A 288,358-nucleotide genomic window follows, 5' to 3' on the forward strand; every position below is an offset into this window, starting at 1 on the left:
TTTTTCCTAGTATTTAGGACTTCATTGTGTGTCTTGGGGGGGGGGGGGGGGGAGAGTGGAGAGGAGGTGGTGGTTGGAGGGGCAGTTGGGTGGTTTTTGTTAGTGTTTACCTTTTGTGCAAGTATTTGTCTTACCAGTAGCTCAAATGCCTTGAAGACTATGAGTAGGATTCTTTACCATGTGAGCTGCTGCAGGGTTGACATGGTCCTGGAGTTCAGATGGCTCCATGCACAAGACTGGACACTTTAACGGATGTGATGATCCCTCTCCCCAGGTTTGCAAACCTTTTCTCCATTTCAGTGATACAAGTATAGCTCTTCACTGTGTTTTAAATTGTTCATCCTTGTGCCCTGTGTATATTTTATGTCTGAGATACCCCAAATTACTTCAGGCCTATTGACAGTACTTCCTGCTGAGAGAATTACTTGGGGTTTTTGTTTGCCTTGGAGCCTTATTTTATCTGATTCAGTTTCTGAGTTCCCTTCAAAGGGTTTTGTGTAGGACAATCTCCCCATCCTCCTGATTACTACAAGAGAAATGCCTGCTGGCAGCTCTCAGTCACTGCCATATCAGTTTTCCTTGCAGCTTTACCTGCTTGCCCAGCTTGTCAGTCTGCCTGGGATAACAGGTATTCTTGCAGAGGTAGGTTTATTATTCATGCACATGTGAGGATGACAAAGTAAAGAGCCACTAAGGACTTGTTGTATGAAGATGGTTCTGAAAGAAGCAATTAATGGTTATACCAGTAAGGTTCTTGAACTAGCTGTAGAAAGTACATTGGAAAATTATATTTTTGTCTATGAAAAATCTTGTCTTTTGGCTTGGATACGTGCAGCACTGAAAGGACAGAAAAAAAGATCCCAGGAGCTGTTTGTTTTTGCAGTTGTTAAAACCGATGAGCTCAGTGTTTGGAAATGCTGCAAAAAGGGAAGGGAAGACCTGGAGCCAAGCAAGGGGAATTCATGTGCAGGGTGGAGAGAGGAATGTCAGATAGCTGGTGCCACCTAGTGGGAGATGTCCAAAGGTTGAGTGCAACCAGGTGATGCTTCTACACCCTGATGGAATTTCAGAGGTCAGGCAGTGAAATAGACATCATTGATGAGGGTATTGGTGCTCAGCAGCATCAGTAAGCAAGGCAGGGAGTGTGTGAGATGAAGGCAACTGATGGTGGATCATGTTTGGATGAAAAAAGAAATAAAAAATAGAAAGTTAATCACATCTCTGATACAGCTTCAGGGGGACTTGTGTCTTTTAGAGTTAGCTAACAAAAAAGAACTCCAGCCCTTCTCAATGAGCATAGAGGAACTCTTTGGCTGTGATGTGATGCAAACTGACTGAAGTATTGCCGTGAAAGGTTAGGGAGAGACATGAGACAGCGTACACATGCATGATTTATTAATCATACCTGAATTGTAAGTGCTTTGAGGCAATGGCCCTCATAAAGTTTTATAAGCATTTACACAGCACATTTACACTGTGAATAAAGAAGTGCTATGGCTGCTATTAAAACCCTTTGTATGGAATTATTGCATAATAATGATCCTTGAGAGTAAAAACTACTAATCTGAGTTATCAGAGACTCTGTGTTCTGGCCACAGTGATAAAAAGATTCTGAGAGGCATGGAGTCCAGCACAGAGCATCACTTTTTGTTTGCTTTTGAGTTTTTTTTTAAATTATTTTAACTATTTAACTAGTTTCCTTAGAAAATGATGCTGCAATCAGCCAAGTGTGTTGTGTTTGTGCATTGTTCTCTTTAAAACCTTATAATTCCTTGTCTGATTCAAGCAGACTTATCAGAGGGCAGATATCTCAGATATTACATTCCTGAAAGTTTCATGCAAATAGGTGGCTGGGTAGAGGAGAGTGAGTCAACAGGAAAGGCTGAAATGTGGCATCAACTAGCATCTAATAACATGGAAAAATACTTTATAAATACTGGAAGTACAGGAAAGCTACCATTACTTTTCAAAGTAAACTATAAACCACAAGATTTTCAAAGGTAAGCTTCTGTTGGAACTGTTTGTTTAGGCAAAAGTAACAAAACTGGTAGCAAAACAGGAATGTGAACAGGATTAGGGCATTAAACAGCATCAGTGGTTTTGCTCCTGATTACGTTCTGAAGTGGAATCACATTGCTAGAACACAGTCATCATCGTACTCCAGCATGCTGCCTAGTACCATGGCACCATTTAATGATACAAAAGTTCTTAGCTAGAATACATTTATATCAGGAACCCAAAGGCAGCATTTGTCTTCACTAGATTTCTCTTGATGCTTCATAGGGTATCTTAGGATACAATGAACATATTCTTGCTATTTTCCACTCGTTCTATTTTAAATGTAAAATAACCTTGTCCCTAGGTGGGAGTTCAGAACTACAGTATGTCACTACCAGCAGACTGATGGTCCTTCATGAATTTGGGAGACCTGTGATTTGAAAGAAGGTGATAATTCACACAGTCCTAGAAAGAACAAATAGGAATGCACTGAACTTTCTATGCTGCCTCGGGGACTCCTTTGCCTCTCATCTCCAGGCTCAGAGATATAAGTCAGGCAAATCCTTAAGAGAGGGGGAGAGAGATGTCAGCAACCCAGTGGCCAAGATCATTGGTGATAGTCCATGTGTTTTGGTAAATATCCCAAGTCCCCACAGCATCATGTACACTTGTGAATTCTGAACAGACCTGATTCTCTGTTGTTTCTCTTTGGATGTTTTGCAGGGTGGTTTTTGAATTTTATTTATGCTGGCCTGCTAGAGGGCTGGGGCATGAGATTTTGTAAGACTGGTTGTACATGCGTGTTATTTCTAGCATGTTGTTCATTATCTACTTTTCAAAAGGAATCTCCTTTTCAAACAGCCCCACAGAAGATCCTGTATTTAAAAATAGGATCCATAAAGAGTTTTCATTATCCTTTTGGCTTTTCTTCTTACATATTGCATGATTCAAGAAAAAGCCTGAACATATAAGGAGGAAGTGACACAGAGATACTGCTCATGATACGAACACTAAGCAAATGGGAAACAGAAAACAGAAATTTGGCAGAAGCAGTGAGGAAGATTAAGTACATCTGGCGTAGAGTGGTGTTATTCCAAGGGGATAAATAACCAAAACAACTGGAAATCAAAATACACTATTGGATATTTAAGCATTCAAATACTAGCAATGAGGACAGTGAATTTGCCAAATTCTGGTAAAATAACATTTTATTATGATGAGCTTTCTACAGTGACTCTGGAAAACTTCCTGGTTGCTTAAAATTGACTTGTTTTATCTGTAAAGTGCCTTAAAGAATGGCAATGGCTGCTACAACAAATCAACATGGCTTTTGAGTTCATATAGTGCATGCAGAATAAACATGATACTAAGAAAGCCGATGTTTTCCTCCAGTTTCAGATAGCAGAAATGTCCAAGCCTGAAGGTTACAGTTAGGTAAAGTAATTCATGAACTACTATCCTTAAGAATGGTTGATTAATAAGAATGCAATTCCTAATCAAATCAAGTGTGTGTATATATTTATCTAAAGTCTTCACCGCTCAGAAGAGGAGCATATGATGTAATGCATGTTATGTATATAAAACAAAGACTTGAATTCCTGCAGTTTTCTGGGTGACATACTGGTTTTATTAAAGTCGCCATCAGATTACTGAATATAGTATACTCAAGATTTCACTTTTGATTTTTTTTTTTGCTTCAAAATTTAATATGTGATTACTTTGTTTGGACTTGACTTATAACCTAATGCATGATTAATGCTGATATGCAGTGATAAAACTTCCTCTTAGAGTAAATCCCAAGAAACTCTAGCAATTATTGACTCATACCAATGTTACAGTGGAGAATTTTTTCATTTTTATTTCCACAGTAAAAGTAAGAGGCCCCATCTGAAATATGACAGCCAGACTGCACGTTGGAACACTTTAGGTCCAGAGCCAGCCCTGTACCCTGCAGTCTGAATCTTTTTCTAATTAAAATGCACTTGATCTACTGTTACAGTGTTGAAGAGCTTTTGAAGTCATACTCTTGCTTTTTCAATTTTTCAGTGTATTCTGAGGAAAGAGGGTTGTCTCTGTTTTGGGACACATAAATGAAGTTTGGTTAATAGATTATAGTAACCACAGACTAGATCACATTCTAAGTTTCACACTCCACTTTGATTTGTTTGTCCTAAAACCTTGGCTGTTTTTTGGTTTTTTTTTTTACTTTTCCTGCTTTATCACAGTGATGTTTGGAGGCATATTAGGTTTCAAAGTCAGCTTACTAAACTTTCTGAATCTGTCTTTTTTTTTCCCTCAGGTCACCATACGATGTCTTTTCAGGATCTGTTCATGTGTTTCAGTGCAAATTTTGAAACTAGTTCAAGAAGTAGGTTTTATGTGATTTTTGAAGACATAAAGCCTCAGGATCAGTCAGGTTTACCCATCCTCTTTGAGCACATCACTTAATCCAAATATGCCAGTATTTCTCTATAAATATCAAAGGCACATGGCCTGTTCTGAAACAAAGTAAATTTTTGAAAATGTAAAATAAATTTACTTTTTTTGAGTAGGAATTATGATAGCTACGATATTTTGCTTCAAAACAGGTTTCTTTCCTTATTTGAAGGGAAAAGCTAAAACCCTGACTTTCCAGGTTCACACTGTTAGCAATGTACTTTTTACAGCTTACTTCAAAACCCATGTTAGCTAATTTGTGTGTGACAGAACCCAGAATGGAAAATTTCAAGGTTCTCAGAGGCTGGACAACACTTCATAATGTCACTTTTGGGGAAAGCAGTTGTTCCAGAAGAGCAGGGTTTGGTTTAAACTTGCTGTTTGGCATAATAGATTTAGAGTAGATATTAGGAAGAAGTACTTCACTGTGAGAGCGATGAGTCACTGGCACAGGTTGCCCAGAGGAGCTATGGCTGCCCCATCCCTGGCAGTGTTCAAGGCCAGGTTGGATGGGGCTTTTTGAGTACCCTGGTCTAGTGGAAGGTGTCCCTGCCTGTGGCAGGGGGTAGATGATCTTTAAGGTCCCTTCCAACCCAAGCCGTTCTGTGATTCTGTGAAAATTCCTGCCTGGCAAATATTGATCTGTAATCTTCATGGGATAGTAGAGTGCTCTGGGTGACCTGCATTTGCATGTATGGAAGCTATGGCATCCACCAGGTTGTTCTGCTGGGTGCTGTTGGGGAGCCAAAGTGCAACTGGGCATACAGACACCTTGTTGCTGAAGGAGAGTGGTCTGCTCTCAACGCCCCTCCATCTCTGGCTCCTCAATCCTCAGAGAAAACCTAATAGTTGTTTCAAGAGCTAACTTGTAACATTAAAATTTCCTGGTTCTAATAGACAAGTTGCTTTTATGGCTATTACAGTTTTTCTCACTTTGCACCTTACTGTCCCGAAGGTATCTGTCCTTCTCCTGCTGCCACAGGGTCAAAGCAGTTTGTCTCTTCCATTGTGTTAGCCTAGCCCTAATATCCCTTCTTTTCACAAAGTTCCAGCACCTTCTTTCTCACTGTAGTCAAGTAAAGCAACTTGGTAAACTTCTTCCTTTGCATACACATCTTAAAGGTTGGTGCTTCTGGCTCAGCATGTGAACAATATGGAAGATGTATAAGAAATGGAAGTCAGCTAAATGAGAAGCAGTAAAGAAGCAAACATGAGATATCATTTGCCTTCTAAAAGGCACGTATAGAGTATCCTCTGATGGTAAACCTGTAAGTGGCATATGCCCAATATTTTTAGTTAGTTCAGGATTTTTTTCTGGCAATAATAAACACTATTGAGGGTGCCAAAACTGTTACAACTAGTCACAACTTCTCTATGCGATCATGTGAAAAATTGCAGAGTGTGTTCCAGCTGAGCAGTGCTTATCCAGGTATTATGAAAGACTGCAAAGCCACAGACTAATGATAGTATTTGTGGGGGTTTTCTTCACTTACAAAGGCAATTGTGCAATTAAGCATATGTATAGCAGTCTTGTATAATAGGAAAATTCACCCACGAGATCTGGCCTGAAGTCTTGAAATCACTGGGAATCTTTTCAGTACGGCATGGGCCCCAAACCTTCTATTCATAAAATTGACCCAGAACATGCATCCAAGCTTTCTGTGCTGTTTCTGTGCCATAGTGCTTTGTTGGGACACAGTTTAAATTCCTCTGAACTCAAATTCTCCTTGACTACAAGAAACATTGTCTGGGATCCTGCCTTTAAAAACAGCAAAGTAAACAAGCCTCTATGCTCAATCACAAATTTTGTCTTTGTTATCTGAGCTCTGTTATCTGAGCTGCTTTTAACATGAAGATTGGTATGCAAAAAAAAACAGAAAAGGAACACACTATTTGTCAAAGCTCTGTTTCTGAGATGGAGGGATAAGTCTTGTCAGAGTCCACAGCAAGGCAGCTTAAAGATAAAACTTACCTGAGAGATTGCAGATGGAGGTTACAGTTGTCTCTGAATCAGGGAAAGGAAGAATTCAACCATGGCTTCTGCACACTATGTTAATACCATAACTGCTGGTCTTTGACTGTTTTGGATACCATGTTGAAAAGTCTTGATATCATAGAAAGCCAGATGGTGACTGTACTGTAAATCTCCAGCTTTTGTAGGCTGGGCGAGAGTTTCTTACTTCAAATAATGAGCTGCTTTTACTGAAAAAAAACAATTAGGAATGTCCTCCTGCCAACTTAAGTTATTTTTCTTTGTGCCTAAAGATTGAGCCTGGTTTTTGATGTTGTAATTTGTTATACTTCTTCTCTGTCCAGTATCTTATAAACAATTTCTGCCTTGAAGTTTATACAGACTTTGAGGCCATATTGACTCCTGAGATCAGGACCCTGTTCCTCAACCAAATTTGGAAAAGGGATTACAAAATATAGGGTATGAGCAGTTCATTTGGGATGTGATTAATGTGTGGTAAAGAGCTTTTAACTAGCATATGTCCATCACTAGAACCCATTCAGTAATGGCCAATAATGCTGATACAACTGAAGAGTATAATGGAGAGAACAAAAAGAAAAGGCAAACAAACAGGTTGATTGATGATACCCAGCTCATTAGTAAGCTTTTTAAAAGGAGAAAAACACACTAAAAGAATCCCTACTCCAACTTTCCTGTGTGTCTTATTTTCTATGTTCCTTCTAGAATGCAGCTGCCTTCTGGACAAAGACCACCTATGTTATCCATATTCAGCTATGTTATCCATATTCGATGATCCCAGAGAGGGACTCCTCATCAGGGACTGAAGCAATAGGACAAGGGGTAATGGGTTAAAACTTAAACAGGGGAAGTTCAGGTTAGATATAAGGAAGAAGTTCTTTACTGTGCGGGTGGTGAAGCACTGGAATGGGTTGCCCAAGGAAGTGGTAAATGCTCCATCCCTTGCAGTGTTCAAGGCCAGGTTGGATAGAGCTTTGGGTGACATGGTTTAGTGTGAGGTGTCCCTGCCCATGGCAGGGGGGTTGGAACTAGTTGATCTTAAGGTCCTTTCCAACCCTAACTATTCTATGATTCTATATGTTTCTGATGCATATTCATCAGCAAAGAGGCTTATCCAAGCTTTTTTAGGAATCTCCATTTGGATTGAGAGGTGTATGACCTGTAATTTCATCTTTTCGTGATAGTAACTGCCACAAAAGTATATTACTGAAGTATATTTGTGGCAATATTTGCAGAAACAAATCCTTCTGGGGTTCTTAGTAGGCACTGAAATGCTGAATAATAACTCCTTTGAAGTAAGTATATAATTTTTTTGGGGGGGTTTCAATGAAATATGACTTCATGTTTCCAGATGTGGCAGTGATATGGAAGCCTCTGCATGCAAATCAACTGCAGCAATTATTTTATGCCAATGAAAAATTGTTTTTAATGAGAAAAGAAACTGTGACTAAAGTACAGTAATGTTATACATTAAAAAGGAGCAGTATATTTGTTAGCCGATTTTAGGAACTTGCAATCAGAATATATAGTGACAGAAATAGTTCTTACAGTTACAACCCGGTGGTAAAATGCTGAGATGTTCTGGCTCCCAATTAACACAGTACAATTCTACTTTATATAGGTATGTGTGCTGTCATGATGGATTGGTTGCTCTTGAAACTGTCCAGGCATGGTTCCAGTGTTCATTTTTACATTGTGTTTATCCATTACGGTATATGGATGGCACTGATGTGTGAACTTCTCAGCAAAAGCAGAGCATCCTTGATCACCAGAGAATAAACTGCTCCAGTCCATTTGGCACTTCTCTGGGACATAAGGCTTCTCCCAGTGATTCTGTTTGCTGCCATGCAGGCATCCAAGCTGGGAGCAAGTTTGAGATTTACTCTTCCTCTTCTTTTTCTCTCCCTGTTCCATGATCTTAACTACAACTTCTTTAAATTTCCATTCTGTTTACCTTCTATGATTCCTCAACAGCAACAGCATGTGTTCTGCTTTAGATTACTGCTACATGGAATATAATCTGAAGGATTAAGCACGCGTAATTCTGAAAACACTGTTTTATGTGGCTGTTCAGTTATGATATTTCGGAGCTTCTCACAGGCCCAGGGACCTTGTATATTGTTCCTGCAGACTACAGAAGGCACAGGAGTGTGTTACTCCTTATGGATGTTACATCCTTACAGATGTTCTTCTGTCACAAAATCCGAGAGAGAAACTGGAGGGCTTGGACTGGATGATCTTTTGAAGCCTCTGGCTCTGGGCTGTCCTGTGGCTATGGTGCTATGCAGGTGCTGCAGGTGGCTTCCAGCTGCTCTCTGCCCAGTGGAACCAAGTCCTTGGTGCTATGATGCTGCACCCAAATAGTAAAAATTCCTGGTTACAGAGTTCCATAAGGCAGCATATATCTTTCAGGGAGATACATGAAAGTGCTGGAGAAGTCTCCTGATCTGAATGATCGTTGTGAGAGGATCTTTCAACCCATCTACCTTTCTGTTCCAGGACACCTTTGTGGAAAGCTGTTGGCTCTCATGAGCACATGTTTGGCTTCCTTCTCTTGTGCCACAGGTTTCCTGCACATCTGTAGCTGAATGTATTCTGCCCACTAGGTGGATTCTTCCCTGTAGGACAGCTACTGTTGTTCTCTGTTCCTCTCTCCGCACATCTGCAGTTTTATTTCAGAGCCAAAATAGCGAATAGGAAATAGAAAAAAACCCAAACCTTCCCCAGGCGGTGGAGGTTTCATCATAAAGTTCAAAGATGTTCACTGTGTCACTGAACAAGAAACTGTAACTGCATGTAATGTCTGTGTAAACTTCCCATCAGCTGATGCACTTTCATGTGTAAATTATATGCCCTTTACTATCTTAAAAAAAAAAAAAAAGAAGAAAGAACAAAAGAACATTCTATTGTACTAATACTTGTGGCTTGGGCACTGGCATGGGCCTCAAGATAACTGCTCTGAGCATCCCATCTCTGCTTCTGCTTGACTTTGGATGTGTTACATATTGCCTTTTTATTCCATGTGAATTAGGAATGGTCATTTGCTTTTTCCCATGTGTTGTTTATTTATTCTATAAAAATTGAATCTCTCACTGTATGTTTTTTCACAACTGATTTTGTCTCAGTGGGTATCCCTAGATGTTACTGTAATAGAAAAAAGTATTTGACCGCTATGAGTTTTTACGGGTGGGGTGGGGGGGGGGGGGGGGTGTTTGGGTGTTTGTTTCTTTGTTTTCTTTCTGTCTATAAACTGCTGATAACATTCAGGAAAATTTTTCCAGAACTTTAAGGCAGCTTTTGATAGAGGTTTGTAAAGTGTTTTGAGATCGACAGGATGAACATGCTAAAGAAGTTCCAAGTGAGATAGTAATAGAATATGTTAATTTGCTTGATACAATCCATAGAGTTTCAGTGGAAAGAAGTCATAAAGTGCTTATACCTAACTGATAGAAGCTGGGGTCTTACAAAACTTTCTAATTTCCTTCTTCTCCCCACCCTGGCTCTTTGTCCTGTTTTTCACTGACCTGCTGTTCTCACTGTGCTGGTGAGTTGCATGTTTTCAGTACAGACTTGATTCACACAGCCCAAAGCCTGCATTGTAAGTAAAGTACTTTGTTTTATGTTGCCTCATTATTTTTCTTCACAGTACACCATGACACAAGGGTGTTTTTCTGAAGATTAATTGAAACCAACAGGTAACTGTCTGACCTGCGCTAGTTAGAAATGACCTACTAGGTATCAATTTAGTATACTTCAACTGCTTTTTTGGCTTGTGCACAAGTTTTTTTGGCAAGTTGATTTAAAATGTGTTGCATTAGGGTTGCTGTAGCACTGTAGGATTATTTATGTCTCAGAGTTGCACTCCTTACAATCTAGGTTTTATTTCACAAATGAAAATGCATCTGTTCAGTTCTGCTAAATGGACATTTTACTACTGTGCAGTCCCACATTTGCTGGGAGCTGCTCAAACTGGAGTTTTTTTCATGGTGCTAAAAGTGGTAATCTGTGTACATGGAGACTCACCAAGGCAGCTCCAAATGGGGCTTTTGGTCACTCACTTTTCTCAGGAACAGCTTCTACAGGAAATGTTTGTGGAAAAAAAATCCTAGGAATTGTAAAGCATCAGAAACACATTTTATTTTCAATTAACATCTTTGTGCAAAAGAGAAAATATGGCTTAGAAAATAATGATGAGTCTATAGCTCCATGTTATTTTCATTGTTCATATATACCCAGAACAAACTGTATTTGTCAAAAGTTTTTCAAAGTATCAAGTGTTGATGTAAGTACAATGTGTTGAAGTGTGCTTGTAGAAATCACATAATAATTCATAGGAATATAAGCAAAACCTAGAGCATCCACAACAGTCTTGAGTTCACAGTGCTAGAAGGGAGCTCTTAATTCTTAGAAAAATTATTAATGATTCTGGAAGCAACTTCTGCAACTTTCATTTGTCATCTCTAAACTCACTGACTGTGCTTTATTGGCAGCTACAAGCAAGTCAGTTATGGCATGAGAATGTGCTGAACAAGGTTAAGAACATTTTAAGGCAGCAGTTTCTTTCCTTGGTAACATAAGGCATAGATGTTTCAGCAGCTCTGTAAAGGTGATTCAGGGTCAGCCTTAAAAGTGCTGCCTTAAAAGAGTCATAAACACACAATGGCCCACAATTTTCAACTCTACAACTGTTTTTACAGCATGAGCATAGTCAGTAATCATAGAAAGTCCTGTTTGGTTTACACCTACAGGGAGAAGAACATAGTAAAGGTTTTTTGGAATACCCATATTTTGGTATGTCATAAACATGCTTGAAAAGCTCTTTGCAGTATGAAAATTTCTTGTGAAATTAAGAGTTAAAAATTGGCTAGACTAGGTAGTGACAGGCATTCTTACAGCTTCAGCAGAAGTTGGTCATAGTCCCTTTTTCTGGGAGATAAAATTGTAGGCATTTTTTTTGCTAGAAGAAGAAATCTCTTTGTGAGAGAACAATTTACATTTCCTAAGTATGCCACATTTTTTTGTTTTAGTATGCCTTTTCTACAATCAAAATGTAGCTGTGTCCTGTCCACCATCTGTCCTAGAAAAGGGAAAATAAGCGGTGCTTCACTTTGCCAGGTCAGATTTATAAATCTCTGGATTCTGGAACCCGAACTAAATATTAGTGAGATAGCATTTGCTCCATATAACCACCCACTAGAACTGGAGTTTGCTCAGCAAAATTGTCATCTCCCACCTCCAAAGATCAGATAACGTTCTTAACATCCTGATCTGTCTAAGATTTAATAGTAATAAATTTGTTTTGCATCTCTTAAGGCTAATAAGATCATTGCAGTAGGGAACAGGTGGAAACATTCATGTCCTCTGAAGTTTAGACTTGTGTATCACAACAGTGATTTCTAGAGACAGATAGTTTATTATTAGTTTATTTCTCATAATTAGTCTGTCTGTGTGCTTGCATGGACTTCATGAACCACATCTTAGCTCATTATCTTTGGAAACAGACCTATTATTTTTGAAAGCCATCCAGTCAGTAAATAAGCTTGGAAGAAATGATAGTCCAAAACGCCTTTTCAATAGTTTACTGTCATGCTTGGTTCCTATCAAAGAGAAGCCTGAATTTTTTGTCGTGACATATGGATTAACTAAGCCTTCCCTGCTGTGGGAAAACAAAAGACAATTGGTGATGCCTGGAACAAACTGATCTTAAAACAGACATCAACAAAGAAACATGACAGCATGAAAAGACAGAGTACAGTCTGCTGTCCACATTTACAAAGTCATTCTGTCTGTAACTCCAACATACATCTATTGTCTATTTTTTTCTCAAAGTAACGCTGTTCCTTAACTACAGCATCTCAAAACCCCTGCACCTCAAACAGAAGTAGGGGTGCGTTAGCCAGTTTCTTTTGGTCTCTATCATTATTTTGTGCTTGCCATTGAGCCACAATAAACTGACAGTGTCACTACAAAATAATTCTCCAAGCACAGTTCCTTTCTTTGCTCTGCCTTTATTTGCTCTTCCACACTGCTGAGACCATACAGAAATTTCAGTGTGATAAAATCGAAAAAGCTGATTGTCATATTTTTCCCTCATTATTTATGCATGAACATGCCTTTTACCTGATTTTTTTGTTGTACGTGCTTATAATGTATTTAAATAGCTCACTATATACCACGTAATGTGACTTTGTAATTGCCAATTACAGTTTTATGATGCATCCAGATATATTAGGGCACTGTAACACAGCTGGTTCTCATCTGGTGTAAGACAGTGCTTCTGTGCTGGCTCGGCTCATGTCTTTCACCAGATCCTGAGGCTCAGAGGCTTGACAGACTGTGAATGAGGAAAAGTCCTTGTTTGACAGTAGAAGTGACACAGCCATGGGCACTTCCTTCTAGGAGCACAACTTGAAATTTGAACCTCCTGATAAAACTGAAAAAATTTTCATTCAGTTGAATTTTGGTTATTATCTAATATTCTTGTTCAGGTGGACTGAATTTGTATGATGTTTTTTATCCCTGAAGAAACTGAGCATATTTCAGTGTCTTCAGTAATAATGCTTAGTATTTTCTTGATTTTTAGAGAAATGAATATTAATTTCCTAACTCTTTAAAAGTATCCCTTTTCTCTGAAATTTGGGATATTTTTGTGAAAAAGTATTTGTACATTGTTCAGTTGCTGTCATACTGACTGTTGCTTATAACTGTGATTGATTCTTGAAGAACAGCTAATAGAGCTCTTTGCCCACTCTCCTCTTGTCATTGCTGTAGACAGAATGAAATCTTTCAGCAAAAGAAACTATTGATTTTATTGCATCTTGTAAGATTGTCATCAGAATGAGAGAGCTTGAGCCTTCCCTTACTAATCCCTATTTTACATTGGTAATTCCTCTAGTTTCTTTCTATGAGAAATAGGTGAGAGAAGCTCACATAGCTTCTGTAGATGGGAGGACTGGAACCATCATCCCTTAAAACATTGCCCCTTAAAATTATTCACAAGAAAAGTGTATGGACAGTGTGACTAGCACAGAAACTCTGAGAAGCTAGAAGAAGAAAATGGTCACATCTTACTTTACCCATAAGACTTTAATTATTGGTGAGATCTATCTGCTTACATAATTCCCATAATGTAAATAAAGTTGCATATCACATGCATTAATGGATTTGTCCTTAGGCCACCTTGGCAAGGCTGGAAGAATCTAAAGGGAAATTTGAAATTAAAGCACAACCCCCCCAGTGCCTTAGGAGACTGAGGTGAAATACAGGTACTTAAATCCTGGCAGTACAGGGAGAATTGCAAGCCTAAAGCTCATAATGGTTGTGGTTTTGCTAGTGATGTTTCCCTAGTGTTTAACATTCTGTTTCAGCTGTGTCCAAAACTGTCTCTGCCTTAGCAGGGCTAATCAGCGTTGTCTGTACCATGCTGACATCCCTCTGTGCAAATTGCTACCTGAGATAACCTCTACAGAAGGCATGAAGCCAGTATCTATCTTCACTAGAAATTATGCTGGAGTATACAGGTCTCTATTCTTGCCCAATGGTTCAAAAGAAGAGCCCTTTCCTCAGTGTTTCCTGTACATTTGCCAGCCTTTCTTTACGGAAGCACCTGACAAAGGAGAAATAAAGATGAGAAATTGAGAATTTCTGGCAAAATGCTGGGAGAAAGAGGAAGCCAAAGCAGGACCGTAGATGGATGAAGCTGTTTTGAACAGACTCTGGCTCCTCAGTGTGGTGCAGGAGCAGATGGAGGCAGTAAGATGAAAAAGAGATTGCTTGGTCTTGTTCACTCTTCTAAAGCTTGCCAATTTATCCAGTGATCACTTGATGTAAAGATCAGGATGATCCCAGGCTGAAATTCCAAGCAGGCATAATCATTTTTTCATAGGGCAGTACTTAAGGCTTGAGAAAGGGGAGATTCAGGACACCTTTGTCTTTTGTATTTTTCTATAGGACAATTTATATAGTTTCCTTCTTGGTGATGCTGAGAATCCATTTCTTCTCTGCTGCAAGATTAGCTGTTGCAAACTCTGCTTCAGGAGCTAAGCAGGCTGAGGTTAATTTGTTTAGAACTTTACAACTCTTAGAATCATAGAATAGTTAGGGTTGGAAAGGACCTTAAGATCATCTAGTTCCAGCCCCTCTGCCATGGGCAGGGACACCTCACCCTTGACCATGTCACCCAAGGCTCTGTCCAACCTGGCCTTGAACACTGCCAGGGAGGGAGCATTTACCACTTCTTTAGCCAACCTGTTCCAGTGCCTCAGCACCCTTACAGTAAAGAACTTCTTCCTTTTATCTAACCTGAACTTTCCCTGTTTAAGTTTTAACCCATTATGCCTTGTCCTGTTGCTACAGTTCCTGATGAAGAGCCCCTCTCCAGCATCTCATTACTTCTTTCAGGTCACCTACAAATTTGGTGTGAGAAAATAAACCAAATTTTCCATATAATTTTAATGCCTAAGCTATTAAATTCTGGTTCCTGTACTGTATTTACTGACTTTCAAGTGAAAACAAATCCTTAAGATGGACAAAATAGTTTAAGAGTTAATAATGTATATCCAAATATCACTGCTATGCTCAACACTTACAGAAAGGAAACATAAAAACCACAATGAATTTGAAGTTTCAAGTTCAGTAATGCTGCAGTAGCCAAAATATATTCCATCAGTTTAGGATACAAACTCCATTTTCACTGAGAGTTATTAAAAAAATGTATACAAAGAGAAACTGCTTTTCAAACTAAACTTTAGCTCATTGATGTAATTTGTAATAACAGGAGCAGATGCCTTGGGGGGTTACTACATGCTTCAACACACACACAGTTAAGTGACAGGGGAGGAGCGACACAGCTGCAGAGGCATCCCCCTTTATCTGTATCATGTTCAGACCAAGCTCTGAATGTCAATTGCATATTGCCCTGGTCCAAATTATCAGCTATAGTACAAGCTAATTGATGTTAAGCGAATGTTATCTGCCATATCAGTTTAATGAAATTCAATGTTTCTGTCAAATTTTCCTACCATGAATTTAGTACAGAAGTGGGAAAATTGCTGCTACAAGGAATGGCATAGTAGGAGTGAGATTTTCTTCTGCAGTTGTTTAGATCTGCAAAATCAACTTTGCAATTGCTGATCAATCACCAGTCTATTTCCTGCATGCATCATTGCTAGAGATAAAGGTCTTGTAAAGAAAATTTAGGAGGCAACTTGCTGATGGTGTACAAAGATACAGTAGAAGCTCTCTTGTTTTTCTGTTATCCCTGCAGTGCTAACCTCAGTAGATCTGGCTCATCAGTAACTATATGGTAGCAAAAGAAGCTGCTGCTATACTGAAAAGAAAGTTGGCAGATATTATTTTTCTATTTCTAATTAAAATATAAAAACTGATCATTCCCCATGACCAGTAACATAGCAAATAAACTCAGCCATCAGGTTTAGACTGTCTTGACACCACGGCTGTAATTGCCCATGCTATCACAATAGATGGGTGCATGCTAATTTGCGTTTTTAAAATGTAGCTGGTTTATGTTTTTATTCAGTCTCTAGATGTTCTTCTGTGATCTAAAAGACAAATATATTCCTCTCTTAAGAGAAAGCATCATAGCATGCTATAATGTCAGGGTTAGTCTGCCAGTTTTTTTTTATGTTATTATTTGTATTAGTATAAGGCTAAAGTTCCCGAAGCAAGGTTCAGGATTCTATTGCATCCTAAAAACAAACCACAAAGATTATTCCCACTTCAGGGAGCAAAAGGGTTGGTTACTCGAACTCACTGAAAGTTCGTTAAATTGGCAACCTCCAATACTATTTCATGTAGTTACTTGAGGTAGAACCTCTTTCTCTAGTAACTTAATTCAGGAGTTACTAGTGAAAAACCAGTGTGTTATTCTTGTACGCAAGTCTGCAACACACTATGGTTATAGTGATAGGATCCATAATTAAAGGATGAAAACCAGCAAGGAACATAGGATTGAAAGGCACTGCCTGGTGACCAAAACCAGTTCCCTATTATAAAAATGTATTTTAGAATTCTTTTAATGAACGTACAAATTTCCATCATTTAGCTAGTTTTTTAATTTGTTCCTATTGCTTGTTTTAGGAGGATATTACAGACACTTACTATTTGAACATATGTGTATGGCTAGTTTGGAGTGGCTTGTTCTTAAGCCAGCATTGTTTTCTAGCTTTGCCAACATTCTTGTGTGCCCCTGCTATTTATCCTGTCCCACCCTGCTTTTCAAAGTGTGTTTTAAAAGAGCAGGCACATAACCATCTTTCTCTCTGACCTAGCTTTCATTCTACTCATTTAAAGAAGCCTCATTTTTGCTCATCTAAACAGATCAAATTCTCTCTATTTTCCTGGCTTCCTATTCTCCTCTTCATCCTAATAGGTGCATGAGTGACTCCATTTCTTCTCTTTGTGTGTCATGGCAAAACTAGCAAAGATTGTTGTAATTATTAGTCCCCAAGTGTATAATCTAGCTTCTTGTGGTTTTAAATTTCATCCTTGTCTTACTTCAGCCTCAAAGTCATCTTGTGTTTCCAACATATTTTCATTCTCTTCAACTCTTCTTACGCTTTCCTCAGCAAACTCCATGAGGTTATGCCTATCATTTGTGCCATGTGCAGAGATTGTACTACTTTTTTCCCCAAGTCTCATCCTTCAGAGATTCATTAGTGAGCTTCCCATAACTAAACAATTCCCTTTTGAACACTACTCCCTATTACACTCTCCTTAGCTTTTCTTGTACAGAAAGCTGTTTAATGTTAAACTAGTAATTTTCCACATGTACTAAACATGCCACTAAAGTCTGCATAGGTTAGAGCTGGCATCTAAAAAGGCACTAATAAAAAAAGAATGTTGAGTTCATTTGGCATGATTTAGCTTCATAAACTTTTTAGAATTTTATACCGTTTGCATTTACCTTTAATTATAGTAACCTTCAGAAATATTTTTGATTTTTAGACAAATTTTGAGGTCGGTCTAAAAAGCTTGTGACTGCTCACAGTGCCTTTTTTCCTCCATATATCTAGGTTCTTAATTTCTTATTGTCTTGATACTTAAATTACTAAAACATGCTTGATTTGCAGTACTTAGTTCAATCAATGCTGATTTTGTTGGAGCGAAGACTGCTTTTTTGACTGTTCAATATTCTCCTCAGATACTTTCCATGTAAGTCTTTGTAGCAATGTAGGTTTCTCCACCAGTTAATAATAAGCACAGAATTATTAGTTGGGGATTCCATTCCAACACCATTTTGTTGTTCTTGGACATGATCATAGTACAGCCCTTTAAGCTGTAGATAAACAGACATGCAGGCATGTGTGAAATATTTAATTGCTACTTTCTTGGTGCAGTTCTCTGCTTGTTGTTTCATGAAGCATGGTCAGCGCAATTCCCATACTCAGAATGATTTTATTTGCATTTAGCAACAAATACTGCTGATGCTAATATCTGTCTCCCTTAAGAATTTGAAAAGAAAGCTTATTAAACTATTTTCAGTTCATCAGCTCCCAGCAGACAAGAGTTTAAATCCTGCCTTGAAATATGTAAATACCTATATATATTTGCATGGCCGTATGAGGTTAACTCTCATGTATTAAGAGAGCTGTTGCAGAACACATGTCCTTGAGAATAAAAGAAATTAAATACCTTTTCATGTATCACAGTTATTACAAAGACAAGAATCCCCTTTGCTTCTCAAATATCCATGAGTAGGAAAACAGAATCTATCTTCTGCTAACTTTCATAACTGCTCATTTATTCTTTTAAGAGATCTTTGTTACTAACCTTTGATAAAGTAATATGAGGGAAAGCCTGCAAACACCCTCAACTGCATCATCTCCTAGAGTTGACATTTGAAAAGAAAGCCTGCTAAAAGTTTAGGAGTTAGGGAAGGATCTGGAGCAAAGGGCTTCAGCAGAATAAGGGAAAAGTATGCCTATGTGATTTTTTGGTTTTTAAATCATGGACCCTGATGATTACTTTGGAATACACATTTTAGCATGAGGCATTCCCTTTCCTCATGTACTTGGTCTGAGACTAAACTACCTGTGGCATTTAAACAGTATGTTTGTGCACCTGAGTTGGACCCGTTTTAGTTAGAAACAAATCCAGATAAATATGTTTGTTTGTAGATGATGTGAATCATTCTTGTCTACGGGGAGAGAGCCCAGAAGGAAGGGAAGAGGGATAAAACCTTCTTTTTTTATCAAAATATGACAAAGTTATCTGGATTTTAAAACATCTATTTTAGTTCTAAAATTATCTGAAAATATAGGTCAGATCTTGTAATTTCTACTCATTCAAAATACATGCTACAGTTTGTAAGTGGTTATAGGGGAAAAATAAATACAAAACCTTATATTGTTTTTGCTTAGATTTTGGTTTCATCATTCCCATGAAATTCTCCTGCTTTCTTTTAATAGTTGGTAAATAGATTTATGGTAGGTGATCTGTCTCTCAGAAGACAAAAGCACAGACAAATGCTCCTTTATGCTATGGATAAAGCACCTTTCAAAGGCAATAAAGACATGAAGAAAAAGGAAAAAACTCTCTTCTTTCATTTCAGCCTTCCCTCCCTCTTTCCCTCCAAGCACTACATTAATTGACTCAGTCAAGGACTTAAAAGATCAATGGTGACAGTAGCCAGGTGGGTAATTTAGAGGAAAAGCCAGCAAAGTAATGTTCTAATGTCTTTCTGAGAATGAAGTGTGGTCTAGTTGTGTCAGCAGAACAGACAGAGGGGAAAGTTATACAGAGAAACACACTATTGAGTTTCACTTCTTTTGTGACAAATTACCTGAAAGTGTGTTCCTGGGATTTCATTAGGTCCTAATTGGAAGCAAACAAACAAAGCATTTATTCCTGTGAATTTTAGTATTTTAAGTACCAGTGATGTACTTAGCTCTTTATTAGACAAAGGAATAAATACAGGCTTTCCAAGCAGCTCACATCTGAAATACATGAGCAATTCCAAAGGGACGGGGAAGCCCTGAGGAGAATTCTACTTCTGAGCATTTTCTTGATGTATTTTGCAACTGCATTTTCAGTGATGTAAATGAGAGTTACTAGTTTTAATATCTAAAAACCAAATTTTGAGGGGGCTGCCTACCCCAGAGGATAAATTAGAATGCTTGAAGTATTAGCACCAGTTAAGACTAGTTTTACATGCAGCACTTGCTGGAGTGTTGTTATTGCCTGTTTTGTGTGATTGAGTTCATCCCTTTAGTATAGCCCTGACACTCACTGAACTATGCTGTGGACTAACTGAAAAAATCATTAGGTGGAATAGATCTCTTTTATCACAATTTTTTTTTTTTTTTGCCTATTTGTTTAAGTTTTCTTGGAGAATAGCTTTTTGAAATTTTCTACCCTCTGAGTAGATCAAGAGTATTTGAAAATCAGATCGTGTTGTCTACCTGTGGTTGGCTGGCTAAGTCTCAAAGGGCTCTCTGTATTTCCTGACTTGGTGAGCCGTTAAACAACCCGAGCATGAATACCCCAAATTTGATTTCTCTGAACACATAAGCATGCAGGCACTCTGCTGAATTTCTGAATGAGTTGATTGTTCAGCTGTTTGCAGATTGTTCAGGTGGGTAGCAGCATGACCAAAAGAAGATCACTGAGATAAGAACTGTTCAAAAATAAAAAGGTACTACCTCATAGAAAACATTCTATAATAATTGCACTGGTCTGCAAAATAGTGGATTGCTCTGAAGTTTCCAACCCCTGATTCTTTTCTTTGTATTGAGATGAGGCTGGAATAGCTCCATTAAGTTTATTTATGTGTGGCTCTCACCTGCGTAGGTCAGAGAAGATGCGAGTGTCCCCCCAGATGTTTTAATTTGAATGTATACAAGGACACTTGTATACATTGTATACTTGTATAGATGAGCCACTCATTGGAGTGTCATTACCCCAAATCCAGAAATAGATACAAGTATTCCCAGTTGTTATGGCCTGCCAACATAAAACTTACTTTAGGATTATATTGTCATTAGCATGTTCTTGCTAGGGTTTTGGTTAACTAATGCTAAAGAGAAAAGCTAAGAAATGACATCAGCAATCTTTATATAAGTAATTGTCAATGTGGGTAATATTTTATTTTCTCAATCAGACGTAATAGCTCCATACAGAAATATACTCCTGACTGGAATATCAATGGTTTCTGTCAAAAAGTAATACTGTATTTGAAAGTTTTCTCTTTTAGAGAGACTGCTATGGCTTCAGATTGTTCAGGCCCCCTTTATTTTCCCTCCCTTCTAAACCCTACTGGCCTCTCCTCCGGATGATCCTCAGACATCAGTGCTTCTATCAGGCAAATGGGAGAGCATGGTTGGTGACTGTTGGATGGGTAGGGTGGAAATGACTGGGGAATGAGTAGGTTGTTGGCAATAAATTCCCTTACAAAGCAAATGCACTGAACTATGCACGCCCTGCCTCTCATCATTGCTTGCGCTACTAACACTTGTAAAGCAGTGCCTGCTGCAGGCAGGACTCCTGCCAGGTTCCTGGTTCCCATTCCCAGCCAGGTTTGCTCAAACACATAGCAAGTTTGTCATTACTCTTAGTGCGGGGCTTTGGCTCTTTGTGGCAGTTAATGTTTGTGGATGGTTGTGTTGCTACCAAATAATGAAAGAGGGGGTCAGAGGGCAGAAATGCTCAGAAAGATAGAAATGAAGAAGGAATTTCAATTCAGAGCTAATGGATAGAGTTTGGAGGCTTCTATTAGCAGAAATTATCACTGTATTAATGCATTTCAGGCAGTGTTTTTCACAGTTGAATATGGTGTTATTTTCCTCGTGATCCATTCCCTGACAAGTGGTTATAATCAAAGCTGTCTGTGAGCACTGTTAACAGAAACTTACTATTATATGCTGTAGGAAAAAAATATCGGAGAATGATGCAGTGCCAGAAATCTATGATATGTTTTAAAGATCTAGTGCAACACTAAGTATTTATTTATGTACTACTTTTACCTCCTGTGGAAGAAAATAATTTGAACTTAATTTTCTTGTCTTACTCAACTGCTTGAGAAAATATACCTCCCAAAGTAAGTCCATAATTATGATTAACAACACTGGCTAGATCCTCAGTTACTGTAAATTAGCATTCCCCTATTCACTGCAATGAAACAATGCCAATTCATTACAACAGAGAATGCTTCCAGTGGCCTTGGGATGCTGTTTTACATCTTTAAGGGTATTATCAAACCTTCTTTAACTCAGTATTGTACAGAGTTTGCTCTGGCCAGAACAAACTTTAAAAAGGGAAAAATCTAGCATAGTGGTGCTAAAAGTCTTACCAATTATCTTTTAGCAAAATTAATCCTTCAATATATTCTGTTAATTAATTGAATCAGCAAAACTGCTATTGCTTTGTCATCTGGTCTGGCTTTGTAGAACAACTTTATTTTCTCCTTAAATTTCAGGTTAGCCATATACTTAAAAATATTACAGTAATTCTGGTGAAGCTCTTACTTTCCTTGTGAAGGAAGGAACTCCAGTGAGACATCATTGAAAGAAAGTAATTACTTAGAAATGTTTATATCTATACAGTTGACTATGAAACATGAATTAAAAAAAAAATCATAAACCATAGGGATTTTGAGGTTAAGTTTATGAGTTGGCATAATAAATTCTGCACTTTTCAGTTAATAAATCCGCAAGAATGCTAAAGATTAATCAGATTAATTTGAGCAACAGGTAATCAATACATCTTTGAAAACATTCTCTGTTTCAGGCTGGTCTGCCATGCTCTCCATCCAGTTGGTGCTGATGAAAACGATGATCCAAGACTAAGACAAGTAAAGAAAAATTCAGAATTCCTGAGGACATGCTGATAGGCAGTTCACATCTGAAAACAGGTACTATCCTTGCAACTTTCCAAATTTCCCTTTCTCAGCATCCCCTCTTTTTTATCTTACACCTGGGAATTGAAAACACAAAATTCAAATAGGTTTTTGGAACAACCCTAAATCGGGGATACTCTGAAGACAAATGGTAAATGTCTGTTATCCCAGCGGCTAAGTTAATTATTGTAATGGAAACATCTTGAGAGAAGCATTGCATATGGTTATTAGCAATTAACCCACCACTCCAAAAATCACAATTCCTGCTAATAACAGACCACAGCACAGCCTTCCTAATTACAATCTCTGCACAATTTTTTTTTTCTGTCAGAAAGGAATGTTAAATCCTGTAACTAGCTATGACTGAAAAAGACTGAGAATGGAGACTTTGAGTATTAGACAGAAAAATGAAAATAGAAAAGGGTGGTGTGTTACTGACTTAAAGTTGGGGACACATTCATTCATGCTTGAGGATACACACCAACTGTCACAACATCTTTGTAGGAAGACAAAATCATAAATCAAAATTAAAATGTTAATGAGGAGGGAAATATGCTTTAAAATGGAGATGATAGGCTGAATCTCCATGAGAGGTACTAACTTTTCTGCAGAATTCATGATCTGGACAGTGTTGTAAACAATGTGCTGAAGTTGGATTGCACTGGAATCTCTCAGAAAAAAATTCTGGTCAATGAGAGAGGATAATAATAAAAACTATACATTTTCCATCCCATATAAAGTCATTCAGTGCTACATGGAAGACAAAAGCTGTTTTTTTCTAACTGTTTGTATTCTATGCAATTGAGTTAGATTATGTCTCACCTGCACCAACAGGAATCAGCACTTTAGCTGCTGAGTTCAAAAGTTGCTTTAGCATAGCAAGATTCAATTTAATTTACTCATTTCACCATTCCGGAAGGGAACTCTTTTGTTAACATGTTCAGCAACTGGTTTGGTGGTGGCCACTATGTGGTTTGTAGTTATCAATATCAAAGATGCACAGTTGCATAGCAAATAAGATTCAGGACAGTAGATATGTGTGTAGTTGATCAAGGCAGGGATGTGGAATATAAAGAAGTCACTGATGCTGTATCCACTACCCTTTTTTTTTTTTCTGACCTAGCCCACTGTTGCCACTGTAAGAATCAGAATAAATTAGTTTGCTTTTATCTCTGTATTATCCATATCAGGTCTGAAGAGTTAACTGACTTAGGCACAGTCAGATCAATTATCCCAGCAGGCTTTTGAAACTGCTTCACCAACGCTGTAACTCCTACTCATGTGAACTGTCCCATTTGAGTCAACAGCTTTTCAGGATATTCTCAGTTAAAATACAGCTGAGGATAAAACATTAGATAGTATTTGTAAGAAGGGCACATTGCCCTGGGTTTACATTTCAGTTCAGGCGAATGTCAGTGTCACAGTTGCTGAAGTGGGGCCTGCAAAGCTTTCTGCACAGATTGCAGGGAAATTGTACACTGCTCTGTCCTCAGAATTCAGCTGCAGCTGTATTTTGCTGTGTGGCCCTTAGGCAAAGGTTTCATCTATTAAGTGGCCTTCACCGACTAAGATACTCTGCACTTTGGTACCTTCCAGTTTGCATGTTGCTATTCCGTTATTCAATAAATGGATGTAATAAATGTTGTGTATAATTTGAATGATCACATGCAGGTTTGAAAAGTAATGTTGAACAGTTGATTTTTGAGCTCCTTAAGGTGGAAAAAAATTAGAATATTTTGTAAAGACTGATTTACTTCCCCTAGAAGAAACCAGCCAAGCAATAAGATCCTTTACTATTTTGCTATGATGTGATCCTGAAAATAATCCAAGTTGGACATCACAGGACATAATGAACACTCTGTCTTGACATAATGAAGGTCTATTACTTTACAAAAAAAGATTTTCTGGGGTTGAAGAAATGAAATGATTAGAAAACTATGTGCTCTGTGGGAGGTAATGAGATTAGCTCAACACAAGGTCCTGCAGAGTTAGAACTTCTCCAGACACAAGAATGGCTTAGCCATTCAATGGAAATTTCAGGGTACTATTAATCTGCTCTGAGGTCAGATGAAGGCTATATGTTTTCTTCACCATGAAAAAGAAATCAGTCAATAAAATCTCAAGGGCTCATGCCAATGCAAGCTTCAAAGCAATGAACAATATAAAACAAGCTTTCTTGTTATGATTGGTAAATGTTCACCCAATTTAGCAAAGGCCTTAGAAAATAAAAACCATACAGGAAACTGTGCTTGTGAAGCACGTGTAAAGAAGAAGCCAGTGTATCTTATTACAGGACTGAAAGGAAGACAAATTAATGCACTGTAAAACTGAGGCTGACTCCTAACCCAGGAGGGTGTCAGTGTACCCAACAGTTCTCTCCGTCACAGATTTGTACAGGAGCTAATTTGCAGCAACTCAAGACCATGCCCATTCCACTGGAGTAGAAGGAAATCGCAGTTGTCTTTAGCACCGGTTGGCTCAGGACCCATCTGCTTGGTCACAGCCCAACAGCTGGCTTGTCATGGCTCTCTAGAGAGAGGAGAATTGTGGTGTAATGGACCCTGAGTTCTACATTAGACCATAAAATGCTTAAGGTGTGTTTTTCTCATTTTTTATTTGCTACTATGCACAGTTTTCTTTCCAGGTCAGTTGGTCTTCCTTCTCTTGCCAGAAAAGGGAAAAGACTCACTGTTTGACAGCAGTAAAGGTCTAGAGAGATCATAAAGATGACAAGATGGATAGTTTAGAGGATAGCACGCAAGGCAGGGATTTAAGGAACTACTCCTTGGTTCCCAGCTTTACATCCTTGCTGTCACTAACTCTCAGCAGTGGTGGTGTGAGCCTTCCCTCATGACGTTAAATGCATTTATTTCATGGTGACCTCTTTGAAGTGCTCAGATGTGATTGCAATGGATGTCACACACAGAACAAAGAAGGACCAGAGAAAAAAAGAGAAGCTAAGGTGTGTCTCACAGTGAAGCAGAAATGGCTTGGCATCCTTGTACAGAGGGAGAGAGTGCAGGGGCTGGTCAGCTCTTCTGAGAGCTGGTAACCAGCATGAACATGAGGTTGCACACAACTTCGTCTGCTACTGAATGAAACCAAATTCCTCCTTATCTCCACCTGTCCATGCTGTACCCAACAGGAATTTGGACCAGGAGGAAAGTCCCTTTCAAACGGGAACTAAAAAGACATTGCAGAGAAGGAGAGGTGAGGCTGGAAGGACACGGACAGAGCTGGGCAGGAGAAGACCCAGTGGCAACCATGAATAAAGAAAAAGGAAGGAGGAGAGATTTAGATTAGATAGTAGGAAAAAGTTCTTTACTATGAGGGTGGTGAGGCATTGACACAGGTTGCCCAGAGAAGCTGTGGCTGCTCCATCCCTGGCGGTGTTCAAGACCAGGCTGGATGGGACTTTGAGCAACCTGGTGTAGTGGTAGGTGCCCCTGCCCATGGCAGGCGGGTTGGAACTGCATGATCTTTAAGGTCCCTTCCGACCCGAACCATTCTAAAATTCCATAATCCTATGACTCGCCCTGGGCGGGTCCCGCAGGAGACGGAAATAGGCGGCAGAGGAGGAGACGGAGGAAGAGGTCTCGCTGAAGGAGGGGGAGGGCATCAGGGTCCCCCCGCCCCGGGGAGCGGCCGGGGCGGTCCGGTACCGCCCCGCCAGTGGCGCGCCTCACCGCCGCTTTAAATGATTTGGAGCACCGACGGGTGTTGGGTTGCTGCTGCGGCGGCGGTGGGAGGCATTTCAGGTGCTGCTGCCGCTGGGCCGCGGCCACCCTCGTCTCCCCTGCTTTGGCGGCGCGATGGGAGTGGGGCCGGCGGGCCTGTACCTTGGCCTGTGCTGGGCGCTGGCTGCCCGGGCGAGCGGCGCGACGGAGCCGCGGCTGCAGCGGGGCATGTGAGTGCGGCGCGGCGGGACCGGGGCTTTGTCTGTGGCCGGGTGGGGATCTGTCCCCCTCCGGCCTCCCGCGGGGCTGCCCCGCGGAACGCACCTCCGCGGTCATCCACACAGAAAGTTTAGCCGGGTGCGCCTTTAACTTGCCCAAAGCGCCCTCAGCATCGCAGGTTTGTGATCCGCGGGGTTGTCTTTGAGTGGGTACTGATGAGACCCGCAGCCCCCGGGGGAAGGCGGAGGGGCTGGCTCGAGTTTGATTCGAGATCTGAAGTGAGCTTCAGGGAGCGCGTCGGCATCACCGAGTCAGTTTCGTCTCGCTTAAAAAGCGAACGAGTGGCGGAGCTGAGGCTTGTACGGCTGCACAGGTTCGTGCTTCCTGAAGGGTTACGTTGAGCTTGACCTGAATAGCAATAGGAAAATCAGTGTAGTAAAACCTAGATGTAGTCAGGAGGAGCACTAGACCACGAGGAGATAGAGATGGGAGCGGTGGAAAGCACCCACCAGGGGATGTGAGCACGGCTCGTTTGCAGACACAAAGGAGTTGGGACCACGTATACGTGTGGAAGTTTCTATGAGGTATATTGCATGGCATGAGCAACAAATGTGGATGCAGTATAACCTTTTTGACAACGGGTAGTATTCTGGGCAAACCTAAAGCAGAATAGGTGGTAGCATGCTCAAAGTCAAACAGTTGAAGTTTTTGCTCACTAAAATAGAAAATAGAGTTGCTGGAGACTGTGCCCTGCTTTGTGTTGAGCATCTTGTCCTCTGCAAAACTCCTCTTGTATTTTTAAGGAAGGTCATGTCCCCAAAACTGCAGCAGCCTGACAACAGCCTGTTCAGATGTCAGTGCATACCCTAATTTCTAACCTCTTTTCCTATTTGACTTGATCAACTTCTACCCTTTTATAATTAATTTTTCTTTTGTTTGGTTTGATTCTACTTGTTTCTTCTGTTACAAAACTAAAAATTTCTAAGCCTATTTCTCATTGGTTTTCTATGCATTATCATGTAAATATGTATTTACCAGAAGTGCTTTTAAGGTGGTTTATGTTACCCCATTTTGCTAGAGCACTAAGTGTGTATCACAGTGTTTCGAGAAGTCAAGTTGATTTTCTGGTAAAGCATTTTTCTATTAAAAGTGCTCTGTGTTTCTTTCAGGCATGCTTCTTGCTCTCTTTGTAAGCAATTACTCTGCTGTGAGGAAGAATACTGTTGGCATACATTAATCTGTTTGCATTAGACATTGGTAATGACTAGGTTTCTGCACTTTTGAAGCTGAGGGTGATGTTAACAGCAAATTGCCTCCAAACAATTTGTGTTTGCTTTTACCTTTTTAAATACAGTGTCACTGAAAGAATACATTAAATATTTCCTTCCGGAAATGACACCGTATAAGGATATTGCTGTTGGGCTCAAGTAATTAGGAGCAGCAGTGCAGTGTTATCCAACAGCAACATAAAAGCCCACCAAACCCCATCCATACCGGTGGCAGAGCCTTGAGTGCTTTTCCCAAGCAGCATATTCTTGCAATTACTGTAATTCTTATTACTTTTCCTGAGCTAGGGCAAGTATATGTATTACTCCAAACTTGCTTTACACTACTTACCTTTGATGTAAACAAATGCAAGACATGATAACCCCTTAGGAGTGAGCCTGTCAGCTTTCACCAATAAACAGTGAAATGCTCAAAAGGTTACTTAATGAATCACTTTTTTCTAATAATTCTGTTTTGGTTTTTTTTTGATGGTGGTCATCTGCAGTCCATGGGATAAGAACAACAAATGTACTCCTTGGAACGTACTATGTTGAGTGCTTTCTTTAGAATTTGCTGTTGTTTCGATTTGAGATCTTTTGTGGCTGAGGATATACAGGATATTCTTCATAATTGTTTTTGTTCCGCTGCTAGCTCGAGTATTTGCTCCCAGCTAAAAATGAAAGGGATCTGCGTGGATGTTGGTATTCTTCTTCCAAGCCCCCTGAGGAGATTTAATGTAGAACAGATTATATAGGATGACTAGCTATTTCCATCAACTACATTTCCAGACAATTAGCCCTTGATGATCTTCTAATAGAAGTTTAGAGAACACTGGAACAACCAGAGAACAAATACACAGTTTTCATCAAAAAGCATGCTATTTAGGCCTTGAAACAAGGATTTAACCATCTCTCATCATAAAAAGCACATTTTAAGCAGCTCACTTGGCAGTGAGCTTTGTAGTTTAAAATTCCAGTACGTAGTGATGTTATAAGTATGATGTGTGGTTATCTAGTGTTGAGTTTGCTTTCAGGATTGTGCATCCCAGAAGGGTAGATAGTTGTGGGGCAGTGCAGAAATCAGAGCTAATTGAAGAGGGCTTGAACTGCTGTCAGAAGTGGTAAATCCTCTCCTAGAGAAATACTCCACTGCAAGTTTTAGAAGTGCAGATGCTGGCTCACAGTTGCAATACAGGACAGAGCAAAAGTCAGGAATGGTTATGAGGTATGTGCTGGGAACCCCCTTTGTGCGATAAATATTACCTTTCATAGTTAAGACTTGGACGTGGCTCAAGAATGGATTTTTCTGTTCCCAAGTGGTATGAATGAGAACTTCTTTGAGAAAGTCATGAGAGAAACTTCATCCCTGTCTACAGGGTTTTGCAGGTCCAGGATGACAGTTAAAATGTGTGATTTGGTTTTGAAGGATCCAGTAGAAATCTGGGAATAAACAAATTTTGCTTAGGTTTCTTTGACTGCTCAAGTGTTGCAGCTGCATATTTTCACTCTATCCATAAGCAAGTAAATTTGGTCACATTCCAAGGAACACCTGGATTTAGAGCTGGATTCCTGCCTGAGTAACTGTTTTCCACCTTCTTCAGTCCTGCGGGGCACTGCAGGCTTGTTTGTGCTCCTCCAGATAAATCCTACTCCCGAAAGGGCAATGCAGGGATGGTGTCTACATTTGCAACACTCAAACTTGGTCTTTTAATTGTACCAGTTATTGGTCTACAAAGATACAGGACTATTTTAGCACCATGTCTCACTGCAAACAGATGTGGCTGTGGACACTATTTCAGTGTATTTCAAAATAAACTATTGTACAAAGCATGTTCATAGAAAGAGGTGCTTCTTAATTTTGATTGCTATAGTGGAACAAATTGCGTGTGACTTTGAGTATGCTGGAATGCAGTGCAAAAAGCAACACAAAAATTGCTTCTATATAGTATTTGGCTATAAGCTAAAGCTGTATCACCTGGAGTTTTGTCATAATGCTGTCCAAATGATGTGAAAAGCTGGTTGTGTAATAATAATTTCTCGGTGAGAAATTGTGTTAGTATATCGGCTGTTTAGCCAATACACTGTGTTTTCCTCTCCAGTGATACCAATTTGCAGGTGTGAGGAAAGATTGTATTCCTAGGTGGTAAATGAGGGCTCAAAGCATGTTTGGTTCTTGGAGCTGAGTAACGTAGTAGAATTTCCTTCAATTTCATTGAATAAGATATCCTGTGTTCAGAGACTTGATAGTTAAAAGAAGACTGCAGGTTTTCTGGTGAAGAGAAGGACCTGGCTTTCCACTAATGTATATAAATTTTTCTACTTTTTTTTTTTTAACATTGGTTGAAGTGGTGCTGGCAATCCAGAGTTGCTGCCAAATTCTGATTTAGACTACTGAATTTTGCCTAACAGGTGTTTTTTCAGCTGAAACCTGAAATACTACTTCTCGGTCCTGTCTGCCTAGAATCTGTAAGGTTGCAGTAAATCCTCAGTACTTTTGGATAGTAGCTACCTCCAGCCTTTGAGGTTTGGATAATGTGGTTCTAGGATTCTAGTAATCATGGCATAAATGCTTTGACATAAAAGATATGACAGTCCCATCTCCTCTACCATTCCTTCCCCTCCTCCCCCGCCCCCCGTTCTCCTGCTAATCTTTTAATATTCAGTAGTTCTTTCTAGGAAAGAAAAATAAATGTTGAAGACTGAGATGCTTCTCCCTGAACGTGAATATCATGATGAATGTCTTTCTAGCCTCTGCACTACAGTATCTGACCACCAGATAGAGCTCGTGCTGGTCAGCATTAAAACACAGAATCACGTTTTTCCAGAGTTTGGACTTAAAGCCTCTGTTTCAGAGTTTCTAAAGGAAAACTAATTGTTTATTTAGCCTTTTAACAGATGGAAAAGGGCTATATATAGTTCTTTTCCTGATTTCTGACATTTTTCTCCTGCTTTTGGGGGGAAAAATGAGATCAAGACTTCCCCCTAAACTCTGAAATAGCTGTAAGACTGAAAATACACAATAATAAAGTGTGACAGCCTGAAGTAGCTGTATTTATCAAAGATGAGCTTGATCTCGTGATGAACTGTAAAATACCAGTTTTATAAATGTCTATATAAAATATTTATAAATGATTTTCATATTGGGTATCACATAATGTCCCTACAAGAAGTGTAGACATTTGCTGCCCATAATCACAATAGCTTATATATACTGTATGATTCTTAAATCTGCAAGTTTAAGGTAGGTAAGCCCCAGTTCTCATTCACTTTTAATGGGATTTGACTTCCTAAGGTACTCCTCAAAATGCACCCTAAGAGGGGAGAACTTGTCAGTGTTTCTTTAGGTTTAATTGTGCTGCTTTATGAAATACTGATATAGTTTGGTTATTTATGCATGCATTTATTATGTGCATTTAGTGCGTGTTTGCAGTATTTCTGATTACTAGGAAAATTGCCTGCTTCTCGTTTTCAGCTTTTTTCTTCATTGTTCATATCCTGTGCTGCTTACTTATCATAGTTCTAGCTATGCCATGATCTAGATATGGCAGAGAACATGGAATATTTTTAGTAAATTTAAAGAAAACTGGTTGAGAAGGGGTAAGATTATTTGGTAATGTAAATCCCAGTCTTTGGATGACTTGTCAGCAGCACCTTCTTTGATGGAAGCAATGCTTTGGCTCTCAGAGTTAACAGACCATATTGCAGACTTGTGTTGTTCACCAATTAAATACCTTCTCTCTTTGAACACAGTTAATAGATTTCCTCTTTCTGAAATTCAAGCCTGTTATTGCTTGCGTCTTCTCTAAAATCTATGACTTTTATTTCTGAGCAGAAAGAAATTTCCTTTCATTATTGCTAAATCAAAGCATTTTAAAATTGCATACTGAACATATGTAGTCTTGGGTTTATACTTTGGATTCCATGCTGCTCTTGGTTTAAAACTAGTCATTAATTGTTCTGGAGGTAAACTTGAGTTTTCTGCCTTTGGCATAAGAAGTTGTGTGCTTCTGGATATAATGTGGGCTGAGCTTTTTTAAGCTGAGCAGTGTGCTGTATTTTTCTCAGTGCCTTTGACCTATGGGTGAATACTTGCCTTTATATGTGTGAAAAAGGGAATGTTATTTAGTGGGAGTTCTGACTTCTTTTTTGCATTCTGTAGTAGAAACACCATACTTCTTTCCCTTTGTAAGTCAGAGCAGAACTTGGTTCAAATTGTTGCTTGGTAGGGAACACTATGCCCAGACTGTGTTTCTGTGTACACAGATTAATTCATTATTAAAAATATACTATCTCAGGCTATGCTGGAGAAGGAGGCTTTGTAAGGTGCTTTGTATTGCTTTATAACTCACAGAATATCAAATGATGAAACACTTGTGTATTTTGGGCCTAGTCTTTTCAGGTGAGGATATTGCTGTACAGGAAATGAATTTACATACACCTCAACCCATATAATACTCTTTGGGGGTTATCCTTCTGTTTGGTTTTGCTAGCACTCTCCCTGCCTGACAGATGCATCATCAAAGGTGAAAAACAGTTGCATGAACTGATCACTTATAATTGTATTCTTCATGAGGCAAGGCCTGTCCATCCTTTTTCTGTTAGTAAAGTAACACGAGGAACTTGTGGGATATTTAGAGCTTCAGTATTGGTTTCTAATATTTTGGATACATGTTTGATGTTTTTTTCCTTGTTTACCACTATTGAAAATGTTTAGCTCTACCAAAATTGATTAATGTTTTTAAAATAATCAAATGGGCATTTGCTTAAGTGGTACCAGTAAAAGCCTTGGAATATTTAAAACTTAAAACCTTTGTATGTAGGGACTTTTCTTGCATATATTGCATGCTACCTCATAAGTAAGCTTTCAAGAAAAGAGATTTTGGCTCTAAACTGTTAAAATCTGACACACATCAGAAAGGCAGTGAACAATTCCTAAACACTGGTTGCCAAACTGAAACTGAGGATTTTGCTGCCTTCTAACTAGTTTCACTCTCAAACAATGTGACACTTGCTGAAAACCAAAATGAGCTTTTTCTCCTTATGACACAAATGGTATAACATTTTTTGGTGATTTGTATTTTAATATTTTAGCATCAGGCCCTCTGGTGCCTTCTTGCCAAAAGAAGCTGGGGGTGTGTGTATGTGGCAGATTTACAGGGGTGACTTTTGTTACTTACTTTTTTGCAATGGAGTAGTAATTGAGATGGGTGTAGTTGATGTGAAATGTCATCCAGAGATGATTGATGCTGTATGATTGCTTTCCTCTTATAATTTCACATTTTTTAATGCTTGGTATCGTCTGAATTCTAGACAACTTGCCTTTTCTTTTTTTAACAATGAGTAGGTGCAAACTATTTCTTAGCTTCTTTGTGTGTGACCTCCAATATGGTTTTCACACTACATTAGTGTTGGATCCTTGGGACAAAGGTTCTTAAATTGTCTGTAAGGCAGTGTGTGTGCTGGAAGGATTTGTCAGTGCTGTGTGAGGCTTGCTAGGCCTCACCACATGCAGTGATGCTGACAAGCTTCTGGATGCTGTTCTTTAAGTCATGGGCTTAGAAACGTACCAATAAAGAGTATAATGGTTGTAAGAAGATGGTAATACCAGGTAGACTCTGAAATTATTGTACCATTGTTTTGGTAGTGAATTTTCTTTGTTTACAATAAAACTCATGCCAAAGCAGCCATATTCTGGGATAATCAACTGTATTGGGTACAGTAGATACAAGTAACATGCATACTTCTCTGAGCATGAACGGGGATGGGTATTTGGAGGTTACTGGCGGTGTGTGCTAAAGTGGCGATAATACATTTGCTGTCTTGTGGTTGTGTTCTTTGATGCCTACGTCTCCTGATCTTGCAGATGCCACTTAGTGCCTGGAGAGGTCAACCAGTAGAAGAAACTATAAAACTGAATGTTCCTGGGGGCTGAGGCTATGTGACACTTTAAAATAAATAAATAATTGTCTCCATTTAAAATGCAAAACAAAAGGTGACCTGGCAAACCATAGTTAAATAGTCTGGATGTGCATGTTTATTTTCTGCTTCTCTTGCTAAGCAAAACAGATTATTCTGTCTTGGGGGAGGGAGGAGGATAGTTAAATAGAAGCTAAATGACAGCTGCTGCACTTTGATAGCAGTCGGAACTAAAAATCTTATTGTTGTTATAATAGCTGAGTGTGTAATTAATCATCTCGTATTGATTTGCTCTTAATCTAGATGCAGTTCACAAAGGTTGGAAGAACCCTCATGTTATTTAGCTGCACCATGTAATCGGAGAGAGGATGTGAATAAGACACAGCAGTGCATTAGTAACCTGTGGGCTTAGGAGAGTCTTCTGTGGTGGACCTTTGTCCACAGATCCAGAGAATACTAGTGATAATGAGATCTAATCTAAATGAGCTTGGTGCTTACAAGCTGTATCCCAGAGGGCATATAAACATCACAAATATTGATACAGGATCAGTAGAGAGCAGGGATTGGTTAGTGGTCAAGGGAGCAGGATGTCCTAATTGTCTCTGGTAGGGCTGATTAATTTTATCAGGGAAATGTAGGGAAATATGCCTTAAAATAGATTAAGGGTAGAAGGGCGGTGTGGCATTTTTAAAAAGGAAGAAAAGCCTTTTCTGTCATTTCAGCCTTTGTGAATTATTGTTGCTATTGAGCAATATATATAGAGAGAGACAAATTTTATCTTTGCTTATACGTATATATGTGTGTATATATATATATAGGTAACTTGTCCTTTGGATCTTTTGTTTCTGTGACCTAATTCCTAATTTGACTTTTTTTGTGTTCAGATAAAACTTGCTTTTCTTTCCTTTCCACTTGAGAAGTTATTTATACCAAACTAATGAATATGTTGTTTGCATACAGCATCGTGTTGCTAACCGGTTCTCCCCTACAGTGTAGCATGTTTGTGCATGGTGCCAACCTGCCTTTCTAGAAGTCTCTTTTATAAGAAGCTGGGGATGTTCTGCTTGGGTAGTTGGAGGTATGAGGAGATTCAGACAATTTTTATACCCTGAGACAGTTCTAGCCCAAGCCATTGTAAAAATGTACAACTGTGTTCTGATCAACATTAGTGTATCTCTGGAGCAAAACCATTGTCATCACAGGAGTAGATAATTTAGCCCTGACAGTAATCTTGGTTTCCTTAAGGAAAGTTCTTATTTGATGAGCTGCCAGCCTCATGAAGTTTAACCATGCCAAGTGCAAGGTCCTACACCTGGGTTGGAGCAATCCCAGGCACAGCTACAGGTTGGGCAGAGAAGAGATTCAGAGCAGCCCTGTGGAGAAGGATCTGGAAGTGTTGGTTGATGAGAAAATAAACATGGGCAGGCAGTGTGCGCTTGCAGCCCAGAAAGCCAACCATATCCTGGGCTGCATCAAAAGGAGCGTGACCAGCAGGTTGAAGGAGGTGATCCTGCCCCTCTGCTCTGCTCTCATGAGACCTCACCTGGAGTATTGTGTGCACTTCTGGTGTCCTCAACATAAAAAGGACATGGAACTGTTGGAACAAGTCCAGAGGAGGGCCATGAGGATGGTCAGGGGACTGGAGCACCTCCTGTATGAAGATAGGCTGAGGAAGTTGGGGCTGTTCAGCCTGTTTCTAGTCTCTATGTTTCTAGTCTCTATGTTTCTAGTCTCTATGTTTCTAGTCTCTATGTTTCTAGTCTCTATGTTTCTAGTCTCTATGTTTCTAGTCTCTATGTTTCTAGTCTCTATGTTTCTAGTCTCTATGTTTCTAGTCTGTATGTTTCTAGTCTGTATGTTTCTAGTCTGTATGTTTCTAGTCTGTATGTTTCTAGTCTGTATGTTTCTAGTCTGTATGTTTCTAGTCTGTATGTTTCTAGTCTGTATGTTTCTAGTCTGTATGTTTCTAGTCTCTATGTTTCTAGTCTCATGTTTTTTTTTCAAACTGAAGCTGGGAAAGCATGTAGACTGTGCTTTTCTAAGCTTTTGGTAACAGCATAAAGGAAAGGAGCACCGACCAATTAGTGTTTTGAAAATACGGAATTCTGGCAAGTCACTTATGACAGATTTCATCTATTGACTGTTTCATGGGAAGATCGACAGTGTTCATGTGCAGATTCTTCAGCTGAGTCAGTGCAGGCTACAACATATCATTTTTAGGAAGATGTTAACAGCCTTCTGGCTTAGCTTACAAAGTGGTGTCATTCACTTAGTCTCTGTGGAAAGACCTAAAATCAGACAGCCAAATCACGCTTTCCTGCTTATACATTAATGTTTTGATTTAAAGTTTTCACTGTTGAAATAAACCTTTGGGGATATCTTAATATGTGTTTGCTCTCTCTCTTTGTCTCCCATTAAATCTACCTACCTTTAGCCTCTTGATTTGAGCTGGAAGAAGGTGGATTCAATGAGAGACTTATTTCGTCAGTGAGAGAGGTGTTAGGCCCATGCTAAACAGAATAACAAAATACCCCTGTCACAGGGATATGATGGGCCTCTTGAAATAGTGAACTGTTCCCTGTCTACCTCTTGTGTTTTCAATTATCTTCCCATCTCCTCACCTCTGTTTGCCCCTTTTGGACCATATGTGCCAGGCTTGTGTGCAGAAAGCTGCCTCTCTGCTCCAGATGGCCTAGACCTGTAACTGTCTTTTCCTTTGTTACACAAAAACCATGTGCACTTCTTTATGAGAGGTCATCTATTGCTATATAAAATCATTTATGCTCTGGCGAGTGTGTGTAAAAGACCTAGCTACACTGATGTCTTTCTCAGACTTACGGAATCATGGAAAAGGAAAAAACTGTGAACAACCTCACTTGGGACATTGTAGACAGGCTGTTTGTGTTGTGGTTTTTTTCTTGCCATGAGTAGTAGGAAGGCTACAGTCACTTCTTGGGGTAGCTCAGTTGAGGTGATACTGGTGGTGACAGCTTGAGGTAGAAGGTGTAGGATTGCAGGTCAGGATAAATGGCTACAATTGGCAGTGATTTGGAGGACTTCAAGGATGCTCTCTGTATGTCCAGATGCTGGGTGGTTGAGATTCAAGTCCATTCAGCTTGTGGGATGCTTACTGGAGTCGGCAGCAAATGGCTGGTGAGGAGAGCAAGCCAAGGGGTGGGCATGTGGCAAGTCTGCCTGAATAATTGCCTCAGCCTCACAACTTGAGGTTCATAGACTTCCTGAGCCAGGTTTGCCATCTTTGTGTTTAATAAAGTTCTGTGGGTGCTATTTTGACTATTTTTGTGTGTGTGAAGATGCAAACTCCTTTTAAAATCCTAAACACAGGAATGAATTATATCCTGCCTGGAAATATTTTTAATTTTCTCTGAACTTTTCCTCTTGTGCAGGGGTTCACAGGGATCACAGCCATATGATTAGCCAAGGCTGTTCCTGCTTCATGTTGGTCTAATTATCTGCTCATTAGAATCTTGAGTCTTGAGCTGGGGTTGTGTAGGGTGTCTTTGTTTAAAGTGCAGTCTCCTAATGCAAATATTAAGAGAGCTTTCTGGCTTGCCTGAGTCAGACTGACAAGCTAATAATAGCCTTCATGTTAGTCTTGGCTAACAGAGAGCATCAGTATAAAAAGGTTTTACTGGGCTGGTATATCAATCAAATCATGGAACATAATATGCATTTGTGTATTTTGCTTGTTTTAACACTTAAGCTTCCATTAAGAAATATTAATGCAAAGGGCATGGGAGTAAAAATTTCTTCCTCTAAATATACCATTACATCCACTTGAGATTTCAAATCAATCTTAGATGGCCTCCAATTAATAGAATGCCATAATACAAACCTGTTTTCAATAGCTGTAGCCTTGTTCAAGAAACTATTCTTAAGTTTATAGGTAATGTGTCAGAGCAATGAGTCAGATGGCTTAAAAACTGGTGTATTGAATGTGTGTGGGAGTTGTGAGGATGGCTAATTGTTGGAGAGGGCATGTTTTATTTCCCAGCTTTGCCAGCAGAGGATTACATGTTATGCAATTGCTGCAATTTAATTGCAGAGGTTTTGATATCTGCCTTTAAATTATCCCAAGGGCATCTAGGAGGAATGGCTTACTTTGAATAAATCTTAATAAATGTATGACTTTATGCTGCTGGCTTGTTTTGTTCTGAGTGTCATTTGTTCCTGTTAACTATATCATAGAAGTCAATACAGCTATTCCTGGAAACATGGCAATATCACATGAGTAAGTATTTGTAGGATGGGCTCGGTATTGTCCTTGTAACAATTGTCAGCTTCTCTCTTTTATTTGTGGAAGAGCGATGCATATGAATGTACCTTTATCTGGAAAGTTCTAGGCAATTCTAATAAAAGGAGATATGCATGAATTATCAGTACATGATGTTCTATTCACTAGAGGGAGAGTCATTTTAAAAAGCCTGTTAAGTGAGGCATGGTTGCTAAGTAAGGCAGGGGTTTTATTAGACCAACTGACGTAATGGAAAAAAGCAGGCAAGATCTTGAGAGTACAAAGATCTCTTTTGGATGTGAAACAAATGGCAGGCTGCACTAAGAATGGTTTTGGAACAATGGCTCTGAACTTAAGCTAAATATGTTAAATGGTGATGAAATATGAGAGGAAGGGGTAGCTGAGACGTGGGAAGAATTGTTAGGTAATGGAGGTGACATGGGAACATGGAGCAAGTGTGGTTTCTGGAGGAATTTAAGGATATTTGGAACTACAGTGCTACTGCCTTCTGTCTTCATGGTGTTGGCAACTGCAGTTAGGACAAACTCAAGGAATGGCAAATACTGAGCAGGGCAAACTCAAGGAATGGCAAATAAGGAATAGTATAAAAATGGACTGAGTGGAGGAGGCAGAATATGAAGCAATGTGGGAGGGATGTCCACTGAAAGTGTTCTTTAGAATGATAGAGATGAATACTTCCTCTGAAGCCTGGGAGAAATAGGTGTTCAAGTTCAGGAAACAAGAATGCTGGTAGGGGGCTTTTTACAAAGTAATGTAGGGATAGGGTAAGGGGGAATGCCTTTAAGCTGAAAGATGATAGATTTAATTTAGGTATTGGGAAGAAGTTCTTCGCTGTGAGAGCAGTGAGGCACTGGAACAAGTTGCTCAGAGAAGCTGTGTTTGCCCCATCCCTGGCAGTGTTTAAGGCCAGGTTGGATGGGGCTTGAAGCAACCTGATCTAGTGGAAGGTGTCCCCACCCATGGCAGGGAATTGGAACTGTATGAGCTTTAAGGTCCCTTCCAACCCAAACCATTCCATGATTCTAAGAAATTAACTTTTGTCGGGATGTTTTCTAGTACCAATTTTTTGGTACTAGATGTTTTCTAGTTTTTGTGCTGGTGAGATAAGACAACCAGAGCATATAGTTGTGAGCCTTTTTTTTTAGAACTTATTTTAAGTAGGCTACCTGGAATTCCTTGTGGGGTGGTTGATTTTTTTTTTTTTTTTTTTTTAAATCTCTCCTTTTTTTTTTTTTTTCCTCTACTTAAGTGTCCTGCATAAGTGTCCTTGTTGGGTGAAGGTCCTTGTTATGTTGAGGTGGGTATCTTGGGTATTACCTTTAGCTGGGGAGAGCTGTACTACGTTTGGAGACCTGGCTGGGTTTCTCATTCTGTGTGTGTTTTGCATGACTGGCATCTGCAAGTACTGAGTGTCTTCTGCACAGTTCCGGGAATATCGCAGAGTGGACTTGATGTAGACAGGCAGGGTTTCCTTTGAGTAGCTCAGCAGTAAAAATGACCACGCTTGCCATATTTTCCTGTGCTGCACAGGCTTAATTTAAACTACCTGAAGACCTGCAGATGACTTACTTTTTTATTAGAAAGGCTAACTTGCATGGTGTTCAGGCATAATAAGGAGGTATAAAGTACTTTGGGCCTCTGAGATAAAAAAACACCATAAAGCTTGAAAGAGCTATTAAGAATATCCAGTGTAACTAATGGTAACCTTAACTGGCGGTTAGGTGTTGGGCCATAACTGTTCTTTCTTATTAATGCAAAAAAACCTCTCCTGTCTTCCAGCACAGGCTCACATTCATACCTCTGATGACTGACAGAGGAAACAAGTGTGTTACTCTTTGTTACTTTCTGGCCTGAAGAGGGGTCTCAAATGTAAAATTGAGGAAAGACTTGTCTGCTGGCCACTGTGGCACAACTATTCAATGTTGTTTACCATTTACCAGAGGGGGTATGCAAGGACCCTGGTTTTAGCCCCCCTGTGCTTAAATTTGCAAAGCCTTACCAACTAGAACAGGCTGTCTTGGGGAATTCATGATTTAATTATGTTAACAATCTGTAGGCTACAAAAAAAATCACTGACTTTCATTTCTGTTACAGAAGGCTCCTGCCTTAAAAGATAACAACAAACTGCACCATGTTCGGTAGCTTTAGGTAGACCTTGCAAGTTTTATGCAGTTATTATCTGGCATACTGCATTTCCTAAATTACAGCAAAGAAATTGTAATAATGCTGACAGAATTTTTGTAAAACCATCAACATGTAATTTTTTTATTTATTTTTTTTTTATTTTTCCCTCCATGCCTCCTGAAATCCTATGATTTTTCTAGCTAGGGCTAGGTAGCAGGATGAAGATTACATGCCATCCTACAAAGCAATACATTTATTTTGGTCTTCTTATTTTAGGAATAATCAGCAGAGAACAACACACTTCCTGTTACAAATTGCATATGCTTCCCTGAGGGGGCTGTTAGCACAGAGGGGCTCTTACAGAATATGAATTTGCTGTAACAAATAGTTTAGATTAGATAAATCTCATCTGCCCTTGAATCCAGTGTAAATCTTCCATTGACTTGTATGGAGCCTGAGTTTCATTGTATGTTTGAGTACTGTTTATAAGGCAGGCACTGCATTTTCATTGTGTATGTATGTTAGCTATTCGGTAGCTTTGGGCTGTGGAGGTCAATGCCTATAGCTGTCAAGTCTTTCATTCCCGCCCTCGCACGTCAACTGAAATAGAGGCTCGTGCATGTACGAGACAGTGGTGGGACTTGCAGTGATCTTAGTGTAGGAAGATCCTCTCAAGCTCCCTAGCCTCAGTCATCTGCTCCTCAGCTTGTGAGGCACCATCCTTTGTCAGGCAGTACCTCATCTGAAAGAGTTGCTGTAGATCAGTATTTTTGAGGGACAGCAAAGAGCATCTGCTGGGTTGTCAGTCAAATCGTGCTTCAACACTTGGGCTCATTTTCTGGGAAGAGCATACAGTTATGTTTTGCTAGCTGGGGCATTCATGTAAAAATTGCCAGCAGGATGTGTTTGTGCTCATGACTTGTAATGAAACCTTGGCTCCATTAAGACCTGTGGACCATTTGCCATTCTGAAGTCATTGGATCATGATTTGTCAGTTTTTTTGTTGATACTGGATTTTTAGCAAGGTGGCTGTTTGATCAGGTCAAGGTGAAAAAATTCATAGAACTAGTTTTTTTTTAAATAGCAATTTAAAAACCTGTTTCAAATTTTATGAAATTTAAGACACAACATGGTTTTATGTATTTCTCTAGACTTCTAAGTTTTGTGCTAGAAATAATGGAGTATCTTTCTTTCCCTCAAGGCCAAATGTCTGTCCAGCGTTTGAGTTGGCGTTGGTAGGACACTCACAGCCATGTGTCCAAGCCTTTAGTCGAATGGTGAAGATGTGGAAACAAGGTTGCGCAAGGAGAAGGTGGTGTACTGGCTATGAGAGAAGGTAGTCCATTATCTATAATTATAAATTGATTGTTACTGAGCTTAATGCAAATTCTTTATAACTTTTTTTGTGAGGGAAGTTTGTAAAATACATCATCAGAGATGTGTGATGTAGTTATGAATATAATTGGTGTCCTGCTGAGGTTTTACTTTGTTTGTTATTACTGAGTAGAAAATGCAGCTTTTTTTTGTTTGGTTTTGGGTGCGTCATGAGCTTCTTGGCTAGCTTTGGATCACAATTATATATCACTGGAAAATGTTCTGTCTTTTTCAGGTCAAGTCTAGTGGTCAAGTTATCTACTTTGAAAAAATGAACTTCTTTCTATTTCTGTCATGCTTAGAACTGATGCTAGATCTGACTCCCCCAACGACTAAACCCCAAATTGATTATAAACCAAAATTACTTACCTTTGATTAGCCTGAATAAAATTAATCAGAAAATATGTGGACGTGACATAATAGAGCATTGGATGTTATCAGGATGCGTTTTGCTCTTTGTTTCATTTTTAACAACTACTGTTAGGGGCTGAAAAAAGGTATAGTAAATATTACATGAGTACATTTTATTCCTGACGAGATGTAAATAACTGGAATAGAAGTTGAGTGTTCTCTCAAACTTACTCTCTTTAAAGGTCTGGGTACTACACAATTTACAAGCAGGTGTACAGATTGGAGCGTCAAACTGTCTATAAGTGCTGCCCTGGATGGGTCCAACATGAGAGTGAACCTGGCTGTTTGCACTGTAAGTTGATGGCAAAACCCTGACAAATCAAGAGAGGTGGCATGCTTAGGTCTTGCTTTCCTATGCTTAATTCTAGAAAGATGGGGTTTGTTTCTTGCTGTTTGTAACTGGGATTTCCAGTTAAAAGGAGGCAATCTATTGATGGGTAGGTAAGAACTTCATTTTAAAATACAGAAGCTGTCATAGGCAGAAGTACCAGGTATCTCTAAACAGTGGAAACTGAATTTTTTATTATATTTGTTGCAGCATTTTTGTGCCAGCCTGACTTTCACAGGCCAACCAAATTTATTGCTGTTACCCAAATTATGCAAAGAAATCTGCTGTAAGGCATTTGTTTCTTGGATGTAGCACTCACTGCAGAGTCTAACTGGTTTTGGCTTTTTCACTGCTGCTGTTGCCATTGAAGCAATTATGTTTCTACACTAGGGTCCTCCATCTGAGAACCTGTTCCTATCAGTAATTTTTAATCATGACTGGATGTTTTTCTGAAAGATGGAATTTAATTTAAATGATAAGGATGCAATTTAGCCACTGTTAACAATGAGTAGAAGATAGCAATCTACTTGGTGTTTAGTTTTGTTTCTGTTTTGTCAGTAATTGTATTTTCTGTTTGAAAGTTAACATCTGTTCCTCTGTCTTTTAATCTTCATACCAGCTCAAGGGATACACTCAGAAAGCTTGCTTTTATGTTTGTCTCTTTGTTTTTAAAAAAAGTCTAAGAGGTATTCCTGTTAGTTTCAGACTGAATCTACATATTTAGTGTGCACCTGTTTAGTTGTAAGAAGTCTGTAAGAGATGTTTACAATCTCTATTTTAATCTCTGGTGTAAAGGAGTTTTAAGTATTTGAACACCAATAGCAATATAAAATCCTTTTCTTCCTGAAAGAGCGGTGCAGGCTTGCTTTGAATTCTTTAAAGGCACAAAAGAGGTTGAATTAGTCTTTTATGTGTGATACTCTGCAAGTTTGGTCAAGTATGTTGAATTTAATTTATAGTAAATGAATAATATTCGGTGTTGGAGGAAAGTAAATATTTTCATTCCCTTGGATATATATAACATCTTTTAGTACACCAGTGTTTCTTAACCATTGCTGCATTACTCTCTGGCAGTTCATGTCTTCTTTAATACTAGATTCAGACATTGCTTTGAGTCCTAAGAAACTGCCTTTGGCCTCTGAAGCATACTCAGGTTAAACTGCATTATCTTGGTCTTATTTCTCACTTAAATTTTTTCATATCAATGTGGTAGCTCCAACCATGATGATAATTTCTACTGCAGCCTAACCTCTCCACTTAAATAAAAAGCTAGGTTTCTTCTTATTTGGAAGTTCCTGTTACAGGAGGACTATGACAGGAAGAGGGAATTCTGGAAGACCCTTGTCACAAAAAACAATAACACACCCATCCTCATTTCATTCTATTTGTGTGTCCTAGTGCTGTGCACTGTTGGCACTTGTTTCAATGGAGGGAAGTGTTTGGAAGCAGGATCCCAGGTTTGCCAGTGCCCTGCAGGATTTCAGGGTCCTCGCTGCCAGTATGGTGAGTCAAACTAAATGTCTCAAATGCATCTGGTGCTTGGGTAAAAAGCATGCTTAACGATATTTGTTACAGCATGAACATTTTATTAATGTAGACTTAAAGTTGCCTTTGCACTCTGACTTGTTATTTGGTCATTCTCTTATTTTCCAGAATTTGCCTTGTTTGGTATTGAATTTTAACAAAGCAAGAAGAAAATTTAACATGGTTGATATCAGATGAGTTTCTGTAGTGGATAATACCATTGAATATCAGCAGTGGTATCCAGTGGAATATCTTTCTATTGCTTCTGAACTTGGATGTTCTTGTGATGCTCTTGTTAAGTTTCTCTGCATTGCTTTTTACCTTTGTGAGAATAAATTCTGAGACAAAACAGCTTGGACAGCAGGTAAAAAAAATGCAGCAAATACACTGAATGTATTTTTTTTCATGGATTTTTTGGTGCATCTGTAAGTAAGAAGCCTGATTTTTGCAGATCACTAGCATATATTTCCTAGTATTCTTGAAATAACTCATGCACCCATCTTTCATTTCAGTAACTGTGTTCTAGCTTATTATAGACTAAATTCTATGAACTTATACTATCACCCACTCTTAGTGGGAATTTTTCTCTCATACGCTGGTTCATAATCTAATAAACCCACAATGGGTTGTCTTGTAATTTATGTGGAATAAGATGATCACATATTGTGTAAAACTCTCTAAAATTACAGAACTGCATCCATCTGGCTTCTTATGGGAGGAGGAAAAAGTCATTCCTTCAGAGTAGGCTGTGACTGGGACAAAGGACTTCTTTTGTATTAGGAAAATGATAATTTCCTCTTCAACTGAATCACATTGTGTTTCTTTCAAAGAAAGGTGGATTTTTGAATATTTAAGTCTTTCACTTTTAAATTCCCATATGTTCACATCTTCACCTGCCTCATCTGTCATGAAGTATAAGTTGGAAGGAATGTAACTGTTTACAATGATCCCTTTAAGAGCTAAAAAGCTAAGCTCTGTACTTGATATGTGGCTTCTATCATGCTTGTTTCATAACCTTTGTCATATTCTGATCTCTGGGCTCCACCAAGTCTTACATGATAATGTGGGCTCCCTGCACCAAAGCAGCTGCATCTGTATAGGTAGCAGCCTCCCTCAGTAAAGGTATAAAGCAGCTGGAGTTGCAGCAGGCATGGGAAGTGGGAAATGTAAAAAGTAAACAAATGTTGCAACAATTCTGTGGTTTATTTATTTATTCATGCCTGGTCATAGATGATATCTTTCACTATAAGGAAGCATTTAAATAAAATGCAGAGCTCTTTACAAGGAAACGTCTACTCACATCAGACCACAGTGTGCCAGTATCTCCTTTCAGACATGAGTTCAGTTAAGCACATTCTAAGGGAGATGATGTAATTGTGTTTTTCTTTACTGCCCATAGAAATAAGCTTACGTATGCCACTTGATATGAACCAGAGTGACACCAATGCAGGTTACTTTGTTATTGAATTACAGTAAAGTTGCTGGTTCAAGGTAAGTAGGATCAGGATCTCTAAGGAGCCCATATAATAAGCTTTTGCCAAATACAATGTAAGTCTCAGCAAATTCTAAACAGTCTTTGCTAGTTTGAGTCTCCTGTTTCTTGCTAATACCTACAGCACTAAGGCATTTCTAAGAGGCAGGTTATGTGGGTGTGACATGTGGATAACACAGGTCAGATTTTCAAACTGAAATGAGATTGTGTGGTGTCTATGTCACAGGTTGGTGACTGCAGATACTAAAACCAGGGTGAGGTATCCTGAAATTCTTGCTTTTTGCAGTTGGGTGAATTTTTATTTTCATGGTTTGTCTGCTTTCTATTGATTCCTGAGGTTTGAATGGAATTTTAGTAGTCATAATTTTTAGGTTTATACAGTTGCTGCTATTGCAGTCTGGTAGGGATGAATTTATAAATTAAATTCTGAAGGGAAAAACTTACTTTCATGAACAATTCACTTGCTTAACAAAAACAAGGTAACTTTAGAGTGTAAGGCCTCTTTAACTGTTGCAGGCATCTCCAGTTAGATGTTGGTGAGGTTTGTATTGTATTTGTTCTAAGCAGAACTAAAGGAAATGTACTGAGGAATCAGAAGCTATAGACTCTGTTTTTCTGTCTGATGTTGGAATATTGCTCTTGTAAATTGGCTTGAATTTAATGTGACTGCATTACTTAGCAGTAATATCTTGAGCTTATAGACAGTTTAGTCTGTTCCTTCCTCCCCACTTCTCTGTGCATCTTGACTGTAAATAAACTGTTTTCCTTCCAATACTTAACCCAAAGGAAAAGGAATCTTTCCTACCAGCATCTTTTGCTTTGAGGAACAGGTGGTGCTAGGAAAACCATGGTTTATAATCTTGGAACATGTGCTATAAAATATTAGTGGAAAAGATTATACTATAATGTATGAAGCTGTCAGAGGATGCTGTGGTACACACTTCTACCTCTCAGCTGCGTTCCTCAATGGAGTCTTTGGTAGGAGTGTTCAGGTAGTCCTTTTGGGGGCTTTACAGGGAAAGGGAGGCTCTAACTGGATATGGGACCACAGATGTCTAGCCGAAAGCTGCCCATCAGGCATTTCTTGGTTGTAATCTCGGTTTCCATCAATCTTGGTGTTGCAGCCTCCTGTTAGCCTCTTGGCAGAGGAGGAACCATGAGCATTTCCTAACTATACATACATTCATTTGAGCAAAATTGTTCTATCTATTCCATTTTATAGCTCCCCTCTCAAACTTCTTTGCTCATCTTCATTCTGTTTCTGTCATTCAGTAGTGACAGCTAATTCTGAAGCTTCACTTGTGAAGTGGCTCTCATTATCTCCCTGCTGGGCACTAGGATTCACAGACAATAGACAAGAAACTGTTATAAAAATATTATTAAAGTCAGTTATTCTAAAAGCTAAATGAGAGCATACGTTCCTAATCTATTTTTTTTTTTCCTCTTTGTCACCTTTATATTTGCCATAAAGTTAGTAGGTAGGCCAGCCTCCTGCAAATCAAGTTGCTACATGCTTTGTCCTGGTCTGTCCTGCAGAAAGTTTGATATGGATCATTGAGCATGACTTATAACAGCCCAGTGCATCATAGCAGTCTGCATCTGAGGTAATTATTCACAATTGGCATGATTGCATCTAACAACTTTATCATGTCGTGCTTTAGCAGCCTGCAGCACAATGTTATGAGTCCTGTAATGAACTTTAGGTAATTGTAACTAGAAATGTATTGCTGCATTGCTTCAACACTGTACTCCATAGTTTTATTATTTTACCCTCACAAGTAACAATAAAAACTTAGAAGAAAGATTTATGGATGAAATGGTTGAGCTCTTCATATAGCCATTACAAGGATCCAGTAACAGATTGAGCTGTCTCTTACATTGTCTGCTGCAATTTGTCTTGTGATAATAGACTTACATCAATTACAGTGTAAACTTGCAAGCTGTATTTCCTTCTGTTTCTTTACTTGCTTGAGAGTTGAGATTCCCATTTCTCTTGAGCCCATTGAAGGGGAGGAAATACATGTAACAGAGAAGAGAAATGGTAAAACCCACTGCCAAGAATCAAATCTGCTGCAATGCTGGTTGCATTGTTATTCATTAGTTGTGCTGGTAATCTTGTTCAAGGCCTGCTAGCCAGCTGAGCTGGACATCAAAGTGAATTAACTTCATTCAGCTTGTTTAATTTGGCCCTGAGACTTGTACTTGGATATTCAGCTAGTGAAAGCATGCCATGTTCTACAAACAAGAGTAGCTTTATTTACTCCTTGTATACATAAAGTTGTTCAATTTAAAATGAAGAGCTAGTTTTGATTCTTAAAATCAAGCCTCAAGTTATTACAGGTTTTACCAAGTGCCTCCTGCTGGTTTTAATAATTCGAGTAAAACCAAGAATGAGAACTGAAGAGGCTTTAGTATTTCATGTCTGAAACAAAATACCAGTGTTACAAAGGTTTCGTAAGAGGCTACTGTAATTAGGAAAGAGTAACTGCAGCTGAGCATCTCTGAGATGATGACTGTTATCAGAAGACAGATAAAAGTAGGTAAGGAATGACCAAGGCAGACTTGTCAGGGAAGTTATCTTACAATGACAGGATGTTTGTTATCTGAGTTTAATTATTTGAAGAAATCTGAACACATCATTCCAGTGTTTAAGAGATTATTAAGTGTCAGTATATTTCAGTTTTACAATGTGGTGTTGGCTGTAATGCTGTTGGAATTTTAAATTAATTCTCTTACAATGCCTGACTAATCTTAGATGACTAAAGATTGTGTGCTTGGGAAACTACATCCTGAGAGGCAGTGTAGTCTGCGGAATACAGTGCTCGCCCCATGTTTGAGATAAGGGCTTTGCTTTTGCTTGCCACTGACCTTGGGTATTAGTTCAGTAACTTTTAACACGTTATACTGCTATGCCTCTATTTTTTTGTATATGGAATGTTGATAATGATGGCTCATTCCTTTGTAAAGTGCTTTGAGACCTAAGTAATTAAACATAAGGTAATAGCATTAGAATGTGTATATAGAGGCAAAATGCACAGTGAATGGGTAGCTAAAATGAAATGCTTAAGAGATATTAATCAGCTCATTGACTGTCAATCTCTTCCTTACCTCTGGTCACATGCTATTAAGGTGTTGAGCTATATAAATAAAAACATCAGCACCTCCTAATCCAAGTAGATCAGAGTTTAAATGACAGAACTACCGAAAGGTTTGGTTGTATTTTGTTGTTTTTGTTTGTGGTTATTTTGGTTTTTTGATTTTTTTTTTTTTTTTTAACCACTGAGTCAAATGGCAGGCATTCGGCTGGATCTTCTCGCAACTCAAAATACTCATTCACTCTGAAAGAGTTTTCTTCAATTTTCCTCTAGGAAATATTTTTCCTGCAAAGTCATTTGATAGAACTTCTGATTATTGTTCTGACTGCCATTTTGATCTCGTCTAGAGATGCATATTTTCTTCTTTGAGATGGAGGCCTAGGTAAGTCTTACAGGGCAGTATATATCCATGAAACAGTACTACAAGTTTTCATTATTTGTAGGTTCCTTAAAATGTCAAGCTTAAAACTCCCATGGGTCTGTTACCCATAGAGGTGTCTTTAGTTGGCATGGATCTTAGTTTCCCAGTGGAACTATCTAATGTTTGAGTATTTGTGAGGGTAGGTCAGTTGTTAAGTACTTAAGCAGTGTTGCTGATAGAAAGGCTTTTGCTATTGCCAGTGGTTCTGTCATTTTGTTTTCATATTTTGGCTATAAAATTTTGTATTCATATTTTGGCCATGCAGTTTTATCAAAGACAAAATTTTTAACATGAACATTATCATTAGCCCATAGGAGGGTGGAAGAAGATCACACAAAGATAATTTATTCAGATTACTCTAGAGTAGTGCATGTAATCTCTTTAAAATTATCAGGATTTTTTTCTGTTTTAGTACAGTCATTCTGCTCCAAATGACTTAGTCTCACTAGTGAAGAGCTAGCAAGCCAGTCATTGCAAGGGAAGGAGAGATGACTGATTAGACTGCTGAGGATAGGCAGGTACCTGTTCTCTGGTAGAAAGAAATCTTGTGATTATCCTCTACTCCTAGTGGGCCCTTCTGTTCTCTCTCTGCTCCTTTTCAGCTCCCAGAAAAAATGACCCATCAGCCCTGTAACTTTTTCTTTTTGCTACCATACTTTTCTGGTTTTGAGATTAAGAAACACTGGCTCACAGAAAATATGAAGGTGTAGATGCTTCTGGTCCTTCGTGTTGCAGGAAAGAAGCACTAGTGTCATGTGAGCTTCTGACAGCTTGAGAGTATCCTGTTGGTTTGGTATGTGCTCTTGAAATTTGTATAACTGCTTGTGCCTGCATTAGGGGCTGTGGTAATGAGTGTCATTTTCAGCACTTGTCAAAGTAATAAGTGTTGTTGTACTAGAGTATCCAAAACCCTTCCAAGTAGTGAAATTTGAAAATGTGAATGTGTTTTAAACAACAAGCACAGCTAACAAGGTATGTTGACATGTTTCATCTTTATCAGAAGTGTAGAGTAGACCATGATGCTTCCTTTCTGTTTGTCATGTGTGAACCGCACAGGAGAAATGAGCAGCATGAGACAGTTCTGTGTGATGGTGCTTTACTGTCTTCTTATGTGGCAGGCTGATTGTACCCAGCAACCAGTGCTTGATGTTAAGGAAGTAGACAGTGCAGACATCTCAGCCAGATATAAAGCAAATTGCTTTAGTTCAATGAAATAGCAGGCAGTCTAGACTTCAAACAACCTTAATATAAATAGGGCATATTACAAATGTGAAGCCCTTGATCTAGATGAAGTGACCTGAGAATCTAGTATTTGTCTTTTCTGTATGTCATTCCAACAGGGAAGGTTTTACAGTTCCTTTAAAACTGTTTCAAAGCCTGTTTCAGGTGATTTTTTATTTAGTGCTAAGTGTGCTGTACTGCTTAAGATGCATTTGAAAAATCCCCATTGTTTAACTTGTTTTTTGATTTAAAGTCCTACTTCAGTTGTCTAGTCAACTTTGCGCTTGCTAAAACTGCTAGATGCATATTTGTATGGCATGGCAAGTTGTATGTTTTACTCATGTAGAGTGGTCCTGTAGGCAAGAAAGCTAACCCAAAAGGAGATCTAGAAATCTGCTCAGTCTAAAATCAGGATGACATTTTCAAATTTCCCCTCATTAACTAAAAATCAGTGTCTTATTTCATGTGAAGATACCTCTGTTACTAGGGTGTTAGTCCTCTTAGTATGCATTTTTTCACTTCGCTTGATATTGTCTGTAGCATACTGGCATCAGGTGAGTTTGTACCAAATTCAGCCTTTGTATTTCTCGGTGTAATCCTGTATATCATCAGCCCCTGTCAGCTTAGAGTTGTCAGGGTTAATTTGGTGTTATGCTGTCTGCTGCATTCATTCCTGTGCTGCTTGTGTGATCTGCTTTTTGGTGACCTTGGAAGCTGCTGTCAGCACTGCCTGTTTCTGCCTCAGATTGGGGCTGCAAAGCCTCACAAAATCTACAAATCTGGTTTTGGCCCTTGCAGAAGCAAGAGGAAAGAGACAAATGCTGGTGTCTTGTTCATTCAGTCCATAATTGGTGTATCAACTTTAATGAAATTTTAGCCATGGTAAAGTCTTCCCATGTAACCTTTTAGCAGGTTCTGATCTCACTGGGTAGTTGGAGACCTTCACACTTCAGGGGTCTGATTGCCTTGAAAACCTGAGAAACAAATATACAGTGGTTAATTCTTCCCCCACACATCCTCCAAGCCTTTAATGTAGCATATAAATTTCACATTAGATTCTTAAATATTTTAAAAGAAAAAGCAAGCAAGCAAACAAAAAACCCCAACCCAACAAAGTATTGTAAGTATTAAAACAAGCAAACAGAAAGCCCCAACAACCCAACCAAATAAATAAACAAAAAAAAAAGGCAAAATGTAAATCTGTTTCTATGAAAATGATAACCTCTACATGTAGGTCTATCAAAACAGTCCTCTGCTGTCATTGAATAATGCCTTCTGGGTTTGGTCTTATGATAATACACCTTTCTCTAATCTGTCTCCTGTATTCTGCACTTTGATGGCAACTGATAGGTATCCTGACACTTAAAAGAGATTGTAATTTATTATTCAAATCACAGACATATATAGTCACAAATTAATACAAATCAAATGTTGGTCCTAAATATAAAATGTCACAGAGCTGGAGCTGATTAGAAACTCCTGGGAAATATGAGTTGAATGTTCTTCTATGCAGTTCTTCTATGTAGAGACTTGCAAAAGACAAACATAGTGCACAAAACACTGCAAAAGGTCCAAGCTATGTAAAATCTCAAGAAAAAAGATTAATGGCATTATCTGTTCTAATGATCGATAGCAGTTGATTCAGAGATTATTTACAGTTTTTATTTCAGCAAGCAAGGTCCTATGAAGGATTCAAAAAAAAAACAACCCAAAATCATAGCTTCCTTCAGCCTTTCCGTTCTTTCTTCTTTAGCCATTCCCCTGTGTTCAATTTCCTCTTGACACACAGTTTTTGCCAGCATCGTCTATAGTAACACCTTTTAGCATTGGTGAGATATGAACCTCTACAGATCAAAAAGCTCTTTTAAGTAGCCACTGAAAGGCTAGGAGGAATAAAAGCTTTTTCACTTTAATATGGGAATGGTAAAACACTGATTTAAAAATCAAGCCTGGCTCTCGCCTAGGTATGACAGGATATAATAATCAGCCCATCTTGCTGAAATGCTTTTGAGTGCCTGGGCTTCACAGCCATTAGTGCAAAGCGACAGGTAGACAGATGACAGGAGTGAAACAGCAAACAAATATGTCAAAAGTAAATGAACCTAAGAATAACCGCTTGAGAGCATATTCATTCTTACTGTGTTTGATACAAAAGGATCTTTACTTTTTCCTTGCTAGAAAAAGTAATGGAAGAAAACTTGCTTTCTAGCTACTAGCATTTATTTGATGGTTCAGGAAATGTGATAGTAAACCAGAGAAAAGATGAACATAGCCCAGAGATGCTTGCAGGTGCATTTTATTTTCCTCCCTTCCTATCAAAAGGAGGTGAGCAGACCTTGAGTCTCTAGAAACATCTGGATTCTATTTCATGACTCCTGCAGGTCTCTGTGACCGTGAGTGAATTTATTTGGGTATTTAGCCTGTCTGCTTCAGTGCAGTGCAGAGGTATCTGAGCTAGATCACAGTCAATTAGGTCAAGTAATACAGGTGAGTTTAAATAGCCCGTGGTACTGTGGCTAGACTTTTCCCAGCACTCAACGCAGTTTTAATGTAGATCTGTAGGTAACCCCTATATTGAAATTGTCTAGGTAACCTAGGGTTTTAACTGATTTGGCAGAATATCCAGCAGAGATTGTTGCTATGCATCTCATTCTTATCTCAACAGATAGATCTCACCTTTCTTTAACCTTCTTGTGCTTGGAGTCAGAGGTCAGGCACTTCTGTCTTCAGTTGTGTTATCTTACCCATCATTGGAAGTGATTGCACTGTCATGTGTTTCCAAAGAGGTACAAAAAATGAGAACTCTTCACAAAACAAGTTTGATTGGCTATCGCTTTCTACTTCAGCAGCATTACTCTAGCATGTTGTTGCTGATTGCTTTTACTCCCATGGAATGTGCTTGAGGCACTGTCATTGCAACGTTTCTTACAGAAGTGAGAAAGTGGAGGCTTCTTGAGCAGCACTTCAGGGGTTATGACTGAGAGTCAAATTTAGGTTGCTTATTATTTTAGCTGGCCTAAACACTTTAACATGTGGATATGAACAGTTTTTGACTGCAGAAGGAAAAAGCTATACTTCCAGAAGTTTGCATATGCAGCTACCCAGTCAGGCTGTATCCCTAAGTCTGATTTAAGACACAATGGCTTTCAAGAAATGATCTTACTGTTAAAGGAAGGCCTTTTGTTCCCTTTCTGGTTCCTTTCCAGCCCTTGCCTGAAATTCTTTCAAGTTGGATATTGATGTTTGCTTTATTTTAGAGTTTGTGTTTTAAAGTTGGCAAATAGATCTGTTAATGTGTATCTTGTTATACCTCCTTTCTGCACAGGATCATAGAATCATAGAATAGTTAGGGTTGGAAAGGACCTCAAGATCATCTAGTTCCAACCCCCGTGCCATGGGCAGGGACACCTTACGCTAAATCATATTACCCAAGGCCTCGTCCAACCTGGTCTTGAAACACTGCAAGGGATGGAACATTCACAACCTCCCTGGGCCACCTATTCCAGTGCCTCACCACCCTAACAGGAAAGAATTTCCTCCTTATATCCAATCTAAACATCCCCTGTTTAAGTTTGAACCCATTACTCCTTGTCCTATCACTACCAGTCTCTAACGAAGACTCACTCTCCAGCATCCCTATAGGCCCCCTTCAGATACTGAAAGGCTGCTATGAGATCTCCACGCAGCCTTCTCTTCTCCAGGCTGAACAGCCCCAACTTTCTCAGCCTGTCTTCATAGGGGAGGTGCTCCAGTCCCCTGATCATCCTCGTGGCCCTCCTCTGGACTTGTTCCAACTGTTCCATGTCCTTTTTATGTTGAGGACACCAGAACTGCACACAATACTCCAGGTGAGGTCTCATGAGAGCAGAGCAGAGGGGCAGGATCACCTCCTTCGACCTGCTGGTCACGCTGCTTTTGATGCAGCCCAGGATACGGTTGGCTTTCTGGGCTGCAAGTGCGCACTGCCTGCTCATGTTCATTTTCTCATCAATCAACACCCCCAAGTCCTTCTCCCTTCTTCCTTCCCCCCTGTGCCTTATGTCTCCTTGGGTCTCCTCTCAGTGCTTTCAAGGAGACAGCTATTTGTTTTTAGCCATCATCCACCTAGGAATTTGTTTTCTCAGGTGTGATGACTGCTACGGACTTCAATATAAATATTACTTTACAGTCATTTAACAGTGTCCTTCAATGCTGATTTTTATTTAATCTAAAAGGGGCAAAAGAGTTAATTACATTGTCTAGAAATTGAGACAGAATCTTGCCACAACCACAAGCCATTACCGTTCACTTTGATATAACTGAACTCACAGTAGTGGCAGCTGGATTTAATTATAAGTTTGCAACCCTGTGGTTTTGGCAGCAGCTGCTGAAGAATGGATAATGCAAGTAGCCTTCAAAGCCATTCACATTAGAGATAAAACCTTGTCATTCATGGAGACAGCTGACTGAACAAGTATTGAAATGAACAAAGATTTCCCCAGGGTGTTGTGGTATGAGGTTTTTTTTTTTGTCTATCTGGCTTTTGCTCGGACATGCCAGGCATGCAACATTTTATTCTGTGTTTCCACCCAAAAATGAGACTAATCACAAATGTCATAGAACAGAATCATAGAATGGTTATGGTTGGGAAGGACCTTAAGATCATCTAGTTCCAACCCGCCTGCCATTGCTAGGGATGCCTTGCACTAGACCATGTTGCCCAAGTCTCTGTCCAACCTGGCCTTGAACACTGCGAGGGAGGGAGCATTACTACTTCCTTGGGCAACCTGTTCCAGTGCCTTACCATCCTCATAGTAAAGAGCTTCTTCCTCATATCTAACCTGAACTTCCCTTCTTTTCGTTTGAATCTATTACCCGTTGTTCTGTTGCTACAGTCCTTAATGAAGAGTCCCTCCCCAGAATCCTTGTAGGCTCCTTTCAAATACGGTAATGCTGCTGTGAGGTATCCACACAGCCTTCTCTTCTCCAGGCTGAACAGCCTCAACTTGCTCAGCCTGTCTTTGTATGCCCTTAAAATACCTAATATTCTGAGGTGTTGAACCTGCTGAATAGCAGTGTGTGTGCATGTGTTTTGTATTATGAGTGACTTCTCTAATCCTGAGCAGTCTAAGCTAAGCATCAGTTGTGTGATCAACATGTAGCTAAACAAGTTTGAAAGGAAATAATACTTTTATTAGATTTTTGCTGTATTTTTGTAGTAGTCTTATGAAGTAAGCATTATCCTTGCTTGAAACATGAGGGAGAGGGATGGGAGAAGGCCAAACATGTGCAAAAGGCGCTATAAATTTTGACTTTATTTGTTACTTTATTCAATGATATATTGGTAGTAGACTACTGTGATTGACATACTATAGAAAAACATGTAGCTATTGAAATTGAATGTCAGGTTTTTTTTGGTTGATGTTTTCCAGTTTTTATAAAATGGAAATTTTCAAATTTTAAAGTGAACCTGAGTCCTGAAAACATGAAAACTAGAAGCTACAACCTCCACAGACAGCTTCAAATATTTTTCCAAGTAGGATTTGAACAAGAGCTGGGTCTAAATGATGTGAAAAATCTAAGTTTGATACACATTATATGCCTGGTTTCAATCTTGGCTGTATTGGTGCCATTCAGTACAACATGCTGTTTACCCCAGAAAACTGTTGGCTGCTATCTGTGTAACTAGACACATTGCCTCTTCTGTGTAACTAGGCACATTGTCAGGGTCCGAATGGGGAAAAAAAAACAACAAAACAAAACAGTGTTGGAAATATTTCATTTGTGATCCCAGGGTGGAATTAAGACACAAATGAGGTCAAGTACAGCAATCAGTTAGTTTGTTTAATTATAAAAAGACAATTATAAAAAATAAAATTATTAAAAAAATAGGACAGATTAGAAAAAAAGAAATTAAGTGATCATTCAGAGTGCAGACAGATAGTTGTCTCAAGGGTCTGTAGTCATCATCTTTGGAAGGTGCCACCCAGGATCTGTAGTCATCAGTGGTGGATGTTGTTCATCATGGTGATTACCTTTTTCCCCTTTTATTATGTGCTGGGGAGAGTACCTCTGTTCTTAATGTCAGGTACTGCACATTCCTTGTGGATCATGTGCATCCATTTTTGTTGGTCTAGGAGCCAGCTCTTCAACTGCACATGTCTGTCAGCAGTCCTTGAGATAATGGACAGCAATTCCTCACAGCAGCCCTTGAGATAATGGATGGAGGAGTCTTGGCTCCTCCCACCCATCTCTCAGACAGTGGATGGTGGAGTCCCATCTCAGCTTCTTATACCAATCTTTTAAGACAATGGACAGTGGATTTTGATTTCAGTTCAGTCTCTCACACACGTGCACACCGGTGTGTTTTCAGGAGAAGACATTAAGCAAAACTGCAGCATTTTATATATGTTGCAGACCCTGTGGTGTCACTTTTGCCCTCAGCTGTGGCTGTCCCATCCCTGGAAATGTTCAAGGCCAGGTTAGACACGGCTTTGAGCAACCTGCTCTAGTGGAAGGTGTCCCTGCATGTAGCAAGGGATTGTCTGAGATTTCATTTCTCATGTTGTTATATCACTGCTCAGTTGTTATCTTACTCCCAGCAATTTTGGTAGTTTTTCAATGGTAATATGGGCATATGACCCATAATGTTTTTAATTAATCTCTGGAAGCTGTGGTATGAGCTTAATGTTAGTATTGCTTGTAGGCAGTGATCAGTTTAAAGGTTAATTCTAGAAGAAAAATGGTCAGGACTTTATACAAATTAGATTTCTGTACACATTAATTAGGTGAAACAAGTTTAACTACTCTTGCTTAATTTTGTCCTGCTCAGAAAGGCTTTCAGGCCTGCACTGTGGTTACTCAGTTCAGACATTCTCTGCTGTCATTTTCTAACACCATTGGTCACAGCTGCATTCTAAAGTAACTTTCTGTGCTCTCTTAAATTTTGAGGTGAGGAATGCTTTGGAATATCTGAAATCATTTTCTGTTTTCTCTGTTAGAAGACTTCCTGTTCTCTGAAAATAGGCCCCAGTTAAGGTAGGTTTTGTTGAGCACATGAAGATGGATGAATATTTGTCAAATTCCAGACATGACTCTTTCAAAGCTCAGCCTTGCACAGTACTTCTTAGGCCAGTTCTTAGGTGCCACCTTTTTTTTCCCCAGTAATAATGAAACATTGAATTGCACTGCTTAAAGCACAGTTTGTATCTGCCTTGGTAGAAATCTGTCACTTTTGCTTTGTCACCTCTCCTGTGAAGGACAAGGCAGCTACAGAAGACATGGTCTCTGGAGGTACTAGCCCTGTGATTCTTCAAAATGTTTTCATTCCTATTGAATGTCTTGATCATTCCTCCTTCTCTTCCTTCTCTTTATCATATTTTTGTTTTTTTTTTTTTTGTTCCCTGTCCTTGCTACTTTCCAAGCCTGAAGTTCTGACTTAAACTTCAGATCCAGTTATTTCAAAACTGTTTTCTGCTTCTTCAGGTACTTCCTAATAACCTCTTTTTAAGTACAACCAAAGCTGAAAAGGCCAAATTTATTTTGTGGCCATCTGTAACAAAAATGGCTACTCTTATTTTTAAGACGCTTGGAAGATTCTGGTAGTGTGCATTGCTTGTACGGTACTGAAGTGTCTTTGATATCCTTCTAAAGAAAACTTATTTCTAACGGTTTCCTTTTTTGTAAAATCTGATTGCTTTTGGTTCAGTGAGTATTCATGGGCAATTGCTTTTCTCACAATTACCTACACTGCAAGTACAGCTTTTGTTATCAGGGCTGCTGACCTGAATTTGTTTTCTCTCTCCATAAGCTTGTACTGTTTTGGAGTTCAGAAAAGCTGACGGGAGCTAGGGGAAGCAGTATTGATCCATTAGGGGGTAGATGTCTTTCCTAGTTTACTTCACATATGAATGCTAGAAATCCTGTTACTATATAACAAAAAGCTAACAGGGATGGGGGGAATAGCTCATTCCAGTGGAGATTTTTTGGGCTGTTCTTGTCCATCCATCTCTTCTTCCTGCACCTCTGCCTCAACCTGAAATGTCCAATGTACACTTGCATGTGCAAGTGTGACTTTACTTTTCTTTTATTTTCTTTCTCCACCCCACCCTGCAACTCTTTCTATGGTTTCTACATCCCAGTGCTGCATTTATGCTGTAAATAATGTAGAAACTGTAAATGTAACTCATTTGGGACAGGGTGTGGGGGGGAAGCCACATTCAATATGATGTTTAGAATTCTGAATATATTTCTCATTTTGGATCTTTGTACCCTATGGAACATAATCTTGAAGGTGTGTATAATGCTTGCTTAATTCAATAGCTTTGTCTGCTTATTGTGGTACTGCTATAAATAAAGAGAGTTTATATAAGTGGTGTTTTCCAAACTGCAGTCTGCAGCATATTTCTTCTGGGTCTTTGCACAGTCAAAGAGGTTGAGAGTTCAATTAAATCCTCTCTTTCCCTGATTTCTCTGCTTTGTGGTTAAAATCCGTTTTCATTGACTTGGAAGTGGTACTATAGGAATGTATTTTGGAACTGAATTTGGAGTTCTTTTTAACCTTTGCACAGTAAAGCAACAATCTCCACTTGTAGTAATCTTCCTTTTATTTATATATAGTGTGGGAAGCAACAGAAAGGAGAATGTGCTAACAGAGTAGATAACAGATATATGCTGATCAGAGGGCAAATTGAATAACTGTGAAATAAGTGAATATATTAACAGTGCTTGCTAAACTTTTCGCTCCCAGGGCAAATTCATCTGTGACATGACTGTACAATCATACATTGATTGCAGTGGAATTTACTTCACATCTCTAGAGAATTTAGCCACAATTTGTTTCATGTTCCACCTCTGTTCCAGCCAAGCAAATTTGAGACAGAAGAAAATTGCACAACACATGGGGAAAAAATGGAAAAAGAAACTGTAGGTGTAGCTTTAAGTGTTGCTCTTGTAGTCATCTTTGAATTTCAGATAGCTTTGTGTGACAATTCATTTATCATGGCAGTTGTTCGTTATCCCGCCAGCCACTTGGCATTATCATTTATTCTGACAAGCACATAATAAAGCCAAGAGTTTTAGAGCTGATGAACCACTGTATATGTGAATAAATTCTTTAGAATTTTTGTGTTGAGCAGCTAATTTAGTTTCATTGAAAACATTTTCTTTTGGTTTCATCTAATTCTGTAAGAAAATGGGATGGCAAATCAAACAATTCACCAACAACTGCAATGTTATCAATCCTATCATAGAATATGGACAGCTTTTTGGAGGTGAAGGATAAAGCTAACCAGCAATTTTAAAATGTATGAATCACTAAAACTGATGAGAATTTTATTTGTCCCAGAACAGTTCAAACTGAGGTTTGCCCAGTACCTGATGACTTCTTTCATTTTCTCAGAATTCCTGTGTGTACTTAAATAAGCTTTTGTAATGTCAGTATGCTGTCTTCATTTAAAATGAAATAAAAAACTAATAAAGAAGAATTGTATGACTTGCAGTATGCTACATGCATGCTTTACTAGAAGTCTAGCTGGGCAGTTAGTGAACTCTAGCACTTTGCAGAGTTCCGTTACTGCATCCCAGTAATGATTCATTCTGCATGCTGTAGTCGTAAGGAAGGCTGTCTAAAGGAAAAAGCTTGAACAACCCCAGAATGCGCAGTCCCTGTACTTAGTGAATGTATCTGAACATTTAAAAAGGAGAGATGCACAAGTTGTAGTGGGGGAAAACTTGTGGGAGAGGAACTGTGTGAGGTTAAACATGCTCTGACATGGCCTCTGTTAACCATAAGTTCTTGAAGTGGAGCTACTCTGTCACTGCAAGTTTTCCTTATTAATTGATGTATTGCTCTTATGCCCTCTTTATGAATGCTCATTTACATAAGCTTTCAAAAATGCAAATTCGGTGGCAGTATCTTTTTCTTTTACTGGCAAGTGTGTATAGGAACAGCACATTCAGATTTGTAACCAGATGAAAATATGTTATCAGGGCAACATTGTGCTCTGGAGTTCAGAAGTTGAATATGCTTGAAGTACGGTTCCTTGTAGTGGAGGTTATAGGCCAGTTACCTTGCACAAACACTTCTGGCTGACCTGCAATGCATTTCGGTCTGTCTGTACAGTTCATGGGAGACAATGCCTTGGGCCTTTTTTCCCCTTTATCCTGATATAGATACTCAGTAACTATCATCTGATTTATTGGCTTGTTCCCTTCCAATATCAAATTTCCTGACTGTAGTTTTAACCAGATTCATCCCCGTCCCCTCCTTCTTTTTTTCCCGTTGTTGGGATACTCATATTTCTGTCACCATTTTCACCATTTCAGAGGCTATCTCTGTGGTCAGTATTAACCTTATTCATTGCTAAGAGGAAACCTGGTTAGATTTTTCAACTAGTAATGGTGAAGAACCCTTGCCTACATACCATACTATTTGACAAATATGCTGGTCTCTCCCTAATGGCAGTCTAATGTGTATAGGCTAAATTAGTTGATGACTTGCACTAAGGCACAACAGCACTGGAACAACATCTATTCACTCTGCTCTCATACAATGAAGCTATTCATTTTCCTTTTCCCAGGTAAGTGGCTTTATTTGCTGGTCCCTAGGACATAGGCCAGAGCATATTGCAATCTCCTGTGGAACATGTCTTCTGCATTGCATTTTATTGCGCTAGACTATCATCAAAGTTGGTACAGAAATTCTGGAAAGCATGTATGAAGCTCTTGTCCCTTCTGGCTTTGGAAGGAGATTGTGTTGCTGCAACTCAAATTTGCAAAGGCAGATGCTTAATGGCATGATGTCCTCTGTCCTGTCCAAGTCTTTCCTTCCACTATAAAAGGTTGTTCTTGTATTTCTGTCACTCAGCTTTCTGGGATTAATGCATAAGTGCTTCCTCAGAGCAGTTGAGAACTATATAGGCCTTCCTGTAGTTCTCCAGACCTTAAAGAATCGTCAGCCTGTGTTAGTGGAACAGTGGTTTTGAGTGTACCCACCAACAGAACTGTGGAAGTGTAATTGTTTTTTTTTTTTCTCTTGATGAGCACTTGCCCCACCTCTGTTTTTGCACAGCCTAGCAGAAGCCATTTGCATTGCACTTGATCTCTCATACCCTCTGTTTAAAGGTTTTGTGTAGCAGGTATTTCACCATGTTTAAACTCCTAAATCTGGTTTATTTCTTTTTTTCTAAAGAATATAGGCACTTAACATTTCAACAAATTATGTATAAGAAAATTAGATCAAACCCAGTATGTTTTTCTTATTGTTGCAGTCTGCAGCCAGATTTTATATTGCAAAAATAGGTCTTGGTGCTCAAAAGTACCATATGCACATACTGACATGAAGGGAAGGCTGACTCAGTTGCACATCAGGCCTATGTCAAATGGAAGCAGTGAAGACATGGTCCAAACGCAGTGTGGGAAGGATAAGTTGACAGCATTTTCCTGCGAGGGAACACGTTATTCTGAGAATCTACTGGTAAAGGGTAGGGAGTATTTTTGTTTTAGCTCCTGTGTTTTCTACAGGATGTGAATGGATCATCTTAATAGTATCGTGGTCCATTCTTCTAGCCCCTCTGAAAATTAAGACACTTGGGTGAAAGATATTTATCTAGAGACCCTGCAAGTAATTTATGGTAAGTTAATGTCCATAGGGAAAAAGGCGTCTTCATATGTCTGGATAGATGCAGAGCCAGTAGTGCCTAAGAGAACAGGAAGATCTTTTCCTGAAAAGCTACTACTTCCTCTCATTTCTCCTACCTTTGCACGCATAGGTCGTTATATAAAGGCTCATGGTTGCCCGTAAGTAACTTGAACTGGTAACAGACAGTCTCTCTTGGAATAGATAATAGGGGTGAGTCTGAGAAGCTTCTGCAAGTTTAAAGGCTTTTTACTAATTTTTTTTTTTCCTGGATCAGTTTCTGATTTAAAGCTTTTAATGGCTGGGACTAGTATGTGGTGCTTCCATTCCTTCATTAGGAGTAATCCTAACTGTTTTCTTTTTTTTTTTTCTTTTTTGGTGTGTGTAGTGCTTGGTTTTTGGTGTTTGTTTTTTTTTTTTCCTTTTTAAAAAAGCAGACTTAAAACTAGTGATGAACACCAAACATCTCCCACAACAAACCCTCTGAATATCAATCAAAAACATTCTGAACCCATAAATGTGGAGAAGGTAAATTAGTATTTATTCCTTTTCTTGTCTCATTACTGTCTCTTGTTCCTAGATGAGAACAAGAAACCATTTTTTTAGTTCTAATCATGCATATTTTTCTTCTTCTCCCCCCCCCCCCCCACTATCCTGAATCAGACTAATCTACTCTTCTTCACTTCTTGTAATACTGCTTTTAAATGTCAAAATATTAAACTGGCCTTCCTCAAAGTTTCTTTTAACCTTTTCTGCTGAGCAGTCTAATCTTGTTTTGGATAAATATGAAGGTTTTGATATGCAAAGCATGCCATATTTTTTCTTGTTACTTTTCTCAAATGACACAGTTGTACATCTGACCACCTCCTGGGGATGACCAGCAGATACTACACTGAGTGGCTTGGAATGTGTCCTATGTCTTACCACTGCTAGAATAGCAGCAACTAAAATTCATATTCCTTTTACAAGTATGGAGTAATAGAATTTTTCTTGGAGGCTGGAAAGGAACAGAGTGAACAGCTGCGTAGAGCTCCAACTGAGCTTTCCAAAAAACTGAGGATAATGGCTGTTCTAGCCAGAGACTCTCAACTGTCCTATGCCTTTCAGCATCCTATTCATTCCAGTTGTCCTCCTTGACTCGCTGTTGAAGGTGGTGTTAGCTATTCTGTAGGACTCCTGCAACATTATTGAGACAAGGGGTAATGGCTTTGAACTGAAAAAGGGTAGATTTAGGCTAGATATTAGGAAGAAATTCTTCATTATGAGGGTGGTGTGACACTGGCACAGGTTTCCCAGAGAACCTGTGGCTGCCCCACCCCAGCAGTGTTCAAGGCCAGGTTGAACGGGGCTTTGAGCAACCTGGTCTAGTGGAAGGTGTCCCTGCCCATGGCAGGAGGATGAAACTAGATGATCTAACCCAAACCATGTTATGATTCTCTCATTTCGTTAAGATGTACCATAAATTTCCCTGTATCTGGACTTACAAGTAGGAATAAATATCACCAAAAAATAGATGACTGAGGCTACAAACTGTATTTCTGAGCACAGAAAGGATGAAATGATGCTGTAAAACTTCTGAGTTTTTATCATGGCCTGTGTTATGTCTGGGAGCAAGCAGCCTCACCTTATTCGTTTATGAGCTACATGTTATGAATGTGTGCGGTTTTTTTTTTTTCCTAATAGTTGCAAAGCCTTTCCAAATCTTAGATATTTTTTCTTATAAACAATTTTATCTGTATGGTGAAACACTCATGAAAAGCCTGTTGTGTTCACAGTGAAGAAAGATTCTGTGGTTTAAAAACCACTCCTTTCAAAATTTTCATTAAAGTATTGCAACAAGTGTGTTAAAACTGAGGTGGTCTATTGATTTATTACATACAACAGTATGGTGTTGTGCTATGTTAGATTTCTCTTTTAGTAGAAATGTATTATTGTTTTCATTTTGACCAGATGGCAATGACTAGCAAAGTAAGTCTGCACAATTTGCCAATATTGGAAAATATTTGAAAACTTTGCCATCTTGTTTGACTGTGGTGTACTTGTCAGGATACCATTCATTCTCATACTTAAGTAAAAAATTGTTTCACTTTATTGAGAATAGATTTTAAGCTTAAAATGCAACTTTATATAAATGTCAGTACTCTGTAACTTCCTGTTACATTTCTTAGGAAAAAAAATGAACGTTGGAAATAATTGGAGAAACTTTGACTGAAATTGCCTTGTCTTACACTCTTTTCAGTCTTGCTGGCTTTGAGGGAGGGATATGAGGCAAAAGGGGACTTGATGCACAGTTAGCCTCGATAAAATAGAGGAACTTCTTGATTCTTAGACACTTGCAGCTCCTATTGAAATTGCTGGGAAGTCTTAGTGAGTAACAGTGTATCTTTGGGTTTAGATGAATGGGCCTGAAACAAATTGTCCCAGCAGAATCTGGGAGAGCAGTAACAAAGTGGTAAAATACCATGTTGCATATGATGGATCTGTCTAGCAGGGTCCTTGCTAACTGCATGCACCCTAAACGTGATTTGAAGCTTCAGAATAATTTTGCAAGTGATGTGCTGTCACCATGGAGTAAATGAGAAATTATCACCTTCTAGCAGAGGTTATGCTGAACTTCATAGGCAGAAGATATGATTGAACCTTTCTGCCCAGTGACTTTAAACTGGTGGCCAGTCAGCATGACAAGAAAGTACATCCTAGTTCAGGCGGAGAGGGTAAAAAGATCAGATAGAAGGGAAAAAAGGAGTTTTGACTCAAGTGGATGGCAGTGTTATGTGATGTGGAATGAGTTCTGCAATTATGTTGTTTTGGGACTATGGAGGCAGAGGGAATAGTCCTGAAGCCAGAGAAGAAAACGTAGGAATAGGAGGCAGTATTGTGGATGATTATTTCCTTTAAGTTACATTAATTTTTATAGGTTTTATTTTTTCCTGGTTGAAGCCAGAAAGTTGGTGGTTTCTGATGCAAACTAGTGTTCTGGTCTTGGCAATGAAATGCAGCTATAGTCATCTATTTAGGATTTTGGCTGCATGGCTTGCTTAACTCTACCCATCTGTCATCAGCATCCTTTATTCTGTGGCAGAAAGAAACTGGGAGTTTGACTTCAGAGATGCTTGTTATGCCTGGCATGTCACTGTGCATGACAGATCTGATGTACTCATATAGCAATTAATGGTGGTGCAGACTTTCTTTTGGCACCATTGTGTTTCATGAGTTTCATCATCTCATACTTAGTTTGAAGTGAACAAAATACTGACTGTGAGGGCTGAGGTGCCTTTGCAAATAGCAGGAGAGAAAATATGCCATAGTATAAGGCTATCCAGGCAACAGTAGTATTTCTGTTCTGTGATTGTTTTCAAGACCAGAGAGCTGTTTTGTTTTGATCTTGCTCTAATTCAGAACAGAGCACCACAATTCAAGTGTTTCTGGACCTTAAGATCTTCATTATTCTGCTTTGGTAGAGTATATGTGTTACTTGAAGACAGTTTGGGCAGGTATTGAAAAACGTGAGGTAATCTTTGCAGTTTCCATTATGCTCATTAATATAATGAAGAGCTGTTCAGTGGCACAGTATGACATGTCCCTGGCTCTGCATAAGCCTTGCAGCTTGGCTGTTTTGGGACCCTGGCCAGCATGGCTTCTAGATGTAGGGGATGTATCCCTAGAATGTCTCAGTTCTGTGACTGAAGGAAAATCCTATGGTTTCAAGGTCCATAACCCCTCCAGATGGGCTGTTATGGGTTATTGCAGACCAGGGATCTCTAGCAGTCATCTGAATGAGCTGCTGAGCATCTATGCTCTGCACTAGCATATGCCTCCTCCATGTTTCATCAGAATTTGATTTCAACTCATGTGTTTTCTGTAAGATGCTTATTTCAGTAAATGATCTAAAACTGAATAAGCTTGTTTTTCTTGGAAAGTTCTCAGTAGCCTTTATTGTATATTAAATTCTGCTCATGTTTCTGGCAGAAATTTTAGCCTAAATACACATACTCAATTTTCTTCTGAGACAAAGTGGTTTATTTCGTGTTTTATTTTACGAGTTTGACATTTAAAAAGTAGTTTCAGCAGAAGATATTTTAGGCTAAAATATAAAATGTTTTTAAGCAAGATGCTTAAGCAAAATTCAGCATCTATTTGCATAAAAGGAGGTAGTAAAACAAAGATAACATCTTCACCAAATAAATCCACAATGCTCATGTCACTTAAGCCTATATAAATAATTACTCTGAATTAATTTTAGGTTTCTGTTTATTCTGCAATGTGATTGTCAGACAACTATTTAAATGCAATTGTAGCTTTATAGCTTAATTTTGGTGCTGTTGATGTGAATGTCAAACTTAGCCTCCTTCATAGAATCATAGAATAGAATCATAGAATAGTTAGGGTTGGAAAGGACCTTAAGATCATCAAGTTCCAACCCGCCTGCCATTGGTAGGGACGCCTTGCACTAAACCATGTCACCCAAAGTTCTGTCCAACCTGGCCTTGAACACTGCCAGCGATGGAGCATTTACCACTTCCTTGGGCAACCTCTTCCAGTGCCTCACCACCCTAACAGGAAAGAATTTCCTCCTTATATCCGATCTAAACTTCCCCTGTTTAAGTTTGAACCCATTACCCCTTGTCCTATCACTACAGTCTCTAATGAAGAGTCCCTCCCCAGCATCCCTATAGGCCCCCTTCAGATACTGGAAGGCTGCTATGAGGTCTCCATGCAGCCTTCTCTTCTCCAGGCTGAACAGCCCCAGCTTTCTCAACCTATCTTCATAGGGGAGGTGCTCCAGTCCCCTGATCATCCTTGTGGCCCTCCTCTGGACTTGTTCCAACTGCTCCATGTCCTTTTTATGTTGAGGGCACCAGAACTGCACACAATACTCCAGGTGAGGTCTCATGAGAGCAGAGTAGAGGGGCAGGATCACCTCCTTCGACCTGCTGGTCACGCTCCTTTTGATGCAGCCCAGGATACGGTTGGCTTTCTGGGCTGCAAGTGCGCACTGCCTGCTCATGCTCATTTTTTCATCGACCAACACTCCCAAGTCTTTCTCTGCAGGGCTGCTTTGAATCTCTTCTCTGCCCAACCTGTAGCTGTGCCTGGGATTGCTCTGACCCAGGTGTAGGACCTTACACTTGGCTTGGTTAAACTTCATGAGGTTGGCATCAGCCCACCTCACGAGTGTGTCGAGGTCCCTCTGGATGGCATTCCTTCCTTCCAGCATATCAACCGAACCACACAGCTTGGTGTCATTGGCAAACTTGCTGAGGGCGCACTCAATCCCACTGTCCATGTCACCTTTAAAGATGTTGAACAAGACCGGTCCCAACACCGATCCCTGAGGGACACCACTCATTACTGGTCTCCAGCCGGACATGGAGCCATTGACGACAACTCTTTGTGTGTGGCCATCCAGCCAGTTCTTTATCCACCGAGTGGTCTATCCATCAAATTGATGTTGCTCCAATTTAGAGACAAGGATGTCATGTGGGACAGTGTCAAACGCTTTGCACAAGTCCAGGTAGATGGCATCAACTGTTCTACCCCTGTCCATCAGTTCTGTAGCCCCATCATAGAAGGCCACCAAATTGGTCAGGCAGGATTTCCCCTTAGTGAAGCCATGCTGGCTGTCACCAAGCACCTTGTTATTTTTCATGTGCCTTAGCATGCCTTCCAGGAGAATCTGCTCCAAGATTTTGCCAGGCACAGAGGTGAGACTGCCTGGTCTGGAATGAGTGGAAGGAGAATTGGACCCTGAGCTTAATGTTAAGAGTGAGAATACACACCCAAGTTTTTACTTTTTAAGAATAAATTATAGAAATCTTTCATGTCTAGGTTTTCTGTGAGTAGGATGTGTTTTCCATATTCAAACTGTAAAGATTAAGAAGTTGAAACTTACATTACCTTTTCTGGTTTTGCTGAGTATTACAGCATATTTCCAAACTGTTTTATAGGCATAATATTTCCTGATTTTGCTTATTGTAGTCTTTAAACTAAAAAATGGTCTTCTAGAGTTGAGCTGTCCCAAGTCCAGTTTGGCAGCTGTACCACCTTAGGCTTGTATGCTTCTCATTTGAAATCTTGTTGATTGAGTTATTCCATATCGCATTACAGATTTCTTACATAAATAAAGTTAATTCTCAAAGGGACTGAAACTGCAGTTGTGGCAGCTGATTCTGGACTGTGCCTTTTCTCATTTTTTTTATGCCTTTGCTGGTAGCGAATGTGTGTATTGGTCCTGACTCAGCTACTGTGCTCTTTTGTCTGCATTTTTATTTTTGTTTGTCTTTTCCATTATTAACAATATCAGAAGATCATTTAATCACCTCAGCTTAGGTCTGAATAACCTATATGCTGGTCACTTTTGGCCTTTCACCCTAGAAGGCCTGGATCGTCTAGGCTTTAGAAAAGACTTAAAGTAGATCTTTAATATAGGAAAAAAAATCCTTGAAGCTCAGACTTCCTTATTTCTTTTGCCAGTGTTGTGTGACAACTGAAATCCACAATAATAATAGTTTCAAATTATCATTGTTTAGTTAGTTTTCCCCAAACACTACGTAATTCTTTCTGTGTCCTGGCTAGTGATAGGATGGAAAGGACAGGTATTAGATATGATCAGCTCATTTTGCCATTTGCATAATAACCAGAAGCATTTAGTGAAAAAATCACTTTTTGCTGTGCAGTAATTTAATATGCAGAAATGAGCAAATATCTTTAAAATGTTTCTATCTTTTAATTAGCAAAGCTATGTGCCAATATTCTTTCAGTGAGCATCCTCTGTGGAAGAAATTTTTTATGCCTCCTTTTCAGGTGTGGGGGAGTGGATCTCAAGATACACTTTAGCAAAAACCTTTTCTGGGATTGTACATATATATCTGCAGAAAGGTGCTGATGCATGTCATTGAACTGAGTGATTGATTGCTGGTTATATGGCTCAAAGTATGTTAGAAAATATTCTGTTTTTTAAGTAAGTCTTTCTGGTTTCCGTAAAGGTGGGGGGTGAATGGTGTTTCTCTGCTTTTCTTAGGGAGTTTTGTTTACATACATATACAAGCATACTCTGGTAAAACCAAGTCCAAGCTCACTATTACTAAATAGTCCCTGTGCTTCCTGTGGTACATACAAGGACATTCTTTAAAGCTTGCCTCTTCCCAGCTAACTTTCTGACAAATGCCTACAAAAAGAGAACCACCTTTCTAGACAATCATTTCTTCAGAGGATCTGTTTCTCAGCTGAGTGTCCTTTAGGACTAATGCTTTAGCCCTATCCTAGATGCTGAAATCTTTGCACCATTAGCTAGAGTGTCCCAATTACTTTAATTGACACAGACATATCTGAGGAGAGGCTGTTTCCAAGGTTACCAGGATTTGAATTACAGCATCATTTTTTTAAAAAGAAGTGGGGAAAAAAAGGCAAAAGAAAAAAAAAAAGGCATCACCCTTCCCATGAAATTCCAGTCCTACTAGAAGTCAAAGAAATTGTAGTAAAAGTGGAGTAGGCTGTTCCCAGCACTAGCAAATATGGTCCTGAGCAAAATTATCCAATGTCTTATCTAATGCTGCGGCTGTTTCATTTGCTTTTGGTTTATTTGCAAAGTACCATTGTTATGACTAAATATTCTTAAAGGTCTGGTTGCTGGATCATGCCTGCAGCCACTGGGGAGCATTGTGAAACGCTTTCTTCAGTGTCAGATCCATGTGTGTGCCTGGCATTGAGAAAAAACACATCTTCCCTTTTCACCCATTTTCTGGAGAAATGTGTGTTACAGTCAATAGAAATGAGAGTTGAGTCTTCATCTTCTAATAAGTTGGCATAATTCTAGAAATACTGTCTTCCAAGCACTTTCTAATAATTCTTAAAAATAATTTCTGTGCCGTGATGCAACTCTTGGTTCCCTTGCTGCATTCCAACATCTGTTTCGCTTTAGTGGGAATTTCAAATGCTTATCCTCAATGTGGACTGTAAAGTTTTTAGCGTATAGTTTTACCTATTTTTCCAGGAATGACTACTACTGGAAATGCCAGCAGAGCATGTGTAGGTTTTGAGATTGTCCTGGATTACAGGAGGAGATACAAGAAAGGTTAATGTTTAAGCATGATCTGTCTCAGTTGTCCTTTTGCCCCACTGCTGTCAACTTCACTATGTATCCTGGACTGTAACACTCAACGGGAGTTTGTGGTGACAACTGGAACTCCTGTCTGTCAGATTGGTGGCTTACTTTCCTCCATAATGTAGTTACATATTTGAGTTATCCACCTCTTTGTCCCACAGGTCCTCTTCTTTTTAGGCTCGCTAGAAGTCATGGAAACCTTAAGGACCTGGCAATGATGGCTGCAAAGGAAGAGAAAATGTTGGAAGCATGGAGGGGAAAATGCAGCAGTGGCAGGGGATCAACTATAAAATACACATTAATCTCTGTCCTCTGGCAGTCAGTTTAGGGATGGTCACTGTGGGAATTGACTTGGTCAGTGTTGGAGGTGAACAGTTACTGTTGTATCTCCTTCTGTTGTCTTGTAGACTCAGTTGTGCTCAGAGGTTCAGAAGATCATTTGGTCTTAATTCTGTATTTTCTGTAACAGCCTAATGGAGAAAAACTCTCTCTCTGTAAGTTCAGCCAGTTAACTTTCTGTAAACTATCTTGCTAAATTTTCCTCTCTTTCCATCATATTTAAGTCAGGAGCAGCTTTACTGGCCTCAGTCTGAAACCACCTTATGTTACTGAAACTGGAGAGTTTGAAAACCAGTCTGCAAAAGGTTTTGTGGTAGAAACTAAGAAGGAGCTTTTTCTCCTGTTGTGGAGATGCTGTATTGAGCATCTAGTCCTTATGTTGTGGAATGAAGAAAGGTATCCAGTTAATTTATACCTTAGTATCTCCTGTAGATGTGGTACCTTCCGCAAATTCAGTTTGCTGGTTGAACAGGTCCAGTACCATTTTGCCTAGTCCTCTGGCAGACCTGTGTTCCCAAAGTCCCTGATTGTCTGGAGCATAAACCGGCAAAAGACAGTGAAAGCCTCGTTACTGGGTCAATGTAAGCGGCGAGGAGAAGCAGACAGGCCAACCCAATATGGGTGATAAGCAACTTCTGATTTATTTGTGACGCAGTTCACACATATATAGGAGTGGTATTCAGCCACTCCTTCTTGGCATAAAATTGGTTAGAGAATTCTCCTCCCATCTCTGTCCACCTGTGAGGGCCACCCCCTGCCTTGCTTGCACAGTCCTCCAGAACTCTATGGTTCTGCTCTTAAAGTCATTCTGCAACAGGTCAAACCTATTGATAAGTGTCTGGAATTAAAATGAGAGAAATTCTGTAAGTAAAATGAGAGAAATTCTATGAGATCTCTAGAGCACTTACATAGCTTCTATGAGTTTAAATAAAGTTCAGTAGGACACACTGGACTTAAACCCTTTTGTGATAATCAGTCATCTGTGTGGATGACAGTGCAGTTGTTATGGGCTGTCAAACCTCTAAGACTCTAGTGAGGAGTAGTTTGCAAGACAGGATCATCATAAATTTTGTCATGGAAGTGAAACCAATTTTCTTCTTATTGGACAAAACTGAAATGTACATGGATCTTATCCAGTGGATATCTCTTTTTACAGCCTTTCTGGATTATATCTCCTTTATTGAACTGTAACCATTAAATAACATGCTGTTCTTGAAGTCTGAGATCTTTTCATTAGAGAATTGGAGAATATTACAATAGGTGGGAAGAGCTTGTGATAAATTTCCTTTCTAGTCCATGGTTCAGGTGTTTACAGGAAATTATTTATGAGATTAATCTAGAGTTTGGACTGTGTTTGGCAAGGAAAAGGGACAAGAATACAGTCTGAATAGCATAATAAAACTAAGGCATTTAATTTTTTAATATCTTCAGTAAGTGAAGCCTGCCAGTTCTAGACATGTGCCATCATTGATTTAATCATATAAAGGTCCACCTACAGAAATGATACACAAATCATGTATTTGGAATTATTGAGAGTTCTTTATACCACTTCTGTGAAGAAAAAAAAAAAAACCTTTTGAAATAATTGTTAGAGGTCTGATTAGAGGATTGCATTCCTTAGTGTTGAACAGGAGAGTTTAGACACTCTAACATGAATCAGAAGCTTGTGTTAAGAACTGGAAAAACAGTAAGCGAAAAGATATATTCTCCATATAGAGAAGGCTTACAAAGAGGAAAAAAAACTTCTTTATGAAACTAAATATACAAAGGCCATCTTCTTCTGAGCATATTTGTTTCTTCATTTTAAAATTCACTCACCTTTTTCTTCCCATGCTGAATTGAAGATTTAGGATTAATAAATTGTAAATAAGATCAATTCCTTTAATTGCACTGGTGCACGGTCTTCTTCCAGTACTTTTATACGGGGACCAGTACTGCTGAATTTATATTTGGTTGGGACTCAGTGCAAGCTATGCCAGCAAGGAATTGTTTCTGAATGTGTTTGAAAGGGTGTTGTATGCAAAATGACTATGGCAGCAGAGCCCTACTGTCCATATTCATTTTGTATAAAAGCCAAGAAGGTGCAGAAATGCTTTGAGGGTTCTAGTTAAAGGCTGGCAAAAATCCCCTCTATGAGACTATTGCAAGAGTAACGCATATAATCATAACTTAAATTGTTGAATCGGAGAACGGTTTGGGTTGTAAGGGACCATATAGGCCATCTATATCCTGCCATGGGCAGGGACACCTTCCACTAGACCAGGTTGCTCCAAGCCCTGTCCAACCTGGCCTTGAACACTGCCAGGGATGGGGCAGCCACAGCTTCTCTGGGCAACCTATGCCAGGGCATCAGCGCTCTCAGGCCCCCTTAGGTACTGGAAGGCTACTGTAAGGTCTCCCTGGAGCCTTTTCTTCTCGAGGCTGAACACACCCAACTCTCAACCCTTTGTGTTGGGTGCCCCAGAGCTGCATGCAGTACTCCAGGTGGGGTCACATTAGGATAGAATAGAGGGGGAGAATCCCATCCCTTGAGCTGCTGGTCACGCTCCTTTTGATGCAGGCCAGGATAAACAGTTGGCCAGGAGGCCAAAGTGGAAAAAAAAAGAGAGGCAAAATACCAGTCCAGAAGGTGCCCTACAAACAAACAAAAGAACCCAAACAAACACAAAACCCCATACAGTGGCAGCTATTCCCCCCCCCCCCCCCCAAGAATGGTAGTAGAGACCTTCTTGCAAAAGAATTGCAAAATTTACTGAAGTGCTTTTTGTTTTGACACTGTTTAACTAAGTACTGTCCTCCTGTAGTAAATGTGGTTGTGCATAACATCACAGACTTACTGTAGGAGTTGCTTATCAAATACATTGAGACTGTTCAGTCATCCAGTGAGACACCTACCCATACCAAACCATGATTTTCTAGTCCCAGTTTCACAAAAACTATGTTGGGCATGTGGAGTGAGATTACAAACTTTGGTTTTATTCCAACCTATTGAAAAATTAACATACTTTTCATCATTTATCACATATCTCATTCATAGTCAACTGCTGTTCTGGGATTTGCCAGATTCTAAGGTTTCTCATTTTATCATGCTTCTGCTTGTTTTTTTTAAGTAGCTCCTTGCACTTCATAACTGTCTAGGGGTGAAGTCATGGCTTCCTTGAAATTTATGGTAAAACTCCCATTGACTGTAGTGAAACTGAGTTTTCCTTCTAAAATCTGTTTTTAATCATGAAAACAAACCTTACCCTTTCATTTCCTTTGCCTTCTCTCTTCTTGCTTGACTCTTCAGCCCTGCTAACTTGCCTTATGTTCAAATGCTCTTACTTGTATGTTGTAGCAACAACAAGAACCTTTATTTCTTTTGGATGATCAGTTTTTCTCACTAATTTTTGTGCCTTTTGAAGAGAAGAAATAGACCAATAATTTTTGACACTGACAGCAAGTAGAACATGCTAGATAAGTCTAAAAAAGTATACTTAGGTTCCTCTCTGGGGATGTTACTGAAAGCCCAAGGGAGCTATATTCCTGAGGAAAGGTATTAGAGTGTAAATAAGTCTGTGAGATCTTACTGTTATGTTATTCCTAACCCTGTGGCACCAGGCAGGGACACAACATACCCTGAACAAGACTAAAGCATATCCCATCTTCAGAAAATACCTCCATCAAGTTACTTTGTCTTGTTGAGAACTCAATTGCCCTACTGAAGTAAAAACTGAATTTAGCATTGCTATAAGTTCTTAAGCAGTTGGTAGAGTGGAAGCCTATTTTATAACTACAGTGTTTTGCTTCCCCAGTTATAGCTATTTTATGTTGTCTTTGAAGATTCTACCTAAAATAGCTGACAGGTATTTGAAGAAAACAGATAGCTATGTTCTCTAAATGCATATATGGTAAATAAAGCACAGTAGTTGCTGTAGTGAGCATTGTTCTGTTGCAAGCCCTGGTTTTGTGATGCCTTTGTAAAAGAGGGAATTGGATGTACAACTTACTCCATTGTTATGTAACCTCAGCAACCAGTTCCTATGAAAGTGAACATGAAAGAGGCTCATGTCTCTAGATGTTGCCTTCCTGCAATTGTGTTTCTATAACAACTTGAGGAATCATTAATAAATTTGAAACATAGGTTTGCCCCCTTGCAGGAGAATGGAGGTTCGTACTGGATTTCAAAGAGAGAATAGTGTTTGCAATTTATTTCAGGAGTAAAATAAACTACTCTTTCAAGCAGAATTCAGCTTATATATCTTATTAAAGACCCCACTGATAGCTCTAGAAGTTGTCCGGGGGTAGCTTATTTTAAAGTAAATGTTTTTAACAATCTTTAACTCCTTCAAAACGTGAAAACATCTGTCTGTTGGACTGTTCTTGTAATGTTTTTTTCCTCCTCTGTTATTTTCCTCTTATGTATCTGGAGATTTGAAAATAGCTGAAGATATATCAGGTTTTATGCCTTGTATATATTACTCACCTCTTAGAACAGTTTCAAAGGTTGCTTCTGATTAAGTTCTTCAATGATGCTTTTTTGAGAAACGTATTTTATGGGATTATAATAAGCAGCTTCTGATCTCATTTCTTACTACCAGTTTGTTCTTAGGGTTGTCAGTTAATCTGTGTTCCTCAGTTTCTGAAATAAAACTGAATTTATCTTGTAGTGTGATGTTTGATAACTTTTAAATAGCTAACCAGGATGAGAGAGGCTGCTCATGGAAAGGTTTTTAGAAATTCTAGTAACATTGTGCTTAATGTGCTCATGTTCTTATGGCTCTTCAAATGGTGTACCTTTGTGGCTGCTATCCTTTAAAGAAAGCAAGAAATTAAATCTAGAAAACAGTTTTCTGCATGTTAGCATTTGGTATATTGGTAAGTTCCCCAGAATATTGGTAAGTTCCCCAGAATTTTGGGAAAAATAATTATTATTAAGCTAAATAATCTATGAATTTAGGCATATTGCAGCATCTTCCTGTTTGTGCTTTTACTTGATAATGCTACATCTGTTCACTGGCTATCATTTACAAAAGACTATGATTTAGAACTGTAATAAATATTAGCCAGTACTCATACTAATCTGACCTTCAGTTGGAATTATTCTTCCAATTTAATCTTTAGAGAGAGCAGATTTCATTGCAGATACATTGTCTTCCCCAATACTGGCAACATTTCCTTGGTGAAAATGAAATGTTCTGAAGGATTTGTAGTTATGACAGGTTTGATCAATATGTACTTCCTCAGAGATTTACTATAGCTTTCTTGTTAGGAAGCTAGAGGAATGATTTACCTTCTCTAGGACTGCTGTGTTGAAATGCACCAAGCGCAGCATCACAAAAACAGGAAGACGGTTAATCTAAAAGTCCATTGTAAAATAACAAATGTTATTATGGCTTATGTAGAATGGTCCAGTGTATTCTTAGAGAGCAGCTTAGAGGATTCACATAGTCCTGATTTCCATTACTGCTGTCTGTGATGAGTAACAGTGTGCTGTCCAGAACACAGGATTTCTACAACTTCTCTTTGTAAAAATCTGTTGCTCTGCACCAGCTATATCTGTTGTTATTTAAATGTCTCAAATATATGCTTTCAGAGGACAAAAATATACAGGTGTTGCTGAGTAAAGTTGAGAGAAACTCTGGTAGTTCTTCTCTTTCTTAGATTCACTCAGGCTCGTTACTGAAATCTTTGGTTGCAGGACCCAAGTCAATCCACTTAGATCTCTGCTGCTGTTGCATATAAAATGCCAACTCAGAGCTGTCTCGTGTTTGCCATGTAATTTTTAACCATTCAGTGTTCTGTGATGCCCTCAAGAGGTTATTAAGAAAGTAAATCGTTATGGAAATCCAAAGTATAGTGCTAATATTTTTCTATAAGCTGCATAATGGAAGAATTTTATAGATTGTTAAAGCTCATTTTAACATTCCTTACTTCATTTTCTGCTTTGGATTAATGCAAAGACCATTGCAGACAAAGGATGGATGTTTGCTGCTGGATTCATGAACTTTGGATCAGGGTGCATAGGAGTCAATGAATAGAAGCAGATGGTTCCTATTGGGCAAACAGGTTCTGGGAAATCAAGTGTGTGTGTGTTTTTACTTGTATTTTTTGCCAGTAGCAAGAGCACCAGTCATGATTTCAAGGCCCCTGGCGTGTTTTTACCAGATGCTTCCAATGAGAAATTCTCTACTTTTTCTGGCAGTAAAATTAATGCACACTACCTGCCCAGCATATATATATTCCATAGTTAGTAATGTTAGAGGACTAGAAAATATTGATAGGTGTAATAAAACCACATTAGGGTAAGCAAGTACACAGTTGCTCTGAGCATGATACTGGAGATGGTTGAGGTGGTTCACTGGAAAATACAATACTTAATATATCAACATACAGTAGTGCCAAAATAGAAACTTTGGGTGGAGGCCGGAGGAGGAGGAGCATATTCCTGGTGATTTGGGGAAAAAGAGACAAAAATACAGGGGACATCTACCTATACTGAACTTACAGATGCAACACAGTAGATTCTTTTCCTGTGTAACTTGTACAGATAAGAAATATTTCACTTTTTTGACAGGATTTCATGTTAACATTATCCCTGTGGCCTTTAGTTGTGAATGAGGTCCTTAAAGTGGTGAAAATACAAAGGATTTTTGCTTATCCCTGCCTGGTTGCGTCTTAAATGTAAAAGGCAATAGACACTAACAGACAGGGAGATAGAAATTTCTTGGTTTAGATTGTGGTTTAATTTTTGAGCTGCTTCTTCTTCTAAGTTGGTAGAGGTTTTTTTTTTAAGGTGGGATATGATTTAGTTTTGTTTAGGGAAAGTTGTGTCCCTGCCTGGTCCTGCAAGGTGAGGAATGACATAAGATCCTGTGTAAGGAGAGATGTTTCTTTTATTTTTATCATATGGGTAATGAAGTCTGACGTCTTGATTGATAAGACAGAGCTATCGGGGACCTTGAAGTATGGTAAGGCAAGAAAATATATTCTGGATGTTGCAGAGAAAAATGGAACCAGTTGAAGAAACAGCACTGAGATATGGCTGCAAACAGCACTGAGTTTGGCTGCACTTATCTGGACCGGTGTTTTCAGAAGTGCATATGGATATCCGCAAGGGAAATAGTAACACAGGGTGGAGGGGGGGGGGAAGGGGGAATAAAATCCTTTTTACAGTAGTCAACATGTAAAAATGGGCATCTCAAAAATCATTTAAGCTTTCCAGATGAATATTCTGTTATTGATGATGGTAGGCAACCAGGTCTGGCAGCTGCGATCAGCAGACAGACCCAGATGATGTGCAGATTAGCAGGTTGCCTGACAGGATGATTTAGTACCCGATAGATGAGAGAAGATGTAGCAGTAACTTTTTTTTTACCCAGACAGAAAACATGTCTAGAGCTGGAGACCTCATTAAAACATCAAAACAATTTGTTAATTAGTTTGCCCATTCAAAAGTATGTACCTGGGAGTCCAATGAAATAAATGGAGTAGCTGTCATTTCTGTGGGAAAGTAGGCTTAGAATTTTAAATCTAAATTAAAGTCAGCAGTAAACTAGCTCCTGTTTTGAGCAAAACAGTTTGAAAATTAGAAAAGAGATGAAACTACTGATAAACCAAATATCAAGCAATTCGTTTAACAGAAAAAGCTACCCCAGGGATTTGGATGGGTCTCAAGAGGTTATTCACTTTCATTACCTGCAACATGGCCTGTCTTTGCATTTTATTTCTCCTCTTTATATTTTATTTTGTAATTGCTAGCCATTTTCTTGACCTTCATTTTCCTCACCTTGTCAGTTTGAGAAAAGTAATCAAATGCCTGACAGTGATCAGAACAATTAATCTCTTGTGCTTCATCTTTTTCTTTTTTGCATTTTCTTTTTCTAAAGCTAAACCGTCTTTAGCTTCAGACCTGTGTAGTGACGTTACCCCTCCATAAGGCTTCTCTATTTTAGAAATCCCCTGAGACTTTCAAATAAATTGAATTGACCTGTGCAGCTCACTGCCTGTTTGTCTCTTTCCTGGCCCTCCTCTCATACAGCAAGCATACAGATCTGAATGAGTATAATTATATAGGAAAGCAAATTCTCTGTTTATAGTTGTATTTAATTGCTATTGCTTGGCACTGGAAAGTGTCAATACTGGTTTTATCAGAAATGTGTTTTTTACAGGAACTTTTGTTTGAAACAATGATCATCTCAGTTGTTTAGTCCAATCACTATGCCATGGCTAGTTACACTGTAATTGGTAGCTAATGGTAAGCTTTGGTTGTGTGTGTGACGCTTTGTTTATTCAGAAGCAAATGTACTTTTCTTCAGGTAAGTATGATTCTGGCTTGGGTGAAATTAGTAGCTCAGTGTGCTGTTTATTCTTTCCTGTGATCATTACCCCTGCAAATGCAGCTTTCCCTTTTGTGTGATATCTGTAGAAAATCTGTCAGCAGTATTCTCTTCTTTTGCATGCCCAAGGATGTCTCTGTTTCATCAGGTGTCCACAGTTATTTTGTGTTATGTGGAAAGTCTCAGAAGAGGAATTTGTCCAATCATTTGAGTTGGGGATCTCCTCCCTGTGTAGTATTTTCAATCCAGCTATTGCAATATTATGCAAACACTTGTAAACTGAAAGGTGTAACATGCTGTAAACAAAGGGGATGTTTGTTAATGTACTATTGCCTGTGCAATCAATGAGCAATAATAATGATGCAGTATCTGAGCCAGTAAACTGTGGGGTTTTCTTGTTGGTTATTTTTTGTTTTTTTTTTTAATAGAAATATCATCTAGATGACATCTCACTAAAAAAGCAAGTGGTTTCATTTTAAAATTTATGTATGTCCTACTTTCCAGTGATTTGATTCACTAGTTAAATGCCTATAACTTTTTTTTCCCCTCTATCACTCCTGATAGTGGTACTTTCAGGGCAATTTTTGTATAAAATAACTGCTTAAGTTTTATAATGAAAATTTAATGTTTTTTTCTGCATAGACAACACTGAATTATTATCCCTTTTAAGCAGCCTACTATGAAGTAAAAGAACATGTTAAGCTCTTCAGATAGCTAGAGCAAAGCTGAAGGTTGAATAGAAATCTCTGTCTTGCCACTGCTGCTAGTACTGACCGTGATTCTCCTATTTTTGTGGCAATTTGTTTACCAAGTGGAAATATTTCATTCACTGCTATGTTTTTTCTTAGTTTTCTTTTTTTTTTTTTCACAAAGAGAATTGGACTACGTCTCTTAATCGTGGTTAAGTAGACCTAATACAAAGACACTAAATAGTGGTGCCGAGAGGGCTGGCAAATTTAGCACTCATATTTTTAAAAGAAAAATGTACTTGCCTATGTGAAAATGAAACTTTCTTCTCACCTTATCTTCATGTTTAATCATAGACCTTGCTGCTGCCGTTCTGCCTGTCTGGTGCTTACAATTTTGATATGCTAACTCATACCATTTTCCAAACTTGAAAACTCAAGGGAATGCCTGTAAGCACATATTAACGATACAGGTTTTCTGGATTAAATTCACTATATCATTCCTAAAAGAGGAGATAAGTTTGAATTGGGAAATCTGCCCAGTTTCTCTGTAATGCAGTGTCTTCTTTATGCCTCAGATAAAGGGAAAGTGGGACACATGGCTTTATTTAAAATGAGATTAATATTTAGGAAATAGAGATGCAATAGTTTTCCAGTGTCTTCTAGGAGAGGAGCATACTATTTTACTGAAATGACTGTTAAAAGGTTTGAAGACTTATCTAGTCTGAACTGAATGTGCAGTGTTAATTTTGGCTATGTTTTTCTTCTGTTAGCCTGAGAATTTAAGCATTTGAGCCTGGAAAGTGCATACAGGGATCTTACTACCATCTTTTAAGTGAATCCTTCTGATTACTTCATCCAATCCACACTTTATATTCCTCATGATTTGTGTGAAAAGAAAATTAAATCGTGTGAAACATCAGTTCTGGATCCTTCCATTTGTCCCAGAACAGGAGTAGGGAAGCTGCCTTTCAAGTTACTGGATAACAAATGTGCCTCAATCATGCTGTCTCTGGTGGAAACCCTTCCAAGGAGGGAGTTGTCTTTGTTCCCACTTCAGGCTTCCTGTACAGTGATTTGTGTAAACTGATGTTTTCAGTGTTAGTGAGCTATTAGATATAAAATGGGTTAAAGCCATTTATGTTTGGCACTAGTATTGGGAGTATAGTCCTTACTTGGCTAGGAGCTGTATTTATTTTCAGGGTGTGTAGGATAAAGTAAACATAAGAAATGCTGATTATCTTTATTCCTTGGTGCTTACAAACAGTGATGCTCTCAGCGCTATACTTACTTGAAAGCTCAAAGGCTGTTTCACATTAGACAGCTTTATTCTCTGGAAGTGTATTCTCGCACCAAAAGAATTATGGAAGTCTCAGACCTCCCTGCTTGGTCGTAAGTCCTCTAAGCTTCCATCACCCTTTGTGACTATGCTTTTAATGAGACTGCAGTTCACATCTGGCTTTTACTACTGTGAATGTGTGACAGAAAACAAAGAGTTCATTATTTAAAAATGAAGACCTAAGGCTTGTAAGAAAGCACTAGGAGTTGAAAGTGACTCTAAACAAAATCCATTTTATATGAATTCAAGTCTTCACGAGTATTTCTTGTATATCAAAGGCCTTAATTTCTTATTTGTGATAGGCAGAAACTGTATAGGCCATTGCTTGGTATTGTTTTGTCCTTACCTTGCTATATTTGATGCTGGGTTACTTTAGGGTAGCATCAATGTTCAGTAAATCTATTTATCTTTCTTATCCGTAAAGAGCCAGTGAGTCTACATTCTCTGTTAGGGAAAGTTATCGTTATCTTTATGGTTACACACAACCAAATATTGTTAGCCTTGGTGACAAGTAATGAATAATATTTGCAATGGAAAGAGTATAGCTTTCTGTTTTAGGGGCACATTCTGCAGAGGAGGGCTATATCCACTGGAAATTTCCCACGCACTTTGCATAAAGAGGCAGAGAGGGGCAGGTCTAGTGGGGGTTGACTGGCTGATGGATCCAAGCAGTTGCAAGAGGGATTGCTAATCCTGCAAGGTAAAACCTCTTGTCCTTTTGGAAAGGGAAAGAGAGTGGGCATTTTAGAAGGCACTTTTCTGTATGAAAGCAACATCTGTGACATGACTTTAATAGTAATCTGTAGCTGTGAAGAATGTTATGATTTTTTTTTTTTGCTGTCCCACAGAAGATACTTGCACAAAGCCCCTCTTGCAAAGTGCAGAAATATGTTAACTTCAAGAATCAGAATTTTTATAATTCATTAGTACTCTCTCAGAATTTCACCATGTGTTATGGGAGTGATATATTGGGCAAGCAAAGGGAGTCAGGAAACCTGGCTCTGTGTTGGCGTTGCTGTAGGGTTGTTTTATGTACTCTGTGTTGGTGTGTTCTGGTGGGTTCTTTTTGCTTTGCTATACTGTTGCTTTCCTTCTCCTACCATTTTGTTCTGGTTCATTTGAACTAATTCAGAATGGGAACAGTTTCACCCTGCTATGTGCTCTCAGCTGTGTTAGCTTGGGTTTTTTCCCCAGGCTACCTCCAAGAGATTCAGTGATGGTGGAGGAAGGGAAGCTCTTGGGTTATATACAAGCACTAATTTTATTTAAGGTAATTTTGAAGTTGGAAACTAAAAAACAGTGGAGGGGGGAAATATTATGTTTATATCTTCATAGATGGTTTTACTTGAAAGGTAACCTACAGAGCCTTTCTATCACTGCTAGGGGTTGCTAGGAATCCTGGCTCAATTTCAGCTCATTCTGTTTAGCTTTGATGTATGGGGTTGGTAAGTTCCGTGGTTACTGTTGGCATTCAGAAAATCATCTGTGAGGGAGATGATGGGATTTAGGGGGCATGTAAGGTGCACCAAGGCTGTAGAGTCTTTAGAAATTAATCTTAAGCATGCTACTGTAGCCTTTGATTCAATGAAGAGTGAAAACGATTTGTAGACAGACTTGAATAAAATATGAAGAGGTTAACTTCATTGCAAATTTTCAGCAATTTAGTTTTTCATCTGCAAACAATTGATGGGGCACAATTTGTAGGTCAGAATGTGAGTTTTGTTTGGCAGCTTGTTCATGGTACACTTGGCTGGACTGTAGTACCCATCATAGGGACTGCTGCCAGCTTGACGTTGTGGGGGTTGGCAATCTCCAAGTCAGTCCCATCTGTGAGATTAAAGGTTTGTGTGTCTCTGCTCATGGATACTTGGGCTTTTCATCTTCTCTTGTCTGAGATGTGACAGATGAAGTCCTGCAAATTTGTTTTCTTGGAAATAACATTGTATCTCCTTTTTCTCATATAGAGAGTGATTTCCTTTCAGTAATTCTTGACAGAAAAGGGAAATTTAGAAGCCTTGGTTCTCTAAAGTGAAAGCAACTCCTGTGGTTTGGCATCTGAATCTATTCCAAAGCAAGAAAGATTTAGCCTCCCCTTTGGATTTGCTTGGCATATTACAAGAGCTTTCAATCCAGGCTGGGAGAAATATTTTAAGAATAGTCAAAATGAACAGATTTGTACAAATGTAGTTTGACCTATTGTTGTGATGCAGGTGTGTATTCTTAGTTAAATTTCCTTAGGTAATAAATGGCAGAGACTTAGTCTGTAGCAATAAAATTTTGTATTGCATTGGTCCATTTATCAGCTGGCATGAAGTGGCGAGAAAACCTTTTGGTCATTTGTGATATCTATACTCCTGTTGCACCATACTCTGTAGCATTGGTGCTCTTGGGGACAATGGTGCATACACTTGATATAAAATACTGTTCACTGTGAGTGAGGTTACTGTAATCTGTCCTTAAAATTCAAGATAAGGAATTTCAGCACTGCCAAGTCCTGAATAGCTGCTTTTGTTATAGAGACGAGAAATTGAATGCAGGAAAGATCACCAAGCTCTAAGGGAAACAAATAGAAAAGAAAGTACTATGCTGAACAAGCAGAAGCCTTCACATTGAACAGGCAGCAGAAACTTTATCTTCTGGGAGCAAATTGTGTTATCTCTGACTGTTTTCTGCTTTTAGAGCAGATAACTGCTTTGCCCAGGAAGGTTTCTTTCTCCTTCATAGTCTCTCATAATGTGGCCTGATTTTTGCCTGTTAACCTTTCATGCTTACACAAGGTTAGAGCTTTGAGGATGTTTTGCTTTCCCCACTAAAAGTTTCAATATGAGGAAAGAACAGAATGTAGCTTCATCTGTTGCAGCCCCTCAGCTAATACAAACCACCACAGAGCTGCTGAAATTGCAGGGCTGACTGCCAAAATGTTTTTGTCTACCTCCTCTTTTTCAGGGGCGAGTTGTAGGCATCAATACACTAATGTTAGGTGTTTGTTTTTTTTTTTTTTTTTAAACATCATCCCCTTATCACATTATCTCTTTTATTCTATAAACTTTGTGATAAATGGGAGAAATTGAGGCACATTGTTGATCAGTTTGTGGATGTACAATGACTTAGTGAAACTGGCAATAATTAAGCTAAATTTCCTTAAGCTATTTTTGTAACTCCTGGGTGCTAGTTCATTCAGAGTTTAAACCTTGCTGTCAAAGGGTATCTATTCTGATGGTAATCTGCTCATCTTCCTGAAGAAGAGGGTAGCTACTGTAGCTTTTTTCAGAAATGCCAGTTACCTAATTAATTTGGGAAGTCATTTGGGGTATGTGAGCTTGACAACTGTGAAAATAAAGACTTCTGGGTTGTAGAGTGATGCCCACAGTCTTCTGAAGTGGTCATTTCCAGAAGGAGAGGGTTTTTTTTTTCTTTGACTAAACTCTTGAACATTTACCACTGCCATAGCACTAGTAAAAGTTCTTTGGATTGAGTAAAATGCAGTGTAACGTAAATGAGATCTTGAAGACCATACTTGTCTGAAGCTAATATGCAGTTACTCCCGCCTCAGCCCTACCCTGCCAGATTAATGACACCATAAACTGAAACAAATCTGAAATAGGTATCTGGGTCAGGCCTTCTCTACTCCTCCTGTCTTCAGCTTGATCCAAATGCTCTTTAAGTCTTTCTTTCCACTGTCAACTTTGGGAATAGACCAGGCTCTAATTGTACCTTTAGTGAGAAAGGTGATCTCTTGACTAATGATTTTTCTTTTACTGAATTAATTTCTTTGTGTTTGAAAAGAGACTGTTTGCCACTGAATATACGAAGGGAACTGAGATTTAATAATGGTAATGCTTCTCTTGTACTTCTTTTTAATGTTTCTTATAGGAATGTTCTGGTACAATCGTAAGTGGAAGTCACTAGAGTCTTCCCATTAACCTAACCAAGATCATATAAAAAATAAACAGTATTTTTCCTGAAGCTTGAGCTATATCTTCAAATACTTTTCTTTAATCTGGTCTATAACAGATTGATAAAGGAATTGGCTATAAAGAGACTAAAATATTTGTCTATTACAGCCAACTTTTTTCAAAACTGAAGCATCATAGGTTTTTCTCGTTGAAGCTTGACAATATGAAAGGTCTTGGAAAACTTATGTGTGTTAATGAATGTATGGATTTTATAAACTACTAAAGTAGTTATAAATTAGCATTAGAAAAACATTATTAAGAAAAAATGCTTTATGAATAACGCACCTCAATTGTGACTTTGTGACATTTCCATACTTTAGGTAATACTAAAGTAATCTAGTAATACTAAATTCTAAGAAATTGCAACCTTAAATTTTCTGAATTTTGAGGGTCAAAAGGGATGTAGAGGTCACCCACTTCCTTGAATGAATGTCTTCTTTTTTTTCTAAATCACAAGCGGTGTTCTTTTAAAAGAGCAAGAACAGTAATGAGATGCCACCTTCTTCGCCAAGAAATTTGGAGCTAGGAAAGAAACTCTGTGGGAAAACTAAATATAACTATCTAATATTTTATGAAGAATGATTGCTCCTCCAGGGTAACTATTTCACATTTTTATTCTAATAAATTTTGTTAAATAATGAGGCAGGTAACTCAGTCCTTACTTTTAATGACTGGTTTCAAAAAGTGCTGCTGTTCATCAAGTTAAGTGCTTAATTATCATTCCCTAGGCTGTTTACGAATATGCCCTGAAACAGTCTATCAGTGTCAAGATTAATTGAAGTAATTACATTGTCTTGCGAAAATTTGAAATAGTTTTGTTGTCTAGAGAGAATTTCAGAAACTTTTCTTGATGTTCCCTGGTTTTAAGAGTAGACTTGCAGGTAAGGTGTGGGCTTGTGTTGGGGTTATCCTATATGACAACTTAGACAGTAAAAGCTGTCACCATTTCTTAAAACTACACACCTTTGGTCAGGAGCTGATCCAAGCACATATCTCAAACTTTCAGTCAACCCATGGCTTGTGTATTGTCTTCCTGCAGGACTCAGAGGACCAAAAGAGCATCTACTGGAGTGATCAACAGGGTATAATAAGAAGAGAGAATGAAGAGACAGTGATTTTTTTTTTCTTTTAACAGCTAGCAAAAATTGCTTCATTAAACCAACATCAGTACAAAAAATGTCTGTTCAAATAGACAGTGCCTACCTGTTAAGAGGTTGGCATCCTGAATTACTTTTTATATTTGATGTATATTCTGCTTTTCATCAGTGCCTGTGGGCTTTATGAAGTGTTTACGAGCTTCCTTCTTTCTCTTACGAAAATGCATTAACCTCTAGGCTGGAGCTCCCCAGTCACATCGTGTGCCAGTAGCAATAGACAAAAGTGGGAGAGAGCTTTAACAATTTTATTCCCTTCTTTTAGTAGGGTATAAAGGTCCTGGTCATGCTTGGGCCCCTGCTTTGCTGAGCAATGTACAGCTATATAACAGGAAGATAGTTTCTTTCCCAGGTATTGTAATAAGATATGAACTTAATAACAGGTGGAGGCAACAGATTGAGAGAGCACAAGTTAATGATGATATTGCTATAATTAATGTATTAGCAGTGATTATTTTACAGCAGCTGCTTAGTTGTCTAAAACAACCTATTCAGCTAAAGTAACAATGACATAGGTGAGAACGTACCTTATAATAATAAAAAAAGCAAACTCAGAATGGCATTAGTTACCATCCTGTCATTAATGCAAACTCATTTCCTTGCAGTCATTAGTGATTTTGAATAATTTCTACACCTCTTCAAGATCTGATCCAGAAGATGGTTCTTGTGATGATCTCGGAGTGTCTGATGTTCTAGTGACATATGGGTTTTCTTCTCACACATGTTACTTTTGACATGTATTTTTCTTAATTCCTATTAATATCTGTGCTTTTGGGGGAGATTTTTTTTTTAAAGCCTAAATAATGAATTTTTAAAGAATTGTTTGTTCTTGGTCACACTCTTGGAGTCTATAAAAGTTGATAGAGAGACAAAGGGAGCTCACATCTCTGTGAAACCATGCTGAGTGAAACCCCTGCATAAAGAAGTGTAAGGTAAGGTGGAAAGACATCCATTTCATTTTTTGAAAAGCTTGGAGATACGGTGCTTGATAGCTTGAAAACCAAATCAAATAATACAGTGACATATGTCCCTTTAACTATATGCAAGTGTCTCAGATTTGTCCATACTTCTTTACATGTTACTTAGAAGGGGTAGTTTTACACTGAAATAGTATCAGCCGGAGAAAGTTAGGGTTGCTGTGGCCATAAAACTGGGAGCAGTATCAAGGGAAGTACCCCCTTTGAAAGAGATTGGCATTCACTAGGTTTTCTTTCTGACCATACAAAAGCCGCAGGTTAACATTGTAATAGTCAAGTGTAGGCAACTTAGACTGAGGAGCCCATGGACTAAGGTAGGCAATGTCCATTGTGCTCATTCGTTGCTGTCATTCTTTCTTCAGAAGTGTGGCAGAAAGTTATGACACACAAATGTTTCTTACTTTAGTCATTGACCTCACCAATATACCTGTGAAGCTAATGTCTTGCCATTAAGAAGATAAGGAATATCTCTCTGTGAGATGTGTGAAAAGTCCAGAATGTAATAAAGTCTGGGAGTTTGTTCCCACCTGGTTGTAATTGCTTTAGTTCTCAACCCAGCTAATTTGCAGATAATAAATGATTGGAACAAACATATTAGTAAATTAAATACTTACTGCAGCTCTTCCTAAAGTAGTGACAACTCCTGGAACAGATTAGGGGAGTTAGAGTTGTAATGTACATACTCCTTAGTTTTCCCTTTGCTTCAATAAAGTGCTGCCATACATGTTCACTGCCGGTGAGCTGGTGAAGCTCTTGGCATCGGTCTGTACCAGGAGAGTCAGCAAGTGTCCCTAAATCATGGTGGCCTGTTCAGTCCTTGCAACAAATAAAGAAGTAGCTGTTCACTGAGAACGATTTCCTGGGAAAAGAAATATCTTAAGTTTTGATTTTTATTTTTTTTTATGTCCAGAAAAAGTAGAAAAATACCATATTAACGTAAATGATTTATTAGGGAAAAAGTTCTTGTAAAGGCAGTCTGCTTGGTTTTAAGTGATGTAGGTAGCTTTGCAACATAGTATTTGGCAATTTAAGCTTGCAAGACCTAGAGTATGTTATCTTTGCTCAGCACATCACACGTATTAATAATTAAAGTCTGATTTCAAGGGACAACTGGGCTTTGATACACAACTTTTCTGCCTCCTCACTTTTTTGTTCATTAGGGACCTTTGGAGCAAGAGAGGTAAAAGAAAGATATTTTCATTGAACTTACGCTTTGCAAAGTGAAAGGGCAGGTTTTGAACTGCATTTACGAAATTATTTTTTCATTGGACTTGCTGATTGGATTAGCAATACTCTGACTTTATTACCCCTGATTAAAGTCAGGGCACTGGGGATCTGACAAATGAATTCTGTCTGTAGTTCACCCAACACACAGTTTAATCCTGTTGATTGCAAGGCTTACCAAAATTCTTAAGTCACAAAGCTAGTTCTGTAAGTCAGCAAGGAGAATAAAGGTAAATAAAGGATGACTTGGGAAGAAAAGAGCTTGCAAATTATGCATACCCATACAGCCTCTACTGAAAGTCTAGGAAATCAGTGTTAAAAGAGCTCTGGATGACTGTTCAGTCATCTGGTCTGTCCCTGTACTATTGCAAGATTATTTCTTATGGTATACATTTTCTGAAGTACTTGAAGGAATGAGTTTGAGTACTCTGCCCATAAAAATGTACTTGATGGCAAGGCAGAAAGAAACAAAATATGTATGTCATTGTTACTGTCTTCTGTGTTCCTTGAAACTCCAATTTCCTAAATGTGGAGGAATGATTAAGTTAGTTTGCTCCCATTAAAGGTTTTAGATTTTTTTTCCTCCATAAAACTGAACAGTAATGGTTCTTCATTAAGCATATTAGTCGCAGACAAATTAATAAGCAACTATTTTCAGTTATAATTACTTTGTGGTTTGGGGTTGTCGTTGTTCTCCAAATGCCTTAAGTCTGCAGTCCTCAGTTTCTGCCGTGTTTTTAGAATGGCAGCCCTGCTTGTCTCCCACCATGTGCTGTGAAGTAATTAGGCAGACTGAAGCCAGATTTAGTAGTGATCCTTCTATTTTGCCAAGATTTTTGCACTGCACTCTTCAATCTGGTCTGCTAGCCACTGCCCCTGGCTTCTCCCACATTTTTGCTGAGAGAACAACTGGTTTGGTGTTTTTCAGAGTTCTGGTTTGCCAGCCCTTGGGAGCCATAAGAATGCATGATGGGCCCTAGTGGGGACAGAAGACTAAAGCCTGCACTGAGTAGTTGCTGAGAGTTCAAGTTAAATAGCAGAGATGATGTATTTCATGACTTCTTCAGAAAAAGGCTAGTCTTAAAATATGTTGCTAAAGACTAAAAGGACATGCTGAGGTTTACCTGAAAAGATCAACATCTGGAGCCCCCATCATTCTGCAGGTGAACATGACTCGATTGCTCCTGCATGGGATCGTGCTCCTGAATTGAAAATGGTGAGGTGCAAGTTAGCATTCAGACTCTTGTTTGTTGTGCCCTGCTCAAAAACGCTGCTGTGGGAGCTGAGAGTTGATCCTGACTTTTCAGTATTATTGCTTAATTCAGTACAGTATCATTGGAAATCTGCTAGAAAGCCCTGAATTAGCTTTCGACTGTGGAAGGATGTTATATAAATGAGACGTGATAAATCAAAGCTTTTTTTAAGGGTGTAATTTGTACTGAATACTCTTGGAAAGAGTTTTGTGGATTTGGAGGCTGAATATTACAATTTCAGTGTGGCAGAAATATGTTTTGGTGAGAAATAATTCCTGAGTAACAGAATTATGCTTAATGTCTACTCAGCTTCTATTCTGTCCAGGGCAGCATCTGACTTATCCTCCTTCCCAATTTTACATTTGGATAAAGTCTGAGTAAGAAAACTTAGTTGTACTGCAGTTCACCAAGTAACTTGGGGATACAGTCCTGCTTTTAGGTCCTTTTCTAGCTCTCAGCTTGTTGCTGTAATGGGTTGTGGAAAGCCTCTGTCTACCCAAATAGAGGGCTTATGTTTTTGTCTCCCATTTTCTGACTTCCTGTGAGAATTCACTGCATAGCTTGACGAGATTTGCAGATGACAGGCCCAGTCTAAATGAAAGATCAGGGAGAACTTTTACTGTAGCAGCTTCTCATACTTGGATGTTTGTTGTGCTGTGGGGAATGGACTCTTCTGCCTCTTGCTGTTGCCTATCAGATGAGAGTTACAGGAAAGCTGGTAGGAATGAGCCGCCTTGGATTCCCTTTGCGCCTCTTTTGTCAGCAGCTGTTGCATGTTTAATAATCCTGCAATAATGAAGCAGGAGAGCTGGAAGCATGTCTATTCCTGTTAAGACGGGGAGTGATATTGGCCCAGCAAGGCTGTTCTCACCTCTGCTCTTTGTTTAAATGCCTTTTCCATTGCTTCTTGTCATGTCTGGGGGAGCGGTTTCTATATTTTTGCAAATAAACTGAAAATACACAGTAGTACTCAAATCTTCTTAAATGATGTTTGGGTTGCCTTGTAAAATAGGATAATTGTGCAATCACAGAATAGTTTAAACATCTGATTTGGATTTGAAACAAAAATGCTGTATAATTGCTCTCTAAAACTTGTAACTCACACACAAAATGGATGTTATCAGGCAGATGCTCTTTTATTCACCAGCACACTTAGTATTTCTGGCTCTTAAGTATCGGGATAAGTGAAACATGCTCAGTTAGCTTAATTGTCTGTGGCTAACCGTTATGCTCAGTTTCTGGTTTCTAGGTACAACAATGCGATAACTCCTGACAGTTCTCATGCACTTGATCGTGTTATACCAGTCAACTGAGCCAGTGCTGAAGGACATCATAAAAGATGTGGGAACACCGGCACTTAACTACAATTGAGGATTTTCTGTTAAATAGACTTAACATTGCGTTAATATGTAAAACAATTTGCACCTTGCTACAGGGTTATTTAGACGGAAACCTTTTCTCTCATCAAGACAGAAAGGATTTTAAAATCTTAATTATTTCAGGAGTAAAACTTTAAAACCTACCTTAATTTTTTGCTGACCCAAAAATGAATGCTATCACTTTTGTATGCGCTTTCTCCTTGGTTTCCTACCCATTCACATTTTCTGAAGTAATTTCATTAACTATCATTAATATTTCCTGGGGGAGGGACAACTCCCAGGCAAATGCCACTTCTTCCACCAATCTGTGAGCAAATTCCAAAGAAGACATAGAGTCTTTAAGTAGTGTGGGAGAGGGCTGTTGACAGTTCTGAAAGTATTATCCTGATAAAGTACAATTCCAGTTGTCCTTTTAAAATTTCTCTTCTGAGGGACTCTAAGCACTTAGAAGTTCTCAGAACTGTGGAGTAGGTAGTTAAAAGATGACTGGAAAATAATTCCTGCTACCCAGAATTTCTTTTGGTATTTCTAGTGCATGTTAGTGGGTTTCCCCTGGTCTTGTTCAGTGATTGTTACCAGGTCTTCCTGCACATTATTTCACTATCAGATTTTCTTTCATTTGCTGAAATCCATTGCTCTGTCACCAGATTTGCAGCACATGAATCTCTAGTCAAGCACACACTTGCCCTGACTTTAGCAGTTCCTTGCCTGTGAGCTGCAGCTTCTTGTTATTTTTTCCACTGGCTGCTGTACTCTGAGATATGTCCATCATCCTGTTAACTGCATTTGAAAGGCACAGATTCTCTGGTATTCTCCTAATGGGAAAAATAGTAATAAATCTCTTCTAGCCAAAGAAATGCACAATAAGTAACTGGATTTTTTTCTTCCTTTTGTCCTACAGTTTATATTTTTTCTAAAACTTACCATGTTACAAAACACTCCAAGACTAGTAAAATTAAGCAAAACAAAAGGAATTTTACCATCTAAGGTTCTAAGTTTGGAAGAGTTGGTGCAGACAAATAACCCAACAGTAGCTTTAGTTCTTAAAGCTTAATTATGTCAGATTTTGCTAGCAGTTAGATGAGCAAGCACAGGATGAGGCAGAAATTGCTTTTAAAGGTAGTGTGGTGAGCAGAGATTGTATCTGGTTCTCTGTTGAACAAAAGCCTGATCTCAGAAGTAAAAGCACAGGAGAGTAGTAGGTCTTGGGCTTTAGGAACCTTGAAACCCAAAACTTTATTCTTGTTGCCCTTTTATGCTGTGTTAACCAGCTGAAATCTAAATTGGGAATGTTTAATTTGTCTGGCTAAATTTCCCTTGAGGATTCAAAAGAGACTGCCCCCAGCTCTCTGCTGCTCATCACTAATAGATTTTTTTTTTCTATCCGTTTGTCACAAATGTAAGAAGAAATTACTATCCTCAAACATAAACTCTTATGGCATGGATGGGGTCATAGTTCAAGTTCATTTTCTTTGTTGTACATCAGCTTCCAAAGGCATCATACATGATTCTAAAAATTAGAAGGGCGGATATGGTGACTAAGGTCCGCGTTACTCATGGCTCTAAATAAACCACGTTCCTGAGCTGTAGATAAGAGTAGCTGTGGATGCAGTGAAGCAGCAGAAAGTGTGCACATAGGCATCTCTGCTCTCTGCAGGACAAGAGCTATCAGGAATCCTTCTTCCTCCAGGATAACTATGAAATCCTGTTGCTGAATGAATTAATTACTAGGAGAGGGAAGTTTAGGTCTTAAAACTGAAAATAATAACCACTGTGAAAGAAAGCACCTTCTGTTAACAGAAATACTGATCACACTTGGAAGTGGTTTTTTATAGGAAAATTTTTCAAGTAAAATTAGGACAAACAAAAAAAAAAAGTTCAAGCAAGGCATCCAAACTAATTTTAGGAGACTAAAACAATGAGGAGATCCCAAGGTGCCATATAAGACTACAAAGGGAATTTAACTTGTGTAGTTGACAGTCTGAGAATCCATGTGCAGTCATCCTGGAATATTGTTAAATTAACATAACTTTAACTCGTTATCAAAATTGCTGTTTTTTTTCTCCTTAGTAAACTTTTGTACTTTTTTGCTTCAAGAGAAAGAAAACCAACATCATATATTGCATTTAAAGTATGCCTCGGCACCTTAAAATCTAGCTTGTGGGTTAAATAGAATGAGGGATAAACACAGATTTATTTCTGATCAAAACAGAATTACTAGCTGAAATTTCTGTGGGTTTTTTTGTTTTTCTGGGGGCCTGCTCATGCTGTGAAGGGCAAGTCTGCTAAAGAAAGCTGTGGCTGTGTTATGCAGGAATGTCAGATTCATCGTTTTTATTAACCTGTGAGGGATCTCTGACAATGGGCAGTAACAACATCATGGAAACACAGTACTTCCTTGCAGGACTTTTTTTTTTTTGTGTGTGTATGTGTGCATTTGTACATTTGTACTAATCTAAGTGGTCAATTTAACCTTTCTAGCTAATTCATATCTACCCAGCAGTGAAAATGGGCCAGCTCTTAAAATCCTCTATCGCTTTATGCACTCTCATAATAAAAGCATTGCTCTGGGGGAGCTGAAGGTGAATGCTGCAGGGGAGGCCTGTCCTGTGGGTCTGCCATAGGCTGCGCTTGGCTGCAAGGAGTGGCAGCTGGTTTGCTTTAACATTCCTTAGTGACAGAAGATGAATTTCTCTGATTTGAAGTTCACTGCTTGAATAAGGCTGCAAAACAGGAAGGCAGTTATGAATCCTTAGCAGCTGGAGGACTAGATAATTTTGCAGCTAATCTTTCTGCTGTTTTTAATGCCTGATTGATTACCTTATAAAGGGATTAGAATTAAAGTTTCATTTAAGCCACTGTGCTGCTTCCTTTAATAAGATTGTCTTCCTTTGGGGTGGGACGTAAGCAAGTGACTTTATGCACAGAACTTGCTATACATAAGTTCATGTAGGTTGGCCTGGGCTCTGGGGACTTGCAGAGCACTCAGGATTTGAGCTTTGTGCTTGGAAATTGGATACCTGCCACACTTAGCATTATTCTTATTCCATTTATTAGTATCCCTATGAGGGTACCTTTGGAGAAGGCAAGGAGATGAGAACAGAGAGAAATCTGAGAGAGAACAGTAGCATTGGAACAACATGAAATGAAAATCAAACCGCTTCAGTATGTTGACATTTAGTATTTTAAGATGAAGGATACCATTTAATAATGCTGTGGTACATCCTTAACCCAGCTGGTAGTGCTTGTGTCTTTATATTGCAAGTGATCAAGACTTTTCTGTAGGTTAACCCAAGTTCAGTTACTAATCTAAAAACGTGACCTCTTTTTGAAAGCTGGGTATTTCAAGGTAGTTCTTCCTGTTTTTCTTTTATGTTTGTCTGTTTTTTTTGGCAATTCCTGCTTGTTGATTGGCAGCACACACCAGAAACAGAGCAGCCAGCTCTTTACAGACTTAAAAACAGTTTATGCCATGTATTTTGTATACATTTCTGTTCTTGGGTGCATAAGGAAAGAATTTAATTCAGCAAAACTAAACTGTACATAGCAGTATTTAAACCCTTCCATCCAGAAGCTTCTGCTGGCTTGTTAACAAGATTATGGAAGATTCAGGAAATTCTTTTGATAGTTATATTGTGTGCTATGATGAGAGAATTCACTAATGAGGGCTGATTGAGATTCACTGATCTTTGAAAAGGTAGGAGAATAGTTAATTTATTTCAGAGAAGACTAAACCACATGGGGGAAAAATGGGTGATGGGATGAGTTTTTGGTTTTTATGGGATCACGTTGTTACTGAGGAACACAGCATCTCTCTGAGGTTGGAAGGGGGTTGAAAATGTGCTCAATCAGGGAAGGGGAAAAACAAGCGGCTGGTATTTGCTAAAGCAAATAGTCATAGAAATGAGGTTGTAAGGTCTGGGAGAACTTGAAAGCACAAATGTTACTAGACTTTCTAACACTTAAGATGACAATGGAGAACTCTGAATGCATGCGGTATGCAGATGTCTAGCAGCAGCCAGTGGAATTTGAGACTTCACTGTAGGTAAAAGAATAGAAGTGTTTCAACAAGGAAACATTCACCAGTATGTGAAAGATTGAAATGAGGCTGTGTGAGATCTCGGCATGGTGTGTGTACTTACTGAGGCAGCAGCTCTCTCCTTTGTAAGCCCAGACAGGGCCCTCAGTCTCTCCCTTGGTAAAATGGAAAGATCTCACAAGAGAATGATGATGGCAATATTAGAGACTAAGAGATTCCCATAAAATAGTATAGACCTGGGACTGGAAGAAAGCTCCTGGGCCACTGGTAGGATTTCCAGCTAGCATAAGCAGATGTGTTTTATTAATCCCTATATAAAGTTGTTGAGTGATTGCTTTAAAAGCCTTATGTTCTAGTATTTGTATCTTTGTTTCAGATTTTATGATCATTAAATTTTTATTTTTTTTTTTTTCCAGTTCTGTTGCTGTTAATCCATCTGGCAGTGGACACAGTTTTATCAGGGTTTTCCTCTTTTCCTGTTGGATTTTGGTTTCCTGGTTTAGTACCAGACATAAATCCAAAGAAATTAAAAACTGAGGGGCTAAACCACTATTTATGATCTTATTTTATGACCTACATGGAGGCAGCTCTTGCTGAAAACATAGACTGAACCTTAACTTGCTTTTTTCATTGTGTTTAGTTAAACATTTCAGAGCACAAAATTTTATGGATCTTGGCTTTCTTGTATAAAGTCTGGTTTGGTTTTTTTCTTGGGGGGGATGTGTGTGTGTGTCTTTTTTCAGGAAGTTATAGAAAATACGAAAGGAAAGAGGGGAGGAAATCCTATTCCTTTACCTGCCCAGTTTGTCTACCTTCATGCCAGTAAGAGCATTGCTGTCTGTGTAGAAGTGGCTGTGAAGGAAAGTGTTCTCAGAAAGAGAGTAAGGCAGCCCTGTTGTGCAACTGCTGTTTCTTGTAGAACAGGACAAAAAGATGAGTGTCTCTTAAACACACCACACTCCACAAATTTTGTGTCTCTGTTTCAATTAAAAATTTTAAGTGAAACTTCATGCTAATGCAAGCCGTGGCAGAACATCTGTGGGTGACTGATCAGCTTGTGTGTTGCAATAGCTAACTGGGGAATAAAGATGTGGCTAATCTGGGAAGGGGAGCAATGGGAGAAGGGCATCCTGTGCATTATTTTAGAACAAATGCAGATATTCATTAACAGGAATATCAAAGGTAAGCATTATAACATTAAACAGAAGAGAAGAAAAAGGGATAGATGAAACACATAAAATTATGTTTGGTATTTTTAGTTTAAAAATTTTAGATGTGTTGCTATAGATTAAGTGCAAAATACAAAAAAAAATGGTTGGTTTGTACAACGTGCTTGGGCACAAGTTACAACTTTTCATGTTGTGTTTTGCTATTTTGCTCTCTTTTTGCATTTAACTAAACCCCAGTACATTATTTCTAATTTTCAGAAGGATTTGTGGCATTAATTAAACACTTCTTGGTACTTTATCAAATGGGCAGTGGCCAAAATGCAGGACAGACTTCTTTGTTGTTGTACGTTAAAGCCAATTGTATTCACCCAGGGAAAGATTAGCTACAGTAAAAGATGTTAGCTAATGTTTTTCTTCACCCCATTCAGGGTTGAGTGCAGTTCTTTCTTCTTCTTCTTACTCTCTAGTTCAAGAGGAAGCAAAAGTGGTCTCTTCCCATTTCTCACCTCATCTTTTGATTATTTTATTTAGATTCACTTTTACTTGGGTTAGTGAAGGTCACACACTGATGTAGTTAGCTGTGTGACACTTTTAAAGCCTTCATTTCTGTAACAGATCTTAGAAATGTCAACTTGAACATGGGATAAAGTCCTTTGTTGTCCTTTCATATTTGCATGTTGGTATTTTGTGGACTGAAATTACACTCTCTATTTTCTTTACTCACACGGTCAGCATATGACCCCTCTCTTCACCTTGTCATCCTAGCTTGTATTGCAGCTCCAGCAGTTAATGCTGACATTAGATATATCTGCTTCCCCTCAAACAACTGTAAGAATAGAAAAGTCAGCTGAGCAGTAATATCAGGTTCTGTTGATGCCACTCTTGCTTCAGGCAAGTTTGAATAAACTAGAAAAACATTTCCGACCCGAGAATTTGTACGTGTTTTCTATTGGCATATCAAATTTTTACTTATATTTGTATTCTCTTGTGAAGTATAAATTTGAGGCAAAATTGGCTCTACGTAAAACTCCATAAAAACTCCATTTTTGCGCTCAAGGCTGCATCAGTTTGTTATCCATCCTGTCTACCAGTCTGATTTTTGGATTCTCTTCTAACAAGTAACCCACAGACTGGCATCAGACTTCCAAGAAGGTCTTGGAATGAGCCACACAGCCTCCACCCTGGAGCTGTGATGTGTGCAGCTGCACTGATCCTCGTTATTTAGCAAAATGATCAATGTGGAAGAAGAGACATCCCTGTGGCAGCTGCTGCTGTTCTGGGTTTTTGGCCAGGATGACAGCAGAAGTGCACATCAGCATCCTTGATGCCATACGGCTTGAGACTGTTGTCGCACAGCATGCAGAACATGAGAGAGAATAATTTCAGCTGAGTATTTAGGGAAGGCTGCTAGGTATTTTAGGTGCCTCTGTTTCGTCATATTGACCCTTTCTCTACAGTGTATCTGCTTAGTTAATTCTTGTCAGCATGAGGGTATGTGACACATACATTTCCTTATGTTGAATAAATTAGTCTTGTGAGAATGTCACTCCAATAATAAATTTTACCCCATGTCTCCCTCACCTTATCTCTCCTTCTTATTGTGACTAGACTTTACATCCTGACGTCCCCTTTAAATGTCTTTACAAACAACTGAATTAAACTTTCTTTTGTGACTCTTATCCTGCATGTTAGATGAGACTGGCATTGTTGGTGGAACTGCCTTCTAGCTAAATGACTTGTATTTAATATCAGATGCCTTATTTTAAATGCAAACAAAACATACCCTGCCAAAATGAAAAAAAAAGCATGTTAAGCAAAGACCAGGCACACAGGGCTTGATTGATGTTCAGAAGTTTTTTTTTTTCCTCTGTGAACTCTTGTCAAAGTCTAGAATTCATGAAAGCAAAAAAAGAGTCTTGATTCACATTGTGTGCCCTGGGAGAATATATATATGGCAAAAAGATTTAAAATTCTGATGCAGCAGCTTCAGAAACATGGCATCTGAAATAAATTATTTTCAGTACATAGCAGCAAGTGAACTTTTACATCAGAGTTATTCCTTTTGAACTTCTGTGCACAACACAACTGTACCAAGCCATGCAGCACGAAGCAAACACTGTCTTTCAGTGCTGTAGCCTGTCTGGCTCAGATTTGTACCAACAGCTGCTAGACTGCTGTCTCCTTTTTTGTATTGATCATTTGACTGGAAAATTAGAAGATAATTAACAGTCTGATATTTAAGAGGGCATTTTTTTAAAAGGAAAGCAAAACCTAGATGGGATTCCTGTTGGAAATCACCTGGAGATCGTATATTTCACTTAACTGCAGATTTGCCTCATAAATCTTAATGGTTCTGTTCCATATTAAATGAACTTAGTGTCAGCAAATTTTTAAAACTGTGTCTAAAGTGTCTAATGAGTTTATAAGCCACTAGAGAAGATAGGATGCTTTGCTTGCAGTGTGGAGCTTAATTTGATATTCAAGGTCAGCACATCAGACTTCTTAATCAAGACCATAATGAGGAAAACATTTCTACTCAAGCAAAAGAGCAAAAAATAGGAATAGCGCAAGAAGGAGCATTTATGCAGCTGATTAACATGTTCTTGTTTTAGTTTCCTGTCAAAATTGAACCGACGCTATCGTATGTTCTATTAAACTTGTGCATTTAAAATGCAAAGAAATAAAACAAACAAAAAAACCCAACCAAAAAAAAACAAACAACAAAAAAATCCCCTTAGTTTCCAAGGGATTGGTACATGAATGTGAAACCACACCATTCCATTTTATTAGCAGAGTGACAATGTTCTAGTGCCCTACATTTCAAATGAAAACGCTGAAGCTTTCAAGATTTAATGCATTAAACGTTCTCTTAAATTGTGCCACTGTGTAGAAGCAGAGCACGGGAAAAGAGCTTCAGGAACACTCTGTAAAGGAGCTGGGAGCTGCTTTGGGGAATTAGTGAAGGTGTTCTGTTTATATTAGCAAATAAAGATAAGAACTCTTCAGTTCTTCAGCAGCAGAGTTAAAATCTCAGTCCTTAGGGCAGTGGTTTTGATGGAAAAACAGTCTAAAGGTTTAGTAATTTTATTTGTACAGTTGATAACAAGAATTGCTTCTGTCTTCACTAACTGATGACCAAGGGTTGAGGCAATAGGGGTGTAGTGTATCTGCTTTTTTGAGTGCTTTAGGCATTTGACCTTCACTTTGCCCTTCAACTGTGTGTTTTTGGCTCTGTATCCACAGACTGCATAGGCAGTGTGTCCAAAATTACTTCATTTTGAGATACTGTCAATATGTCATCAACTACAGCCCTACTGGGGGAGTTTTAAAATTCTTTCCAGCACATAATAGATAGATCTGTTTAAGCAGTTCTTAAAATTCTGAGGAGATAGACAAATCTGGCAGAAAATCAATAGCATGTTGCTAGTGGTTCTATTATTTATTAATTTCAACACAACCCAGTGTACTGTTAGGTGAATATCAAAGGCCAGGTTGTTTTTTTTTTCAGTATATTATAAAGGTAATATCTTAAGGGGGAGGGGGCTGATTTGTCAGATAAATATCTCCAGAAGGTCTGTCAAATAGACTGTGTTCCTTTTGAAGTCTGACCTACATCTGTGCAATTCAGAGCCAAACATGGGCATGTAAACTGATATTTGCATGGATTTCTGTAGAGATCCCTCTCCTTAGTGTTTTATTTACTCTGAAATTATTTAGACTATGTAGCCTTTAGTGTGATCCTTGCATCAATGATGTTCTGTAATCTTTCTAGGAAGTGAAGTGAGAAGCCTGATGCATATTTTCTTTCATTTATTGGGTTACTTGACGGGTCTCATAAATAAAGATTTAAGAAAAGCTGCAAGTATATTGCTATGGAGGATCAATCTATTTTATTACAGTACAAGCAATTATTACTCAGCATGGGTGTCTGCTAGAAAATGGCAATGGATTGGGGTACCTTTCAAATGCTAAATTGTGATTATGAAGATTTTAAAGCCTGGCATTACGCTGAAAATAAGCATGTACCGATCACACCTTCTTACCTGTGGATGTACTTTCTGCATGTATTTACAGTCCAACCTTCTAATGGAAGAAACTATAATAGATTGTTTGCTTGTAGGAAAGGCTTGATAGCAGGACCTTCATGGACAGTAAAAATCTAAAGATCTCCTGGGAGTGAGACAGTCTCCTGGGAATCTCCTAGAGCACTCTATTTAAGAAAAAACAGCATTCAAGTACTCAGAATTACTGGGAAGTATATTTCTTTGTAGCAGAAATTGCTAATTGTAGGGATTTTTTTTTTTGTGTAGTTTTTTTTTCCCAAATGTAAAATGCAAATCTGATTGCACGATGCTAGGAAGGAAAATTAAGCCTCAGAATGAAAAACTGGTTCTTGTGCTGTATTCCCAGAACTGTGCAAGTGTGCTGGGGTAGGACAGAATGGGACCTTTTGGGGATATAATGCCTGTTTTATGGAAATTTAGGATAGCTGGATCAGCCTGGGTAATGAGGTCCAGTTTTCTGCTGCCATAGGCCAGTCACATCATGTAAGTCCTTTAAAGTTTTTGTCTTTAGACTACCTTTGTATTTTCAATTTCCTTCTCTTCCCTGTTTTCTAAATGAATGACCAGAGATACAGGACACACTTTCAGTACTTTTGCTGGGCCACCAAACTGTGCAGTTCTCTTCTCTAATCTCAGGAGCTTAGTGAGAAGCCTTCCAAGAGTACTTCTTATTTCCAGTACAACTGATGGAAGCAGGCAGATGAAGCAATGCAAAACTTCCATCTCCCTGTTTAAATTAATAAAATAATGTAGCCTAGGTCTGAAATCAGCTCCAGGTGCATGGACATCACTCGTGGCTCTTGTTCACCTCCTGAGCAGCGTACTTCCCTTGCCCTCTGGTTTGTATTTTTTCTCAGTTGCTGGTTAAGTGCCAGCTGGTTTTCATAAACTGGTGATCAGGTATTTACACTAAATTTTTTAAATGTTTCTTTGTGATTCTCCAAGAACTTTGCAGAGAGAGGTGGGTAAAGTACCAGCTCTCACAGCAAGTGTCATAGAATCATAGAATAGTTAGGGTTGGAAAGGACCTTAAGATCATCTAGTTCCAACCCACCTGCCATGGGCAGGGACACCTCACACTAAACCATGTCACCCAAGGCTTTGTCCAACCTAGCCTTGAGCACCACCAGGGATGGAGCATTCACAACCTCCCTGGGCAACCCATTTCAGTGCCTCACTACCCTAACAGTAAAGGATTTCTTGCTTATATCCAATCTAAATTTCCCCTGTTTAAGTTTTAACCCGTTACCCCTTGTCCTGTCACTACAGTCCCTCATGAAGAGCCCCTCCCCAGCATCCCTATAGGCCCCCTTCAGATACTGGAAGGCTGCTATGAGGTCTCCACGCAGCCTTCTCTTCTCCAGGCTGAACAGCCCCAACTTTCTCAGCCCCGCACTCTCACATCCATGCACTGGTTGAGATTCAAGCATTATGACTCATTCTCACCTTATTTTAGGGACACTACTTGTCACAGGTACAGAACTGGTAACTTGCTCTTTAGCACTAATAAGATTTCAAATTTGCTGGTTTTAAGGCAATTAAATACTGGAATTATCCTTCTGTAGCCATTTTATAACCTTTGTCTTACACCATTATCTTCCTTCTCTATACTGAAAGTAAAAACAGATTTTTAGAAAGCTTTTCTGTCAATATAATAAACTGAAGCTTTTTATACTAAAACCATAGCAAAAGTTAATACTGTAATTTATAAGAAGTTGTCCATGAGGTTTTTGTATTATATTATTTCAGTATTATTTATTTCCTGTTGTTGGGAAAGGGTGTTCTCATTTTGGCTTCCATGCTTATGTGATATGTACGTAATGTAGATATAAATTCTATTTGGACATTGTAGGTACTTCAATTTAAGATACGGAAGTAGTCAAAACTATCGAAAATTAGTCTGATTCTAAGCTATCTAGTCACAGTCAACTATCAGTACAGTGAAAATGGATTTATTGTCATTTGAAATAAAACATAAAACCCACACATGACAGTAGCTTGTAGGACCACCTTTGGAGTTTGATTCTCAGGACTTGTTTTGGGGCATAATGAATCTAAGTACTGTAGTTTCATGATCTAATTCATGTGTTTGTATGAATAAAATAGTCTTAAAATTATGTATTGAACTAAAATTGGTCAGGGAAGAGTCTTGGCAAAATGCAGTAAAGCAGGAAGCCACACATGAAAATAAGCTTTAATTCACTTAGTAACTTCTTTGTATAAAAGCTGTGTCCATTCTATGAACTGAGTGATAGGGTGGGAAAATTATTTCGCATAATTTTCCTATGGAAAAATTATGAGTGGATATTTGAGAGAAGGTATGTGCTACAGAGGCAGGAAACCTCATTGTAGTATTTCTTCTTGCTATTTCACAATAATATGCATATTTTGTTTATTTTAATAAAATCTTTAGGTGGATTTTCTTTGCCGACTGGACTGTGTAGCTGTGTAAGTTTGTAGCGTAGTTTATTATTGGGATTTCAATTTACAATAGCAAGTTAGAGGAAGGATTTGAATTAGCATCTTTTTCTGATATATATTTGAGCATGCAAATATTATATTCTAGTTTATGGTGTCAGAATACTTGTTAAATACACTTTTATCTTCCCTTTCGCTAAACAGCCATTGTTATTTGAAATATACTGCTTCTTTTACTGAAGACAGACTCTTATTTAAGACCTTTTTTCTTTTTTCAGTAGTTCATTACATATAAATCTTGGCTTATAACTTCATGAAGTCTTCAGGCTGGAGGCATTGCTAAAAAAAAGAGTTAAAGAAGGCAGTCATTTTTACTATGCTCCTAATAAATGGAACTAGGCCAGGTAAGGGTATAAAAAACTCAATACATAATGTGTAAAGAATTGAAACCAGTGGATTGCAATTGTGTTCTAATGTGAATAAAAACCAGTGCACATGTAATTGAGAGATCAAGAAAGGTTTGCCTTATTGGCTATCTGGGTACACAATAAATTCAGTGAAAGGAAAATTGTCGTCCTGGGGGTGTTTGTACTTCTTTCTTCTAGGTAGCCCAAGTGTGTGTGTCAAGTGTTTACACTACAGTGCAGTTGGTTATCTTAGATTTCACACATATCAATACTTCGTTGATCTAAGTTTGCAGAAAATTCAGCATGCAGTTGAATTGTAGATGTAATTTTCCCTGGATACGCTTGAAATTACATTGAATGTATGAAGCTGTTTTTCCTTGTACAGATCAGTACATGGTGGTGCGCAGGGATAGTTTTCATGTTCAGTCTTGTGTCTGGCCCTGTGATGCCAGTTCCAGGGTTTACCATTCAAGCCTGAAGAGTTGCTGGTGAGTAGCAGGTGACAAAGAGTTGATCGAAAGAAGAGTAGGTTAAGAGCAGGCATGATTATGGAGCTGTGGGGCTCTAAAATATAAGGACATTGAATCAGATTATACATGGAAAAACACACAGAGAACAATAAAAACTTCCCCTTCCACCTGATGCCACCACCCTTGAGTTGCTCCCCCTGAAGCGTGGCCATCTTCCTGGCTGCTTCACCCACCACTTTATAATCCTAAAGAAGTTATCGATCATGCGCTCTGATATCAGCTTGGTAGTCTAAGAGAAGCAATTAAGAGAGAGACTTTAGTGCTTGTGTAGCTGTGTCACATGTAGAAGTAGAGTCATAAGGAGCAGATAGATTCACTTGAACTGGTGCTGGTGTAAATGTCTTGTGGGAGAGGTGAAGCCAGCACCATGATCTTGCTTGTCACATTACTGCATAAGATGGGGAAGATACTCAGTTCCTATAAATCATTCTGGCTGCATTTGTTGAGGTTCACTTATTGTTTACACCACTTGCAGATGTGCCCCTGTTGTACCCACAGCTGACAGTGTGTTGATGCAACTGTCCCATCCATGTATTGTGTGGTTTAGTGGCACCTTCTGCCCAGCAACTGGCATGACAACAGAAATCTGGCTTAGTTCTCAGTTGGAATGAATGGAGTTGGAAGATCCACAATTCTCAGAATTCTTGATAGTGGGAATGATGTTTTTCAGGGTACTACGTATCCCATATGTTTGTGTATGTATATGCAAAAGCAAGAACACGAGGGACAGCCTCAGCACAAATACAGTTAGTAGCTGTGGCTCATGATGTGCAGGTATGGAAACAGCACAGAAAATATGAAAATAAACTTTGAGTTCTTTTGTCTTGCAAAGTAGTAGCGGGGAGATGGGGATTGAACCCTAGTTATACCAAGTTTAATAACTGCAAGTTGTCATTTCTTTGACCTTCGCCAGTGTCAGACTGGAAGTGATGTCAGGATGCCTCACCCGTCTGTGTCTCCCCAAGCCAGGGCTTTGCTGTTAGGAGGTACGCTCAGCCCAAGACTCTACCTGAACAGAAAGATTAATGTGTCAGTACTAGCTTAAATTGTTAACCAGGTAATATTTCTTTTGTATAAAAATGTAATTACTAGAGAAGTAAAGGATGAGTTTAGCCATCCAGAGGTTTAAAATGTCATGAAGAATTTGATGCTACTATTATAAGAAGCAATTTACCCCAGTGGATCCAGAAGGCTGGTGCAATGAAAATATTTCTGGTTACTGTTACTGCTTACCATGCATAAAATCCCTGAAAGAAATATCCTCCCAGGAAATGAAGAAACGAGCCCTCCTCCCAAAGAGTACTGGGAAGAAACCCAGTATGTGCCGTTCTTGTGGTTTGTATATTTTGTTGCATTCTTGTCCTTTGGTGTTTTTTTTTTGTTTTGTTTTGTTTTTTCCAGCTTGAAAATTCCAGTAAACTACAAAAGATATTTACTGCTGGAACCAAAACAAACAACCTCCCCACTCCAAGAAAACCCAAAAACCAAACTAGACAATCACCCCCCCAAAAAAAATCAAACAAAAAATAAACCCCAAAAACGCAACCAACCGACCAGAAAAAAAAAAAACAAGAAAACCCAGCCCCACTTCTATTCAGTTGTTAGAACTACAGACCTGTAGTTGAAGTGAATACAAGGTTATTTGGCTGATTACCAATTCTCACAATGGTAGGTTTCCTTGTTGTGTGAGAAAACTAAATGATAATGTTTAAGTCACGACTGCACCTTGGCAGCCTTTGAATTTGGATGAACAGAGCTTTTCTTAAGGTAATATCAGAGCCTCATAGCATAAAGCAGTAATTGATGTGACTGATCCACAAGTGAACTCTGCAATGTGTAAGGTGAATAGCAATGAAATTGCAAAAGCTACAGTAATGAGGAAGGCTGTATTTTATTCTGTTTTGCACTATATGTATGAAGCTGCAGCTTACACTGACTTGCACTATGCTACATTGTAAAGAGCGTCGTAATGTAAACTCAGAATTTTAGTTTTCATTAATTTCAAACAGACCTCCGAATTGTTCAGTGTTTTGGGACAGATTTTGTTGGAAGTAAAAATTCTCTTGTACATACATTGTGCTTAAAAGGCATTTTGTCCTTTTTTTTTTTTCTTTTCATAAATCTTCTATCTAAGCAGAAATGTTACTGTATTTTGAACATTGCTTTTGTGTTATTTCTTACCAAGCTGCAGGATGGTTACTTGTACATAAAAAAAACCCCAGGCTTCTTAGTCAAGTTTTTTTAAAAAAGAACACAAATTCCTTCTGTGAACTGGTCCTCAAACTAATAAAGGTAAAATCTGTTAATGTTATTTTTAGTAATAATATGCTCATTTCTGAATTTGGCCATGTTTCCTTTACTGAAAGAAATCTCTGCAAAATCGCTTGCTTTAAACAAGTGCGGTAAGACATCAGACTTGGAGTTTCACATTGAATTATTCTATTCCCTAACCAATCTATTTCATATTTGAAGTTACAGTTTTCTTGATATTAAACACTTCAGTAGAAAAGTTGGTGGCAACTGCTGAAATGCTTCCTGGGTCCCTTATGTTACAGGAGGTGCCTTCCAGCTGGTTTCATATTGGAAGTGCTGGCATTTAGCAGATCAGATAGCTGATTGTTTCTGTCTGGTAATTTGTTGCACTATGATGGAATATTTGCAAAACCCACCAAGTTGGATAGACCATGTCCAGCAGGACTTTCTCTTCTGGCTTTATTAATTCTTATTAGTGAAATTGCACATAAAACTATGACATGAAAGTGGAAAATTGAGGATTAACAAAAGTGGTAGCAGTTAAACTGGCTGGACAAGCCCACCACTATACATATGCTGTGTGTCACACAGATGATGGTTTGGGCGGAGTTTTGGCAATATAAGCAAAGAGGGTATTTAAGCCTTAATTTCCTTTGTTTCTCCATGTCCTCTGCTTGCAGCTTAAGCCCTGGATGCACCACTGATTTTGAATTCCTTGTTTGTAAAAATTAAGGCAAGGGGAAGGAGAGTTTCTGTTGCTGGAGATCAGTGACAGCATGCTCATTGACTTCTGTGGGGGTGAGAAAAGAGTGCAGCAATCATGGAGGGGAGAAGGAGTAATGGGCTATTATGGTTTGTATCTGAGGGGGGGTAGGAGTTAAAAGGGTCATGAAGTTTATCCATTATTGACAGAATACCCATAATGACTCCTTAGGAGCTATTACACAGTGATATGTGAAGGTCTTAGTTGGGGATGATTTAATTTATGAATCATTTCTGTGTTGGATTGCCTGCTATGTCAGACTGGATGCTGTAGTGACTTGGTGTTCTTAATTCATTATGAAAGATTTTATGCAAAGTAATTGCTGTACAACAGCCACTCTTCAGAATGAAATAATGTGGATGCTTTCTCCCCCTCACCCTCCTACAAGTGAAAGCTTTTGTTCATGTTATCAGCAATGTTCAATTTGTGAGGTATCATCTGGAAAAGCTTTGCTAGGAAGTAGCACTGCTAAAGAACAGTTTCTGAAATGGCAAATGTTTTTGCAGTTTGTGGTCTAATCTTTCAAGTTTCAGGTTTACTTCTGTCAGATGAAGGCTCATGTTAATTCAGGCATAGGAAACGTATTGAATTTCTTCATTCACAAATCCTCCAGAGGAATTCAGAAATTGGTTCTAAGATATCAGAGGTGAAATTTAAAAAGGTCTTTTTATTATTTGGTGGTTTTCCTGTACAGTCTTGAGTGAGGCTCATAATCTTTCTCTGTCCGTCTCTCCTTACTGCAAAACAAAGCTTCCTTTTTAGAGACAGTGAAAAATTTACTTTTCCAAGCAATGCAAAATGAGGAACTTAGTTTTACAGTAGGTGGAGTATGTAAAATATAATTCAGAAAGACTAGATAAACTCTGTGCTCATCAGCAACGGTTGTACCCTGTGGCCCAGATGCAATTTTTGTCTCAGGAAATCTCAACAGAGTATGAAGAAAGAACGTCCTTTCCCTTGTGATATACTGATTTGTCAGCCTTCAGCCAGCCAGGTGGCTGAACTGGGTCAGACACTGATCATCAGGGATGTTCTGGGTGCCCTCTTTCCTCATTTTGTTTCAATTGTAGGGTCTTCCCAACAAAGACTGCCTTCCTTGGAGAGCATGCTGGCAGTGTGCAGTTAGAGCACTGTTCTTCAAGGCATCAAGTTAATCTTCTCCGTGCAGTGAAGGGGCATGCAGGAATATTGAATAAGAAGCTGTGTTAGTGTGGTACATGTTTAATTTATTCTGCTCCTCTGGGGGTGAGTTGCTAGTCATTTTTGAGAGAGCATAAACACAGAAACACGGTTTTGATAGCTATTTTAAATAATCTTAATTCCTTCATTCTGCTTTCTTAATTAAAAGCAGGGATGAAATTGTAATATATTCTTCTGGGAAACACAAAAATGGATTCCTCTGGGTTAAAAACCTGAAGTGTGAGTTTAAAAATAACTCAAGTGGTCCTTTTTCTTTCCATTAGTATGTCCTATTTTTGAAGTCTAGAAATGAAATCTTTAAGATTTTTATTTCATATTAATGGGTGAGTAACTTGAAAGTGCAATCCCAGAAATACAGTAGGAAGATACAAGCTCCTCTGCCTTGGACAAGATTGATGAGGTTAGCCTGACTGGCAAGCATGCAGTTTACATGCTAATAGCAAGTAGGCTGTCTTGCAGGGAGAAAATACATTGCAGAATAAGTGTGGAATGTTTATTAGTCTCCTAGTAAAGTGCAGCAGAGACGGTACAAATGATGTAAGGGGAATGTTGTGCAGGAAATATAAGTCATTAGATCAGGCATATGGGTTTCTTGGCCAAAACCCATTTGGTTTATAATCAATCCATAAGGGCTTGATGCAGACAGATGTCACGCTCATCATCTTTGCCTCATGCTGGGTTCCACAGAGATGCAGCCACTCACCCAAAGCTGCCCCCATGGCTCCAGAAATCAAGGGTGGGTAAGACCTCGTAAGCAAACTTTAAGGCGACCCATACTTGGTTTCAGGGGCTGTGTGGCTATCATCACTGCGGGCTATTGATGTACACGCATGTGTGCGTGTATGTGCTTTGTTTTCTTAGCAAAACACTATGCATGGCAAGTAGAGAACAATTTTGCTTTTCCCCTGCTTGCAATGAAGCTAATGACAATGAACAGTTGAATGAATCGTAGTAAGATACCTTTTGCATTAGCAAATATCAAGCTTACTGTTTGTTGAAGAGGGAAGGCAGGGAGGCTTTAAACTCTTAACCTTCCTATTTATTATCCTAGTCATAAATCTGAGGGAGACTTTCAAGGCACATTGATTAGAAACAAAATGAAATTTATCCCTATTGCATCATAGATATATTTTTGTAGAAAGCACCTTGGCTTCATTGAATGTAGCTTTTTTGTAAAATAAGGAAAACAGCATTTCCTTTGCAATTTACATAGCCTACAACTTATAAACTCATCATCTTTTGATTTTATTATTACTGTCATTTTAGAAGGTGGAAAGGAGTCACATTTTTTATTCTGTACCTACTTTTCCCTTAGTTACCCTCTTGAAAAGTAGAAAACTCAGTTTTCCTTTTGAGAATGCTGGGATTATACAAGAAGTCCATCTGAAAATGTCTCATAATACCTTTTCATCTTTCAGTACCAAAACTTCATTGTTAGGTTTGCTGGACAGGTAGTACCAGTTTTCCTCCAATGCAGCTAGAGACTTACTCAAATTCCCATTTACCAAATTGGAATGAAAATTCCCGACAAAATCGTAGTGGCTCAACTGTGAATAAACCAAAGGTAAAACTGGCTGGAAGCAATATAAATCAGTCATACCCATCCAATGTTACTGAAAAGGGGTTTTTTTTTGCCAGTGAATGTGATTTTTCCATTTCCTGTGAAATACAGTAAATCCATGTTACCATTTCTCCTGGTTATGAATCTGATCATATTTGCTCTATGAATTAAATACTCCAATGCACCTTGAATGTGGTGCCCCTTGAAGCAGCTGGCAAATGTGGTGGACCAAGAAATCAACACTTTGCTACAGAAAGTCTGCTCCTTGTCTTTGGGATATTGAATTGCCTCTTGGTACAGACAGAGAAACATATGAATAAAGTATGGACAAATGTAAGCATCTGTTATATGCTCAATTATTAACAATAATCTTAAACAAAACAAGCCGCCTGTTCTGAGTATGCTCCAAAATTCATGTCCAGTGACTTTCTAAACTCAAATGCTTAGGAAATAAAGACAGAAATAAGAAAAATCCCAAGATATTACTTTATAATACAAACAGAAATCTCACTGGAAGGCTCTGGCAAGAGTTAAAAAAAAAACAACAAAAAACCCCCCGAAATGTAAACCACCACAACAACAAAAAACAGCCCAGAAAACAAAACAAAAAAACAACCACCAACCAACCAAACAACTAAAACCCACATCACTGCATGCCATTTATCTATGTTATCCTTTATTTGCATTCTGGCAATCAAAATAACCTACTCCCTATTCTTTGAATAGGTTTTTCAGGCTATTTTTGTTTGCTTGTTTTTAATTGCTCTATTCCCCTCTGGCATATAGATGGGGTCTTTATTTTTTTCTTCATATCTGGTGTAATAATTTTCAGATACATGTCTTTTCTGGGGATATAAAATTTTAGGTAGTATATTTTTAAAGCTGATTTACTGTTTCTTTTATTAGCTTAAGGGTTAGAAGCTTTGGGCAGATTTTAAGCTCTGATCTTTTTTTTCTTTTTCCTATGAAGACGACAGTTCATAGCAATCAGTAAGCTTTATCTCTCTGGGTTTTCTGCAAAATAAGTATCTCTCTGTAAAAATAAATCTTTACATTTTAAACAGGGGCCATTTCAGAAAAGGACATACTTCTTAAATTTTTAAAACAATGATATTTAATGCTTAAAAACCCAAGCGTAGATAATCTAGACTTCATCCTCTCCATTTTCTCAGTGCAGGTTTTGAAATTAACAAGGAAGAAGCCAACATAATATCTGAGATTTGTAAATCCAAATCTGAGGGCAGGCACACTCAGAAGGTAATATGGATGCCAGTCATGAAGCATAGCCCTGCCCTGGGTCTGATCAAATGCTCACGTTTAGTCCAAGAACCTGTAATACAGGGGGTTGTTCTTTTCTTTCTAATTGGTTCCATAATATTTTTATTTACAGAGAGAATACTGATCCTAGGCAGCCTTCATTCTTCTTTCCTTTGTTGACATCCCTTTCATCTTCTGTTTAGAGAATATCTCCTGTACAGTTTCTATAGGTTATAGCCCTTCGTGTTGGATGTGCAGTAATGTCATGCTCTGGGTACAACTCTGACTTCAGAGCTGTGCCTGCTCCTGACACTGCCCCATAAAATCAAAAGGACAGGAGCTAAGGGTGGAGGCTTGGACAGTCCCAAGCAGAACATCTGGAAGTGCACGGCTTTAATATTCTGCAAGAATAAAAAATTCTTATTTAAAAATTAACATTTTTCCTGTTCCCTGCTTTCCTTCAGTACTCTGTCTGCCAAGCCATTATCTAATGCTACTTGCCCCTAGACTGTGTTCTCTTGGTCTTGATGTCTCATGCTGTAGCTGGTATATAGCTTGGTATGTAAGCTGCTGCTTGTACACTAAGCCCCTTTTCTGCCCTCTTTTACACTTCTTTAGAGAAGCATCCTTTTTTTCCCCCGTATGATCCGTCTTCCATTAATGTGTATTGTTCCTGTTATCCATTACTCAGGATAGAATACCATGGTAGTTGCTAATTATAACAGAGAACACATCCAGGGCAACACAGCACATCTTTTGGGTACAGCTAAATTACATTACAACAGTAGCTATTGATATCTATGAAACTTAAAGGACGTGGTTAAACTGCCGCGCATCTGAAAGTGCTGGAGGTATTACTTTGTTTTAAAAGATTCTGATTTTCGTGAAGAATTATGTGTAAGTGTTAATCCCATTCTCTTTTCCAGTGAAAAGGGAGAATCTCTGTCTTGCGTCCGTGTAAAGCATTTGACCATCCAATTAGCAAGTTCATCTGAAAGCACGTGAGGAAAGATGTAAGAATCCTCCTGGGCATGCTATGCGAATACCAATGTATTAACTAAAATATATCTAAACATGTCAGTATTCTGCAGATAGGGCCATATCTGAGATATCAAGGGGCCATCTTTTTTTCATCAAGTTACAGCGTATATATACAGCATTAGATATTTATCTTTAAAAAACCTCTACTCTTTCTGGGATACATAAAAGCCTGGAAGGCTCCTGGGTTTATACAAATGTCTTGTAACTGCAAAGAACCATATTGTGGTTACCATAGGGAGATCTGTTGAGATGATGCCTGTACATTGGGCCTTGTAAAAACAAGCTCTGTTTGGGTTTGTCCCTCTGGTCTCCTTTCTTTCTTTACACTATGAAACGCTCAATGTAAACACACAGCATAAATAGCCAGTCCCAAATGTAATCTATGAACTTTGTTTCTTTGGGCTTAGGTTTTTTAAATGCTCTGAAGTGCAAGTTCCCAGGCTCCTTGGACTTTGTGCTGAATCAGCATGTGTACCCCTTTCATCTCACTACAATGATCTGTTCCACCAGGCTCAAAACTTCTTGTCATCTTATCTGCTTTCTGTCCAGTTTTTCTCTTACTTTCTTCTGTTCTCTTCGATTCTTTCCTCTTTTCTCCAGTAATTCCTACCCATCTTCTCAAAATTGCTATTCTGGACCCCTAAGCCATGTGAACTTACAGCAAGGATAGGTGCTAGGTGTCCTGGAGTGCATACTGTTACAAAAAGGACTAGAAACCAGGCTTCAGCTGTTGGATAGTAGCATGAATCAAAGACATTTTTTGGGGGGGAAAATCAGCAGCAATTGCAAGGCTTGTGCTAAACCTCAGCAGTGAGAGACCTGACATCATACTCTCAGTTGTGGCCTACTGCAAGTAGGAGGGTGTCATTCAGGGTGAAATCAGGTTCATATGTGCTGGATTCATTTGCTATCAATATGTACTGAAGGTATTTTAAAGACGTTGCTTAGGAACATGGTTTAGTGGTAGACTTGACAGTGTTAAAGTTAATGGTTGGACTCATTGATCTTAAAGGTCTTTTCCAACCGAAATGATTCTATGAAAATCCAGGCAGGATTGACAGTGCCCCTGTGAAAGCCGCAGGACAGTGGGAGCCTAACAGGACTTGGCTGCACTTGCAGTGGGAGGCACCTTCACCCAGTGGTACCTGCCACCAGTGCTGTGTCCCTTTGCTGGACCCCTTTGCTGGGCTTAGCTGTGTGCCTGTAACTGAGATGGAGAAGGGGCACAGATACAGCTGTTCCCTTGCTGAGGGACTGTACTTGTCTTGGCAGTGTCCTTTTAAACAAGCCTTTTTTGTCTCCTATTTTGCTTTAAAATGTTAATAAAGTTTCCCCATTTGGTTTGCTCTTGCTAGGTGCTGGGTGGAGATTTTTTTCATTTTGGGTTTTAATTTTTTTTTTCTTTTTCATTGTGGTTGTTATGAAGAAGCCTTTAGCAGGCTAAGAATATTTTATAAGGTTAGAAAATGGTGTTAAATGTTAATTAGCAGTTGCATAATCCCAGGTGGCATCCTCTCACATGCATTCGTCAATTTTTAATGAGTGTCACTTGTGCACATCAAACTCAAAATTAGCTTTCTTTCCCAAGTACTCTGTTTGATTTTCACACTCGCTTTCCCTCCCCTTCTCCTTTGATGTTACTGACACAATATATCATGCTGCCATTTGCTTTGGTTTCATCTCCAATACATAGTGTCATGTAGCTAGTTAGTTATCTGCAACATGTACCACATACTCGTATCAGTAGAAGTACAGCTTCACAGAATGAATCTTGACTTTTTTTTTTCCCTTCTTCTTAGTCGTAGCCTCTAGTAACTTGAATAGGAAAAACTTGATGCAAAGGTGTTTTGGGTTTCGGTCTGAGATTTCAGAATATTGGATTTGCTTTCTGAGTTTAGCTGGAGGTGACCCTCACTGAACTGCATTGCATCTGTTGGAGCCCTGGCATAGTTCCTCCAAATTTCAATTTGGAGCAAAAATCTCTATCTTCACAAAACTTATCAGCAGTTAAAAAACAAACAAGCAGTGTTGTACGTACACGTGTCTGCTAACTGGTAGGATACTTCACTTTGTTACCTGTGCATTTGTACTTGTGCAAAAGCATGAGTAGAGATACATGGGAAGGATATTTGCATCCATAGAAGCATGCTTGGGCCTGTATGGGAATGCCCTCTATGGGCTGCTTTTGTTTTTGAAAGGTGTCGTAAATGGAAGTCGCTGAGCCTCATGATGTTTTGCAGATCTGTATGTGCAGGTGAAGTAACCTGATGATTGCAGCCCTTGCGTCAACTCTTTAGCTGCTCTCAGATGAGCTTGCTTCAATAGTGTTACCAAGCCAGCTGGTATCGAAGAAAGTGCACACATAAAATGAATGCAAATAAAGGGGCAGTCAGGCTGAGTAACATCATCTTAACTCCTACAGAGTCTTTCTCTTGACTTTCTCAGTTTGAGCAGAGCTGTTGACTAAAATCTGTTAAACAACTTCTTAGCAAATCACAGAATAGCTGAACAGAAGCTGAGATAACTGAATTTTCACTGTTGATCATTTCCATTAGTCTTTTTACTTGATAAAAGCAAAACTCTCCCCCCTACTCTTCCCTCAACATGCACAGTTTGGTCTTTAGCTTCTGTTTTGATCATGGAAGTAATTTTACTTGCTCTGCATTTTGCTTAGATTTTTATTTGTTAAGGAAAGAGTTCTAAGCATCAGGATGGTTTTGTTTTGTTAAATGGAGTTGTTAGCTCACTTGGCAGAAGACTCTGTACAGACTTTGCTTTGATTTCCCCTAAGAATACCATGTGTGCCAATGACCTCTCTTTCCAATAGAACAAACTCAGCTTTAAATTATTTTTATTAATCAAGATTTTGTCTCTTACCAGAGACTGGCAGTTTTCTAAAATCTTTTTGACAGCTACTGTTACATGAGAGAGGTGAACCAGAATTAACGATCAAGGGTTACAGGCCTGATTCCTGCTGTTACTTACTAAAATGTAAATGGAGGGGGAAGCTCACTGATCCTCCTGCAATTACACCCGCACAAATGAGATTAGAATCCAGTTGTGTATCCAGGAAAATGAAAATGTTATGGCAATGACTTGTATCCAACTTCTGAAATAAACAGGAGTAATCAAGCAGGGGTAATTACATTTCTTTCACCCTCTTTGCACACACTTTTCACTATCTTTTGATGATCTGTATGGAAAATATATACAATAATAAATAACTTCACACCCATTGCTAGGTTGCAAGAGTAATGTAGCCACGGAAGCAAGTAGCAAGATGATACACAAGGTGTTGAAATGCCGAAAGGCCAGTGTGTTTTCTGAAAGCTTTCTACTTAAAATGTGTTGGTTTGTTCGGTGTTTGTTTTTTTTTTTGGTTGTTTGTTTTTTTTTAATGTACAGTGAGAAAGGTGGGGAGGAGAAATATGCTGGTTTTCTCTTCCTATCCCAGCAGTACATAGAAGCCCTGATCATGGACAGACACCACTGCAGGCACTGCCCAAGGAAGCAGTGGGAATAAAAATCAAATAGTGCCACCCTGCCAACTCCCACTCCATTGTTGTGCAGTGCAAGCAAAGATACAACATACTCAGATATGCTAATTGAAGCATATTGTGCTTTCATTTCAAAGTTCATACTGCATGGGAGAACTTAAAAGATGGTTCTAACATTAATTAACCTGATTCTGATCCTTTGTAAGAAAAAGCAAGATGTTTTAATAGGAATCCAGACCTTGCTGCTCCTGAACTTGCAACTGCTCTAGACCCATCTGGAAATTCAAATGCAGTACATGACTTGAACAGAGAAATTATTACTGAGTTTATTCCAGCGTGGATCAGAAGTTAAATATAAAAATTTAATGAGATAGCTTGCCATTGTGGGATTTGGCACCCCAATGCTGTTTTTTAAAAGCATGAATAGTATGCAGTATTCATTAGGACTGAGTTTCGGCCTATTTTGACTCTCATTGTCACTCTTTAGGTTTTCACACTTTGTCTTTCAAGAGATTTGGGCTGTCCATTGAAGCTTTGGGTACCATAAAAGAGAATGTGTTTTTCCAATTACTTTTGTTAGCAGATTATTAGACAAAATATCAGTTGCTTCTAGAAGCTCTCCAGTCACTTCATGTGCCTTTGTGACCAAACACATACTGCCAGGCATTTTTCTCCTAATAAGTGGGCTTATTCTTCTAAAAACACACAGAAAAATAAGCCATGTGCATCTTCCTTAAATGTTCTCTGAATGCTGACTCAATCTGGAAGAAAGGCGTTTCAATGTATTACCTCATGTTCTGTCTCCTGACACGTAATTATGTATTTTCAAACATATGTACATTTGGAGGGCAGGAGTTTTTCTTTTACTCTCTCCTTGCTTTTGAGTTCTGATTTATTTAATGTAAGTTATTCTGCTTTCCAAGAGGCAGAAAATTGGTTGCTTCTGCCAATATTTGGAGTTATAAACCATTGCTTGATCTTTATGACAGGATTAATACCAGTGTATAGATTATTACTATGGTTAAGGACTGTCTTATCAGCTCTAACAGCCGTTGGTATTGCTTCAGGCCATTAAGCAACAAATTGTCTGTAAGGAATTATTTGGTGCATTTCTCCTATCTTGTTTTATAATGAAAGGTATTATATATAATGTTATGCTTCAGTTGTCAAACCCAGACAGTGCCACTAGATCTTCAGTCTATATAACCGTCCAGTTATTCCCTCGCTTGGGAATATAGCTTGAAGAATATGAGATCAATTCAAAAGTATTTTGAAGTAACAGCAGCATTTTACTTGTTGCAATTGAGGAGTTCAGCAATCCCATAAAATTTGTGTTCCAATGGTAGGGTTTTTTTTTCCTTCTATGGTAGTTTCTAGGGCAGACAAATACAGACTTCAGTCTGTTTTGATTACCTATTTGCATGTCAACATTGAGAGTTATGACTGCATATGATGGCTTACAGAAAGTTGTGGCAGAAGAATGTCAAAAGACAGAATTATGTGAAAATTATATTACTATATGCGCTTGCAGACCAGAAAGCCAACCGTATCCTGGGCCGCATCAAAAGGAGCGTGACCAGCAGGTCGAAGGAGGTGATCCTGCCCCTCTGCTCTGCTCTTGTGAGATCTCACCTGGAGTATTGTGTGCAGTTCTGGTGTCCTCAACATAAAAAGGACATGGAACTGTTGGAACAAGTGCAGAGAAGGGCCGCAAGGATGATCAGGGGACTGGAGCACCTCCTGTATGAAGACAGGCTGAGAAAGCTGGGGCTGTTCAGCCTGGAGAAGAGAAGGCTGCGTGGAGACCTCATAGCAGCCTTCCAGTATCTGAAGGGGGCCTATAGGGATGCTGGAGAGGGACTCTTCATTAGGGACTGTAGTGACAGGACAAGGGGTAGCGGGTTCAAACTTAAACAGGGGTAGTTTAGATTGGATATAAGGAGGAAATTCTTTCCTGTTAGGGTGGTGAGGCTCTGGAATGGGTTGCCCAGGGATGTTGTGAATGCTTCATCCCTGGCAGTGTTTCAAGGCCAGGTTGGACAAAGCCTTGGGTGACATGGTTTAGTGTGAGGTGTCCCTACCAATGGCAGGTGGGTTGGAACTAGATGACCTTAAGGTCCTTTCCAACCCTAACCATTCTATGATTGTAAATGTAATTAGCAAATGAAATTACTTAATAAAATTGGAGATATGACAGAATTAGAACATGACCCTGTTTTGAATGGAGACTATGGAGATGTTTCATGTCATCTTACTTGCACTGTGTTTAAGTCTGATTTATTCAAACTCTGATTACTTCCACGCTGTGTCATGGAAAGAAGAGTTGTTCTTGATGTTCTTTATGTTTGCAGCTTGTTTTGCCAAAGATGAGTAAGGAGTGTTTCAGCTTTCATAACTTTCATGGTAGTTTAAAGGAAAAAGAAGTAAAGATGGAAGTTCTCAAGACAACAGAATGGGCAGGACTTGCTTCTTAGCAGCAGCAGCAAAATTGAATTGGCTCACTCTGCCTATTACTGAGAGGCAAAGTTGCCCCTGCACATAAACAACATCCCTGTCTCCATACCTTTGCACAGGTGAGGGTGGAGCAAGCACACTTGTCTTGAGCTGGTGGGACATGCTCCCTATTCTCTTGTTTCATTCTCTTCCTTCGTGAAAATTAATTTAATTTCTCTGGAAACTGGCTGAGAACTAGCCCAAAAGCATCTCAGAAAATAGGCTGGGGAGCTGGCAGTAATAAGCAATTACACTGTGTTATATCAAGAACCCGTCTGGAACGGGGTTCACAGGTGCAAAAAATATGAGAAAAGGTAAGAAATATATTGGGTTCTTTGTTTTTCCTGGATTACCTTCTTTGTACGGTTTACTTTGAAATGTATGCTGGATTCCAGCCATTCCTACTGATATGCTCCACAAAGATATTAGCATTTTGCAGTTACTGATTTCGGCAGGGGGATTTAAAAACCTGTTATATGCCTTTTCTCCTTCTGCTGTTTGACTTCAAGAGCCAACAAAGCCAAGAGGCAGTGCTGTAGAGAAAGCTGTCCATTAGCAAACTCCATTGATTCTCATGGAGCTGCAGTGACTGACACCACCCAAGGAATTTGCCTGAAATGAGAGGTGGATTGTATTTTTTCCTCATTATTGGGAGAATTAGGGTTTTTACATTCCAGTTAGCTAAGACGTGTAAATTTGTTGAAAGCTTTTGGTGACACAGGGAACAAGAAGGACATAATTTGGCTCTGCAGAACTTTGAGTGGGAAGGTGAGAAACTGTGGGGTCTGATTTTCCTTTTAGGATAATGTAAATCAGAAATAACTGCTGAAATCAGTGAGCTACACAAATACAAAAATTGGAGAAAGCAAAAAGCAAATCTGTCCCATTACCATTTTACTTGTAAACTCAATACATCTGATAAAGAAATCATTTAGAAATAATAAACATGCCATTTTTGCAGTCACTTTTCAGAGCAGAACTGCACTTCAGGGGCTATAATTGTGACCTACATTTTGAATTATTTGATAAGACTGACCCCCCATGATGAACTCAAATTAAAATCTTATAAATTACCACTTTCTGACAAATAGGCTTGCTGTTATCATTTCACTCTGACATTTATTCTTTGCTATGGGTCACTGCTTTATTATTGTAAGAGCTTTTGGCCAAGTGCTATTCCCAAAGCATAGGAAAGACGTTAAAGGTTAATTTCTTGCAAACTGTGAGAAAATGTTACTTCTCATTCATTTAGACTTGAATTACTGAATTTGCATTCTTTTTATAGTATGTGTATTAGTATGTAGTTAAAATCCCTCACAGCAAATCAACCAATAAATTGCACTGAATTACAGTGCAATAATGAATTTTCATTTGGTTTCTAACAACAATAAGAAGAATGTTTTTTGGGGGGTTTTATGCTTTTGGCTGGACAATTAACATATTTTCATGTAACACTGAAGTCTTTGGAACTCTGCCTTCAGAGCACTTGGCCCAAAAGGTGCAAGGGTCATAGAAGTTGATTATTGTGTTTTTGTCTGAACGTGCCTTTGCCTTGGAGCCTTTCTGTTAAAAAAGTTATGATGATGAGAGCTAACGTTTGGTTCTGTTGTGTGCTGGGTCTTAAGTAGACAGGCAATTCCCCTGGAAATTAACCTCAAAGGTAAAACAATTCTTGGTCAGCCAAGGCAAGACCAGATGGACTAATTTCCCCCCTGAGGATGAGCCCTGTGATGGTTCTTCTGCATGTAAACAAGATTCATTTGTGATTTGACAAGGGGACTTTATATGGGGGAGTTATTGGAATTGATTCAGAGAAAACTCCAGGAACAAACTTGCCAGCAACGTTTTCAAGTTGACAAGCAGGTACTCTTTATTGTGACGCCGGGAGACACGGGGGATAGCTCCTTAGCTCCTCCTAATGTGTGTCCCTGTGTTGCTACACAAGCCATCCTTATATAGTCACTGGGCATACGTACATATTCATGAGGTTACGTATGGATTACATTATTTTCCAGAAAGTTCCCCGCATGCATACAAATTTGTGGTGGTGGTCTCTGAGGGTCATTTACTTCTTCCAACAATTTTCATCACTTCTGGCAGCCTTTGAAGCACACACAGTAGATGCTTATACCAGCTTCAGGTGGTGACAAGGCCAGAAGGCAACAGGAGTGAATAGGAGTGATATGAATGCATAGCTGCCCTCTGAATATATTGTATTTTATTTAATTTTTTTTCTTTTATTTAACGTCTACTTTCCCAGTGGGGAATTCTGTAGAGAGAACTTGAAACTTTTTAGATTAGGGAACTGTTTGAGTAGGGAGGTTACACTAGATGACTTCTGGTGCTCCCTTCCAACCTCAACCATTCTGTAAATTGTTAATTGTCTCCATACTCCGTTGAGATTGAGGTGAAGGAGCTGAATGACTGTGATACATGCATGTTGCCTGTGCAAGTACTTCTTCCCTGGAGCACCAAAGTTATCCTTAAAAAGAAGTGGGGTACAGCATGGGGTTGATAACAGTAAAGGCGCCTACACACACCTAGATCCCTTCAGTGTTACTCAGAGGAATTCTGCTGTGTAGAGGAGGGGGAAGGGAAACATTGACACAACTGCTTACCAGACAGAAATGATTAAAAAATGAATCACTGTGTGAGCTATCCCTGGTAGTTCCCTGAAGAAATAGGTTAATAAAGTTGTGACCTAATTAAATCACAGATCTTGTTTGCCTTCTTGCCCATCTGAGACTGATGTCTTCCAGACTTTGCCATGACACCAGCCCAGAGGCTTATATGCCTTGTGCAGGACAGCACAAACAGGTGAGATGTTTTACCCATCGAATCACTGAAGTATTCCCTTTTTGCAGTCGGTGGGGGCTTGTATCAGTTAGCTTATCGTTTACTAGTTGGGGTTTCAGATAGTTTATGCTCAGCATCAAGAAATGTGTGATTTCTCCTGAGGCTTTTGTCATTTATATACTGTCTAGTCTTAATTCTCTCAAATTACTTTGGTGATCATGCAGTGTCCCTCTACTGACACGTTTGGAGGTTTTAGTAACTAGCAAATTAAATGTGTAACCTGTGTTTAAGAAAAGCCTCTATATCATAAAGGCGCTGCTTCACTTTACACTGCATGACTCGTTCTTACAGTAAGAACAAGGTTACCTGCGCTAGCAAGGATTAGGCAAGATTTACTTTGGTGCCAGCTGCTAACTAGCATAATTGTGGGTTCTTAGGGAAACCAGGCAAGTTGCATATCCTGTGCCTGGTCATAGTGGATCCATCCCAGGTGTGACACTGGCAAAGGCTGGAGTGGGCTTCCAGTAATGTTGTGTAACAGTTTGGTAAAAGAAACCAAAGTAATTCCTCATTCCTGGCCCTGAATGACGTTTGTTTGCAAAATAGAGTGGTGAAATATTCTCTATCATGCTGTATTGTGCAGTGTTGATATACAATAGGGAACACATGTGTAATATTTGAGCTTCACATATTACTCTTTTATAGCTTCACTAAGGTTAAGATACAAATCAGTGTTATATGTGTTCTTACTGAGCATATATTCACCATAAAGTAAATCTGATCTTTTGAGATTTTATTTTCTTCAGTTTGTAAGCATATCGTGTCTTTGCTTTCATCTTGGTTTAGGCTTTTATTTTGAGTTAAGCTCGCTGATAATTGTCAGTGAAGGATGTATAGCTGTGGCTATGAAATTCAAAAAGCCACTGATACAATTATAGCCTCAACAAGTAGATGTGGCATTCATTCTTCACAGAGCTATTTTCTTGATACTTGTTCTTACCTGAAGAAGTGCTAATGAGACGTTTGGAGTAACTTCTGTAACTTTTCACTGCTTTCTTGTCTAAGAGTTAGAGGTTTTGTTTGGGTTAGTATGCCAGGTTTGGGGTTTTTTTAGAACTCCAAGTGGCTGAGATTTTTTTTTTTTTCTACAGGTAAACATCAGGGGCTGCAAGAAGAACAGCAAAAACATGTTAGAGATAAAATAGATCAGTATATGGCACTTCACACTTTAATTAGGAAAACAATTAGTTCTTTTAATTATGTGGTCGGTGTAAAGAACTTTAAGGATTTTGCCATTAAAGATCTGATTATACATCAATATACACATTGACTTTTGGACTACTTTGATATCATGCATGCTTTCTCCAACGTATTCCTAGTTCAGACCCAGAGGTTGTAATATCTGTGCCAGTCTGACAAAGGCGTCAACTGGTGGGACCTTCTGATTCAATAAAATCCAGCTTCTCATTGGTAGGCTATTTCCTTAAACTGCCTAAGGACTTAGCAACTGAGTAAGGAAGTACATTCAGTGATGTCATCCAGTCTTAATGCTATAATACAAACTATGTTAAAAAAAGAAATGCAAAGGAAATGTCTTGAGCTTATAATTTTATCACAGGGATGACAAACTCAGCAGTACATTCTGGATTTCCTGTAGATGCTGTGTCCTAAATTTGGAATTCGCTGCGTTTAAGTATCAATAACAAATAATCCTTTTTCTTACCTTAGTGATAATTAAATCTCTATGTGATTTAATTGGGATTGTTTTAAAACTTTATCATCTAAGTATTAATGCAAATTAACCAGTTACATTTTTTCATTTGCTCAGGTGATACACAATTGTCTTGCATCTTAAAGAGTTAGGGTTTCCTTACTTTCCTGTAGTCTTCAGCCAAAACTTGCTGTAACAAAAATGCTGTTTGGATTGAATTGTAAATGATGAATGGAAAACCTCTTTCACTTACTTTCATAATTAAAATTAATTCTTAGAGAATATAGATTGTAAACTATTGAACTGAAATTTTTATGTGCTTTTAAGCAGCTCTACTTTTTCCCTGTAATGGCCCTTGCATCACAACTCGCATTAGGTCTCTTATCAGTTTGCAGCAAGGGCTGTGGTTACAACTCCATTATCCTGCAGAGAGACAATACCACACAAATAAGGGGGAAGGGGCAGTGCTTCCATCTATTAAGTGTATGATGATAAGAAGTAAAATTGTTTTAGAAATGAAATACAATCTTCTCAAAATCAAGTGCCAGGAGAGAAAGTGAGTGTTTCACTGCACTGTAGGACTGGTAACAATTGTCAGTTGAGTGGATTAAGGAGAATGAGTCTCTCCCCAGGTGTTGTTCTGCTGCCTTGCTCTCCAGCTTCTTTCAGACCCTTGCTCTTGATGTCTGTTATATATTTCATTGATAGAAGACTGTATGAATTTGTCTTCTAGGTAAACACGTTTCTACTTTAAAGGGTGGTGATATTGTTCCAAGGTAGAAGTAAATGATCAAAATATGCTATCAGCTCCAGGTGTAATTTTTGGCTTATTGATTTTGTCTGTGATTAACTACAGTACCTGTAAAGCCAGACAAGTGAAGTAGTGGAAAATAGGGGTATATCCATGGGTTAGCCACATGGTGCAACAGTTTTTCTGCTGTAAATTCTGGTCTTGTACAAGTTTAAATTAAAAGGAAGGTTTCAATTTTAATGTAGCTAGCCAGATTACCATGTGCAACTTCAAAATAAAAAGGAAGAAATACAGTATTAAATGTAAATATTCAGTGTTAAGGCTCCTGAGATGCTGTTTGCCTAGGTTATTATTCTTCCAAATTTAAATACACAGTAGTACATTTTGCAAATCACTTGTATAGATGTGCTATTTATCTTTGAGTAATAATGATTTACCACCTTTTATCTTTCAGGTGTCCAGCGTAGTAGCATTACCACACTGAGACTAAATCATATTTCTTAAATCCTATTTCATTCTCTTGCAGTATTTGACAAGAGAAAGAAGAATATTACATTTCCAAACTACAAAATACCCACACTTCCTTATGAGTTACGAGGCACATTTTAATAACTTTAGTCACATGTACTCAAAGTAGGCATAAGCAAAATATTAATTTATGTGGTATTTCTAGAAGGTAAATTTTGGTATTTATTGTGTAGTAAGAACATACGACCATTTTATGGAGATTTTAGACCTTGAGATTTAATCATCTTTTTGATTTGCCACTCTGGAATGAAGGTGCTCATGAATTTACTCTAAATAGAATTTTCTAATCATTCTTAGGAAAATTAGAAATATATGGCAGATTAACAAACCAGCCATTCATCTGTTGGGTTAACGTACTAACATGAACTTAACAAGCCATGTCGTCTTTTAACACATGCAAAGGATCAAATTATCTGCTGAAAGACTGACATTATGTAAATGTAACATTTGCTGGACCTCTAAACCCTGTGATTAAATTACTGTCTAAATTATTCTGCAATATGAATGTCGCCTACAAAAAGAAAAGCTGTAAAAGAAATTACTGTGACATCTTCTGGGTTTGCAGTATTTCCATAATGACTATTTGAAATGAACAGTTTGTATATATAACTCAAGATCTTAATGAAATAAGAAGAAAAAGAGTGGAGAATGTGATGTGAGGAAAACTTACTCCACAAAGAGACAAATTTATTGCAGGGTTTTGGAAAGGTTTGTTAGCGAAAGAAGCATGGCTCAATTAGGAAGGGTATTTCACCCACAAATCAAAACTTATCTCCTGGAGAGATGCTCCCCTACCTCCCTCTGTGAATGTGTTGGGTAATCAGTGGCAGGTAATCTGCTTTCACTTAGGACTTTGAGAGTGACACATCTGTAAAACAGGAAAAAACAAAAATAGAAGAGCGTGCTGAGACTCTGGTATTGCAGGTAATTATGTCTCTGACAGGCTGCGTATAAATTGTTTCCTGCGAATATGTATCTCCTCATGCAGAATAACTGATCAGTTAACTTAGACTCTATCATTAACTCATGTAAATTATCTTATTCGTATTTCACTCATTCAAAAAATTAAAATCTAGAGAACAAATGTGCTTCAGCAAATGGAGGAATTCAATGTTTTATTAATTGGCTACTTAGTAAGCTATGACAACTGTGGAGAGAGGCAGCACTCCACAAAAAGTCATTAATTGAGCCTCATGGTGCACCTGCAATGCAAAATGGTGACTGACCCATAGCCCTTTTCAGATTACATAGCACTAGAGCCCATGGGGATGGAGAGTTAATGTTCACCTGAAAATCCATAAAGGCCAGGTTTTTTTACTCTTTTAGTGTCTCCATGAAGTCCCAGGTAGAAATTCAGCACAGGTGGAAAGCAGCAAAACTCAGGTACTTAGAGGAATTATTTGATATCCACCTACACTGGAAAGTTGAAGATTTCTGTGAGGATCAACTTTTGTTCTTTGTTGGAGCTTTTCCTCTTCAGCGGAGAACTTCTCTCTCTTTTCTGTACCTCTTTCTTTGGGGGGAGGCTGCTCTGAAACCTTGGAGAGGGAGCATTCCTGCTCCCTTCTTCTTACTACTGCTCCCTTTTCTGTTCACCAGTTGGGAAATGTGTAATGATAGATAAAAAGAGGAAAAATGTGTTCACATAACTAAAGCAAGATGTTACATTACTGGCTCTACAATGGTTACATTGAGCTTGCACTAAGGAAGATTGACAGAGAAATTAAGATTTTAAAAGGGTGGGGGAGGGTGGGGAAACAGGACATGGGTTATTTTTATATATATATATATATATATATATATATATATATATATATATATATATATATATAAATAAAAAAGCCAGCATCAAGCAGATGCTATTTTTGTGTTTTCAGGCTCTCCCAACCAACTGAAACATCCAGATCAGACTTTTTCCCCAAGACTGTCTTGTAGTTTGTAAGACACCTTCATTTGTCTGTGCTGCTAGTTTTTCTTTCCTTCTTCTCTCCCTTCCTTTTTTCTGTCCTCCTTCTTGAAAATAAGTATTGCAAATTTAATAATATTACGAGCCCCTTTCTATGGAGATTTTTTATGTATTTTATAATTAAGAAGATTCATTCCAACACATGGGAATCCCTCCTTGTTTTCTTAGGACCTTGGTGGGATTTCTTGATTCCTTTTTTAAAGGTTTGTAAGGAGTAATGACCAGAAAATTCAATGTGGACTTTTTACAAGCAATGCATACATGGTATCTTTCCGCAGACAACAGCAAAGTTTTCCTCTTGGACAGTGATGTTTTCCTAAGAGCCTTATTTGCTCTCTTGCTTCATGTGCCAAATACTGTAATAGGAGAATCAGTTGTATGTTTTACATATAACCAGCTTATTCAAATTCTGGGGAAAACCAGATGTAATTTGCAGATTACTTCATGTTTCCACAAGCTGCTCAATCATGGTAATATTTACAGATGAAGCAATTCTCTCTCGATTCTATAGAATTCATGAAAATTCATCTCTTCTTCCAGTTTTCTCATGTGATTTAATTCAGTGAGAATGAGAATGAAAGGGGTTTAATTCAGGTGACTTTGTAGTGATGAGACCTGTTCTGCTACTTAAGTGGGATGTGATGGTTTATTTCTTTTTTGCTAGAAAAAGCTTTTCTTTTTGGATTAAAAAGCCTGCAGGTGTCCTATTGGTTTCTCTTCATCTGATCCCTTTTGTTGTGTTTGAAGAAAAGCAGAAAAAATACTGGAGGGGGAGTAATAGTAAAAAAAAACAAAACAAAAACCCAACAAAAACCAAGCCAACCCTTTGAACTGACCTCCCCATCCCAACTATTTACAGATCCAAACAAAATAACATTAATATTCAAAAGCTCCTTTTTATTTATGCCTTGTCATTGTCACTTACTAACGTTCTGTGGCCTGTACACCAGTGGGAGAAAACTCTGCAGAGTGACTTACTGGTTTGTGGTATTTCCTCTATTGAACTGGAAATGCAATTTTCTGTGCAACTGTACCAATGTTACCTCCAAGATTTGTTTCACTTTCTGTTTAAGAAGGAAATATTTCTGCTAGTCCTTTCTCCTTTCCCTCTCCTTTTTGGTCAGTGCCCCATAAATGTATCTTAAAACAGTCCCTGCTCTAAGCAGTTTGATTCTTAATTAAAAATATGAGGAAAATAAGTAAGCATGAGAATCAGTGGTATATATACTCTCTGTTTTTCCAATTAATTCAAATTCTGGAGGAAATTAGATGGACAGGATAATGGATGAGTTTAAAGGATTTGAAGGTGAGGGCTGGTCCTATATTTTATTATCTTTGAAATATATATTGCTCTTAGTTATACCGTAATCCCTGGTAATTGAGAAATTTGGACGTTTCTGGCACAAAACAAAGTAGTTTTTCAATATCTTGGTACTGAACTTAAATTACCACAGGTTTACGCTTGTGTAACTATAAACTGAACTTTATCATGATTTTTCCACATTAAAAAGAAAAAGTAGGCTAAACTTCAGCTATAGATGAAGTATTTCAAATAATTTCCCAAAGCCCTTCATAAATGTGACATTGATTCATTGATATACAGACCATTAGCAGTTAGTCTGCTCTGTTCATCTATCATTTCAATTATCTCTAGACTTCCCCAGGGTCTCTGACAAATGGGAGACAATTTGCATTTTGTACATTAATGACCTTGGTTGAATTTGGAATTTTATTCCCCCCATCTTATAATTATACTTTACTATTTGAGGGGAAAACCCCACAAAACTATAGTTGGCCAATTTTTAATTTAACCAGCTGCTCCTTTTTGGGCTGTGGCTGTCCTCTCATCCTCCTGTTTCTGGTGACCACTTGTCCACAGTGGTGCAAAGAATGAGTGTCACCCAGACCTGGGTGACTGCACTGCAACTGGGACATCTGACCTGATCCTGCAGGGAACAGTCATGGATCTGGCAGAGGTGTATGCTGGGTCCAGGTCTCTCCAAGTGTCAGGAATTATCACCACAGAATATCTCACAAAGCTCCTCTAATACCCAGTGGGAAGGTGAATTATGGGCTATACTAGCATGACGATTGGCTACGAGGTAACAAGGCCAGTTTCCAACAATTTCCGTTAGTGAATTTGGGTTGTCTAAAACTCCCAAATGATCCTTCTTAGCTTTATGTTGTATAGAAGATTGTTAAGTTAAACTATTAAATTCCTCCTGTGGTCTTCTGCTCTAGTGCTGTAGTAACCAGGTTTTAGCATTACTTGTGTTGGTCACTGTTTACAACTTTCCTGAATTAAAAAAAAGAAACAACAAAGATGTGCAGGAGCATCCACGTTATCAGTGCTTTTCACTGTTTAATGCTCCTAATGTGGGCACACTTGGAGAAGAGGTAAAAGTATTTAGTAAAATAAGGCCTTTTAAGTTTCTAGGTGTGCCAAAGAGGTGATACAGTTTCACAGAAAAAATAAAAGTCAGAATTTCAGTATCCTGTGATTGAAGATCAGCTTGATGGCCTCGCTGGGTCAGTTCCTGTGCCAGAAAGCTTCCCGGCCAACTTTCAGGGGTTTGGGGTGGAGTGTTGTTTTTAAGTAACACAGGGACACACATGCAGTGAATGCATCCCACACGATGAAGATGATCGCTGCTTTCCCTAGGAATGTTCTCCAGTTGTTAAAAATTCACTGTTGCTGTTAGTAATGACAGCGTGGTATCTGAGATACCAGAGTCCTTGCCTTTTCCTTTGAACATGAAATTGCTGCAGTGTCTCAGACAACATTAGGTGGTAACTGTTGGCAACAGCTACAGTGTTCAGAGCAACGTATGTTTCTGGCTAGGTTTTCAGAACCATCCATGACATTATACTACATGTACTTTGCTCATATATCACACTTCCCTTTTGTGCGTCAGAGTGAATTTGGCTGTCTCTTCTGTGCAAAAGATTAATTAGCCTGGTTGAATATGAGGATTTATTTTTTGATTGGAATCAAAAGGGTGAAATTCCAAATGTGGAAACCTGAGCTGAGAACTTGGCATCGACCTATGGCTTAGATACTCACGTTTAGGAGGGACTTGCGCATACAGCAAGAAAGCTCTTGGTGCTCAACCCAGTCTGGGGTATGTTCAGACCAAGCTGTTCAGCCTTGGATTCTTCTGACGTACATTGTACAACTGTTTTTCTGCTTGCTGAAGAGCTCGTAGCGTTTGGTTTGAAGAGATTCAGTTAAATTAGATGCTCTGAGTGCTCTGTAAAAGAGAGCTGAAACATGAAGGAAAACATATTTACTGATTTGCTTCCCCACTCTTTGGGAAACTGGACTTGAACTCCAAACAGTACATGTTTCCATAGAATATACTTTGCTGAAGTATATGAAGACTTTGGTGAAGTCTTTGCTGAAGTTATGTGTGCTGCACACAACTACCAGGTGGATTACATATTTATTTCCACACAGCCTCTATGGCTGCGTTTGGATTCTTCTGCCCCTTAATAGTGTGTGCCCTTTGATGTCTGTTTTTAATATAGTAAACATCTACAATAGATCTTAAAAACTTTTGAATTTATCTCTAATACATGTTCTGTTTAGGAGTATTAAATTTAATACTTTGACCTTACTGCTGCTCAGAAAATACAATTGGCTATCCTAAGTCCATCAATTTTATAGGAGTGTGTTATTTAGGGTTTTACAATGATATGCCTTTTGTTAATAGTGAGGAACACTGTGTGGTTAGCAGTAGAGGAATGCATGTTGTATGGTGTAAAATGATCATGTGTGAAATGAGCAGTTGATGTAGGAACTTTGAAGACTTACGCCATCTCACTGATACCTGGTTGAAAACACAAATGCAAATTTATTTTTGGTTTTGCCCCCTGAAAAAAATGGATATGGCTCTCCATTAAAACCAGGCGCCTGACATCCAGATAGATAGATTTAAAAGGCAAATTTAGTTTGGATTGGGAACCAGAATGTAAAGTTTGGGTTACATAAAACTTGCTTTTTCTGGCTCTGATATGAATCAGTTTTAGCAATGCAGGATTAACAGTTTCAGCCCTCTAATTTCTGCCTGTGATCACCTTTGACATTTGAGAGTTTAAAAGCCTTGAGATCACGTATTTTTATAATCAGAACTCCCAGGCTGTAAAACTAAGGCTGCTACCTCTGCTAACAACAGCTGCTGCATGTGGTGACCACATGTGCTGGCAGAAGCAGTGAAGGTCCTAGGTTCAAATGCCAATATCAGGCTGAGGTAACTTTCTGCCAAATTGTTCTTTCTGCAGAGTGTCTGACTTACACCATCACCCTGAGCCTGATTTATTTGTTTTAAAGGACGCCTCTGTGCTGTTCTGCTGGGAAAGGCCATGAGAAATCACAGCTGTTCTCTGCCACTCATTGTTAATTTGACTGGAAAAAGAAAATCTTATTTTTTCCATCCTTTGCTTTGAGCTTGTCACTGGTAAAAACTGTACACAAGTTAATGGTTTGTACATCTTTCTTCTTTCAAGCTTGTTTTAACTCCATATCCATCTTTGTGTCCTGCTTCGATTCCTTAGTGGGAATTTCCTTTCAGTTAAAGGATGCTCATCTCACTGCCATTTCTGGTGAGAAGGATCCAGACCTCTCTGAAATATTTAGCTCATATTTAACACAAAATGAAATAGCTGCCTTTCTGAAGCAACCAGTGGGTCCCTCTCATTGAGGTGCTCAGCACCAAATAACTCTGCTTACCTGCTGTGCTCCTTAGCAAACCTGCCCTGCAGTCACAAAAAAAAGTAGTTAACAAGCACCCATTGGTGTCAGATAACTTAGAAGGATTCAGAAGACAAATTAGGCAATGAAGTCTCTGGAAATAATGACTTCCCTTGGGTTCCTTTACAAATTAAAGTAATGAAGATTTAATTAATTAATTAATTTATTTAACATGTGGGTTCCTTTGCCCTTGACACATAAGATTGTTTACTAGAAGACACAGTGACTGAGTGCAGCCAAGTGGTAATAGTGTGTTATCTGTGTAAACCAAATAATGAGTTCTCGTGTCTCTAGTTAACAAATGACCTGGTTGTATGGTTGTGTTTCAGCCACGCAGGGAATGATTACAGAAAAGTTATTTTCTGTAGCAGAAAGTAAGATGACTTCACAGCTATAGTTGTTACAGGATCTTTGTCAGGGCAGTGAATAATTCTGCCTCTGTAACTGTTAGGAAGATCTTCTAGAAATTGCAAACAAAAGAGAATATTCAGGAGGACAAGGAGGAAAGAAATATTTAACCCATTTAAGTCAGTAGCAAAGGCCTGCCATTTGTTGCTGTTTGATCTAATCCCAGGCTGTATCTGGTGATGAGTAGGGTCTGTTCTACCAGTGATTGATATTGACTGGCAAGGACAACTATTAAGGAAAATAAGAAAATAGGAGCTTCCATTTAAATCTCAATAATGAATTCTAATTCTAAACCAAGAAGCTGGGCACACACACATCATCCTTTCTCTGCTGAGAAATCTTTTACACTAATTTCAGTTGGTAAGGGGGGGGGGGGGGGCAGGAGTAAGGAAGGGGCAAGGTTTTCATTATTCATGTGAAAAATGAACTAATTTGCTCACATGCTTAGTCCTGGAGTAACTTATATTATGAAAAAGAATAGTTCATAAGGAACCAGATTATTACAATAGGAGTGCCCTGAAATTTAAGATGCTTAATTTGCTAGGTGTAACAGACCGTACTGTTGTAATCATCAGCCTGTTTGTATGTTAAGCAGCAACTCCTGGACTAGTGATAAGACAAGGGGGGGAGTGGCTTGAAACTGAAAGAGGATAAATTCAAATTAGATAGTAAGAAGAAATTCTTAGCTGTGTGGGTGATGAAGCACTAGAACAGGTTGCCCAGGGAAACTGGCTGCCCCATCCCTGGCAGTGTTCAGGGCTAGGATGGATGGGGCTTTGAGCAGCCTGGTCTAGTGGAAGGTGTCCCTGCCTGTGGCAGGGGGGTTGGAACTGGATGAGCTTTAAGGTCCCTTCTAACCCAAACTATTCTATGATTCTGTGAGATGATTTTAGGACTTGTGCTTTGGCCTTAACAGCAGCAGCTGCAGCATGTGCTGTGGTTTGACATTCTTTCTTCTGGGGTGTTCCTCTCATGGCAGCACTGACAGCATTGCACCTGCAGTTCTGGCGCACATGCTGGCATGGCATCAGATAGTATTTTGTGGCAGGTGAGAGACTGCCCCAGTGTGAATTGAAGTACCAAAATTTACTGTGGAGTGCTTCAAGTGCCCCTTTTCCATAGTGCTGCAGTGGAAGCAGGGACACTCTTGGGTTTGAGACATCGATTTTTCAGGGTTAGAGAAAGGGAGCCATACAGTTGCTTAGATTGATCAGCTCTTTTTCTGAACAGAATAAAGACAGAGTAAGAGAAAATGCTAGAATAAACACTTTATCCTACACTCATAGCAGTCTTTGTCCTCTTTTCTGCAACTAGAAGCTAAGACCATGATTTGAGTTCCCTCCGACTAAGCTGTTTTCGTGGCGCCCAGTTCCCTGTTCCTGCATGCTGCTGGCTGGAGCTTGCTGTACTCCAGATTCCTGGTGTTGCAAACTCAAATTGTTGCTATACGTAAATCTTCAAGTAATAATACAGCAGAGCTTTTAAACATCCCACTTTGCACAGGGGCAGCAAAGTATGCCACCAGTGAATTGGTAGAATCTGACCCATCATTACAGGTTTTACCGAGAGCAAACATATTTATGTCTGTTTGAAACTGTTCATTCAGCTTTTATCCTGGTGAGTGTTGTGGTTTAAACCCAGTCAGCCATAAATCATGCAGTCACTCTCTCACTCCCCCCCCTTTTCTTCCCCCCGCTCCTGGAGGGATGGGGAGGAGAATCAAAAGAATGCAACTCCCACAGGCTGAGATAAGAACAGTCCAGTAACTAAGGTATAACACAAATCACTACTGCTACCACCAATGATAATAATGATAAGGGAAATAACAAGGGAGGAGAATACAACACCACAACACCTCACCACCTGCCTACCAATAACTCGCCCCATCCCGCCCAACCAAGCACCGACTGATACCTCCTCCAACCCCGCAGTGTCCTAACCCGTCCGGGTAACTCTCAGTTACATCCTGGGCATGACGTGCTGTGGTATGGAATACCTCTTTGGTCAGTTTGGGTCAGGTGTCCTGTCTCTGCTTCCTCCTGGCTTCCCCTCCTCCCTGGCAGAGCATGAGGCTCAGAAAGTCCTTGGCCAGAGTAAACATTTGAGCAGTAACTAAAAACATTGGTGTTATCAGTGCTGTTCACAGGACGAAAGTCAAAAACACAGCACTGCACCCGCTACTACGAAGGAGAAAAATGACTGCTACTGCTGAACCCAGGACAGTGAGTCTGAAAGGCATCAACAACGTACACCTCTATCTTTATCCTGCTTTTGTTATTTATGTGCTGGACTATTGAAGTGCTCTTCCTAGGACAAGAGGCCTTAAATCTCTTTAAAATACAGGTTGAGCAGGATGCAGGAGCTGTTGCTTCTGTTTCGTTGATGTTCTTTTTTGATGCTACTGCTGTGTGTCTGTGAGCTTGTGTTTGGTCGTGCAGATGCTATTGCTACTTAACCCATGGGTACCTTCAGGTTATTTACACTTAGATATACTGGCTTTCACTCTTCAGCTATCTTGGCCTGTAATCCTCCAAAATTTTTCATAGCCTTGATTTTTTTTTTTTTTTTTAATATAGAAGCAGCTGGTCCTTATGGAGATTTATAAAAATCCTAATGACTGTAAATGCTAAGCTTTTAGAAATGACCTAGCATACCTGTTTTTTCTGTACCCTTTTAAATTCAGTTCTGATTTATTGGAGATCATAGGAAGTTGGGGGAAAGGCAGAAGTTCTGCATGTAAATTTTCTTGAGATACAGGAGCATGAGGGAGAAGCTGGGCAGCTTATTGGGAATAATAGAAAATGCTGGGAAAGAGCCAGCCCTAGTTTGTGACCCAGTGACTGATAAATTCTACTCGTTTTCTTACCCAAGAAAACAGCAAGAAGCAAGCCTGTCTTGGGTTCAGAGTGCACTTTGCAAACTCCCCTTTAGACACCAGGACTTGCCTTGGCTGGAGTCAACCTCCTGGCTTGTGTTTGCAATTTATGCTTGCAATTTAGCACTCAGAGCGTGAAAGAAACCCGTTTGCCAAAAGTCCTGAAGTCTTGCTAATAAATTGCTGCTTTGGAAGTGATCTCTAAAGAATAATCACCTGCCTGCAAAATATGTAATGGCTTACATTGTGAAATCAAACTTTGGAAGTTTTAAGTTTTTTCTTGCTTGTGTGTGCATAACCATCATTGGTGGTACTGGAAGTCAGGTGTATCACAAAGTGAATGTATTTTAGGACAAAAGCACTTTTAGGCAAAAGCAAAGGCTTTTTACGGATGGCACTGCAGAGTCCTGAATTCTTTCTAAAAAGGCTCCATTTTGTGGTATGAAAAGTTGAAGAAAGAAATCCATCTTGGCAAGAGCAATAATATAAGGAAAGCTGAATTACACCAAACGATGCTTTCTTTTATGTTTTTTTTATAACCATCATAGCAGGCAAAGGCAAACACTTGTCTAATTTGATAAAATATCTTTAATTGCAGCAACTGTACTGAGGTTTGGGCTGGATGTGTAAGCTCTGTTTGTAATCATAGTTCCAGCCATGCTCCACAATCATCTCAAATCACAGCCAATTAGCATTTGTTAGTCTGTTGTTGCTTAATTCAGATGTTCTGGGATGTTTAGTTGCATTATTCATAACTTGTCTGGGAAAATGTATTTTAAAAATGAGTACAATTACAGGATTTCATTGTACTGTGATAGATTTCCCTGCCACACTTTTCAATTATTCTAGTTAGTGTAGAAAGGAAAACTGTGCACGATTTAGATCCTGCATTTTGCTATTAGGAAATAGTCATTCCTGCTTGACAGAGAATTCTAAAGAGGGACAAAAAAAAAAAAAAGAAATTCAAAACTGGTATTTTTTCTCACAACAGTTTGGGTTTGGGCTAACAAAAAAAAAGAGAGCAGGCATGTATATGCTTACAGAGGACTGCTGTAACCAGTGCTAGAAATTTTTAAAGCATTTTTAAATGCCGGTTATCAGAACTGAGTCTAGTCTTCAGCTAATGGAAAGCTTGGGTGAACAGGCCACCTCTGTACCTGCAGCAGGGCATCGACCGTTCTCTCCTGTTGCATGAAACAAACAAATGGTCTAGCACAGCAGTGTTTGCCAGTATCTTGAGGTTTAAAAGTTTGTTGTTTGACCTATTTAAACTTTGAGCCTGTTTTTTTTCCCCGCTGCAGAATTTCATTCTGACTTCAAAGCAGTTATTCTTAATGTGAGCAAGTACAAGTGATTGATGAATCTGTATTTTTTCTTCAGATGATGATTTTAATGACGAAAAATTAATACTAGAGAAGTATGTTTAACAAGGGGCTTTATTTGATTTTTGGTTTTGCATCTAAGTTCAATGAAATGGAATTTTTTAGTGCCCCACTAACAAAAGAAAGCAAACCATGGCAGAGACCCACATCCTGGAGGAATGTGGGCCATGCATGCATTTGTGACGTGACTGATGTTCTTTGCATATACAAATGTGACATGAGGATAAAGAGGAATGAATGTAGCAGCAATTTCCTTTTTTTTTTTAAGGATAAAAAGTAAGAAGGGGGTGATAATTTGTGAAGGCACAAGTACTGCAGCTGCCAGTGGACACAAGGGCAATGATGGATGTCTTTTGGGAATTCACACACAAATTGTCTGTGCCAAACTCTCAGATAAGTTTGCTCCACTAATCAGACACTTGTTAATAACAGCTCAGATTTATGATACTTCATAACAGCACAAGAAGAAATATTCATCCCGTTATTGACTTTGTGGAGGAAGAAAATCTAATAAGGCATTAAGAGTGCTTAATCAATACATGTGTAGGACTGCGCTTGACTATCAGAATGAGCAGCTTTGTTTTCTATTCAGGCAGATAATTTATGGTTAGCACTGGAAGTGGTGTATGTAATTTATGTTTTGGAGACAATTACTGTTCAAAGACAACTGTTACAAAGCTCTTGCACAAAATGAAGAAAAAGACAAATGCAGTCTCTGGAGTCTGAGCATTGTGCTTGAAAGCCTGTCCAATATATTTTTTAATTATATATATATTTACATATAACATTGCTATCGTGTATAGTTCTATGCGTTCATATTTATTACTTTGTGTCATAGCACTGAGTGGCCTTTACAGTTCAAATTGAGTCTCTAGTTTCATGATTTTTTAGACATATGGTTTTGGTTGCAGACCATCTTGGCCATAATTTAAAACAACAGCATCTAAAGCTGTAACTAAGGAACTACCTATTTGCTGGATCTGTAGCACTTTTAAAAAAAATAATCAAATTATTTAGATCTATAAATGAGAATTTAAGTGTGCATTTTAGTTTACAGAGACTCACTTAAAACACCCCCATATAAAAGTGAATTGTAATATAGTTGCATATACAATCCTTTGTTCAAGTACTAGGCACTCAGATATATTAAGAAACACGTATAGATGCACTTAAGTTGCACATTATAAACTGTATTTAGGCTTTGATTCTAACCATTATGAGGATTTTGTACCTGAATGTATTAGTTGTTTTTTGAGTTAGGAATTTACATTTCTAAATTGCTGTTAAATTTATATAAGCTGCCAGTGCCTGTTAGCGTAATCAAACCTTTTTCTTAGATAAAGATATTTAACATTTAGATTCTTGAAATCAGACTATCTTCAACATAGCCTTCAGGAGAAATTCCCAACTGAGAAGGAGTATTATTAATGAAATGCTGTCTTCCTCCTAAATAAATATGTTCTCATTAGTTTGACCTCTAATTGAAGCGTGATGTGTTAGCCTAACACTTTAAAACTAATCAAAATAACCTCCCCTCTCCAGGATGGTGGGCTTTATTCTTGTTGTACTGCAATAATGATGTGAATGATTTTACAGATTTATTCCACTTCAGTGATTCATTACAAATCCAGTGAGCTCTGACATGCACTGAAGTCAGCAGGTTATGGGTCAGAGAACACGGTAGCCCCAAGGGCTGGTCACTGAAATGGCAAGTTTGCATGTGGCTGCATTAAATGAAGTTGTTGCTCATAAACAGCTGATAAATATAGAAACCTTGGAAAGTGGCTTTGAGTGCAGTTATGAGATTCTCTTTATTATCTTAAACGTGAGTGTTTATATTAATGTATATCACACAAACTTGTATAGGTAAAATCTATTTTAAAATACTTTAACCTGTAAGCAGTTAGCTGATGTGTCCCATAGATCTAAACATCCAAACTGTTGCCAAAATGAAGTTGGTTGTTTTCCCACAATGGCCTCTCCTTGCATGTGGTTCCTACTCACTGCAGATGCTTTCTCCTTCAGCAAGTCCATCCAGTCGTGCAGTCATGGCAGGCTTAAGCCTTGGCAGGGCAGCTTCATGTAGAAGACCAGCAGAGCTGCAGCCTTCACCAGTAGCTCTGCACAGAATTGTGGAGAGGAGACTTCTACCCTAATTCAAGGCCAGGTTGGATGGGGCTTTGAGCAACCTGGCATAGTGGAAAGTGTCCCTGGCCATGGCAGGGGGGTTGGAACTAGATGAGTTTTAGGGTCCCTTCCAACCCAAAACCATTCTGTGATTGTATGGTATGAAGGTATTCCTGCTTTTCAGACTGTTGTTTTGCTTTTTTTTTTTTTATTTTCTTCATCTACTTGCTACATCTGAGAGCTCTTAGTAGTACACTTTGCTTCTGTTAGATTTAGAATTGGAATTACCAATGGAAAACTTTGTCCGGTGTCTGCTTCTTTTTATATATAGTTTTCATTTATTTGTAGGAAATCTGAAATAACTTAGACTTGCATAAAACTTGGTGAAGGGTTATTTTCCCTGGTGCTGAGGATCTCTATTTGCTCTGCTGTGTGGTATTTTCAGACAGGGAGTGAGTAGCATTAGACGAGAAGGAAAGGGATTGGAATCAGTCCTTCTCCATTTATCATACACCTCTTAGGTGTATTTAATTGGACAAAGGTGGTCTGTTTCATGAGAAAGGGATGATCCCCTACAAATCAAATATTTGACAAGATCTTTAAACAGGAATACCTTTTCACATTCTATAATACTGCATGTGCAGGGAGTGCGGAACATAGGCACACGTCTACAGTCCACATTTTGCCGTACTAGTGGCTTTAAAAAAATGCTATGGATATTTTTCCACACGTGTGGTAGACATCATATATAAAGTTAATATCAAATTAATCTTGATGATGGTTTTTATTTCCTTAAGACTTTGCATGGTGGGACTGAAAGCTCACACAGAGCATGTCCTGTGGATTTGTGTTATAACATTTTCTCTATAAATAGTTTTGAAACACTGCAGTAGCAAACATCACTTGTTTCTTTTTTTTGTTGAAACAACTACAGCATGTCATTACAGATAGATTGATAGTCTTGATAATATTGAACTTTGTCAGACCTAACATGGCAGACTTGTTACATTTCAGAAAGTTTGTCATTTTTCTTGCTATTCAAAAGGCAAATATATTTGCAACTTTGAGTGGCATTGAATAGGGAAAGCAGACAGAAATTTATCATTTGTCAGAACTGGTTTTCTTGTGGGGTTTGTTAGATTTTTTTTCTTTTTCCTTTTATTTCTGACTATTCTGTTTTAGGAATATAGAACAGCCAATTGTGGCTTGTAAGAGCTATATGAACTGTCTTTTTACAAATGTAAAACACATTCTTTACTGCTTCACATTCAGGTCATTTATTTTAATGCTTTTTGGACAGAAACAACATCTGACCTTTATTACTGAGTTGCATAAAACAACTTGGCAAGGTATAGCTAATGGTGAAGGTCTTGTACAGGAGATGGTACAGTAAGGGACACAGATGCATAGAGAGCAAATTTTCATAACATTAAGGTTAAAATTAGTATATTTTCTACCAAGTGTATTTCTTCAAGTGCGAGTGCTTTGTGCTAGGAATAAAGCTGTATCAAAAAGCTTATTTTGTTGTCTTAATATAAAGTATAATTTCTGTGTTATGATGATAAGCTGTAAATAAGGTATTTGTTTTGGAGACATGGATGAAAAGTCAGGTTTTCTGCATATGATAGAAAAAGCAGTGGATTTCTGGTGTAAGAAGCAGCAAAGAAATGGATGAAAACATTTCATCAAAGGATGAAAACAGGTATTAAGGCAGAGACAAGGAAATCCAGGACAGAGCATTAGGAAGACAGAGTTGAAAGAAGAAGGTGAGGTTATCAGTCATATAGCGCTAATACTTTTGTGAGGGGCAAAACTCATAGGAGAATGACAGCGTTTTATGCTGAACAAGAAAGAAAAAGACTTCTGATTGCTAATAGAAACACACTGCAATCAAAAGGAAAAACATTCTGTGCATTAGTATGCAATAGCACTATACACTTCTGAATGTATTACATCCTAGCGAAATCAAGAGGATAATGATTAGCTCCTCAGCTAGAAAGGTTTTCTTCCAATATTTTGGTTCAAAATACAGACTGGTTTTAATAAGTTTGGCTGTATATTGTAAACCACATCACTTAGTATTTTATTCTAGGAGGTCATGTAGCATTGTAGGTGCTGAACACAGTAAAATAGTTCTCATTTTGTTTAAAAAATAAAAAGAGCAAGAGATTTTATTAGCTCTCAGTACTGTTAGTATAAATAGAAGTTGAAAGTGTGGAGCAGGGTTATTATGTGGCTCATTACTGTTTATTACCACAAGACACATCAAGATGTCTCCTAGTTAGGGGGAGTAAATCACTTGGAACATGCCTCTTTTGTCAGTCTTCTGCACGATGCTCAGCGCTAGCATGCTTTCTTCCAGTGCTTTAAGGAATATGTCTAAAATCTGTTGCTTGTCATATGTTCTCTCCATCTCTTGCTGAACAGAAGTGAACAGATGAATTTCTTATTTTGATATGATTTGTTTTTACATCTTGGAGAGAGGAGGGGAAGTGTTTTTCTTCTGAAAAGTTTCTGTCTAAATTGTGTTCCCAGGAAATTGAGAAGAGCTTTGCAGACTTCACACGAGTTAAAATTTGGTTAATTGTGTAGCCCAGAGATAACTGAATATTTTATTTTTTTTAATTCAGCTTGCCAATGTTTTTCACTGTCACTGAGGACAAAGAAAATTTTGTTGTGTCAGTCATTACACTGAATTTAGAACTGGAAAGAAATGGGATGGTTTTAGTGAGTTTGTGCCTCTTCAGCTGCGCTTCAGTAGGTGTTTGTGTTTCAGGGTGTATTTCTCTTTTAGCTTTTTAATAGTCTGAAACCTCCTCAAAAATGTCTTCACCTTTGCTTTTTAGCCAGGATCAGAAATGAGCTACTAAAGTTAAGCTCAAGATCTTTGAAGAACTAACAAACCTTGGTAAATCTTAGTCTTTAACAGCTAAAAATTGCAGTTGAAAGGCCCTCACTTCTCTTGCATGAATGTGAAAGGTTTTTGGTTGGTTGTTTTTTGGTTGGTTGGTTTTTTTGTGTGTTTTTTTTAATTCTAATTTGTCTTTACAGCACTCTATATTTCTTTTGACCAGAGTCTAATCAGAAGTTTTTTTAAAAGCTGCATTTCCTCATTAGAGATGGGAAATGCCACTAGTATGAAGTAACTGCCTGCAATTTTTAGTCATGATGATACTCATCTTCTGTTGCTTAATCTTTCTACTCCTCTCTGCTGTTCTTGCTCTCTAGTCTGAATGTAATGTGTGGTTTCTGCCAGTGCCAAAGGCCTTGCAGATCTGAGATCTGTCAGCTGTGTCCTTGTGCCAGTCTTTGCTAATGTGGCGTGTCCCCTTAGCCCTGGCATTCCCCTTACCAACACGCTAAGCAAGTCTGCTCTGCCACCAAGTCAGTTCAAGACATATGTCAAAACACTGAAAAAAAGACACCCCAAGCCCATTATTCTTATGACATTTCTTTGCTGTCCCTGCACTGGTGGATTACATCTCTGTGTGGTATTAGCACTTCAGAGAGAGCAAAGCAGGCAAGAAAGCAATGGTACGAGTATACATTCCAGAATAGTGAAATCAGTGCAGCAAATACCTGCTGGTTTTGTTACATTTACTGCCCTGTTTGACAAGTTTTCTAGTTTGGAAATATTTCCATACCATCTGTTGTCCCTGATCCTGTTCAACAGAGCAGTAGTACTGGCCTGGTCATTTCTAACACATTTCCTCAGAAATTCTTATGTAGGGCTGTTATGTACATGGGCTAAAAAGCAAATATCTTTACTATTGATTTTTCTTCAACCATTGCCTGTTTACTTATTCATTTATGTGGTTCTTTAACATTCTGCATTTATAATTTGTAAAGTTCTATTTTTGTATGTCTGCAAGCACTAATTTGATCAGGTGAAAAAGTAAGGTGTGTAGATACTAGTACACATGTATCTGAAGGAAACAGGACCTTAATTGATTCAAAATACTTCCACCTTTCAGAGGTTTCTCATCTGCCATAACTGCTAGAAGCAACCTAATACACAAGGAGCCTGGTGGAAATGAGAGTATAAAGATTGTTCTTGATCTTGTTGCACAAAGATAGGGAGTTGATGAGTTGGGTAGAGCCTGCAGCTGGAGTGCTTCTTGTGCAGAAGTGGGGGAGTAAAATTCCCCCATTGCACCTCCTGGTTAAATTGGGGGGCACAGTGACATAGGTGGCAGTCACTGCTCCTGTGGTTGCTTTCAGGGCCCTTACCTATACTTCTCAGTAATGCTCGCATTTTGTTACATCAGCATCATACACGATTGTCCTCAAATAACCAAGTAATGTGGTCAATGCTGACTCTTTAGTGACTGCTGTTCACTTTCTTCTGACAGATGTAAATGAGTGCAGCATGGAGAATGGTGGCTGTCATGGCCAGTGCTGTAATACTGTCGGCAGCTACCACTGTAAATGTCCAGCTGGCCAGAAACTGGAGGAAGATGGAAAATCATGCAGAGGTAATGCTTTGTATTTGTACTGTGTTCCACTGCTATTAAGAAATCAGAAAAAACATTGGAGAGGAAAAGGAAATGTTAGTTTTTATCTGGAGCCAGCTGAAGAGCATATACTCAGACTTGTCAAGAGTGCAGATCTTCTCCTGTCTGGATTATGAAGATATAACTATAAGAACACTTCAAAGGGTTGGGATTTTGTTTTCTTTTTTGAAGAAATATTATTACTTAACCTGGATTGGCTGTGCCATGTTCTGATTATGGAATTTCCATCATCAATTTAAAAACTTGAACGTGGATATGTTTGATAACATTTCGTCTGTCTCTAAAACAAAATGGTTCTTATCCAAAAATATGCATACTTTTTTGCATTTCAATCACAGTTCCACAGCTAAAGATTAACTGAATAAAAAAGGATTTAAAACCACATGCTATGTAAACCCATTTGTCTTCTTCCTAAAGGAAATATAAGTCTAGTTAGTGAGTTATAGGGTAAAATTTTCCTTCTAAAAGCTTGATTTTGTGGAGAAGCAAAACATGACATAAGCTTATGTTGGAACACATGATGAATTTTGGTTAGACTTCTTGCATATAGACTGGTAAATATAGACTTGGTGTAAGTAAGCCCATCTGATCTGTTGACCTACAAACACTACAAATTTGCATAATCAGATGCTGCAAAAGGTAGAGGAGATAAGGTGTAAAGTAGCCAAGGTGTACTGTATTGCAGGCCAGAGCAGTTCCTTCTTCTTGAACTCTGCTCTAACATAGGTAATGAATGTTCACTGCTGTATAATCTTGTATACACTGGCTGGTGCCTGGATTACATCCTCAGCTGCATTTCATTGCTGTAAGTGTATCGTTGATGGTTTTGATTATCTTCAGGTGAAAGGCACTAGATAGGTTTTCATGAGCTGTATTCTTATCTTTTCACAAGAAACCATCTTCTCTGGCTTTTTCCGGTTGCATAGTATCTCACAAATTTCTTAAGGTTTGTATACAGCAATGTCTTTCTTGGCTGTGATCATATACTATATCCTAAATTTGTAATTTATTTGGCTGCAATTCTTTTTTTTTTTAGAATATCCTAGAATTATTTTCCACAGCAACCTATCATTTGATATCCAACTTGACAGTGTAAATAAGCTGTGGATGGTTATTTTGTTTTGATAGAAGCTTTTCATTCTGGTCCTCCGTGCTTTCATTTTGACCTTTTGAGAACCCAAGCCAGAAATACTATGATTCACAGATTCCTGCTACTTCACCTCAGCCTTCTCTTATCTTTTTTTTCAGACTAGCTGGTAGTATAGCCGTGAACAGGCATATAGGTTCATACATTGATGGCTTCTTACTGCTATCAGATCTGTGTAAAAGTTGTCCAAAGCCTGAGTTTTTGAAAGAAGGGATCCTACTCATTATCATCCTAAATTGCTCAGCATGCAGGAGTCCTGTTTCCATAATTTTGTGTAAGTTAACCTAGTGTTCATTCTGCGCAATTCTTTTATTCTGAGTATTTTGACATTCTTTAAAAACTCAGAGTTTAAGATGTTTGATTCTAACCAGGAATTACAGGAGAATATATTATAAGCTTATTTTAAGCCACTTTTTAAAATCTTCAGACAAAAATGGAAACTTACAATAAGTTGGAAACGCTCAAGTCATGGAACAAAGTGAACATAGCAGTGACAGTAATTAAACATGAATTTTTGTGAAGATGATAATGACAATAAGTGTATGACTATATTGACTTGCAAGAAGGCCAGCTTGAGCCGACCTCTAGCGTCAAATGTTGCAATATAAGTAACTTAGTGGTTGATTACTACATGTGGGAAAAGTGATCTTCCAAACAAAACTCTGTCTGCTGCTGGAAAGTGCTGGTCTTTCAGGATGTAATACTGGATTGCTGTTTTATTGACACTTCTGCATTGCTCAGAGTGGTCATTTTGCAGATGAGAGTGAACCAGCTTCTCATTCAGGTTATTCAGCATCTTTAGAGGAGTAAGGCTTACAGTTGTTCTGGGTAGTTATATTCTTTCTTTCTTTATAGCATCATTGTGCTTTATGTTACCCTTTAGTCTGAACTCAAACCTTAAATAGATTTGTTCTATTGTTCTGCTCCTGTTATCCATCTCATGATTGGTTTTATTTCACTGGTGACTGAAATGATCAATGGATGTACAGGTTTTTTATAAACCAAGGTATAAACAAGGTGTATCATTAAGAAAGCGCCATGGAAGTAGTACAGATTTTATTCAAAAAGTCATTATTAGTGCGAAGATTGATCCTGTTTTTAAAAAAAAAAATATATATATATAAATAGAACATCCTTTTGTCAAAAAGGGAAGACATCAGGAAATATATCTATAAAAAAAAAAGAAAAGGTTTTAGGTATTTGTAGCTATTTAATGCTAAAGAAGGGAAAGCAGATAAAAATTTACTACTCCCAACAACATAATAAAGTGTACTTCTGATTTGATCAATAATAGCTGAGGGTTTTATAAGCAATTTTAGGAGACCCAGAGGCCTAATTTCACAGCTGCAGCGAGCTGAAGATGCCCAGCATCACTGTTTTCTGGGTTGTCAAAAGTGTGTGCACGACACAAGGCTCCATGAATGTGCACAAGACAACACCATAAAATAGGGGAAATAATCTTAATACAAGTTATTGCTATCAGCATTGACTAAATCTTCCCTTTCTCAGGTGGTTCCGCAGCTGATTACAGCCACATTGGGAAGGGGATAGCACAGCACAGCCTGGGACACCCCACACTTGCGGGGTCCACACTCCTCCCGAGGCTTGTAAGGATCTTTTCTAGCTCATTGGGAGCTTTTCTGTCAGGATGTATCATTCAGATGATGTGATGTATAAAGCCTTACCTCATTTCAGTGGGGGATACTTACATCAAGAGGTAAGTTGCAGTAAGTGGAAGGCATGTGCATCTATATAGCAATGCCAGCCAGAGCAGTGAACTGATTAGCCTTTCAAAACTAATTATCTACATGTTGTACTGCAGATTTTACTCTTCAGTGTTCGTAGACAGATTTCATTTTCTTATCTGACAGAGAAATGTTTTCTGGCAGATAGTTACATTGGCATTACAGATTTTGACAGAAAGCTCATGCTTACCTCTCCCTTTTCACGTGTCTGATGGAAATTAATGATGAGAAATGATGTGGATTTAAGTCACTGCACAAATAATACAGCAAATTAATATATGACATAGTCATACATGCAGACTATCAGCCTGATTCTGTGCCCTGTGGGTCTGTACCAGCATTCAGTGTTTCATGGGCAGTCTGGAGAGTGTCTGTGGGTGGATTTGCTCAGAAAAGTGTAATTTGGTCTGAGGAAGGGAGAGGAAATGTGTGTGTGTGCAATACTTCCTTATTTGACGAGCAGAGGTACCACTGATGACTTATGTCAGTGAGGTGCACTGAGATGTATGAATATTCTCATTTAATATTTTGTACTAACATAAAACAATTCTACTCGAACATCACAAAAAGCAGAAATGATATTTTCTGAACATAAATAACATTTTAAAACTCAATTATTGGCACAAGTCAAGATCTGTAAGGGGGGTTGAGGCTATAACTACAAAAGCATGTTTTCACACATCAATAAGCTCAGAAGTCAAATGAAAAAGGGTTGTGACCTTATGTTAACCTTCTTTGGTAAACTGTCATTTCTTATTTATATGATTATGCTCTCATCTGTCAGGATAACTGAAAGAAGTTAGAGACAAATGAAGTCTTACGATTAGCTGTGATGAAAAGAAGCTTATATTTTACTGATTAGAGTAGTATTGCAGTGGCTGTAACCCTATCCCCAGCGGCTTTGGTCAGACCTTGGGGCCCAGGCAAGTTTCTTGACTTTTGCCATAGGGACTTTTGGGGCAGCTGTATCCAGAGCCAGTGTGTGACTTTGCAAGGCCATTGCTGTTTACGCCAGTAATGTCAGAGTCACTGGTGTCACTGATTTAGCCTGATCCCAGGTCGGACAGAAATTCTCCAAACACTGGTGACACTGAAGAGTTAATAGCTGGACTAAAAAGAATATTGAGGGAATTGTCTAAGAGAAAGAAAGTTCTTATTAAAATGAAAATGACTTCAACATTTATTTAGTCTGTAAGTTTTGAGGTGTAACTTAGTCTTGTCAAACTCTCTTTTTGTTGATACTAATTCTGCATTTGGACTGTTTTCCTTGCCCAACAAATCAATGCACAAGGCTTCTGCCATTTCCTATGAAAAAAAAAAAAAGCCTGAAGGATATAATACCATGAACGTGTAGGGAAAAGACAAGCAGGTCTTAAATTTTTTATTTTTTTAATAGAACAGAAGAAATCAGTGCACTGGAGGGATTCAGGATGCCTTTTCATTATCTTATCCCAGAAAGTTGCATTTGACTTGTAGCATTATGGCACACCATGACACAGTTATGGTCAGGAACACTTACAATAGAAGGAGAATAAGGAAAATGAATTATGTTTTACAAAAAGAAAATGATACCAGTTCTGATTATAGATGCAACAAGTACCCCTCTGCATGAGCTCAAATCTCAGGGCAATCAAGTGAAAGCACTCATAGATGAGGTGAAGCCACCCATCCTTCATCTTTTTCTATCTCAAGACCTTGTCTTGAGGTACAGAAATAACATCAGTTCCATGAACTCTATCACAGTTATCTAATTGTCTGTAACTGAATTACTGTGTCCACTTAGTGTGCACCTTAGAGAATTAGGGGAGCGGACAACTCCATCTTGCGACCTTAATAGACCCTAGGTGAAAAATATTGGTTACTAGGATATTTTAATGTGCTGGGTTTTTTACAGCCATTCAGAAAGGAAGAGAAAAAAGAATAAGTAAAATTAAAAAAAAAAGAAAAGTGAGAGAAAGGAGGACAAAACCTAATTTCTGGTATTTCCAACCTTGTCGTTAGGTGCTCTCATAGGTTCCTATGGCAAAGTCATAAAACTCCCCAAGTAATTAAGTTTCAAAACAAAAAAGCTGTGAAGCACTCTGTCAGAGGCCAAAGAATAAACATTTACTTCTCGTTACCTTATACATCCAGGATAGTGGTAGCTACTTGATCATTTGAAGTGAATTCAACCAGAAGCAATACCTGGTTTTACATTTAAATATTGTTTATCTATGGTTGCTCCTACCTGTCAGATCAGTATCTTTAGTCACAAATAGAAAGCATAAATACTGCTTTTGATTTCAGATCCCAGTTGATAAAAGCAAGGGTGCCCTTATTTCTCTTACAAAGGGAAACACATTAGCTAAGATTAAGGATTAACTGTTCATTTTAAATGCTACTTAGCATTATGCAGTTGGACTTCTGTGGTTTTCTGGGGACTGTTGGATTTAGGCAGGAGAGCTGTGTGGTATTTGTGTATGGTTGCAGAGAGGATCCAGGCAGAAACTACTGAAGACATGCTTTGCTACATTTGCAAACGTTGTTGGAAATGCAATTATATTTATACTCCTGAGCAATTATTTTGGAAATTACGGATTCTTGTTTCAAAGCGTTTGTCTCTGGCTCTTGAGAAACTAACACTGGGGGTTGTTTTTCTGACCTTTCTTACACGTCCCTGTGCTGCATTTGGAGCCAGCTGGGATCAATAGCTGCTAGAAGCTGTTGCACTCTCCGAAGAAAATAGTGTCATCTTTCTGCATTTGTGTCTTCGTGGTAGTACTACATCAAAAAAAGTGCTCAAAGCAGTAAAAATTACAAGAGATTCATAATAAAGGTAACATTAACTGTAGGTTATCGGATTTTTAAATTAATTACCTGAATCCCGATTAATGGCAAGCCCAAGCAGGCAGGGACCTGAGCTGAATTTTGGCAGGCTCATTTGAAGCTCACAGCAGCTGTCAGCGCATAGCAAATGCCATGGGTTGGTTTGGTCAGTCCCCTCTCATTTTGTGCACCTTCCTAAACCTAATCCACTCAATTACATGCTGCAGACATACGAACCCTGTTAGTCTTATTAAAATGTAGCATATACCAAACTCAGCAAAATCACAGTCATTTTGTCTGACCTGTTTCTCTTCATTCAGGGAAGACTAGACCAGAACAGACACTTTGGCCTATTTTTTGAGCACATATTTGGCAGTCTTCACCAAAAGCAGTATCTAATGCTCTGATAATTGGGCTGTTGGGGGTGGGGTGATGGGGGTGGGTGTTATTATTATTTTAATTGCATTTGTTTAGGTTTTTCCTGATTCATGTTTGACTATTGCTCAAGTCTCTCCACTCCTCTCTGACACACTGAGAAAAGACGGCTGTGAGCTAACCCATGCAGTTTCTCGCATCTGATATCCCTCAGGGTAGATGAACTAGCAGTTATGACAGCTTCTCCCAGAGTGAGTATTGCCACTGAAAAGAGAGCTCATTTATCCCAGATGCATGTTTTTATTGATTGAAGCTGAGGACAGGCACAGTCAGTTTTCGGTCACTTTTTAAGCAGAAGTTTTATGCAGGCCACTTGGGTAGAAATGGCTGGTGTCAAGAGCAATATCCTAATCTGAAGCTCCAAAGCAAGAGCAGAAGGAGTCCTGCTTGCATTTGCAGCCTTGGTTCTTGGAGGCAGACTGGGGCCTTTTATATTTCAAGAATTGAGTGATTATTTCAGGATAATCTTGGTAAATCTCCTTTTCCATGGAGGAAAAAAATCTGGTTTTTCAGTGGAGGAAAAATGAGTTTTTTTCCCTGGAGGTTTTTTTTGGTGTCTAGAGTTTTCTCTTTTAATGCTTAATTCAACTGCAGCATTTTAATAACAGCCTTTTGCATAAACTATGCAACTGGCAGTTTAATTTTCAGGTTATGTGAGGATTACAGAGGGTTGAGTGTAGTGCAGTTTATCAGCACGTCATAACGTTGCTGCTGCTGTGTTCCAAAGCAGCGTGTTTTTTAAAAAGCATGATATTATTCATAAACCACAGAAAACTGGCACCACGTTCTACATTTCAGTTACGAGTTGAATTATTAGTCACTGACCTAACATGGACTGAAAGGGAAGAATTGTTTGTAGATGTCACAGGCCTCCCAGGTAACAACAAATGAAGAGTCCTATCCCTATGGCATCTGCTGGTCTAGCGCATACGGTGCTTGAAAGCTTACCGTGCGTCACAGCTGATTATAGACTCTGCACCTGGGCTTTCTCCAAGGCTTTCAGCTCCCTAGTCTTCCTCCAGAATCTGAAAAGCCTCACATGGGTTCTACCAGCTGGAAGGAAAAACAAAGTGTGCACTTGAATTTGCTATTATCTTTGGAAGGGAGTAGTTGAGTAAAGTGCAGGGAGAGTGGCAGTCATCCCCTTCATGGGCTTGCTGTGTCTGACTCCAGCTCTTGCAATTGTGAATTTCTGCAGAAAGTTGGGCATGAGCAAACATACCAGCCTGAAAAGTTTTCTTTGTCCACACTTCTTGATGCACAAAGCTTTATTGATCAGCTTTGGACAATGAAAACATTTAAGGTTGGGAAATATTACAGTATTTGCTACACCACTCAGGGATTTAATGTTTAATTAATGTAAGAGCTTTGAATAGTCAGATGAAAAGCACTATGTAACTTTATGAAAAGCCTATTATTGTCCAGCCCTAGAAATAATATGACAAAAATGATAGACTGCAGTACAAATATGTTTTGAGATATTTCTAGAGCTCTGATTAGTTTATATTAGCTAGTTTCTAGCATTTATGACTACCTCTGAAAGGCGGGTTATAGAGATTGATAACATTCCACTGGGCTGATTGACAATAATTAGTTTACTTTAAAGGAAAGGAAAGAAGCATGGTATTGTTGCAGCTGACTAATGTGTATTAAAAGCTAGGTAATCTTTTCCGCAATTACAGAGATACAATGATTGCCGTTGTCAGAGAAGAAAATACACTCTTACTTTTAAGAATCATTGTGTAGGAAGAGCTTTGCAAGCCTGAAATTGAAGCTCTGGTCATGGTCTCCAAAATTACGGTTAGTAGTAATTTTATGCAGAAACAAGACTTTTGAATACTTAAATTATAGCTTGCTTGTAGCAAGGTATTTACCAGCAAATACAAGCATCTTATAAACAGCACGAGTCATCTTGGTGTTCGTTTTAAGCACATCGAAAATGTAAATTGCAACTGAATTATCCTTGTGTAGAGAGGCAAGGCTTAGAACCTTCAATTCATACTTTAAATGGAAATTATGAAAGGAAAAATGTGTACATTTGCCTTTCAGTGGAGTATTGTGCAGGGTAACTACTGCTTTTTCTATATCTTTACTTAAAGGCTACATAAACAAGGACTAACTAGATACAGAGATAGGAAGAAGTACAACTCCTGAGTGGTGTTTCTGTTCTTCTTTAGAAGCATTTAATACCTGTCTTCACTAAGACAACTAATAGAAATTCCATTTTTATTGAAATGCACATGGACTTTACAAGCCATCTGATATATCCTTAAAAAGCTTTAAACCAGTTTGTGATAAAATCTAAACCAAACAGAAATCTGTCAGCTCTGTTCAAAGCAGTGGCCCAAAGGAAACGATGCAGACATGACTGTCAGCAAGATAGCAACTGCTGGGAGGGCTACGCTTCCTTATTAAAAGATCAGTAGTGTAATCAGCATCGTATTGGATTACTCAGACTTCAATTACATGAGTACCTGAGGGCTTTAACTGAGATTTATTAGAAGACCAATTTGAAATAAACCTGCTGTCGTTGCATACCACATCTTTGAAAGACCCACCTGAGAACTTTGTTAACAGTTACTATTCCAGAAGACATTCAGTGTCAGCCAAGGAATTAAATATAAACAATATCAAAACAATAAAAATGGAGCAATCAAGTGATTAATTTGATGTCATTTTTAATCTTGGGAAGAGGAAAAAAAGGAGAAGAAAAAGTATCGTCTGTGCCTGGTGACATTGTTCATTAGGATCCAGCTCTGGAAGCTGGTGTGGACAGGTCTGGGATGTGTTAATGCCACTACTGTCTTCTTGTGGTTGAATCTTGGCAGTCACAAGTAATACATGTCATAAGGAAGCAAAGCAAGAAAATCTGTATAACATTCTAGTTTTTCTCACTGGTGGTTTGTGTTGCAGATCGGTTTGGAGCTGTGATAGCTCCAGTGGGGGTGGATGCTTGTGGTGGCTTCTTGATGAGTCACCTAATGAAGTAATGGCTATAGAGCAATGACAGTGAGCCAGTTTTTACAGAAATGGGGTGGATTGTGTTATGGTCTCATGTAGGTGAGATTGGAAGAGAGATGGAACTTAGTGGCTGCATGCTGTGTTTTCCCTCCCTGTCTTCCTAGTCCCTCACAGTCGTGTCACTGCAAGCACAATGCCAGTGTTACACACATTTCATGTGTTGAGCAATACAGTTCTGATGGGCAATTGCGCCTCCAAAACCAATTATTCCCAAGACTGGCTTATGTTCCAGTCAGTTTGCAAAATGAGTCTATCCATGTCATGTTTTAAAGCTTTTTGCCAACCCAATAGGACTTTTGTCACAAATAGTATTGATGTTTCTGACCAGCAGAGCATATGTACTGTAAGATGGAAACATCAGATTATGATTTGCCTGATTGTCATTTTCTTTTGCATATTTTACCTACTGTGTGTGGAAAAGACATTTCTCTATGCATTATACTGTTGTAAAGACACTTGCTGAGCTCAGCAAGTGGGCATTAATATTGCTGCTAACAAAAAAGAAAGGATATTCTCATCAGTTCAGTCATTTCTGTCTTCATATTTCATAACTGTTTCTTCCAACTGTCAGATCCTGCCAAGAGAACATGCTGATGGCCCAAGATATAAACCTCCTTAGTACATCTCGGGTTTGAATCTGTGTAAGGAGTTTTGGCTGTATCATGCTGTCACTTATTAAGTGCATCTCCTCATAGAGATCCTTTCCTCCATTGCCACCCACCTACCTTCCAGCATGGCATGACTGAATTGCGCTGGGGAACTGTATTTAAAAATTAATAGCCCCATAAGAAATTTTCCTTCTTCTATTCTGCGCCACATCAGTAAAACTTGCAGGAGCGTTGAAGTAAAGCTGCTGATGCTGGTGATCTCAAAGCCTTTCTCCTAAACAGAAATTACATAAAACTTTAATTACTGTGTTACAACCTGCACTGCTGTGGTGCACAGGCAAAATGTTCTCTTCCAACTTTACTGTTTACAGCTGGTACATTCACTTCTTTTCTGCAGGAAACAGTAAAATTAATGAGGCTGTCTTCAGTACATAAACATTTTTAAAGATCATAAGTTACGCATTTGTCTGGATGGTTGTTCTTCAGATTGTACTTCCTTGTTATCTCATGTGGTCATTCACTTGTCCTGGCACCACTTTTCTACTGACAGTTTGTCCATCTGCGTGGGTTTCATATCAATGTGAATTGGAGTCGTCAAGGGCGTGCAGTTGCCAAAATATCTGTTAGTATAACCCTACTGTGGAGGCGGGTAACCCTATCAGTTTTTCTTTTTGGCTTATTTTGCTGAGATGCTGTGTGCTACTCCAAGATTCAGAAATGGATCACTCTTTTTTGTTCTGAAGACTGAGTGGAGAAAAATGTTCAGATCTGCTTTGTGAAAAGATGGAGAAAAGGATTGCTTTGCAGCTGTGTGAAAATGTCACAGTGTTGTCTGAGGTTGGTCCACGAAATTATCATGTTCCTTACTTTAATTCTATACCCTGATTTTCTTGCAAATTATCTGATCTCAATAGCTGCTTAAAACTCATATATAGAGGTATATGTCTCTGTGTGTATATTTAATGAAGAATTCCTTGAAACTCTAATTAGGGCTGCTTGACTCTAAAGCAGTTTACATATCACAGGCGGCTTACACAGCTATCAAACAGATGCTGCTGCTTTTTTTTTTTTTTTTTGCATTCAACTGACATTTTCATTTTCTCTGCATATTTTGAGGACTGAGCAGTGATGTGTTTTGACTCCTGAGGCTACAGACAGTATCAAAATGAGGATTAGAAATGAAGCTTTACCCGTCAATTAAGTTGTTATGCTTGTCCTCCACAGTGTCTACACTTTCAAATGGCCTGTTTATTGAATTTGAAATAGTTTTCATTCTTGACTTCGTTTAAATTGAATGGACAGTTCTAATTATAATTTTCAGAGTTTTCAACTGCAACATATGGTTTGCATATAGAGTTGTGGATGAGGGGCTCTTGGCTGTTTATTGAGCTAAACCACTGTTAAATATCTCAGGAGAGACTGGCATATCAGGCATATCAGAAAGTAAGCAGAAATTGGCAGTACAAATATTGGCCTTTTTTATATTTTTGTGTCACTCTGTCCAGGTGATCCGCTCTTGAAGGACATTGAAGAAAGGAACTGTGGTTGCGGAATCTAGTCATTGGCAAGGAACAAGTCACCACTTTCAATGGCTGCATTGTGCCAGTCTTCACATGAAAGTGCTATTAAAAAGAAAAAAAAAAGTTAAAAAATTGTCTTGGAGCATCTTTTACCCTCCTCCCAACTTTGAGTTTAAATAACCACAACCTGTGGCAAATCAATGTTGTTCTTTGAAATCACTTGCATACCCCACTAAGAGAGTTGCATGACACCTCACAGAAGTATATTCATGTATTTATTCTCCAATAAGGCCAGTGGCAGATCGGGAAATTAAATTCAGATCTTTAAGACTTGATCAGTTGCCTTTCAGTGCTTTTACGAGACTCCTCCTCAAAAGCGGGTTATAGGGCAGCTTGCACTGGGCTTGTGTGCTAGAAGCAGCTCTGCCTTTCCTCTGCTGCTGTTCCTGAATCTCCCCAAAAAGCTGTACCTCAGAGATGCCTCTGTCCTCTTCTTTCCTTGAAACCATTCATTGGGAAAGGCATCTCCCTTCAGAACTGGGCATAAATATTTATTACTGAACACAGACATAGTTCCATAGATGACTCTGCTGTTCAGCATTTCACAGTGACATGGTCTCCACCCTTTGATGTTCAGATAAACCAAGGGTGAGAGAGTGGAAACGCGACCTAGGCACAGGTAGAAGACATTGAAGCTACCTGGAAAAACATCTGAAATGTAGGGCAAGATATCGATGACAGGGTAGAAGATTCCTTTCTGTAATGTGACTGAATCACGGGGAGGTCTAAAGGAAGGTGACAGACTGAAAGGCAGTGAAAAACAAAAAGATTTGGTTTTGTTTTTTTATTTTTTAATGCCGTCAATTTTCAGGGGAAAGTAAAGAATCAGATAACTTGGAAAGCCTGTTTCTGTACAGGGCTAATTGGATAGCCTTGCCGGAGTAAGTAGTGGTTAAAGCTGCTTTGTCCTTAATCCTGAGCAAAGAAGAAACATAGTGGAGAAACTCACTGCTCTAACAAGGGTCCTCTTTCATTAGGGAGTTCTTTTGCAGAGACTAAATTGGGTAAGGGATCTCTTAACCATGCCTTTTCACCAATTTCTTATCAGATGTGACATGCTCCTTTCAGTATTGTTTGCTGAAGCTATTCTGTTAGTTAACTTTGTTGTAGCAGGCTTGCCTCAGTCACCTGTGACTTACTGAAATTCAAGTAAGCTTCAGCAGTGATTGGAGCTAACCTGACTGACTTTGAACTGGAGCAGACAATGGATGCTCATGTAGTCCATTGGAGGACCTAGGAAGGGCAGAAACAAATAACCTAGGAGAAAAAATAAAAGCCTAGGAGTGCTATCGGTTCAAAATGGCCCAGCTAGCTCTGCAGGAGCACACTTACCTATGCTGAAAGCTTTTTCACGAAGGTGTTTTAACATCAGGTTCTAGTAAACCACTCAAAAGAGCTTGTACCATATTTATGGTTTTAGTGAAGCCTAAGAAAGCCCTGGGTTTTGCAATGTAAAATCTCACAGCCATGGAAAACTGCTCTTCTCCCTCTTTGCTCCTCAGTTTAGTTCAATGAAACAAAAATGGTTTTTATTAATACAAATAAAAATTTCCTTGTTGAATTATAGTCTTTATTTTGGATTAGATGTTAAACTTGTATTTTTCTTCCTAGAGTCAATACTAATATCAGACTTCCTTCATTGTGGAAAAAATGGACAATTATTTTTCTAGTAACAGGAGTTTCAAAACTCCTCCAGTCAAACTTTTGAACCCTGAAAACCACGTTAGTGTTAGCAAAACAGGACAGATAATTTTAAAAACTTCTGCTGCAAGAGCAAAATATGTCATGCTTAACAGTGGGTATATTTGTGAGTGGCTTCATACTGGTTGTCAGATTTTGGACAAACTCGAAACTTGGGGAGACTGATTTAAAGGAACCTATGAGTTTAATCTGTCACAAATTTACTTATAGCAGTAGCAGGTCTTATTTTATGTTTTGCTTTTATAGAAATTTCTGCCTTTTGTGATGAGTTTATGAATGGCTGGGAACCGAGCCTGCTTCCCTTCCTTCCCTTAAGTATATGAATTATTTAATTTAGAAACACACTGAATTAGTGAGTAAAATCCACCATGTAAATTAGTGGGGGAAAAGACCATATGATATTTTCACTTCATGACTTGTGTGAAGTTTAAACAACCTTTGGAACACATGAAAGAGACTAATCACAGTGCCATTACAAATAACAGAAGGGAAAGCACTGTCATACATCTTTGTTGATTTTAAATACCATGTTAAATAGCAAACAACAAGAGAGCTTCCATGTCAGACATACTAAATGATCTGGAGCTGAAGAAACTTGGTGAGGTAGTCTGGGCAAAGGGAGTGGTAAGCCAGATTTTTAACTTATTTCCAAATAAATGTTTGAGTTGAACAGTTTATCCACTTGCCATAATTTCAAATACAGCCATTTAAGTGTTCCTGTGTCTGTTCTTCATGTAAGATCCAATCTCATGTGTTTCTCTGTCACCATTGTTACTGACTAATCCTCACATCCTTACAATATTGCTTGTGGACCAATGATCCACAGGGCTCCCTGAGTAAAGAAGAGACAAACCCCTGCTGTTACTGAATTTTAAGAAAATGCTCTATAGAATAGACCATGCTTCCTCTTCTTGGTCATGATTTTTTAATAAATAATTACTATAATTATTTTTAATTAGACTGTGACTTTAAAGCCATCAGCATAAGCCATCCTCTGAATAAATGCAAGTAGATTTTTGTGTTTCCCTGCTTCTGCTGGTTGCATCTTTTCTGCAATGAGCTGTGGGGACTGCGGTGACTGGAAAATGGAAACGCATGTGTCATTCATTCAAATTTTATGTAGTATTTCTTAGGCAATTGGTAAAAAGTGCACAGTTATGCTTCTGTGAAAGTTATTTGGGTCCGGTGCTCAGGTGTTTGTGCTATCATGTACCCAGAACATGTTTTGTACATCAGCTCCCAGATGGACAACAATCTTTTCAATCATATCAAGTCTCTAGAGTGTGGGGTGTGTGATGCTCACAACTGTTTGGTCTCTGCTGCTCCATATTGTTCTTTACTTGCCAAAGTAAAGAGGTTTTGCTAGAAATAAAAAAATCCTCAAATTATGAGGTTGGAACTGCCCAATTCTGTTTTTTTTTATTCTCCAGCAGCGTCTGGACACTGAAAATTTTTTCTTTGCTTATCTATTAGAAAGTAGTGGCTTTGAACAGTTATCAATCTGTGCATGTTTTTACAGTCAAGGGAGAGAAAGTCTTTTCATTTGTCACCCAGAAGAAATGTCACTGGCTCTGTGAAGCTTGCTGAGAGGCAAACCTTGCTCTGCCACCTGTCCCTGCTTAGGCTGTGCATGGTGCTCTTGAAAAGTGTCCTTGATGTGCATGCCATCCGTGTGACACCCTTGGCACATCATCTCTCTTTACATTCATGATTCTCAAAATGTGTGTGCTGTCATTGACTTGGCCAGATCAAAGAGGGGGACTCAGGTCTGCAGTAGGGGCTGTAATTTAAGTAACCTTGTGTCTTTGATTTTACTAAAAATACACAAGCAAGAAAAGTGTGCAGTAAACTTAATATTAAAGGACCATTTCATCTTGTAATTTCAGAGCAGTCACACACATGTGCACAGAAGGAAGGCATGTGAAAAGTGATAAAAATTACAAATAATGACCTTATGAAGAAAGTGGTGCTTTAAAAAAATAAATTGAATTAGAAAGGCAGATCTGCAGGCACTTTGAGATCCAAAGTAGCAGTTGTTCTGCACCAGAGCCTCAAATACATGCATATGCCTACAGGTGGTCATGGATGCATCAATGCAGACCTGTGGGAGAGCAGGTGATGCATTGATTGTGGGAGCAGTCACTGTAGAAATTGCTAGACAAGTTCCTTGAAAAAAGAGGATTTAAAACCAAAGAGGACTTAAGATTGCATTAAGTAGTTGTCCAGTGGTTAAAATAGTGTCCTTTGGAAGCTCCTGATTCTTTGGGTATTTAGGAGCAGGTTTAAGGAGGTACCTGGTTTGTAGTGTAAGCACAAGGACCTTTGTCAACGTCAGCTCCCCTCCATCTGGAGACATGGGAGCTGTGGCTGCAACCTGCTCTTGACTGCAAGTGGCATTGGGCTGCCGCAAGTGGAGAACGTGAAAATAGGGAACTGAAAAATAGCCCACCTGCTCACAACTCTGTGTTGCACAGCATGGCCAGAAAAGAAGGGAAAGATGATAAAAATGGAGAGGATACTGCAAAAGCTCAGTCCTTCTGCCATCAGAACTGGTGTTTTTCTTGTTTTGGGATTTAGTTTTGCATGTTGTTTACATTTCTTAATGGTTTAAAAAGCTAAGCTGCTTGTTGGTAGGGAACTGATCTGGCAACACCTTGCTTTTTCTTTTTTTTTTTTTTTCCTTTATAAAAGCATGATTTCAGGTTCACTAATTATCTGTGTTTAACACCACTGTCTGCTTATTTTTGAGGAGCTGATTGATCGTAGATGTTCCTAAATGTTTCAGTAAGGATATGAAAAAAGCCACTGATGTGATGACCCTGAATTCCAAACAAGCAATCACACAGTTCTGTATTTAAAAAGGTTTGGGTCAGGGCAAACAAACTATTACCTCCTTGAAGATTATCAAAAACCTATTCAAGGATATGGAGGACTTAAAAATCTGTAACTTCATCAATAGGATCTGCCCTTGGAAAAGGGGCACTGCACTGGCAGTGGTTTGTGCATCCTCTTTTTCCATGTTTGAGACTTGAGGTGTGCATCCTGTCAGGATGGAGGAAAGGGCAGTGTGCAGTCAAAATGCACTGAGCTCAGTCCAAGTGCACAGGGTTCAGAAGCATGAAGAGCTAAAAAAGCTCTTAGTCATGGTGGCTAAAATACTTTGCAACTTGGAAACATGTAGAATTCATTTTTAGTTTTTATGACTTACCATAAGGTTATTCCTGCCAAGTTGTTCCTGATGAAAAGTGAGTATCCCTGTGTAGGAGTGGGGGCATACTTCATACAGACAACATGGAAAGCAGAGACATCTGCAGTGGGGAATGCCACTAAAATGCATGTCTGTTGAAATCTTCCATAGGTGGGAAGGAGGATATTCAGATACTGACTCTGCTTTATTCACCAACAGCATAATCCCCTCTGCAAGATAGCCTGGGATCGCACACTGTTCTCATTTCACTTCTCGTCTCAGCAGATCGCTCTGTCTCTGTTTTGTGGGAATGCAGGCACTTTCATTGCAGTCTGACTCACGAGATGCAAGCCGTAAATGGCCTGAAATTTGGGTTATTCAGATAATTGTCCTAAATTGTAACTACAGAGGACTGAGCGCGTAGGTGTTTCAGTGTGATCTGCAGTGGAAATGAATCCAAATTTAATTATAATGTATTCTTAAACAAACACAATCTTCCATAATCCTATAATATTTTAGAATTACAATAGAATGACTTTATATTTCTATAATATTTTTTGATATTTTTAGAACTTCATAATTCTAGAATAATTTTATATTGCTATAGGTATTTCCATGTAGAAAAAGAAGCAGCTATGTCTGTACCTGTAACAGCATAAGCTGTTGTTTTCTGGTGTGTATGTTCGTTACCAGGATAGCAATTTAAATATGAAAGTCCAAATAGGCAGGATTTTCATAACTTTCAAGTGCAATTGAAACATTTAGATTAGTGTCCACTTTGCAGACTGCTCCCTGGACAAGATAATTAAGGCATTTTTCTTCTGTAACTGGGGGCAAAGTTGTTTCCTGGCCTTGGGATGTAGGAGACATTGAAAGGCGACTGCGCACTACAATTTTCATGATTATATCTGTAGTATGTGAAGGAATCTATCAACATATAATCCTTAAAATATTGATCCTGCAGAAAAAGCCTGAAACTAGAAGGGATTGTGTGTTGTCAAACTTGCTGTTCACATGGCATCCATGCAAGACAGTCGTGGAGTCGCGTTGCAGGTTCATTGATCTCACCTCTGCTTTTGTCCTGACTTGCTGCAGGGAGTCTTGGGGTGGGGTTGGCTATAGCTCTTACATACAACTATTTCAGGGTCTTTTTATTTTTATCCTAATTATACTGCCTTTCAGCAATATAGTTGCTTCATGGCCCTTTGGGATGTGCTATCATGAGGGAAATGCCATTGAAAGAAGAGCCACAGTGGCTGCGGGAGCTGCAGAGATCCCCTGTAAACCAAGTCAGTTCCTTAAATGTTCAAATAGGGTCCAACAAATAGAGCTAACTCCAAGTGCTTGTTTTTGTTAGCTGAACTAATCTTTTCTCCTTTCTAAGTGCTGAAATGATAGCTTAAAACTGTATCTGGTATATTAGATTAATTCTGCAGCTGATTGTAGCCTATAAAATTACTATATTGAAGCTCCCAGTACTTGAGTTTATTGAGGTATAAATACTAGAATGTGATGTGCTATACAGTTCAGCTGCTTCCTTGTTATATTTTTCTGAGTCTTTTTGTTTGTTTTATTTCTGTGATACTCGAGACAAATAGTTTCCTGGTTTTGATTTTGTCCTGACATTTTTCATCAGGCTAGTTCTTAACAGCATAGAATTCAAAAAGATGAATAACATTTTCTGCATACTGTTTACATTTTAAAAAGCAAAACTTTTGTTAAAGAAGAGTATTCCAGATGTCTCCAGGCAGTAGGAAATGTAGTATACAGTCTAATAAAACAGCAAATACAGCAGAAGGATTAAAAAGTAGTTCATGTTAGCAAATGGTCGGAATTTAAACACTAGTCAACACCAGGATTTCATTTTAGGTGAGTGAAATTCACATGTGAAGTATTAAAATTTAACTTTATAAATACATTTCTTTATGACCAAGACACTGTGCTTTTCCAAGTCGTCTTTAAAACTTCCTTTTTCATTTAACTTTGATTAGATTTTTCTAAAATAGAATAAACTTAAAAGCATTTTAAAAAATTTAAACCATGAAGGCTAAAAGCAAAGCAAATATATCAACAGCAAAAATATGAAAGCCAGGTCCCTTGTTCCTTCAGTGCAATATGGGGGAACCTCTTTGTGTTGCTGTGTTCTCCACTGCTGGCAGGCTTCCCCACAGCAGCACTTGTTGCAGCCACTCTTTTTTATTTCTTCAAATCCCAGTCTCCCCATTCACACCTGCTTTGGTGTGCTTGGGTGGTTAAACCCCTTAGATAATTTGAGAACCTGATCTAAAGAGCAATTAAATCAATGGGAGTCTTTGATGTTGAAAGGGGCATTCTTTTTAGATGTCTTTTGCCAGAGGGAAGTTTGGCTTCAGCAAGGGGAGAATGTCTTTGGTGGTGAGGGTAATTTGGTACTGGCATCACTGCTTGGTGAGATGGAAGGAAGTGGCATTGCCATCCCTCATGGCTCTTAAGGAACAGGCAGACAAATTCTAGGCAGACATCTACCAGGTGAAATTCTGTTCAGGGCATGGACCAACTGACCCTTATTTCCAATGACTTCTGTGTCAATTTTTAAGGCACTGGTGTCAACATGCCAGTCAGGTGCTACTTACAGTAGCCCAGTGTTGCTGAAAAGGTGCAGACACTGCTTATTTGGTATTTTTGGAAATTCAGGTTTGTGGGTCTGTTCTAAACCTTCACCTGTTTACTTAAACTGTTCTTGATTTTTTTTTTTGTCCATCATTGTGTATCATTTTCAGATGAAACTTTAAAGCAACATTCTCGAGCTATTTTAATACTAGTTTCCCTCTTCATTTGGCTAAATGTTAATCCCTAAAATGTGAAATATGGAAAGATACCTGCTTAGCTTCGGAAACAATATCATCAGGAAATCACATAGTTTTTCTGGGAGGTCATCTGAAAAGATGCTGTGGAAAGCTTAGGTGAATGCTAGGAAGCCTAAGGGGAACGAGTCGCAGAAAATGTGGCACAAAATCATCATTCTTTTTAAATGTAATGTCTAAGCTCCCTGTGTATTCAGTGGTTGAAAATGTAATGTTGATTGAGAGCATGGGCTCTGTTATTGCATTGCTTTTTTCCATTTATGTTAGTTTTATGTGCTTGTGCCTTCAAGAGCACCCGCTAAAAGGATTAAAAGCGTGGTGCAAAAGCAAATCTTCATACAGCAAATGTTTAAAAAAGCCAAGTGTTTGACCAGTGGTACCTACGAGCTCGGATGTGTTACCTTGCCCTAATTATTTTGCTGTATTTTTCTCTTGGCCCTGAGGAAACAGCCATGTCACAGATCATTCTAATTAACAAGGGCTTCAGAAGTAGAAACTACAGAGGCAGTGCCTGCAGGAACTTTGAAAAGCACCGTATAATTTCAATTTTCTTTGCTCTGTTTACAGCACAGAATTGAAGCAAACAAAACCCCAGTCTGAGTGTAATGGTTGCATTACGCATAAGCTATGTGCCTGCCATCCAGGAGAGCTGGGGTATGTCTTTGCTAAGGCTGTCATGTAATTCTCATCATCTGCCTTTCTTCTCTAGATGTGGATGAGTGCGCGGTGGTGAATGGTGGCTGCCAGCAAGGCTGTGTCAACACACATGGCTCCTTCCACTGCCAGTGCTGGGCAGGATATAGGCTCCATGCTGATGGGCGCACTTGCATAGGTGAGTGAAAGTTGACAAGCACTTCCCATACTTCAAGACACAGTTTTCTCTGCTAAACCTCTTTGCCTCTGTCCCAGTCTGAGTTTTGACTAATTCACAAAGGATGTCATTATCCATTCCAGCACAAGAAGCTTGATTCGGGTATTTCCAAATTTCTTCCTTTTTTTCTGTGAGCGTACAATTGTTCCCTTTTTTTTTATTTGTGAGTGATGGTGTCCAGTGTTTCTGTGATGCAATCTTATGAACATTTCTTTTGTTTGCTGCAAGCATTAAGGAAATAGGGGATCTTAGTTTCAAATAAAAATGTTTTTTTGAATTCTGAGCTTTTTTAATTTGTGTCACATCTCCCTGCGTGTTTCAGCACTGTCCTGGGCTTTTCTGCCCCATTACTCCTCCTCTTAGTCTTTTTGCCTGTTTTTTGAGAGATACAAACAGCAGGTAGCAAAATCTCTTGCCCACAGCTGCCTGGCAGAACACTGCTCTTCTGACCAAGCAATCCCAAAATGTAGTTTGTGTTTTCAGCAATGAAGACAAAATAAAAACTTGTGATTGCCACCAAGAAGTTGTATTTAGCCTTTTAGTCCATCAGACTGCCCAGGCTGGGTCCCCATAGGCTTTCCCAGATGGTGGTGAGCTGAGGCAGGCAGATCTCATTAACTGAGTCAAGGGGTACAGCAGTGAAGTAAAATCTCTGACTGCACTACAGTGAGCAGAGCAGAAAATCCTCTAGGGAGGATCAAAAGCAGAGGCCAAATTTGTGAATTACTAAGATACATCTTAGAACATGGTGCTATGGTCTGATAGCTAGACAGTGAGCTCTAAAAGGCTAATGAAATATTTAAGTATGCCTTCAGAGGTCTTCTGGTTTTCAGAGAGTCCATGAAAGGAAACAGTCCTACCTTTCATCTCTTCAGTCTTTGCTGTATGTTGAGGGTTTTTTTATGTAAAACAGTAAAGCAGAATTGTTTGCTTGAGTCTGTTTTGCATTTTAGTTATTAGGTACGGTACAGTGAGAAGTATGGATGGGGTGGGCTGAAAACTGTCCTCCAAGTGTATGAATGAATATTTAGCTTGCGCTAATCCTTTTAACTCCATCAGGGGGTGCCCATGCATGTGAATCTGAGAGTCTTGAGCACTTTTCCTGAGATTCTGCTTGTGCTGTGGGCTGATAATTAGGGTGCTATAGATTTGTGAAAGCTCCTTGTTCCTATAGTGATCTTATGCCCTTTGATCTGTTCCTTTATCTACACTGGTCTTCGAAAGGTTGCACTGCCCCTGTACATCAGGGATACATCTTCATCTGCTGCAGTCCTGTTTGTAACATCTCCGTTACAACCAGTAACTAATTTCCCTTGCTCAGCCAGCAAAACCCCTGCTGTACTCCTCTGTGGCACACTCAAACAAAAGATAACATATGAAAGCCAATAACAAAAGAAGTTGCAAACCAAACTGATTGCTTTTCTTTAAATCAGTTTTATATCTCCCATATTGAAGATCTTCAGCTCATGAATGCTTGCTTGTGGATATGCTCCCCTTTCTGCCAACATTAAATGGAGAGCCTGGGCTGGCTGCAGGTTTTGGCAGCTGCTCTGCTAATCTGAATGATGCTTGCAGTTGTACTGACAGACATCCTGTTCCAAGAAACAGGCATTACAAAACAGTAGGAAGAGGGTGGATATGATCCCAAAGGCTGTACCTGCGTTTGAAAAACAGGATGAAAAGCCACTGATTCACAGTATGGAGTTACCCTGTGTATGTTCATGTAGATGAGAGCACCATGGATCTTGGCAGTTCAGCCCATGACTGATGCCCATTTATGTGCTTGTGGAAGAATAAACCCTGTGTTTCTTAGGTTGGGCTTTGAGCCCTGAAACAAGACATGCGGAGTTAATTCTGCACATTGCTAAAACCAATAATAAAATATGCCATCCTTATTTTACATTTAAATCAGTACTGAAGTCAAGTTGTTGAATTTTGTAAAAAGGATTAAAATATTCTGTCATTTGGGAAGAAGAAAAGTATGTTATTTATTTAATTTTTTAAGGCTGGTTTTAGGTAATATGAGAAGAGCAGTCAAGTCTGGTCAGCTCACATCTGCAGAATAAGTTCACTCAGTTTGGTCATTGTTCTTGTACAAAGTCCCTTGGTTGTGATTAACGTCAGCCAAATATGTCATTAGTCATTTCTGGTATTATCACAGCAATAAATTTACTGATGCAGCTAGAACACAGGATGTACCAATGCTCAAGCTGTGGGAATAGTATTTTTTGTTTAAAGAACTTGCTCTTTTAGGTTTGTTTGGTTTACCACATACAGAGATTTTCAGTGTTTTGGTCACTGCTTAACTGCAATTAAAAATACTGTAAAGTCTCAATCTTTTCTTGATTATCTTAGCTGGATAAGGTATGGGTAAGGAAACACTAGTGTGAGAGAAGAAATTAATGTAAAAGCAGAGCAGTGCATATTCAACTAGAAACACTAGCGGTTTTCTGTGAATTAAAAGAAGAGAGAGAAATTCATATCTCTCTGATCAGGTCTGACAAGGGAAAACCCAGAAGTGAAAGATGAGATGTCTGAGTTCTGTTACTCCTCCTGAATAGTCTCATTTTTGGCTGTGGGGAGAGGGAATTTTATACAAAAAAGGACTAAAGTGGCTTTGGGGAAAAAGAGCAAGAGAACTGAATGAACACGAAAAGTAGGTGGTACGACAAATTAATTTACCTGTGTAATGTGTAAAACCTTCTGTGGGCATAGAATAGTAAGGTTTTCTCATGGCACAAATAATCGAAAGCTCCGTTTGGAGTTCTCCTAGCTATGAACATTATCAGAAAGCGAGTTTTCACTTCACAAATTTGTTCACAAGAAGCTATTAAAAACCTTAATACATGGTCAGTTCTTTTTTCAGTATCTCAGAAATTATCAAGGAGAAACAGAAATAAATACTAAAATGAGAGACAGGAGTAGGTTTCAGAGAGAACTGCTATCATAAAACGGATACTGAATGGAGGATATTGAATTCTGTTTCAGGTTTAGACAAGACACCAAAATAAATGTATATAATAAGCTCTCATGCACTGGAGCACAAGACAGTTACTAACTGATGAGGACAGAGAAGCTTTTCATGTAAACCAGTAATCCAGGAGTTCCTAGCCTCAGGATTTGGGCACTAACTGCTGACCACTGGGGATAGAGTTTGCCTTTTCCTGCAGCAGCAGTTCATATATTCAATTTTGAGCACTCATCTGATCAAGAAGTAAACCCAATAATCATAGAATCATAGAATGGTTCGGGTTGGAAGGGACCTTAAAGATCATATAGTTCCAACCCCCCTGCCATGGGCAGGGACGCCTACCACTAAATGAGGTTGCTCTAAGCCCCATCCAACTTGGCCTTGAACACTGCCAGGGACAGGGCAGCCACAGCTTCTCTGGGCAACCTGTGCCAGTGCCTCACCACCCTCACAGTAAAGAACTTCCTCCTAATATCTTATCTAAACCTCCCCTCTTTCAAAGTCATTCCGCCTTGTCTCATCCCTACAGGCCGTTGTAAAAAGTCCCTCTGCAGCTTTCTTGTAGACCCCCTTTAGGTATTGGCATTCTGACCTAGCCCAGCTAAGCAGAACATCTAGTGTTTCAAATCGGGCTTGCATTAGCAATTATATTTCTTCTGTGGATACTTTAGAAGATGTAAAGATCTCTGCCACATACTAAAAATGAAAAGGAGCTACATTCTGGAAACGAACTGTTTATGGAAGGTGATTACCTCAGCTGCAGAAATAAGAAACAAACATCCCCGCAGACAGACTTTTCAGATGAACCCAGCCCAGGCTTCTGTTATATTCATTCCTTCCACATTGTCTTTTTCTTCTTGGCAACCCAATGTTTCTGGGAGCAAAAGTGCCAAAATCACTTGAGGGAAAGCAGATTTTGGATGGTTCTCATACATAAGGAAGCGGGTCTATCTTCTTGTGAGATATTCAGCCTACATCTGAGTCAAAAACCTGGGATAAGCTTTCTTGTGTAATTGCATGGAAGATTACTGAGCTTCTGTCAAACTCTTCCCAGTGTCCAGTCCTCTTACGATGTCATCACAGTATGTTTGGGATCCTGACTAACAGCTGGTGGTCCACACCTCCACTGCTTGTATGAGCCTCAAAATACATGGTTTGAAGTTTGTTGTTTTTCATTCCGCCTGCTCTCATTAGAAACTTCTGCCCATACTCTAAGGCAAACAACCTCTAAAATGGGTTGCCTTGTTCAGTGATAAGTAGTATGTGAAAGTAAATTACTGTCATCTTGAATCCTTTGATGATCTCTGATACTATGTGGCATGCCAGAATCCCATCTTTTTCGATGCACCTGTTCTTCCTTAGCTTTTTGGTCCCACAGTTTTGCTCAATATTGAATTCACTTTTAGATACATGTGCCAGACTGAATGTTCACTACAAATTAGGTAATTAAAATAGCCAGAGGTTACATTGTCTGGGTTTTTTTGCCTTGTTTTTAGTGCCTTGATTATGTTAACGCAATAAATTTAATTTCAATAACGTTTAACTGACTGGTGTCTGGAAGGCAGAAACTCAGAGGGAGTACATGTTTATTGTAGTATTGCGCTGTGGTTTTAGACTGATGTAAATTCATTGTCTTCACTGAAATTTGTTCTTGTTTAAAATCCTAGAAGTGAAAGCAGAACAGAGTTTTCAGACCCCCATTCATCTCTGGTTCCAGCTGTTATCTTTGGTGTCTGTGTTATGTAGAAAAGCTGTTGAGATGTGGGTTTTTACAGAGACTTTTGCACACTAAGGCTTTTAACAGGAAGTGACAAGATGTCGCTATAAATCTATAACTTATGTTTTTCCACATCAGTAAAAGCACAGTATGTCTGGAGTTTTTTTTGTAATTGATAAGGTTGGATTGAAGGTGATGGAAAACACAGGCTTGAAGAGACTGCATATTCTAACCCCGTGGTTGCTGTGTATGCGTCTAGCTCTGGCTTCATACTTGGGTTTTCTGTGAAAATATGACCATTATTATAAAAAATAATGAGTTGGAAAATGTATATTTCTCTGGACTTGATGGCAGGGTGAGTTTTCTACTAAACTTCAAGAGTGAATCTTTGCAGGAGGGCATACGGTATTTCTGCCTGAACTCCATGTGCTCAGACCTCTAGCCATAAGCCCCTTTACAGGAGATGGGATTACATTCATGATATGCCGAGTCTCTCCCTTTTTCTGATCAAAGATGCATTGCTGGCATCAGAGAGCACAAGCACAATTCATCCTGTTACTTCCCCAGTGGCTCTTCTCATTCAGTCTGGCACCTCCTCTCACGTAGCGCACGCGATGCCTTGGCAGCAGGCATGAAACCTGGCTGTGGCTGCTCTGGAGTAGTAATCCCTCCCTCCACAGCTGCCGGCAGAGTCCCATGCTGGGCCAGGCAGCACAGCCCCCTCAGTGCAAACTCTCTGTGCAGGAGTTTACACCCATCACCTTCTGGCTTCGAAGCCTCCAAAATCCTCAGTATGGCAGGTTGCTGCTTATTTCCCCTTACATCCAAATTGGCTTATGCCCACCAGAAAAGGAGGGAGAAAATGCACTTCTAAAAACTGAGATGTATATTCCATCACTTGGAGCTGATTTAAGGCCATTTTCATCTTCTGAAATATTTTCATCTCATTTGAATATTCTTGCTGAAAAGCAGGTCTTTGGAAACAAATGTGCAGCAAGCAGGAAGCTCAGTGTATTAAGTCTGCTGTCTTCCATGTAGAAACCAAGCTGCTTTCAACTGGGTGGGAGGTTTGCAGACACAGGTGAAGATCAGAAGCCAGGGTCAGGTCCAGTGTGCAGCAAGGTATCTCCTGGCTACTGCTGTGTGTGCTATGTGCATGATAATGTAAAAATTTGCTTTTCTTTGGGTATTTTTAACACACACTTTGCTTCCTACAGCAGCTTTTGTGGCTAATGTTTTCTTAATGTCTATTACATATAAATGAATTAATATGAATATTCCTAAAATAAATATCAAAGCTCTTTGCTGACTTCATTGGGTCTGGAGTTTGATGCCTTTCATGAAGAATCAAATAATCTTTCCAGATATTCATTGAGAACGTAATACATCCACTGATGTTAAAATACATACAGACACAGTCCTGCACACGCTCACACATGTACAGCTGAACAACAGGTTCAGTCAATCGCTCTTATTTTTATATGCAGTGTGCGAATAGGTGTGGGTGTGTGATAGCGTATTTTGGCAGGAGGAGAAATGTTTCTCTAGAAGCCAGAGATATAAGTTGAACAAAAAAGAATATTAATTTGCTTGGGTAAAGGAAGCAGCATCTTTAGAGATGTACTAAAGACCCTCTTGTTACTTGTGGTTTACTTTCTAACTCTGTCCTGTGGAGCTTGTGACTCCTGTTATTTGCAGCTTCCTATGCATGAGGCTGAGGAAATCAAACTAAAAGACAGGTTTTGTATATATGTTTTTTTTTTTAAATAAATGACAGCAGGGACAGGAAAAAAAAAACACCAAACAACAAAACAACAATGGGCAAATACCAGTAGGGACTTCTTTTTTCCCTCCTTACCTCAGTGGAATCTCAAGTGCTTTGCTGCTGTCAGATCAAAGGGTGGCTGTACTTCAGTCAGCATTACAGCTCTTGGATCTCACCTGCCTCTCACTGGATTCACAGCTTTTGCTGACATGGAACACTGTGTCAAGCAAGCACCCTGAATGCAAGGGAGGGCAATCACGCAGGCGATGGGGACAGGTGCATTTATGAAAGCTGTTTGGTGATGTTTGTGTATTTTTACTGTCATTTATGCATTTAAAATAGGAAGTAAGTTTCTTGGGTTGTTGACATGTGTTCCTTCAATGCTTCCTTGGCTCCAGCCATCAATTCCTGCAGTGTTAACAAGGGGGGCTGTGAGCAGGATTGTGTTCAGCTCAGTGAAGACCACTATAAGTGCCAGTGCCAGCCAGGCTACCAGCTAAAGAAGGATGCCAGATCCTGTGAAGGTAAGTCCTGCACTACCTGCCTGGAGACACACATTAAAGGCAATTAAAAAGACCCCAGGGTAGTGTTTCGGGTGGCTGTGTTCATTCATATTTCACCCTGCTTGCCAAAAGCAGCTCCAGGAATTGCTTATTAACACAATTTCAAAATGGCACATTTGAGGTGTGAAGTTCACATTGATTCACAATTTTGAACAAGATTTTGGCCTCATAGACCACTTGCTCTTTGTTGCACACTGACGATGATGACATAGGTTAGGAACTTAATCATGTTGTAATTCTAACATCTTATTACTCATCAAGTTGTTTATCAAGTTGGCCTGTGTTTTATTCTACATAATTCCATAGTGTGTTTTATTCTACATAAACTTTTCTTTATCTGGTTTTGGTTTATGTCTCTCCTAATCATAGTCTGATTAATTTCTTCTCCCCTTCAGGATTCTAAGCAAACACTCTCACAAGCAGAACAGAAATGCTACCTTTGCGTTTGATTATTTGGGGAGGGGGGTTCTCACATGTATTCATCAGTTTTTAAGGCAACTCCTCCCCTTCCCCAGCATAGGTGCATACACATAGTACCCTTGAATATGCCAGAGTAAGATAGGGCCAAATATATGGATATACTGCACTAAAATTCCTGTCACAAAACCGTTTCCATATGACTTCTTTTCTGCTTGGAGCTTTCATATGCTGTGTATAAAGTGTAAGTAAATCATGCTGTTCAGCTTGGTTCCAACTCACACTGTGTGTTCTGAGCACTTGGCCTTCAGTTTTGGCCTCCCCAGGTCCTGCCCTCTACAGGGGCACCCACAACCAGCTCACCTCTCCGTCTTTCATGGGGTGGCTGCGCTTTGTCCCCAAGATTGCCAGAAAGAGTCAGACAAGGGGAGTTTTGAGTAGGGGAAAGGGCATCTGAGACCTTCTTCCACTGTTCTCCAGCCTATTTCCAAACCTCTTGTGATTCCTCTGTGCCTCTGGCACTTAAGTTGTCCTTGGCCAAGCCAGCTGGGCATGCAGACCCCTGCATAAAGCTTTTCAGTGTTTTTTTTATGGTGATGTGTTGGGACAGAGGTTGGATTGGCAGGGTCTGAGTGTGGCGACGCCTGGTTGGGTCACTTGGACGGTCATGGAGCTGTTCAAACTTCCATGTGCCACTTAAAGCTCTATCTCAGCTGTTAGTGACTGGTTCAGCTCAGCAGCAAAACAAGCAGGTTCATTCCCCTAGTTGGTGAGGTTCTGCCACCACACACGCAGCTGTGGCCATTGGCTTCCTCACATCATGAAGCTAATGAGGGTCAGACACCCACCAAAGGCAGCAGTTCATCACCAGCCAGTAACTACTGAACAGCGGCTAAGGGGCAAGGTCAGCTTTGTCTGCGGGTGAGACCTTGTCTGGAGTTCACGTCTCTACCTGGTTACCTGTGTTCAGAATGGTATAAATCAACATATAATAGTGCAGCCCTCGCTGGGATGACAACTGTCCTTAGAGGAAGGAGAATCTGTCTCACAAGGGGAGCTCAGCTGGCAAAATGAATATTGAGTAGGATGCTTTCTGCCATAAATACCTTAGCAAATAAACACCTGGGTAAGAAAAATGATAGTTAAACTGGTGGACAAGATTTTTACAGGAATAAATGAGCATAAAGTGGCCATGAATACAGTTGGCTTGGCAATTAGAGATGTTGTAAGTAGAAAAGGTGGGAGGAGGTGAGCTTTGCTGATTTTACTTTCCAAGCAGAAAGGATGGCTGCTGTAGGCACTGGTTTGCACAGTGCTAGAGAAACTAGTGTCATGAGGGTATTTACTGCAGCAGGTGTAGCTGTGCTGCATGTGTGGAGTCATTCCTGCTGACTGCTTCGGAGTTAATACTGCACCCCATAGCCCTGAAAGGCCACACAGAAACATCCAAGCCTAGCAGGGTAGTGCAGCTTTCAGCATAGAGGCAGACTGATCTAGAACATCTAGGAAATTAATCATTCCATTAAATTTTTTGCCATAGCGTTTAACAGCTTGGAATAGAGTTTTGTATGATGCAGTCTGTTATCTACTAAAGTTGTTAAGTCAATAAGAGCCAAATGTGTAGGAAAAAATAACTCTAATGAGTTATTTTTAGTTTTTCCTGAAACCTGCCTATAACAGGAAGGAACAGATATGTCAGTGGAAAACAAGTCAATCAGTGGTTGCCTTATGTCCTGAAGATCTTTCCTTTACGATCTTTTATCTTGTCTAAGGACTTCTAAGGCTGCTATCTTTATTCAAATTACTGTGTTGCGCTAACATCTACCCTATAATTTGTTGTTTGTTTGTTGTCATGTCACACAGTATTACAAGTTTACTCTGGTGCAATAATCATTCTCAAATTAAAGCTTTAGATGCTCTGAAAACCATTATAATATGCAGGTTTAACAGATGCTGTTTGCTAGTAATTTTGTTTAGTTTAACCAAATAGAAAAAAATCAGCAAATAACTTAGTATTTTATATCAGTGAGGAACGAGTTCTTTCTTGATGCTGAATCCTTTGTAGACCACAAATTGTCAAACTGTAGATCCAAGCTGTCAGTGTTGAAAGTGTTACATAGAATGAAGTGCTGCTGTCCCTTGGAAAAATATTTGCAATTTATTGTGGTGAAAATCCAACAGAAAACTTCAGTTCTACATACTTAACAGTGATTTTTTTATTTATTCTTTATACTCTGAAGGCAAACTCAGTCTGCAAACTTGAATTGTTATGTTCTTGAGATGGCAGAAGTTAAACAAGGGAATTTAAAGGTGTTCTGGGGAAATATTCTTCTTTGCCAAATGATGGCTGAAAATGCCACTCACTACACAGAAAAGTGAAAATTGGAAGAAATGAAAAAGAAAATGAAAAAATGAAAAATGAGAACAGCTTCAACCCTTTCCCAGGGTTACTGGGGTTTCCCAGGGTTACTGACAGCACTGCCAGTGCTTTGAACTGATGTTAACTTTCTTCCTCATGCCTTGATAAAAGTTGGCTTGTACAAAGCTTGAGTTGGCTGGTGAAGGAGTTTTCAGGTTGGAGGCGAGTGAGAAATACTGGTCAAATGTCTCAAATCAGACAATAATTAGTAAAATGCTAAAACTGAATTAGAGCTTGAATTCTGACTTTTGAAAAGCTTTATTTTGAAGCTAAGCAGAACTCTAGAGGACACATTTTCAAAGGTGTCCTCCAAATTTATCTATGTGATGTTAATCACCAGTGTGTTAGCATAACTAGTACTCCAAACTGAAACCTCAACCTTCTGCAGAATATCAGATTTTGGTATGAAAACTCTGGCTCTTAACCCAAGTCCAAATAGTCCCAGTTAGGTCTCTTCTACTGTGTGCAAAGTCTTTATTTGGGCAGATACATCAGAATTGTTTCCAGCAGGTATGTATTCCAGAAATAAACCCATGAAACACGATGAAATCTCTGAGGTGGAGACTTCTATAAGCACTTTATAAATGTGTTGCTAAGTACTTGCCAGTTAAGAGTGGCTTATCCTTGAAATGGTATGTTTTTGTTCAAGAAAAGGAAGAAAATCTTGATGTATAACAGGAATGACATGTTTTTAGACTGAAGGAGGTCTTTTGTGGCTCTCCAGTATTTATTTCCTCTAGAGACTTTTAAATACACACTGTTCTGTGGCAAACTCCACAGCTGTATGTGTTTATGGGTTCACACATATTGGAATGCTAATTGCTATTGTTTAGGACAACTACTGAAATCTGCTCAGTTACAGCAAAATAAGAATAAAATGTACTTATCTTATCCTACTTTCAAGGTGTAATACAAGCCCAGCTTCCCACTGTGTAAAGCATTGTTGCTGCTCTTGAAAAATGCTGTCCAGCAACAGAGAAAATAGTGTTCAGAAAAACAATGGCTCTACTGTACACCAAATTCTGTCAAATTTTTTTTTTCCAGTCTAATCTCTTGCAGCTACAGTAATCTTTGTTGTTAGTTATAACAGTGGCAGGTAAGATCATTTTCAGACAAAACCATGACCTTTAAGTTGACAGTGTGTTCTAATTGGTTTCAGTGATAGACCTCTGCACAACTGGGAATGGAGGATGCTCACAAATCTGTCAAAATGAGAGAGGAACTGCAAAGTGCGAGTGTCATGCAGGGTATTATCTTTCTGCAGACAAAACGTCCTGTTTAGGTAAGAAACTATGGACTATTTATTGGGAAGAAAGATACTAATACGCACTCTGGTTTGTTGAGCTTTGAATGGAAAAGAATATATTGTACAAATATATGTCTGCATTTTGAAATGGTGTTTCTTTCTGTGATATTGACATCACACAATACTATCGAAGAACCATTTTATTAATGAAAATTACTCTGTGATCTCTTAAACCATGCTTTCTAGCAATTGGATTTGTAGATACTGTAGTGTTATTCTTGTAGGGTCCCTTTAAAATAATGCCCCAGATACAGCTCCTGGAAAATTGGTTCAAGTTAACTCTGAACCAGGTCACTGAAAACCTATTTAGAATTCAAAGGGCTTTTTAGCTGGAGAACTGTTTCCATATTAATAGACAAACTACTGTTAAGGAAAATTATGAAGTGTAAGATTTCCAAAGAAAGGTGCTTAAAGAGTTGAATTCCAAAGTCTTGTATTTAGTCTGAGATTTTCAAAAGGTTCTAAAGCATTTTTGAGCTGAAATGTGGGGCAATTACCTATCAAAATACCTGCTTTTCTTTCAATATGATACTTGGAAGCTAGATTATCAGTTTTATGAAGGAAAAAGCAATTGTGGACTTCATGGTGCACAGATTTTTAACAGCCTTGTCAGAGTCAGGGTATGTATTTGGACACCAGTTATGAGCTCCTCCTTTTGAAAACCTGGTCAGGATTTTGCCAGTGTTCATATTGTTGTCTTGTGTGGTGCTGGGTGCTTTGCAAAATACTTCCTAACTTGATTATTTTACTCAGTTGTCTCTAAGCTATTCTGTGAGTAACATTGCACAGCTCAGTGACTATCCTCTCTTACTGCGATTACTCATAAGTAAGGTTACTGAAAAAGCAGTGTATTTTAAAGCAGTGTAGACACTTCACTGACGATTAATAGATGGAAACAGCAGTGGGTTTAATACTAGGGTCAGCATGTTATTCATTTTATCTAAGATACACATTGACAATTCCATTAATTTATGTATAAACTAACACACTAGGAAACTTCCAGTGTCACATATTGGAACAAATTTTCTTCCCACCTTCATGACAACAGTCTTTTGAATTGCTAGGCATCATGTCTTACTATGGATATGCAATTATTTTTTTTTTTTCTTCCAGAAATTATTCAATATCTTTTGCAAAATTCAAGCTAGTATTTGGCTCTCTGGAAGATGAGCTAGAAGGAGACAGAGGGCAACTAAAGTGTCATACTTTAGCTATTAGCTGTATTTAAAAGATAGGAAGAAACGTGGAGATTGGTGGCTGTTTCAGTTTTCCAACTTCTTTCTATTTGAAAAAGCAGAAAAAGAGAAAAGCACATATACAGAATTTAGATACATAGTCTACTTGCAAAATGACAATTACAGAAAAAGGAGAGAGAGCCCACTTTAGTTTAAACAGCAGCTATACTCACATGGCTGCTTCAGAGAAGCTGTCATTTATCCTGAAATTTTCATGAGTCGGTGTGTGGTGTTTGCAGTGCCTGAGGCCTCTTTTTGCAAGTAGGCTGATTGCATTTATAAAGCTACTTGTGTTCAAGTACAAGGGGCCATGACTATGGCACTGGTTACAGCATATGCGAAGAAAAAAATAAAACCTGTTAGAAAGTGGTTTGCTGTGGCAAAAGGTGAGGAGCTGCACACCAGACTGTTCTCTCCTCTGTGTGAGACACTGACCCAGGATCGGTGCAATGAATAATCTGTATTTTGGAAGCAAAATGTCAGAACAAGAGAAGGAACAGGAGGTGGGTTATGGGTTTGCTGTGTGCAAGATAATGTCAGTCTTTGCACAGAGGTTAATGTTGTCTGCAGCTGTGCTCCACAGCAGCAGTGTTTAGTGTAAGTTTTTGCTTTGCCTTTTTTCTTTTCTTTTTTTTTTTTTTTTCCCAATAATTATTCTTTATGAGTAGTTTTATGTCCCACTGAGATTTTAGGAAAATGGATGCCTCTGGTCGCATTTAACTCCAAAATACAAACTAGTGAGTATAAAGCTGAGAAGGGCTTTCACAGCCTTAAGAGAGGGCTGGGCGAACAACGGTCTCTCCATCCACAGTTCCTCACCTTTTTTCTTTACTTATAGGTGTGGTGAGGTGTGGTGAAACTCTGCTGGTTGGAGTAGATGACTTCTGTAGAAGCATGATTCAGGGATGTGACCGAGATCTGTCTCCATTGTACCTGCTGAAACCCAGCCACTATTCAATCCAAATCATTTGACATTCAGCTATTTCCTGTTCCATTAATTTAAATGTAGCAGTTTTGAAGACTTAGTGATAATTTTAGGGTAGTGGGAGGTAGGAATTTCTTCTGAATTCTTCATGTGACTTATTTGGCCATTGCTTTCTTTACAGGAATAATAAGTTGCTTTGACTGATTCTGTAAATATAATGCTTGGTATTGTAAATATTCACACTGAATGGTTCAAGGTCAATGGTGTTCAGAAGGAAAGGTTATTTTGTAGAGCAATGTTGAATTCACTGTTCCTGGATTCATCAGATGCTGTCATTTGTAGACTAACATCACGATGTGCTTTTCAGCCATGTGCATGTAGAAAAATACTATTTTTTACTTTAATATCCAAATGAATGTCTTTGCCTTTCTCTACGCTTCATAGACATTGATGAGTGTGCAGAAGGAAGAGCCAGGTGTGCTCATCGTTGTGTGAACAGTCTGGGATCCTTCACCTGTGTCTGTAATCCAGGCTTCGAGCTGGGGGCTGATGGAAAGCAGTGCTACCGTAAGTGACACTTTTGCAGTTATGCATTTCAGGCATTCTTATCTGCAAACTGCTATACTTCATTTTTAATTCAGTTGGATTAGCACTCACAGCAACATAAATGTATGCAAAAGCTCAAGCTTAATACTATTTTCTTCATCTTCTGCCACTGCTGGTTTTGCAGGTTGATATTCCTAAACCTGTGTTCACAGACCTTAATTACTGCATTTCAAAGAGCAAATAGCCATGTTGGTTTATCTTCAGAGACTGGTGAATTCTGTGTAGGACTACTAAAATATTGCTCTTCTGTGAAATACATTCATTCCTGCCCTCCTCCTCCCAATTTTATTATATGCCACATCTGAGGCAAGAAAGAAATGTAATATTCTACTCCTGTCTTTATCTCTCTAAATTTACTTATGTTTCTTCTGAGATTATTGACACTATTAAGTAGATGCCTTAAAAAAAAAAAAAAGGGAAAAAGCAAGGTTTGGGATGCAAAAAATATTTGAACAACTGAAATTTCCCAAACTAAAATGATGCTGAGCTCTGTTGTCTTCCCTCACATGCTTATCTCTTGCCAGCAGGGTTTCTTAATCAACACCGCTTTTCTTGAGGAGGGGACTGATTTCCAGCACTGTTAGTTGATAGGTGATCCCTAGGCTGTCCTTGAGGGCAAATTTAGATAAATAAAGGAGATGATGTGTGGAAAAGTTTGTGTTATTATGGACCTAACATAAGCTCACTGGAATGCAGACAAAAGAATGACCTGTTTTAGGAAAGAGGTGGGCAAAGACCATTCAATGTAATAATACTGTGCAAGAGCTTTCAGCAGAATTTCCTTAGGAAAATATGCTGCATGCCAGAGAATGTATGCTTTCTTTAAGAATGTGTGTGTAAGAAATACTTATTGGGGATGAAATTCAGTTTCAAAGCATTAACATACATTAAAAACAAAAAACAATTATGTGAGAGATATCCTGGAGAATTATTTCATAGGTGATGGGGGGAACTGTGAATAGTGCAGTGGTAGAGGAAATGCAATTAATATATAGATATGAAATGATGTGTTATCTTGGGATTAAAAAAAAAGTGCTTTAGACCACTTAGATTTTATTGTGATTTTTCTGGTAATGTATTTTCTCCATGTTCTGCAAATCTCAGGCGATGGTGATTCTCTGTGCCTTATGTACAATATTTAAAGCAAATAATAAAAATAAAAACATTCTGCATCTATTCATGATCTGGGTTATCCCAGTGCTTGAGAAATTTATAATCTTTGTTTATTCTTTCATTTCCCCAGTGTCAGGGGGAAGAGCTATTATTCTATTTTTACTGATGAAGAACTGAGACAAAGTAAATGATGAAGACAGTATATGAAGTCAGATTCTGCATTTGATTGCTGGGTTTCCTAAATCCCAGCTTGACACATAGGACAGGTGACTAGGTTTCTTCTCCCTGCTGCAAATAATCATACTATACACAGGATGTAGCTTTCAATATATATTCTCCTAATTTATATCCTCTTCCAGCTAGACTTGCATTTCGGCAGGTGGATTGCTCCCTGAGGGCACAAAAAGCGTAGGAGCAGAACCTCCAACACAGATGTGTCCCTGAGCCACAGCAGTGGGGAAATCCCATCCTTCTGCACCAAATCTGATGGCCTCAGCTCTGAGCTGGAGTGTTTCTGGAAGCATGGTGGCTCCTTTAAGGAGGGTGTTTCTCAGTTCTCCTGCATATTATGGGAAATTAATTCCTCTCTACATAGTTCTGTAATGAGACACTCTGGGTAATTCTTCAGGAGAAAATTTAGAACTGAGCTTACAATTTGCTTTCATCCCAAAGAAATCATCCAATGAAGTACCTGGGTAGGAATGAGGTGGCCAGATGTTCCCTTTTCTATCTGAGGACTTCTACTGGACCTGGCCAGTTGTGAGGACTGTCCAGCACAGCCCAGTGCAGAAGGATGGGGATGATCCATCAGGGTGAAGAGGGATGGCAACACCATCATGCCACCACACTGTCTTAATTACGGGCAAAGTCCCAGGAGGGAAATTGCCATGTGCCCTGTTGAAGGGACATAGAATCATAGAATAGTTAGGGCTGGAAACAACCTTAAGATCATCAGGTTCAAACCCCCCTGCCATGGGCAGGGACACCTCACACTAAGCCATGTCACCCAAGACTCCATCCAGCCTGGCCTTGAACACTGCCAGGGATGGAGCATTCATAAGTTCCTTGGGCAACCCATTCCAGTGCCTCACCACCCTCAAAGTAAAGAACTTCTTCCTTATATTTAACCTTAGATCCAACAGTCAAAACCTGTGGAATCTTCTGCTTTGTGGTTAGGTGTCAGACTTGCCATCTTGTGGTTTGGTGTCACACAGCACTCTGCTGTTAAAGTTTTAAGACATTTGTGTTTGGTGGATGTTTCAGAACCCAGCTCTTTCCCATTCGCATACGACACTAAAAGTTCCTTATTGGAAAGCACAAGCAGTCTGGGTTGAGATGGACCACCTGGGTTCTTCAGATGGTTCCTTTCCTCCTTTGAGGCAAGGGCAGAACTTGCTATTGCATTCAAAGCAAGCATAAATCTCAGGAAACCTGTGAGGGCTCCTGTAGTAGGCAGACTGCTGGAACGGTGGACCAGCTTCACATTACCCAAGTCAAGAGCATACACTGTTATGACACAAGGAGACAAATACCCAGAGTTCAGTGGCTCCAAAACATGCTTTTCTGTGGTGTGAGTGGGAGTTCAGTTTATATTTCCTGCTACAGCAGTCAGCTTATGTATGCTTTTTTACAGAAAGCTTATTCTCCAGTGACTCCCCCTGTGCTTGCTTTTTAACATCATTTTGATTTATTTCTCTGCAAGGCATCGAAATGGAAATTGTCGATAGCTGCCAGGAAAACAACGGTGGCTGCTCTCACCACTGCGAACACACGACTGAGGGGCCACGCTGCTCCTGTGACGATGGCTATCACCTCGATTTTGATGGCAAAACATGTGCAGGTAATTCATGACAAATACAGTGCTCCTGTGGGAGGAGGGAGGAGACACGGCAGGTCTCTCTGCAACGGCAGCCTGCAGGAGAGCTGTCACTCAAGGAAATGCCTTCCCATCTCCTTCCTTTCTTCTACAAGTTTTAATTAATACCATCCTCTGGTGCTTCCAAGCCACGGCTCCAGCTTGCCTCACTCTGCATGTTTGCTGGGAGTATTAATTAACATGGGGAAGGAGTTCTGCCTCCCAAATGGAAGATGACAGTTTGGTGCATTGCCAGTTGCTGTGGCCGTATCTCATTGTGTGCAGCTCAAACATCACTTGTCTGACTTTTTTGCCTTCCCTTCGTCAGCTGGCGGCCGGGAAGAGGTCACCTCTGGCTGGGAGAGGTAGCATTGCTATTCTGAAGTGCTTCATGTGCAAACCCCACTTTGTGTTGTGGAAGTTGCTGTATTTCTATCAGACTGGCTCAGTGATGAGATTGCACCTCTGACTGTGAGAAGTCTCACTTAGGAAGTGAAAGCAATAGTTAGATTTGTTTTCATTTCAAGAAAAGAGCTTAAAAATTCATTCACGTTTTAAACAATTTTACAATGTGATTTTTAATTTTTTTGTTTGTTTACTCCTTTTGCTGTGCAAACTGTATCGTGTTCCGCTTTAGGCTTGCTGTCACTATGACATTAAAATTTTAAAGAATAGCCAAGAAGAAAGGGAGGAAAAAACCAGAGCAGGTACCACACAGCAGTATAGTAAGATGTGAGGAGAGGTAGAGAGTGAGAGCACTGGTTGATGTGACAGGCATTACAGACAAGAAGAGCCTTGCAACAAAAAAGGCCAAGTGCAGGAGAGAGGAGGGAAGAGGGAAGCACTGAGGTCTACAAGGGTGACCTGTGCTGGAGCTTAAAAAGCAGGTCAGGGAGGCAGATTTGGGCACAGAGCCTTGCAGGGGTGGGATGGTTTATGCAGTCTTGTTTGTGTACGGATGAGAGGAGGCAGAGCAGCCTCCTGCCTGTGCCCCAGCTCAGTGACCTGCTGATGAGGATTTCAGAGGGAAGCAGTTACACTGGATGTGTCCAGGAGGGAAGTGAGAGCACAGGGGAAGGATTTGGCAAGACTGAGGACATGAAAAGCTACTCTTAACAGCAAAAATCTCCTTTTTGTTGAATGCACACTTCACATTCCTGCACAGACAAGGGCCTGTTGCTAGACCCCAGAGCAAGGCATTGTCTGATGTACTGCAGAGGAACTCAGCTTGCAGCATTTCTGGAAAACACTCTTGTGTTCAAATAACCTGCATTTATCATTTTCATGCTGACCTCTTCACCTCAATTGATTAATTACATTTTCTTCCTCCTCTTTCTCCTGTCGGTGTTTCCTAATAATGTTGGTACTTCTTCCAAGGTTAATTGAGACACTGACCTTTCCCATCTGCGGCTGCTCATCAAATGCATTTTGCAGACTCAGCATTGACAAGGTGGCCCTTGAATGGCCACTGACCTGCTCAGCAGGCTGCAAGGGCTGGCATCACCTGAGAGCCTGCACTGGAAAGATAACAGCTCGATTCTCCTGTCTAATCACCGGAATAACGGTGTCAATTATACCAATTTCCAGATGGACACAGGGCAAGATAAGGCAATGGGCAATTAGTTATCAAAAACTGCAAGTGCACCTAGTAAGCTGCTGATGTCCAGCAAACGCTTTGTTGGATCAGAGCTCTCTTTCGCTACCAGTTTGTTTTGAATAAGGTTGAATGTAAAAAAAGTACAAATGGTTAAATGTAGATTACTGTTAAATAGATGGTATTTGTGGGCTGGTGAGACATAATCATTGTTTGTTTTGTAAATCACCTCATGGAAGCTACGACTTGAAGAAAAGGTGCCTCTCCTTGGACATAAAGGGTATTGGCTACTGTGGGAGAAAGTAGAAGAGAGCTGCTGTCAGATTCAGTGTTTTATGTGGGTGAAGGGAGTGGAAGACATAGAAAGGCATGTGCTGAAAAGCACAATAGCAACTGAGCCACACTGGTGGAACAGCTCAGACTGTGCCTAAGGGCTGAACAAGTTGCTTCTTTCTTGCAGAGCTGGACGAGTGCAAGACCGGAGAGTCTTGCTGCTCCCAATTCTGCATCAACTATGCAGGTGGCTATGAGTGTGCCTGCAAAGCGGGGTTCCAGCCAAATGCCGATGGCTGTGCCTGCGACGGTGAGTCCCTTGATACCAGTGGCTCAGTCTAACTAAGCACAGCAGTAGATAGAAGAAATGCTGTCAAAGCTCATCACAGAGCTGTGTGGACATTTCTCTAATAAGAGAATCAGTGACCGTATGCGAGCTTTGCTGATAAGATTTTGCAAATGTATAATTTCCACTTTGTGAGACTAGAATACAGTAATAACCCAGGATCCAGCATGGAGAAGTGGGGCTGTGGGAAACAAGCCAGCAAAGAGGAACTTTTCCTCCTCTCTCCATGGACACTGTATGTTGATATGTGTTAAAGACTACTTCTACAAAAGGAAAGCCTTCAAAATAACCAGAGGATCAACTGAGCTTAACAGCTTAAAGCAGCTGTTTTCACTTGAGACAAAAATGTAAATCAAATAATCCATGTTGTCCTGAAATGTTTTAATATCTCAAATTCTAGTGAGAAGCAGACACACACACCCCCACACACCCCCCCCCAAATACTAAAAATTCAGGTGTTCATATGTGCAGAATAATTTTTCAGATGCAGCCGGGCAGAGAGTGTACTCTCCAAAGAGAAGGACTTGTACCTAATCAGCATTTTTATCTATTTTTAATAGATGTGGATGAATGTCATCTTAATAATGGCAACTGTGACCATTTCTGTGTTAATCTTCTGGGGTCATATGAATGTGCATGTAAGGAGGGTTACAGGCTTGGTGTTAACAGATTGTCCTGCATTGGTAAGTTATTTTTACATACTGGAGGCCATTAAGTATTTCCCACTGATCTAAAATGTGAATTCAGAACTGGGATTTTCACAGGTTCTGGGATTTTGGGATCCATCTCTGAATGTGGCCAGGGTAGAGCTACATACAACGCCGAGTTGCATGATCCCAAGTTATTCCTCAAGTAATGGGTTTTGCCAGGGATAATGGGAGATGAGTGCTTAAATCCCTTGGATATGCTGGAAAACCTAAACCTCACGTTCTAGAAATGAATACTATTTTGACAGTTTTCTTGCACCTTTTGGTGAAGTTTAACATCCTGTGGAAAAAAAAGGTAGCCCAATTGTGCTTTTATGAACTATAGCAAGTTTTCCACTAAAGTCAGTGGTGTGATTCTGGATTTCTGCCAGCGTAACCAGTACAGAATTTAGCCTAGCAACTTAGTTTTACAACCAGCTTTAGCACCTGTTAAACCTTAGGCAGAGTTCGATATTTTAACCAGCTCCAAAAAGAAAGCCAAATGATTTCCCATCACTTTTAAGGCTCAAATTTTAGGTTTTCTGAAGATAAATTGGACAGCCAGACTCACTCTATATATGTCATCTCCAAAATGAGCCAAAGTAATGACCTTCATTAACTAAAAATAATCTCATACTTCAAGTGAGGAAAATTAAAATCCTCATTTAATTTCTTTTTTTGGACTTTCCATGACCAGAGTTTATTTCCAGAAGAAAGGAAAGGGAAGGATTTCTTCTCCTGCCCTGCTTCCCTCCCATTTCTCCCATTTCTCTTTTTTTGGATAGCAGAAACTCTGTTTGTACATACAGATGAGAAAACGAATCAGCCGTGCAGACTGCACAGTGGTGTAGGTGGAAAATGTACCAGCATAATAAAAATTAAAAAAAAACAATAAATTAAAAATCTGTAAGGAAGAGTCAGGGCAAGTTCCTGATGGCATGTGTGTGTGTCAGCCCTAGGTGGGGAGGACGTGGATGCAGAGGAAGCAGTGGGGTTTGCCGGGGCTCCAGGGCTGCAGTTCAGAGATCCCCCACAGCTCCTTCACTACACCCTTGGTGCCCTCTATGAGGATGAAGATCCACGAGAAGAGCTCACCCTGGTGCACAGGGTTGGTGAGTGAACAAGCACTTCTAGCCATTACAGCAAACTGGGGGAATAGTGTCAGGAAGAGAATTCTGCGTGAGAGTTATGCTGGGCTGGCTGGGGCTTATACTGTCAGGGATGGAGGGTCCCTGTCAGGACGGATGAGCTTTAATCATTTCTGCCTGTCCTCTATGCCATCAGGGAGGTGGCATTACTACACGTCCCATCCCAAATGGGACACGTTTGAGGAACAGGGAGGCTCACTGCTCATGGCTGCTGGCTGGATGTGATGGGAGGGATGCAGGGGAAAAGCGAGAGCACAGCAGGCAGGGGATGGAAGCCTTCTTGGAAAAACAGGTAGTCTGCACAAAGCCTCAGAAGCAACAAGAGAAAGATCCTAGGGCTAGAGGGTTGCATGGGTTATTGCAATGGGTTTGGGGGCATGTGTGCCCTTTTAACAAGCCCTTTTATAATCACTGGAGGGTTTTTGCTTAATATTTTTGCATTCTTTTTTGTGGAAAAAAAACAACCCTCTGGAGATTCACATCCCTTTTGATGCTTTGGGCATGTTCTCTGGAAAAAGTTGGGACACATCCACATAATGCTCAGGCTGGCCAAGGGCTTGGCATGACTGGTGACAAAGAGAGCACATGAGCCCACACAGTCACAGGAGTAAGTGCAAAAGCTGTTTTGCACCCCACTTGAGCTTTGCATGACTTCAGTCTTTCCACCTGAAGGTAGAAACTTCATCACCTAAAGAGTATTATGAGTTGAAACCCTGTGCTTGCTTTCCTGATGAGTACAGTATGTGCCAGTGGTCACCAGGGAAGAAAGAAAATTCTTATTTTTGTTATGTATGTCCTGTGATTTTTATATGAGCTTTAATTACTCATCTGAGTACTGTGCCCTACAGGCAAAAATCAGGAATTGGTCTTGGCTTTAATAAAAAAATTAACTTATTTTTATGAACAAAAGAGTTAAGACCTCCCAAATCACATAGCATCTAGTCGGACTCAACAACACTGGTAACCAATTGGGAAACTGATAAATGAGATAACCACAGGCAAAATTATCAGGCCTAGAAACCAGAATCAAATATTTATTGACCAGTTCTTGCATGTTTTATTTATATTTAGCCACATAAATTTAGGTGTTATCAGTCATAGCAGAGCATCTGCACTTGTCCTAAAGCTGAGGCTTTGCAGCACATAATGGAAGGAAAAGGTGAGGGAGAAATGGAAATTCTAATGGTTTAATAAGCACTTTTAACTCGCAAATACTAATTTATTTCTCATACTTTCAGACATATTTCTGTGCTGCTATCTATATTGTAAACCCCCATGCTTTAACAGTAAACAGGCAAAAGTAATTAAATATTTTCTATAACTTGAATGACTTCTTAAGGTAGAAGCATGATGTTTTTACTGGTAATCTGTATTATTCTCCTGAAGTATGAACTTACAACCCGTTCCAGGTGGGAGCACTGAGATTCTGAATGTCTCTGGAAGCTTCGGCATTTGTTGAGCTAACAAGAGAAAAGAACAGCTGGGTGCTGAGACCTAAAGGAAATCTGGCCCCACATGGAAAATTGCTGGCGAGAAGCAACCAGCCTGCTGACTTACTGTTAGCTGAAACAATCTGCCACCTCGCTTTCAGGTGTTGTTCTAAATCCCTTTCCAAAATGCTTCCAGCCAAAGCCATAAAGCCTCAGAGGCAGTAAACTGACCATGTGGATAGGATCTTAATGACACCAAGGTATTTTAGCAGCAAGTAACATTTATTTTCTGCGCCTTTCTCAATAGACCTCACAAGGAAAGATCATGAGGGTGCAGGTGTCTGTGGGTGTAAGGGAAAAAAAGAGGTTGGGGAAGGTGAGGGAGAAATGCGTTTTCACATAAGCTTTCCCATATAAACTAACCCTTTTTTCATATCTGTGAAGAAAAAGGTAGGGATAAATGTCTATTATACATTGTTTTCCTAGAATAACACCCAGCCTCTGCTGTTAAAATATCACTGAGCTAAGCTTAAATAGCACCACGTCCACCTACTGCAATAGAACAAAAAGCATAGCCTAGTATGGAGAAAAAGATATTCTCTCCCACAAAATAATTCTAATTGTATACAATATTATCAAGCTTTTATTAGGTGCAAATTCACTTTTTCTGAAGGCAAGATATTTGCTTTTAAAAAGTAGTTTTAAGTGCTCTTTGGTAGGAATTACAGCATTTAAAGGAATAAATTCCAGCTAAGTCTCAGCTTTCCTTTTATTTCAACTATAAAATTTGGAGAGGGAAGTCCAGGAATCACTATTTGGGACATGAAATGAATCAGTGGTATTTGCAACATTACCAGCATTAATGCTAGCAACATGAATACTTTTTTCTCAGACTGTCAACGTTGTGTAGGTTCCTTTTTACACTTATACGTCTGGGATGAGAGGTGAAAGCTTGTGGAAGTATTTTGTCTGTATGCTCACTAAGCCTTCTGTATTTTTTCATTCCAGTTTGCCTTGATAACGCGTTCGGCAATGACTGTAGCTTGAGCTGTGAGGATTGTCTGAACGGAGGCAGATGTAACAGTGAACACAGTGGCTGTGTTTGCTCACCTGGGTGGACTGGCATTATCTGTAATGAAAGTGAGTACAGTGGGTTTCAAAGGTGAGGACTTTGTCCTAGTGCTGTGATGCTGCAGATAGGTAGGAAATAGGAATAACTTGTTGTACTTTTAATCTGTAAAGCTTTCTAAGGAGCACAGCTGTCTCATAGGCAGATCAAACTTTATTGTAATGGGGTACATTAAATAGAAAGTAAGGGATGCTACAATATATACTACAAGCCCTCAAACAGCGGGGTCCCTGCCTGCCAGTGCAGTATTGTACAGTATTTGTCTGGTGTTCATTCCTATTCACTCTGCTGCTAAAAACTGCTGAAGTTTGCCTGCAATGCCTCATTCCACAATTTGCCTTACTGACTTTCAGAAATCTGTCCCGGCAGGTGGTGTGACAGTCTGGATGGACATGTGTACTAAGCTTGGGTTTTTTTTTTCCATTGTAACATCCCCAGACATTGACTTTTTAATTTTTTTCCCCTTATCATTCTTTTTATTATTAGCATCATTTTCTTGTGATGTTTAATTTTTAATATTGGAAATTTTATATTTCAGAATTCTCCTACCAAGTCAAACAATGTCCTTTGTAACAGCTTTTTACTCTCCTTATTCCTGCTTCCTGGCAGAGGATCCTTCTGGGTCAGAAGTCTGTGTCAAAACCAACTAGAACCATAGAGTGGTGATTTCTTGATGTACCATGCACTGTTCTTCATCTGTAGTTTGGCAAAACTTGTCTGTTGCTTGTCTGAGACTACATGGTAGGTCTCCTGAGTGTTTGAGATAGGTCCCTCTGTTTTATGGTGTGTGGCACGATGGCCCGTCATACTCAGAAAGTCTGTTCTGTCACTGATGAGGCAGTCAGTGAAGAATTATTATTCAGCATCGGTAGACATCAATGTTCAGGTTAACGTAATCAAGATTGTTTAGGGGGCATCATCACAAGGACAGAAATATAGAAAAAAAGGCAAATTATTGAAACCAACAGTCTGCCCAAAATTAGTTTGGGTGGCTGATCCTGGGTTTGGTTTGTAAACACTGGGGACAGCTAAGAGAATAGATATGAAGAGAATTAAAATGATAATTTCTAGTCTACCTAAGACTAGACCAGTTAGATTATTCTTACATCTATTCATGGTGCTCTAGTTATTCTTAACATCTATTCATGGTGCTCTAGTGGTTCAGAACAGGTCATAAAAACTTCAAGAGAGGATACAAATTCTTTAGTCCACTTCATAAATAATAATAACATTTCTGCTTTATATTTACAGTAGATATGCATGCATGTAATCTGGTGGAAATCACCTCCATAATTTAAAGAACTTTAATGGGATGCATTTAAGGCATTACTGAGCAAAACCTGCAACCCAGTGACATAGCCATTACAATGATAAATACAATAGATAATCTATGATTTAGTCATATGTGATTGCTTTCAGTCTTTTCTATTTTTTTCTGAACATACAGCATAGTTAATGGGTTTAGGGCGAGACAAGCAGTTGAGAAAACTGAAACTAAATTTTAGTAATAACGCACCAAAGAAGCTGAATGGAAATTGATGTGAAATGTAAAGTTTTTTCATGTACATTGATAAAATGTCAGTTAAGTCAGATGACTCCAGCAACTGTATTTACTCAGGTAATGAGCTTGGTGGATCAAGACTTCATTTCACAACTTGTTTTGCACTGGAGCGATGACAGGAAGGAATCTTGTTGTGGATCCGTTTCTGCCATGATCATCTGGGGAATTTCAGAGGCTATGTTAGAAAAACATAATGTTATTTTTATAATAGTATTTGGGGAAAAAAAAAAGTTTTGTACTTAACAAGCAATGTTTTTTGAGCCTTGTGCATTGTGTGGAGGGAAGCATACGCAGTGGAGAATTTGAATACATCATGCAGTACTTCACGTAAGTCAGCTTAATTCAGGTGTCCTTTTAAAATTAAATAGTAAATATCAGACACATGTGTGTTACCTTATATAGAAAGAATATAACTTTGATTAGAGCTGCTTGACTAAAAGAACTCTCATTGCTCAGTTTTGATGACTGGAGTGTTATTTTTATAAAGGGACGGGATTTCATGGCCCATTCATTTTCCCTGATTTCTCCACAGCTTGCTCCCCAGGGACATATGGCAGAGGCTGTGCCAGCATTTGCAAGTGCCAGAACGGAGGCTCGTGTGACCCTGTCACAGGGCAGTGCCGCTGCCCACCCGGTGTGCACGGCAAGCTCTGTGAAGATGGTATGGCTCCCCTTGTCTTGCCTGAAACCTCACCATTTCTTTCCCTTTGTTTCTATCTAGATGTAATTGTGTGTAGTAAACCTTAGTGGCGCTAATGAGAATAGTCTCCATTGTGTGAGACGTAACCCTGCAACTTGTTTTGCGGTGACTTTTGTTTAAATAATAAGCAAGACAGAGAAAAAGCACGTACCTTGTAAGGATGGGCTCACAAGCCCCAGGTCAGCAAAAAGGCAACCTGTCTTTTCTGTAGCGCCAACTAAAAGAGAGCTGATTTGGTGTTTATGTTTTAACACTTAACAGCTGATGCCTTGCTGTGTTTGTGCACTTAAAAGGTTGCCCGAAAGGCTTCTTTGGGAAGAACTGTAATAAACCATGCAACTGCGCCAACAACGGCTATTGCCACAGACTCTATGGAGCCTGCCTATGTGACCCAGGGCTTTATGGGCGCTTCTGCCATCTTAGTAAGTTTCTGTAATTTTTTGGATCTGTTTAACATATGCACAACATAATGGTGTCTAAAAGATTCCACATCACATACAAAATGAGTGGGTTCTGTGATGAACTGGGAGTAGCAAGAGGATGTGACTCTGGATGCATGCCAGGAAGCCCCAGAAATTTCATTAATCTTTTCCTCTAGCAATTAAATTTGGCCATAAGGACTGAGATTTACTGATATGCAAAGGTGTGAGGACTATAGGTAGGGTTGGTTTGGATTGGCCAGGTTAATGTCAGGGTTGTTAGTGAGGCTAAAGTCCAGCTGGAGTTAGGGGCTGCCAATAATGTCAGAGTAGGAGCTGAGGAGTAGGGCTGACTGGGGCAGGATGAAGATGAAATGTCAAATGGGGATGCAAAGAATCAAAACAAAAATATTAAAATATGGCTTACAGCTTTTGTTCCTAAATCTATGCAAGATTAGTTGTGTGATTTGGTTGGTTTTTTGTTTGGTTGGTTGGGTTTGTTTTTTTTTTAAGAGAAGATTTTGTCTTGGACTGTATCCAAATATTTTTTTTCATTCAGAAACTTAACTAAGTTTTCTTTGAAACATTTCTGTTTCTTGCATTCACCACATATTGCTTGAAATGAAATTAATTACTTAATATAGGCATCATGTAAACCATATTTTACACACCCACATATTAATGGGCACCATCATAGGAATGTGGATGTATTTGCTGAAAGTAAAATGAACGTTTTGCTTTTTTGCAGCAGTTGCATTCTGCAGCAGTTTGCAATTTCAAATAACTCATGCATAATTACAGAGCTAATGATTCCTTTTTATCTGGCTGCAGCCTGTCCCAGGTGGGCCTTTGGAGCTGGCTGCTCAGAGGAGTGTCAGTGCGTGAAAGAGTACACGCTGGAATGCAACGCAAGGAATGGGGCTTGCACCTGCAAGCCTGGTTATCATGGCAAAAAATGTCAGAAAGGTATAATAGAAAGCCAGATTGCCTGTGTCTGCTTATTCCTTTGTCACAGCATTATTTCTCATTTGCTTTGTTTGGTTGCTGCTGATACTGATACTAGTATTTTGCTAATTATTTTGTCTGTGGTTTTTCATACATCAAACACCCATGAGTGCTGGCTATCACAGGGCTTACGGGGACATCAAAGAAATACAGCTTAAGAATACAGGAGTTATAGCCTGAGCAAACAACAACAGAAATCTAGAAACCAAATTCTAATACAGCCCTAAATAATGACTCTGGAAGTTACCACTTCTGTTCTTTCCTTTTTCTGCATAGACAGTAAATAAGTGGCAAAAACTCTTTTATGGCAGCAGGGTTATTTGTAAACAGTTTCAGTAATGCTAGTTCAGGTTTGTGGGTCTTTGAATTCAACTTACTCTTGTAGTTTTTGGGGTAGTTGAAAGAGAATTGTATTCCACATTCATGTTTGCATGTCTCAGTAGCCCTCTCCAGACAGTAATGGAGTAACACAATAAAGATTCTTCCTTCAGATTCCTCTCTGGGCAGGCAGGAATGTGTCAGATTTATGACACTAGTTGTTGGAAGGAGGTTGGTGGAGAATAACAGTGATGATATTTAGCATCTTTAGCATTCTTGGTGATGTGCATAGTTCTGGGGGAGGCCATCCTTCTCCCAGCACTGGCTTTGCACCAAGGCAGAGAGCAGCAGAAGGTACAGACAGATAAGAAGAGTAATTCTGTAATGGCTATAATTAAATATATCCTTAAGTACACTGCCATTCTGTTTATGGGTTGTATTTAAGCTGTAACCTCTTTGAAATGTCCACACAAGTGTTTAATAAGTATTTGTGCTTCCTTATCAGCACCTCTAAAATGTATATTATATTTTCTGCAAGTTTCTGCTAAATTATTTTCTGACATCAGTTCTTTTAAATTTTCCTTTTTCTTATATATGTTGTGTGTCTACTTGCATTTTCCAGAGTGCATGCCTGGATTTTATGGGGCTGGTTGCAAACTGAGGTGTAACTGTCCTACTGATGTTTTGTGTGATCATGAGACAGGAGTCTGCCAACATCCATGTCCACCTGGGTTTCATGGAGAAAAATGCCATTTATGTAGGTACTCATCACATGTTTTCCTGGGAGGTACTCTTGAGATGGGAAAGCTTACTCAGGAAACTTATGTTTCAGATGGGAAAGCTTACTCAGGAAGCTTATGTTCAGAAGTTGCAAATAAAAGGGTTCATTTGGTTTTGGTACAGGTTGGCAGTTCCCCACTGAAGCCAAACTAATATTTGGAGCCTGGCAACTACTGTGTCTCCCTGCTTGCAAAGGTTGAGGCACAAGGCTGAGGCCAGTTGCTAAAACAAACATTTGTCCAGGTAACTGTGGTTCCTTTTAAAGCTTCAAGGGCAGACTTTCTAGAGCTCTGCTGCAGTTAACTACAGACCACCAGCTGATGAGACACTGATGCTAACATTGATCACTTTGTACCAGCACAGTTCAGTTTGAAATTGCTGCTGGTTGTGCCTCCTAATCTTGGAAATGCTTCCTTATACTAACTGTGTTTGGGTTTCTTTTGACCAGCCTGTCAGCCTGGGAGTTTTGGTGTGAGCTGCAAGCAGAGGTGCATCTGTGGAGAAGCGCCATGCAATCCGAAGACAGGACAGTGTATTTGCCCAGCTGGGAAGACTGGTGCTACATGTGAGCAAGGTGTGTTAGATGCTGGACTAGGGTAGTGAAAGTCTTTCTTTGGAAGACGTGAGAAGAATTGGAATGACTCTGTTTCCCACCAAAACTGCTGCAATGCAATACGCTTCATTTGCAGAATGGGTAAAGGGTAAGTCTTGGTACAGATCACATGACATCGACCACGGGGGGTTGCTTGCAAAGGAGGGAACATGCTTCAGTTACCCTGAGCCACCTTTCTGCTCCAGTTAATAATAGTGATTTATATGTTAAGCTGTGTTCATGCATGTTGGGCAGAGATATTGAGGCATTGCAGCACCTCTGAGTCCCAGAGCAGAACTTGGGACTGTGCTGCCATATGCACCCAGTGTTCCTCAGAAGGTGCTGAAGGGCCTTGGCCAAAGACAGCTATTGTGGAAAACAGCAAGTTAACAGAAGAAGGAATTAAAAAGGGCAGCATTACTGTGGGTAACTAAGTAAATGGATTAAAAAAGTCTCAGGGATACTAAACTACTAAGGCGCCATGGATTCCCCCTCTACCGCTTGCAGACCTCTGGCTCTTGCACACCTGAGGAGCATCTACCCTGTCTGGACCCAGGTTGTGGATCACCACTGCAGGAACCTGATGAAGGAGGTGGAGTTATATGGCGACCTGGGCTTCGCCTCACAGGCACACCACTACAGAAGTTGGAACAGAGACTTTGGGTCTTTTTTTAGATGTGTTCTCATCTGCTGCATTACAGAGGCGTGTTGACTCAGGTTTACTGTGACAGCACTGTAGGTCTGTAGAGAAGATACAACCATCCTTTATCCAGCTTAATTTTACTAATATTTTTAAATTCTTCAAGGTAATGGCACAAATGTGTAACTTCCTTGAAACAGAAAATGGAACTGTGAACATGTTATGTGCTTTTTTTCATCCAGATTGCCCAGCTGGTCAGTGGGGACCAGACTGCCAGTACTCCTGTGAGCCCTGTGCCAACGGGGGACAATGCAACACAGAGACTGGAGCCTGCGATTGTCCTCCAGGCTACAGTGGGGCATCCTGTTCCACATGTAAGTCCTCACATTGGCCATCCCCATGAAAAGGCAGTCAAGTTATGATTTGATTTCTACATTCTTGCTCTTTTGTGAGATGCTTGTTATGTCAGACACACTGAGCCAAGATAAACTACCTTTTGGCTTCAGGAATTCTCTGGGTTGAATTTGACATTATTTACCAGAAGGAGAATACAGGAGAATACAGATTAATGCAGATGACCAGCTAAACTGCATCTCAAATTGATGTTATCATTAGACCTAATTTATGACAATATGTCTTTAGAAAGACAATGTTTAATAGGCACAATACTTGTATTGCAATCCTGGTTGCTTGGCAAGAGGTGCTGACCAGTTGGCCCATACCGCATCATTCTTGGGTTATACTTGCAGCAACACTCCTTGGTATATCTACTTCAGGATTAAATAGCACTAAGGATGGTGGAATAGTATCAGTGCTCTCTCTGCAGATTGACCAGAGACCATAGGAATATACTCACACAAGTGGTCTGTGCTACTGTGGTATGGCTCCTTGTCTAGTCTCTGGGTATTAAAGGCTACTTTGAGTATGGTTGTCGTGCTGGCATAGACAGGCTCTCAGGGATAGCACTGCTTCATGCAAGATCTCTGTGGTGGCATGTCTTCTTGTTAGTCACAAATTCACTTTTGATGAAGGTTTGCTCCTCTGATTGATCCTGATGTGCCGGAGAAGTAACCAAAAGCAACTCAAGCTATTCCCACTTTGCAGAACTTGGCCCCAAACACCTAGTATACAAATTACAGATGTTTAATTTTTCCACTTTGATTTCTAGGTTCAGCTTATGCATGTTTTAGGGGCAAGCTGTTGCTGTCTTGTTTGAAAAGATCAGTCTGTGCCTGAGTTACTACCTAGGTGCATCTGTTTTCAGCCTGCCCCGATGGTTATTATGGACAAAATTGCCTGCTGTTATGCAGCTGTAGTGGCAGTGCTCAATGTCACCATGTCACCGGAGAGTGCACATGTTCCCCTGGCTGGACTGGCCATGACTGCAAACACCGTAAGTCAACTGCGTATTTACCCTACAGGGTACATGGTATCTCCCAGGGACTGAACTTAAAATGTAAAAAACAGCTCTGTTTGTTCTTAGTCTATTACAGTTTTTTAATATACTTTTGCTAATCTTATTGCTTCTGAAATTGTGTGTCTATGGGTTTGCACAGCCTGGGTGGTTATAATCCTTAATTATCTAGGTTCAAAGTATTGAAATAGATGGCTGATGAAGCACAAAGTATTGATATAACTTCTTATTTTAACGCTATGGATCCCTTTGCCTAATACCATCTGTCCTGACAGCATTTTGACTGACAGTTTTGGTTTTCATTTTCAACACAGATTAGTTTCAAGTTTAATTCTCAATTTTTCATTTTGTTTAGAGATTTATTCAACAAGTGAGTGGCACGTACAGTTGTGTGTCTTAAGGTCACTTCTCAACTTGTGAATATAAATGCTGGGAGAAATCCTGTTCCCTGGAAGAACAGAGCATCCTTCTGTTTACTTTAGCATCACTCTCCATATTGATGGCCATGTAAAAGTGCAGATTTGCCCTTTTTAGATAGCACCATATAAATGTTAAGTGATCTTGTTTGATTCTTTTCTTTTCCTCTTTCATATCTTTTCTGCTTGATTTATTATGATCCCTCTTGCAAGAAGCCAACAGAATGCAAACCTCTTTCTAAACTTGGTCTTAAACACATAAAATCATGTAAATTAATTGCTAGTGTTGATAGAAATAAGCTTTGGACCTGGCTTCTCAGGCTCAGTATTGAAGAACACTCTGGGAAAATCTGCATTTTCCACCAATATACATATTTTAAAAATCAAATCAGTTGGTAACATGTAGAGTCATTTGGATAGCTTTCATGACTCCCTAGGCTGTGTAAAGAATTAAGAGACCTGGCAAAGAAAAGCTTTTATTTCTATTCAGGATAAGATATGAGAAAAGTTGTTTTGCAAAGATGTCTCGGTAAGGCAGTGCTACCAACTATTGCAGACCGGGCTTGAAATGGATGCCCAACTCCAGAACCAGGTTACTGTTGCCTTAATTGGAACTTTCATCTTTATCCTTGCAAGAATGGAAGGAGATGCTACGGTACATTGTCATAATCGTGTCAGTGTTAGGTGATTTTTAGAATGAAAACAGGAAGTTGCTTTAATAAAATTGTGAAATTTCTCTGTCTGTATCCTTGTTGCATTTCACAGTATTTTTGAGGAAAATATGGAGGATGCTCACAAATCTCTCTAGTTTTACCCATTTGCTATTCTGATTATGCAGATTTTTGCGAAGTGAGTCAATAGCTGATGTTTTATTTCCATGAAATTATACACTTGTGACTGTGGAATGATTGATATGGATTGGCTGTGAATGATTATTTTTTTGTGGATGGTATAATATCTGCTGAAGTAAATTGGCAAAAATGTATTTATTTCTATCAATTTGTGCCCCATGCCGCAGTGGAGAGCCTAGTCCAGAACTCCTGTGTCTTAAGGGGTCATTTTGCATTTTTCTGGTCTTATTTAGATGTAAAATAATCCATTAGGCAAACTTAAAGTTGCTTCTTAATGTAAATATCTTTTTACATTGCAGCCTGCAATAGTGGCCGTTGGGGACAGCGCTGTGAAAACACGTGTGTCTGCAATAACAGCGATGGTAGCTGTGATCCAGTCACTGGCTCCTGCTTCTGTGAGCCAGGATTCACTGGGAAACACTGTGAATGGAGTAAGTTGCCACTTTGTCAACACAAGGAATTTTCAAAACCAAGCAGCGGAAATTGTGTTTTTCCTGATAATTCCCTCCAGGCTGTGCTGCCTCCGGTCTGCCCAGCACATCACAGGGCTCTCAGGTTTCATTTGGGTTTGATAGTTTCCCTAATTTTGCTTCCAGGAAAGTTATTTTCAGACTTGTTTTGGACTCAGCATCTATTTTTAATGTTAAGACCTCATGTGAGTGATAGGAGTGTTGTCTATTTGGCTTGTGCTATTAAAGTTTCCATATTGGTTTTATTTATCTGGTTTTAGGTCTGCACTATTTCTTTGTAAATACACAATGGTCTTACCAGAGGCCCATGATCTCCACTAATCTATCTCTAGCAGAGGCCAATAGCAGATGCCTTAAGAGGATAAAAACATACAGATATCTATAATATAATTAATTTCTGATATGTTTCACAGGTATCATGGTTTAAGGTTCTACCTAATGATATCTTGATGGCATCAGGGTACGCTGTGCACCAGTATCTGCTAGAGCCTTAGACTTCTGTGGGACTGATGTGCCAGGGCATCTGATCCACACAGTCCAGTAAATCTGATTGTCCCTCTCCTCCACCTGGCTGTGGGCAGGTCCCTTCTAATAGTGATCTTAAGTTTCTTCACTTACTTCTTGTACAAATGGATTGGATTAGAATTCCTTTTCATAAGAGTCAGAGTAAAATCAACTCTTTCATTCCATCTGGGAAACTGCCCACCAGAGTCTGGAACAGTAACTTTCTTTGGAGGATCCGCATTCACTGTTGTTGTACCTCCTTTATCTTCCCTCTCGAGCAATAGGGCACTTACTGTTAATAGCCGAGATGTGGGTCTGTACACGTGGGGAGCTGGGTATATTGTCTCTCAATTGCTTGAACTCCTGGAGAGGAGTTTTTCCACAGCTGAAATGATGGAGGGGCAGGATTGTCTTCAAACAATTCACTTAATCCACTGTTGGTGGTGCTGCATCCACCCAACTCGTTGCCAATGAGTTGTCATATACTGATGGCTCCATGTAAATTTCCATCACATGGGTCATGTACATTTGACTTCATCTGGATCTATGGGTGTATCATCTGACTTATGATAGATCATCTCTAGAATGGTTAATTCCCTCAGGTAGTGGAGGCCTTTCTCTGTCATGGTCTACTTGCCTGGGCAACATATAACATCTTCCTTGCAGGGATACCTTTCTTTCACAGATGACAAGAGCTGCTTTGAGAGGCTGAGGACTCTTTTTTCTTTTGCAGTCACTTTGTCAATTCCCCCTTCCCTAGCAAGTGATCCTAGCTTCTTGGCTTCCTTACCCTCTAGTTTGTGACTGTTGGCCCCGTTGTCCCAGCATCAGAGCACCCAGGTGATGATGTGCTCCCCTGGAAGATGGCTGAAATCTTTTCATATATTCCACAGCTCAGTAAAGGACAGGGATTGAGAAATTACTTCTTGTTCTGCCTCTTCCTCTGTTTCTTGTACTGATTCCTCTCTTTCTGGTGTTGCCCCCTGTAGTTCTGGCATGAAATCTTCATCTTGCTTCACTACACGAGTTGCTTTTTGTTTCAATTTCCTCTTGCATATAGGGGCAACTGATAGCAGCACAGATTGGTCTTTTGGTTCAGCTGGGGTTAGAGTGACTGCAGTATCTTTCCATGCAGTTGAAGGGGTTGCAATGTCTGTTGTTGGAGTTGGAGTAGTTGCTGTGCTTGTTGCTGGGGTTGGGATAGCTGCTGTGCTCATTGTTAGGGATGGAGTAGCCATGGTATCTGTTGCTTTGCCGTTAGATCCAGAGACGTCCTTTTCCACCTGAGGGTACTGGGTAGTGTTCAGCAGAACTCTGTAGGCATAGGCCAAGTCCCAGCACATTGCAGTTATTTGTATCTCCCTGGTATTGCCAGGATGACAGCATGCCTTTTTTAAGTGTTCACTAGTTTTTATGGATTTTGCTCTTGTTCAGGGTTGAAGTTCCAAAGCACTGGAGGGATGCAGTGGCCTAGATATTTGCCCATACTGTCCCACACACCCTGCCACTCATGACTGTCTAGCCTCAGGGAAGATCTCTTGGTGGTATTAGACAGTTGTTTAACCTTAGACAAGACTTGAACCATACTGAACAAAATGATGGTTCCCAGCAAAAGAAGCAGGCTGGTTTCAAGGGTATTCAAAGGATATTCACAGTCTTTGAAATTCATAAATGCCATTGTAAATAGCCTCGTGGGGAAGGGGAAGATGTGAGATGATGTCTCCTCCATAGGTTGGCCCTCCAAGGGAGGAAGAAACCAAGTGTAACTATTAATAATTCCCATTGCATGCTCCCAAATTACATAGGCAATGGCAATGCTGAGAACACATACCAGATCAGTTTAATGATCAATAATTCTATTGTATCATAAGCAATTATAAAGTACGGCAAAACGAGAACCTAAGCCCAGGCTCCCAAAAAGCCGATAAACACTAAAACAGCAAATCATGGCTGTATGTAAGGTGTGATATAAAGAAACTGTGAGACTAAGTGCAACAACTCTGAGAGAAAATAAATCAATATTATGACAACTGACAATACAAAGCAATGAATGCTTATTGTGATTAGACGCACTCTGGTCAGATCTGTCGTTATCTCAACCCTTCCTGCCCCACGTTGGGTACCACAAAGAACTGTTGTGGTTTAAGGCCAGCTGGTAACTCAGATCCATGCAGTCACTCACTCACTCCCCCTTTCCCTCTCCTTCTTCAGGCGGGATGGGGAGGAAAATTGAAGGAATGTAGATCCCATGGGTTAAGAACAGCCCAGTAACTAAAGTATAATATAAAAAGTACTACTGCTACTACTACTACTAATAAGGGAAATAACAAGGGGAGAGGATTTAAATTAAAAGGGGAAAGGAAAAAACAGCAATAAACACAAGTGATGCACAATACAATTGCTCACCACCTGCTGACTGATACCCAGCCTGGTCTGAGCAGCAATCTGCCCTTCTGGGTAACTCCCCCCCACTTTATATACTAGGCATGACGTGCTGTGGTATGGAATACCCATTTGGCTAGTTTGGGTCAGGTGTCCTGTCTCTGCTTCCTCCTGGCTTCCCCTCCTGCCTGGCAAAGCATGAGACTGAAAACTCCTTGATTAGCATAAGTATTACTTAGCAACAACTAAAACATCAGTGTGTGGTCAGCACTGTTTTCAGACTGAAGCCAAAACACAGCACTGCACCACCTACTAGGAAGGAGAAAACAACCTCTCACAGCTAAACCTAGGACACCAGGTTTCATCAGTTTGCCACTCAGGAGCTTCTTGAGACAGAAGCAGTATCTCTATATTTAATACAGCTTGGGGTGTTTTTCTAATTAATGTGCCTATTTCCTTTTTGATTCCATGCAGACTTTTGGTATCTACTTCATCTTGTGGCAATAAGTTGCATAGTTAGGTATTATTATTATTAGTAGTAGTAGTAGTAATATTAAGTTGTTAAATAAAATAAATATTCTATTTATTAGTTTAACAGTCTTACAGTAGCACATACATAACTAGCAGGGTCTCAGTAGTGTAGGCAGAATTAACTGTTGGCGTCATACAGGAATGTCAAAGCAATCTGGAGCAGCAGTGACCAAAGACAAGAATCTTGGAAAGTTGATCTTACAGCTCCTGTTGTTGTTGGCACAGAGGGAGTGGAAGGAGAGTTCGTTGGAAAGACCAGCTCCCAGAGAAAAAGGTGCTAGCTCCACTTCTCTTTCATTCTTGACCTCTCTCAAAATAGCATCCCTGCAGACAGAAGGTAGCCAAAGAACTGGTTGTAATCTTCTCTGGTAAGGTAAGCAGGGAAGGCATTGTCACTGACAAAACATCTGGCAACCTCTAGTAGTCTGTCTGTGGGTTTCCTGTTTTATTCAGTCTGCTTTTTATCCCACTTTAGTTGTGTGTGTATATACATATATGTACATACATATATGTGTGTGTGCAAGATTATGAAAGGCATAATTCTTCCCGAAACATTTTATGCTGCCTTTGAGGCAAGATCTTTACTGTGTCTGGAGAGCTCCTTTCTTCCTGGGGCATCTCTAGCCTCTTGCTGCAGGTTGGGCTCTTCGTGGCTTTGCAGGCAGCTCAGGTTCTCCAGCGGGGTGGATGTATCTCAGTACACACTGCAGCAGCCCATGCCTGCTCAAGCAGGAGGCAGATTTTCTGTAATGTGGACTGCAAAATCATCTGTTAAGTGTACTGCTCCTCTGCCGTTACCTTGAAAGTCTCACCTCAAGGTTTAACGCTGTAGGTTTGTAGAAATCTCAGCTGAGAGCCCCACCCCTATTTCTGCACTGGAATACTATTTTCCTTGCGCAGATTCTCTGGGTTCTGTCTGAAATTTCAAGTGAAATGTAAACACTGAGCAGGATGAAGCTTTTAAGGCACAAGTGCACTCCTATCTATTTACTCATTAAACTAGTGTAGGGAGCATGCTGCCTGGTGACCTGCAGCTCTGGGAATAGGAGGTGATGCAAATGGGGTTTTACATTGGTTCCATCCTGGCACTGAACTTCACCTGTAAGTGCAAAAAATATATTCGAACAACTCCACATTTAAAAAACAGCCCGTTTTCTGACACAGATGATTGAAAGCAAAGAGGTACTCAAGGTACTTTGCTATCCTGTCTCCCATCCCAGCCTATAGCTCCTATAAGAGACCCAGGGGCTGGCATCAGTTAGTATAGGGTCCCTAAGCTGCAGGAGCAACTGCATTCATGCTGGCTCCAATCACTGCTCACCTATAGCACCAAATAGGCAACACCAAACCCATCCATTTATTCCAGATAAAGAGCTGTCTCTGAGGACCCTCATTGTTCTCTGTTCTCTGTAATTCTTTCCAGATTGCCTGAAATTCACTTTGTTGATGTAAATGCTAAATCATACATTTTTAAGAGAGACCTGGCAATAATCTCTGTAACTCATTTAGAAAGGAGTTCACAAAACCCTCAGACATGAGTAGAGGCCATGTAATACTGTGTTTAGCCAAGTATATATATACATTTCAGCCTGTCCAAAATGTCTAACATGAATTACACAACTGGTCCTGTTCTTAATTGGTTTTCCTATAATCCTGGAAGAAATTATTTTCATTCTCAAGTGTTGTTTTCTTTCTTCCAATAGTGAATACCATGCAAATCTTTTAAAACTCCCTATATTACTGCTGTAGAAATGTAATTGTTAATCTGTCCTCCAGATGTAATGCTTTGCTTGATTTTTCTAAGCAGAACCTGAAAACAAAGTACACGCAGCATTCAATGTGGAGCTTTCTGAAGGATTCTACTACAATTCATATTTTCTCCAGATTTCTGGGCAAAGAGGATTTGCAGGAAAACAGAGGACAGGGCCTCCAAAGGAGGCACAAAAGCTGGGAGCTTTCCTTCTCTGGCTGGTGAAGTCCCAGAGGAGATGCGCACATACGTGACTCCAGACCAGTGTGCAAAGTGTCATCAAGCAGAACCTGGGAAGTCACTGGCTTTGCAACTATCAGATGAGATTAGTTTTCTGTGCAGAATTTAGATTTTCAACACTGTGGCGTTCTTCTAAAATACACTGTAATAAAAACAGCCCAATTTACTTGGACCCCAAGGAGAACACTTAATCACATCAGTTTTAAGGGATTACCATTATGCCTGGATTATTCTTTTGGAAATAGTAAGGATTCCCATGTATCTAAAAATTCCTCATTGATCCATGATCTGCTCCAGAATTAACCTGTCATCTGGTTTTGATTCCTTTGCTGCAGGATGCCCTGAGGGAAGCTTTGGCCCGAGCTGTGAGCACAGCTGTCAGTGCCAGAACGGAGCTGCCTGCGACCACGTGAGCGGAGCCTGTACTTGCACAGCAGGCTGGACAGGAACCTTTTGTGAAAAAGGTACTGCTGCTCCCTCTAGTCCCTTTCGGGTTTATGCAGATGGGATTTTTTTACGCACAGAGTTGGTTTTGCAGTTTACAGCACCTGATATAAATAAACCATTGAACTAAATTGGAGGACATTATTGAAATGTGCACTTCCATCCAAACTCCGGAAGAATTTGCTAGGTGCCTAACGATGGGCACATGTTTTAAAGTAGATAAAATGAGGTACATGCTTAAGATTCCTTGAGATTAAGATTCCTTAGATTCCTTATGAATCACATCTTTATGAAGACTCTGTTTAAGCAGAGTTCTACTGTCTGAACACTGAACAGGCAGATGCCTTACACTTGCTTGTGCCTAGTGCCTCTCTGACATGTTTTAGGGAAAAAACATGGATTTGTGAATCATCCCAAAGGAACTCTTTAAGAACAGATATACTTTTAACTTTAATAAAGCCAACAGATCATTTTCTATTACCTGATCATTTGGTAAAGTGTTGGAAAGATTGGATTGGATTCCTTAGATACATTATTGTGAGTTGCATCGCCAAAGGAGTTTACTGTCATGCTGCATCATTGCACTGATCATATAAAATAGTGTCTTGAGTGCAACATAAGCAGCACATAGTCAGACATTATGAAAGTTATTTAAGTGTAAATGATTGAAGAGTCTACAAATGACGATCATTAAACCAAAGTCACAATTATTTTGCCTATCGGACAGTTTACAGAGGTAGCATTGTAGCTACGATGGAGGGAAGTGGCAGTTCTCATAGGCAGCTACTGCCCTCTGATGGGAAGGAAGGTGCTTCACAGCCTCACCAGTAACGTAGCAAATTCCATTGATGAGATGCTGCTTGCTGTTTCCCTCTCATTCTTATCAGGAATTATTATACAAAATAAATACCCTTTTCAAGGTTCTGCTGCAAAATTTGCCTCATAATTTATGGCATCTCAATTATGTCCCCTTTTAAAATTATTTAGTGAACTCTGTTTTTTCAAGTTTATTTTTTTTAATTATTATTATTATTTGTTACTGGAGAAGTGATGCAGTTACCTGTGCTATGCTTTAAATATGTTAATTCCAGCAGGAATCAAAATGGGGACAAAGAGGCTAAATACTCTTCACCAAAGTAGGTGTGAAGAACATGGAGAAGCTTGGGTGACATCACTGGGGAAAAAAAATACAAGTCTCAGCATTCAAATTACTCACGTGGGATATTTTTATCTTTTTAAATTCCTGAAAGAAGATGGTAGAGGGGAGAGTAGAATTTAGTGCTTACCTTTTGTAAAACCCTGTTTTCTACCCATTTTCTCTCCAGCAGGCAGAGTGCTCTGAGCTGACCAGTGTTACCTTTTCACGTAGAAAGTTTCAGCCAGAACTGTTCAGCTGATTCCAAAAGATGAAGAGGGAGGAAAATGTGTGGGTGGTTTGCCCTTGGTGAGCCTTCTTGGCATTCTTGGCACCTCTTCTCTGGGGAGCTTTAGCACTTCTGTTTTTAGTGGCTCTCAGAATAACAGCATTTCCTTCTGGCAGGGATGTGCTTTTTGCTGTCCTCTTGGCAATCCACCCACGTTTGCCAAGCTCTGTGCCTTGCAGAGAATAATACAGAGATTGAGACCTGGCACAGCAGTTGCCTTACGCTTCTATCATACTGCTGACGGTTCACCCCAAGGCTGGGAAGGACTTTTCTGTCATCACAGAAATACTGAAACTGAAGTTGTTGCAGCCTTCTAAGTTCAAAGTCCAAGGAGAAGACAGGACCTTACAAAATCTAATATTGATTAGTTAGAAGTGTGCCATACCACACTGAGCCAGCCAAGTCACCCTGCCTTGTGCCAGGGCTGCTCCTGTTTGGGAAGGCAATTGTTATAATCGATTTAATTCTGTGAAATGCTGAGCATCTGCTGCTCCCATTTTGAAGATTGCAGTTGCCTTCACCACACTGTGATTTTGTTTAATTTTGTTCCCCACTGTTTCTGGTACGTGTTGTATGGCCTAAGGCAGGTGTCCAGTTACAGAATCAGGGCAACAGAAGAATTATCCAGCTCTCTGCTTGATCTGACTGAATATCCAAAATGCCAGACAATTAGCCCACAAACTGGAGGCAGCAGGAGTGAGTCTTGAACTTTTCCTACAGTCTGTTTATTAACTGATGCATTAATATAAGCAACATACAGCCCTTGTGAAGTGCAGCACTAAAAGGTTGCATTTGAGCCTCTGCCTAAATCAGCATTGTCTGCAGGACAGTCTGACTGTTCGTCTTTCTTAGAACTTCAGTGGTTAATCATTATCATAAGAAAGCCCAGCAAGATTTATGCTTTAACAAGATATAAGGAAAAATAAATACTGTGCATGTCTATCAATAGCCGACAACACTGTGTAGTTCCTGCATTAAACAATGGAAAACTTTGTCAGCCTTTGAAGTCACCTAGGGTTAAGTAAAAGTCCTTTCTTGTATGCTGTGCTCTACACGCTACTGAAGCATAATAAATAAGGACAGAAAGGTTGGAACCACATGCTGATGTCTCTTTCTTACAACTTGATAGCAGCTCTGTCCTCAGTATGAAATGAGTAGAGGCTGGCAAATGCGTTACAGTTTTACATTGGGATGAGGCACACTTCTGTTTCTGTAGACAGTGCATACCTGGAAAGTGGTGTAAGCCTGAAATTTTTCTTATGCCAAAGAAGAAGCTGCAGTCTGGACAGGATGAAGGGAAGAGCTTTTTGATTTGAATAGCTGAAATGAAGCACTCGTATGTAGTCACATGTTAAGCAGGAGTTTGGAGAGTAGAAACGCCAAAGCGGATGTTACAGTGTGTTGCACTATTGCTATCCCTGTCTGAAAGTCCAAGTTTGCCTCAATCTATGGATACTAAATTTCTCCCACACTTGTAGCCGAAGCAGACAGTTGTGCTTTCTGCTAAAAAGCTGAATTTACATTTGTGGGAGAGGCAGTACGAGTAGACTGGGACAAAGACCATGGGTGTGAAGAAGACATAAGGCAAGAAAAGAGTTGGACAGAGTCCAACAGTGGAAGATCCAGATGGGTAATGGTGGTGTTCTGATCTGGTAAAGAGCTGTGAAATTAGTGTGGGGTCTGTTGGGTAGTGTATATGATGGTAATTATCATAAGACTATTGGGAAGCCAGTCATTCTGATTTCATGGTAGAAGTGCAAGGATGGGGGTTTAAATATAAATTTAAAATGAACAAGGACAGAGAGCTCAGTTCTATTGTGTAACTGCTTATTTTCTCTGGAAAGGATGACATATAGGTACAAATTTATTAACATTTAATATAATTTAGGCAGACTTCCTGTACCTGAAGGGGCATACAAGAAAGCTGGAGAGGGACTTTTTACAAGGGCATGTAGGGGTAGGACTAGGAGGAATGGCTTCAAACTGAAAGAAGGGAGATTTAGATTAGATATTAGGCAGTTCTTCACTGTGAGGGCAGTGTGGCCCTGGTCAGGTTGCCCAGAGAAGCTGTGGCTGCCAGCAGTGTGCAAAGCCAGGTTGGACAGGGCTTTGAGCAACCTGGTCTAGTGGAAGGTTGGGACTAGAGGGGGGTTGGAACTAGATGATCTTTAAGGTCCCTTACAACCCAAACCATTCTATGATTCTATCTATGATTCTATCTATGAACTTATGTAATCTAAATACACACACATACATATGCATACATACATATCACATATATATATGTGTATATACATATACACACGTATATATATATTTATATATATACACTCCCAACACCCCCAAGTCCTTCTCCTCAGGGATGCTCTGAATCTCTTCTCTGCCCAACCTGCAGCTGTGTCTGGGATTGCCCCAACCCAGGTGTAGGACCTTGTACTTGGCTTGGTTGAACTGCATAAGGTTGGCATTGGCCCACCTCTCAAACATGTCAAGGTCCCTCTGGATGGCATCCTTTCCCTCCAGCTTGTCAATCAAACCACATAACCAGTTAGATGACGTCAACTGCTTTGCCCCTGTTCATCAGTTCTGTAGCCCCATCATAGAAAATCACCAAATTGGTGAGGCAGGATTTCCCCTTAGTGAAGCCATGCTGGCTGTCACCAAGCACCTTGTTGATTTTCATGTGCCTTAGCATGCCTTCCAGGAGAATCTGCTCCAAGATTTTGCCAGGCACAGAGGTGAGACTGACTGGTCTGTAATTCCCTGGGTCATCCATTTTCCCCTTCTTGAAAATGGAGGTTATATTTCCCTTTTTCCAGTCTTCAGGAACTTCACCTGACTGCCATGATTTTTCAAATATGATGGACAGTGGCTCAGCAACTTCATTTGCCAGTTCCTTCAGGACCCATGGACCTGTGCGTGTTTAGGTTCTTAAGATGGTCTCAGACCAGATCCTCTCCTACAGTGGGCGCAAGGTCTTCATTCTCACAGTCCCTGTGTCTGCCTTCCAAGACTTGGGTGGTGTGGTCTTGCAGTGAAGACAGAGGCAAAGAAGTCATTAAGAACCTCAGCCTTCTCCAAATCCAGGGTAGCTAGTTCTCCCAATAGCTTCCAGACAGGGCCCACATTATCCCTTATCTGTATTTTGCTTGCTAAATACCTATAGAATCCCTTCTTGTTATCTTTCACATCCCTAGCCAGATTTAATTCTAACTGGGCCTTAGCTTTCCTAACCTGGTCCCTAGCTTCCCAGACAACATCCCTGTATTCTTCCCAGGCTGCCTGTCCTTGCTTCCACCTTTTATAAGCCTCTTTTTTCCTTTGAATTTTCCTCAGGAGCTCCTTATCCATCCAAGGAAGTCTCCTGGCCCTCCTGCTGCACTTCCTTCTGGTTGGGATGTAACACTCCTGAGCTTGTAGCAGGTGATCCTTGAATATAACAAGGGAAAGTGTAGAGTCCTGCATCTGGGCAGGAATAACCCCAGGTTCCAGTATAGGTTGGGGAATGACCTGTTAGAGAGCAGTGTAGGACCTGGGGGTCCTAGTGGACGACAGGATGACCATGAGCCAACACTGTGCCCTTGTGGCTAGGAAGGCCAATGGCATCCTGGGGTGTATTAGAAGGGCGGTGGTTAGTAGGTCGAGAGAGGTCCTCCTTCCCCTCTACTCTGCCCTGGTGAGACCGCATCTGGAATATTGTGTCCAGCTCTGGGCCCCTCAGTTCAAGAAGGACAGGGAGCTGCTGGAGAGAGTACAGCGCAGGGCAACGAAGATGATTAAGGGAGTGGAGCATCTCCCTTATGAGGAAAGACTGAGGGAGCTGGGTCTCTATAGTTTGGAGGAGACTGAGGGGTGACCTTATAAGTGTCTATAAATATATAAAGGGGGAGTGTCACGAGGATGGAGCCAGGCTCTACTCAGTGGCAAACAATGATAGGACAAGGGGTAATGGGTACAAACTGGAACACAAGAGGTTCCACTTAAACTTGAGAAGAAACTTCTTCTCAGTGTGGGTGACGGAACACTGGAACAGGCTGCCCAGGGAGGTTGTGGAGTCTCCTTCCCTGGAGACATTCAAAACCCACCTGGACACATTCCTGTGTAACATTATCTAGGTGTTCCTGCTCCGGCAGGGGGATTGGACTAGATGATCTTTTGAGGACCCTTCCAATCTCTAGCATACTGTGATACTGTGATTGACCAAGAGTCTTGGGCCCCCCTGCCCTCTAGGGCTGTATCCCATGGAACCTTCCTAAGCAGGTTCCTGAAGAGGCCAAAGTCTGCTCTTTTGCAGTCCAGGGCAGTGAGCTTGCTGCACGCTCTTCTCACTGTCCTGAGGATCTCAAATTCGAGCATCTCATAATCGCTGCATCCCAGGCTGCCCTGGAGAGTCACATTTCCAACGAGCCCTTCCCTGTTGGTGAGCACGAGGTCAAGCATGGCACCTCTCCTTGTCGGCTCCTCTTATTACTTGCAGAAGGAAGTTGTCTTCTACACAATCGAGGAACCTTGCTCCCTGGGTCGGGCTTTACCGGCTCTCCCTGCTCCCCTCAGCGGAGCTGCAGCTCCTGAGCAAGGGCTGGCGAGGGCTCGGGGCTCCCTCGGTGGCTCTCACTGCCCAGAACTGAGGCTCAGGGATGCGGGGTTTCCCCTCCCTCCAGGGTTGAAGGCTCCTCTATGGAGCTGCTCACCTAGGCAAATACAGCAGCATTTTGGTATGATGTAGCTCACTGACAAGCACTGATGGCTTATTTTCACTTCTGTCAACACTGGTACAGATGTAAATCAAATCTATGGGTCTGCTCTTCCTTACATGTCCTAGATGTAGGTACTGAGCTCCTTAAACTCCCTGCCGTTTTGCTACATTTAATTTGTCTTGGACATCTCTATTCATTCTCTTTGCCAGGAGTTCATTTCAGCAGTAAATTACACCACTATGGCTTATGTTCCCTATTAAAAAAAATCTTTAGGAAAGTGTAAATGGGAGCATAAGTTTTACGTTTTAGAAGTCAGGGAGATCATCACGGATCGCCCCATAGTCTTGCATTATGTTGAATTATTTCCGTTGTCCTCAGTCAGTTACAGAAACACAGATACTGGCTTGTGTGAATCCAGATCCTTTCTCTCTCCTGTTTTATGTATTCTCGGCTGCATGTTTCTATGCAAAAATCTGTTGCTTGTGTAAAATGGGTCATGTTTTATGATGCATTAGCAGAGTTGTGCAGGCTTAACCCTTGAAGTAACTGTGGCTCTTAAGCACAGTGACACGTGACAAAGCATCCATGGAAAATGAGCAGTGCCCTGTGTTTTCAGATGTCTGAGATAGAATTTATACAGAAAAGAATCAGGAACTCTGCTAAAAAATTAATGTTTTGCATTTTCAGCTTGTCCAGATGGATTCTTTGGGCTTGACTGCCACCAGGTGTGCAAGTGCAAGAATGCCGCTGGCTGCGACCGTGTCCTGGGAACATGCCGCTGCCTCCCTGGCTGGCTGGGAGAGACCTGCGAGCAGTGTATGTATAGGCTGCACTCACTATCCTCGTTCACAAACTCTTGCAGTGCTAACATGGGTTCCTTCTGGGAATGTAGGATGACCTACCAGTGTACAGTTTTAGATAGGTCACATTCCTTTCCAAAGATGCCCAAAAAGGGAATAATTCTTGGTAGCTGTGTAAATAATCAACTTTTTTTTTTAACTGCTGTTGGCACTTGTCAAACATTATAAGCATCAGTTTTTAAATAGCAGAGCTGTCTTCTACCATATGACGAATCTCTGCTTTTTATTTTTGTCCAACATTAAGAGAGGAAATGTTGTATCACTGTTTCTGGTCTATCTCATCTAATTATCCATTTATTGTTACAGGTTAGAAATGCACAATGTGGAAAAATCAGAGCTGGGACTACTTGTTTGAGCATGACAAAAATAGCTTTTTAACTAATTCTTAGAACAGTTGTTTTTAAAAAAGACACCTAGATTTTCACTAGTATAGATTATCCTACAATCTTTACACTAATAAGGGGTTTTTGTATGTTTGTGTGTATGCATATATAAGATTGCCTCTTCTGAGCTACTGTTCATGAAATTTCATGGCAAATTAAATTACTTTCTTTAGCTACATGGCATTACATATGGATATCACTGAGCCTGTTTGCAATATTTAGCAATTATGGGGGGCTTAAGATTTTCAGGTTTTAGCCTCTCAACTTTCTCATTTCACTTTAAGGTGATGTCATCATCTATACTTTCTTTTGAAACTGACTGCTGTTTGTAGGCCTGGGGTCCAAAGCAGCTCCACAAGGAGCCAACTTCCATTGTTAGTGAACACTTTCACAGGATTTCTTTAATCTATAGGTTGCAGATTTCTGCAGTAGGAAACTGGTTTAATTTAGTAAACAGAAATGGAGAAATGTTACTTGTATTGAAACAATTCCATTCTCCAGCCATACATCGTGTTACAATCTATCAGCCCTGTTTGAGGGTGGCCCTTGCTCTTCATATTTTTCCCTCGTTTTCCCCCACTGCATAACATAACCTGTCTTCTGAAAGGCTTCTCCAAAATCCCTTGCTTTTTTTATTTACAGGAGGGTCAATGCTGGTGAATCTTTCTGCTTTTTAGATATTTCTGCAAAATATCCCACCATTGCAGTCCTTTTTGCCTCCTCGTGGGCCCCCCTAGGAAAGCTTGGATCTCTATCTCTCACCACCTGAAAATTGTGGTGGCAATACTCTCCTGTGGGTGTGTGTTGGTGAGCTGACCATAAAATAAATTCAGATGCAGAGCCATTACAGCCATACTGCAGAGCAGTAAAGGTAATGCTGAACAGGTATAATGTTTGCTTCTCGGTCACAGCCCATTTTTACTGCCAAGTCAGGGCATTAGCGATATATCACCTTGGCCCTTCCCTGCTCCTTAGACTGCGTTAGGGATGAGAAGCTTTGTTTCATATTTCATTAAATTCAATTAAGAAATGTAGCTCTTTGTCAACAGCTTCCTATGCCCCCTCTACTCGTGAGAATTGAAACAAAATAATTATTCTCTTGTGCTGCAGCCATTAGAGCTTTATGCTGACTTGATTTATTCTTCACACTGGTGAAGGTGCCAAAGCCTCCAAGGCCTCCTTTGCCGGTAAGTAAAAAAGCAAGATCGCTTAATTATGCAGAGGGTAACCTCTTTTTCTCATGGCTAAATGATGAGTCTGCATTTTGATTTTAAGACTGGAGCTCAGCCACACCACTCCAAAGCTGCTCAGAATAAAGCAACCATGGGTCTGAGATGCCAGCCCACCATTCTCCATCTTTGTTTAGTGTTTAATACTTACCTTGCCAGTTCCTAGGACTTGCTAGCTCTAGCAGCTGGAAGGACAGCATTCGTGTTCAAGTAATCAGATTTTGGCCAATGTGCTGGAGGATATTGAGGAATAATTTTGACATCATGGGATTTGAATTGATCTTAAACCAGCCATGCAGTGCATTTTATACACTGCTATCTAATTATGGGCTATATGGACTGTAATGCCTTTTGCTGAAGCTGCCTAACACTTTCCATTAAAAGACCATGTTTTTCAGTTGCTTATAAATAAATTATATTAATCTGGGATGAAATCTGTGAAGCAAGCTCTGCCTTGGCTTAAGTTCGTGTTTGGTGATTTTTTTTTTATTTTGGGGAGGGGGCTGGTGGGAGGGTTGAGTGTCCGCCTAAGATATTTCAGGTTTCCAGGAAACAGGTTTAGGAAAAGTATGTTGCTTATTTGTTGGTGGGGTTTTAACAGTTTCACAAAGTTTTGTATTGCCTTAGTGCTACAGAAGTGAGGTTTTGACATCTGGCATCTCTTTGTGTCAGAGATGTAACCACCTTCCTTTCTGTATAGAAACCTGTCCAAATTTTGCTGTCTCAAAAAAAAAAAAAACCAACCCCCCAAAAAAACACCTAACCCCCTCCCCCCCCAAAAAAAAAAGTCTCATGTTGCGAATGATTTGTAGAAGCTGAACACAATTCTGCATCTGCATTTTGCTCTGATTCTATTAGTAGTAAAAATGTGTCATTCTGGAGCTGTTGGGGCTCAGAGGGATCTTCACAGAAGCAGTTCCCTGTGGTAAAATAGAAGAGACCAAACTGGTCTGTAAAATGTATGAGTATGAAAAGATTGGTTCTGCCAGAGTCTCTGCTCATGGGAACTGATAACCAGGGGTTTGACATTTCATAGTGTGTGAGCACCTGACTTTGCAAATTCCCTGTTCTTTTAAAGCTGAAGCTTTATTTTGGGGAGAATAATGCACCGGAGCTGCATGAAATCAAAGCTTCTGGACACCCTGTAGTGTCTTAGTGCCCATTATTTCCCTGTTCTCCCCAACATTTTTGATGGCTGTTGACTTCCAGTCTGGAAGAAAATCTCCAATTTTATGTGTTCCGTACTCTGCATACAAAAAGGGATATAAAAGACTGCAAACGAATAAATCCTCCTCTTACACAGAAAAGGCACTGAGTGGAAAATTTTGAAGCAGGAAGAAGTCTAATAATTTAAACCTTTCTATCGCTTTTTTCCTTTGCATTTATCATGAAGAAAGAAGAAAAGGCCCAGGGATATTTGTACATTCAGTTGTGGAACTCCATAAAATGGCTTCAATATATCTCTTGTTATCTTAATCTTTAGAAAAGCACTTTGATAATCAGGACTGTTCCACCAAGAAGCTAAAAAACGTTTATATCCACCCAAAAGAATATTTAAAATCTTCTTCTCCAGAAATTTCTGCTTTCTTACCAGAACTTTCACTGGAACACTCCTGCGTTTTCTCAGTAAGAATAACAAGAGCTTTGCATGCGTACTCCAAAAACCTCACACAAACCACTAGTAACCAGTCAGGGGACCTGGTTATGAGCTGGTTTTTCCTTTGGCTTGGTTATGATATAGTTCTGGTCTGTATTGTGGAAATACTTAGTTCTGCTCCCAAAACCGAGCCAGAGCTGTGTAGGACAGGCTGAACTTTTAACTTGGCAACTAAGCCTCATTTGCAGAACAAACTTTTAACTGTGATGGGATTGAGCTCCTGCACTTTCTTGTGGTTTCAGTGTGGATGGGTCCAACCAATGGCAAAAATGAACATTCGTAGAGAGAAGTACTGGGAGAAAAGGTGTCTGTGAGAATTGTATTGGGAAACTGAAAGTCCTCAGATGGGAAGAACAGGGCTGAGAACAGGTCAGATATGTCAACCAAGTTCACCCCTGAGGTCAAAATGGTTTCACGCCTCACTTCAGTCCCCAGGGATGTGTCCTCCAACAGCCCTACATCTTATTCTGTACTCTGGCACCCTCAAAGGCATAGAGGTTTCAGTAAAAAGTCATTGTTTGCATCTGATCCTAGGAGATGGTCACATTCAGTGAGTGCAGAACACTTTTGGATCAGGGATCAGGTCTTTTTTTGCCTCTTCAATGCATGCCAGCAGTACCGCAGACACAAGAGGTTCTGACATGTTCATGCCAGTGAAAGAGAGACTCTGTAAAGCAGGCACAAAAACCATATAAGGAAGCTATCCAACTTCATCAACTCATTTTGTATTTTTGGGGTGATAGCTGAAGAAAACAGGGTAGCAGTACTGTCTGTTTTCCACCATTTAAAGCTATCCAAATCTCCAGTGCAATAGAGACTAGAGGACTTTTATCACTGCCTTTTTTCATAGGCAGCAGCACTGAAAACAGAGCTACAGCAGGAGTACGTTTGCGAGATGGCTAAGTTTTCACCTGGGAGCCAGTTGCTTAACAGAACACGTTGAAAATATCAGCCCTCTTTGACCAAAGAATGAGACTCTGGGTGAGCAAAGGCATTCAGCTGTGAAAAATGAACATTGAAAACAATGAAGTTTTCAGTTCTCCTACCAGGATGCAAATAAATGCCTGAGCTGTCAAGCTGGCGGTTCTGCTGGACCATTAGTTTAGTACAAAGGCATTCTGCAGGGCAGGGGATGACAGCTGATCCATCACCCAAGCAATCCTGCCCTTTGAGAAATACCTCTTCAGAACATATATGATACGTATTTTTAAGCCACATTATTTAGTGTCAGGCATGGTTCGTATATGGGCTTACACACTCGTATGATGTGAAAAGTGCATCATTGGAAGCCAGTTTCAAACTAATTTCCCTGTCGCTGGGTTGTGTCTCAGGTTTGCTCTGTGCATTGCCTCCTTTGATGCTTCCTGATGGGGTTTTACAGAATTCTCTCGTTGCAGCCTGCCAGGGGGACAGCTATGGGCTAGGCTGCAGCCACATATGTCAGTGTCACAACGGAGCGTTCTGTCATCATGTAACTGGGACGTGGCTTTGTAGCCCAGGGTGGAAAGGGGCCACCTGCCAAGAAGGTACAATTGGAAATTCAACCCCTGCCGGAGAATTACAGGAGGGAAAAATTACACTTCTACTCAGGGGGGCTTCACTGGTATTTTAATTATCAGCTAATTGTCCTGTGTTGTCATTGGTTTTGTATCTGCACAATTACACAGATTGGTCCATTAAATACATCTGTGACACCATGCTGCAGGGGCTAGGTGCAGGAACTTGGTTCTCTGGGCAAGCTCTGAAACAGTCATAAACTGGAAAGAGAGCTGATTCTGAATGCTGATTAAGGGAGAAAAGGTCCATAAAACTCCCAATTATGACACTGAAATGAACCTCTTTTTTTTTTCTGTGGCCTGCTTTACTGTCCCATGTGCCTGACTGATCCTCCTCATTACTGTATACTGTTCCAGACATAGCCTAAATCCAGAACATGTGTAAGGCATTGGGACTTCCAGCCTTGGCAATTAGACCAATACGTGTGACTCAAATACAAGCCCAACTCAGGGAACCTTAAGAAAAGAGGCTGGCAAAGAAAGGCTGCCCTGAGGCTTACATCCTAGTCCCTGCATACAAGCAGCTGGGAAACTTCAATCCATCCCTGATGCGGAAGGCTTTTTCTGTGCCTCCCCTGGGAGGTAAGCAGTGCCACAGAGCCAGGGATGCTGCTGTGGATGCTACTATGTATGCTGCGGTCTGGAGTCAGCACTAAAATTTTCTGGTTTACATGAAGGCCTCAAATACAAAACCAAAGCTAAAGTTAAAAAAGCTGTTGTCAAATACAAAGACATTGTCAAACATAACCTTTTTCTTTAATGATACATTGGGAATTTTTTTTCTCTTTGAGTGTAAAGTGGTAGGTGTGTGTGTGAGGCTGGGTGAGCTGTCCTCTGGTAACTGCTTTTGCAGAGTAAGAACTTGCTCCTGTTAACATCTTAAAAAGATGTTATTCTAGGACATGACAGAGGTGTGTATTTTTTGTGCCAAAAAAAGTAGGTTCTGTCCATAGGAATTGGTTGTGATGGGAATTAATAAACTTGCTTAATTAAAATTAGGTAAAATGTGCAATGTCATCAGCCAGCTGTGGGTAGCAGGATCAATTAGAAAAGGAGTTGTGATTTTAAGAGCACTACAAAGAAACTCTGAAAACAGGAAATCAGTAACTCCATTCCTTGGTGCTGAGAAAGCTGGTAGGAACCAAGAGATGTTTTTCGCAGGTGTGAACAGAAAATCTTGAGGCCTTTTGCTGGGTCACAGCTGATTCACTTAATCACTTATTTTGTTCCCAGACCAGTTTTACATTGGTCTGTGTTATTCCTTATCAAGTCATGGCTTCATTTTTACTCAGTTGTACCTCCCACAGTGTCTGCGTGATCACCAGGGCAAGAAGGGGTGTAAGCTGGGAAAGGTTGCGTTTAACCTGTGTCCTTCTTCTACTTTCTTAATGGAAGGCTTTTGTCCTACCTCCTCTTCACAGCCTGTCCCACTGGATGGTATGGTGCAAACTGTCTCCAGCGCTGCATCTGCCACAGCCAGGCGACATGTGACCATGTAACGGGCAAGTGCCAGTGTCCCCCGGGTTGGAAGGGGATAGCATGTGAGCTGGGTGAGTCTCTTCATGTCCCCCATCCTTTCAGCACCTTGTTTTTGTTGCTGTGTGGGGAAGTTCAGTTCTGATGACAGTTTGAGACAGCTCATAAAAAGGAGAGGATGCATAGAGGGCTGGAGAGCACCAAGTGTGGAAAGGCTGAAAAAATTGGGGTTGTTTAGTCAGAGGTGAGAAGACTTGAGGGGAGATATGGCATTGGCACTTGAATATACAATGGTGCTAGAAACTTGCTGGACAGAGGAGAGAAGTAAGCTATTCTCTGTCCCTTCGGGACAGGGAAGACAGGTAACGAGCTCAATTTGAGGAGTAAAAAATAATGTAAAACCTCCAAGAGGAAAACAAGTTATCTCTAGAGAATTTTGTTAAGGGAGGTTTCAAAATCTCCTTCACTGAAGGTTTTTAGGACCAGCCTATTTCAGAGGCGTGTGTTTTTTCTGGAGTCCTTCCAGCTTGCCCCCCCCCAGTCAGTGTCCCCTGTTTCATTTCAGAGTGTGGGGACAGGAGGTATGGAGAGGGATGCGAGCAGAACTGTACCTGCCACCATGGGGTTTGTGAACAGCACTCAGGAAAATGCATCTGCCATGCTGGCTGGACTGGGGACCACTGTGATGTTGGTAAGGGCAGTTTCTTCTGCAGATGCTTTGTTTGGACACTCTTCTGCAGTCAGCCATTTCTGCCTCCACAATGTGAAGTCATTTTCTATTTTGTATCTTAATTTTCCAGTGTAGGGCAATAAGAGATAATGCTGGTGTGAGCACTCACCGAGTATATTAGAAGCACCACAGGCAGGTCTCTACCCATCTGTGTATACATGCCCTTGTCCAAATCATTTTATGTCATAGAATCATAGAATAGTTAGGGCTGGAAAGGACCTTAAGATCATCTAGTTCCAGCCTCCCTGCCGTGGGCAGGGACACCTCACACTAAACCATGTCACCCGAGGCCTCGTCCAACCTGGCCTTGAACACTGCCAGGGATGGAGCATTCACAACCTCCCTGGGCAACCCATTCCAGTGCCTCACCACCTTAACAGGAAAGAATTTCCTTCTTATATCCAATCTAAACTTCCCCTGTTTAAGTTTGAACCCGTTACCCCTTGTCCTGTCACTACAGGCCCTAATGAAGAGTCCCTCCCCAGCATCCCTATAGGCCCCCTTCAGATACTGAAAGGCTGCTATGAGGTCTGCACGCAGCCTTCTCTTCTCCAGGCTGAACAGCCCCAACTTCCTCAGCCTGTCTTCATAGGGGAGGTGCTCCAGTCCCCTGATCATCCTCGTGGCCCTCCTCTGGACCTGTTCCAACAGTTCCATGTCCTTTTTATGTTGAGGACACCAGAACTGCACACAATACTCCAAGTGAGGTCTCACAAGAACAGAGTAGATGGGCAGGATCACCTCCTTCGTCCTGCTGGTCACGCTCCTTTTGATGCAGCCCAGGATACAGTTGGCTTTCTGGGCCTTCTGCTCCCTGCCTGCTGAGAAAATGAAGGTATTACTCTACCTTATGGGCACAACGAAGAACATGTAAAAGGGAGTGAGCTGTAAGGAGAGTTTGCCAGATCAGCCACATGCTGCTGTACCTCTATGGGCCATTGAGGGGGAGCTCATCAAATTGGACTGTGACAGTTCAGTTTGTACCAATCTTGCATGTGGTCCAGATTGCCCAGATTTGACATAGCTATCTGGTGAGTTTAGGGCCATGTAAATCCCTGAAATAGAAATCTTGTAAGCAGTAGATATCGGATGACTTGAAATGGGCTTTCAGCTTTGGCATTGACATGCTGTGATTTTTTGCAAGCCACAAGCAATTTTCTGATGTCTCCTGCAGTGTGGAGGACTCATGGAACCTCAAATACCAGCATGGCCTGTAAAGCCTTTGCAGTGCCCACCTTCCTTTTCTTTAGGCCTCGCTTTCTCTTTGATCACTTTCCAAGACCTGTGAGGTGGAAAGCAGTGTGTGGACACAGCATATTTTCACCATTCAAACATCTGTTCCGTTGTGGATAACCATGTAAATGTGAATGGCATTGTCATCTGTATAGACACCATCTGGATTTGTACTCTTGACTAGGACTAAGTCTTTACAAGCTTTCACATGCAGAATCATTAATAGCCAATCCTAATTTTTTTAATATATTTTGAATATATTTTCAACTATGTTTTCTGGGCATTCAGTCTTCTAAATATACATCACCATGTGCAAGAAGAACAATATTGGCTCATTTGCCAGTGACAGATGCTTTCCATGTAGCGGGAAGAACTATTGCTTTCTCTGCTTCTCCTCACAGTCTGCCCCGTGGGATTTTTTGGCAAATGGTGTGAGGAGCAATGTGACTGCATACACGGCTTGTCCTGCCACCATCAAACTGGAGCATGTCACTGTGAAAAGGGATGGAGAGGGAGGCACTGTGACAGACGTGAGTGTCCGCTGGGCATTTACGGAAGGAAGTTCAGGTCGGCATGTACCTTACTCCCAAATCCAGAGCTGATGACAGGATCCTTTCATTCCTGCATTGCTCTGTGGGGCTGGTTTGGGAGTGCTCATGGGAATGGGTGCAGCAGATCCTTTGGAGGGACTAACTTTGCAATGTCCTGTTGCTGTTGCAGCTTGCTTGCCTGGCCGCTATGGTGTGGGCTGTGCCCAGAGGTGCCGGTGTCCCATAGGTACACCCTGCCATCACCTGACGGGTGAGTGTGGATGTCCTCCAGGATTCACTGGCTACAGTTGTGAGAAAAGTAAGTTCGTTATCAGAATACAAATACTTCCCTTGTAAATTAATTAAGAAACTAATTTCTTAGATAAAAGCCTGATGATACAATGCCTGAAGAGGGAGAGAATACCAGCCTCACAGCAGTGAAGATGGGCAAGCGCTGCTTGTCACTCACCCAAATGATTTGTCCACTTCTGAGCCTGTGCCTGGCACAGTTTGGGCTGCCAGGTTTGCCTTCTCTAGGTTTGCAGCTCACAGGCTGGCAGGGAGAAGCTGGCGGCTAAACTGCATCAAAATAGGCTAAGGAGATGATTGCAGAGCCCAGCCCGCAGCCATTACTGTGCCATGAGTAAAGCCCCAGCTCTTCTTTCTGTTGGCCTTGTCCCCATGAGAGACCATCTATTCCTGCTGTCAGAGCTCATGGAAATGTCATTATCTGTTTTTTCTTCAGTGTTGAGTTTGCCTGTCTGGAGCTGGCTTTGAAAATAGTGACCCCAGCTGCATAATTTTGACTTTGTTCTTCCTTACAATGTTTTGCCTAGCACTGCTTTAGCAAAAACAAAAACAACAGCAAAAAAGAATGAAAAGAATTGACATTGGTGTCCCATATCATCCACTAAAGGACTGTTAAATCCTGACCCACAACCAGGGCAACTTAATGAAACACAAGAATTAGCTGTGGAATGTCCAAAACCTCTAGGCAATAAGACTGTCAACAGGGCAAAAGAAACCTGTAAAGATGCTGGTGCTACGGCAGCTTTGTAAGTTTAAACTCCCTGCAAAAGGTAGAATGTCTTTATGCACATGCCTGATCCCTTGTGAATTATGCTGTTTTAGTCAATTCTGCCTGACATTTCCCTATGATTTTTCTAGTGACAAGAAAATTGTATCTTGCCCTTGACAGTTGGGCAGAAATTGACTGAACGAAACAAAATCAAGCAGTGAAGTAACCCCCAAGTAAATGTAATAAATCCAAAGTCCCAGAGGAGAGCATCATTTTTTAGGCAGGGCTTTTATTTAATAAATTTGAGCTTGAGCTTTGTTTGTGTTCTATATTTACTAAGACAAATTTAATTTATTGGTTTACATTTCCTCTTCCCCAAGCTTGTCCACCAGGCACGTATGGCAAGAACTGTAACCAAGTATGTCAGTGCTCTGCTGAGAATGAGGAATGTCACCCAGTGACCGGCAACTGCATGTGCCGCCTGGGGTACTACGGGGCACGCTGCAACATCCGTGAGTATCTTTGTGGGCTGCGCACTTTGTGAGCAAGGATCAAGTTATGCAGAAGCATGTGCTAGCATTCTGAGTTCATCTGTGTCAGTGCCTTCAGTGTTGACTCAGATGAATATAGGTTAGTTATAAGAAGTAAATTATACTATAAGAAGTAAGCATAGACTGGGATAAATTTACAAGGATAAAAATACCTGTATTAATTGCAAGGGATTAATGGGAAAAAAAAAGTAAAAAAGACTCATTTGCTAGCTAATTTCTTTCCAATTTCATGCCATGCTGAAGAATATCAATATCATTCTCACATTTACACCTGAATACTGTGTAGCTCTTTCATTTCCAAATACCTAGGCCAGAATACTTCACAAAAATCTCTGACTGCTCAAGGAAGGACAAATGGTTATTAGAAAACAACAAGCTGCAATTGGCAATAAATCTAAGTGATTCGTAAAGTCAGTTAAGTTGTAGGGCCTTCTGAGGAGCAATCAAATTAAACAAATTGTTACTCAGGATTGAAAAATGGTGACTAGTGTAGAGGACAAATGCCAATTGGCCGAACACTCCATCATAAAAAGTATTACCAGATCCACATGCTGCATGCTGGTATTTTAGGACATCTGTAAAGTTGTTTCTGGCGGAATGTGGCAACTGATAAGAAACATATACCAAAGTATCCAATGAAAGAGACAGTTTATTACCTTTTTATTTACAACTTTAATTTTGTTTTTACTTCATGGCTCGTAAGTCTCATTTAAAAAAAGAAAAAAAGCTGTGGTCTTTCAAGCTCAGTCTTCCTGTCTTTGGCAAACACTCATTTTCTTTTCTTGGGAATCCAGTGTGGCTCTGTTTGGTTTGCTTGCTTTTTGGGGTGATATTTTGGATACAAAGGCCAGCTGCAATATATATGGTTGTAGTAAGGGTTAAACCTATGCTTTATTCCTTCAGTAGAAATAGGAAAGGGGCTTATTTTAGAGATGGGCATTTATATTATCATCATGTCATCACAAATTATTCTTTAAAATATAAATGTAAATGTAAGGATTGATTCTATCCTCCTTTGTGCATCAGTTCTCACTGTGAGATCAAAATCAATCTTTCAACACCTAGGCTAGAGCCATCTGGATCCATTATACATTAGATTATAATAAATGTTATAGTAGAGTGATAGTAGAGATCAACTTTTTAGCAGTATCATTTTAAAAGACTTAGTCATGGTTAGCCTACTATGTTTATGTAGCAATCTTTCAGTAGTCATTACCTGTGCATATAGTACTAAATCTCTGTAGATTACAGTAAGTTATTAAGCTTGCTTAGATCCTTAAGATTTTATTTCAGAATTTTGAAATTTAAAGCATAATTACACTGAAGTCCTGATATAAAAAGAAATTACTTACAAAATGAAGTCTGTGGTTCACTGCATTCAGAGGGGATTTTGCCACAGAATTCTCTGTAGCCAGGATTAAACCTACAACATATGAGACACGAGCCTTCATGGCACTGTGTTCTCTTTGATTCCAAAAATACGTAATATTTTGTGCAGCAAATTCCTAATAAATACAGTTTTGTTAAATGTTTTCTGGAGAGGTAATGGAATGGTAGAGGCTCAGAGAGGGTGCATCTGTGTGAGCGTTTTTTTACCTATTCTCCCCTGTGCCACTCAGACTATTGCATAGACATAAAAGTTGATGGAAAACATGTTAAGAGTGAGTTATTTTTAGGTTTAGGTTAGTGGAGTGAGAGATTGCGGACCTGATTCTAAAGTGACTGTCTGATAACCAAGGATAGCTAGCATTACTTTGGCGGGAATATTGCATGTTCCCACTATCCTCACTACAGGGAGAAATAGGGCTGCTCCAGGATGAAGAAGCATTTGATATAATATTAAAAACAGCATAGGGAGCTGCTCCCAAAGATGTGAAATGGGCTTCAGTCCAGTCAACATGTGGCTGGATGCTGCTGGAAATGTTTTCTGGCAACTATTGCTATATTTATAGTACTGTGAAAAAGGGTTCGAGAAAGTATCTATAAAAGGTGTAGTTGGCTGGGAAGTCGAATTTCCAGGAGCCAAGAGCAACAAGGCTTTCATGTTCTCAAATTTTGGAGTGAAGAGCTGAAACAGCCTCTTGGTAGGATCCAGAGGAAGTAGACAAACTAGCAATAAGGTTCCCATCAGTTGTCCATAACTCAGTGGACAGGCAGATCTACTTGAGTGAAGTTATGAATAAAAAGCAGTAAGTGGTGGTGTAATGGGTAAAAAAAATATGCTATGTTTCTGTGACATTTACTGGGCTGAGTGAACTCTGAGCCAGAAAGACATCACCAGCTTCACCTTCAAGCAGCAGGTAACAGGATGCTTCAGAAGTGATTTTTTTGACAATGCAATTAATAACTGGTAAGCAAAGCCCCAGTGTATGCAGTTGGTATGCAAAGATTTAGGAGCTCTTGGTCATGGCAAACCCACCGAAATCAGAAGGAAAAAATCAGGAAATGAGTTGTAAAATCTGGCTGCCACTCCTGCCGTTCTCAGAAAAACGTAAGTCAGATGCACAGGAAACTGTTAAATTAGAAAATGTCTTTATGAGATAACTGGTGGTTAGAGGCTAACCTGCTTTATGAAGGCAGAACCTACTTAAATGGCAGGACACTTTGTAAATTACCCTAGCTACCTGCATAGAAGATCTACTACAAAATGGTAACAGATGAGACGGCCTTATTAATAATCATGTGAACATCATAGCTGATGTGTTTGCCCTGCTTGTGCTGCTCCTTGTTGAACCGAAATAAATAAAATGCTGCAAGGGTAAATAAATTTGTAAGGGGGGAGTTACTGCATCCCTTTCAGTAATGGAGCAGCTTTTGCTAGTGTTGAGCTGAGGAACAACTCTGAGGGCTTTGCCAGGGAGAAGCAACATGCTTGGGACTGTGGGAAACAGAAATAAAAAAAGAGAAAAGCCAAATGATGACTGAAAGGAAAGGGAAAAGAGGAGAAACTCACTGAGAGTCCAATTGAATTATTGAATCTGGGTGTGTCCTTAACTTTATGTCTTGGTGTAAATGAAATAGATGTTGCAGGGCTCTCTCCTGGATGCCAGGGTTTGCACATGAAACAGATTTTATGTACAGACAGATGAGGCACTGATGACAAAAGTATTCAGAGAAGAAGCCATGTTTGAGAAGGGCTGGGGCAAATATCTGCATGGTATAAAAGTGTGTATGTGTTTAGTTCTTATGATCTGCTATCCTGATCCGAGGAGAAGCCAATTTTCCGTTTTATTTTAAAAGACATCCCTTTAAAGCTTCATCATAAGCTCTCCCTCTCTATTGAATAGTTCAAAATATCCAGAGATTTCACTAGCTGCTCAGAGCACGCTTTCATGTCCTCAGAAAAGAGAAAAAAAAAAAATATGAAGTTACTTACGCAGAGATTGAGAGAGATCTGTTGCTTGGAGACGTGTGCAAATATATATTCAACCAGATTTCCAAAGTAACCATACTCTTTCCTTTTTCCAAGGGAAGAGAAGGAAGGAGCAAAGAAATAACATGTGAATGTGGTAGCACTAGTGTAACAGTTCAATTATGATCATGTGGCTCTAAAAGCACCAGTTTCTCCTTATTCCAATGCAGTGAAAAAATTTGATAACCCGCATCTCCAGAGTTCAGTGATGGCACATTGAAGGCAACCCTGACAGACACAGGCAAGTGCTTAGCAATTCTGCCCACCTCTCCCTCCGTTCTGTGCTCCATCCTTCCAAAGAGTATCTTGAGGACATGAGCTAAGCATGGCAGATGCATTCATGTCTCCCTGATCTTGTATTCAGTGCTCCTTCAACATTAGCTGTCCAAAAACAAACCAGAAATATTTGCTACCACCTCAAAAACCTCTTCATGGACAGCTTGTTGCCATGTAACCCTGGTTTAGCAATCCATCCATGTTTCTTCTGGTTAATATGAAATACATCTGCCTTGTGATTTTAGTCAGAGAATTTTCTGGCTTTGCATTTAAACCATCTCTCTCCTGTACCTGTCTTCTGAGAAGGTGTATTCTGAAATTTCATGTTATTGTCATGTGTACAGTTTCATCATCCTCCATGCACAGCACTAGATGTGCTAGAGCAATGCCAACTTCAGTTTGGAGAGAAAGAGTAGATTGTAGGGAAAAGAAACTTTCTCCAACTTAAACATCTTTAAAAGGTGAGACCTGCCCCAGTATCCATAACTGGTCAGCTAAAATAACTGCTAAAATAGGCAGAGATGGAAAAAGGCTTTTCACCACCTCAGGCAAAGTAGGCTGTCACTGCCCAAAGGAAGAGGGACCAGGGCCCCATCTCCGACATAGGAGGGAAAGGGTGAACAGGTTGATTTGGAACAGAAATCAAAGAGGAAAACTTCTGAAGAAGTGGGCTTGCATTTCTTGCTGCTGTCACACATGAAGAATGGGAGGAGCAGACAGAGCCAGGAGTAGCCAGACTGGGATCTGGGGCAGCAGTTGGTCCAGCTCTTCAGGGGTTTGCCATCGCAAGTCAGTGCTGCCTTGCTGCCCAGTGGACTGTATTGGCTGAGGCAGCTATCTGCTCGTCAGTGCCTCCTCCTGGCCCTCTAGAGGTGAATGGAGTTAGAAAATGAAAAACTTATTTTGATTGAAAGTAACAAAAATGCTTATGACATGAAATGCAAAGGGCTCTATAGCACATAGCCTAATTGCTGTTTTGTTCTTTTAAAATAGGGTGTCCAAAAGGTACTTATGGTTCAAACTGCCAAAACCTCTGTAAATGTATGAATGGAGGCCATTGCGACCCCGCATCAGGAACTTGTGATTGCACGCCTGGTTTTATTGGAGCCGACTGTAGTAAAAGTATGCCAACATTCATGTTCTGCTTCTTTCAAGAAACAGCAGAAAGAGTAATCTGCATAAGAGCTTGTCAGTAGAAAAACAGACAGATTCCAGCTACCTCCTCCTTGAATTGTAAATCAGGATTCCAGCTTTGTAAAAAATCTCTTGCAAAATATTTTCTCTCTCTTCTGCATGTGTAGGAGCAAGGACACTCATCCCAGGATTACAACCTGCTTGCCCAAATCTATTTCTAAAGCTAGCTCAGCATGAATTGCTCAAGTTCCTTCTTCCTGTCTAAAATTTCTAGGTTGAGAAATTAGCTCAAATATTTTGCTTCACACTGTGCTGCCATTAGTTTCAATAAATGGGAAAAAGATCAAGTTTTGTCATGGCAAAACTGGTAAAAACTCCATGGCAACTCTACTTTTACTTCTCTGTTTCAGAGTTAAATAGCGTGGCTGACTTTCTGTGCTATTTCCAAAGCTATGTTCTCTGTGAAGTTCTCTTCAACTTACTCACAGAACGGCAGTGTTGTAATGTTTAGTAGTCTATAGCTTTGTTCTTCAGCATAGGACAGCATCAATATTAAGGAAAGAAGGACTTGTCAGAAGTCTTCAGCTGGAAGGATGAGCAGCTGATATTCCAGTTGTACACTCACCTTTTTTGGTAGGAAACCTACTAAATGTACCATGTGAAGCCATGGGTTATATTTATAACCTTAAGTAAAGTTTTAGAGAATGAAGCAGTTGTGTCTTTGGATGGGGTTTGGTTTCATAGTTGTTGCTTTAAAGCACACTAACTGGAATAAAACCAAAGCTAACTCTAAGATCCTGCCTATGTTAAAAATGAAAACTGACATTGGATACCCAGGGTGTTTAACAAAAGAATCTGTTTCCTTCAGCTTGCCCTGAAAATCGATATGGGAAGGACTGCACCCTGTTCTGTGCATGTGGTAAAGGTCAGTGTGACCCGCGCACTGGCAAGTGTACCTGTCCTCCCGGCCAAATGGGACCCAGCTGTCAGCAAGGTAACAAAGCAGGACCCAAGGTCATTTTGTCAGTTGATGACATACTTGGAACAACCAGCAAATAGGACTCAGCTCCAAACAGTGTTTACAAGTGTGTTTCCCAACGTCTTTGCTTGATAACACTGCAGTTTGCTGTACTCTGCCCCTGTCCCTCTCCGCTCCACCACCCTGCCTTTCTCCTGCCCACATCTCACCTCTATGCTCCACCACATTTGGTACCATTGCACCAGTTTCTCAAAAAAGCCAAAGCAACTCCTTTGGGAGACTGCAGTCCAAACAGAACATAAAGAAGGTGAAAAGGGTAGTTTGAACCACCTGACATGAGCAGTGTGAAGGAGCTGTGGTTAGATGGGACCAAATTTAGAAGCAAATTGCTTTAGCTTAAAGAAATGAATGGCAGAGATTTGAAGAGGGCGAGTTGAGAGATGGAACAAAGGAAGGAGAGCAAAGGAAGTGAATGTGGAATTAAGCCAAGTGAGAAGCTATGGTGAGACAAAGTGTTTGGTTGAAACTGCGAATAAGCATGGAGTAGAGTGTCCCACAGCTCTCTGCAGACACAAGGCACTTGGGATACTCTGTGGGGAGCATGTGTTTGTATTTTTTCCCTGTCACCTTCATCCTTTTTTGGGATGCTAACATTTATTTTTTTTTTTTTTTCCCAAACTTTGTTAATTCTCTGTAGTGTGTCCCCAGGGACAATATGGCCCAAACTGCCTCCTGACGTGTACCTGTCAGAATGGTGGTATCTGTGACCATGTGGATGGCAACTGCACTTGTGGGCTCGGCTGGACAGGAAAATCGTGTGAGAAAGGTAATTTTCTGCTTTGATGATAGTGAATGTGTGCATTCAAGCAAGGGTTCACGGTCTCTACAGATACAGACCCACAAAAGGGGACAGTTTTTGCTTAAGTAGACTCCCTTCCAGCTGCATTCATGTCTTAGCTTCTCTCACACAGAACTGTCCCTAGTTAAAGCTTTAGGTCTTTTTTTTCAGAGACAGTTATCTTCTGAGTCCTGCTTTGTAAGTTCTATAAATTCCTTTACATGGACTCTTTCTTCTCATGTCCAACTTTTCGTATTATTTTGTTCCATGGCAACATTGTTTTGTATCTTCTTTCCTGTGCTCCTCCAAGGTCAGCAGAATCCTACATCACCCTGCTCTCTTGTTATTCTCTTCCCTTTGACACTGGAGTGCAGTTGAACTTCCCATGTATTGACTTCCCTGCTAGCACAGTTCTGACAACATCTGTCAAAAGCAATTGAGATTGTCCTGCTATTTCTCCCTTACTACTCCATGACAGCTTTTTCTTACACAAGACACAGCTCATTAAAATGTAATAAGCTCAGTTTTTTCTCCAGAAACCCTCCTGTCAGTCCTGAGTACAGTTTTTCCACATCTCTCCTTCTGTCCATCTCCCAAAAATCATTCCGCATTTCTGTGTTCTCATTTTTCTCTCTGTACATGAGAGATATCTGTGTAGTTATGGATTTAAATGTTCAGGAAACCATGAGTTTATACTGGTATGAAATAAAAAATCATTCTGAGTTCACATTCAAGGCAAATGTCACCATTACATTGTAACTGCCATGGTGCAATACACATTCCAGGCCCTGACTTACAGCTTTTCTGTTCCTGACATCTGTACAGTATGTGCACCTCAAACTCTGTACTGACCTTTTCCAGGAATTGGTCGTTTTAAGGAAGTATTCCTATCTGAAGTGTCATATAGAAATTACACTTTTTTAGCAGCATTCTTTAATGTAATTGTTTCACTTTGAACCTCAGGAGAAGACTCAGAGACCCATTTCACAGATACATGTGTGCAGAGAGAAAAGGAATGATGTTAATTAAATGGAGCCACTCACATGTGAATACAGGCACTAAAAAATGCAGTTTACCAATAACTGGCTAACTTTGCATTGTGTAGGCCACCTGTGTTCACCTCTGTTTGTCCATTCCTTGAAACCTCTGTAATGACCCGTAGGCTGCATTTGGGTTGCAAGGTAGGTCATGCAGGTGTCACCATGTGGAGCAGCATGTTGTGCATGTATCTTACAGATGTGCTTAGGTTAAATATCCCTGAAGACATCATATAAGGGACTGTGTGTTATATCACTAGAGAGAGCTTCAAGGTTTATCTTTTGAGAGAAATAACCAAATTATTGGAAAACTGAGTCTTGATTTCCCCAGCAGTGTGGTTTTGACTGTGTTTTGACTAGAAGTCGAAGACTGCTAAACAGGCATCCTTTTTCTAGTGATTAGATATGATGTTCTTTAAAGATGTTGTCTGACATTTGCAGAGTTATGAACCTTGATTATTTGGACTGACACACTTATTTAAGTTGGTCTGCTCAGATTCACATTATCCCAGCAGTGGGAAGTGAACCTATGCAGAAATAATGTCTAGATTAATTACATTGGCACAGTCGCTTTTGCATGACTTGACTTTCAGTAATTTGAGACATATTTAGTTCTGTAAAAGCAGATATCTCATTATACATGGAAAGTCTCTTGCTATTCGTGAAGGAGAGATCCCCCAATTTTATTAGGAATTGGAATAGTCTGAACTCCAGTCATAACACAGAGGAGGAAAAGTTTCATGTTCTCTTTCACACTTTCTAAGTGCCTAAAATAAATTATTGCTGTAGATTAAAAAAAAAAAAAAAAGATACCATTGATGCCATTTCCTGAGTGGCTTTACAATGTGATGTGTGTTCAACATCAACTATGCTAATAGACAAATTTTACAAGATGGACTGTAAAAAGAACAAGGAAATTGCTGTCTGAATGTCTATATAATATAAAAGAAATTCCTATCCAAATATGTATACTTACTATACATCATACAATACATACAATACATCATAGTTGTGCAGAAATGCTGCATCTTCATAACAAATGTTCTCCTTGGGTCTGCAAGTTATTGTATGAACTATCACATAAGAGCTTCTCTGGGTGAGGTTAGTGATTATTTTTGTCTGTCTGTTTTTTCTCTCCGTGTTCTGCCAGCAGAATGTCTGCCAGGGAAGTATGGGTCTGGCTGTGTCTTAGACTGCTCATGCCAGCACAACAGCACCTGCGACAGATTCACAGGCTGCTGCCAATGCCCTGAGGGTTACTACGGCCACTCATGTGAGCACAGTAAGTGGAGGCACTCTGGGTGCCCTGTTTTCCGAGTGATGGGACGTGGCTGGCGCTTCAGAGTAGTCACATAAACTCCTTGCTAGTTCAGTTGAAATTTTTAGTGTGTCCCAGATCACCCTGCTGCTCCAGATCTGAGTAACTTGCATATCTCTGATGCTGGGGCAGTACAAGTTTGAAAGCACCTGGCATTGTTAGAGTTAATGGTAAATATAATTTCTGTTGGCTCCCAGGGGATGTAGCTGAGAATACAGAGAATTTTTAAGAGATGTATGTTTTTCTTCATAAACCGTCCTCACTTGATACTTTAATTTTTTTCAGGGTGCCCCCTTGGATTTTATGGGCTAAGCTGTCTTCACACATGTGCCTGTAAAAATGGAGCACGCTGTGATGCAGTGACAGGACAATGCACTTGTCCTTTGGGTTATCAAGGTGTACACTGTGAAAAAGGTACTCGTACTCTTCTGATGTAAAATTAAAAATAAACAAACCAAACCAAAAAAAAACAAAACAAAAAAAAACAGCAAAGAAAACCCAAAACAAAACAAAAAGCAAACAACAAATCAACAAATGAAAAAAAAAAATAAAACTCATAAAGCTCCATGCCATTACTGAAATACGTGTTTGTTGAGAGTAACTTCTTCCATGTTTTAAGGTTTATGAATATCCTGAAATGTTAAATTTGGGATAGTTTACCTGTTATATAGCTGGGTGTCCTCATTTCCTTATAAATTAACTAATCTGGTTCCGATTAATATGGTGAAAGTCCTGGTCTCCGTGATGTCTTGCAACAATGAGTTCCACATGTTTATTAAAAATAAGTCCTTTTTACTGATTCTAAATTTGCTTCTAAAACTCCAAATAAGATTATTAAATAGGTGCATGTCAGACCTGTTGAGTGTTATGGAATGGTCTTCAAGAGAGTTCTAATTAAAAATGAAAATAAGTGCCAGTTACATTTCTGGGACAGATTTACAGATACCTTTGATATGTTAGATTAGACAAACCCAACATAAAGAGAGTTTATAAATATAAATATGCCTATTCCACTGTGTTGGATTCTTCATTAAACTTGGCATTTACACTAGCTTCAGTGGAGAGTTTATGGGCTTTCCTCTGAGACATCCCGGAAAATCTCCTCTGGCTTAATATATATCTTGCTATTCAAATATATGTCTAAAAAAGCACTCTTGCTCTCAGGCTGTGACAGGGGCTGGTTTGGAGAGAGGTGCCAGCATCAGTGCGATTGCGGAGATGTTCCTTGTGATCCAGAGACTGGGAAGTGCCTCTGCCCACCTGGGAAGACTGGAGAAAAATGTGACATTGGTAAGGGTAATATTTTCTGACTCTGTATAGTTAAACCAATCTGAGTGTTAAACCAGTCTAAGTGTACCTATAAAAGGACATTTGCTGGTATTCAGGAACACATTGTTCATAGCAAATTACTCTTACGGATTATCAACAGCTTTATCAACAGGCTGTACCGCTTGATTTAGTCAATATTTAAATGGATACACTGATAGGAAAACTGTTCATGGGTCTGCTGTAAAATGTCATTTGCCTTGAGTTTTGGGGAGCACATGCTGGTGAAGAATATACCAAGAAGCTCACATCTCTGCAGATGTAGTGGGGAAGGAGGGATCTTACTACAGTGTGTTTTGTCACATGGACATTTGTGACCCTTTTCAGACCAATGCAAAAGTATATCCAGCTCCAAGTTTGCTTCCCTGGGAAGGGGGCAGAATCCCTGTGATGAGGCTAGCAGAGCTGTAGCAGCTATGCCTGCCTGTAGGATTCATCAGTAGTCCATGAACATTTAATCCAAATAAAATTCCTTCATTTGCAGCATGTGAACCTGGGCTGTGTGTTTGGGAAATGGTTGCGTACAAGAGCAGAATTATTTTGTAGGTGAGAAAATTTTCCAGTAGGGAAGACTAGTCCCACCACTGTGTCCTGATGAGATGGTGGCAGAACTGAGAGGCAGCAATGGCAGGCAAGATTCTTGGGCCAAATTCACAGTTATGACGGAGTACTTTTAAGGTAATAATTGGAGCAAAAGGAATTGCAGCAGTTTAAACAAGTGTAGGAAGAGATTTGTGATCTTAATGCTGTGGCAAACAAGGTAAAGGAGTGAACATCCACTAGAAATTCACGCTAGCAACCCTAATCCTCCTGAGCCTTCAAGTCACAGTGGGGAAATATTGTTTCTCCTTTTGTTCTAGGATAGGGCAGGAAGCAGCTTTAAACAGCCTGTTATTAACGTAAAGTAATTGCTGGGAGCTTAAGTGCCAGTGCAACCAGCAAAACTAAAATGGGAAAGGATTTATTCCCTCTCCACACTGTCCTGTGGTCAGAAACCAAACCCACCGATACTGCAGGGGCTGCTCCAGTGGGGTACATCAGCCACCCCAACGGCCAGCCTGGTACTGGATATCCAGGGGCCTTTCCAGCAACATTTTAGGCAAAAGTGGAACACAAGGGGGAAGCTCAGCACCAAAAATGCAAACCAAGTTTTTGTATCTTGCAAACTCTAGTAATCATTTTTATTTTTCTTAAATCATCAGGGGTAGCCCCCATCCATGAAAAGCTGTTATGGGCTAGGTTTTATTTGCATTTTTATTTTCAATTAGGCTCAGTTCATCTGTGATATAACTATGAGCAGCTGTGACTGTGCAGCAGCCATAAAGATAAAAGGCCTGATTTTAATTTGAACTCTGGTAAAGCACCCATTAAACAGGCAAAATGTTAATTAAAAAAAAAAGAGAGAGAGAATATAACAGACTTTTATGGGCACTCTTTTTCTGTAGTAAATTAACATTGCAGACTTTCAAACAGATGTCTTAAATACACATTGTTATTAACATGAAAATGTGGTATTACATAAATTAAAATCAGGTCCAGAGGTGTTTGAGGTGACCTTTGCTCATAACATTTGCTAATTGAAAAGGCCAAGCTCTGAGCACACAGGGAGAGTTCTCCCATGTGTTGGGGCTGCAGCTGATGCACGGCTTAGCCACACTTTAATTTACCTAATGGTGCTTGTGTGAGAAAGCAAGCACTTTGATTATCTACAGTATTTTCTAGTGAGGTGAGGGAGAAAGGGCTGTTGTTTACAGTGCATTTAGCACCCTGCCTTGTGACCTGCTGCCAACTTTTGCTTCGTGCCTGTACTCTCACTGCATTAAAAAATTGCAGTGAGGATTTATCAGCCTAGGTATGAAATGTGTTTGTATTTGGAAGTGAGACATTTTGTAAGTTTAATTTGCCAGGAGTCAAGTAATGGGTGTAAGACATAAAAGTCTGTGTAAAATGGATTAATTTTTAATTCCCCATTCTTTGCATGAAGGGTCTTTGCTGGCACACAATGTGACAGCCAAGCCATGCAGTGGAGAGGTGCAGGAGATAGCATGGATCCAGGATGCTGATGGTAACTTTCTTGAGTAGATCTCAAGATTTTTTCTGTTGGGCTGTCAACCCCTGTTTTTACACCAGTAATGATTTCCATTCTGGGAACTCTTTTAGGACAGCTGGGCTACAGTTTGGGCAGACGAAACTTGAAGATTGCAAAGCTTTCCAAGATGTCATGGTTTAATGTTACCAGATGCGTCTAAGTAGCTTCCTGATCTCAGAGAACAGGGAGACTACTAGGGGAACATTCACCCTCTTCCAAATATTTCTGTTCTTCTAGAATGCAGGTCAGACCAGTATGGCCCCAACTGCTCCCTACAATGCCAGTGTGCCAACAAATCCCAGTGCAATCCGTACAATGGGAACTGCGTATGTCCAGCAACGTGGATGGGACCAACCTGCAAAGAAGGTAATGCAAGCTGGAGAAGTGCAGCCTTTCTTAGTAGGAAAAATCACACATCGACCATGGTGGTGGGCAGTGGACCATTTGTATGGGAGTATCAACCCACCATGCAAACATGGTGCAGGTTTCCTGAGGCTACCTCCAGCACAGCTGTGCCAGAGTGTGGTACCCTCTTCTATCACTGTTCTATGGCTGCCAGTACGAAATCTTGCCCTGAAATAGTTGATATCCACAGCCTCTGTAAAATGAATAAGGGGGCTTGCTTGCAGTACATGCCACCATATTCGCTTACTTTTTGTAAAGCTGTCAGGTTTTGAAGAGCATGGTGAGACATGATAAGACAGATAAGTAGACAAAGCATTGGAAAATAGATTTGGATTGATTTCTGAGCATGCTCAAAACCTCATCACCCTATTACAAAAGGGTTTTGTTTTGGGTTTTGTCTTTTTTGGTTTTTTTGTTGGTTTTTTTTAGATAATTTTTATTCTTAGCAAGATATAGTACTGAGTGAAAGTTTCCTCCCACTTGTACTCTAATCACATCTGGCTTGGTGGTGATACCATATAGTTCTGCATTTAGTTTAGGAAGTACTTCTCCACTTGAGAGATGTTTTACTGTTTTGCCTTCTCTTTGCCCCTGTGAGGAGGCCAGTGTAACTCAGTCCTCTACATTCTTTTGAAGAGTACCATTTATTGAATTATGTAAGTGTAAACTGTATAATCTCTGTAATATTTCAGTATTATATTATACAGACCTGAAACTGTGTTTCTACTTAATTCTCTAGGTGGCCCTCTGAAGCTTCCTTTTTATGAAGAACAAACTCAAGAAAGAGGGAATATTTTTCCAAGAGCTCTACAACAGTAACATTTGGACTAATAAATGAGCTGTTTTATATGCACAGACGGTATTTGAATTTGGATATGAAAACAGTTATTCAATTCAGCTTGAATTGTACCAAAGTATTCACACTTCTTATGGAAGACTGCAGAGGCCATTTAGTAGCTGGTTCCTTTTAAAAAGTTGGATTTCTTTCATGTATTTATTCCTAGCCTCTTACCTCTCCATTAATCTGCCCTGGACATTCTTTCTGATATAATTCATTGTTTGAAAGCTTGGGCAAGTTTTTAGTAAGACCAGCTCCGAAGAGTGTCAAGATAAGCAGTATATAACATATTGACATGCAGAGAGCCACAACATGTATAAGTGGCTTTCTAAACCCACTTAACAGCCAGCATGTTTAACAAACATTTCACAGATTATGAAGCCAGTATGGATTCACTGCAAAATGGCATTGCACAGAAACTAGTGGGATTCACCAAATTAATGCCTTTTTGAATAACATGTATGTTCTAGAAAAGCATTCAGTCTAATTTTACACCTGCAACTGAAGAAAAAGCAACCACAGTCCTTGATCAGTTGTTAATTAATTTATGTTCCGCATTTCTAGTGTGGATTGACTGATTGGAAGGCCTCCATCTAGATCTTGCTTAGGTCTGAATCTGTCTTCCAAACGGCATGGTGTCATCTGTCAGATTATTCTGGCTTTCTGCATCCTACCACCTTGTCAGTTGAGTTTCTTGGTGTTTTGTCAAGTCAAACTCTGCAGCAGTTCTCATCAAAGAGTACCTGCTAACATAGAAAAGACTTTTATCTGGGATGGAGAAAGCAGACAGTAAGCAAGGATAGATGTTTAAAGATAATCTGTGTTCTTTATATAAAGGATTCTAATATGCACTTACTGCACAATACCTCAATTAAGTCAGCTTTAAAATGTCCTGATACCATTCAACAGCTGCTATTGGTCACTTAATAGAACAGAGACATTTTGGTGCTATTTTGTGTGTTTAGACACATTATTCTTTAATACAGGACTATGTCATTATATAGAAATGTTCTCTATTTTAATATTCTGCATTAACCAGACTAAAACCTTTCAGAGTGCCTCTTTATACTACTTTTTAGGTTAGGAGTTACAAAATCTATGTTGTAACCTGTTGAGTCTGGCTGTATCTGAAGTGCACTTATTAAAGGGCATCAGGACCATGGGCTCAGTAGACAGGTATTACAGGCAGTACCAGGTCTTGGATTCATTCATACCGCCGTTTGCACATCATAACAAATTGCAACTCTGCAAGAAAAGATAATTGTCTTAGAAGAGACAAAGTGACAATACTTGATGCTAACCTGTGATTTTCAAAGATGATGATTGTTGTTGCAGTAGGATAATGAGAAGGTGAAGTAACAGTTTTAGCCCATGGTTCACCTCAGGTCTTAAATACATCTACAGTCAGTAACTGTCCAGTAAAAAACAAGCAACACTTGCTCACCTGTGAGTTTAATTCAAACTGTGATCTGCCAGGAGCAATACAAGTTTGCCTGGTATTTTTCAGTGCTGGTCAAGGCTCATGCTGATCCCCTGTCATTTCCTCTTCAGAGTTGTGAATCACTGGAAACTTTACTCAATGTAAATACGACAAAATTGCTGTTGTCCCAAAACCAGTCAGAAGCGTGTGACTCTCAGCAGGACTTTACTATCAGCTGTGACATTTTAAATGTTCTTTTGGAGGTGTGGTGGCCTGAGTCTGAATCTGCAATTATGTGAATTTGGGGCAATTTCACTAAACTGGAACTGATAAGGTAAATCTTGTGTGAGACAATTAGGTAAAATGCTAGCAACTGCTGGGGAAGAACAATCCAAGTTAAGCAATTGACATATTTTGATCTTAACTATGTGTTTACCACAGAGCCAAACTACAATGGTAATGAAAACATTGCATTATATTAATGATTTTCCATAGAATCGTAAAGTTCAGTTGTAAAGACCTCTGGAGTTCCAGGCTTCTCTACAAAACCTGGTCAACTTCAAAGTCAAATAAGGTTGCTCAGAGATCCTCCAAGTTGGGTTCTGAGTGTCTCCGAGGATGAAGATCCCACCAACCCTTGAGCTTCTGTCCCAGTGAAAATTTCATGCTCATGATTTATTTTTTTTCCTTCCTGGTTTTTAATCAGAATTTACTAAGTTTCAGCTTTGGTCCACTGCTTCTCATCCTTTCAGCATGCATCTCTGTCTTCATCTCACCTACAGCCCCCATGGGGTAGTTGACAACAGCAGTAATGCCTCCCCTTGGTCTTTTCTCCTGAAGACTGAGCAAATCCTGCTCCCTCAGACCCACCTGTATCAGCCCAAATACCTTGATGGCCTTCCACTGTTCCAGTATGTCAGACATTTCAGTCTAAGGAAAGATGCCCAATGACTGGTGTGGTTACTCAGCAGCTAATGCATAAACCCCAGAAATTACATTTTGCTGTTTGACAGCAGTTTATAAAATGTACTGTTTTTTTCTTATCTGTGTATACTGATCTGTGATTACAGTAGCTAATCAAAGAGGAAACCTTTCTCAAGCCATAGTATTTACATGTGTGTATACTTGTTTATGTTTTCCACAGTACCTTGATAATAGAACTGTAAATATATAGTATAAAGGAAAGATTTTTGTATTATGTTTTTTTAAGGAATGTCACAATTTTAAGTACATGATGAAACACATATTTTAAGTGACTGATGCTGAGCCTGTGCCAATGAATGAGAGGCCCAAGTAGATCTGCCTGGGAAATATTTCAGCAAACTTTTTATTTAAATCCAAAAATACCAATTCATACAAAACCATTCGCATGTAATAATCTTTTTTATTTATTCCTCCTTGAAAATACTTCTTAGCTTCTTTATGTTATTGCCTTGGGGAAAGAAGTTCATTTCAGTGCCATTAAACAGATCATTCTGATTCAGGGCTCAATATGACTTTTTCAGAGTACATTCATATAAAGGTAAAAATCAAAAATATTTCAAAAATATTAAAATATGAAGTTTGATTGGGTTTTGAACATTTTTTTTCTTGGTTCTCTGTGAAGGTATTCACTTTTCACAAGGCAAGGAAAATTTTTACAGGATGTTTTCTAGAAGAAGAGCCCAAACTTTATGTCATTTTCTATTAATTAAGGAAGTTTACCTGCTTGCAATCTCATTCATATGTTTTGATTCTGCTCCTTACTGCAGATTAACAAGAATACCCAATTCTGTGCCTGCAAAATAGTCTTTATTAGTTAGCATGGACTTTTTTAATAGAAAGTCTACTAAAACAGCCTTTCCATAGGTTAATCTTGTGGCAAGTGAGTGCAGTTCCTACTAAAATAATACAGCTGCTCATTTGCTTCATCACATTCCAGTGAAAGACAGGCTGATACTGTCCTGAACTGGAGCTGGTTGAAAATTAAAGGGTTTACATTTAAATTTACATCCATCTTCCACTTCGTAGGGATCTTTTCTGGCTGTCCATTTCCCAGAAGGCTGAAGTTATTAGACTTTCTCGAAAAGATCACTGTCTGTATTCCACTGTAGTATGCTTGCATGCATAGATAAAAAAATTCAGAAAGACACTCAAATAATTTCGGCCATGCAGTTTCTGTGCCAAATCCCACTCTCTTACCTTGTTGTGTCCCAGATAACCTCGGTTTGAGAAGAGTGGATGTGACATGAGTGTAACTCAGTGGGTCCAGCGGAATCATACTCAATGTGAATTCATGAAACCAGAACATGTTTTAAGTTAGTCTTCAGTATTTATAACACAATCCTCATAGGAAGACAATCAGAATTTTAAAAATCCTCACTTCCCCTGCCAAAAATTCTTATTCTACTTTCATCCTTTTGATGTTGAGGAACCATAGCTATTAAAGTTTGCCCAGATTTCTTGCCAATCATGTTATTTTGATTGGCTGCAGATTTCTGTTTGTGTGAGTAATAACCATCCTAGTGTCAGGAGTTGCCAATGGGACAAACATGGAAATTATACCTTTATGTAATCCCCAGAAGAGCCAAAGACACATTTTGGAGCCCTCATGGCTTTGTACTGTTGGTCTAATGGTGACAAATAATAGAGTTTAGCTTCTTATCAGAGCAAAGAAAAGCTTAGGGAGAGTTCTTGAGAGAACTGATAGACCAAGAAACCTCAATCTTCCCTCCTTTGTATTAATTTTATGTATCTGTATAGTTAGGCCAGAAACCTTGGTGCCCAGTTCTTTAAGAACTTTTCCTGCATGTTGACCTGTGGATAACTGTAGCATAAGCTGCAACTGTTCCCAGTAATTTTTTGCAGCATCAAGGCTTTAAATTCTAACACTGTGTAAAGCAATTTCCAGTGGTACACACCAAATCTCAAATTTGTAGAGCATAAATTGATCATTCTGTGTTTTTATTGCTTTTAATAAGCACTTGCATAGCAGTATTATGTCTGTGAATATGTAACCCCTCTTCAAAGAATATGTGGGATATATCTTGAAACTGTACTGTACTTTCTGTTGTAGACATATCATAGTGAAAGAACACTGATTTTTTTCTTTTTTTATATAAACGTCATTAAAACTTGTTCCTGTTTTCTCCTTATTGATAGTCTTAAAGCAATAGGCTTCACATTCAGAGCAAGCACACTGAAATCACACCTGCTTTTAGTAGCTTGTATAAAATAATGGCCTATACATAAATGGGTTTATACGTGATCCCTGACCAGACCAACTTGTCCAGTGACTGAGCCTGGTAAATAGAGGTTTCTGGCACTCAGAGTATTAGAAATATTCAAAGCATAGCATAAATCTTGCTTGAAGGGGATGGTTATGAAGTGTAACATTTCTGGAAGACTTGGGCATGAAACACTTTGAAAGCATTTGAAGCTGCACACCTGCAGGCTTCCATCAGCATTCTTGGACACTTCCCAGAGCCAAATAGCCGCTGAACAAATAGCCTGGTTCACCTTAAAAGTATTGTCTTCTCACACTGGCAGGAGCTAAAGGAACACATGTGACTGTTTAATGCCAAATAATGCAGTAAGTGTGTGCCGGTTAATTGGAAGTAGCATGCTAAATTGAATTCAAAATGTTTAACAAAGGGGGAACAGTATATCAAGCAGTCAGAGAAGTGGGCAGATACAGCAAGCTAGCGTCTAGGAGAACTGCTCTGCAGGCTGCGACTTATTTTTGAATTTTAGAGGAAACATTTGAAATTGAGCTCTGTAGTACTGCAGGATTTTGTTGTATGTGATTTACTTCATGTTTCCTGTAGTTTTCAACAAGGAATAGAATAATTGAGTTCACTTAGTTTGTCTTTTTAACTTATATTATAAAGACTTCTATAATAATTGCAACTCATTCAGTCATTTCTTTATTAGAAATATTTAAACTGTTTAAAGAAACTGTTGATCTTGCACTAACCTTTCAGTCCCAATGACTGCTATTGAGAGCTTGATCAAAAAACAGACATGAGAATATTAAACCATAATATTCTCAACCTATGCAGAGTTAGCACCGGTATGTCTTAAACCTGTAACTAAGCCATTTCTCTGCAACACTTGGAATGGTCATGTATGCCTCCAATAGATGTATGGCACTGGAATAAGAGGGATCGTGTGGCTGTGATCCTTGAAGCACTGCTCCATGGTATGGTCCCCTCAGTGTCCTTAGACACTGTAAAACCAATCTGTAGCCAGCACTGCTTATCTCTTCTTTTAGTCAACACTAAAAGTTCACAGGGTGCTAATGGAGTATTCTGTACACGCACAGTAAAAACAAAAGCTGTCTAAAGTTCATGAATGATTTAAAAATGACTTAAAATTTCTGTATGATAAGGCACTGCTTTGTTGATTCCTTCAAGCATGGTACTTAAAAAAAAAATACAACTCAGTTGTGTTGTTTTATATATGAATAAAGATGTCAGCAACTAGTCATCTAACTGTCCATGCCATTTGGCAGTATCTAGCTTCCTTTTCAGTAATAGCTCTATAAATCTTTATCTTTTAGTAAGCTGATGACAGCAAAATATCTTGAGAAGCTGCATGTGGTGTAGATATTATAGTTAATGTTTAAAATGCTTCATGCCATCATCTACTGGGTGTTTTTTCCAGGCCAGATGTAATATCTTGGCTTAAGGCATGTGCTCATTTTTCCTCTCTAGTGACTCCAAGAGCTTAATGATAATTAAACTAATTAATTATTTTAAGGTCTGTGATTTCTCAGTGTAAGAGATCAAAGACTTAGGCTTGCTGTTCCTCAGAGGTCAAATCTTGGCTAATTAATTAATATAATAAAATATGACCTACTACAGTTGTATACTATGGCCCATCTGAGCAAAGGCTGTAAGGTGATGGTCCTGCCCTGAGACCACCATGTTTGTCCACAGCAGCTCAGATCCAGCTCCATTCAGGTGGCCTTAGTGCTTCCACAGACCTCTTACCAAAAGTAAAACGAAGTTTGCAGCTTTCCAATTTGCATAAGTCTTTGTACTTTGCATCAGTGTTTCCTTTTCACCTACAAGTCCAGAAAATTGAAGGAAGCTTTGAGAAACTCAAGGATTGTCTGACCTCTGTCCCTGTCTTTGAAGATGGTGTGGAGGCTTCCCAGCATAGGACCACCAGATCCAATTGAGTGAATATCACCTGGTTAAATGGAGCCATATTTGGGGTGGAAATGCTCTATGCTCCCATTGATTCTACACTGTTGTTCCAGTTCTTAACATGAGACTGGCTTGTCATTGTTTTGTAAGTAGTATGGCACTATAAATTACTGACAAAGTGACTTATTGAAAATTCTCTGGGCTTTTGCAGCTGGAGGTTGTTGGGGTTTAACCAGAAATACAGTTCTAAATTATTTCTATTCCCGTAAGATAATGCAGTAGGATTCCTTGCTCTGTGTCCTCAGAAAAGAGTAAGATTAGCACAAGCAGAGGCTGTGGGGGTAATTCCTGCCTATTTGTTTTTTTCCCTTTGCTATTCAACATTTACGTTGTGGTAGCCATTGTGGATCTTGTACTTGCTCAACTAGGCACATGAGAAGCCTGCTCTTAATTACTACTTTAACCTTAAGGGTATATATGAAGTACAAAATAGCAAGCGTAATAGCATCAGATTAAATATGGGCCATGTTCCTGGGTAATGAGGGATGGGAGTACTGCAGAAGCAGCCTCACAACAAACTGTTCTGACCAGGGCTTTGCTCTTCTCTAGCCCTTTATGGAGCCCTTCTCCATTCTCTCAAAAGCAAGTTTGAACAGACACCTTGAAGGAGTATTCAAACTGTTCACAGTCATATTTAGTATGTTTAAATTTTTGCAAGAACTAGTGAATTTGATCACAGAAGTTATTTTTGGCTGCCAATGTGACAAAACCACTTAAAATACAAACTCAAAAATGTGTTGAAAGGAGACAGTTTGCCAGCGCAGCTATTGTTGTAGCGAAAGTCTCCACTCTGATCCAATGGGAATCCTGTCTCCAGGATATATTACTTAAAAAGTTAAGGTGGATGTCAAGGTCCTGGAAAATCTTTACATCTTTTCAGAGTGTTGGCATGGATTGTTTTGGTTTGGTTTCTTTTTTCTTTTGCTGTGGAATGGTAGCTGGAGTTTCTTTTTCCTTTGTGAAGCTTTTCAGATTAACTTTGTAGTCACTAGTTTGATAATGTGCTCTCTTTGAGGGATAATGGAGATGCCTAACTTGAGCAGTGCATCCAGCCCTCTAAGTCCAGGGGGTTTGCCCTAAAAACTAAGTGTAATGTCATGATGAATTTGCAGTGAATTTTCTCTTATTTCTGGCTTCTAGCTCAAGAAAAATGACTTAGGTTTTTTTTTGGGGGGGTTAACATAGAAAAATAACTCCAAGACTACCACACAAGGTCCTCTAGGGAGTCAGGGCTGCCTCCTGTGGGAAAAATTAGGAAAGGCCTTTAATGGTTTGGGGCAGAATGATTTTACCTAAACATGGCAGCAGTAAAAATCCGTTTTAATGCCTGTCTCAGCAAGTGCTTATGCTAGCAGAAAACAGCTGCTGAACACCTCAGGAATTGAAAAAGGGACAAATCCGCAGCCTGTGTAATCTGAGTACATAAACGGTGCTTCAGTGCCCTGCATTACAGCTGTCACGTGATAAGCGTGTGCCAAGTCCCAGGAGATGTGAAAAACACTGTGGCCGATAAATGAATGTTTTATTTTGAGTAAGCATGAAGGAGGATGTTGAAAACTCTGTTTCTTCCTGACTCTGCTGCCAGGAATACAAAGCACCACACAAGAGACTTTGAAAGTCCCTCTGGGAAAAGTGCCATTACCAACTCAACTGTGGTGTGTTGTCCAAGTAGCTTTGAAGGAATCTCTGGCAGCAATACCTGTTAACAATAAGGACTTGTTAATGTTTCACAATTATTTTCCCAAGTATGTTATTGCTACACCAGTCCCCAACACAAGAAAGTCTGGCAGACATTAAATACATGTGATACCTGTGAAAACTGCTGGTCTGGCTGCATCTGCAAAGACCAAGATAAAGCTGCATCTGCTGGTCTGGTGAGGACTCAGTGGAGCTAAGCTTGCATGCAGCAGGGAGGGATTAATAGGGTGTGTTGGGCATACACTTGGAATCCTTTGGGAACTAGCACTAGGGAAGAGAAAGCAGTCTGTAGATGAAAATCAGCCTATTCCCGTGCCTCCTTACCATAGTACTAGAGGTCTTACTTGTCGCTGAGTTGTTTGTTTGCCCGGCCTTGTGATTCTTCACTTTAAATCTATCCTTTTTCAATCCCAAAGCTGATCTACATCAACAAAGATGAAAAAATCTCAGACTTGTGCTTTTCATGCCATTCCCCTTACATGGGGTACACCTGACATCATATCTCCCACTGCTCTTATGCAGTGAGGAAGAATAAAAAGTTGTGTCATTGGCAGCCAGTCAGGATGGATTTCTTGTATTTGCCTCATCCCTCTGAAGGTGTTGCTTCATCACCAGCTCCAGTTCACACCAGAAAAAAAAATGATTTATTAGAGATGTGAGCCTCCTGTTTCATGGTGTATTTACACAGCTCTTGACGGGCACGATAGACTTCATCCTGTGGAAGTCAAGGCTGTCAAGGCCGTGTACCTTTGCAACTAAAGAAAAGCCATAAACTGCAGCTTCTCTGACTGATATCAAGGCAACATTGAAGTTTATTTACTCAGGGACTGTACTTTATCCTCCCCAAGTAAGGAAACTGCAACACTAGCACACCACTTCCAATATACCTGCCTCACTGCCAGATTTTAAAGATGAGGCTATATTTTGATGGATCTCAAAAAGGGACAATTGGATTTTGAAATAGTACTGAGAGCCTGTCTTCATTCTTAAGGCTTGCTACACATTTTCAGTGGGTTTGTAAGTTTACGTATCTATCTGCTTAACTCTCATCTGCTTTGTACAGTTTATGTGTCAGCTCTTTGACAAGCATACATTTCCAATTAGTGATAAATTGCTAAACGATATGCAGCCCAAGGAAGAGTCCGCGTTGATGGGGCAACACTCCTAGATTCTCATGTGTTGAGTATCCCGTCCATTGCTTGTAAAAGATTTTCGCGGACTGTAATGACAGAGCCTGGTTCATTTTAATTGGGTTTTCTGCAGGAATAGGTGGATTCAAACCTGCTGAGATACACGAGGGAGGTGGAGCTAGGATCTCCTACACCCTGGTAAGTCCTCCAGTCACTGAGTGATTTGATAAGGAAAACGCTATCTGAGTATCTTCCCACAGGCTTATAAACACAGCTTTAATGTTTGTTTATTTTTAACTGGAACAAGCGTATTGGTAGTCTGTATGGGTTTTTGGCCTCCAAAAATGTCTTAAGTGACTCCATAGGTGGCACCCTTTCTATTCCTTTATTTTCCACCAAATGTCAAAAATAAGTTGGAGCTGGAGCTGGAGCTCATGTGTGTGAAGCAAGTTCAGTAAAAATGTAAATGCATATTTGTCTCCTTAATTGAATATAGTATATTGTGAAATCATTACTGTCAGGGCATACTTGGGTTTATACAAATGCACAAGTAAAGAAAATATATAAACCTAGATTGACTTGAACAATTTGAATCTGATAGCGGACATCTGTGTTCAATAACATTACTTTAGTAAGCGGTGTTTAATATTTCATGTCAAAGCAAGGAGAGTAATAGAGCAGGGTATTTTCTGAATTCTTAGATTGCTGAAGTTTATGGCATAGGGTAACATATAATCTGCCTTTTGTCAAACTCACCAGAAAGAGCCCTACTGCAACTGAAGATGTAAAGTGCTCTAATATATATATGTTTCTAGACCTCTCCCTGCTTGAAGAATTAATCTTGGAAGGTGCTGAATGCCCTGAAGTGCCAGTGAAGTCAGCGGGATTTGAAGTTTCTTGCAGCTTGGTGGATGGGGATCCTTACAGGGGCTAATTACCCTCCTCCAGTCCCCAGTCAGGAAAGCCCTTAAGCGCTGTTTAACTTTTAGTATGTGTGGAGTCCTCTTGAAACTGGTGTTAGTAACACTGCTGAGAGACTGTCCAGAGGACCAGCTCATGCCTCCATCATCTTAGAAAACATAAGCTGTGCCCTGACCTTGGGAATTCAAAATCTGGATGTGAAAAGGTGAAAAAGAGGAGGAAAGCTCCTTGCCCAAGGGCAGATCTGCCACCAGTGCTGAGCCTAGAGTGCCCCAAAATGGGCAAGGGCCTTATCTGCTAGACTTTGGGCGGTGGAGGAGAAGGCAAAGGGTACCCCTTCAATACAAGTGAAGTCTACATGCAAGTCCATTGCTAGCTCACGGACTCTGTTTGCCTTCAGAAAGTTCAAAAGAAAAGAAACATTTCTAGGTATCTTCCAAGTCTATTATTAATGAACAATTATATTGATGTTTTTGGATGGATTTGCACTGGGTAATTCATCTACAAACAAATCTTTCTTTTGTATTTCCCCCCAGCCCCAATCTTTTGTATTTCATTTTTAGGTGAAATTCTGTAGTGGAAGTGGCCAAAAAAAACATGCTTTCCCTAGCTTCATGCCGAATGTCTGTCTGGATAATTTCATTTTAACTGCAGCTTGGGAAAAAAAAATGTAAACATGGTACTAGTATCATTTTTAAGCTGAAACTGTTCTTCCACCATGTTCAAATAGTATTGTAAATGTTTGCTCAAAAGCGTCATACTTATTCATCTAGCCTCTGAGGGAGCACTGTGTGCACAGGTAGTAATAAAAATGTATTGAGGAGTGAGAGAGATTCCCCTGGTAAATGACTTTTCTCTTGACCTCCTCTCAAGCATCTTAGCAGGGCTCTGCTGCTGCCTCTCTAAGGAAGTATGTTTGCACTGAGGAGGAAGAATTTTTAAAGTTGCAGAGTGTTACGAGCAATGAGCAAATAAGTGTGGGTTTGCTTGGGGGTTTTTGTAACACTGGAGGAAAGTCTTATGAAAAAGATGTGGCATGCAGAGGAGTCAGACAAAATGAATGGTGTTCCCAACATGCTGCGTAATTTCTTACAAGGTTGGTGACCTATATAATTGTTATGCAATAACAATTGTTTTTCTCACTAATTTCTCAACAAATTGTTTTTTAGTGTGGCTATTCGCTGCTCCTGCTTTTGATATTGAGATGTCATTCAGGTATCCAACTTCTGACCACATGGCTTGTTTGGCACATGATTACCAGTGCAAGTATTTGTATGTGCAAAAATGATTTCCAGTAACTCGTTTGTATGAGAGAATGGAATTGCTTTTCCATTAATTTGGTTCACTCAAATGTTTGTGGCAAGGAAACACAAAACAGGAGGGATTGTAGCAGAAACAAATTCATCGGGCTATTTGTATGCTAAGAGCAGGACTTCCCTGCTTTGCTCACACAACTATCTCTCCCATCGAATTAAATGTGCACTTGGCAGTCACCAAGCTGAATGACTTAGTTCACCATAGAAGCTGGAGATGGAAAACACCTGCTCGGATCATCTTCTGTCCAGTGCAGAGCCATTTTCCTGCAGGACATAGGTCATCCCTAAGTTCTGCAGCTGACATGTTATGTACAGCCTCAACTGGCAACATCCTGTCCAGAGTTGCACTTCATAAATCAGGGTTAGGCCCAGTAAATCGGTTAGGAAGAGCAGTTACCAAGGGCATATCTCTCTTCCCAGTGGCTTTCTTATGTTCCAAGGAATCAGTGGCATGTCAGAAATGATACTCTTATTCAAATGCTAAATAGTATCTTGATAGTGCCGTATCTTGCCAAGCAAGAACATAAGCAAACACTCAGGTCTTCACTGGGGACTTAAGCAATCGCCCTCCACAGCCAACATTCCTCCCAGCTGTTTATGCGTCCATCATAGGGTCATAGCTGTTGTTATCAATAGCTGATGTTATTACTGCTATGTTGCTATGTCATTTTATCATTCCTGGGTGGGAGGATGAGTTAAACGATGAATCTGCACATATTTGTCATGATGGGAGCCTCTGGATCTCTGTGTTTCTGTGGAAACCTGGCCCTGATTTAGCTGAACTGGCTTTAAAATCTGGCCCCATCATGGGTGCTGAGCGCTCAGAAAAGCAAAAAGAACTGGCACTGAGCTCCACTTGGAAATCTGCTCCCAGATGTATGGATATTTGTTTATTTTTACATTTAAGAGATCTAGAAAACTGCACCAAGATACAAAATAGCGCAACAAAAGTAGTCTTTGCAAATACGGATCCTCACCAATTGGCATAAAGTGGATATATATTCTTTCCATAAATTTCGGGGTAAGATTACATTACAAGAGGCCAAAAAGGAAAGGAAAGAAAAAAAAAAAAAAAAGGCTATCTCAGCCAAGATCATTAGTTTAGAATATATGTAGTGCCAAAAAAATACAAGTTGTACAATTTCATTACACACCCACGATGAGCTTTACACTAGGCTGTGGAAGATGATGTCTTACTCCTGGTTATGGTCCATTGGCCTGTCAAACTCAACACAGGCAATATTGGTCAATGTAGGGTTATTTCTGCCATACCTTGTGAAGCAATGAGTATTTTGAGCAGAAATTCCTCAGGTACTAATCAGAAATGTTGCACCCTCCCCTCTGTTAGACATAGCTTGGAAGAAGCTCCAATGAAGGGCTGCTGGTTCACTTCCTGAAGAAGACCACAGCACTATATTATTGTGCATGTCTTCCTGGGTCTTCAGATGAAGTTTCTTGGTGCTTTTGAGATACCTGTAGCATATGGTAACATTTTCAAATCTTTGCTGTGCTGGAGAGTCTGTGCCATAATGTAGGCAACTGCTACTCTGCAGTGACACTGGGGAAATAGCAGAAGTCTGACTTACAGAGCAAAGATTAAATAACGTTGTCCAAATTTTAACAAGGTTATCACAGTGGGCCTGGGAAAATTTCAGCCATGTGGCTCTCTAAAGACTTTGAGGTACTCTTAATTAAATGACTGCTGTGTTTTTACCTCCCATAAAAAACCTTTACCTCCCATAAAAGCTTTTTAGCTTGACAATGCATTACGCAGAAAAACTGCCTGGTGTCTGCCTGCTCGCGAGCCTTATGCTGCTCTTGGGGCTGTGCAAGCAGATTCAGTTATAGTGCCAGCACCCTAACCCAAGCTACAGCTGGCTAGAAGGGCCCTGAAACACCACCAACACCCCAAAGTTTGGTCATGAGTGAGACAATGGCAGTCACCTCCAAACAGGATGGGAAGGGCATGAAAACATTCAGATTGCCGTGAGTAGCAACACAACATCCATATTGCCTCTCTTGTTCTTGGCATTGCAACAATGCATAGTTTTCTGTTGTCTCTGGAACCACTCAGGCCTGTAATGAATGGAGTACCAGTGACTGGAAACGTTCCTTTTAAGCGGGTGTTTCCATTAATTTGTTTTCCTCCTTAAGCCTTTTACTGTTTTTTTCAAGTGTCAGCAGAAGGGCTGAAGCATCTCTTGATCTTGCAGATTGCATGTCCATGTGGACCAGTCCAGGCACTATGTGGAATTTTCAATACAATATTCACTTGTTCTCCCAGCTCTCAGTGTTTTGATTATTTCATTTCACTAGTACTAAGGGGGGGGAAGACTTCCAAGGTCTACATTTTAAAAAGTAACTGCAGACAGTAATTCTGTTCATAAACATGATACACACAGCTGATTTTCAGAAAAGCTGAGGTCACCTTCTTCTTCATGACTCCAGGCAAAGTTATGGGAGTTTGATATCTCTGAAGAACTGGAAAAAAACAGTGTTCACCCTTTAAAATAGCAGTTGAATGTTTAGAGTTCATTATGACACTTAAAATACAATTTTAGAAAATCATTTGTCAACACCAAAGCCCTGCGGAGGATCGGGTGAATTTAAGCTGTACCTTCCGCTGTATCCACTTCTTATTCTGTTATTTACCCAAATCACAAGCATGTTGCTGCTTTATATAGCCCAGTGGTCCGGTAGCTCATATGTGCAAGAACTGGGATTACAACTTTCAGATGAATGCGTCTGAACAAAGATTTGGTCTTGAATTTCCCATACCCGCAGGCCTAAATTCCAGGAAGCCAAAAAAGAGAGAAAAGGTAAGAAAAGAACTCTTGGTTTCAGCCCAGTGTGGAAACCTTTTCCCATCACAATTTAGCTGAAAAAAAGAGCCAACACTAACAGCCAAATGCCTTAGTAATGTAGGGACCCTATTCAGCTAAATGTTTAATCCCATACTTAAGTGTACCTGTGGGTATGGTTTATGTTCAAACTTGCAGGTTTTGTTGGATTAGGATGGATTTAGATGGAAATGTGAATATCTGGAGAAGCAAGTCTGTATCTCTGAGCCTTTGGGCTTTTACTCAGGCAGATTACTTACTGATCAATAAAAACTCAGATAAGTAATGAAAGCGCAGACCAGTTTCCCCCATGGCAATGACAACTGATAGAGGTTTGGGCTCAGTATCTGCCTATCTTTTTTTTTTATCATGTCTGTAAGATGTGATACAGATTGGATCACAGTACTTCATTCTCTGAACATCTCATGTCAACCACCAACAGAAGCCATGCTGAGAAGGTGGCTCTGAAAAAAACCCTAATGTCACACTTGCTGTCAACAGTGATCGTGGAGTTGGAGGGCATACACATCATCTTACACTGACAGCAGAAATGTGTGGACCAGAGTGTATGAGGAAGCCCGAAGGGGACTGTGGTTGTGTGTTAGGTTGGTAACCTGGAGAAGAAGGATATAAAAGAGGGATATCCTGAATGTGGTTTCCTTTTGCATAAATGCAGTAGAGAAGTCCTATGCTCCTGTGCTTCCAGACATGCTAGATGCATTTTTCTTGAGGTCACAGAAACTTCGGGTTGACTGGAACCCTGGGAGGTCATATAGTCAAGCTGCTGCACTGATGCCAAGACCATCCTTGACATGTATTTGCCTGTGCAGTTAGAGAATACCTCTTCTTGAGGGACTCACTAATTCCATTCTTTTTATTAAGTGCTTCATGACCTTTGCAGTTGGGAAGCTTTGCATAATATCCAAGCTACACCACCTCTGCTGCAAACATGAGTCATTTCTTTTCCCATGGGATTCAGAGTTCATTTCCCTTTTCATAGCCACACTTTGTGCACTGGGAGATAGCTGGCACAACGGCTGGTGAAAACAAGCACCTTTTCAAGTCTTCTCAAGCTTACATATATATACGTGTGTGTATACATAAATATATATAATGGTACTTCAGTCTCACTGTTCCCCAGCTGTGGCTGTTTCTGAGGCTGAAGAACACTTGTTTCTCCCCAGTGATGTCCCCACTGGAGCTGTGCCCCTCTTCCAGACCTCTATCCCATCCAGTATTCCTACTGTTGATCACCCTCATGGCTATGCATCAAATGGCCCTGAGCACCTTCCCTCAGGTCATTTCTCTAGGCTTTGTCAGACAGCATTGAACAGAGCTCTCAAAGTCCTCCCCATGTCCCTTGGGTCCAACAGTGGGAGGTGCTGAAGGACCTGAAAATCCTGGTAGCCACATGGGGTGATTTGGCAGCTCCTGCACGGATACAACAGAATTGTTGTTAGTAAAAGAAATATGTTGGCATTCAGGCATGACTGTGCCCCACAGGATCATAGAAATGATTTAATATTTTAAACTATGAAACATGGCTTTTAACAGTTTCTGCAGGGTGCAAGGGTACTTACAAGATAGCACTGTATTAGTCACTACCATGGGCCACCTTCTGAATATTATAAACCTTAATTTACTTTTTTTATAATCTGAATGGACTTTTTAAGTGTATCTAAGGGAATTGGAGTGAGGAGAAACATTGCTTAATTCAGCCATTGCATCCTTAAAGCCAGATTGGAAACATGGAAACCATATGTGAGCTTTTAGCTAATAAAATAAAATGCCAAAATGTGGCGGCTGAAGCTATTGCACCCAAAATATAATTGCACATATGCTCATTTACTCACTTTTAATCAAAACATTAAAAATAAAAGAAAATCTTTGATACTCAGACTAGGTGTAACTGTTGGACTAAGCTATTTTACAAAATTATTTTACATGGAAAGAATGTGCATGGGTTTTTCTAATGGCAACATGAAAAGCAAACTGTATAAATGCAGCCACACACAGCACCAACTGATAATGTTTCACCTGAATACAAAAAAAGTCCTCAAAATCCTTTAGCAGGCCAAATTTATATTCATTTTAGTATAAAGTAATCTTACATTTAGATGTCTCTAGACTACAAATTCAACAGTGAAATTGCTGGTAACAGGTAAATACATTTTTTGTGCTGAGTGTTGCTTTTTTTAGCGGCAGATTCATTTTTTCATTATTACGAGTCCTAAAGAGATACTTAGGCCTGCCAAAGGTGACAGAACTGAAATAATTTATTTACTTAAACACTTCATTCCTCATGTCCTGACTGTCTCTAAAACATTAGCTTTAGCTGGTTTTAGTCTCTCTTTAGGCCAAGCCTCACCATCTCAGAACTGATTGCAAGGTTCATGGAGATGCTGAAAATCTGCTGCTTAAAAATCAGAGAAGACCTTGCTCCTCATTCAGAGGTTAAGGACCATGCAGTCCTTTTTCTCTTATTTCCCCCTGTGATATCAGTTGCATGAATTCAAGGAATCTTGGCTCAACTAGGGCAGCTGAAAAGGGTTTCGCAGCACATGGTCCCTTGGGAGGTATTTGCTCAAGCCTCGCAGGGATGGGCAAAGAACATTTATGGCATCAGTCTTGAACTCTAAGGTCTAGTGCAATGCTGAACCACTGATAGGGCCACAATAAATTCACTTTTTCTGTGGATTAGCTGTCAAGAGTGGGAAGTGAGAGGAGCGGCATCGCTCTCTTTGACCGATAGACTACACTAAAAGTTGTCTGAGCGTAAACCTCAGCCTAATGTGCAACGAGATGCCATTGCCTGGCTGGAAATAACAGGAGCAGTTCTCTTACTTTGGAGGCACTGACCTTCCTGGTACTGCCCCAGGGTGCCCTCACCAGGGGCAGCCCCCCTGTCTGCTCCAAAGCATCACTTTGAAAGCCATTGCAAAGTCCCTTGAAATTAGCCAAGTGTCTGAAAACTGTGTGACGTGCATGGAGAATTAAATTTTTCAATCTCCAGCACTTTATTTTTTTAGGAACATGAGAGAAGGGGGTAAAAATTACAATGTGTCTTCTAAAAGGATGAGAGAGGAAAATTAATAGGGAAGCAATTGGACGGGAACATGGGTTAAGTGCCTGGCTCTGCCACTGGCTTCTTTCGCAACCATGGCCAACGTCCATATTTCTTCCTCTCTCCAACCTTTGTGTCTCTCCTGCCCCCGTACGCCATCTGTAAAACAGCTCCCATCTGTAAAGTGTTTCCATTGTTTGTCTCGAGAGCTTGATGGCTTTTGACTATGTGCAGCGCATTGCACAATGGCCTCTGGATACTATTTTATAAACAGCAAATATAAATAGAAGAATTTTAGGGAGACTAATAAAAAAACTTTATGAATAATCTATTTAAAGTGAATTTGAAAGTGAAAAGCTGACATGCAGATACAGTGCTGGGATATCTTTAAGGCGGGCTAGCCAAGAAATTGGTCCTTGTTTATTTCCTTATGTGGTAAGTTAGATAGGGAAAATGTTTTCGGGTTGGGTTTTTTGTTTTGTTTTGGGTTGTTTTTTTGTGGGTTGTTGTTTGTTTTTTTTTCAAAAATTAAAACTCAGATGGAACAGCCAAAGGAATGAGTGAAGTCAGATCAAAGATGATAAATTGAGTCTGATGAGATGAAGAGTTCACCTATTTCAAGTAGTGAACTGAAAAAGTCCATTTTATAGAAAATTCTTTCTTAAAAAAAAAGCAAGAGAAATGAAAAGGAAAACATGCCATAGCCAATAAGTTGTGAAAAACTCTGGAGACTGGCACTTTCAAATGCTTGGCAGGTTATTAAGCCAATTTTTATTTAGTCCACTATAACTGTTGGAGGGTCTGTGATTCCCAACTGTTTCACATCAGAGAATGAAAACAACTATAGCCCAGCCAAGACCACATTGGTGACTGCCAGCCCCTTTATGTGCCAAACATGAAAGCAACAAGTCCAGATGCTTTGATCCCAGCATTTTTGGATTTAGCCCAGAATGTTTTTAACTCATGTTAGGACAACATACATTATAACTGGAAATCAATCAATAACACTGTGACCTTCAAACGCATAAATGTTTGGAGTTAGTTTCTGAGCATGTAATCTAAATTGGGGATTGGAAGTTGGAAGCAATCCTAACCTAACAGAAAAAAAAATGTATAGTTCTAAAATCTGGAGTTGCAAGGAAGCAACAAATGAAAGTTTAATTATCTACAGCAAGAATATCAGGCATTGGAAATGCATCTGATGTAGAGGGCTGCAAAAGCCCAAGGAGGGAAGTAACAGCAGTGAGCCATTCACCCCAGCATAACTGGAAAAATATAACCGGGACAATATGAGAGAAATACATAAGCACCAGCCCTCTCCCACTCTGTGCTGGGGATCATGAGCCCATTTAAGAGGTAAAATACTCCCTAGGTCAGTGCCATGTTGAATGGCTGCAAATGCCTCTTCTCAGTAACCGGTGGAAGCCTATTGGCATTTGCCTTCAGCAAAGCTGTCAGTGGCCTTCACTCCACAACGTGGGTTTGCAGGGTAGAGTGGTGACACACAAAGGCAAGGAGATGGCCATGGGGAGCAGGCAGGGAAAATGCATCCATGCATCCCAGGAAGGTTTATGACTGATGTCTGTATCTTGGGCATGTCACATGAGGTCCCGAGTCACTACCCCATGCTGTGGGACTCCTGTGGCAAAGTTTGTAGAAAGGAAAAAAAAAAAGCAACCAAATTTATTGCAAATATAGCTGTACTATAGACCAGGCTTTAGCTAGTCTCACAGACTGACCCATGACCCCTTTAACCTTATACTGCTGCTGTGTCACTGGAGTAACACCTGATGTGTACCGATCTAAATCAGATCAAGATCTGACCTCTACAGGGAAGAAGTGCCTTCAAAAGGTAATTATAATAATTTAGTCTCTGGGTTTTTTTCTTTTTGCAATATGATTTAATTGTATTGCTACTAAATACAAGTCTAGACAGGGCCTTGTTAAAAGCTTTAAAATCCCAGAGTAGTTTTACCTATTAGTGATTGCTCCTGGCATGCTGTGGGCCAAGCTGACACAAAAGCTCTCTTATAGTAATGCTCCTAAAGTTACAAACCCCTATGACAAGGACCAAAACCACCAAACAATAATAATAAAAAAAAGAAATCTTCTCCAGCTAGAAAAGTATGTACTTTTTAGGAAATATGAGGTCCATACTGGTACAACTCACAAACTGGCAAATCACTGTGTCAATGCAGTACCGACCCCTTGCCCAACAGATTGTCACCAGCAGCTGCAGGGACGCAGGGGTAGCAGTAATGCCAGAAAGGTAGTCATGGCCCACAGCCCAGCAAGGATTTGCAGTCAGACCTGAAGACAAGGCTGAGTAGTTATTGTGACTCGTACCACAAATAAACTCCCTTGAGGCAGTATAATGCAGGGAAGGGAGGCAGTCATTACACGTGGGTAAGGAGAGGGCATTGGGTACATGGAAACCATTGGGAAAGGAGACATAATCTTTAGTTTAGGGTATCGCTGAGGTACTGCACCCCTATATGCACAGGAACAGCCTGCGCTCTCTCCCCTTTTTCAGGGCACCATGTTCTTAGTGGCTAATTTTTAAGAAAAGGGAAGAAAATGACATGGTGCTGGATAATTACCATCGTTTGTCTGTCTGAGCTGATGACTTTCCTGTTTCATTTCCTCCTGTGTAATGTTATAGGGAACATATATGAGATATTCAGTGAGGACTGAAGCAGGGAAGTCTGCAGGAGTGTTTAGTGGGAGGTCAGGAATTTTTAAGAGGTATTATTACAAGGCAGTGTGGTTTGGGTCATGTTTCTTGTAGACATCTTGTCAGGAAACTTTCTAAATAATAAATTATAATCTCTTTATATATCGTACAAGCTTATTAAACATAAAGCTGAATTTTGAAAATATCATCAGACAAGCTTAGGAACTAAAAAAAAATATAATGCAGAGAAATAAAACATATGCTGGCCAGAGTTTTAAAGACAGTAGCCGCAGCACACCAGATTTTAATTAGCAGCTACCTGCAGTGGCCTGGGATGAAATGTTTTGATGTGTGTAAATGTTTCTATAAAACGGCTGAAGTTTTCTTAGATCCTGTATCTTTGGGTTTTTTTTCCTAAACATCGCAATTTTCTAATATGGACATTTCACAGACCGGGATGTCAGGAAGATCTAAAGTCTGTGCTCTCTGTCCCTGTTTCTCCAATAGTAAAATGAGGGTACTTATAATTATTTACTATGAAAGGCTCTTAGCTGTTCCAAAAGCACAGAATTTAATGACTGGGTAGAACTAGCAGTTGTGGTAGCAATAATTGAAGTCATAATCTTGCCATAAATCCTTCTAACACTTGGACTAGGAGAACAATGTCTTATGGAGTGGTCCAGATTTCCTCTCTGAAATATTCCTGCTGTGCCATCTTTTGTTAAAGATATCCTTGAGTTTAAATTGAACAGGCGTTTTTCAGAAACATAGAACAAAATTAATGGTCTTTCTCCCAAATGCTTCCTGCAAATGGCTGCGCATTGCAGAGCCTCTGCTGATTTAGCAAAGGCACTTCACAAATAAAATCCTTGGAGGTGGCTTGGTGACCCAAGTGCCATCTCCGCTTCGAATCCCCCACGGCAGCAGCTCAGCTCTGATCTGAACATGGACTCTGCCTTGACATCACCTTTTCCTTTCTGAATGGGCCAAGACTACACAAAATCATGGCAAAAACCCATGATGGAATCACTCACACCACCCTGTGCCCCAGAACAGTGTGAAGTGATAAATTGGGTCTTGAAGAGCTTTCGGAGCAGGAAGGGGATGCCCAGCACCATGCTCATTGCTCATTCATCCATTAGGACTGACCTCAAAATACAGAAAAAGATGAAAAGGCAGGACCAACCTGGTCTGTGAGTCATTTGCAGGACTTCGTGTTAAAGGCTGATAATGTCTGAAATAGGAAAAAATCCACCTTCCAGAGCACAGCCTCATTTTTATGGATGTGGGGGGAAGGGTGAGGTGCATTTGCTGTCCTCTGAATAAATCCTGCCTCAAGTCAGGCAGGTGGCTGTTGATCCCTCTTAAAGGAGTGCTTACAAATTACTGGGATATCCCTTAATCCATATTTATCCAAATGGGAGAAACATTATATATGTGTGTGAATACAAATTTGCCCTACCTTCTATGCCTGTGATGCTCATTTCTGTTTTTTTTATTCTGCCTTAAATTTTCTGGAGCGCATCTTGTGTCACAGCCTACACCTCCACTCACATCACCAGGGAAGGTTCCTCATTACATGGTGCTGTCCCATAGGGACCTGCTCTTGAAGTGGACTCATCAACCTGAGACACAGAGGATGCACCATGCTCTGTCCTGATATACATCCTACACAGTCTAGCTTGGCCAGCATTGGCAGCTGGCACCTCGTGAGGAGATAATATTTACAGAGATATAAATCAGGGAGCCTCTTTCCAATGTAAATAGTACCAAAATTATTTGACCCTAGGTACTGATTTCCTTTCTTAATCTGCAGCCTAATAGGGCGTTCTTGTAAAGCACAAGTTTCCCTCAAAGGTGCTTTTTGTCAAACACTTGATGGAGGTTGGTGTAATGATTGGTCATGAACTGCCAGCCTCACAGTAAAGATAAATGTGATTAAGGTAATTAAGTTGTAGGCTCTGTTACATATTAGAGATAGCTATAGATTTTTATTATCTGTCCTGTCAGGTTTAATTGGTGCCTATTAGTGTCTCGTCAGATCTGAAGATACACAAACCTTTTTAATCAGAAATCTGATTGCACCTGGGGGCATTTTCTGTCTGCAGTCAAGATTGCTTTTCTTCTCTATCATCACAGGAAATACTTGTATTCATCAGTACCAGAGCAGCTCTTGATCAAAAAACAACCTTCAGTGGTCATTATGAGGTGTTAGAAGGCCTAGGATGGATGGGCAGCACGGAGAGGACAGTATGTGGGTTGTCAAGGAACTGAGGGGTTATTTTCTGTATTGCTAATTACTTGCGTTTGAATCACTGGTTATTTCTGCCTATTTTGACGGTAAAATTTTCAGGGTAAGATCAATTGCACTATATTGTATAGAGGAGAGCATACTGTTTCTCATCTTATTTTTGGACTTGTCGACCTTCCCATAACACAAATAATTACCACAGAATACTACCAGACACTGGGGATTAAAAAAAGAAAAAAAAAAAAAGATTTAAAAGTGAGGCTTAGAGCAAGAGTTTCTGACCCAGTCTGACCCAGTCACAGTTTAGAGAACAGGAAAGGGAATTGCAAGATCAGTTAATTAGCCATAGACTAGACAAGATACACTGGCAAATGATTGTGCCTCTGCTTTCAAATCACATTGAGAAGCTGCTGCTTCTAACGATGTGCTACATGGGTATCTTATATTAACCTGGAGGGAGCGTCTCTACCGCTGAACCACACAGCTCATCAGCTTCAAATAACATGCTAGATTTATCCTCTGCATATTCTCATCCACATGTATAGATTCAGTCCAATGTTGTTAAGCTTGTGAAATTTGATGGGCTCACAGCACGAGGTAGTTTAGCTGCTGCTATGTGAGATTCCCATCTATGTTCGAGTTTATTGAAAACGTTATGTCCCATCTGTTTCTAGATGCTCCTCTCATGTTCTTCATCTCTTCAGGCTTTCTTTTCCAAAGAGTTTGCTTGATCCATGTGGAGTTAATAAGCGATTTTGGTGTGTGAGTATATGTGTAAGGACCAAGATGTCTTGTTTCATAAAACTCCGTCATTGATTTATTTCTCCTTCTGCTGCCTTGCTTCCTGTTCATTTCTTCTCACACTTTCAGAGCGGAGGACACTGTTTACATTAAGGATGTTTCATGTGTTTACAGATGGGGCAGCATTTGTAAATGCTTCTGAAGAGTTGTTGTTTCCAAGGAGTCTCTCCAGGCTTTCAAGAAGGGTTCTCACCACGTTAGTGCTTTGTGCTCACTGTTTGGTTTTAATTTATTCTATATGTCCCCAAAATGTGCCAGTGAGACAGGGCAACTCCTGATGCTGTTTACCTCCCTACCATCTCCTGATGACTGGGCAGCCAGGGTGCGTCTGGACATCAGCTCTTGTGGTGTTTGCATGTGCAGTTCCACTTGCTTTTCCTTCTGTGTAATTGAGTGTGACATACAATCCTGGGGTTTTATTTCAGAAAGTCATAATTTTACCTCCAGTCTCTCCCCCATGTGTGATTAGTCCCTATAGCATAACTAGGAACACTGGAATTTTATAACAACACCGGGGTTTGTTTTTTTTTTTTCAGAAAAAAGGTAAAACCCACACTAGTTTATATCAGTGTGTGCACTTTGTCTTTTGCATCCTACTTGTAGTATCATAGAATGGTTTGGGTTGGAAAGGTCCTTAAGATCATCTAGTTCCAACCCCCTTGCCATGGGGACAGCTCACACTAGATCCTGTCACCCGCGACAGCTACCTGGCTTTAACACTCCCAGGAATGGAGAATTTACCACTTCTTTGGGCAATCTGTTCCAGTGCCTCACCACCCTTATAGTAAAAAACTTCTTCCTTATATTTAACCTGACTGAACTTGCCCTGTTTAAGTTTAAACCTTCAGGACCCGCAGATGGATTTCATCAGGTCCCATGGACTTGTGCACGTTCAGGTTCTTAAGATGGTCTCGAACCAGATCCTCTCCTACAGTGGGCGCAAGGTCTTCATTCTCACAGTCCCTGCGTCTGCCTTCCAAGAGTTGGGTAGTGTGGTCAGAGCCTTTGCCAGTGAAGACCGAGGCAAAGAAGTCATTCAGAACCTCAGCCTTCTCCAAATACTGTGTAGCCCAGTTCTCCCCACAGCTTCCAGAGAGGGCCTACATTATCCCTAGTCTGTCTTTTAGTCTCAATGTACCTGTAGGATCCCTTCCTGTTATCCTTAACATCCCTAGCCAGATTTAATTCTAACTGGGCCTTAGCTTTCTTGACCTGGTCCCTAGCTTCCCAGACAACCTCCATGTATTCTTCCCAGGCTGAATGTCCTTGCTTCCACTTTTTATAAGCTTATTTTTTAATTCTGAGTTTTCTCAGGAGCTCCTTATCAATCCAAGGAGGTCTCCTGGCCCTCCTGCTGCACTTCCTTCTGGTTGGGATGCAACACTCCTGAGCTCGTAGCAGCTGATCCTTGAATATCAACCAAGAGTCTTGGCCACCCCTGCCCTCTAGGGCTATATCCCATGGAACCTTACTGAGAGACACACCAAAACTTACTTTAAAGACACATTTGTTGTTTTGGACCTTTGCTGGTTAATTAGAAAGATCAGCCAGAGGCATGGCTCTTCATTGAAGTCCTTTTGCCACTTTTGTGGATTTTGTGCTTCTCTTGACACCTGAACCGTACAGAGACACTGAAAGTAAATGCATTTATCAGCTAGATGTGCACACACTTGCCATGGAAGAGTGGACACCAATTTGAATCAACTACCACCCTTTTTATCCTGGAATTTGCAGAGGGATATTTTTTCCTGAGGGTCATGACATAGGTTTTGCATAGCTTAAAATGAAAAGCACATGTTTGCATAAAGGCAAAGTGCACCAATATCTAAGCTGTGAAAGAGGAAGAGTGACCAAGCCAAATATCTTTGTCTAAATGAGGCAGGAACTCAAAGCTGAGAACTGGGTACAAATAAAGTGCCAAAGCCATTGTCATTGTTTGTAGTTTTTTATAAAAGAGGAGGGCTGTAGGCTGATCCCAGTGGGCAAATCTAACCTGGAGTTTTGCTGAGCCAGTGATGCTTGCAAACACACATTGCAGCTGGCAGGGAGGAGCTGATGGCTTTTGGAAAAGATCGCCTTAGTGGGAGCATTTCTGTGTCTTCTGAGACAAGTTTAAAGGGTGGCTACAGGCATTCAGCTCCTAGTTGTAGAACATCTTTATTTAAATTGTACTGGATGCAATTTCTTGGATGAGATGAAAAACTGAGGTCTTGATCTCCTGTTTTAAAGATTTTTGTTTGTTTGTTTGTTTGTTTGTTTTGAAGTGCACTTCATGATGTCCCAGTGTTCTTGCTAAATTGCTGCCAATTATAGTCAGTCAAATCCCGGGGGAGACTTTTTTTAACCACTTCATATCCAAGTAAATTTGCCTGGGGGAAATTGAACTCGGCAAAAATATTTGTTTAAACAAGCATTTTGGGAGAAGGTTTAAAACACACATTGCACTTGCTAGAGCTTCTCAAGTTTGTGAGAGCTGCAGAAATTAACTAAAACCACTAAATAGATATCTGAAACCTCACTTGTGGCAAAACCCACCAATTGTAAGTGGAAATATGTACAGAGAAATTGTTGCAACCTGAAGCACTGTGAAGTTGCAGGGTTTCTGTTTAGAAAAGAATTTCAAGTTAATCACAGAAACCTTCATACAGTATGGGTTTAATATGTGCAATTCCAGTTTTAAAGATAATCTGTGAGTCAAACATTAGGTAGGGCTGCTGGTGCTGAAAAGTTTTGCAGAGAAAGGTCTGAAGGAATCTGATACTTCTGTGATAATGCAGCTTTAGATATTTGGGTATTATTTCCATTTCTGTTTTTTCTATGCTCCATTACCAGTAAAATATGCAAGTCTCATTCCAGCTTTACTGTTTCTGAAGTGCTACTTGAGAATTGTAGGAATCTTTTGGCAGGAAAAATGTATCTTTCACAGGAAATTCTATAACAATCAAGATAAGTTTTAATTTATTTTTTTTTTCCAAAGAAATGTGGATCAAGCACTGCTCTGCAAACTGATACTCTAGATGAAGCAATGAGCTTGAGCTGCCTGAAGGGAAGGGAAGAGTCTACAGCTCTTTACATCTGCTGTTATCTGCCTTTCCAAAAGGTATTTAAATTAATTTGTATTCTTGGAAATATCATTTTATGGGTCAATGCTGTATGCTGCTGTTGCCAGAAAGTTCCTCCTCCTTCAGGGGAAAGTGGCAGTCCTGATGTGGAGGTGTCCCTGAACAACATGAGCTGTTATCCCCTCTTCGGTCTGACAGCAGCTACCTGGAAGTTACCAACCTTTGGCACTCAGTTACTGCTGCAGTGGATTTGACCAGGCGGTCTTGAAAGACTCGGTGTTTAAACCTCTTAACTATCCATGCTTTGGGTTTTAATGTTATTCCCACAAGCACCTCTGATGTAAAGTATCTCTGATGTAAAGAAAAAATTGTGTTCCCTCTCGCCTATTATGGGAAATACCTTTCAAAGGAAGGGCAGCATTTACATCTTTACAAAAAATTAATTCAAGATCAGAAGCAATGACCTCCAATTCTATTTTTCTTTCAAGGTTTGGTATCCTGAACCATCTGATCTTACCTAATAATATGCTGCAGCACATCAACTGATCAGTCTTCTCCTCTTTGTTCCTAGGTAGCCTCCGCCAAGATGTTAAGCTGTATTTGCTTTGGGTAAGGTACGATGGTATGCCAGTATTGTTTTGCGGGGACAATTTTCTGATGTTTGATTGCCTTGGGTAAGACATTTTTGGTGAATCATTATACTGAAATGCAAAGAAGGTAACTTGAGAAAGATGCTTATGTTTCTGTAGCACTTTGCAGCAGATGTCTCCTATTTACTGCTTTATTTTATTGCTTAATGACTGGATCTCGAGTAATTGAACAATTTGACAGATATTTATTTGTGAAACGTGATTCATTTAGTCAGACATTGTGGAACAGTTTCATGCCAGTTCTAGAGATTTCGGTAGAACTTTCTAAAGATGCAAACATTCAAGTAAATTGCTCATGTCAATAGCACATCCACTTTTTACTGTTCTTTACTGCACAAAAATATTTGAGTTGACAAAAAAGCGCTGGTGAACAGACTACAGGGACTTCTGAACTTTAATCAACCACAAGCACTGGCAGGGTTCAGAAGTAATTTCCTAACTATGAATCACCTGCAGACAATGAATCACATACTGGAGAAGATTGCCAAATAAAACAAGCCATCATGTGTAGCTTGCATTGACTGGACTATGGAAAGGCCTTTGATTCACCTAGCTGAAAGAGAAGCTGTGATGAAAGCACTGAAATAAAGGCATAAAAGAATGTAGGAATCCCAAACCACATCTGCTAGCAGTGAATGGCGACATTTAAGTTCGACAAGGAAGATAAAAGAAAGCGAGACTAAGCAAAATAGCAGGCAGGAGACACTATCTTACTGGAAAAGACTTGCCTGGAGAAGAACTTCACAAAGCATTTCTGGGAAGAAGACCTTAGCTTAACTTCAACCATATGTGCAAGCTCAGATTTCGACTGCGATGGAGCAGTGGTCTTTTCTGAAATGGCCAATGATCTCTGGGTGATTTTTAGGGGAACTGAAACGTGGGGATAGCAGGGAAGAGAAATGGCAGGGGAAGGCTAAGGAGGGAAGGCGCTCTCTCAGCAGTCGGCCTGGTGCTCCCTGGGGTGAACAGAAAGCTTCTCCAGGAATGTCACAGGCCAAACTCCTTCTGCTGAAGAGGTGCTAGGTTTCCACCTCTAACAGAAAGGGGCCAAGACTTTGGGTGATAACAAAAAAAAAGGGGGGGGGGGAAATAATGAAATAGGAGAAGAAAGCAAAAACTTCCTGCAGACTGTAAAGACTCACACATAAGAGTAAGTCCCACCACAAGGAAAAGAAATAGAAAGGGGAATAAAATTTACTTGTTTAGTATTTTATTTCTTATGAGAGGTATTTGGCCATGCTTTCCCAGGGAGTGTTACAATAGCTGGTAAAGCAATGACAGCGGAAGCAAAAAAAAGCCCTGCAATTATCTAGACTTTGATGATTCCCCTCTATTTGTGCCAGTATTCAATAAACCCTCAAATTGCATGCTGTAGCAGGAGAGTGAATTTACTGCAGCCAAAATCATATGAGTGCAATGAATCAAAACAGCCTTTCTTCACTGCTTATGTCTGGCTCATGTATTATGCTCCACATATTAATGTATATTAAAAAAAAAAAAGGTAAATCAGAACTTCAGAATTGCTGTAGCAACTACCAGATAATGCAGGGACTTGCTGCCAGCACAAGGAGGTCATCACGGGTACCTCTGCCAAACAGGACCTGGTTTATCTCCCTGCTCCTCCAGCAGGGAATAATTGGGTAAAAAATCTGAATTTGCTCCCGGCTACCAAACACAAGTCCAGCAAGTAGCTGCGGTAGCCCAGCCCTTTCGTACTGGGCTGTAAGGACTCTTCTTACTGGGGACTTTACAGTCAGAAAGAGTTAATTCCAGTTGGCGACAGGCCCTTTTCTTCTAATTTGTTTTGAAGAAAGTCTGATCTGAGCTGTGGGGACCTTGAGCACTTCCCCGAGCAGCCACAAGAGAGCACCCGGCAATTAGGCTGGGAGGGCTTTGAGCCGCTCTGGGAAGGAAAATAAATCACTGACGACGTTGAGAGAAACCCTTCGCAGGATTCCCTCCTTGCCTTAAACTCTTTAAACAAAACTGGAGTCAGGAATGCAAGTCAGGGTGAACTAAACCCTCGCTACTTGTTTTGAGCCACAAGTTGCTGCGAGATTTGGCCATGGGTTCGTGAGTTGGGCCGGTAGCTGTGGAATACTGCCCCAGTGCAGGGAAAGGGGGAATTTCTGCCCTGGCTTATGATATTCTTGTTCAAAGCCAAAGGCTGCCTAATGACTGCTGGCAATGTCGACAGCTGTTTAGCAGCGGCTAGCTCTTTACCTAAGTTGTCCATTTTCCTGTGTGCTGAATAATACTCAGGCATTGGCTGATCAAAGAGCCTGCCCATGAAATGCAGCTGAAATAAGTTTTCCACACTTTATTTCTCACGTTAGATACGTTGATACAGACAAAAAACGTTGTGTGTACAAGCAGGCATGGGAAAGGGGTCTGTGGGGAGGCAGGGATGGCCTGTCCCATCACCCACCACCATCCACCCCAGGACACATTTCTGATGCTCCCATGAAGAACTGTATCACTCCCAGCAGACACTAAAGCCTCAGTTCAGGTTTTACCTTTATTTTCAAAGAGTTTATGCCAGATTTACTGTAAGGTTTAGGGTGAGCTGTAAAAAAAAAAAAGACATAAATATAATACATAATGGAAAAATAATTTACATAGAAGTTTATGTTCCTAGACAGTGCTTTCAAATGCCAGATAACATTAAAAGAAACCTCAGGTCACATATGAATCATGTAGTTCATGAGGCACAAGTTTGCTTGTGTGGTCACTGGGGTACATATTTTCACAGGCATGTAAGAGCTTCTCTCAGGCTGCAGCGCGGGCACAGGTCAGAGGCAGCGTGCCCCACTGAAAGCTGTGATTGCCAAGGCTCTGATACCATCCCACTGCTGCTGCCAGAGCTGCTGGTGACTTGCACACCCCTAGAACATGCCCCAGCTGTTCTGCAGCAAGGTTGGGGTTGGTGTCCACTCTGGCGGGCAGGGGCGCAAGTGATGTCTTGCATGGCACAGTAAATACCCTCAGCAAAAGTGTTTTGGCTCTTTGCTTTCAGCTGTGGCGTGTCTCTGAATCAGGGCTCCATCCCTTGGGAAAGAGACTTTTTGCCCCTAGGTCTGGGTTTGGGAAAGTTCTTTGTTGAGAGGAAGAAGAAAAAGGTGCCTAAGGCTGAAGGGTGTGTAAAGGGAATTCTGTGCTTTGCCTCACATCCTCAAAGGCACCTTGCTCTCAGTTAGGAGCCTCTGGCAACACCAGCCCCACTCCCTGGTACTGTCAAATTGGAGCTTTTCAACAGGGATAAAAAAATAAATGTTTTTAGAAAACAACAAAGTAATTAAACACCAATACAGCCTTGTGTGCTTTTCATGTTTGGCTGCCCCTTGCAGAGACACTCTGGCTCCAGCCATTCAAGCTGTTTCCTATTTCTTGACTTGAAAACCAAGCAATAACAACCACAAGCTCTGCTCTGCACTGGCCTGCACTGAACCCAGTGCAGGAGGCAGACACCCAGCCTGGACACAGGTGCATGGACTCCCACACCTTTCAGCCAGGGGTAAATTAAAGTCATCTTCTTATTCCCAGGGTTAATCATGGTCACTGTGGTTGCTGCCATCCCTTTGGTGAGCAGTAAATGTTATACCCAAATTGCATGAGTATATACGCAATTATATGCAATACTTATATATAATTAATATGTATATACAATACTGTTATATGAATATTGTAAGTATATAAAATCAGGGAGAAGTGAACAGCAGCAAAATGTACAAAGCCGTATTTGAAACCATGTCAAGTCCAGGAGTATTTCCAGTGCTGCCTTTGGGAGGTGCAGCCCCTAATTTAGCTGATGCTTCATTCAGGTTGCCATGTGGAGTAATACTACTAATTAAGTCTGTACTTAAATACTAGAGAAAGGGTGAGAAAATAAGATCTTGCTTAATACTTAATAGATGCTTAATAATAGATACTTAATATTTAATATTTAATATAAAAGTTTATGTAAACAATTCAGCTGGTGGAGATCAAATGCTTGGTTCAATACCAGGTGCCAAAAAGTGTACCAGAAAGTGCTTTGAAGGACTCCCATAGAATTTTATGGGGAAAGGAAAAGTAAAGTACATAATGGGTCTATTTCTCTAAATAAATTCAAGCTTATTGATAGACAATAACAAACACCTTGTGGTGGTGCCACTGGAAAGCAGTACCAAGTGGCCAGCACCCAAGTCAGATTTTCCAATGTTTTCTCGCTCCATTCATTTGATCATCCTAAAATGTTTTCAGAAGTTAGAATTCTTCCTTCTGATGTATCTTGCACCAGTAAATGCTGTTTATATTGACCACAAACAAATCTTAACTGAATCTATACAACTGATGTCTAAGTTCAGAGAACAAAAATAATCATTCGGAAAAGTGTTTAAGATGAAATCAAGCTAGGATTGCAAAAGGTTGGTGGAAAATATATTTTGACAGTGTGGGCTTACAGTCAGGCTGCTAAAGACACTTTCTGGATCTGTTTTAAGAATTGATTATTAACCACTTCAATAATAAACAGAGAGATTAAGAGCATGCAATAACAGAAAATCCAGTGGATATTTCACTTGATATCCTCAAGCACGACACATTTATCTAATTCAAAAATTTCTGTTGTTGATTCTGTAATGTGATTCAATGTTTACTTCAGTTAATGATTTTTAAGGATCTTTCATTGGCCTTTTAATGCTACAAATGCAGTGAAGATCTGCGTGAAATATAAGGGTTAGGTTTCCTTTTAAAATATAAACAATATAAAAGAATTTAAATTATTATTTAATCTTCACCAATGAGTTTCTGGATTGCCATGCACACCAAAAGTGTTGTACAATAACACGGTAATGCAACATAACTTTGGGCCTGACTCTGCAAAGCAAGTGAAGGATTTTGCTCCCATATGTGGCTTCATTTGTGTGTTTTGGTGATAGCAAGACCAGCCCTAAAGGTGAGAGCTGCTCTTGGAGGGTGCTGAGCAATTATTTTCAGGGCTCTTCTGTAGTAGACACCAACTGCTAAACGGTTGATAGCTCAGACTCTAAAGTGTGGCTTTAGCAGTAAATATGCCTATTTCAAAGTTCCTTCTGAGGGAGATGTCATGGCATATTTAATGGTTGCTTTAATTGTGTTTTAATGCTTTCTTAAAGTCATGTTAAGCTGGGGACTCTGGCTGCTGGGGAGAGATTAAACAGGAAAGTGTCATTTGGAGAACTCACCTAACCCTGCAGAGACCAGAGGCTTAACAAGAAACAGTTGGTCTTTAAAAAGGTTCTCATTTCTGCTCTGAGCTGAAAATTACTTGTCACGGCTGAATTTTGAAGCAAGTGAATAAAATGCGAGGGTTAGCTCTTTCTTCAGTCTTATGAAAATAAGTTACGGTGGGTCCTTGCAGTTTGCAGATATTTAATGTTTCCAGGATTGTTTTAAGATACAATTGTTAGGCTTGTTTAAAAAAGAAAAAAGGATCTTTCAAGAGCTCATTTCCCAGAACATCACCAGTCAACAGCCCTAGCGGGCTCACACCACACAACAATTGTTGACTAATACTATGTGCTTTGCACAGAAAAAAAAAAAACACAAGAAACAAACTGTTATATGTTTTTTGTTGAGATATATTTAGAGAGCTTTCTTATTGTTAAGAGCTTTAGGAACAATAATCAGTGGTATGTCATTCTGGTATTGTTAACAAAGTCCTTTCTATTGAATTTTCAAGATGTTGTAAAGTGAGATTATGTGAGTAGCACCTCTGGACACTTTTTCCCATCATTGTGTTGGTATCAATCGCTGACTTCCACTGTTTCTCCTGGTATTAAATGAAAATGTTGTTTCCCACTACGCTGATTGGAGGCTGTATAATGCATGACATAACTGATAACCCTTCTGAGATTACGCATTGTAGGATTCAAAGTGCACGAGAAATTTACAGAACAAAGTAGGTGGCCACTTGGACTGGGAGACGAAGTTTAAAAGAAAATGTACTGGGATAATTGTTTCAGCTGAAACGAACAAACATTATAAATGGATAATTTATGAGGCTGGTTCCTCAGGTTTTGGAAAAAAATGTCTTTTTTGTGGTTTTTGTTTGTTTGTTTGGGTTTATTTTTGTTTGTTTGTTTTAGTTTTTTGTTTTTGTTTTTGTTTTTTTCTGTGGGGAGAGAAGCTAGAATGCATTTTCCAAGGGCAAATCGTTTCCCTTCGACACCCCAGCCTCATTCACCCCCAGCAGAGCTGTGTTAGAGCAGAAGCCCACACCCTGCTGAGACTCCTGATATTTTCCAAAGAGAAAATATTAAAAATTCAGTGGCAGAGCAGAGGAGGAGGAAGTTATGCTTTGGAACTGGCGGTGAGCTGAGGAATCCAGATTTTTCAACTCTATAATAAAAAAAAAAAAAGCAAAACTAATGAGAGCCTTATAGCTAGCTTCTGTATTACACACACCACCAGTATCTGGGCAACGTAAAGAGTGACATAGGGAGCTCCCTTATAGAAGTTTTTGGCCAGTGTCACTTCCATGACACCATGTCAGGTTGTTTTGGTTTTGCACTCATGCTTCAGAGGGTTTCTTTTTCTCAGGGGTGACTGAGCTGGTCCAACACTGCTGTGCCATCCTGCTGGTTACCCATGCATGCTGCTGCTCCCCCAGAACCATGCCACATTTAGGCTGGTTCAAGATTTTTATTTTTATTTTTTAAGGTATTTACCCCTACCTATTTTTTTTTAGTTCTTAATACAATGACTTCTCTTTCAACTTTGCTCCTTCCTAAACTAACAGAGGGTGGCAAGTGCAGAGCTTGGCTTATGACAAGCACAAGGGGAAAGTAGAGGTCACTGCGGCTTCCCACTCTCTATCCTTCCATGCTAGCTGCAAAGAAAATCGTTGATAAAATCCAGTTATAGTTATGATCCTGCCCTTCAGCATCTCTCAGCTTGGTCTGTAAACTCAGATGGGACAAGGACAAATTCAGACCTGATTCTAGCATTCCTCAGCTGATGGGATGTTATGTCCAAAAAGTAGTTCCTGATCTTCCATTCAAAGTTTTTATGGACAAGTATAAGGCTGGAGTGAGTTGCTCCATGCAGTGGTTAAGGTTTAATAGCTCTTAAGTAATAAAACCAGCAGAACTGCTTCCAAAAAGAGTACCAGGGAATCAAGTCTAAATGTAATAAAGGTCTTTACTTCATTACAGTGGATTGCAAAGGGTTTTGCGACTTATGGTTACACAGAGCAGAGGGTTCTGTGTATCTTTCTGAACTAAACTTTTATGACAAGAGTTGTGATTGAAGCTGACTGGACTTCACATCTCTGGGAGTACCCTCCTAAGAAAGGGTAGGCATGTGTCAGTGTGCAGGGACTTTACACTGGTACAAGGGTGGCAAAGATTATCCTCCTTTACAACATGAACCAGGAGAGGCAGGGTGATATAAAACATCCCTGGCCATGCTCAGACTGCAGATGAATTTGGTCATTTCTGGGATTTTCACACAAATCGCACTAAAATTCAGGAGAGGTTCAACACTTAAATTCATTTCCACATCTCAGCTCATGCCTTCATTCTTTTCCTCTGTTCTAGTGTATTAGCACTTCAGATGTAAGAGGAGTGCTTATTTTGGAAGTGGAGAAAGACCTCCAGACAAGACAAGAGAGCACCATTGAAGGATGCTGGGCTTGTGTTACGTGGGAGAAGGATGTAGTTCACTACCTTTGTCTCCCTTGGTGGCAGCTTTAATGCAGGAGGCCATGCTGTGAGCTGCTGGGTGAGCACCCTGAGCTGTCTTATCCACCACTACCAGAAACTCTCATTCCACTTAATAACTTTTTCCTGGTGATTTTCTAGCAGGAGTTTCTCTGTCGGCTGTCCTCAGGAAGAAAGACCAGCCAGCACGAGGGCACGTGCTGGCCTGGACAAAGGGGCTGCTTTGCTAAATGACCATGTTGCACCGCTGCATACCTCAGTCTAATTAGTGTGAGGCTGCCTGGACCTTAATTGGGCCTGACATATGCCTGTTGAAAGAGATTCTCCAGGAATTAAAGCACTACTTCTCTAGTTTGAGTTGGCTGGTGATGCAAAACATAACATGATTTTTGAGAATATTCCTGCACTTACCATGAAACAAATATGCCACAGGTATCAAGCAGGCTTTGTTTTGGGGCTATAATCGTATTATAAATTGAATGCTTCCACATGTGTGCGCTGGCACATCTACCCTTGGCTATCTCACATTTATCTGCCCCAAGGTACAGACGCTGAGGTCTTGACATGGCATAATATAGATCTAAATATATTTTCCAGATTGCTTTAACACATACTAATGAAAATGGGGCGTAAGGGCCTGAAAGAAGCAGCTGTTTAAAATTTTCCTCAATCCTAGAAAATCAACTTCTTAATTACTGATAATTTAAGCATCAAAATGACCACTAACCCTCTTCTCCCACTAGACCCTCCCAAGCTGGGAGGCCTGCATTAAGACTTTCAAGCAAAACGTTTTCTTAGAAGTACAGTATTTCATCAAAATTTTTTAGACTTTCTGGAATGAATTAGTATTAAAATAAAGCAGGAAAAAGGAGGGTGCCTTTTGGAGGTGCCTTCTTTCAGACCCTCCTCTCAGACAGCCAGAGCGGATACTGCTAAAGCTCCTATCCAACACGTTACATGAGACTACTTTTGTATTTCCACAGCACCATCATCATAAAAGGTTCCCCAGACTTCCCTGAATGAATTTGTAGATATAAATAGCTTCAATTGCCATTAAAATACAGACGCTCCTAGATCAGAAAAAAGGAGTCTCTGCTTCTAGCAATCAGGAGCAAAGGGATCTGTGTTCAGGCTTGTCTATAGTCATAGCCAGGGGGACAACTAGTCCAAAGCAAAATTTGGGCAGTAGGTTTGGGAAAAAGGATTCAGTCTCACAAGATGTACCATGAGTTTCTGAATCACTGTGTGGCAGTGGGGCCTCTTTTCAGGGATTATTTAAATGTTTGTTAGTCTGATTAAAATCTAAATTCTGGGAAAACAGTGAATTTTGCTGAAAATTGTTTTTCTCTAGCAGCAGATGAATCTGAGCTAGGGAAAAAAATAAAGGAAAAGGATTACAGTAACTTTTTTTTTCTTTTTTATTTGATGTTCTCCCCTTCACCCTCTCCCCAGATTTCATTAAAGTGTCTCTCAGTTGTAAAGTTGAGCCTTTCCTAAAGCTGGCACCATTTTCTTCATAGAAACAAAAGATGAATTAGTCAGGATATTGGAAGCAGCAGAGTAGGTATATTTGCAAACCTACCCAGCCATTCAATGGGATGGGAAAGAGGATGGTTTTGGCCAGGCTGCAGAATACATTTTTCTTATAACTGGAGTCCTGGCATGGTATGTGGTCTTTGACATGGAGAAAAGGGCTTTGTTTGGTGCTGAACGCCTTTGTTTTGTTTAAATCATTACTGGAAGCATCTTTAAAACAAGCTAGCTTTTCCATGCCACTATATGACTGAGCAGCAAAACCACAAATGAGAGTTAATATAGCTGGAAAGCAGCAGAGTGTGGCAAAACGATCCAGGAGGTTGCAGCAATTCTCCTTATGTCTGAGCAAGAGGGACCTGACAGAAAGTTTTACAGTTCAAGACATGCATGGAGCAATGGGCCAAACTGAATCATTGAGTGAAAGCAACCTCACAAATGTTTTTATAATAACTTCCTCTCCCATACTCCGCAAATGTGGCTATTAATGCAGAAAAACAGCAGGGCTGACACGGGAACAGCGGCTCAGACCCACTGTGGTATTGAGGATCTGGGCCAGGGTGAAATATTGATTAATCATCTTGTCATGCTGGTGCTTTGTTAGATTCTGTAGATAGGAATTGAGGCAGTAATGTGCACCTCCTTCGTCTAGTAAGGCTGCTGTATCACATGGGAATAATTTGCTGACTTATGGAAAACAACTACAGTGGGGTGAACAGTAGGATGACACTGAAATAAGCTGAAGTGTATTTTCTTAAGTATTGGAATTTTTTTTTTCTAAAAAAGCCAGAAAAATCACTGTAGCAGAAAGCCAGAAACATTGTTCCTCACATATCAATCTGTTTGCATCTGGACAAGTGCATCTGTGTGGTCCATCAGGGTGGGTATAACACTAAGACAAAAAATGTCCAGTTTTCTTGGTTTCTTTAGGCTAATCAAATCTGGATTGCTTTTTAGCTATTCCTCTGGGTGAATAACTCTGCCAGTGGGAAAAGGTAATGAAAATCAAGGCCATGGTAAGGTACCTACCATGGAGTTAAAGGACCCCTTGTGATATGTTTTGCCTCCCTCTGCTCTTTGCACCCCATAGACAGTTCTGTCAGGCAGGATATGCTGACACAAAAATAGAAAGCTCAAGGCTCTCAAAAGGTCTGTCAGCCTGGAAGTTTGATGAGTTGGTGGCAGCCACTCCCTGATGGTCAACAGACCTGGTTATGAGCAGGTTATACTAACCCAAGGGCTCAGCTCAAGGAGTACTTTTCCTGACAGTTATACGATGGGAGTGTGCTACTGTAACTCAGAACATTAAACCCAGGGAAAAGTGTCCCACCCTTTCTCCACATCCCAAAACCCCTTTCATCTGGGGCAGGTGAGGGTAAAGCTGATAAGAGCCGTCATTGCATCAAATTAAAGGGGAAAATGATCTGGAAAGTTGTTTGCAGGCAAAACTTGACTTGATTAATCTATTTGTTCTCTTTATTTGGCAGAAACCTAAAACCAAGTTTCATGGTGACTTTAACTGCACTAAAAATAATAGCCTACTTATGCAATTATCTGCATGTAGCTGACCACTGGCTCAGGCCAGTGAAGTGAGTATAAGAATGTGCACACAGGTGCTTTCTTTTTACTTACTTTTTTTTTTTATTTACAGTGTGACTTAGGCTTCCTGCATGAAAACCATTGGCCCGTAGGTCTCAGCATTGTGCATGAGGCTCAAGAGCTGTAAGTGCAAACCAAAGCCCATGGCTGCCCTCACAGGGTTTGGATTCAGACCTGTCACTGCTCCTGTTGATACGTGATGGTTACATAGCTGGGCTGAAGACGAGAATGATACATATAGGTTATTCCGAAATATAATTTCAGGATCTGGTGAGCTATGAGAAGTCTTTACTTCAACCACCCTGACATCTGTTGGAAGGACGGTACGGCCCGGCACAAGCAATCCAGGAGGTTCCTCAGTTGTGTAGAAGACAACTTCCTTCTGCAAGTAATAGAGGAGCCGACAAGGAGAGGTGCCATGCTTGACCTCATGCTCATCAACAGGGAAGGGCTCGTTGGAAATGTGACTATCCAGGGCAGCCTTGGATGCAGCGATTACGAGATGCTCGAATTCGAGATCCTCAGGAGAGTGAGAAGAGCGTGCAGCAAGCTCACTGCCCTGGAATTCAAAAGAGCAGACTTTGGCCTCTTCAGGAACCTGCTTCGGAAGGTTCCATGGGATACAGCCCTAGAGGGCAGAGGGGCCCAACACTGTTGGTTGATATTCAAGGATCACCTGCTGCAAGCTCAGGAGTGTTGCATCCCAACCAGAAGGAAGTGCAGCAGGAGGGCCAGGAGACCTCCTTGGATGGATAAGGAGCCCCTGAGGAAAATTCAGTTGAAAAAAAGAGGCTTATAATAAGTGGAAGCAAAGACAGGTGGCATGGGAAGAATACAGGGATGTTGTCTGGGAAGCTAGGGACCAGGTTAGGAAAGCTAAGGCTCAGTTAGAATTAAACCTAGCTAGAGGTATTAAAGATAACAGGAAGGGATTCTACAGGTACATAGCAAGTAAAAAACAGACTAGGGAGAATTTAGGCCCCCTCAGGAAGCTCGCGGGAGAGCCGGCTACACGGGATTTGGAGAAGGCTGAGGTTCTGAATGACTTCTTTGCCTCAGTCTTCACTGGCAAAGGCTCTGACCAAACCACCCAAGTCTTGGAAGGCAGATACAGGAACTGTGAGAATGAAGACCTTGCGCCCACTGTAGGAGAGGATCTGGTTCAAGACCATCTTAAAAATCTGAACGTGCACAAGTCCATGGGACCTGATGAAATCCATCTGCAGGTCCTGAAGGAGCTGGTGAATGAAGTTGCGAAGCCGCTGGCCATCATATTTGAGAAATCATGGCTGTCAGGTGAAGTTCCCAATGACTGGAAAAAGGGAAATATAACCCCCATTTTCAAGAAGGGGAAAATGGATGACCCGGGGAATTACAGACCAGTCAGTCTCACCTCTGTGCCTGGCAAAATCTTGGAGCAGATTCTCCTGGATGGCATGTTAAGGCACATGAAAATCAACAAGGTGCTTGGTGACAGCCAGCATGGCTTCACTAAGGGGAAATCCTACCTGACCAGTTTGGTGGCCTTCTATGATGGGGCTACAGAACTGATGGACAGGGGTAGAGCAGATGATGTCATCTACCTGGACTTGTGTAAAGCATTTGACACTGTCCCACATGACATCCTTGTCTCTAAATTGGAGCGACATCAATTTGATGGATGGACCACTCGGTGGATAAAGAACTGGCTGGATGGCTGCATGCAAAGAGTTGCGGTCAATGGCTCAGTGTCTGGCTGGAGACCAGTAACGAGTGGTGTCCCTCAGGGATCGGAGTTGGGACCAGTCTTGTTTAACATCTTCATCGCTGACATGGACAGTGGGATTGAGTGCATCCTCAGCAAGTTTGCCGATGACACCAAGCTGTGTGGTTCGGTTGATACGCTGGAGGGAATGAATGCCATCCAGAGGGACCTTGAGACACTTGTGAGGTGGGCTGATGCCAACCTCATGAAGTTTAACCATGCCAAGTGCAAGATCCTACACCTGGGTCAGAGCAATCCCGGGCACAGCTACAGGTTGGGCAGAGAAGAGATTCAGAGCAGCCCTGAGGAGAAGGACTTGGGGGTGTTGGTTGATGAGAAAATGAACATGAGGCAGCTGCAGTGTGCGCTTGCAGCCCAGAAAGCCAACGGTATCCTGGGCTGCATCAAAAGAAGCGTGACCAGCAGGTCAAAGGAAGTGATCCTGCCCCTCTACTCTGCTCTCGTTGAGACCTCACTTGGAGTATTGTGTGCAGTTCTGGTGTCCTCAACATAAAAAGGACATGGAACTGTTAGAACAAGTCCAGAGAAGGGCCACGAGGATGATCAGGGCACTGGAGCACCTCCCCTATGAAGACAGGATGAGGAAGTTGGGGCTGTTCAGCCTGGAGAACAGAAGGCTGCGTGGAGACCTCATAGCAGCCTTCCAGTATCTGAAGGGGGCCTATAGGGATGCTGGAGAGGGACTCTTCATTAGGGACTGTAGTGACAGGACAAGGGGTAATGGGTTAAAATTTAAACAGGGGAAGTTTAGATTGGATATAAGAAGGAAATTCTTTCCTGTTAGGGTGGTGAGGCACTGGAGGGAGGTTGTGAATGTTCCATCCCTGGCAGTGTTCAAGACAAGGTTGGATGAGGCCTTGGGTGATATGGTTTAGTGTGAGGTGTCCCTGCCCACGGCAGGGGAGTTGGAACTAGATGATCTTAAGGTCCTTTCCAACCCTAACCATTCTATGATTCTATGATTCTATGATTCTTTATGTAATGAAACAGACTGAGAGAGGAGCACCCCTTGCCTTTGGCTTGGAGACAAGGCTTCCATCTTTGGAGGTACTTTTGCCTTTCAGTAGAGCCAGATTTAACCAGACCTCCTGCAAATCATATTCCCTAAATGTGTCTTTCCCATAGGGACAGTGCTGGATTTAATATGCAGTTTGTTACTAACTGCCCTGGGTTACTGATAGCCAGCACTGGCACTGTGCTCCTTCATTGCTGCTCACACCAGCTCCCTAGCGTCTGGAAATAGCAAGCCTTGATTCCACTGCAAAAAAAAAAAAAAAAAAGAAAGACTTCACAGGGTGTCATATTCACTCTTTTGAGTCACTTAAACTTGAAGGACAATCCCATGCAGTAGCTGCAAAGACCAAGTCTGGCCCACAGCAGCAGGCAGGGACTTCCCCAGGGTCTCCTTTAGAGCAGTCTCAGCTCTTCCATCCCTGCTGATAGGAAGTGCAGTAAAATGTTCATCACCTGGGCCAGTGCTGGCTCCTCCTGGATATCCCACCTCCCACCACTCTGCAGGCCCAGAAGAACCTGGGCTTTGGACCCAATTTCAAATAGAAGACTCAAACTAAATTTTCTGTTAGAAGAAGACTCTAGAGGATCATTTCATGCAGTTGGAGGCCCATTTAGCTTCTCAGCTATGGACTTTCATTATTCTGGTGAGTCAAAGTTTTGCTGTTAGCAAGATGCTTCCCAACGTCATCCTCATGAACAGCAGGTGGAGGTTTTTGCATCACCAGCCCAAGCTCAAGGCTCTACAACAGTGTTTGAAGGTGCACCAATCCTTCCTGTAAAATGAGTTATATATTTCTCTTTTCCAAGGTAGTTTTAAAACTTAAAAGACTGATCTAAAAACCCCCAATGGTGTGAATGAGCCCAAGATGCTTTGCAATGCCCCATCCTCTGGTTAACCTTATCCTTATGACCCAACAGACACAGCCTTTGTTTCCCAGACTGCAGACAAATTACGTCAATTTTCCCTGACCCAGACAAAAACAAGACAAAAAGAAAAAGATCCCTTCAGTTTTGTATTCCTTTATTTTTTCTTAAGTTGATCCTCTCATAGTAATGTACTGAAATGCGTAACAGTTACATTGTACAAAGCATTTAAAGAAAGTACCTCAACTTGCCGATTATTTCAAAATGAGATTATAAACAAAAGGAAAAATAAATCTGGTCCCTCACTAAAGGCCAAAAAAAAACCCCAAAAATAACTGAATACCTTCCATTATTTATTTTTTTTTTTTTAAACATAAATTTGGAACACTTCATCTTACAAATAGGATTAACATGAACATAATAACATCACACAAGTTCGCAGACAACCAGCTTAAAATATTGGGTACAGTTTTTTAATCAGAAGAATCATGCTTTCATGAAGAAATCATAACTGTTTATACAATCGAATCAATTTACTGTATTACAAAAAAAAACCCAAAAACAAACCAACAAACCAACCCTAAGTTGCATCTATCAGTTATTTAGTTCATTAAAAGGCAAAAATAAAATAAAAGAGGAATGTAAGAAAATTTCAAACACTGTTTTGCACTCCCATATACACAGATCAGTTCACCTCACTCATTTTGAAGTACATGGGTGCCTTACATCGTAACGCAGTGGGGGACTGGAGCAGTGCTGTTTGTTACAGGAACAGTGCTATTTTAAATCAACAAACAATCGTTTGCCAGCAAATAAATACATGGTACACACAACACAAAGAAGAAATTAGAGGGTAGGGGAGAAAGGAAACAATACAACAAAATAGTGACATGATTGTCGAAAATTAAAATCTCCTTACAATGATTTGAACTAGTGGTGCTCTCGATGAACGCAGTGCTTTCACAGAATTATCTGGATGATTTAGCTTCTTGGAGTAGTGAACATTCATAGTTTACAATATACACAAGCCTCTTATGTATTGTTTCTCAGAGTTCATTTTTTTTTTTCTTGTTTTTCCTTTTTTTTAACAATGCAGTTGAGAAGGCAAAAGAATCACGGAGAGAACAAAATATTCCCTGTTAATTCTTTCTACATTTACGATGGATAGTGTGCATTTGATAGAACTATTTTCTTTCTTTGAAGGGCTAAAATGCATAAAGCTTTAATGAAGAGATTTGTACATGAAAGCAACTGTTCCCAATCCTGTGTCAAACTATCTTATACAAAAAGAAAATCAATTCAGTTCCTACATTAAAGGAGTGCCCATGTGTGTATCAATGCAGTCTTAACCCTTTTGCCCCTGCCCCTCAAAGCCGGGTGAACTGGAAGACACTTTTTCCCGGTGCCAGTTTACATAATCCACAGAAACTTTTATATTTGTTAAGTCGCATTGATCCTCCAGAAGTCAGCAGCTGCCTTTGCTGTGCAAAACAAAATATTGAGAATAAATAGTTTCTTTCTTTTTAAAATTATTCCGTTTAAGGTCACCGGACTTTAAATGAGTGACCCTGCAGATTTATAAGGCATTCTGCTCAGCAGTCTTTTAAACAGTCATATATGAAAGAGCCATGCTACTGGTTTGGACTTGGTCCCATTCTCGGTAAGACTTCACAATGTCATACGTGACTGATGGACTGAATGGCGCCGGATTCTGCAGCAGCTCTTGCCATAGTGTGCCACATATTGGGAGAATTGTGGGATGCAGAATGAAGGGAGTCCTTGTCGGAGAGAGAGAGCATCATCGCATACGCCTGGATGGGAAAAGAAGAAGGACAAATAGGTTATGGTTCCCCAGCATGGATCTGAGCTTGGACCCATGCCATCCTACACAGTTCAGGCATCATTTAGGCCACAACTGCTATTCTCAACTTATTTTTTTTTAAAAATCAAAACGTGTTAGGTAAAACCACTGTCAACCTTTTCACTGACACTTTTGACTCACTAATAGTAATAATAATTTCTGCTTTCATCTGGCTTCTCAAGGCTCTGAGAAACCTTTGATAGTAGACAAGGTCTCAGAGTCTCCTTTGCCTTCAGATTCTTGGCACAGAAGCCTCTTTTCAAGAGCCTGAGGAATCACATTATCCCTTGCCTGGTCCTGTATTTCACCAAATACTACAGTCTCCAGCGCTGACCTTTTCTACAAGAATATTCTGCAGTTTTTAAGATGGATTTTTTTTTTTTTAAACAAAAAGGGGCTAAAAAGACCCATTTTAATGAATGTGTCAAAAAAAAAATAATCAAGAACTAGCACTAGGATATGAGCCTGCCTATTGCTGTATGAAAAACATGCTGAAGACCAAGAGGCAGTAACATCCAACAGACTATAATAACAAGTACAAAAAAGCCAAGCCAGCCAGATCATGTCAAATCCCTGCAAGGCAGCAGCTACACGTCACAGCATTAGTGTAACCACACCAGCTGTCTGAAAGCAGAGTGAGAGTATTTCTTATGGTATTTCTGCGGATGACAGGTAGGACCAAAAATAGCCAAAAAGAAAGAAATCCTTCCATTATCAGGGACCAAAGCACCCTCCAGGTCTCCCAGATGCAATGGGAGCACAGGAAGGGGTCGGGGCAGGCTAAGGATTGTGGGTGCAGAGCACAGCCCTGTCTGACGAAGCTGAAACAACCTTGACTGCCACACACTAACAGTTTAATCCTTCAGGTATTTGGTGACAGTAACATTTTAACTGAGTTAAGCTTTTACCTGGGACTTGGATTTTCTGTACAAGGGTTGTTTTAGGTCCTCTGGCAGCTGGGGAGTATTGAAAGCTGCCAATTCAGCGTCACTATATTGATTTTCTTCCATTTTCCTCATTTTGAGGCTATCTGTGAAGTGCCTTATGTGGTCCAAAGCCGAAAGTCCAGTCTTATTATACTCCTCCTCTTTATACCTACAAAAACACCATGGAGGTTTTAACATCAATTAAATGATCCTCTCTGCATTCCCTCATCCTCTCAGATTTATGTATTTGGGGAATTTCCCCCTTTTTTTATATTCATAAGCCACCTTGCCCTGCAGAACTCTGATCTTGAAATAAAAGAAATTTCCCTTTATTTTATAAAGAGGAGAGGGTGGGCAGTGGGAGCAGGGGAGGGAGAGGCTGTCTCTCTTCTGGTGTCTCCACAGCATTTCACATAACCATTATGGGAGGTCCAGGTCGGTTTATGGAGCAGATAACGTCTCTCCCATGAACATTTCCTGTCTCACTCAGAACATGACAATAGCTCCCTGAGCAGTTATTTTTTCTCTGAAGGGCTACATGTTGCATGAAGAGACTGAAAACAGAGCTGGTATTGACCCAAACACAGACACATGTTGCTATCGTAACTGGGAAGCTGGCTACTTCGGACAGGTTCCCACGGCACACAGTTTGGCGCTGGCACTCTTGTATGGTTTATTGTTTTTATTCCACATATTGGGCATGCCAATACTCGGAAGAAACCAACCTGCCAGGGGAAGCTTTGCAGTTCATGTCCAAAGTACTTGTTTCCTCGTAATCCTCCTCTGGAGTCCCCTCATGTATGTCACTCATAACAGGCTCTTTGACTGCTTTCCCTGCAATTTCACTCTCTTCGTCTTCTTCGTCCATCATTACTTCATCTTCTGCTTCTTCATCATCCAGCAAATCCGAGTTCTGGCTGGCTACCATGGCTTTTTCATCCTTAAGGTGGCTGCCATTCATTCTGAAAATACCAAAAGAAACCCCAGTAATAATCACAAATCAGTTACAAAAGCTCCTCACCAGCAGATTGTCAGAGACAGATGTCAAAATGATCTGTCCCAGTAGAATAAAGGGATTTCTGGATTTTGTATCTTGTTTAGCTTCAGATGTTTAGGCAGAAAATTGGCAACATTTCTACTGAAAAATCAGTGGGACATTACAGTACCATGAGCATGGTATTTTCCAGTTATCCTGCTAAAACTACTGTTCATGTGGAGGTATGTTCAGATATCCATTCCAAATTTTCTCATGCATTATTTCATCTCATGTTTCCAATCATATATGTAGCCTGTGCAAAACAACTCACTGCCTTTTAGCAGAAGTTGTAGGGGCCAAGAAACTCTGAAAATCAGATCTGGCATTTTCAAAAATGACATCCAATACTGCATTCAGAGTTTTAAAGTCAGAATTACACGCATAATTAATTTTGCACACTACCACCCATTTGGAAGCCATACTACTTCACTGAACATATGGATTACAAACATGGGAACCTAAGTGACTTCAGCTAAAGACCTGAAGAGGAGCCCACAATATTGCCTCCACACTGAACTACATTATTGACTGATTTGAAGGGTAAGAAGTAATGAAAAGAAAGGTCGCATAACATTTCAAGTGTATTTCTTCCTATTAAATGAGTAATTATAGCAATACACACATGGAAAACCATTTGGCCTACTTGCTGTTATTACGTTGTCTTTTGCTTTCAGACAATGACTTCTCTTAACTACTTCCTACGGGATTTTATCAAGGACATAATACCCATGCTGAAGTAGGGGCTCGTTTGCTGAAGGCCTCAAACTTGTAGGATTCTAAGCATTCGGAGCTGCATCATGTCCACTGTATTAAATGAGAGCCAAAGAAGCTCAGCACCACTGCTGCGTCAACAAATGCACGGCCAGAAGTACCAGCGGTGTAGAAGGGCAGCACTCAGTGGAGCCACACAAATTCACGCTACCAGTGTGTCTGCTCGTTATGTAGCACACAGGCCTTGATTCATCTATTGTTCTCATTGTGCAAAAGGTCCTTACTCTTCCAGGAATACAGTTATAAAAATGGAAACTGTATTGTCCACCCAGAGTTTGCTTTAGACTCCATGTGCTTCAAACTGTGTGGGACAATATGGAATATAACCAAAAGTCTGGCAAGACAAGGATGAGCCCTAGAAGTGTATTTAGAATTTAACATTTGACTTGCTGTTGTAACAGATATACCTTCCTCTGGAGCATACACAAGTGACAGTTGGTTTCCTATACAACAATAGTATCGTTTTGCTAAAAATAATGGAGTTTCATCTATTTTCCAAGCAAATTCCAGCAGTCATTAAAAATAATAATAATTTAAAAAAAGCGAGGGAATGGTCTGTTTATATCACAGTATCAAAAAATCTGAGGCTCTGCAGAGTTGGGGCAGCTGAAGCAGCCACCCCCTCTAAGATAATCAGAGCAATATCTCTTTATCATCTTCTATTTAAATAGGCAGAAATAAGAAATTGTTGAGCACGGTCTGGGCTGCCAACTTGCTTGTTATGCTCAATTGAGGCTGCTAGAAATGAAAGGGAGATGGACTACAACCAAAGTAACAAAAGCCATGTGATTAAGAAAACAGATTCTCTAATTATGTTTTCAAATGCAGCAATTTGCCAGGGATAAAATATCTGTCAAGAGCAGTCTGAAGTGCCAAATTTAGAAAGGAAACACTGCACAACCCAGCAACCTTTCCACTTTTCTGACTTCCTGTCAGAGGACATGTTGAGACCAGATGTGCAACGAAAAAAATCCCAAACCCTCATTGCCAATCAAGATGGAATGAAATTTGAATATGCATGTAATCACTTAATCCAATACTTTTGTGGAAATTATGTTATATCCACCATTTTTACCCCTTCACAAGGCATCTGGAAATTGAGAAGACAGTGAAGTTTGTCACCAACAGCAAGAATTTTTTGATGCTGATAACGTAATGCCAACGCAAAGGTATAAATAATGCATAATGCAATGCCAATCTCAAGAAATATGTATAGCTGACATGCATATCCCTGCTACAGCCTTTTCTGCTTGGTTGTACTTTTATTAGCTGATAATATTTAAAAGTGGTCTCTCTTCTGTTAGTTCAGAAGAACTGAAACACCCATATACCTAATAAATCTTAGTAGGAAAAAGTCTTTCACATCCTGGCGTACAGGTGGACTACCAACATCTACCCACAGCCTCATGGGTGTTTTGCTGGTCAGCATCTTTCTTGGGATTGAGTTACTTACAGGAAAGGACTTTTAGTTACAATCTTTCATTTGATCCAAGAATTTAGCTTAGTCTACTTTATTAATTACACATCTAAATTGCATTAAATCTTAAGGCTCTCTACACTTAGCCATAGGATGCACAATTCCCTTGAATGTAAAATGAGGTCATTTTTCAACAGATTTAAGTCAATGATGGGAACTGGAAACTGAGAGTTTCTGATACAAGGAGGAATGTGTTCATAGATGGAACCTTCTTTCCAACATCTGCCACTGGCAATATGGTCATGCACGATGGGGAGGGAATCAACATGCTTCTTTTCGTAATACAGCAAGGGGAACACTGAAGCAACCAGATTACTGAAGTATCTCTGTCTCCAGACATTATCAAAAGTGAAAAATCAGTCAGCAAACCTGAAAAGTTGCACCTTTTGAATGCAGATCCAGTGCAACTTACCTCTCCTCTGAGTTTAGGGGGGACTGATTATTGTGGTTGCTGTTTCCAATAAAATTCCTAATTTCTGTGAAGTAAGAGTCTTCCTTGTCATCTAGGATTGCTCCTGTGCTTTCCAGTTCTGAGTGAGGTGAAGATGTTGCAGTACCTTAAAGCAAAATAGAGGACTTCTATTGCTGGTCTTTTACATTTTCTGTGTCTAAACATTTATGTCAAATTGAAATTGAAAGGATGGTTAAAATGGGCAAGAGCTAGAAAAAAGGTTGGTCATAGTGATCTATCAGCCTTTGGCCATAAAACTGGTAATTAGAAAGGAAGTGACGGGCAAAGGTGATTTACAGCCAAAAAGACTGCTTGCATGCTGGGTGCCATTTCCATGGTCCATAATCACTTTTGCCAAGTATCTATTTCAATATCTCCCTCTTGATCCCTTGTGACTCCAAGACTGTCAGTCAATAACTTCGTTAGACCAATGGCTGAACTGAGCAAACAAATTTCTTTTTATTAGCTACAGTTATGCAGATTTGTTTAAAATATGGAACAGCCACTGATGTAATCACCCAGGTTCATTAGCACTGACAGACCAGTGACAGATGTCTTTGAGCATCAGGGAAAGACAGCTATGCATTCACTTCATATATCTGGTTATTTCCAGAGGTGTAAAGTATATACTTAAAAGACTACAGACAGGATTTTCATTAAACCCTGCAGATATCTAAACCAGACCAATGATATCCACTACCTGCCACTGCTTTTGCTGCTGCTGTTCAGTGACCAATTTGCTTTGAGGCTTGGGAGACACCATTACCTCCATAATAGCTAGCGCTTTTCAGCTCCTGACAGTGGGAATATTTTAGAAAGTGCCAAGAAAATCTTTTAGAGTACCCTCTGAGACTCCAAATCGAGGACTCCTATTGAGAGCCAAGTGATTGCAGAGGTGGGATTAAATCAATTTTCCCAGTCTGTTCTCAAAATGCTACGGTTGGCTTAATTAAAACCAAAAGAAAAGACATCATCCAGTGGTATTAAGTTATACAAAAGTAGAGTTTATACTGGGATTTTCAAAGCACTTTAAATGTCAGCAGAGCTTAGGCACTTACATATTTTCCAAACACCCACTCATTGGAGCAGACGGCACAGAGGAACGTGTGCCTATTGACACTCAGTAGCATTGAAAGTGAACATGCAGTCCCTGTATATGAACACTGGCGGTTGGTAGGGCACGCTGGGGAGGGAAAAGGCATACATACCAGACATGTTCCCATTCTCGTGCTTTTTTAGATGTCTGTCAAGATTGGTTTGTTGACCAAAACACCTGTCACACAAGTGACATTTGAATGGCTTCTCTTTATTGTGGATGTTACGGACATGTCTTTGCAGGTTAGAAGATATGCTAAAGGATCTGTCACAGTATTTGCATCTAAAAAAAAACCCAACAAAACAAAACAAGTGGGTAGAAAAGGATTTGTTAGTGTCTGGAAATGTAAAGTTTGACATAAGAGACATGAAGCACCTTCTGGACTCAGCCTCAGTACCCAACTGCAGTTCCTTCGTCCTTACTAAGGCAAAACCCTCCCTGAAATCCAGACAAGTTTTGGCTGAATAACTGGAGAGCTGTGCTCTTGGAATGGAACTATCACTCCTATGGTGGGGTTTTTAGCTTTAATTCACATTAGGTTTTACATTTTAAGTACTGCCTTTAGGAATAAGCATAATATTTCAGAGTTAATGGCATCAAATTAGCTAGGGTAATTGATTCCCATGTTTTTGAAACTGTTGCATGCAAAGCGGGGAAGTTTGAAAACAGTAGAGCAATAACTATTGTTTCATGTTCTGCCAATACAATACAATTACACACTTTTGGAAAAAACATGAAACAGATCTCTACTAATGCTCAAATAAGGTAAAAAGGGCTATTTTTTTCCCTATTCTAAATTATACTGTGTGATTAAATCTTTTCTTGAGGAATTAGCTTGCCTGATTGCTAATCCCAGAGGAAATTTGGTTATCTTGCAAAAAACAGCAATAAACAATCCCAACCTTTAATATTGTGCCAATGTGAGTAGTTTAGTCTATCACTCTGGTACCAGAGGCATCAATTTTCATACTCTGTAGCGATTTGGAGTCCCTAAAGCCTTTACTGTATTGCTCTTTAAGTCATTACTAAGTCATACTATAACTATTCCAAATTCTCTGACTGGCAACCAGCCAACAGTCTTCATCACTTTAGTTTTGCAATCTTCTACTTCTCCCATGCTTCTCTTACGCTTGTCAGTGATGTCAGGGGTTTTTTAGTGCTGAAATCGTCCATTAGGCTAGTAATTGCTTGTGGCTTTTATGCAGTGGACAGGTATAACATGCATCAAGACCTTCCTTCAGTAAAATTCGATGTGAATCTCATTTCCCAAAGAGACTAGAGGCAAAAGACATTGTTTCCTCACAAACAATGAGCTTACTCTGCTCTTTGCAGCTCATAAAATGCAGAAATTGGTGCATCTGTTTTACTGGAACATGAACTGGCTTCTTTCCAGTTGATTTAAATTAGCCTTTCATTTTCAATAAGGTGACGCTTCTCTTCACACATTTCTGCCTGTGACTGTCCTAAACACACAATATCACATACATACTTCTATCAACAAGAAAGTAGAATTACGTGGGTTTCAGTTAGGCAGACCTCAGCAAGTATCCAGATGAGGCAGGAAACAAATAAATATAGTAACGCCTTTACAACTGGGACCTTCCAGAAATCAGCTGATTGACAAAACACCCAACTTTAGGCTGTAAATAATACCACAAAGCTCCTACAAAGAAATTTTTTTTTTTTTGCAAGGGAAAATATGACCATAAGCCCTACTGAAAATCACTTCAATCATTCTGGTTCCAAAGTGCCAGCTATCCCATGAGGCAAAGGCAGGATTTGCAGATAGCGCCTGAGCAGCTGCCTAAGCCAAAAGAATTTCAATAAGTAGGACCAAGACCCTTCCCCAGCTCCACAGCTCCAATAGTGAGTATCAGCACTGAATGAAAAAAGCCCTGTTTAAGACCCAAACACAATGGTGGGTCATCAATGCTAAGGAGCAAGCACCAAAGCTGGCTGAGCAAGGCTATCGAACACTCATTCCCTTGCTTTATTCACTTCACCAAGCCACAGATGGGATAAGGGGTTGCAGTACCTATAGGGCTGCTCTCCAGTGTGCGTCCTGAGGTGGCGTGTTAGGTTTGCAGATCTTGGGAAAATCTTGCCACAGTATCTGTGATAAGAAAATGTTTGATAAGATAATGCAACCTTCATCCCAATTTGAGCTGCACTGGATGCACAACCCAAATTGAATCACTAAAATATGGTACTGCTGGCATTGCTTTGGTGTAACAACATTATAATAAAAGCATTCAGCAAATGTGATTGACACAACCACAGAAGAATGGGATTGGAATTGCTAGCACTGACCTGCTTTTCTTGTGCATAAGCAAGGGATATATGAAAACATACCAGTTTTAAAGATCACCCCAAATTTCTAAGCTCACAAGGTCATATTGGTCACATTCAGATTTGGAATCAAGAGAATCTGTTACTAAAGCCTTGGACTTCTGCCTCTGCAAATTTCAAATCTTTCAACCAATTCTACGTGTCAGCAAACATGACATCATTCTGTGCACTGAACAGGATCAGAGTAGACAAGACTCAAACACGTAATCCATCAAGGTATGCTTCTGTAACAACATGTCGTGAAAGAAGGTGACATGTTTTCAAAAAGATCAGATAAACCTGATATGCCAGTGTCAAACACCTGCACGTTCTGGAGATGATAAACAGGTCTAAATAATGCAATTTAAAAACGATCCTCCAAACTTGATAATATGTTACAGGAAAAATAATGGGGAAAAAAATACCATGAGCCCTCCCGCTTCGTTCAAGTAACATACTAATATTCAGTTTATGATCAGCCCAGTCCTATTAAGAACATTCAGCCCATTTTATTCATGGGAGCAGAGCACACACAACACTTAAGTGAATGAGGGTAGTGGTCACCCCATGTGACAACTTTGAAGATTGAATCCCTTCACTTTTGAACATCCCATTTACCTTTTCACAATGTGATATATAAGCCTTCAAAATACCCACACAAATAATTCTACTCTCCTCAACAAAGCTCCCATTCATTTTGGTTGCACTTATGATGACTATCATCATTGTATTTTTTTAAGTCTGTACACAGAAATACTAGTAAGTCATGTATTTTATCACTGATCCCTTTGGATATTAAAACCAGAAACCTGAGAAAACACATCTGTAGTTTATGATCAAAAAAAACAGTAATGAAAGCACACTTGTGTATATGAAAGTTATGAGAAAATTTGGAAAAAAAAGGATTGATTATGTAATAGTTTCCACCTCATTTATCAAACCAGTATGATACAGGGCAATAACACCAATAATTTAATAAGACCCCCAAAGCAAAACGCTTTCCATGTTTCACTGGGCACACAGAGCTCTGAGACCTGCCACAGTCCCTGTCAACCATCTGAGCAGGGGGGATTTTAGAAGCCTGAGAGAGCAGCATGGGGTGGCCCTGGGGCTACCTGCAGGTGTAGCGCTCCTTGCCCTTCCGCAGCAGGGTCTCTGGCAGAGTGCTCGGTGGAGCACGGAAGTTGAACATGGACGGCACCGACTGGATCAGCTCGTTGGCCTCTGGTTTTAGGGTGCTAAAGCTCTCCAGCTTTTCAGCCATGTTTTCTATAGCTGACATCTGCAACAGAACATAGTACAGAACCTGTCATGGCAAATACTGCTTTGTCTGTCACTGGAAACACAAAATGCAAAGAACATACACTGCCAAGAGACAAAATAAGAGGAAGGAAAAAACCCAACCAAACGTAGAGCTGCAGTCTCAGAAAGTATGGGGCACATTAGGCAAGGTCGGGGCCATGATGTTGTCCCACTTGAAATAATGCCTATAACTGTTACAGCATGGTGCTGTTTCTGTACAATGCCAGCATACAGCAGGACTCCTGTCCTAATTGCTATAACAGAAAGCTGCTTCCAAACATCTAAATTAGACAGGGTTCATTTCTTCTTATTTTTAAGCCTGAGCGTCTATAAAATTCCAGTTTACGCAGTCATGGTCTGTGGGTTTGCACCCGTGTGTCTATGAATCCCATCTACTGAAACCATTGGCCATTTTGGACCAAATCAATAGAAAAAATAAAGACCCCAACAACAACTCAATTACTGCAGTTTGGGTCTTTTTACAGGACTTGCAGAGGACAAATATTGCAGAGGAAACCTTATGAACACTCTAGCTCAACCAAGATCTGCAAGAAGCCATATCCAGAGAGGCTCCATCAATGTCCCAGCTACATGCAAACATTCAGTCCAGTCTTACGGCCCATCACAGTCAAAGACTATGAGACAAATCTGTAAGAAATAAACCTTTGGTGGGTTTGATGTTATGTGTTTACATTATCTGTTAGATGCCTATCCTATTTTTTCTCTGAATATTTCAACCTCTTAATATTCCTTTTGTTGTCTGTAAACCCTATGTGCTTTGGGGTATCTCCACTCTTAGCTGTCTGTAATTTTCAGGGAGTAGAGATTACATAATTTCTGGACTTCCTTTAAGGTGTCTGGATCTAACCATCAAAACCTGCTCCAAAATCTCAAACATTGTCACTTGGAAAGTCCATGACTGCTGCTGAGCCCTCTGACAGGCAAGAGTAACCATCTGCCTCTTCGTAACACCACAAACAAATGAAAAAAGAAGAAACCCAAGATCTCACATACAAAGCATAAAAATCACAGCATGAGCCCTGTGCAATACCTTGCTTGTAATGAAGAAAGAAATTACAAGAAAGACAAGATGCTGAATGCTCCTCAGCTGAGAACACCTTTACAACCCTTTCTTCAAAATCCGTAAGAGACTGCTCCGATTGCTGGGGTTTTAAAATTTTATTTAATGGGAATAATTGCACATTTGGATTTGGTGGTTTGTTGGTTTGTTTGTTTTTTTTTTTTAATTTTATTTTAATGGTCAGAGCTGTGTATTCATCTCCTGGAATGACTATTCACGTGCTGGTTAGCTCTGGCTTTGGGTTGTGGGTTTGTTTCTTTTTTCTTTTAGCCTGTAGCTTGCCCTCTCATTTCATGCTCACATTCCTAATGCCGAGTACAAATTGCAATGTACAGGGTACCACTGCCAATTTGCCAAACATCTTTTATCAAACTTGGTGAAAAAAAAATCTCAGAGGGAAGTTAAGATACATTTACTTGTCAGACAACAAATGTGAAAGCATTGTGAGACAGTAGGGGCTGTAAGCTCTGGGGTTTGATTCATAATCACTCAGCTGCTAAAACATTCTCCACAGATGCAAGTGGACAGCACATTTGTCAATATGAAGGATTTTGACATGTACTGATCACAGGCATGAGATATGTAATGATGATGTTGCTGGGAGAGAAGGTAATTCTCTCTCAGCACTGAGATGTCATTATCGACCCATACAAACTCAACGTTACCATATATTTCTTTTTATACGACTTCATCTTCTTCTTTAGTCAGAATTGATTCTTAAAGCTTTTATAATAGTCTTTCCATTGTCTTTAATTCCTTCTAATTGTTCCCCACAAGAATTCATTCATCTATTTTGCAATTGCAGAAAATAAATGGTTTGAATGAAAAATGACCTTTGGCCTTCAGGGTGATTAGCAGCGACAAGACAGTGCATGGGTTATGATAGCACATATTTACGGTGAAGAATAATATGTTTTATTTATGTATATTTAATATTCAAGTCAGTTGCATTATCTACTGGTTTTAAATCATTTTTGGATCATCATTTCTCATGTACTCAGTCCTCTACAGTAATATATTAAGGCAACTATTTTCCCCGTTAGATTTGAAATGGCTTAGTCATGCTTATTTTTTTTAGTTCTTATTTCCATGATTTTGCAGAGGAGAAATTGGGACTGATTCTTCTCTAATGTGTGGCAGTGCAGAGCAAAACTACCTCCAACACTGCCTCCAGGATTACATCAGTCCAAAACCAGGTATGAAATCAGCATCTAATTTTAAATCTCTTATTCAGAGGAAACACAAGCACTTCCAATTATTTTACAGTATTACTTGCTTTCCAAAAATATGTTTCTCACTGTAGGAATGACTATTGTTTTTTTAAGACTGATCTATGTAGCTACCTGGTATGATTTATGTTTTTCAAGAAATTCAGCAGCAACAACGGGAAGTGCTTGGCCTGAAGCCTGTGCTGATACAAGTAGATACCACCCCACCGTTACTATCTGCTGGAGATAGGGTCACAAGAACCAAAAATTGGGGCATTTTCTCATAAGTCCTAAGTGCGCTGCTGGGGCTCAGGGCATTTGGGATGCAATTCCCTATTGCAAATTAGGCACCTGGGCTGCATGGGCTTGTTACAGCCCACAAAATCCTGCCAGCCCAGACCACAAGCTCTTTATATGCAGGTAGACAGCCCCTGCTCATCAGTCTACCTGCAAAATATTAACTGAGTAATGTGAAATCTGGGGTTTGTCGCACTGAGGACTAACTTTAGCACCAAAACCAAGCAGGAATTATAAACCTGCAACACACATTTTTGGGAAGCTTACATCCTGGTTTCAAGTAGTGGCCCCAGGGGATGTGCAGGAGAGCAGGCAAGGGACAAACCTTCACTCCAGTGTCTTCTGTCACACACCAGCAATGAGAGGTGCAAGAGACTTAACTGGGGCTGCTGGCTGCTGCTCCCATTCACCTGGTGAAACCCTTTTTGAATCCATTTATATTTTTGTCAAGGAGAGTTTGCCAATTTAATTAGGTGCATATGAAAAGACACTGGCTTTTGTTTCTTCTAAGCCATTTGCCTGATAATTCAGCTGGGTGCCCCTCATTTTGGTTTTTGGTATTGTTGAAAGTAATGAATAACCATTTCTGCTCACCATTCATGGTCTCTTAGAGCTGGGACACAGCTCCCTCAGGCATTTTTTTTCCAAGAAAAAAAAAAAATTCAAAATGTGTTTAGTCTCTTTTTGTATGGAATCTGTTCCCTACCTCTGACCATCACTGTTGCACTTTTCTGTCTTTTCTAATTCTACTTTCTCCTTTTTGAGAGAGTCTTCAGCTGTATTCAAGACCTGAAGGTCTTTGGATTTAGCTATTCTCAATAAAATACTCTTCTCAAACTCTACTCTTTGCCTATTCACCCTTCTTCCTATGTCATTTACAGACATATGCCAGTGTTCAGAGCCCAGTGACACCACCACAAGGTGGACTCATTGATAATTTTCAATGAGGGTAAATATCACAAATTTATTCTTAGCTTTTTTTCTCCAAGACTGTTGTTGTGTTGTTTGGGTTTTTTTTTGGACAGGGTTAATAATTATTAACCCAGAAGATGACTTCCCCTTTTCATCAATGAAACTCCCTCTTTCAGCTGAAACACAACCAAAGCAACTCTTATTCCTTCAAAACACCATTACTGCTGATGGTAAAGCAAGTCTTGCCTCCATAGGAACTGCATTGACCATAGAGATGGTCAGAGGTAGGGTCAGAGGTAGAGGATGAATCAGCAATCCACCAAACTTCTGGAGCAAGCTGTCAGGGATAGCATGTGTCCCGAGAAGTTAGGTGGGTGCTTGTGGACATCTCATTTCTCCAGGGATGGTCCTGGGGACCACCACGGAGGCAGGTGTGTGGCTGAAGCTGCTGGGCTTTCAGGAGGGGTCTGCACACCAGCTGAGTGCCCAAGGGCTGCGGTGATCCTTGAACGGAGCTGGGGAGGAAGGCACTGCTTGACCCCGAGGATGGGATTAGTATAATTGCTACCTCAATGAAAGCTCTCTGAGGAGTCAGGAGAGTGAGAAGATCCTATTACATGCTTTACATACAGCTATTGCCTTATAGACAAGTCATGTCTGCTCCTAATCTGAGATCAGTGAATGACAGTATTTTATATAGAACAGCAACTTCTGATTTACATATATAAGAGTTGTTGATTCTATCTGTGTCCAGATGTCTGGAAAAGTAAGCAGCTTTCCCCCACCTCCCACCAGCTCCCTGAGAGGCTATTAACCTCCTACTGACGCAAACTAATATGCAGTCGCAATTCCCCAGCTCCGACTCAAAAATGCAGACATTACCATAATCGGCTAAAACCAGTATTTATAAACATTTCAATGGGCAAGATATCATCAGCAGGGGCCTTGAACATTTGTCTTAAAATTTATTAACCAACAGAAGAAAAAGTGGCATAAATAAAGCAAAAGTTTGTTGTTGCTGGTTTTTAAGAATAACCTGATGATATGAAATAATCTAGCAGACAAGGTCATGAATTACATGACCTCATGTTTTACAAACGCAACTCCTTCATTGCTATTATCGCAAAACCAACTGACTTTACGGCTGTAACTCATGGGAAAAAAAAAAAAACAAACCTGCTCAAATGTTTGCTATTTTTACTAGTGTTATTTAAAGAAATCTTGAAAACCCACTTGCTAAAGCTCAGGATTTCTTCCTCACCAGTGCAAGTTATAATGCTTTCTTGAAGAACTATGACTTGCAAATTTGTTTTCTTGAAACTGTGTGTATTTGGACTTCCAGCCATGGAACTTGGCTGAGCTATATTCACATTCAAGAGACCTATCACACGCAGCTGAACTTTATGAAGCAGTGTAGAGAAACTCCTGCTGATCTGCAGTATGGTTCCAGAATAACTCTATTTGTATTCAGGCAGTTGGTGGGGATTTAGCTGACCTAACAGAATGGACTGTGTCCTAAAATAAGCCCAGTAAAATAAAACCTTTGTTAATGCACTCACCAAATTTCTTTTAATTTATTTGTAAAATTGTTTTAATTATTTACAATGATTCTCCATAAAGCTATTGCAAATAAAGTATGACTCTAATTACAGAACCACTTTATAGCAACCTTTTCATGATGGGACCAGAAGAAGATGAAAGAGTTTACAGACTAAATAAATCATGATCTATTCAAGAGAGGGTGTTGCCACTGATTTGCACTATAGGGTCCCTGCCAAACAGTTAAAACCAATCTGAAATAATCTTGAAATATATGGCACATGCAACTGGCATATTGAGATAGAAAGGCTTGCGTGACGTGTTCAAATCTCTCAAGATGAAGATTTATCCATGAATCAGCATCCTGCTCTAGGCACTTTATATTTTAAATACCTATTTCTGCTGCAGCTGCTTGAAGCACTAGCATAGTCAGGAGACATGCGCTCGCAAAAAAAAGCAGGATGATGGAAATTTGAGGACCAGACCAATGTCAAAGAAAGCAGACAGAAAAAAAAGGCTGCACTGGAGTTTTCAACTTGCCAATTATGCCCAAACATAGCCACCTTTCTGGGGATTCAGGGTGCCTAGGCCAAATCACAAATCCTACCGTGATACTTTCGTGTGCTGCACTGGATTCCCTCTGCTGCAAAGAAAATGTTTGAGATTGACCTTTTGTG

The 288,358-nt window shown here is 39.8% G+C and overlaps 2 protein-coding genes across 11 annotated transcripts in view; one reads left to right on the forward strand and one right to left on the reverse strand.

Annotated features, from left to right (window-relative positions):
* Positions 1-26,019: 26,019 nt before the first annotated feature.
* LOC134155704 (multiple epidermal growth factor-like domains protein 6) lies at positions 26,020-229,937 on the forward strand. 3 transcript variants are annotated; one of them, XM_062603150.1, is made up of 38 exons: positions 26,020-26,184; positions 40,956-41,090; positions 41,722-41,831; positions 43,266-43,370; positions 140,305-140,427; positions 160,248-160,370; positions 167,261-167,386; positions 171,421-171,543; positions 174,172-174,294; positions 177,149-177,286; positions 179,356-179,478; positions 180,075-180,197; positions 181,154-181,312; positions 183,787-183,918; positions 186,001-186,129; positions 186,462-186,590; positions 187,419-187,553; positions 188,533-188,667; positions 189,139-189,264; positions 190,165-190,296; positions 191,187-191,315; positions 192,903-193,034; positions 198,816-198,944; positions 205,733-205,861; positions 210,572-210,700; positions 212,152-212,280; positions 212,772-212,897; positions 214,571-214,699; positions 214,890-215,018; positions 216,098-216,229; positions 220,950-221,078; positions 221,959-222,084; positions 222,767-222,895; positions 225,095-225,226; positions 225,548-225,676; positions 226,427-226,552; positions 228,915-229,043; positions 229,822-229,937. In XM_062603150.1, the coding sequence occupies exons 1-38, from the start codon at positions 26,090-26,092 to the stop codon at positions 229,899-229,901; spliced, it is 4,797 nt and encodes a 1,598-aa protein (XP_062459134.1). In that variant the 5' UTR covers positions 26,020-26,089; the 3' UTR covers positions 229,902-229,937. The 3 variants fall into 3 exon arrangements, 2 of the variants coding, with proteins under 2 accessions (XP_062459134.1, XP_062459135.1); XM_062603151.1 differs by having other exon boundaries at positions 225,098-225,226; XR_009961686.1 differs by lacking the exons at positions 225,548-225,676; positions 226,427-226,552; positions 228,915-229,043; positions 229,822-229,937 and having other exon boundaries at positions 222,778-222,895; positions 225,098-225,224.
* Positions 229,938-271,728: 41,791 nt separating this feature from the next.
* The window catches only part of MECOM (MDS1 and EVI1 complex locus), a 343,256-nt gene continuing 326,626 nt past the window's right edge, over positions 271,729-288,358 (reverse strand). For all 8 annotated transcript variants that reach the window (XM_062603153.1, XM_062603154.1, XM_062603155.1 and 5 more), the window contains 7 exons: positions 282,458-282,624; positions 281,050-281,127; positions 279,127-279,296; positions 277,880-278,024; positions 274,909-275,145; positions 274,166-274,352; positions 271,729-273,207 (listed from right to left, as the gene is read on the reverse strand). In XM_062603153.1, coding sequence (XP_062459137.1) covers positions 273,073-273,207; positions 274,166-274,352; positions 274,909-275,145; positions 277,880-278,024; positions 279,127-279,296; positions 281,050-281,127; positions 282,458-282,624 — 1,119 coding nt within the window. In that variant the 3' untranslated portion in view covers positions 271,729-273,072. The remainder of the gene's footprint in view (positions 273,208-274,165; positions 274,353-274,908; positions 275,146-277,879; positions 278,025-279,126; positions 279,297-281,049; positions 281,128-282,457; positions 282,625-288,358) is intronic.

This window comes from Pezoporus occidentalis, unplaced genomic scaffold (assembly GCF_034315485.1).
Source record: "Pezoporus occidentalis ecotype Australia unplaced genomic scaffold, CSIRO_AGI_Poc_V1 ctg8, whole genome shotgun sequence".
Lineage (NCBI taxonomy): Eukaryota > Metazoa > Chordata > Aves > Psittaciformes > Psittacidae > Pezoporus > Pezoporus occidentalis.

Excerpts from the sequence above, each read along its gene's own strand:
- LOC134155704 (XM_062603150.1), top strand. The coding sequence starts at position 26,090 with ATGGGAGTGGGGCCGGCGGGCCTGTACCTTGGCCTGTGCTGGGCGCTG. Across the intron at positions 214,700-214,889 it reads AGGGAGGCACTGTGACAGAC|CTTGCTTGCCTGGCCGCTAT; the intron begins GTGAGTGTCCGC and ends TTGCTGTTGCAG. Across the intron at positions 221,079-221,958 it reads TGGAGCCGACTGTAGTAAAA|CTTGCCCTGAAAATCGATAT; the intron begins GTATGCCAACAT and ends TGTTTCCTTCAG.